The sequence below is a fragment of the Nicotiana sylvestris genome, chromosome 3 (assembly GCF_000393655.2).
Source record: "Nicotiana sylvestris chromosome 3, ASM39365v2, whole genome shotgun sequence".
NCBI classification, from domain to species: Eukaryota; Viridiplantae; Streptophyta; class Magnoliopsida; order Solanales; family Solanaceae; genus Nicotiana; species Nicotiana sylvestris.
This window is the reverse complement of record NC_091059.1, coordinates 41,719,331-42,007,688: the sequence shown is the minus strand read 5'-3', so window position 1 is coordinate 42,007,688 and position 288,358 is coordinate 41,719,331. Positions and strand designations below refer to the sequence as shown.

Genomic DNA, 288,358 nt, shown 5'->3' with positions numbered 1-288,358 from the left:
AAAAGGCGACTAGGGAATAGAGGCCCCATGCCTAAAAGGCTCAACAAAGGGATTAGAGCTTTAATATTGGCAAAAGGCGACTAGGGAATGGAGGCCCCATGTCTAAAAGGCTCAACTCAGGGATTGGAGCCTTAATATTGGCAAAAGGAGACTAGGGAATGGAGAACCCATGTCTAAAAGGCACAACTCAGTGATTGGAGCCCTAATGTTGGCAAAAGGCGACTAGGGAATGGAGGCCCTATATCTAAAAGGCTCAACTCAAAGATTGAAGCCCTAATGTTTGCAAAAGGCGACTAGGGAATGGAGGCCCTAAGTCTAAAAGGCTCAACTCAAGGATTGGAGCCATAATGTTGGTGAAAGGCAGCTCGTGAATGGAGGCCCTATGTCTAAAAAGGCTCAACTCAGGGATTGTAACCCTAATGTTGGCAAAAGACGACTAGGGAATGGAGGCCCTATCTCTAAAAAGGCTCAACTCAGGGATTGGAGCCCTAATGTTGGCAAAAGGCGACTAGGGAATGGAGTCCCCATGTCTAAAAGGCTCAACTCAGGGATTTGAGCCCTAATATTGGAAGAAAAGGCAACTAGGTAATGGAAGCTCTATGTCTAAAATGCTCAACTCAGGGATTGGAGCCCTAATATTGGCAAAAGGCAACTAGGGAATGGAGACCCTATGTCTAAAAGGGTTCAACTCAGGGATTGGAGCCATAATGTTGGCAAAAGGGGACTAGGGAATGGAGGCCCTATGTCTAATAAGGCTCAACTCAGGGATTGGAGCCCTAATGTTGGCACAAAAGGCGACGAGGGAATGGAGGCCCCATGTCTAAAAGGATCAACTCAGGGATTGGAGCCTTAATGTTGGCAAAAGGCGACTAGGGAATGGAGACCCTATGTCTAAAAGGTTCAACTCAGGGATTGGAGCCCTAATGTTGGCAGAAAAGGTGACTAGGGAATGGAGGCCCCATGTCTAAAAGGATCAACTCAGGGGTTGGAGCCCTAATATTGGTAAAAGGCGACTAAGGAATGGAGGCCCTATGTCTAAAAAGGCTCAACTCAGGGGTTGGAGCCCTAATGTTGGCAGAAAAGGCGACTAGGGAATAGAGGCCCCATGCCTAAAAGGCTCAACAAAGGGATTAGAGCTTTAATATTGGCAAAAGGCGACTAGGGAATGGAGGCCCCATGTCTAAAAGGCTCAACTCAGGGATTGGAGCCTTAATATTGGCAAAAGGAGACTAGGGAATGGATGACCCATGTCTAAAAGGCACAACTCAGTGATTGGAGCCCTAATGTTGGCAAAAGGCGACTAGGGAATGGAGGCCCTATGTATAAAAGGCTCAACTCAAAGATTAAAGCCCTAATGTTCGCAAAAGGCGACTAGGGAATGGAGGCCCTAAGTCTAAAAGGCTCAACTCAGGGATTGGAGCCCTAATGTTGGTGAAAGGCAGCTCGGGAATGGAGGCCCTATGTCTAAAAAGGCTCAACTCAGGGATTGTAGCCCTAATGTTGGCAAAAGGCGACTAGGGAATGGAGGCCCTATCTCTAAAAATGTTCAACTCAGGGATTGGAGCCCTAATGTTGGCAAAAGGCGACTAGGGAATGGAGTCCCCATGTCTAAAAGGCTCAACTCCGGGATTTGAGCCCTAATATTGGAAGAAAAGGCGACTAGGTAATGGAAGCTCTATGTCTAAAAGGCTCGACTCAGGGATTGGAGCCCTAATGTTGGCAAAAGGCAACTAGGGAATGGAGACCCTATGTCTAAAAGGGCTCAACTCAGGGATTGGAGCCATAATGTTGGCAAAAGGGGACTAGGGAATGGAGGCCCTATGTCTAATAAGGCTCAACTCAGGTATTGGAGCCCTAATATTTGCAGAAAAGGCGACGAGGGAATGGAGGCCCCATGTCTAAAAGGATCAACTCAGGGATTGGAGCCTTAATGTTGGCAAAAGGCGACTAGGGAATGGAGGCCCTATGTCTAAAAGGCTCAACTCAGGGATTGGAGCCCTAATGTTGGCAGAAAAGGTGACTAGGGAATGGAGGCCCCATGTCTAAAAGGATCAACTCAGGGGTTGGAGCCCAATATTGGTAAAAGGCGACTAAGGAATGGAGGCCCTATGTCTAAAAAGGCTCAACTCAGGGATTGGAGCCCTAATGTTGGCAGAAAAGGCGACTAGGGATTAGAGGCCCTATGCCTAAAAGGCTCAACAAAGGGATTGGAGCCTTAATATTGGCAAAAGGCGACTAGGGAATGGAGGCCCTATGTCTAAAAGGTACAACTCAGGGATTGGAGCCCTAATGTTGGCAGAAAAGGCGACTAGGGAATGGAGGCCCTGTGTCTAAAAGGCTCAACTCAGGTATTGGAGCCGTAATATTGGCAAAAGGCGACTATGGAGTGGAGGCCCTATGTCTAAAAGGCTCAACTCAAAGATTGAAGCCCTAATGTTCGCAAAAGGCGACTATGGAATGGAGGCCCTAAGTCTAAAAGGCTCAACTGAGGGATTGGAGCCTTAATGTTGGTGAAAGGCGGCTCGGGAATGGAGGCCCTATGTCTAAAAAGGCTCAACTTAGGGATTGGAGCCCTAATATTGGCAAAAGGCGACTAGGAAATGGCGGCCCTATCTCTAAAAAGGCTCAACTCAGGGATTGGAGCCCTAATGTTGGCAAAAGGCAACTAGGGAATGGAGTGCCCCTGTCTAAAAGGCTCAACTCAGGGATTTGAGCCCTAATATTGGAAGAAAAGGAGACTAGGTAATGGAAGCTCTATGTCTAAAAGGCTTAACTCAGGGATTGGAGCCCTATGTTGGCAAAAGGCAACTAGGGAATGAAGACCCTATGTCTAAAAAGGCTCAACTCAGGGATTGGAGCCATAATGTTGGCAAAAGGCGACTAGGGAATGGAGGCCCTATGTCGAAAAGGCTCAACTCAGGGATTGGAGCCTTAATGTTGGTGAAACGCAGCTCGGGAATGGAGGCCCTATGTCTAAAAAGGCTCAACACATGGATTGGAGCCCTAATGTTTGGCAAAAGGCGACTAGGGAATGGTGGCCCTATCTCTAAAAAGGCTCAACTCAGGGATTGGAGCCCTAATGTTGGCAAAAGGCGACTAGGGAATGGAGTCCCCATGTCTAAAAGGCTCAACTCAGGGATTTGAGCCCTAATATTGGAAGAAAAGGCGACTAGGTAATGGAAGCTCTATGTCTAAAAGGCTCAACTCAGGGATTGGAGCCCTAATGTTGGCAAAAGGCAACTAGGGAATGGAGACCCTATGTCTAAAAGGGCTCAACTCAGGGATTGGAGCCCTACTGTTGGAAGAAAAGGCGACGAGGGAATGGAGGCCCCATGTCTAAAAGGCTCAACTCAGGGATTGGAGCCTTAATATTGGCAAAAGGAGACTAGGGAATGGAGGACCCATGTCTAAAAGGCACAACTCAGTGATTGGAGCCCTAATGTTGGCAAAAGGCGACTAGGGAATGGAGGCCCTATGTCTAGAAGGCTCAACTCAAAGATTGAAGCCCTAATGTTCGCAAAAAGCGACTAGGGAATGGAGGCCCTAAGTCTAAAAGGCTCAACTCAGGGATTGGAGCCCTAATGTTGGTGAAAGGCAGCTTGGGAATGGAGGCCCTATGTCTAAAAAGGCTCAACTCAGGGATTGTAGCCCTAATGTTGGCAAAAGGCGACTAGGGAATGGAGGCCCTATCTCTAAAAAGGCTCAACTCAGGGATTGGAGCCCTAATGTTGGCAAAAGGCGACTAGGGAATGGAGTCCCCATGTCTAAAAGGCTCAACTCAGGGATTTGAGCCCTAATATTGGAAGAAAAGGCGACTAGGTAATGGAAGCTCTATGTCTAAAAGGCTCAACTCAGGGATTGGAGCCCTAATGTTGGCAAAAGGCAACTAGGGAATGGAGACCCTATGTCTAAAAGGGCTCAACTCAGGGATTGGAGCCATAATGTTGGCAAAAGGCGACTAGGGAATGGAGGCCCTATGTCTAATAAGGCTCAACTCAGGGATTGGAGCCCTAATGTTGGCAGAAAAGGCGACGAGGGAATAGAGGCCCCATGTCTAAAGGGATCAACTCAGGGACTGGAGCCTTAATGTTGGCAAAAGGCGACTAAGGAATGGAGGCCCTATGTCTAAAAGGCTCAACTCAGGGATTGGAGCCCTAATGTTGGCAGAAAAGGTGACTAGGGAATGGAGGCCCCATGTCTAAAAGGATCAACTCAGGGGTTGGAGCCCTAATATTGGTAAAAGGCGACTAAGGAATGGAGACCCTATGTCTAAAAAGGCTCAACTCAGGGATTGGAGCCCTAATGTTGGCAGAAAAGGCGACTAGGGAATAGAGGCCCCATGCTAAAAGGCTCAACAAAGGGATTAGAGCCTTAATATTGGCAAAAGGCGACTAGGGAATGGAGGCCCCATGTCTAAAAGGCTCAACTCAGGGATTGGAGCCTTAATATTGGCAAAAGGAGACTAGGGAATGGAGGACCCATGTCTAAAAGGCACAACTCAGTGATTGGAGCCCTAATGTTGGCAAAAGGCGACTAGGGAATGGAGGCCCTATGTCTAGAAGGCTCAACTCAAAGATTGAAGCCCTAATGTTCGCAAAAAGCGACTAGGGAATGGAGGCCCTAAGTCTAAAAGGCTCAACTCAGGGATTGGAGCCCTAATGTTGGTGAAAGGCAGCTCGGGAATGGAGGCCCTATGTCTAAAAAGGCTCAACTCAGGGATTGTAGCCCTAATGTTGGCAAAAGGCGACTAGGGAATGAAGGTCCTATCTCTAAAAAGGCTCAACTCAGGGATTGGAGCCCTAATGTTGGCAAAAGGCGACTAGGGAATGGAGTCCCCATGTCTAAAAGGCTCAACTCAGGGATTTGAGCCCTAATATTGGAAGAAAAGGCGACTAGGTAATGGAAGCTCTATGTCTAAAAGGCTCAACTCAGGGATTGGAGCCCTAATGTTGGCAAAAGGCAACTAGGGAATGGAGACCCTATGTCTAAAAGGGCTCAACTCAGGGATTGGAGCCATAATGTTGGCAAAAGGCGACTAGGGAATGGAGGCCCTATGTCTAATAAGGCTCAACTCAGGGATTGGAGCCCTAATGTTGGCAGAAAAGGCGACGAGGGAATAGAGGCCCCATGTCTAAAGGGATCAACTCAGGGACTGGAGCCTTAATGTTGGCAAAAGGCGACTAAGGAATGGAGGCCCTATGTCTAAAAGGCTCAACTCAGGGATTGGAGCCCTAATGTTGGCAGAAAAGGTGACTAGGGAATGGAGGCCCCATGTCTAAAAGGATCAACTCAGGGGTTGGAGCCCTAATATTGGTAAAAGGCGACTAAGGAATGGAGACCCTATGTCTAAAAAGGCTCAACTCAGGGATTGGAGCCCTAATGTTGGCAGAAAAGGCGACTAGGGAATAGAGGCCCCATGCTAAAAGGCTCAACAAAGGGATTATAGCCTTAATATTGGCAAAAGGCGACTAGGGAATGGAGGCCCCATGTCTAAAAGGGTCAACTCAGGGATTGGAGCCTTAATATTGGCAAAAGGAGACTAGGGAATGGAGGACCCATGTCTAAAAGGCACAACTCAGTGATTGGAGCCCTAATGTTGGCAAAAGGCGACTAGGGAATGGAGGCCCTATGTCTAAAAGGCTCAACTTAGGGATTGGAGCCCTAATGTTGGCAGAAAAGGTGACTAGGGAATGGAGGCCCCATGTCTAAAAGTATCAACTCAAAGATTGAAGCCCTAATGTTCGCAAAAGGCGACTAGGGAATGGAGGCCCTAAGTCTAAAAGGCTCAACTCAGGGATTGGAGCCCTAATGTTGGTGAAAGGCAGCTCTGGAATGGAGGCCCTATGTCTAAAAAGGCTCAACTCAAGGATTGTAGCCCTAATGTTGGCAAAAGGCGACTAGGGAATGGAGGTCCTATCTCTAAAAAGGCTCAACTCAGGGATTAGAGCCCTAATGTTGGCAAAAGGCGACTAGGGAATGGAGTCCCCATGTCTAAAAGGCTCAACTCAGGGATTTGAGCCTTAATATTGGAAGAAAAGGCGACTAGGTAATGGAATCTCTATGTCTAAAAGGCTCAACTCATGGATTGGAGCCCTAATGATGGCAAAAGGCAACTAGGGAATGGAGACCCTATGTCTAAAAGGGCTCAACTCAGGGATTGGAGCCATAATGTTGGCAAAAAGGAACTAGGGAATGGAGGCCCTATGTCTAATAAGGCTCAACTCAGGGATTAGAGCCCTAATGTTGGCAGAAAAGGCGACGAGGGAATGGAGGCCCCATGTCTAAAAGGATCAACTCAGGGATTGGAGCCTTAATGTTGGCAAAAGGCAACTAGGGAATGGAGGCCCTATGTCTAAAAGGCTCAACTCAGGGATTGGAGCCCTAATGTTGGTGAAAGGCAGCTCGGGAATGGAGGCCCTATGTCTAAAAAGGCTCAACTCAGGGATTGTAGCCCTAATGTTGGCAAAAGGCGACTAGGGAATGAAGGTCCTATCTCTAAAAAGGCTCAACTCAGGGATTGGAGCCCTAATGTTGGCAAAAGGCGACTAGGGAATGGAGTCCCCATGTCTAAAAGGCTCAACTCAGGGATTTGAGCCCTAATATTGGAAGAAAAGGCGACTAGGTAATGGAAGCTCTATGTCTAAAAGGCTCAACTCAGGGATTGGAGCCCTAATGTTGGCAAAAGGCAACTAGGGAATGGAGACCCTATGTCTAAAAGGGCTCAACTCAGGGATTGGAGCCATAATGTTGGCAAAAGGCGACTAGGGAATGGAGGCCCTATGTCTAATAAGGCTCAACTCAGGGATTGGAGCCCTAATGTTGGCAGAAAAGGCGACGAGGGAATAGAGGCCCCATGTCTAAAGGGATCAACTCAGGGACTGGAGCCTTAATATTGGCAAAAGGCGACTAAGGAATGGAGGCCCTATGTCTAAAAGGCTCAACTCAGGGATTGGAGCCCTAATGTTGGCAGAAAAGGTGACTAGGGAATGGAGGCCCCATGTCTAAAAGGATCAACTCAGGGGTTGGAGCCCTAATATTGGTAAAAGGCGACTAAGGAATGGAGGCCCTATGTCTAAAAGGCTCAACTTAGGGATTGGAGCCCTAATGTTGGCAGAAAAGGTGACTAGGGAATGGAGGCCCCATGTCTAAAAGTATCAACTCAAAGATTGAAGCCCTAATGTTCGCAAAAGGCGACTAGGGAATGGAGGCCCTAAGTCTAAAAGGCTCAACTCAGGGATTGGAGCCCTAATGTTGGTGAAAGGCAGCTCTGGAATGGAGGCCCTATGTCTAAAAAGGCTCAACTCAAGGATTGTAGCCCTAATGTTGGCAAAAGGCGACTAGGGAATGGAGGCCCTATGTCTAAAAGGCTCAACTTAGGGATTGGAGCCCTAATGTTGGCAGAAAAGGTGACTAGGTAATGGAGGCCCCATGTCTAAAAGTATCAACTCAAAGATTGAAGCCCTAATGTTCGCAAAAGGCGACTAGGGAATGGAGGCCCTAAGTCTAAAAGGCTCAACTCAGGGATTGGAGCCCTAATGTTGGTGAAAGGCAGCTCTTGAATGGAGGCCCTATGTCTAAAAAGGCTCAACTCAGGGATTGTAGCCCTAATGTTGGCAAAAGGCGACTAGGGAATGGAGGCCCTATCTCTTAAAAGGCTCAACTCAGGGATTAGAGCCCTAATGTTGGCAAAAGGCGACTATGGAATGGAGTCCCCATGTCTAAAAGGCTCAACTCAGGGATTTGAGCTTTAATATTGGAAGAAAAGGCGACTAGGTAATGGAAGCTCTATGTCTAAAAGGCTCAACTCAGGGATTGGAGCCCTAATGTTGGCAAAAGGCAACTAGGGAATGGAGACCCTATGTCTAAAAGGGCTCAACTCAGGGATTGGAGCCATAATGTTGGCAAAAAGGAACTAGGGAATGGAGGCCCTATGTCTAATAAGGCTCAACTCAGGGATTAGAGCCCTAATGTTGGCAGAAAAGGCGACGAGGGAATGGAGGCCCCATGTCTAAAAGGATCAACTCAGGGATTGGAGCCTTAATGTTGGCAAAAGGCAACTAGGGAATGGAGGCCCTATGTCTAAAAGGCTCAACTCAGGGATTGGAGCCCTAATGTTGGCAAAAGGTGACTAGGGAATGGAGGCCCTATGTCTAAAAGGCTCAACTCAAAGATTGAAGCCCTAATGTTCGCAAAAGGCGACTAGGGAATGGAGGCCCTAAGTCTAAAAGGCTCAACTCAGGGATTGGAGCCCTAATGTTGGCAGAAAAGGCGACTAGGGAATAGAGGCCCTATGCCTAAAAGGCTCAACAAAGGGATTGGAGCCTTAATATTGGCAAAAGGCGACTAGGGAATGGAGGCCCTATGTCTAAAAGGCTCAACTCAGGGATTGGAGCCCTAATGTTGGCAGAAAAGGCGACTAGGGAATGGAGGCCCTGTGTCTAAAAGGCTCAACTCAGGGATTGGAGCCGTAATATTGGCAAAAGGCGACTATGGAGTGGAGGCCGTATGTCTAAAAGGCTCAACTCAAAGATTAAAGCCCTAATGTTCGCAAAAGGCGACTAGGGAATGGAGGCCCTACGTCTAAAAGGCTCAACTCAGGGATTGGAGCCTTAATGTTGGTGAAAGGCGGCTCGGGAATGGAGGCCCTATGTCTAAAAAGGCTCAACTCAGGGATTGGAGCCCTAATGTTGGCAAAAGGCGACTAGGTAATGGCGGCCCTATCTCTAAAAAGGCTCAACTCAGGGATTGGAGCCCTAATGTTGGCTAAAGGCGACTAGGGAATGGAGTCCCCATGTCTAAAAGGCTAAACTCAGGGATTTGAGCCCTAATATTGAAAGAAAAGGCGACTAGGTAATGGAAGCTCTATGTCTAAAAGGCTCAACTCAGGGATTGGAGCCCTATGTTGGCAAAAGGCAACTAGGGAATGGAGACCCTATGTCTAAAAAGGCTCAACTCAGGGATTGGAGCCATAATGTTGGCAAAAGGCGACTAGGGAATGGAGGCCCTATGTCTAATAAGGCTCAACTCAGGGATTGTAGCCCTAGTGTTGGCTAAAGGCGACTAGAAAATGGAGGCCCTATCTCTAAAAAGGCTCAACTCGGGGATTGGAGCCCTAATTTTGGCAAAAGGCGACTAGGGAATGGAGTCCCCATGTCTAAAAGGCTCAACTCAGGGATTTGAGCCCTTATATTGGAAGAAAAGGCGACTAGGTAATGGAAGCTCTATGTCTAAAAGGCTCAACTCAGGGATTGGAGCCCTAATGTTGGGAAAAGGCAACTAGGGGATGGAGGCCCTATGCCTAAAAGGGCTCAACTCAGGGATTGGAGCCATAATGTTTGCAAAAGGGGACTACGGAATGGAGGCCCTATGTATAATAAGGCTCAACTCAGGCATTGGAGCCCTAATGTTGGCAGAAAAGGCGACGAGGGATTGGAGGCCCCATGTCTAAAAGGATCAACTCAGGGATTGGAGCCATAATGTTGGCAAAAGGCGACTAGGGAATGGAGGCCCTATGTCTAATAAGGCTCAACTCAGGGATTGTAGCCCTAATGTTGGCTAAAGGCGACTATGGAGTGGAGTCCCTATGTCTAAAACGCTCATATCAAAGATTAAAGCCCTAATGTTCGCAAAAGGCGACTAGGGAATGGAGGCCCTAAGTCTAAAAGGCTCAACTCAGGGATTGAAGCCCTAATGTTGGCGAAAGGCGGCTAGGGAATGGAGGCCCTATGTCTAAAAAGGCTCAACTCAGGGATTGGAGCTCTAATGTTGGCAAAAGGCCACTAGGGAATGGAGGACCTATGTCTAAAAAGGCTCAACTCAGGGATTGTAGCCCTAATGTTGGCAAAAGGCGACTAGGAAATGTAGTCCCCATGTCTAAAAGGCTCAACTCGGGGATTGGAGCCCTAATGTTGACAAAAGGCGACTAGGTAATGGATGCCCTATGTCTAAAAAGGCTCAACTCAGGGATTGGAGCCCTAATGTTGGCAGAAATGGCGACTAGGGAATAGAGGCCCCATGTATAAAAGGCTCAACTAAGGGATTAGAGCCTTAATGTTGGCAAAAGGCGATTAGGGAATGGAGGCCCTATGTCTAAAAGGCTCAACTCAGGGATTGTAGCCCTAATGTTGGCAGAAAAGGCGACTAGGGAATGGATGCCCCGTGTCTAAAAGGCTGAACTCAGGGATTGGAGCCCTAATATTAGTTGAAAAGGCGACTAGGGAATGGAGGCCCTTTGTCTAAAAGGCTCAACTAAGGGATTGGGGCCCTAATGTTGGCAAAAGGAGACTAGGGAATGGAGGACCCATGTCTAAAAGGCACAACTCAGTGATTGGAGCCCTAATGTTGGCAAAAGGCGACTAGGGAATGGAGGCCCTATGTCTAAAAGGCTTAACTCAAGGATTGAAGCCCTAATGTTAGCAAAAGGCGACTAGGGAATGGAGGCCCTAAGTCTAAAAGGCTCAAATCAGGGATTGGAGCCCTAATGTTGGTGAAAGGCGACTCGGGAATGGAGGGCCTATGTCTAAAAAGGCTCAACATAGGGAATGGAGCCCTAATGTTGGCAAAAGGCGACTAGGGAATCGAGTCCCTATCTCTAAAAAGGCTCAACTCAGGGATTGGAGCCCTAATGTTGGCAAAAGGCGACTAGGGAATGGAGTCCCCATGTCTAAAAGGCTCATCTCAGGGATTTGAGCCCTAATATTGGAAGAAAAGGCGACTAGGTAATGGAAGCTCTACGTCTAAAAGGCTCAACTCAGGGATTGGAGCCCTAATGTTGGCAAAAGGCAACTAGGGAATGGAGGCCCTATGCCTAAAAGGGCTCAACTCAGGGATTGGAGCCATAATGTTGGCAAAAGGGGACTACGGAATGGAGGCCCTATGTCTAATAAGGCTCAACTCAGGGATTGGAGCCCTAATGTTGGCAGAAAAGGCGACGAGGGATTGGAGGCCCCATGTCTAAAAGGATCAACTCAGGGATTGGAGCCTTAATGTTGGCAAAAGGCAACTAGGGATTGGAGCCCTAATATTGGCAAAAGGCGACTATGGAGTGGAGGCCCTATGTCTAAAATGCTCATATCAAAGATTAAAGCCCTAATGTTCGCAAAAGGCGACTAGGGAATGGAGGCCCTAAGTCTAAAAGGCTCAACTCAGGGATTGAAGCCCTAATGTTGGCGAAAGGCGGCTAGGGAATGGAGGCCCTATGTCTAAAAAGGCTCAACTCAGGGATTGGAGCCCTAATGTTGGCAAAAGGCCACTAGGGAATGGAGGACCTATGTCTAAAAAGGCTCAACTCAGGGATTGGAGCCCTAATGTTGGCAGAAAAGGCGACTAGGGAATAGAGGCCCTATGCCTAAAAGGCTCAACAAAGGGATTGGAGCCTTAATATTAGCAAAAGGCGACTAGGGAATGGAGGCCCTATGTCTAAAAAGGCTCTGGCAAAAGGCCACTAGGGAATGGAGGACCTATGTCTAAAAAGGCTCAACTCAGGGATTGTAGCCCTAATGTTGGCAAAAGGCGACTAGGAAATGTAGTCCCCATGTCTAAAAGGCTCAACTCCGGGATTGGAGCCCTAATGTTGACAAAAGGCGACTAGGTAATGGATGCCCTATGTCTAAAAAGGCTCAACTCAGGGATTGGAGCCCTAATGTTGGCAGAAAAGGCGACTAGGGAATGGAGGCCCTATGTCTAATAAGGCTCAACTTTGGGATTGTAGCCCTAATGTTGGCTAAAGGCGACTAGAAAATGGAGGCCCTATCTCTAAAAAGGCTCAACTCAGGGATTGAAGCCCTAATTTTGGCAAAAGGCGACTAGGGAATGGAGTCCCCATGTCTAAAAGGCTCAACTCAGGGATTTGAGCCCTAATATTGGAAGAAAAGGCGACTAGGTAATGGAATCTCTATGTCTAAAAGGCTCAACTCAGGGATTGGAGCCCTAATGTTGGCAAAAGGCAACTAGGGAATGGAGGCCCTATGCCTAAAAGGGCTCAACTCAGGGATTGGAGCCATAATGTTCCCAAAAGGGGACTACGGAATGGAGGCCCTATGTCTAATAAGGCTCAAGTCAAGCATTGGAGCCCTAATGTTGGCAGAAAAGGCGACGAGGGATTGGAGGCCCCATGTCTAAAAGGATCAACTCAGGGATTGGAGCCATAATGTTGGCAAAAGGCGACTAGGGAATGGAAGCTCTATGTCTAAAAGGCTCAACTCAGGGATTGGAGCCCTATGTTGGCAAAAGGCAACTAGGGAATGGTGACCCTATGTCTAAAAAGGCTCAACTCAGGGATTGGAGCCATAATGTTGGCAAAAGGCGACTAGGGAATGGAGGCCCTATGTCTAATAAGGCTCAACTCAGGGATTGTAGCCCTAATGTTGGCTAAAGGCGACTAGAAAACGGAGGCCCTATCTCTAAAAAGGCTCAACTCAGGGATTGGAGCCCTAATTTTGGCAAACGGCGACTAGGGAATGGAGTCCCCATGTCTAAAAGGCTCAAGTCAGGGATTTGAGCCCTAATATTGGAAGAAAAGGCGACTAGGTAATGGAAGCTCTACGTCTAAAAGGCTCAACTCAGGGATTGGAGCCCTAATGTTGGCAAAAGGCAACTAGGGAATGGAGTCCCTATGCCTAAAAGGGCTCAACTCAGGGATTGGAGCCATAATGTTGGCAAAAGGGGACTACGGAATGGAGGCCCTATGTCTAATAAGGCTCAACTCAAGGATTGGAGCCCTAATGTTGGCAGAAAAGGCGATGAGGGATTGGAGGCCCCATGTCTAAAAGGATCAACTCAGGGATTGGAGCCTTAATGTTGGCAAAAGGCAACTAGGGATTGGAGCCCTAATATTGGCAAAAGGCGACTATGGAGTGGAGGCCCTATGTCTAAAATGCTCATATCAAAGATTAAAGCCCTAATGTTCGCAAAAGGCGACTAGGGAATGGAGGCCCTAAGTCTAAAAGGCTTAACTCAGGGATTGAAGCCCTAATGTTGGCGAAAGGCGGCTAGGGAATGGAGGCCCTATGTCTAAAAAGGCTCAACTCAGGGATTGGAGCCCTAATGTTGGCAAAAGGCCACTAGGGAATGGAGGACCTATGTCTAAAAAGGCTCAACTCAGGGATTGGAGCCCTAATGTTGGCAGAAAAGGCGACTAGGGAATAGAGGCCCTATGCCTAAAAGGCTCAACAAAGGGATTGGAGCCTTAATATTAGCAAAAGGCGACTAGGGAATGGAGGCCCTATGTCTAAAAAGGCTCTGGCAAAAGGCCACTAGGGAATGGAGGACCTATGTCTAAAAAGGCTCAACTCAGGGATTGTAGCCCTAATTTTGGCAAAAGGCGACTAGGGAATGGAGTCCCCATGTCTAAAAGGCTCAACTCAGGGATTTGAGCCCTAATATTGGAATAAAAGGCGACTAGGTAATGGAATCTCTATGTCTAAAAGGCTCAACTCAGGGATTGGAGCCCTAATGTTGGCAAAAGGCAACTAGGGAATGGAGGCCCTATGCCTAAAAGGGCTCAACTCAGGGATTGGAGCCATAATGTTCCCAAAAGGGGACTACGGAATGGAGGCCCTATGTCTAATAAGGCTCAAGTCAGGCATTGGAGCCCTAATGTTGGCAGAAAAGGCGACGAGGGATTGGAGGCCCCATGTCTAAAAGGATCAACTCAGGGATTGGAGCCATAATGTTGGCAAAAGGCGACTAGGGAATGGAAGCTCTATGTCTAAAAGGCTCAACTCAGGGATTGGAGCCCTATGTTGGCAAAAGGCAACTAGGGAATGGTGACCCTATGTCTAAAAAGGCTCAACTCAGGGATTGGAGCCATAATGTTGGCAAAAGGCGACTAGGGAATGGAGGCCCTATGTCTAATAAGGCTCAACTCAGGGATTGTAGCCCTAATGTTGGCTAAAGGCGACTAGAAAATGGAGGCCCTATCTCTAAAAAGGCTCAACTCAGGGATTGGAGCCCTAATTTTGGCAAACGGCGACTAGGGAATGGAGTCCCCATGTCTAAAAGGCTCAAGTCAGGGATTTGAGCCCTAATATTGGAAGAAAAGGCGACTAGGTAATGGAAGCTCTACGTCTAAAAGGCTCAACTCAGGGATTGGAGCCCTAATGTTGGCAAAAGGCAACTAGGGAATGGAGGCCCTATGCCTAAAAGGGCTCAACTCAGGGATTGGAGCCATAATGTTGGCAAAAGGGGACTACGGAATGGAGGCCCTATGTCTAATAAGGCTCAACTCAGGGATTGGAGCCCTAATGTTGGCAGAAAAGGCGACGAGGGATTGGAGGCCCCATGTCTAAAAGGATCAACTCAGGGATTGGAGCCTTAATGTTGGCAAAAGGCAACTAGGGATTGGAGCCCTAATATTGGCAAAAGGCGACTATGGAGTGGAGGCCCTATGTCTAAAATGCTCATATCAAAGATTAAAGCCCTAATGTTCGCAAAAGGCGACTAGGGAATGGAGGCCCTAAGTCTAAAAGGCTCAACTCAGGGATTGAAGCCCTAATGTTGGCGAAAGGCGGCTAGGGAATGGAGGCCCTATGTCTAAAAAGGCTCAACTCAGGGATTGGAGCCCTAATGTTGGCAAAAGGCCACTAGGGAATGGAGGACCTATGTCTAAAAAGGCTCAACTCAGGGATTGGAGCCCTAATGTAGGCAGAAAAGGCGACTAGGGAATAGAGGCCCTATGCCTAAAAGGCTCAACAAAGGGATTGGAGCCTTAATATTAGCAAAAGGCGACTAGGGAATGGAGGCCCTATGTCTAAAAAGGCTCTGGCAAAAGGCCACTAGGGAATGGAGGACCTATGTCTAAAAAGGCTCAACTCAGGGATTGTAGCCCTAATGTTGGCAAAAGGCGACTAGGAAATGTAGTCCCCATGTCTAAAAGGCTCAACTCCGGGATTGTAGCCCTAATGTTGACAAAAGGCGACTAGGTAATGGATGCCCTATGTCTAAAAAGGCTCAACTCAGGGATTGGAGCCCTAATGTTGGCAGAAAAGGCGACTAGGGAATGGAGGCCCTTTGTCTAATAAGGCTCAACTTTGGGATTGTAGCCCTAATGTTGGCTAAAGGCGACTAGAAAATGGAGGCCCTATCTCTAAAAAGGCTCAACTCAGGGATTGAAGCCCTAATTTTGGCAAAAGGCGACTAGGGAATGGAGTCCCCATGTCTAAAAGGCTCAACTCAGGGATTTGAGCCCTAATATTGGAAGAAAAGGCGACTAGGTAATGGAATCTCTATGTCTAAAAGGCTCAACTCAGGGATTGGAGCCCTAATGTTGGCAAAAGGCAACTAGGGAATGGAGGCCCTATGCCTAAAAGGGCTCAACTCAGGGATTGGAGCCATAATGTTCGCAAAAGGGGACTACGGAATGGAGGACCTATGTCTAATAAGGCTCAACTCAGGCATTGGAGCCCTAATGTTGGCAGAAAAGGCGACGAGGGATTGGAGGCCCCATGTCTAAAAGGATCAACTCAGGGATTGGAGCCATAATGTTGGCAAAAGGCGACTAGGGAATGGATGCTCTATGTCTAAAAGGCTCAACTCAGGGATTGGAGCCCTATGTTGGCAAAAGGCAACTAGGGAATGGTGACCCTATGTCTAAAAAGGCTCAACTCAGGGATTGGAGCCATAATGTTGGCAAAAGGCGACTAGGGAATGGAGGCCCTATGTCTAAAAAGGCTCAACTAAGCGATTGGAGCCCTAATGTTGGCAAAATATGACTAGGGAATGGAGGCCCTATGTCTAAAAGGCTCAACTCAGGGATTGGAGCCCTAATGTTGTCAAAGGGAGACTAGGGAATGGAGGCCCTATGTCTAAAAGGCTCAACTCAGGGATTGTAGCCCTAATGTTGGCAGAAAAGGCGACTAGGGAATGGATGCCCCGTGTCTAAAAGGCTGAACTCAGGGATTGGAGCCCTAATATTAGTTGAAAAGGCGACTAGGGAATGGAGGCCCTTTGTCTAAAAGGCTCAACTAAGGGATTGGGGCCCTAATATTGGCAAAAGGAGACTAGGGAATGGAGGACCCATGTCTAAAAGGCACAACTCAGTGATTGGAGCCCTAATGTTGGCAAAAGGCGACTAGGGAATGGAGGCCCTATGTCTAAAAGGCTCAACTCAAGGATTGAAGCCCTAATGTTCGCAAAAGGCGACTAGGGAATGGAGGCCCTAAGTCTAAAAGGCTCAAATCAGGGATTGGAGCCCTAATGTTGGTGAAAGGCGACTCGGGAATGGAGGGCCTATGTCTAAAAAGGCTCAACATAGGGAATGGAGCCCTAATGTTGGCAAAAGGCGACTAGGGAATGGAGTCCCTATCTCTAAAAAGGCTCAACTCAGGGATTGGAGCCCTAATGTTGGCAAAAGGCGACTAGGGAATGGAGTTCCCATGTCTAAAAGGCTCATCTCAGGGATTTGAGCCCTAATATTGGAAGAAAAGGCGACTAGGTAATGGAAGCTCTACGTCTAAAAGGCTCAACTCAGGGATTGGAGCCCTAATGTTGGCAAAAGGCAACTAGGGAATGGAGGCCCTATGCCTAAAAGGCTTAACTCAGGGATTGAAGCCCTAATGTTGGCGAAAGGCGGCTAGGGAATGGAGGCCCTATGTCTAAAAAGGCTCAACTCAGGGATTGGAGCCCTAATGTTGGCAAAAGGCCACTAGGGAATGGAGGACCTATGTCTAAAAAGGCTCAACTCAGGGATTGGAGCCCTAATGTTGGCAGAAAAGGCGACTAGGGAATAGAGGCCCTATGCCTAAAAGGCTCAACAAAGGGATTGGAGCCTTAATATTAGCAAAAGGCGACTAGGGAATGGAGGCCCTATGTCTAAAAAGGCTCTGGCAAAAGGCCACTAGGGAATGGAGGACCTATGTCTAAAAAGGCTCAACTCAGGGATTGTAGCCCTAATTTTGGCAAAAGGCGACTAGGGAATGGAGTCCCCATGTCTAAAAGGCTCAACTCAGGGATTTGAGCCCTAATATTGGAATAAAAGGCGACTAGGTAATGGAATCTCTATGTCTAAAAGGCTCAACTCAGGGATTGGAGCCCTAATGTTGGCAAAAGGCAACTAGGGAATGGAGGCCCTATGCCTAAAAGGGCTCAACTCAGGGATTGGAGCCATAATGTTCCCAAAAGGGGACTACGGAATGGAGGCCCTATGTCTAATAAGGCTCAAGTCAGGCATTGGAGCCCTAATGTTGGCAGAAAAGGCGACGAGGGATTGGAGGCCCCATGTCTAAAAGGATCAACTCAGGGATTGGAGCCATAATGTTGGCAAAAGGCGACTAGGGAATGGAAGCTCTATGTCTAAAAGGCTCAACTCAGGGATTGGAGCCCTATGTTGGCAAAAGGCAACTAGGGAATGGTGACCCTATGTCTAAAAAGGCTCAACTCAGGGATTGGAGCCATAATGTTGGCAAAAGGCGACTAGGGAATGGAGGCCCTATGTCTAATAAGGCTCAACTCAGGGATTGTAGCCCTAATGTTGGCTAAAGGCGACTAGAAAATGGAGGCCCTATCTCTAAAAAGGCTCAACTCAGGGATTGGAGCCCTAATTTTGGCAAACGGCGACTAGGGAATGGAGTCCCCATGTCTAAAAGGCTCAAGTCAGGGATTTGAGCCCTAATATTGGAAGAAAAGGCGACTAGGTAATGGAAGCTCTACGTCTAAAAGGCTCAACTCAGGGATTGGAGCCCTAATGTTGGCAAAAGGCAACTAGGGAATGGAGGCCCTATGCCTAAAAGGGCTCAACTCAGGGATTGGAGCCATAATGTTGGCAAAAGGGGACTACGGAATGGAGGCCCTATGTCTAATAAGGCTCAACTCAGGGATTGGAGCCCTAATGTTGGCAGAAAAGGCGACGAGGGATTGGAGGCCCCATGTCTAAAAGGATCAACTCAGGGATTGGAGCCTTAATGTTGGCAAAAGGCAACTAGGGATTGGAGCCCTAATATTGGCAAAAGGCGACTATGGAGTGGAGGCCCTATGTCTAAAATGCTCATATCAAAGATTAAAGCCCTAATGTTCGCAAAAGGCGACTAGGGAATGGAGGCCCTAAGTCTAAAAGGCTCAACTCAGGGATTGAAGCCCTAATGTTGGCGAAAGGCGGCTAGGGAATGGAGGCCCTATGTCTAAAAAGGCTCAACTCAGGGATTGGAGCCCTAATGTTGGCAAAAGGCCACTAGGGAATGGAGGACCTATGTCTAAAAAGGCTCAACTCAGGGATTGGAGCCCTAATGTAGGCAGAAAAGGCGACTAGGGAATAGAGGCCCTATGCCTAAAAGGCTCAACAAAGGGATTGGAGCCTTAATATTAGCAAAAGGCGACTAGGGAATGGAGGCCCTATGTCTAAAAAGGCTCTGGCAAAAGGCCACTAGGGAATGGAGGACCTATGTCTAAAAAGGCTCAACTCAGGGATTGTAGCCCTAATGTTGGCAAAAGGCGACTAGGAAATGTAGTCCCCATGTCTAAAAGGCTCAACTCCGGGATTGTAGCCCTAATGTTGACAAAAGGCGACTAGGTAATGGATGCCCTATGTCTAAAAAGGCTCAACTCAGGGATTGGAGCCCTAATGTTGGCAGAAAAGGCGACTAGGGAATGGAGGCCCTTTGTCTAATAAGGCTCAACTTTGGGATTGTAGCCCTAATGTTGGCTAAAGGCGACTAGAAAATGGAGGCCCTATCTCTAAAAAGGCTCAACTCAGGGATTGAAGCCCTAATTTTGGCAAAAGGCGACTAGGGAATGGAGTCCCCATGTCTAAAAGGCTCAACTCAGGGATTTGAGCCCTAATATTGGAAGAAAAGGCGACTAGGTAATGGAATCTCTATGTCTAAAAGGCTCAACTCAGGGATTGGAGCCCTAATGTTGGCAAAAGGCAACTAGGGAATGGAGGCCCTATGCCTAAAAGGGCTCAACTCAGGGATTGGAGCCATAATGTTCGCAAAAGGGGACTACGGAATGGAGGACCTATGTCTAATAAGGCTCAACTCAGGCATTGGAGCCCTAATGTTGGCAGAAAAGGCGACGAGGGATTGGAGGCCCCATGTCTAAAAGGATCAACTCAGGGATTGGAGCCATAATGTTGGCAAAAGGCGACTAGGGAATGGATGCTCTATGTCTAAAAGGCTCAACTCAGGGATTGGAGCCCTATGTTGGCAAAAGGCAACTAGGGAATGGTGACCCTATGTCTAAAAAGGCTCAACTCAGGGATTGGAGCCATAATGTTGGCAAAAGGCGACTAGGGAATGGAGGCCCTATGTCTAAAAAGGCTCAACTAAGCGATTGGAGCCCTAATGTTGGCAAAATATGACTAGGGAATGGAGGCCCTATGTCTAAAAGGCTCAACTCAGGGATTGGAGCCCTAATGTTGTCAAAGGGAGACTAGGGAATGGAGGCCCTATGTCTAAAAGGCTCAACTCAGGGATTGTAGCCCTAATGTTGGCAGAAAAGGCGACTAGGGAATGGATGCCCCGTGTCTAAAAGGCTGAACTCAGGGATTGGAGCCCTAATATTAGTTGAAAAGGCGACTAGGGAATGGAGGCCCTTTGTCTAAAAGGCTCAACTAAGGGATTGGGGCCCTAATATTGGCAAAAGGAGACTAGGGAATGGAGGACCCATGTCTAAAAGGCACAACTCAGTGATTGGAGCCCTAATGTTGGCAAAAGGCGACTAGGGAATGGAGGCCCTATGTCTAAAAGGCTCAACTCAAGGATTGAAGCCCTAATGTTCGCAAAAGGCGACTAGGGAATGGAGGCCCTAAGTCTAAAAGGCTCAAATCAGGGATTGGAGCCCTAATGTTGGTGAAAGGCGACTCGGGAATGGAGGGCCTATGTCTAAAAAGGCTCAACATAGGGAATGGAGCCCTAATGTTGGCAAAAGGCGACTAGGGAATGGAGTCCCTATCTCTAAAAAGGCTCAACTCAGGGATTGGAGCCCTAATGTTGGCAAAAGGCGACTAGGGAATGGAGTTCCCATGTCTAAAAGGCTCATCTCAGGGATTTGAGCCCTAATATTGGAAGAAAAGGCGACTAGGTAATGGAAGCTCTACGTCTAAAAGGCTCAACTCAGGGATTGGAGCCCTAATGTTGGCAAAAGGCAACTAGGGAATGGAGGCCCTATGCCTAAAAGGGCTCAACTCAGGGATTGGAGCAATAATGTTGGCAAAAGGGGACTACGGAATGGAGGCCCTATGTCTAATAAGGCTCAACTCAGGGATTGGAGCCCTAATGTTGGCAGAAAAGGCGACGAGGGATTGGAGGCCCCATGTCTAAAAGGATCAACTCAGGGATTGGAGCCTTAATGTTGGCAAAAGGCAACTAGGGATTGGAGCCCTAATATTGGCAAAAGGCGACTATGGAGTGGAGGCCCTATGTCTAAAATGCTCATATCAAAGATTAAAGCCCTAATGTTCGCAAAAGGCGACTAGGGAATGGAGGCCCTAAGTCTAAAAGGCTCAACTCAGGGATTGAAGCCCTAATGTTGGCGAAAGGCGGCTAGGGAATGGAGGCCCTATGTCTAAAAAGGCTCAACTCAGGGATTGGAGCCCTAATGTTGGCAAAAGGCCACTAGGGAATGGAGGACCTATGTCTAAAAAGGCTCAACTCAGGGATTGGAGCCCTAATGTTGGCAGAAAAGGCGACTAGGGAATAGAGGCCCTATGCCTAAAAGGCTCAACAAAGGGATTGGAGCCTTAATATTAGCAAAAGGCGACTAGGGAATGGAGGCCCTATGTCTAAAAAGGCTCTGGCAAAAGGCCACTAGGGAATGGAGGACCTATGTCTAAAAAGGCTCAACTCAGGGATTGTAGCCCTAATGTTGGCAAAAGGCGACTAGGAAATGTAGTCCCCATGTCTAAAAGGCTCAACTCCGGGATTGGAGCCCTAATGTTGACAAAAGACGACTAGGTAATGGATGCCCTATGTCTAAAAAGGCTCAACTCAGGGATTGGAGCCCTAATGTTGGCAGAAAAGGCGACTAGGGAATGGAGGCCCTATGTCTAATAAGGCTCAACTTTGGGATTGTAGCCCTAATGTTGGCTAAAGGCGACTAGAAAATGGAGGCCCTATCTCTAAAAAGGCTCAACTCAGGGATTGAAGCCCTAATTTTGGCAAAAGGCGACTAGGGAATGGAGTCCCCATGTCCAAAAGGCTCAACTCAGTGATTTGAGCCCTAATATTGGAAGAAAAGGCGACTAGGTAATGGAATCTCTATGTCTAAAAGGCTCAACTCAGGGATTGGAGCCCTAATGTTGGCAAAAGGCAACTAGGGAATGGAGGCCCTATGCCTAAAAGGGCTCAACTCAGGGATTGGAGCCATAATGTTCGCAAAAGGGGACTACGGAATGGAGGCCCTATGTCTAATAAGGCTCAACTCAGGCATTGGAGCCCTAATGTTGGCAGAAAAGGCGACGAGGGATTGGAGGCCCCATGTCTAAAAGGATCAACTCAGGGATTGGAGCCATAATGTTGGCAAAAGGCGACTAGGGAATGGAAGCTCTATGTCTAAAAGGCTCAATTCAGGGATTGGAGCCCTATGTTGGCAAAAGGCAACTAGGGAATGGTGACCCTATGTCTAAAAAGGCTCAACTCAGGGATTGGAGCCATAATGTTGGCAAAAGGAGACTAGGGAATGGAGGCCCTATGTCTAATAAGGCTCAACTCAGGGATTGTAGCCCTAATGTTGGCTAAAGGCGACTAGAAAATGGAGGCCCTATCTCTAAAAAGGCTCAACTCAGGGATTGGAGCCCTAATTTTGGCAAACGGCGACTAGGGAATGGAGTCCCCATGTCTAAAAGGCTAAAGTCAGGGATTTGAGCCCTAATATTGGAAGAAAAGGCGACTAGGTAATGGAAGCTCTACGTCTAAAAGGCTCAACTCAGGGATTGGAGCCCTAATGTTGGCAAAAGGCAACTAGGGAATGGAGGCCCTATGCCTAAAAGGGCTCAACTCAGGGATTGGAGCCATAATGTTGGCAAAAAGGGACTACGGAATGGAGGCCCTATGTCTAATAAGGCTCAACTCAGGGATTGGAGCCCTAATGTTGGCAGAAAAGGCGACGAGGGATTGGAGGCCCCATGTCTAAAAGGATCAACTCAGGGATTGGAGCCTTAATGTTGGCAAAAGGCAACTAGGGATTGGAGCCCTAATATTGGCAAAAGGCGACTATGGAGTGGAGGCCCTATGTCTAAAATGCTCATATCAAAGATTAAAGCCCTAATGTTCGCAAAAGGCGACTAGGGAATGGAGGCCCTAAGTCTAAAAGGCTCAACTCAGGGATTGAAGCCCTAATGTTGGCGAAAGACGGCTAGGGAATGGAGGCCCTATGTCTAAAAAGGCTCAACTCAGGGATTGGAGCCCTAATGTTGGCAAAAGGCCACTAGGGAATGGAGGACCTATGTCTAAAAAGGCTCAACTCAGGGATTGGAGCCCTAATGTTGGCAGAAAAGGCGACTAGGGAATAGAGGCCCTATACCTAAAAGGCTCAACAAAGGGATTGGAGCCTTAATATTAGCAAAAGGCGACTAGGGAATGGAGGCCCTATGTCTAAAAAGGCTCTGGCAAAAGGCCACTAGGGAATGGAGGACCTATGTCTAAAAAGGCTCAACTCAGGGATTGTAGCCCTAATGTTGGCAAAAGGCGACTAGGAAATGTAGTCCCCATGTCTAAAAGGCTCAACTCCGGGATTGGAGCCCTAATGTTGACAAAAGGCGACTAGGTAATGGATGCCCTATGTCTAAAAAGGCTCAACTCAGGGATTGGAGCCCTAATGTTGGCAGAAAAGGCGACTAGGGAATGGAGGCCCTATGTCTAATAAGGCTCATCTTTGGGATTGTAGCCCTAATGTTGGCTAAAGGCGACTAGAAAATGGAGGCCCTATCTCTAAAAAGGCTCAACTCAGGGATTGAAGCCCTAATTTTGGCAAAAGGCGACTAGGGAATGGAGTCCCCATGTCTAAAAGGCTCAACTCAGGGATTTGAGCCCTAATATTGGAAGAAAAGGCGACTAGGTAATGGAATCTCTATGTCTAAAAGGCTCAACTCAGGGATTGGAGCCCTAATGTTGGCAAAAGGCAACTAGGGAATGGAGGCCCTATGCCTAAAAGGGCTCAACTCAGGGATTGGAGCCATAATGTTCGCAAAAGGGGACTACGGAATGGAGGCCCTATGTCTAATAAGGCTCAACTCAGGCATTGGAGCCCTAATGTTGGCAGAAAAGGCGACGAGGGATTGGAGGCCCCATGTCTAAAAGGATCAACTCAGGGATTGGAGCCATAATGTTGGCAAAAGGCGACTAGGGAATGGAAGCTCTATGTCTAAAAGGCTCAACTCAGGGATTGGAGCCCTATGTTGGCAAAAGGCAACTAGGGAATGGTGACCCTATGTCTAAAAAGGCTCAACTCAGGGATTGGAGCCATAATGTTGGCAAAAGGCGACTAGGGAATGGAGGCCCTATGTCTAATAAGGCTCAACTCAGGGATTGTAGCCCTAATGTTGGCTAAAGGCGACTAGAAAATGGAGGCCCTATCTCTAAAAAGGCTCAACTCAGGGATTGGAGCCCTAATGTTGGCAAAAGGCGACTAGGGAATGGAGTCCCCATGTCTAAAAGGCTCAACTCAGGGATTTGAGCCCTAATATTGGAAGAAAAGGCGACTAGGTAATGGAAGCTCTATGTCTAAAAGGCTCAACTCAGGGATTGGAGCCCTAATGTTGGCAAAAGGCAACTAGGGAATGGAGGCCCTATGCCTAAAAGGGCTCAACTCAGGGATTGGAGCCATAATGTTCGCAAAAGGGGACTACGGAATGGAGGCCCTATGTCTAATAAGGCTCAACTCAGGCATTGGAGCCCTAATGTTGGCAGAAAAGGCGACGAGGGATTGGAGGCCCCATGTCTAAAAGGATCAACTCAGGGATTGGAGCCATAATGTTGGCAAAAGGCAACTAGGGAATGGAGGCCCTATGTCTAAAAGGCTCAACTCAGGGATTGGAGCCCTAATATTGGCAAAAGGCGACTATGGAGTGGAGGCCCTATGTCTAAAACGCTCATATCAAAGATTAAAGCCCTAATGTTCGCAAAAGGCGACTAGGGAATGGAGGCCCTAAGTCTAAAAGGCTCAACTCAGGGATTGAAGCCCTAATGTTGGCGAAAGGCGGCTAGGGAATGGAGGCCCTATGTCTAAAAAGGCTCAACTCAGGGATTGGAGCTCTAATGTTGGCAAAAGGCCACTAGGGAATGGAGGACCTATGTCTAAAAAGGCTCAACTCAGGGATTGTAGCCCTAATGTTGGCAAAAGGCGACTAGGAAATGTAGTCCCCATGTCTAAAAGGCTCAACTCAGGGATTGGAGCCCTAATGTTGACAAAAGGAGACTAGGTAATGGATGCCCTATGTCTAAAAAGGTTCAACTCAGGGATTGGAGCCCTAATGTTGGCAGAAAAGGCGACTAGGGAATAGAGGCCCCATGTCTAAAAGGCTCAACTCAGGGATTGGAGCCTTAATGTTGGCAAAAGGCGATTAGGGAATGGAGGCCCTATGTCTAAAAGGCTCAACTCAGGGATTGTAGCCCTAATGTTGGCAGAAAAGGCGACTAGGGAATGGATGCCCCGTGTCTAAAAGGTTGAACTCAGGGATTGGAGCCCTATTATTAGTAGAAAAGGCGACTAGGGAATGGAGGCCCTTTGTCTAAAAGGCTCAACTAAGGGATTGGGGCCCTAATGTTGGCAAAAGGAGACTAGGGAATGGAGGACCCATGTCTAAAAGGCACAACTCAGTGATTGGAGCCCTAATGTTGGCAAAAGGCGACTAGGGAATGGAGGCCCTATGTCTAAAAGGCTCAACTCAAGGATTGAAGCCCTAATGTTCGCAAAAGGCGACTAGGGAATGGAGGCCCTAAGTCTAAAAGGCTCAAATCAGGGATTGGAGCCCTAATGTTGGTGAAAGGCGGCTCGGGAATGGAGGCCCTATGTCTAAAAAGGCTCAACATAGGGATTGGAGCCCTAATGTTGGCAAAAGGTGACTAGGGAATGGAGGCCCTATCTCTAAAAAGGCTCAACTTAGGGATTGGAGCCCTAATGTTGGCAAAAGGCGACTAGGGAATGGAGTCCCCATGTCTAAAAGGCTCATCTCAGGGATTTGAGCCCTAATATTGGAAGAAAAGGCGACTAGGTAATGGAAGCTCTACGTCTAAAAGGCTCAACTCAGGGATTGGAGCCCTAATGTTGGCAAAAGGCAACTAGGGAATGGAGGCCCTATGCCTAAAAGGGCTCAACTCAGGGATTGGAGCCATAATGTTGGCAAAAGGGGACTACGGAATGGAGGCCCTATGTCTAATAAGGCTCAACTCAGGGATTGGAGCCCTAATGTTGGCAGAAAAGGCGACGAGGGATTGGAGGCCCCATGTCTAAAAGGATCAACTCAGGGATTGGAGCCTTAATGTTAGCAAAAGGCGACTAGGGATTGGAGCCCTAATATTGGCAAAAGGCGACTATGGAGTGGAGGCCCTATGTCTAAAATGCTCATATCAAAGATTAAAGCCCTAATTTTCGCAAAAGGCGACTAGGGAATAGAGGCCCTAAGTCTAAAAGGCTCAACTCAGGGATTGAAGCCCTAATGTTGGCGAAAGGCGGCTAGGGAATGGAGGCCCTATGTTTTAAAAGGCTCAACTCAGGGATTGGAGCCCTAATGTTGGCAAAAGGCCACTAGAGAATGGAGGACCTATATCTAAAAAGGCTCAACTCAGGGATTATAGCCCTAATGTTGGCAAAAGGCGACTAGGAAATGTAGTCCCCATGTCTAAAAGGCTCAACTCAGGGATTGGAGCCCTAATGTTGACAAAAGGCGACTAGGTAATGGATGCCCTATGTCTAAAAAGGCTCAACTCAGGGGTTGGAGCCCTAATGTTGGAAGAAAAGGCGACTATGGAATAGAGGCCCTATGCCTAAAAGGCTCAACAAAGGGATTGGAGCCTTAATATTGGCAAAAGGTGACTAGGGAATGGAGGCCCTATGTCTAAAAAGGCTCTGGCAAAAGGCCACTAGGGAATGGAGGACCTATGTCTAAAAAGGCTCAACTCAGGGATTGTAGCCCTAATGTTGGCAAAAGGCGACTAGGAAATGTAGTCCCCATGTCTAAAAGGCTCAACTCATGGATTGAAGCCCTAATGTTGACAAAAGGCGACTAGGTAATGGATGCCCTATGTCTAAAAAGGCTCAACTCAGGGATTGGAGCCCTAATGTTGGTAGAAAAGGCGACTAGAGAATAGAGGCCCCATGTCTAAAAGGCTCAACTCAGGGATTGGAGCCTTAATGTTGGCAAAAGGCGATTAGGGAATGGAGGCCCTATGTCTAAAAGGCTCAACTCAGGGATTGTAGCCCTAATGTTGGCAGAAAAGGCGACTAGGGAATGGATGCCCCGTGTCTAAAAGGCTGAACTCAGGGATTGGAGCCCTAATATTAGTAGAAAAGGCGACTAGGGAATGGAGGCCCTTTGTCTAAAAGGCTCAACTAAGGGATTGGGGCCCTAATGTTGGCAAAAGGAGACTAGGGAATGGAGGACCCATGTCTAAAAGGCACAACTCAGTGATTGGAGCCCTAATGTTGGCAAAAGGCGACTAGGGAATAGAGGCCCTATGTCTAAAGGCTCAACTCAAGGATTGAAGCCCTAATGTTCGCAAAGGCGACTAGGGAATGGAGGCCCTAAGTCTAAAAGGCTCAAATCAGGGATTGTAGCCCTAATGTTGGTGAAAGGCGGCTAGGAAATGTAGTCCCCATGTCTAAAAGGCTCAACTCAGGGATTGGAGCCCTAATGTTGACAAAAGGCGACTAGGTAATGGATGCCCTATGTCTAAAAAGGCTCAACTCAGGGATTGGAGCCCTAATGTTGGCAGAAAAGGCGACTAGGGAATAGAGGCCCCATGTCTAAAAGGCTCAACTCAGGGATTGGAGCCTTAATGTTGGCAAAAGGCGATTAGGGAATGGAGGCCCTATGTCTAAAAGGCTCAACTCAGGGATTGTAGCCCTAATGTTGGCAGAAAAGGCGACTAGGGAATGGATGCCCCGTGTCTAAAAGGCTGAACTCAGGGATTGGAGCCCTAATATTAGTAGAAAAGGCGACTAGGGAATGGAGGCCCTTTGTCTAAAAGGCTCAACTAAGGGATTGGGGCCCTAATATTGGAAAAAGGAGACTAGGGAATGGAGGACCCATGTCTAAAAGGCACAACTCAGTGATTGGAGCCCTAATATTGGCAAAAGGCGACTAGGGAATGGAGGCCCTATGTCTAAAAGGCTCAACTCAAGGATTGAAGCCCTAATGTTCGCAAAAGGCGACTAGGGAATGGAGGCCCTAAGTCTAAAAGGCTCAAATCAGGGATTGGAGCCCTAATGTTGGTGAAAGGCGGCTCGGGAATGGAGGCCCTATGTCTAAAAAGGCTCAACATAGGGATTGGAGCCCTAATGTTGGCAAAAGGCGACTAGGGAATGGAGTCCCTATCTCTAAAAAGGCTCAACTCATGGATTGGAGCCCTAATGTTGGCAAAAGACGACTAGGGAATGGAGTCCCCATGTCTAAAAGCCTCAACTCAGGGATTTGAGCCCTAATATTGGAAGAAAAGGCGACTAGGTAATGGAATCTCTATGTCTAAAAGGCTCAACTCAGGGATTGGAGCCCTAATGTTGGCAAAAGGCAACTAGGGAATGGAGGCCCTATGCCTAAAAGGGCTCAACTCAGGGATTGGAGCCATAATGTTGGCAAAAGGGGACTACAGAATGGAGGCCCTATGTCTAATAAGGCTCAACTCAGGCATTGGAGCCCTAATGTTGGTAGAAAAGGCGACGAGGGATTGGAGGCCCCATGTCTAAAAGGATCAACTCAGGGATTGGAGCCCTAATGTTGGCAAAAGGCGACTAGGTAATGGATGCCCTATGTCTAAAAGGCTCAACTCAGGGATTGTAGCCCTAATGTTGGCAGAAAAGGCGACTAGGGAATAGAGGCCCCATGTCTAAAAGGCTCAACTCAGGGATTGGAGCCTTAATGTTGGCAAAAGGCGATTAGGGAATGGAGGCCCTATGTCTAAAAGGCTCAACTCAGGGATTGGATCCCTAATGTTGGCAGAAAAGGCGACTAGGGAATGGATGCCCCGTGTCTAAAAGGCTGAACTCAGGGATTGGAGCCCTAATATTAGTAGAAAAGGCGACTAGGGAATGGAGGCCCTTTGTCTAAAAGGCTCAACTAAGGGATTGGGGCCCTAATGTTGGCAAAAGGAGACTAGGGAATGGAGGACCCATGTCTAAAAGGCACAACTCAGTGATTGGAGCCCTAATGTTAGCAAAAGGCGACTAGGGAATGGAGGCCCTAAGTCTAAAAGGCTCAACTCAGGGATTGGAGCCCTAATGTTGGTGAAAGGCGGCTCGGGAATGGAGGCCCTATGTCTAAAAAGGCTCAACTTAGGGATTGGAGCCCTAATGTTGACAAAAGGCGACTAGGGAATGGAGGCCCTATCTCTAAAAAGGCTCAACTCAGGGATTGGAGCCCTAATGTTGGCAAAAGGCGACTATAGAATGGAGTCCCCATGTCTAAAAGGCTCAACTCAGGGATTTGAGCCCTAATATTGGAAGAAAAGGCGACTAGGTAATGGAAGTTCTATGTCTAAGAGGCTCAACTTAGAGATTGGAGCCCTAATGTTGGCAAAAGGCAACTAGGGAATGGAGACCCTATGTCTAAAAGGGCTCAACTCAGGGATTGGAGCCATAATGTTGGAAAAAGGCGACTATGGAATGGAGGCCCTATGTCTAATTTGGCTCAACTCAGAGATTGGAGCCCTAATGTTGGCAGAAAAGGCGACGAGGGAATGGAGGCCCCGTGTCTAAAAGGCTCAACTCAGGGATTGGAGCCTTAATATTGACAAAAGGCGACTAGGGAATGGAGGCCCTATGTCTAAAAAGGCTCAACACAAAGATTGGATCCCTAATATTGGCAAAAGGCGATTAGGGAAAGGAGGCCTTATGTCAAAAAGGCTCAACTCAGGGATTGGAGCCCTAATATTGGCATAAAAGACGACCAGGGAATGGAGACCCTATGTCTAAAAGGCTGAACTCACGGATTGGAGCCCTAATGTTGGCAGAAAAGGCGACTAGGAAATGGAGGCCCTGTGTCTAAAAGGCTCAACTCAGGGATTGGAGCCGTAATATTGGCAAAAGGCGAATATGGAGTGGAGGCCCTATGTCTAAAAGGCTCAACTCAAAGATTGAAGCCCTAATGTTCGCAAAAGGCGACTAGGGAATGGAGGCCCTACGTCTAAAAGGCTCAACTCAGGGATTGGAGCCTTAATATTGGTGAAAGGCGGCTCGGGAATGGAGGCCCTATGTCTAAAAAGGCTCAACTCAGGGAATGAAGCCCTAATGTTGGCAAAAGGCGACTAGAGAATGGCGGTCCTATCTCTAAAAAGGCTCAACTCAGGGATTGGAGCCCTAATGTTGGCAAAAGGCGACTAAGGACTGGAGTCCCCATGTCTAAAAGGCTCAACTCAGGGATTTGAGCCCTAATATTGGAAGAAAAGGCCACTAGGTAATGGAAGCTCTATGTCTAAAAGGCTCAACTCAGGGATTGGAGCCCTATGTTGGCAAAAGACAACTAGGGAATGGAGGCCCTAAGTCTAAAAAGGCTCAACTCAGGGATTGGAGCCCTAATGTTGGCAAAAGGCGACTAGGTAAAGGAGGCCCTATGTCTAAAAAGGCTCAACTCAGGGATTGTAGCCCTAATGTTGGCAAAAGGCGACTAGGGAATGGAGGCCCTATCTCTAAAAAGGCTCAACTCAGGGATTGGAGCCCTAATGTTGGCAAAAGGCGACTAGGGAATGGAGTCCCCATGTCTAAAAGGCTCAACTCAGGGATTTGAGCCCTAATATTGGAAGAAAAGGCGACTAGGTAATGGAAGCTCTATGTCTAAAAGGCTCAACTCAGGGATTGGAGCCCTAATGTTGGCAAAAGGCAACTAGGGAATGGAGACCCTATGTCAAAAAGGGCTCAACTCAGGGATTGGAGCCATAATGTTGGCAAAAGGGGACTAGGGAATGGAGGCCCTATGTCTAATAAGGCTCAACTCAGGGATTGGAGCCCTAATGTTGGCAAAAGGCGACTAGGGAATGGAGGCCCTATGTCTAAAAGGCTCAACTCAGGGATTGGAGCCCTAATGTTGGCAAAAGGCGACTAGGGAATGGAGGCCCTATGTCTAAAAGGCTCAACTCAGGGATTGGAGCCCTAATGTTGGCAAAAGGCGACTAGGGAATGGAGGCCCTATGTCTAAAAGGCTCAACTCAAAGATTGAAGCCCTAATGTTCGCAAAAGGCGACTAGGGAATGGAGGCCCTAAGTCTAAAAGGCTCAACTCAGGGATTGGAGCCCTAATGTTGGCAGAAAAGGCGACTAGGGAATAGAGGCCCTATGCTTAAAAGGCTCAACAAAGGGATTGGAGCCTTAATATTGGCAAAATGCCACTAGGGAATGGAGGCCCTATGTCTAAAAGGCTCAACTCAGGGATTGGAGCCCTAATGTTGGCAGAAAAGGCGACTAGGGAATTGAGGCCCTGTGTCTAATAGGCTCAACTCAGGGATTGGAGCCGTAATATTGGCAAAAGGCGACTATGGAGTGGAGGCCCTATGTCTAAAAGACTCAACTCAAAGATTGAAGCCCTAATGTTTGCAAAAGGCGACTAGGGAATGGAGGCCCTACGTCTAAAAGGCTCAACTCAGGGATTGGAGCCTTAATGTTGGTGAAATGCGGCTCGGGAATGGAGGCCCTATGTCTAAAAAGGCTCAACTCAGGGATTTGAGCCCTAATGTTGGCAAAAGGCGACTAGGGAATGGCGGCCCTATCTCTAAAAAGGCTCAACTCAGGGATTGGAGCCCTAATGTTGGCAAAAGGCGACTAGGGAATGGAGTCCCCATGTCTAAAAGGCTCAACTCAGGGATTTGAGCCCTAATATTGGAAGAAAAGGCGACTAGGTAATGGAAGCTCTATGTCTAAAAGGCTCAACTCAGGGATTGGAGCCCTATGTTGGCAAAAGGCAACTAGGGAATGGAGACCCTATGTCTAAAAAGGCTCAACTCAGGGATTGGAGCCATAATGTTGGCAAAAGGAGACTAGGGAATGGAGGCCCTATGTCTAAAACGCTCAACTCAGGGATTGTAGCCCTAATGTTGGCAGAAAAGGCGAATAGGGAATGGGTGCCCCGTGTCTAAAAGTCTGAACTCAGGGATTGGAGCCCTAATATTAGTAGAAAAGGCGACTAGGGAATGGAGGCCCTTTGTCTAAAAGGCTCAACTAAGGGATTGGGGCCCTAATGTTGGCAAAAGGAGACTAGGGAATGGAGGACCCATGTCTAAAAGGCACAACTCAGTGATTGGAGCCCTAATGTTGGCAAAAGGCGACTAGGGAATGGAGACCCTATGTCTAAAAGGCTCAACTCAAGGATTGAAGCCCTAATGTTCGCAAAAGGCGACTAGGGAATGGAGGCCCTAAGTCTAAAAGGCTCAACTCAGGGATTGGAGCCCTAATGTTGGTGAAAGGCGGCTCGGGAATGGAGGCCCTATGTTTAAAAAGGCTCAACTTAGGGACTGGAGCCCTAATATTGGCAAAAGGCGACTAAGGAATGGAGTTCCTATCTCTAAAAAGGCTCAACGTAGGGATTGGAGCCCTAATATTGGTCAAAGGCGACTAGGGAATGGAGTCCCCATGTCTAAAAGGCTCAACTCAGGGATTTGAGCCCTAATATTGGAAGAAAAGGCGAGTAGGTAATGGAAGTTCTATGTCTAAGAGGCTCAACTTAGAGATTGGAGCCCTAATGTTGGCAAAAGGCAACTAGGGAATGGAGACCCTATGTCTAAAAGGGCTCAACTCAGGGATTGGAGCCATAATGTTGGCAAAAGGCGACTATGGAATGGAGCCCCTATGTCTAATTTGGCTCAACTCAGGGATTGGATCCCTAATGTTGGCAGAAAAGGCGACGAGGGAATGGAGGCCCCATGTCTAAAAGGCTCAACTCAGGGATTGGAGCCTTAATATTGGCAAAAGGCGACTAGGGAATGGAGGCCATATGTTTAAAAAGGCTCAACACAAAGATTGTATCCCTAATATTGGCAAAAGGCGATTAGGGAATGGAGGCCCTATGTCAAAAAGGCTCAACTCAGGGATTGGAGCCCTAATATTGGCAGAAAAGACGACCAGGGAATGGAGGCCCTATGTCTAAAAGGCTCAACTCAGGGATTGGATCCCTAATGTTGGCAGAAAAGGCGACTAGGGAATGGAAGCCCTGTGTCTAAAAGGCTCAACTCAGGGATTGGAGCCCTAATATTGGCAAAAGGCGACTATGGAGTAGAGGCCCTATGTTTAAAAGGCTCAACTCAAAGATTAAAGCCCTAATGTTTGCAAAATGCGACTATGGAATGGAGGCCCTAAGTCTAAAAGGCTCAACTCATGGATTGAAGCCCTAATGTTGGCGAAAGGCGGCTAGGAAATGGAGACCCTATGTCTAAAAAGGCTCAAGTTAGGGATTGGAGCCCTAATGTTGGCAAAAGGCCACTAGGGAATGGAGGCCCTATGTCTAAAAAGGCTCAACTCAGGGATTGGAGCCCTAATGTGGGCAAAAGGCGACTAGGAAATGTAGTCCCCATGTCTAAAAGGCTCAACTCAGGGATTAGATCCCTAATGTTGACAAAAGGCGACTAGGTAATGGAGGCCCTATGTCTAAAAAGGCTCAACTCAGGGATTGGAGCCGTAATGTTGGCAAAAGGCGACTAGAAAATGTAGTCCCCAAGTCTAAAAGGCTCAACTCAGGGATTGAAGTACTAATGTTGGTGAAAGGCGGCTCGGGAATGGAGGCCCTATGTCTAAAAAGGCTCAACTCATGGATTGGAGCCCTAATGTTGGCAAAAGGCAACTAGGGAATGGAGGCCCTATCTCTAAAAGGCTCAACTCAGGGATTTGAGCCCTAATATAGGAAGAAAAGGCGACTAGGTAATGGAAGTTCTATGTCTAAGAGGCTCAACTTAGAGATTGGAGCCCTAATGTTGGCAAAAGGCAACTAGGGAATGGAGACCCTATGTCTAAAAGGGCTCAACTCAGGGATTGGAGCCATAATGTTGGAAAAAGGCGACTATGGAATGGAGGCCCTATGTCTAATTTGGCTCAACTCAGAGATTGGAGCCCTAATTTTGGCAGAAAAGGCGACGAGGGAATGGAGGCCCCGTGTCTAAAAGGCTCAACTCAGGGATTGGAGCCTTAATATTGACAAAAGGCGACTAGGGAATGGAGGCCCTATGTCTAAAAAGGCTCAACACAAAGATTGGATCCCTAATATTGGCAAAAGGCGATTAGGGAAAGGAGGCCTTATGTCAAAAAGGCTCAACTCAGGGATTGGAGCCCTAATATTGGCAGAAAAGACGACCAGGGAATGGAGACCCTATGTCTAAAAGGCTGAACTCACGGATTGGAGCCCTAATGTTGGCAGAAAAGGCGACTAGGAAATGGAGGCCCTGTGTCTAAAAGGCTCAACTCAGGGATTGGAGCCGTAATATTGGCAAAAGGCGAATATGGAGTGGAGGCCCTATGTCTAAAAGGCTCAACTCAAAGATTGAAGCCCTAATGTTCGCAAAAGGCGACTAGGGAATGGAGGCCCTACGTCTAAAAGGCTCAACTCAGGGATTGGAGCCTTAATGTTGGTGAAAGGCGGCTCGGGAATGGAGGCCCTATGTCTAAAAAGGCTCAACTCAGGGAATGAAGCCCTAATGTTGGCAAAAGGCGACTAGAGAATGGCGGTCCTATCTCTAAAAAGGCTCAACTCAGGGATTGGAGCCCTAATGTTGGCAAAAGGCGACTAAGGACTGGAGTCCCCATGTCTAAAAGGCTCAACTCAGGGATTTGAGCCCTAATATTGGAAGAAAAGGCCACTAGGTAATGGAAGCTCTATGTCTAAAAAGCTCAACTCAGGGATTGGAGCCCTATGTTGGCAAAAGACAACTAGGGAATGGAGGCCCTAAGTCTAAAAAGGCTCAACTCAGGGATTGGAGCCCTAATGTTGGCAAAAGGCGACTAGGTAAAGGAGGCCCTATGTCTAAAAAGGCTCAACTCAGGGATTGTAGCCCTAATGTTGGCAAAAGGCGACTAGGGAATGGAGGCCCTATCTCTAAAAAGGCTCAACTCAGGGATTGGAGCCCTAATGTTGGCAAAAGGCGACTAGGGAATGGAGTCCCCATGTCTAAAAGGCTCAACTCAGGGATTTGAGCCCTAATATTGGAAGAAAAGGCGACTAGGTAATGGAAGCTCTATGTCTAAAAGGCTCAACTCAGGGATTGGAGCCCTAATGTTGGCAAAAGGCAACTAGGGAATGGAGACCCTATGTCTAAAAGGGCTCAACTCAGGGATTGGAGCCATAATGTTGGCAAAAGGGGACTAGGGAATGGAGGCCCTATGTCTAATAAGGCTCAACTCAGGGATTGGAGCCCTAATGTTGGCAAAAGGCGACTAGGGAATGGAGGCCCTATGTCTAAAAGGCTCAACTCAGGGATTGGAGCCCTAATGTTGGCAAAAGGCGACTAGGGAATGGAGGCCCTATGTCTAAAAGGCTCAACTCAGGGATTGGAGCCCTAATGTTGGCAAAAGGCGACTAGGGAATGGAGGCCCTATGTCTAAAAGGCTCAACTCAAAGATTGAAGCCCTAATGTTCGCAAAAGGCGACTAGGGAATGGAGGCCCTAAGTCTAAAAGGCTCAACTCAGGGATTGGAGCCCTAATGTTGGCAGAAAAGGCGACTAGGGAATAGAGGCCCTATGCTTAAAAGGCTCAACAAAGGGATTGGAGCCTTAATATTGGCAAAATGCCACTAGGGAATGGAGGCCCTATGTCTAAAAGGCTCAACTCAGGGATTGGAGCCCTAATGTTGGCAGAAAAGGCGACTAGGGAATTGAGGCCCTGTGTCTAATAGGCTCAACTCAGGGATTGGAGCCGTAATATTGGCAAAAGGCGACTATGGAGTGGAGGCCCTATGTCTAAAAGACTCAACTCAAAGATTGAAGCCCTAATGTTTGCAAAAGGCGACTAGGGAATGGAGGCCCTACGTCTAAAAGGCTCAACTCAGGGATTGGAGCCTTAATGTTGGTGAAATGCGGCTCGGGAATGGAGGCCCTATGTCTAAAAAGGCTCAACTCAGGGATTTGAGCCCTAATGTTGGCAAAAGGCGACTAGGGAATGGCGGCCCTATCTCTAAAAAGGCTCAACTCAGGGATTGGAGCCCTAATGTTGGCAAAAGGCGACTAGGGAATGGAGTCCCCATGTCTAAAAGGCTCAACTCAGGGATTTGAGCCCTAATATTGGAAGAAAAGGCGACTAGGTAATGGAAGCTCTATGTCTAAAAGGCTCAACTCAGGGATTGGAGCCCTATGTTGGCAAAAGGCAACTAGGGAATGGAGACCCTATGTCTAAAAAGGCTCAACTCAGGGATTGGAGCCATAATGTTGGCAAAAGGAGACTAGGGAATGGAGGCCCTATGTCTAAAACGCTCAACTCAGGGATTGTAGCCCTAATGTTGGCAGAAAAGGCGAATAGGGAATGGGTGCCCCGTGTCTAAAAGTCTGAACTCAGGGATTGGAGCCCTAATATTAGTAGAAAAGGCGACTAGGGAATGGAGGCCCTTTGTCTAAAAGGCTCAACTAAGGGATTGGGGCCCTAATGTTGGCAAAAGGAGACTAGGGAATGGAGGACCCATGTCTAAAAGGCACAACTCAGTGATTGGAGCCCTAATGTTGGCAAAAGGCGACTAGGGAATGGAGACCCTATGTCTAAAAGGCTCAACTCAAGGATTGAAGCCCTAATGTTCGCAAAAGGCGACTAGGGAATGGAGGCCCTAAGTCTAAAAGGCTCAACTCAGGGATTGGAGCCCTAATGTTGGTGAAAGGCGGCTCGGGAATGGAGGCCCTATGTTTAAAAAGGCTCAACTTAGGGACTGGAGCCCTAATATTGGCAAAAGGCGACTAAGGAATGGAGTTCCTATCTCTAAAAAGGCTCAACGTAGGGATTGGAGCCCTAATATTGGTCAAAGGCGACTAGGGAATGGAGTCCCCATGTCTAAAAGGCTCAACTCAGGGATTTGAGCCCTAATATTGGAAGAAAAGGCGAGTAGGTAATGGAAGTTCTATGTCTAAGAGGCTCAACTTAGAGATTGGAGCCCTAATGTTGGCAAAAGGCAACTAGGGAATGGAGACCCTATGTCTAAAAGGGCTCAACTCAGGGATTGGAGCCATAATGTTGGCAAAAGGCGACTATGGAATGGAGCCCCTATGTCTAATTTGGCTCAACTCAGGGATTGGATCCCTAATGTTGGCAGAAAAGGCGACGAGGGAATGGAGGCCCCATGTCTAAAAGGCTCAACTCAGGGATTGGAGCCTTAATATTGGCAAAAGGCGACTAGGGAATGGAGGCCATATGTTTAAAAAGGCTCAACACAAAGATTGTATCCCTAATATTGGCAAAAGGCGATTAGGGAATGGAGGCCCTATGTCAAAAAGGCTCAACTCAGGGATTGGAGCCCTAATATTGGCAGAAAAGACGACCAGGGAATGGAGGCCCTATGTCTAAAAGGCTCAACTCAGGGATTGGATCCCTAATGTTGGCAGAAAAGGCGACTAGGGAATGGAAGCCCTGTGTCTAAAAGGCTCAACTCAGGGATTGGAGCCCTAATATTGGCAAAAGGCGACTATGGAGTAGAGGCCCTATGTTTAAAAGGCTCAACTCAAAGATTAAAGCCCTAATGTTTGCAAAATGCGACTATGGAATGGAGGCCCTAAGTCTAAAAGGCTCAACTCATGGATTGAAGCCCTAATGTTGGCGAAAGGCGGCTAGGAAATGGAGACCCTATGTCTAAAAAGGCTCAAGTTAGGGATTGGAGCCCTAATGTTGGCAAAAGGCCACTAGGGAATGGAGGCCCTATGTCTAAAAAGGCTCAACTCAGGGATTGGAGCCCTAATGTGGGCAAAAGGCGACTAGGAAATGTAGTCCCCATGTCTAAAAGGCTCAACTCAGGGATTAGATCCCTAATGTTGACAAAAGGCGACTAGGTAATGGAGGCCCTATGTCTAAAAAGGCTCAACTCAGGGATTGGAGCCGTAATGTTGGCAAAAGGCGACTAGAAAATGTAGTCCCCAAGTCTAAAAGGCTCAACTCAGGGATTGAAGTACTAATGTTGGTGAAAGGCGGCTCGGGAATGGAGGCCCTATGTCTAAAAAGGCTCAACTCATGGATTGGAGCCCTAATGTTGGCAAAAGGCAACTAGGGAATGGAGGCCCTATCTCTAAAAGGCTCAACTCAGGGATTTGAGCCCTAATATAGGAAGAAAAGGCGACTAGGTAATGGAAGTTCTATGTCTAAGAGGCTCAACTTAGAGATTGGAGCCCTAATGTTGGCAAAAGGCAACTAGGGAATGGAGACCCTATGTCTAAAAGGGCTCAACTCAGGGATTGGAGCCATAATGTTGGAAAAAGGCGACTATGGAATGGAGGCCCTATGTCTAATTTGGCTCAACTCAGAGATTGGAGCCCTAATTTTGGCAGAAAAGGCGACGAGGGAATGGAGGCCCCGTGTCTAAAAGGCTCAACTCAGGGATTGGAGCCTTAATATTGACAAAAGGCGACTAGGGAATGGAGGCCCTATGTCTAAAAAGGCTCAACACAAAGATTGGATCCCTAATATTGGCAAAAGGCGATTAGGGAAAGGAGGCCTTATGTCAAAAAGGCTCAACTCAGGGATTGGAGCCCTAATATTGGCAGAAAAGACGACCAGGGAATGGAGACCCTATGTCTAAAAGGCTGAACTCACGGATTGGAGCCCTAATGTTGGCAGAAAAGGCGACTAGGAAATGGAGGCCCTGTGTCTAAAAGGCTCAACTCAGGGATTGGAGCCGTAATATTGGCAAAAGGCGAATATGGAGTGGAGGCCCTATGTCTAAAAGGCTCAACTCAAAGATTGAAGCCCTAATGTTCGCAAAAGGCGACTAGGGAATGGAGGCCCTACGTCTAAAAGGCTCAACTCAGGGATTGGAGCCTTAATGTTGGTGAAAGGCGGCTCGGGAATGGAGGCCCTATGTCTAAAAAGGCTCAACTCAGGGAATGAAGCCCTAATGTTGGCAAAAGGCGACTAGAGAATGGCGGTCCTATCTCTAAAAAGGCTCAACTCAGGGATTGGAGCCCTAATGTTGGCAAAAGGCGACTAAGGACTGGAGTCCCCATGTCTAAAAGGCTCAACTCAGGGATTTGAGCCCTAATATTGGAAGAAAAGGCCACTAGGTAATGGAAGCTCTATGTCTAAAAAGCTCAACTCAGGGATTGGAGCCCTATGTTGGCAAAAGACAACTAGGGAATGGAGGCCCTAAGTCTAAAAAGGCTCAACTCAGGGATTGGAGCCCTAATGTTGGCAAAAGGCGACTAGGTAAAGGAGGCCCTATGTCTAAAAAGGCTCAACTCAGGGATTGTAGCCCTAATGTTGGCAAAAGGCGACTAGGGAATGGAGGCCCTATCTCTAAAAAGGCTCAACTCAGGGATTGGAGCCCTAATGTTGGCAAAAGGCGACTAGGGAATGGAGTCCCCATGTCTAAAAGGCTCAACTCAGGGATTTGAGCCCTAATATTGGAAGAAAAGGCGACTAGGTAATGGAAGCTCTATGTCTAAAAGGCTCAACTCAGGGATTGGAGCCCTAATGTTGGCAAAAGGCAACTAGGGAATGGAGACCCTATGTCTAAAAGGGCTCAACTCAGGGATTGGAGCCATAATGTTGGCAAAAGGGGACTAGGGAATGGAGGCCCTATGTCTAATAAGGCTCAACTCAGGGATTGGAGCCCTAATGTTGGCAAAAGGCGACTAGGGAATGGAGGCCCTATGTCTAAAAGGCTCAACTCAGGGATTGGAGCCCTAATGTTGGCAAAAGGCGACTAGGGAATGGAGGCCCTATGTCTAAAAGGCTCAACTCAGGGATTGGAGCCCTAATGTTGGCAAAAGGCGACTAGGGAATGGAGGCCCTATGTCTAAAAGGCTCAACTCAAAGATTGAAGCCCTAATGTTCGCAAAAGGCGACTAGGGAATGGAGGCCCTAAGTCTAAAAGGCTCAACTCAGGGATTGGAGCCCTAATGTTGGCAGAAAAGGCGACTAGGGAATAGAGGCCCTATGCTTAAAAGGCTCAACAAAGGGATTGGAGCCTTAATATTGGCAAAATGCCACTAGGGAATGGAGGCCCTATGTCTAAAAGGCTCAACTCAGGGATTGGAGCCCTAATGTTGGCAGAAAAGGCGACTAGGGAATTGAGGCCCTGTGTCTAATAGGCTCAACTCAGGGATTGGAGCCGTAATATTGGCAAAAGGCGACTATGGAGTGGAGGCCCTATGTCTAAAAGACTCAACTCAAAGATTGAAGCCCTAATGTTTGCAAAAGGCGACTAGGGAATGGAGGCCCTACGTCTAAAAGGCTCAACTCAGGGATTGGAGCCTTAATGTTGGTGAAAGGCGGCTCGGGAATGGAGGCCCTATGTCTAAAAAGGCTCAACTCAGGGATTTGAGCCCTAATGTTGGCAAAAGGCGACTAGGGAATGGCGGCCCTATCTCTAAAAAGGCTCAACTCAGGGATTGGAGCCCTAATGTTGGCAAAAGGCGACTAGGGAATGGAGTCCCCATGTCTAAAAGGCTCAACTCAGGGATTTGAGCCCTAATATTGGAAGAAAAGGCGACTAGGTAATGGAAGCTCTATGTCTAAAAGGCTCAACTCAGGGATTGGAGCCCTATGTTGGCAAAAGGCAACTAGGGAATGGAGACCCTATGTCTAAAAAGGCTCAACTCAGGGATTGGAGCCATAATGTTGGCAAAAGGCGCTAAGGGAATGGAGGCCCTATGTCTAAAAGGCTCAACTCAGGGATTGTAGCCCTAATGTTGGCAGAAAAGGCGAATAGGGAATGGGTGCCCCGTGTCTAAAAGTCTGAACTCAGGGATTGGAGCCCTAATATTAGTAGAAAAGGCGACTAGGGAATGGAGGCCCTTTGTCTAAAAGGCTCAACTAAGGTATTGGGGCCCTAATGTTGGCAAAAGGAGACTAGGGAATGGAGGACCCATGTCTAAAAGGCACAACTCAGTGATTGGAGCCCTAATGTTGGCAAAAGGCGACTAGGGAATGGAGACCCTATGTCTAAAAGGCTCAACTCAAGGATTGAATCCCTAATGTTCGCAAAAGGCGACTAGGGAATGGAGGCCCTAAGTCTAAAAGGCTCAACTCAGGGATTGGAGCCCTAATGTTGGTGAAAGGCGGCTCTGGAATGGAGGCCCTATGTCTAAAAAGGCTCAACTTAGGGACTGGAGCCCTAATATTGGCAAAAGGCGACTAAGGAATGGAGTTCCTATCTCTAAAAAGGCTCAACGCAGGGATTGGAGCCCTAATATTGGTCAAAGGCGACTAGGGAATGGAGTCCCCATGTCTAAAAGGCTCAACTCAGGGATTTGAGCCCTAATATTGGAAGAAAAGGCGAGTAGGTAATGGAAGTTCTATGTCTAAGAGGCTCAACTTAGAGATTGGAGCCCTAATGTTGGCAAAAGGCAACTAGGGAATGGAGACCCTATGTCTAAAAGGGCTCAACTCAGGGATTGGAGCCATAATGTTGGCAAAAGGCGACTATGGAATGGAGCCCCTATGTCTAATTTGGCTCAACTCAGGGATTGGATCCCTAATGTTGGCAGAAAAGGCGACGAGGGAATGGAGGCCCCATGTCTAAAAGGCTCAACTCAGGGATTGGAGCCTTAATATTGGCAAAAGGCGACTAGGGAATGGAGGCCATATGTTTAAAAAGGCTCAACACAAAGATTGTATCCCTAATATTGGCAAAAGGCGATTAGGGAATGGAGGCCCTATGTCAAAAAGGCTCAACTTAGGGATTGGAGCCCTAATATTGGCAGAAAAGACGACCAGGGAATGGAGGCCCTATGTCTAAAAGGCTCAACTCAGGGATTGGATCCCTAATGTTGGCAGAAAAGGCGACTAGGGAATGGAAGCCCTGTGTCTAAAAGGCTCAACTCAGGGATTGGAGCCCTAATATTGGCAAAAGGCGACTATGGAGTAGAGGCCCTATGTTTAAAAGGCTCAACTCAAAGATTAAAGCCCTAATGTTTGCAAAATGCGACTATGGAATGGAGGCCCTAAGTCTAAAAGGCTCAACTCATGGATTGAAGCCCTAATGTTGGCGAAAGGCGGCTAGGGAATGGAGACCCTATGTCTAAAAAGGCTCAAGTTAGGGATTGGAGCCCTAATGTTGGCAAAAGGCCACTAGGGAATGGAGGCCCTATGTCTAAAAAGGCTCAACTCAGGGATTGGAGCCCTAATGTGGGCAAAAGGCGACTAGGAAATATAGTCCCCATGTCTAAAAGGCTCAACTCAGGGATTAGATCCCTAATGTTGACAAAAGGCGACTAGGTAATGGAGGCCCTATGTCTAAAAAGGCTCAACTCAGGGATTGGAGCCGTAATGTTGGCAAAAGGCGACTAGAAAATGTAGTCCCCAAGTCTAAAAGGCTCAACTCAGGGATTGAAGTCCTAATGTTGGTGAAAGGCGGCTCGGGAATGGAGGCCCTATGTCTAAAAAGGCTCAACTCATGGATTGGAGCCCTAATGTTGGCAAAAGGCAACTAGGGAATGGAGGCCCTATCTCTAAAAGGCTCAACTCAGGGATTTGAGCCCTAATATTGGAAGAAAAGGCGACTAGGTAATGGAAGTTCTATGTCTAAGAGGCTCAACTTAGAGATTGGAGCCCTAATGTTGGCAAAAGGCAACTAGGGAATGGAGACCCTATGTCTAAAAGGGCTCAACTCAGGGATTGGAGCCATAATGTTGGAAAAAGGCGACTATGGAATGGAGGCCCTATGTCTAATTTGGCTCAACTCAGAGATTGGAGCCCTAATGTTGGCAGAAAAGGCGACGAGGGAATGGAGGCCCCGTGTCTAAAAGGCTCAACTCAGGGATTGGAGCCTTAATATTGACAAAAGGCGACTAGGGAATGGAGGCCCTATGTCTAAAAAGGCTCAACACAAAGATTGGATCCCTAATATTGGCAAAAGGCGATTAGGGAAAGGAGGCCTTATGTCAAAAAGGCTCAACTCAGGGATTGGAGCCCTAATATTGGCAGAAAAGACGACCAGGGAATGGAGACCCTATGTCTAAAAGGCTGAACTCACGGATTGGAGCCCTAATGTTGGCAGAAAAGGCGACTAGGAAATGGAGGCCCTGTGTCTAAAAGGCTCAACTCAGGGATTGGAGCCGTAATATTGGCAAAAGGCGAATATGGAGTGGAGGCCCTATGTCTAAAAGGCTCAACTCAAAGATTGAAGCCCTAATGTTCGCAAAAGGCGACTAGGGAATGGAGGCCCTACGTCTAAAAGGCTCAACTCAGGGATTGGAGCCTTAATGTTGGTGAAAGGCGGCTCGGGAATGGAGGCCCTATGTCTAAAAAGGCTCAACTCAGGGAATGAAGCCCTAATGTTGGCAAAAGGCGACTAGAGAATGGCGGTCCTATCTCTAAAAAGGCTCAACTCAGGGATTGGAGCCCTAATGTTGGCAAAAGGCGACTAAGGACTGGAGTCCCCATGTCTAAAAGGCTCAACTCAGGGATTTGAGCCCTAATATTGGAAGAAAAGGCCACTAGGTAATGGAAGCTCTATGTCTAAAAGGCTCAACTCAGGGATTGGAGCCCTATGTTGGCAAAAGACAACTAGGGAATGGAGGCCCTAAGTCTAAAAAGGCTCAACTCAGGGATTGGAGCCCTAATGTTGGCAAAAGGCAACTAGGGAATGGAGACCCTATGTCTAAAAGGGCTCAACTCAGGGATTGGAGCCATAATGTTGGAAAAAGGCAACTAGGGAATGGAGGCCCTATGTCTAATAAGGCTCAACTCAGGGATTGGAGCCCTAATGTTGGCAGAAAAGGCGACGAGGGAATGGAGGCCCCATGTCTAAAAGGCTCAACTCAAGGATTGGAGCCTTAATGTTGGCAAAAGGCGACTAGGGAATGGAGGCCCTATGTCTAAAAGGCTCAACTCAGGGATTGGAGCCCTAATGTTGGCAGAAAAGGTGACTAGGGAATGGAGGCCCCATGTCTAAAAGGATCAACTCAGGGGTTCGAGCCCTAATATTGGTAAAAGGCGACTAAGGAATGGAGGCCCTATGTCTAAAAAGGATCAACTCAGAGATTGGAGCCCTAATGTTGGCAGAAAAGGCGACTAGGGAATACAGGCCCCATGCCTAAAAGGCACAATAAAGCGATTGGAGCCTTAATGTTGGCAAAAGGCGACTAGGGAATGGAGGCCTTAAGTCTAAAAGGCTCAACTCAGGGATTGAAGCCCTAATGTTGGCGAAAGGCGGCTAGGGAATAGAGGTCCTATGTCTAAAAAGGCACAACTCAGGATTGGAGCCCTAATGTTGGCAAAAGGCCACTAGGGAATGGAGGCCCTATGTCTAAAAAGGCTCAACTCGGGGATTGGAGCCCTAATGTTGGGAAAAGGCGACTAGGAAATGTAGTCCCCATGTCTAAAAGGCTCAAGTCAGGGATTGGAGCGCTAATGTTGACAAAAGGCGACTAGGTAATGGAGGCCCTATGTCTAAAAAGGCTCAACTCAGGGATTGGAGCCCTAATGTTGGCAAAAGGCAACTAGGAAATGTAGTCCCCATGTCTAAAATGCTCAACTCAGGGATTGAAGCCCTAATGTTGCCAAAAGGCGACTAGGTAATGGAGGCCCTATGTCTAAAAGCCTCAACTAAGGGATTGGAGCCCTAATGTTGGCAAAAGGCAACTAGGGAATGGTGGCCCTATGTCTAAAAAGGCTTAACTCAGGGATTGGAGCCCTAATGTTGGCAAAAGGCAACTAGGGAATGAAGGACCTATGTCTAAAAAGGCTCAACTCAGGGATTGGAGCCCTAATGTTGGCAAAAGGCGACTAGGGTATGGAGACCCTATGTCTAATAAGGCTCAACTCAGGGGTTGGAGCCATAATGATGGCAAAAGGCGACAAGGGAATGGAGGCCTTATGTCTAAAAGGCTCAACTCAGGGATTGGAGCCCTAATATTGGCAAAGGGCGACTAGGGAATGGAAGCCCTATGTCTAAAAGACTCAACTCAGGGACTGAAGTCCTAATGTTGGCAAAAGGCGACTAGGGAATGGAGGCCCTATGTCTAAAAGGCTCAACTCAGGGATTGTAGCCCTAATGTTGGCAAAAGGTGACTAGGAAATGTAGTCCCCATGTCTAAAAGGCTCAACTCAGGGATTGGAGCCCTAATGTTGACAAAAGGCAACTAGGTAATGGATGCCCTATGTCTAAAAAGGCTCAACTCAAAGATTGGAGCCCTAATGTTGGCAGAAAAGGCGACTAGGGAATAGAGGCCCCATGTCTAAATGGCTCAACTCAGGGATTGGAGCCTTAATGTTGGCAAAAGGCGATTAGGGAATGGAGGCCCTATGTCTAAAAGGCTCAACTCAGGGATTGGAGCCCTAATGTTGGCAGAAAAGGCGACTAGGGAATGGATGCCCCGTGTCTAAAAGGCTGAACTCAGGGATTGGAGCCCTAATATTAGTAGAAAAGGCGACTAGGGAATAGAGGCCCAATGTCTAAAAGGCTCAACTCAGGGATTGGAGCCTTAATATTGGCAAAAGGCGACTAGGGATTGGAGCCCTAATATTGGCAGAAAGGGCAACTAGGGAATGGAGGCCCCGTGTCTAAAAGGCTCAACTCAGGGATTGGAGCCCTAATATTGGTAGAAAATGCGACTAGGGAATGCAGACCCTATGTCTAAAAGGCTCAACTCAGGGTTTGGAGCCCTAATGTTGGCAAGGGCGACTAGGGAATGGAGGCCCTATGTCTAATAAGGCTCAATTCAGGGATTTGAGCCCTAATGTTGGCAAAAGACGACTAGGGAATGGAGTCCCTATGTCTAAAAGGCTCAACTCAGGGATTGAAGCGCTAATGTTGGCAAAGGGCGACAAGGGAATGGAGGCCCTATGTCTATAAAGGATAAACTCAAAGATTGGAGCCCTAATGTTGGAAAAAGGCGACTAGGGAATGGAGGCCCTATGTCTAAAGGCTCAACTCAGGGATTGGAACCCTAATGTTGGCAGAAAAGGCGACTAGGGAATAGAGGCCCCATGTCTAAAAGGCTCAACGCAGGGATTGGATCCTTAATGTTGGCAAAAGGCGACTAGGGAATGGAAGCCCTATGTCTAATAAGGCTCAACTCAGGGGTTGGAGCCATAATGTTGGCAAAAGGCGACTAGGGAATGGAGGCTCTATGTCTAAAAGGCTCAACTTAGGGATTGGAGCCCTAATATTGGCAAAGGGCGACTAGGGAATGGAGGCCCTATATCTAAAAGACTCAACTCAGGGACTGAAGCCCTAATGTTGGCAAAAGGCGACTAGGGATTGGAGGCCCTATGTCTAAAAGGCTCAACTCAGGGATTGGAGCCCTAATGTTGGCAGAAAAGGCAACTAGGGAATAGAGGCCACATGTCTAAAATGGTTAACTCAGGGATTGGAGCCTTTATGTTGGCAAAAGGCGACTAGGGAATGGAGACCCTATGTCTAATAAGGCTCAACTCAGGGATTTAAGCCCTAATGTTGCCAAAAGGCCACTAGGTAATGGAGGCCCTATGTCTAAAAGCCTCAACTAAGGGATTGGAATCCTAATGTTGGCAAAAGGCAACTAGGGAATGGTGGCCCTATGTCTAAAAAGGCTTAACTCAGGGATTGGAGCTCTAATGTTGGCAAAAGGCGACTATGGAATGGAGGCCCTATGTCTAAAAGGTTTAACATAGGTATTGGAGCCCTAATGTTGGAAGAAAAGGAGACTAGGGAATAGAGGCCCAATGTCTAAAAGTCTCAACTCAGGGATTGGAGCCTTAATATTGGCAAAAGGCGACTAGGGATTGGAGCCCTAATGTTGGCAGAAAGGGCGACTAGGGAATGGAGGCCCCGTGTCTAAAAGGCTCAACTCAGGGTTAGGAGCCCTAATATTGGTAGAAAAGGCAACTAGGGAATGGAGGCCCTATGTCTAAAAGGCTCAATTCAGGGATTGGAGCCCTAATGTTGGCAAAGGGCGACTAAGGAATGGAGGCCCTATGTCTAATAAGGCTCAACCCAGGGATTGGAGCCCTAATGTTGGCAAAAGGCGACTAGGGAATGGAGGCCCTATGTTTAAAATGCTCAACGCAGGGATTGGAGCCCTAATGTTGGCAAAGGGCGACAAGGGAATGGAGGCCCTATGTCTAAAAAGGCTCAACGCAAAGATTGGAGCCCTAATGATGGCAAAAGACAACTAGGGAATGGAGTCCCTATGTCTAAAAGGCTCAACTTAGGGATTGGAGCACTAATGTTGGCACAGGGCGACAAGGGAATGGAGGCCCTATGTCTATAAAGGCTCAACTCAAAGATTGGAGCCCTAATGTTGGCAAAAGGCGACTAGGGAATGGAGGACCTATGTCTAAAAGGCTCAACTCAGGGATTGAAACCCTAATGTTGGTAGAAAATGAGACTAGGGAATAGAGGCCCCATGTCTAAAAAGGCTCAACGCAGGGATTAGAGCCTTAATGATGGCAAAAGGCGACTAGGGAATGGAGGCCCTATGTTTAAAAGGCTCAACTCAGGGATTGGAGCCCAAATGTTGGTAGATAAGGCGACTAGGGAATGGAGGCCCTATGTCTAAAAGGCTCAACTCAGGTACAGGAGCCATAATGTTGGCAATTAGGGAATGGAGGCCCTATTTCTAAAAAGGCTCAACTCAGGGATTGGAGCCTTAATGTTGGCAAAAGGCGACTAGGGAATGGAGGCCCTATGTTTAAAATGCTCAACTCAGGGATTGGAGCCCTAATGTTGGCAAAGAGCGACTAAGGAATGGAGGCCCTATGTCTAAAAAGGCTCAACACAAAGATTGGAGCCCTAATGTTGGCAAAAGGCGATTAGGGAATGGAGGCCCTATGTCTAAAAGGCTCAACTCTGGGATTGAAGCCCTAATATTGGCAGAAAAGACGACCAGGGAATAGAGGCCCCATGTGTAAAAGGCTCAACGTAGGGATTGGAGCGTTAATGTTGGCAAAAGGCGACTAGGGAATGGAGGCCCTGTGTCTAAAAGGCTCAACTCAGGGATTGGAGCCCTACTGTTGGGAAAAAAAGTTGACTAGGGAATGGAGGCCCTATGTCTAAAAGGCTCAACTCAGGGACTGGAGCCGTAATGTTGGCAACTAGGGAATGGAGGCCCTATTTCTAAAAAGGCTCAACCCAAGGATTGGAGCCCTAATGATGGAAAAAGGCGACTAGGGAATGGAGGACCTATGTCTAAAAGGCTCAACTCAGGGATTGAAACCCTAATCTTGGCAGAAAATGAGACTAGGGAATAGAGGCCCCATGTCTAAAAAGGCTCAACGCAGGGATTAGAGCCTTAATGATGGCAAAAGGCGACTAGGGAATGGAGGCCCTATGTTTAAAAGGCTCAACTCAGGGATTGGAGCCCTAATGTTGGCAGATAAGGCGACTAGGGAATGGAGGCCCTATGTCTAAAAGGCTCAACTCAGGTACAGGAGCCATAATGTTGGCAATTAGGGAATGGAGGCCCTATTTCTAAAAAGGCTCAACTCAGGGATTGGAGCCTTAATGTTGGCAAAAGGCGACTAGGGAATGGAGGCCCTATGTTTAAAATGCTCAACTTAGGGATTGGAGCCCTAATGTTGGCAAAGAGCGAATAAGGAATGGAGGCCCTATGTCTAAAAAGGCTCAACACAAAGATTGGAGCCCTAATGTTGGCAAAAGGCGATTAGGGAATGGAGGCCCTATGTCTAAAAGGCTCAACTCTGGGATTGAAGCCCTAATATTGGCAGAAAAGACGACCAGGGAATAGAGGCCCCATGTGTAAAAGGCTCAACGTAGGGATTGGAGCGTTAATGTTGGCAAAAGGCGACTAGGGAATGGAGGCCCTATGTCTAAAAGGCTCAACTCAGGGATTGGAGCCCTACTGTTGGCAAAAAAAGTTGACTAGGGAATGGAGGCCCTATGTCTAAAAGGCTCAACTCAGGGACTGGAGCCGTAATGTTGGCAACTAGGGAATGGAGGCCCTATTTCTAAAAAGGCTCAACCCAAGGATTGGAGCCCTAATGATGGAAAAGGCGACTAGGGAATGGAATCCCTATGTCTAAAAAGCTCAACTCAGGGATTGAAGCCCTAATGTTGGTAAAAGGCAACTAGGGAATGGAGGCCCTATGTCTAAAAGGCTTAACTCAGGGATTGGAGCCCTAAAGTTGGCAAAAGGCGACTAGGGAATGGTGACCCTATGTCTAAAATGGCTCAACTCAGGGATTAGAGCTCTAATGTTGGCAAAAGGCGACTAGGGAATGGAGGCTCTATGTCTAATAAAGCTCAACTCAGGGATTGGAGCCCTAATGTTGGGAAAAGGCGACTAGGGAATGGATGCCCTATGTCTAAAAAGGCTTAACTCAGGGATTGAAGCCCTAATGTTGGCAAAAGGCGACTAGGGTATGGAGGCCCTATGTCTAATAAGGCTTAACTCAGGGATTGGATCCATAATGTTGGCAAAAGACGACTAGGGAATGGAGGCCATATGTCTAAAAGGCTCAACTCAGGGATTGGAGCCCTAATATTAGCAAAGGGCGACTAGGGAATGGAGGTCCTATGTCTAAAAGGCTCAACTCAGATATTGGAGCCCTAATGTAGGAAGAAAAGGCGACTAGGGAATAGAGGCCCAATGTCTAAAAGGTTCAACTCAAGGATTGGAGCCTTAATATTGGCAAAAGGCGACTAGGGATTGGAGCCCTAATGTTGGCAGAAAGGGCAACTAGGGAATGGAGGCCCCGTGTCTAAAAGGCTCAACTAAGGGATTGGAGCCCTAATATTGGTAGAAAAGGCGACTAGGGAATGCAGACCCTATGTCTGAAAGGCTCAACTCAGGGATTGGAGCCCTAATGTTGGCAAAGGGCGACTAGGGAATGGAGGCCCTATGTCTAATAAGGCTCAATTCAGGGAATGGAGCCCTAATGTTGGCAAAAGACGACTAGGGAATGGAGTCCCTATGTCTAAAAGGCTCAACTCAGGGATTGGAGCCCTAATGTTGGCAAAGGGCGACAAGGGAATGGAGGCCCTATGTCTATAAAGGCTCAACTCAAAGATTGGAGCCCTAATGTTGGCAAAAGGCGACTAGGGAATGGAGGCCCTATGTATAAAAGGCTCAACTCAGGGATTGGAACCCTAATGTTGGCAGAAAAGGCGACTAGGGAATAGAGGCCCCATGTCTAAAAGGCTCAACGCAGGGATTAGAGCCTTAATGTTGGCAAAAGGCGACTAGGGAATGGAAGCCCTATGTCTAATAAGGCTCAACTCAGGGGTTGGAGACATAATGTTGGCAAAAGGCGACTAGGGAATGGAGGCTCTATGTCTAAAAGGCTCAACTTAGGGATTGGAGCCCTAATATTGGCAAAGGGCGACTAGGGAATGGAGGCCCTATGTCTAAAAGACTCAACTCAGGGACTGAAGTCCTAATGTTGGCAAAAGGCGACTAGGGAATGGAGACCCTATGTCTAAAAGGCTCAACTCAGGGATTGGAGCCCTAATGTTGGCAGAAAAGGCAACTAGGGAATAGAGGCCCCATGTCTAAAATGGTTAACTCAGGGATTGGAGCCCTAATGTTGGCAAAATGCGACTAGCGAATGGAGACCCTATGTCTAATAAGGCTCAACTCAGGGATTGGAGCCCTAATGTTGGCAAAAGACAACTAGGGAATGGAGGCCCTATGTCTCAAAGGCTCAACTCAGGGATTGGAGCCCTAATGTTGGCAAAGTGCGACTAGAGAATGAAGGTCATATGTCTAAAAAGGCTCAACTCAAAGATTGGAGCCCTAATGTTGGCAAAAGGCGACTATGGAATGGAGGCCCTATGTCTAAAAGGCTTAACTAAGGTATTGGAGCCCTAATGTTGGAAGAAAAGGCGACTAGGGAATAGAGGCCCAATGTCTAAAAGTCTCAACTCAGGGATTGGAGCCTTAATATTGGCAAAAGGCGACTAGGGATTGGAGCCCTAATGTTGGCAGAAAGGGCGACTAGGGAATGGAGGCCCCGTGTCTAAAAGGCTCAACTCAGGGATAGGAGCCCTAATATTGGTAGAAAAGGCGACTAGGGAATGGAGGCCCTATGTCTAAAAGGCTCAATTCAGGGATTGGAGCCCTAATGTTGACAAAGGGCGACTAAGGAATGGAGGCCCTATGTCTAATAAGGCTCAACCCAGGGATTGGAGCCCTAATGTTGGCAAAAGGCGACTAGGGAATGGAGGCCCTATGTTTAAAATGCTTAACGCAGGGATTGGAGCCCTAATGTTGGCAAAGGGCGACAACGGAATGGAGGCCCTATGTCTAAAAAGGCTCAACGTAAAGATTGGAGCCCTAATGTTGGCAAAAGACAACTTGGGAATGGAGTCCCTATGTCTAAAAGGCTCAACTTAGGGATTGGAGCCCTAATGTTGGCAAAGGGCGACAAGGGAATGGAGGCCCTATGTCTATAAAGGCTCAACTCAAAGATTGGAGCCCTAATGTTGGCAAAAGGCGACTAGGGAATGGAGGCCCTATGTCTAAAAGGCTCAACTCAGGGATTGGAACCCTAATGTTGGCAGAAAAGGAGACTAGGGAATAGAGGCCCCATGTCTAAAAGGCTCAACGCAGGGATTGGAGCCTTAATGTTGGCAAAAGGCGACTAGGGAATGGAAGCCCTATGTCTAATAAGGCTCAACTCAGGGGTTGGAGCCATAATGTTGGCAAAAGGCGACTAGGGAATGGAGGCTCTATGTCTAAAAGGCTCAACTTAGGGATTGGAGCCCTAATATTGGCAAAGGGCGACTAGGGAATGGAGGCCCTATGTCTAAAAGACTCAACTCAGGGACTGAAGTCCTAATGTTGGCAAAAGGCGACTAGGGAATGGAGACCCTATGTCTAAAAGGCTCAACTCAGGGATTGGAGCCCTAATGTTGGCAGAAAAGGCAACTAGGGAATAGAGGCCCCATGTCTAAAATGGTTAACTCAGGGATTGGAGCCCTAATGTTGGCAAAATGCGACTAGCGAATGGAGACCCTATGTCTAATAAGGCTCAACTCAGGGATTGGAGCCCTAATGTTGGCAAAAGACAACTAGGGAATGGAGGCCCTATGTCTCAAAGGCTCAACTCAGGGATTGGAGCCCTAATGTTGGCAAAAGGCGACTAGAGAATGAAGGCCATATGTCTAAAAAGGCTCAACTCAAAGATTGGAGCCCTAATGTTGGCAAAAGGCGACTATGGAATGGAGGCCCTATGTCTAAAAGGCTTAACTAAGGTATTGGAGCCCTAATGTTGGAAGAAAAGGAGACTAGGGAATAGAGGCCCAATGTCTAAAAGTCTCAACTCAGGGATTGGAGCCTTAATATTGGCAAAAGGCGACTAGGGATTGGAGCCCTAATGTTGGCAGAAAGGGCGACTAGGGAATGGAGGCCCCGTGTCTAAAAGGCTCAACTCAGGGATAGGAGCCCTAATATTGGTAGAAAAGGCGACTAGGGAATGGAGGCCCTATGTCTAAAAGGCTCAACCCAGGGATTGGAGCCCTAATGTTGGCAAAAGGCGACTAGGGAATGGAGGCCCTATGTTTAAAATGCTCAACGCAGGGATTGGAGCCCTAATGTTGGCAAAGGGCGACAACGGAATGGAGGCCCTATGTCTAAAAAGGCTCAACGTAAAGATTGGAGCCCTAATATTGGCAAAAGACAACTTGGGAATGGAGTCCCTATGTCTAAAAGGCTCAACTTAGGGATTGGAGCCCTAATGTTGGCAAAGGGCGACAAGGGAATGGAGGCCCTATGTCTATAAAGGCTCAACTCAAAGATTGGAGCCCTAATGTTGGCAAAAGGCGACTAGGGAATGGAGGCCCTATGTCTAAAAGGCTCAACTCAGGGATTGGAACCCTAATGTTGGCAGAAAATAGACTAGGGAATAGAGGCCCCATGTCTAAAAAGGCTCAACGCAGGGATTGGAGCCTTAATGTTGGCAAAAGGCGACTAGGGAATGGAGGCCCTATGTTTATAAGGCTCAACTCAGGGATTGGAGCCCTAATGTTGGCAAATAAAGCGACTAGGGAATGGAGGCCCTATGTCTAAAAGGCTCAACTCAGGTACAGGAGCCATAATGTTGGCAATTAGGGAATGGAGGCCCTATTTCTAAAAAGGCTCAACTCAGGGATTGGAGCCTTAATGTTGGCAAAAGGCGACTAGGGAATGGAGGCCATATGTTTAAAATGCTCAACTCAGGGATTGGAGCCCTAATGGTGGCAAAGAGCGACTAAGGAATGGAGGCCCTATGTCTAAAAAGGCTCAACACAAAGATTGGAGACCTAATATTGGCAAAAGGCGACTAGGGAATGGAGTCCTTATGTCTAAAAAGCTCAATTCAGGGATTGAAGCCCTAATGTTGGCAAAAGGAAACTAAGGAATGGAGGCCCTATGTCTAAAAGGCTTAACTCAGAGAATGGAGCCCTAATGTTGGCAAAAGGCGACTAGGGAATGGTGACCCTATGTCTAAAAAGGCTCAACTCAGGGATTGGAGCTCTAATGTTGGCAAAAGGCGACTAGGGAATGGAGGCTCTATGTCTAATAAATCTCAACTCAGGGATTGGAGCCCTAATGTTGGCAAAAGACGCCTAGGGAATAAAGGCCCTATGTATAAAAGGCTCAACTCAGGGATTGGAGCCCTAATGTTGGGAAAAGGCGACTAGGGAATGGATGCCCTATGTCTAAAAAGGTTGAACTCAGGGATTGGATCCATAATGTTGGAAAAAGACGACTAGGGAATGGAGGCCCTATGTCTAAAAGGCTCAACTCATGGATTGGAGCCCTAATATTGGCAAAGGGCTACTAGGAAATGGAGGCCTTGTGTCTAAAAAGGCTCAACTCAATGATTGGAGCCCTCATGTTGGCAAAAGGCGACTAGGGAATGGAGGCCCTATGTCTAAAAGGCTAATCTTAGGGATTGAATCCCTAATGTTGGCAGAAAAGGCGACTAGGGAATAGAGGCCCCATGTCTAAAAGGCTCAACTCAGGGATTGGAGCCTTATTGTTCGCAAAAGGCGACTAAGGAATGGAGGCCCCATGTCTAATAAGGCTCAACTCAGGGATTGGAGCCCTAATGTTGGCAAAAGACGACTAGGGAATGGAGGCCCTATGTCTCAAAGGCTCAACTCAGGGATTGGAGCCCTAATGTTGGCAAAGGGCGACTAGGGAATAGAGGCCCTTTGTCTAAAAAGGTTCAACTCAAAGATTGGAGCCCTAATGTTGGCAAAAGGCGACTAGGGAATGGAGGCCCTATGTCTAAAAGGCTCAACTCAGGTATTGGAGCCCTAATGTTGGAAGAAAAGACGACTAGGGAATAGAGGCCCAATGTCTAAAAGGCTCAACTTTGGTATTGGAGCCTTAATATTGGCAAAAGGCGACTAGGGATTGGAGCCCTAATGTTGGCAGAAAGGGCAACTAGGGAATGCAGGCCCCGTGTCTAAAAGGCTCAACTCAGGGATTGGAGCCCTAATATTGGTAGAAAAGGCGACAAGGGAATGGAGGCCCTATGTGTAAAAGGCTCAACTCAGGGATTGGAGCCATAATGTTGGCAAAGGGCGACTAGGGAATGGAGGCCCTATGTCTAATAAGGCTCAACTCAGGGATTGGAGCCCAAATGTTGGCAAAAGACGACTAAGGAATGGAGTCCCTATGTCTGAAAGGCTCAACTCGGGGATTGGAGCCCTAATGTTGGCAAAGGGCGACTAGGTAATGGAGGCCCTATGTGTATAAAGGCTCAACTCAAAGATTGGAGCCCTAATGTTGGCAAAAGGTGACTAGGGAATGGAGGCCCTGTGTCTAAAAGGCTCAACTCAGGGATTGGAACCCTAATGTTGGCAGAAAAGGCAACTAGGGAATAGAGGCCCCATGTCTAAAAGGCTCAACGCAGGAATTGGAGCCTTAATGTTGGCAAAAGGCGACTAGGGAATGGAGGCCCTATGTCTAAAAGGCTCAACTCAGGGATTGGAGCCCTAATGTTGGCAGAAAAGACGACTAGGGAATGGAGGCCCTATGTCTAAAAGGCTCAACTCAGGGACTTGAGCCGTAATGTTGGCAACTAGGGAATGGAGGCCCTATTTTTAAAAACGCTCAACTCAGGGATTGTAGCCCTAATGTTGGCAAAAGGCGACTAGGGAATGGAGGCCCTATGTCTAATAAGGCTCAACTCAGGGATTGGAGCTCTAATGTTGGCAAAAGGCGATTAGGGAATGGAGGCCCTATGTCTAAAAGGCTCAACTCATGGATTGGAGCCCCAATATTGGCAGAAAAGATGACAAGGGAATAGAGGCCCCATGTGTAAAAGGCTCAACGCAGGAATTGGAGCGTTAATGTTGGCAAAAGGCGACTAGGGAATGGAGACCCTATGTCTAAAAGGCGCAACTCAGGTATTGGAGCCCTAATGTTGGCATAAAAGTTCACTAGGAAATGGAGGCCCTATGTCTAAAAGGCTCAACTCAGGGATTGGAGCCGTAATGTTGGCAACTAGGGAATGGAGGCCCTATTTCTAAAAAGGCTCAACCCAGGGATTGGAGCCCTGATGATGGCAAAAGGCGACTAGGGAATGGAGGCCCTATGTCTAAAAAGCTCAACTCAAGGATTGAAGACCTAATGTTGGCAAAAGTCAACTAGGGAATGGAGGCCCTATGTCTAAAAGGCTTAACTTAGGGATTGGAGCCCTAATGTTGGCAAAAGGCGACTAGGGAATGGTGACCCTATGTCTAAAAAGGCTCAACTCAGGGATTGGAGCCCTAATGTTGGCAAAAAGGCGACTAGGGAATGAAGGCTCTATGTCTAATAAAGCTCAACTCAGGGATTGGAGCCCTAATGTTGGCAAAAGACGACTAGGGAATAAAGGCCCTATGTATAAAAAGCTCAACTCAGGGATTGGAGCCCTAATGTTGGCAAAAGGCGACTAGGGAATGGAGGCCCTATGTCTAAAAAGGCTCAACTAAAAGATTGGAGCCTTAATATTGGCAAAAGGCGACTATGGATTGGAGCCCTAATGTTGGAAGAAAGGGCAACTAGGGAATGGAGGCCCCGTGTCTAAAAGGCTCAACTCAGGGATTGGAGCCCTAATATTGGTAGAAAAGGCGACAAGGGAATGGAGGCCCTATGTGTAAAAGGCTCAACTCAGGGATTGGAGCCATAATGTTGGCAAAGGGCGACTAGGGAATGGAGGCCCTATGTCTAATAAGGCTGAACTCAGGGATTGGAGCCCAAATGTTGGCAAAAGACGACTAAGGAATGGAGTCCCTATGTCTGAAAGGCTCAACTCGGGGATTGGAGCCCTAATGTTGGCAAAGGGCGACTAGGTAATGGAGGCCCTATGTGTATAAAGGCTCAACTCAAAGATTGGAGCCCTAATGTTGGCAAAAGGTGACTAGGGAATGGAGGCCCTGTGTCTAAAAGGCTCAACTCAGGGATTGGAACCCTAATGTTGGCAGAAAAGGCAACTAGGGAATAGAGGCCCCATGTCTAAAAGGCTCAACGCAGGAATTGGAGCCTTAATGTTGGCAAAAGGCGACTAGGGAATGGAGGCCCTATGTCTAAAAGGCTCAACTCAGGGATTGGAGCCCTAATGTTGGCAGAAAAGACGACTAGGGAATGGAGGCCCTATGTCTAAAAGGCTCAACTCAGGGACTTGAGCCGTAATGTTGGCAACTAGGGAATGGAGGCCCTATTTTTAAAAATGCTCAACTCAGGGATTGTAGCCCTAATGTTGGCAAAAGGCGACTAGGGAATGGAGGCCCTATGTCTAATAAGGCTCAACTCAGGGATTGGAGCTCTAATGTTGGCAAAAGGCGATTAGGGAATGGAGGCCCTATGTCTAAAAGGCTCAACTCATGGATTGGAGCCCCAATATTGGCAGAAAAGATGACAAGGGAATAGAGGCCCCATGTGTAAAAGGCTCAACGCAGGAATTGGAGCGTTAATGTTGGCAAAAGGCGACTAGGGAATGGAGACCCTATGTCTAAAAGGCGCAACTCAGGTATTGGAGACCTAATGTTGGCATAAAAGTTCACTAGGAAATGGAGGCCCTATGTCTAAAAGGCTCAACTCAGGGATTGGAGCCGTAATGTTGGCAACTAGGGAATGGAGGCCCTATTTCTAAAAAGGCTCAACCCAGGGATTGGAGCCCTGATGATGGCAAAAGGCGACTAGGGAATGGAGGCCCTATGTCTAAAAAGCTCAACTCAAGGATTGAAGACCTAATGTTGGCAAAAGTCAACTAGGGAATGGAGGCCCTATGTCTAAAAGGCTTAACTTAGGGATTGGAGCCCTAATGTTGGCAAAAGGCGACTAGGGAATGGTGACCCTATGTCTAAAAAGGCTCAACTCAGGGATTGGAGCCCTAATGTTGGCAAAAAGGCGACTAGGGAATGAAGGCTCTATGTCTAATAAATCTCAACTCAGGGATTGGAGCCCTAATGTTGGCAAAAGACGACTAGGGAATAAAGGCCCTATGTATAAAAAGCTCAACTCAGGGATTGGAGCCCTAATGTTGGCAAAAGGCGACTAGGGAATGGAGGCCCTATGTCTAAAAAGGCTCAACTAAAAGATTGGAGCCCTAATGATGGCAAAAGGCGACTAGGGAATGGAGGCCCTATGTCTAAAAAGCTCAACTCAGGGATTGGAGCCCTAATGTTGGCAGAAAAGGCGACTAGGGAATAGAGGCCCCATGTCTAAAAGGCTCAACTAAGGGATTGGAGCCTTAATGTTAGCAAAAGGCGACTAGGGAATGGAGACCCTATGTCTAAAAGGCTCAAAATAGGGATTGGAGCCCTAATGTTGGCAGAAATAGCGATTAAGGAATGGAGGCCCCGTGTCTAAAAGGCTCAACTCAGGGATTGGAGCCCTAATATTGGTAGAAAAGCCAACTAGGGAATGGAGGCCCTATGTCTAAAAGGCTTAACTCAGGGATTAGAGCCCTAATGTTGGAAAAAAGCAACTAGGGAATGGAGGCCCTATTTTTAAAAAGGCTCAACTCAGGGATTGGAGCCCTAATGTTGGCAAAAGGCGACTAGGGAATGGAGGCCCTATGTCTAATAAGGCTCAACTCAGGGATTGGAGCTCTAATGTTGGCAAAAGGCGATTAGGGAATGGAGGCCCTATGTCTAAAAGGCTCAACTCAGGGATTGGAGCCCCAATATTGGCAGAAAAGATGACAAGGGAATAGAGGCCCCATGTGTAAAAGGCTCAACGCAGGGATTGGAGCGTTAATGTTGGCAAAAGGCGACTAGGGAATAGAGACCCTATGTCTAAAAGGCGCAACTCAGGTATTGGAGCCCTAATGTTGGCATAAAAGTTCACTAGGAAATGGAGGCCCTATGTCTAAAAGGCTCAACTCAGGGACTGGAGCCGTAATGTTGGCAGGGAATGGAGGCCCTATTTCTAAAAATGCTCAACCCATGGATTGGAGACCTAATGATGGCAAAAGGAGACTAGGGAATGGAGGCCCTATGTCTAAAAAGCTCAACTCAAGGATTGAAGACCTAATGTTGGCAAAAGTCAACTAGGGAATGGAGGCCCTATGTCTAAAAGGCTTAACTTAGGGATTGGAGCCCTAATGTTGGCAAAAGGCGACTAGGGAATGGTGACCCTATGTCTAAAAAGGCTCAACTCAGGGATTGGAGCCCTAATGTTGGCAAAAGGCGACTAGGGAATGAAGGCTCTATGTCTAATAAAGCTCAACTCAGGGATTGGAGCCCTAATGTTGGCAAAAGACGACTAGGGAATAAAGGCCCTATGTATAAAAAGCTAAACTCAGGGATTGGAGCCCTAATGTTGGCAAAAGGCGACTAGGGAATGGAGGCCCTATGTCTAAAAAGGCTCAACTAAAAGATTGGAGCCCTAATGATGGCAAAAGGCGACTAGGGAATGGAGGCCCTATGTCTAAAAAGCTCAACTCAGGGATTGGAGCCCTAATGTTGGCAGAAAAGGCGACTAGGGAATAGAGGCTCCATGTCTAAAAGGCTCAACTCAGGGATTGGAGCCTTAATGTTGGAAAAAGGCGACTAAGGAATGGAGGCCCTATGTCTAAAAGGCTCAACATAGGGATTGGAGCCCTAATATTGGCAGAAAAGGTGACTAGGGAATGGAGGCCCCGTGTCTAAAAGGCTCAACTCAGGGATTGGAGCCCTAATGTTGGAAAAAAGCAACTAGGGAATGGAGGCCCTATGTCTAAAAAGGCTCAACTCAGGGATTGGAGCCATAATGTTGGAAAAAGGCGACTAGGGAATGGAGGCCCTATGTCTAATAAGGCTCAACTCAAGGATTGGAGCCCTAATGTTGGAAAAAGGCGACTAGGGAATGGAGGTCCTATGTCTAAAAGGCTCAACTCAGGGATTGGAGCCCTAATGTTGGTAAAAGGCGACTAGGGAATGGAGGTCCTATGTCTAAAAAGGCTCAACTCAGAGATTAGAGCCCTAATGTTGGCAAAAGGCGACTAGGAAATGAAGGTCCTATGTCTAAAAAGGCCCAACTCAGGGATTGGAGCCATAATGTTGGCAAAAGGATACTAGGGAATTGAGGCCCTATGTCTAAAAGGCTCAACTTAGGGATTGGAGCCCTAATGTTGGAAGAAAAGGTGACTAGGGAATGGAGGACCTATGTCTAAAAAGGCTCAACTCAGGGATTGGATCCATAATGTTGGAAAAAGGCAGCTAGGGAATGGAGGCCCTATGTCTAATAAGGCTCAACTCAGGGATTGGAGCCCTAATGTTGGCAAAAGACGACTAGGGAATGAAGGCCCTATGTCTAAAAGGCTCAACTCAAGGATTGGAGCCCTACTGTTGGCAAAAGGCGACTAGGGAATGGAGGCCCTATGTCTAAAAGGATCAACTCAGGGATTGGAGCCCTAATGTTGGCAGAAAAGGCGAGTAAGGAATAGAGGCCCCATGAATAAAAGGCTCAACGCAGGGATTGGAGCCTAAATGTTGGCAAAAGGCGACTAGGGAATGGAGGTCCTATATCTAAAATGCTCAACTTAGGAATTGGATCCCAAATGTTGGCAGAAAAGGCGACTAGGGAATGGAGGCCCCGTGTCTAAAAGGCTCAACTCAGGGATTGGAGCCCTAATATTGGTAGAAAAGGCGACTAGGGAATGGAGGCCCTATGTCTAAAAAGGCTCAACTCAGGGATTGAAGCCATAATGTTGGCAAAAGGCGACTAGGGAATGGAGGCCCTATGTATAATAAGGCTCAACTCAGGTATTGGAGCCCTAATGTTGGCAAAAGGCGACTAGGGAATGGAGGCCCTATGTCTAAAAGGCTCAACTCAGGGATTGGAGCCCTAATGTCGGCAAAAGGCGACTAGGGAATGGAGGTCCTATGTCTAAAAAGGATCAACTCAGGGATTGGAGCCCTAATGTTGGCAAAAGGCGACTAGGGAATGGAGGTCCTATGTCTAAAAGGCTCAACTCAGGGATTGGAGCCCTAATGTTGGCAGAAAAGTTGACTAGGGAATGGAGGCCCTATGTCTAAAAGGCTCAACTCAGGGACTGGAGCCGTAACGTTGGCAACTAGGGAATGGAGGCCCTATTTCTAAAAAGGCTCAACTCAGGGATTGGAGCCCTAATGATGGCAATAGGCGACTAGGGAATGGAGGCCCTATGTCTAAAAAGCTCAACTCAGGAATTGGAGCCCTAATGTTGGCAAAAGGCAACTAGGAAATGGAGGCCCTATGTCTAAAAGGCTTAACTTAGGGATTGAAGCCTTAATGTTGGCAAAAGGCGACTAGGGAATGGAGACCCTATGTCTAGAAAGGCTCAACTAAGGGATTGGAGCCCTAATTTTGGCAAAAGGCGACTAGGGAATGAAGGCCCTATGTGTAATAAAGCTCAACTCAGGGATTGGAGCCCTTATGTTGGCAAAAGACGAATAGGGAATAAAGGCCCTATGTATAAAAGGCTCAACTCAGGGATTGGAGCCCTAATGTTGGCAAAAGACGACTAGGGAATGAAGGCCCTATGTCTAAAAGGCTCAACTCAAGGATTGGAGCCCTAATATTGGCAAAAGGCGACTAGGGAATGGAGGCCCTATGTCTAAAAGGCTCAACTCAGGGATTGGAGCCCTAATGTTAGCAGAAAAGGCGACTAGGGAATAGAGGCCCCATGTCTAAAAGGCTCAACTCAGGGATTGGAACCTTAATGTTGGCAAAAGGCGACTAAGGAATGGAGGCCCTATGTCTAAAAGTCTCAACATAGGGATTGGAGCCCTAATATTGGCAGAAAAGGTGACTAGGGAATAGAGGCCCCGTGTCTAAAAGGCTCAACTCAGGGATTGGAGCCCTAATATTGGTAGAAAAGCCTACTAGGGAATGGATGCCCTATGTCTAAAAGGCTCAACTTAGGGATTGGAGCCCTAATGTTGGAAAAAAGCAACTAGGGAATGGAGGCCCTATGTCTAAAAAGGCTGAATTCAGGGATTGGAGCCATAATGTTGGAAAAAGGCGACTAAGGAATGGAGGCCCTATGTCTAATAAGGCTCTACTCAGGGATTGGAGCCCTAATGTTGGAAAAAGGCGACTAGGGAATGGAGGTCCTATGTCTAAAAGGCTCAACTCAGGGATTGGAGCCCTAATGTTGGCAAAAGGCGACTAGGGAATGGAGGTCCTATTTCTAAAAAGGCTCAACTCAGAGATTAGAGCCCTAATGTTGGCAAAAGGCGACTAGGGAATGAAGGCCCTATGTCTAAAAAGGCCCAACTCAGGGATTGGAGCCATAATGTTGGCAAAAGGATACTAGGGAATTGAGGCCCTATGTCTAAAAGGCTCAACTCAGGGATTGGAGCCTTAATGTTGGAAGAAAAGGTGACTAGGGAATGGAGGACCTATGTCTAAAAAGGCTCAACTCAGGGATTGGAGCCATAATGTTGGAAAAAGGCGACTAGGGAATGGAGGCCCTATGTCTAATAAGGCTCAACTCAGGGATTGGAGCCCTAATGTTGGCAAAAGACGACTAGGGAATGAAGGCCCTATGTCTAAAAGGCTCAACTCAAGGATTGGAGCCCTAATATGGGCAAAAGGCGACTAGGGAATGGAGGCCCTATGTCTAAAAGGCTCAACTCAAAGATTGGAGCCCTAGTGTTGGCAAAAGGCGGCTAGGGAAGGGAGGCCCTATGTCTAATAAGGCTCAACTCAGGGATTGGACCCCTAATGTTGGCAAAAGGCGACTAGGGAATGGAGGCCCTATGTATAATAAGGCTCAACTCAGGTATTGGAGCCCTAATGTTGGCAAAAGGCGACTAGGGAATGGAGGCCCTATGTCTAAAAGGCTCAACTCAGGGATTGGAGCCATAATATTGGCAAAAGACGACTAGGGAAGGGAGGCCCTATGTCTAATAAGGCTCAACTCAGGGATTGGACCCCTAATGTTGGCAAAAGGCGACTAGGGAATGGAGGCCCTATGTCTAAAAGGCTCAACTCAGGGATTAGAGCCCTAATGTTGGAAAAAGGCAACTAGGGAATGGAGACCCTATGTCTAAAAAGGCTCAACTCAGGGATTGAAGCCATAATGTTGGCAAAAGGCGACTAGGGAATGGAGGCCCTATGTATAATAAGGCTCAACTCAGGTATTGGAGCCCTAATGTCGGCAAAAGGCGACTAGGGAATGGAGGTCCTATGTCTAAAAAGGATCAACTTAGGGATTGGAGCCCTAATGTTGGCAAAAGGCGACTAGGAAATGGAGGCTCTATGTCTAAAAAGGCTCAACTCAAGGATTGGAGCCCTAATGTTGGCAAAAGGCGACTAGGGAATGGAGGCCCTATGTCTAAAAGGCTCAACTCAGGGATTGAATCCCTAATGTTGGCAGAAAAAGCGACTAGGGAATGAAGGCCCCATGTCTAAAAGGCTCAACTCAGGGATTGGAGCCTTAATGTTGGCAAAAGGAGACTAGGGAATGGAGGCCCTATGTCTAAAAGGATCAACTCAGGGATTGGAGCCCTAATGTTGGCAGAAAAGGCGACTAGGAAATAGAAGCCCCGTGTCTAAAAGGCTCAACTCAGGGATTGGAGCCCTAATATTGGCAAAAGGCGACTAGGGAATTGAGACCCTATGTCTAAAAAGGCTCAACCCAGGGATTGAATCCCTAATGTTGGAAAAAGGCGACTATGGAATGGAGGCCCTATGTCTAAATGGCTAAACTCAGGGATTGAAGCCCTAATGTTGGCAAAAGGCAACTTGGGAATGAAGGACCTATGTCTAAAAAGGCTCAACTCAGGTATTAGAGCCCTAATATTGGCAAAAGGCGACTAGGGAATTGAAACCCTATGTCTAAAAAGGCTCAACTCAGGTATTGGAGCCCTAATGTTGGCAAAAGGTTACTAGGGAATGGAGGCCCTATGTCTAAAAATCTCAACTCAGGGATTGGAGCCCTAATGTTGGCAAAAGCAGACAAGCGAATGGATGACCTATGTCTAAAAGGCTCAACTAAGGGATTGGAGCCCTAATGTTGGCAAAAGGCGACTTGAGAATGGAGAACCTATGTCTAATAAGGCTCAACTAAGGGATTGGAGCCCTAATGTTGGCAAAAGATGACTAGGGAATAGAGGCCCTATGTCTAAAAGGCTCAACTTAGGGATTGGAGCCCTAATGTTGGCAGAAAAGGCGACTAGGGAATGGAGGCCCTGTGTCTAAAAGGCTCAACTCAGGGATTGGAGCCCTAATATTGGTAGAAAAGGCGACTAGGGAATGGAGGTCCTATGTCTAAAAGGCTCAACTCAGGGATTGGAGCCCTAATGTTGGAAAAAAGCAACTAGGGAATGGAGGCCCTATGTCTAAAAAGGCTCAACTCAGGGATTGGAGCCATAATGTTGGCAAAAGGCGACTAGGGAAGGGAGGCCCTATGTCTAATAAGGCTCAACTCAGGGATTGGACCCCTAATGTTGGCAAAAGGCGACTAGGGAATGGAGGTCCTATGTCTAAAAAGGATCAACTTAGGGATTGGAGCCCTAATGTTGGCAAAAGGCGACTAGGGAATGGAGGCTCTATGTCTAAAAAGGCTCAACTCAAGGATTGGAGCCCTAATGTTGGCAAAAGGCGACTAGGGAATGGAGGCCCTATGTCTAAAAGGCTCAACTCAGGGATTGAAGCCCTAATGTTGGCAGAAAAAGCGACTAGGGAATGAAGGCCCCATGTCTAAAAGGCTCAACTCAGGGATTGGAGCCTTAATGTTGGCAAAAGGAGACTAGGGAATGGAGGCCCTATGTCTAAAAGGATCAACTCAGGGATTGGAGCCCCAATGTTGGCAGAAAAGGCGACTAGGAAATAGAAGCCCCGTGTCTAAAAGGCTCAACTTAGGGATTGGAGCCCTAATATTGGCAAAAGGCGACTAGAGAATTGAGACCCTATGTCTAAAAAGGTTCAACTCAGGGATTGAATCCCTAATGTTGGAAAAAGGCGACTAGGGAATGGAGGCCCTATGTCTAAAAGGCTAAACTCAGGGATTGAAGCCCTAATGTTGGCAAAAGCAGACTAGCGAATGGAGGACCTATGTCTAAAAGGCTCAACTCAGTGATTGGAGCCCTAATGTTGGCAAAAGGCGACTAGGGAATGGAGGCCCTATGTCTAAAAAGGCTCAACTAAGGGATTGGAGCCCTAATGTTGGCAAAAGGCGACTTGAGAATGGAGGCCCTATGTCTAATAAGGCTCAACTCAGGGATTGGAGCCCTAATGTTGGCAAAAGATGACTAGGGAATAGAGGCCCTATGTTTAAAAGGCTCAACTTAGGGATTGGAGCCCTAATGTTGGCACAAAAGGCGACTAGGGAATGGAGGCCCCGTGTCTAAAAGGCTCAACTCAGGGATTGGAGCCCTAACATTGGTAGAAAAGGCGACTAGGGAATGGAGGCCCTATGTCTAAAAGGCTCAACTCAGGGATTGAAGCCCTAATGTTGGAAAAAAGCAACTAGGGAATGGAGTCCCTACGTCTAAAAAGGCTCAACTCATGGATTGGAGCCATAATGTTGGAAAAAGGCGACTAGGGAATGGAGGCCCTATGTCTAATAAGGCTCAACTCAGGGATTGGAGCCCTAATGTTGGCAAAAGACAACTAGAGAATGAAGGCCCTATGTCTAAAAGGCTCAACTCAAGGATAGGAGCCCTAATATTGGCAAAAGGCGACTAGGGAATGGAGGCCTTATGTCTAAAAGGCTCAACTCAAAGATTGGAGCCCTAGTGTTGGCAAAAGGCGACTAGGGAATGGAGGCCCTATGTCTAAAAGGATCAACTCAGGGATTGGAGCCCTAGTGTTGGCAAAAAGCGACTAGGGAATGGAGGCCCTATGTCTAAAAGGATCAACTCAGGGATTGGAGCCCTAATGTTGGCAGAAAAGGCGAGTAAGGAATAGAGGCCCCATGAATAAAAGGCTCAACGCAGGGATTGCAGCCTAAATATTGGCAAAAGGCGACTAGGGAATGGAGGTCCTATATCTAAAATACTCAACTTAGGAATTGGATCCCTAATGTTGGCAGAAAAGGCGACTAGGGAATGGAGGCCCCGTGTCTAAAAGGCTCAACTCAGGGATTGGAGCCCTAATATTGGTAGAAAAGGCTACTAGGGAATGGAGGCCCTATGTCTAAAAGGATCAACTCAGGGATTGGAGCCCTAATGTTGGAAAAAGGCAACTAGGGAATGGAGACCCTATGTCTAAAAAGGCTCAACTCAAGGATTGAAGCCATAATGTTGGTAAAAGGCGACTAGGGAATGGAAGCCCTATGTATAATAAGGCTCAACTCAGGGATTGAAGCCCTAATGTTGGCAGAAAAAGCGACTAGGGAATGAAGGCCCCATGTCTAAAAGGCTCAACTCAGTGATTGGAGCCTTAATGTTGGCAAAAGGAGACTAGGGAATGGAGGCCCTATGTCTAAAAGGATCAACTCAGGGATTGGAGCCCTAATGTTGGCAGAAAAGGCGACTAGGAAATAGAAGCCCCGTGTCTAAAAGGCTCAACTCAGGGATTGGAGCCCTAATATTGGCAAAAGGCGACTAGAGAATTGAGACCCTATGTCTAAAAAGGCTCAACTCAGGGATTTAATCCCTAATGTTGGAAAAAGGCGACTAGGGAATGGAGGCCCTATGTCTAAAAGGCTAAACTCAGGGATTGAAGCCCTAATGTTGGCAAAAGCAGACTAGCGAATGGAGGACCTATGTCTAAAAGGCTCAACTCAGTGATTGGAGCCCAAATGTTGGCAAAAGGCGACTAGGGAATGGAGGCCCTATGTCTAAAAAGGCTCAACTAAGGGATTGGAGACCTAATGTTGGCAAAAGGCGACTTGAGAATGGAGGCCTTATGTCTAATAAGGCTCAACTCAGGGATTGGAGCCCTAATGTTGGCAAAAGATGACGAGGGAATAGAGGCCCTATGTTTAAAAGGCTCAACTTAGGGATTGGAGCCCTAATGTTGGCACAAAAGGCGACTAGGGAATGGAGGCCCCGTGTCTAATAGGCTCAACTCAGGGATTGGAGCCCTAATATTGGTAGAAAAGGCGACTAGGGAATGGAGGCCCTATGTCTAAAAGGCTCAACTCAGGGATTGAAGCCCTAATGTTGGAAAAAAGCAACTAGGGAATGGAGTCCCTACGTCTAAAAAGGCTCAACTCATGGATTGGAGCCATAATGTTGGAAAAAGGCGACTAGGGAATGGAGGCCCTATGTCTAATAAGGCTCAACTCAGGGATTGGAGCCCTAATGTTGGCAAAAGACAACTAGGGAATGAAGGCCCTATGTCTAAAAGGCTCAACTCAAGGATAGGAGCCCTAATATTGGCAAAAGGCGACTAGGGAATGGAGGCCTTATGTCTAAAAGGCTCAACTCAAAGATTGGAGCCCTAGTGTTGGCAAAAGGCGACTAGGGAATGGAGGCCCTATGTCTAAAAGGATCAACTCAGGGATTGGAGCCCTAGTGTTGGCAAAAGGCGACTAGGGAATGGAGGCCCTATGTCTAAAAGGATCAACTCAGGGATTGGAGCCCTAATGTTGGCAGAAAAGGCGAGTAAGGAATAGAGGCCCCATGAATAAAAGGCTCAACGCAGGGATTGCAGCCTAAATGTTGGCAAAAGGCGACTAGGGAATGGAGGTCCTATATCTAAAATACTCAACTTAGGAATTGGATCCCTAATGTTGGCAGAAAAGGCGACTAGGGAATGGAGGACCCGTGTCTAAAAGGCTCAACTCAGGGATTGGAGCCCTAATATTGGTAGAAAAGGCGACTAGGGAATGGAGGCCCTATGTCTAAAAGGCTCAACTCAGGGATTGGAGCCCTAATGTTGGAAAAAGGCAACTAGGGAATGGAGACCCTATGTCTAAAAAGGCTCAACTCAGGGATTGAAGCCAAAATGTTGGCAAAAGGCGACTAGGGAAAGGAAGCCCTATGTATAATAAGGCTCAACTCAGGTATTGGAGCCCTAATGTTGGCAAAAGGCGACTAGGGAATGGAGGCCCTATGTCTAAAAGGCTCAACTCAGGGATTGGAGCCCTAATATCGGCAAAAGGCGACCAGGGAATGGAGGTCCTATGTATAAAAAGGATCAACTCTAGGATTGGAGCCCTAATGTTGGCAAAAGGCGACTAGGGAATGGAGGCTCTATGTCTAAAAAGGCTCAACTCAAGGATTGGAGCCCTAATGTTGGCAAAAGGCGAATAGGGAATGGAGGCCCTATGTCTAAAAGGGTCAACTCAAGGATTAGAGCCCTAATGTTGGCAGAAAAAGCGACTAGGGAATGAAGGCCCCTTGTCTAAAAGGCTCAACTCAGGGATTGGAGCCTTAATGTTGGCAAAAGGAGACTAGGGAATGGAGGCCCTATGTCTAAAAGGATCAACTCAGGGATTGGAGCCCTAATGTTGGCAGAAAAGGCGACTAGGAAGTAGAGGCCCCGTGTCTAAAAGGCTCAACTCAGGGATTGGAGCCCTAATATTGGCAAAAGGCGACTAGGGAATTGAGACCCTATGTCTAAAAAGGCTCAACTCAGGGATTGAATCCCTAATGTTGGAAAAAGGCGACTAGGGAATGGAGGCCCTATGTCTAAAAGGTTAAACTCAGGGATTGGAGCTGTAATGTTGGCAAAAGGCAACTTGGGAATGGAGCACCTATGTCTAAAAAGGCTCAACTCAGGTATTGGAGCCCTAATTTTGGCAAAAGGCGACTAGGGAATTGAGACTCTATGTCTAAAAAGGCTCGACTCTGGGATTGGAGCCCTAATATTGGCAGAAAAGGAGACTAGGGAATGGAGGACCTATGTCTAAAATGGCTCAACTCAGGGATTGGAGCCCTAATGTTGCCAAAAGGCGACTAGGGAATGGAGGCCCTATGTCTAAAAGGGTCAATTCAGGGACTGGAGCCGTAATGTTGGCAAAAGGCAACTAGGGAATGGAGGCCCTATGTCTAAAAAGGCTCGACTCTGGGATTAGAGCCCTAATGTTGGCAAAAGGCTACTAGGGAATGGCGGTCCTATGTCTAAAAAGCTCAACTCAGGGATTGAAGCCCTAATGTTGGCAAAAGATGACTAGGGAATAGAGGCCCTATGTCTAAAAGGCTCAACTTAGGGATTGGAGCCCTAATGTTGGCAGAAAAGGCGACTAGGGAATGGAGGCCCCGTGTCTAAAAGGCTCAACTCAGAGATTGGAGCCCTAATATTGGTAGAAAAGGCGACTAGGGAATGGAGGCCCTATGTCTAAAAGGCTCAACTCAGGGATTGGAGCTCTAATGTTGGAAAAAAGCAACTAGGGAATGGAGGCCCTATGTCTAAAAAGGCTCAACTCAGGGATTGGAGCCATAATGTTGGCAAAAGGCGACTAGGGAAGGGAGGCCCTATGTCTAATAAGGCTCAACTCAGGGATTGGACCCCTAATGTTGGCAAAAGGCGACTAGAGAATGGAGGCCCTATGTCTAAAAGGCTAAACTCAGGGACTGGAGCCACAATGTTGGCAAAAGGCAACCTGGGAATGGAGGACCTATGTCTAAAAAGGCTCAACTAAGGTATTGGAGCCCTAATGTTGGCAAAAGGTTACTAAGCAATGGAGGCCCTATGTCTAAAAAGCTCAACTCAGGGATTGGAGCCCTAATGTTGACAAAAGGCGACTAGGGAATGGATGCCCTATGTCTAAAAGGCTTAACTCAGAGATTGGAGCCCTAATATTGGCAAAAGGCAACTAGGCAATGGAGGCCCTATGTCTTAAAAGGATCAACTAAGGGATTGAAGCCCTAATGTTGGCAGGTTACTAGGGAATGGAGGCCCTATGTCTAAAAAGCTCAACTCAGGGATTGGAGCCCTAATGTTGGCAAAGGGCGACAAGGGAATGGAGGCCCTATGTCTATAAAGGATAAACTCAAAGATTGGAGCCCTAATGTTGGAAAAAGGCGACTAGGGAATGGAGGCCCTATGTCTAAAAGGCTAAACTCAGGGATTGGAGCTCTAATGTTGGAAAAAAGCAACTAGGGAATGGAGGCCCTATGTCTAAAAAGGCTCAACTCAGGGATTGGAGCCATAATGTTGGCAAAAGGCGACTAGGGAAGGGAGGCCCTATGTCTAATAAGGCTCAACTCAGGGATTGGACCCCTAATGTTGGCAAAAGGCGACTAGAGAATGGAGGCCCTATGTCTAAAAGGCTAAACTCAGGGACTGGAGCCACAATGTTGGCAAAAGGCAACCTGGGAATGGAGGACCTATGTCTAAAAAGGCTCAACTCAGGTATTGGAGCCCTAATGTTGGCAAAAGGTTACTAAGCAATGGAGGCCCTATGTCTAAAAAGCTCAACTCAGGGATTGGAGCCCTAATGTTGACAAAAGGCGACTAGGGAATGGATGCCCTATGTCTAAAAGGCTTAACTCAGAGATTGGAGCCCTAATATTGGCAAAAGGCAACTAGGCAATGGAGGCCCTATGTCTTAAAAGGATCAACTAAGGGATTGAAGCCCTAATGTTGGCAGGTTACTAGAGAATGGAGGCCCTATGTCTAAAAAGCTCAACTCAGGGATTGGAGCCCTAATGTTGGCAAAAGCAGACTAGTGAATGGATGTCGTATGTCTAAAAGGCGTAACTCAGTGATTGGAGCCCTAATGTTGGCAAAAGGTGACTAGGGAATGGAGGCCCTATGTCTAAAAAGGCTCAACTAAGGGATTGGAGCCCTAATGTTGGCAAAAGGCGACTAGGAAATTGAGACCCTATGTCTAAAAAGGCTCAACTAAGGGATTGGAGCCCTAATGTTGGCAGAAAAGGCGACTAGAGAATGGAGGCCTCATGTCTTAAAGGCTCAACTCATGGATTGGAGCCTTAATGTTGGCAAAAGGAGACTAGGGAATGAAGGCCCTATGTCTAAAAGGCTCAACTCAGGGATTGAAGCCCTAATGTTGGTAGAAAAGGCGACTAGGGAATGGAGGCCCCGTGTCTAAAAGACTCAACTCAGGGATTGTAGCCCTAATATTGGCAAAAGGTGACTAGGGAATAGAGGCCCTATGTCTAAAAAGGCTCAACTCAGGGATTGGAGCCCTAATGTTGACAAAAGGCGACTAGGGAATGGATGCCCTATGTCTAAAAGGCTTAACTCAGGGATTGGAGCCCTAATATTGGCAAAAGGCAACTAGGGAATGGAGGCCCTATGTCTTAAAAGGATCAACTAAGGGATTGAAGCCCTAATGTTGGCAAAAAGCGACTTGGGAATGGAGGCCCTATGTCTAATAAGGCTCAACTCAGGGATTAGAGCCCTAATGTTGGCAAAAGACGACTAGGAATAGAGGCCCTATGTCTAAAAGGCTCAACTCAGGGATTGGAGCCCTAATGTTGGCAAAAGGTGACTAGGGAATGGAGTCCCTATGTCTAAAAGGCTCAACTCATGGATTGGATCCCTAATGTTGGCAGAAAAGGCGACTAGGGAATGGAGGCCCCATGTCTAAAAGGCTCAACTCATGGATTTGAGCCTTAATGTTGGAAAAAGGAGACTAGGGAATGGAGGCCCTATGTCTAAGAGGCTCAACTAAGGGATTGAAGCCTTAATGTTGGCAGAAAAGGCGACTAGGGAATGGAGGCCTCATGTCTAAAAGACTCAACTCAGGGATTGGAGCCCTAATATTGGCAAAAAGCGACTAGGGAATGGAGGCCCTATGTCTAAAAAGGCTCAACTCAGGGATTGGAGCCCTAATATTGCCAAAAGGCGACTAGGGAATGGAGGCCCTATGTCTAAAAGGCTCAACTCATGGACTGGAACCTTAATGTTGACAAATGGCAACTAGGGAATGGAGGTCCTATGTCTAAAAAGGATCAACTCTGGGATTGGAGCCCTAATGTTGGCAAAAGGCGACTAGGGAATGGAGGCCCTATGTCTAAAATGATCAACTCAGGGATTGGAGCCGTAATGTTGGTAGAAAAGGCGACTAGGGAATAAATACCCCATGAATAAAAGGCTCAAAGTAGGAATTGGAGCCTAAATGTTGGCAAAAGGCGACTAGGGAATGGAGGCCCTATATCTAAAATGCTCAACTTAGGGATTGGATCCCGAATGTTGGCAAAGAAGGCGACTAGGGAATGGAGGCCCCGTGTCTAAAAGTCTCAACTCATGGATTGGAGCCCTAGAATTGGAAGAAAAGCCGACTAGGGAATGGAGGTCCTATGTCTAAAAGGCTCAACTCAGGGATTGGAGTCCTAATGTTGGAAAAAGGCAACTAGGGAATGGAGACCCTATGTCTAAAAAGGCTAAACTCATGGATTGGAGCCATAATGTTGGCAATAGGCGACTAGAAAATGGAGACCCTATGTCTAAAAAGGCTCAACTCAGGTATTGGAGCCCTAATGTTGGCAAAAGGTTACTAGGGAATGGAGACCCTATGTCTAAAAATCTCAACTCAGGGATTGGAGCCCTAATGTTGGCAAAAGCAGACTAGCGAATGGATGCCCTATGTCTAAAAGGCTTAACTCAGTGATTGGAGCCCTAATATTGGCAGAAAAGGCGACTAGGGAATGGAGGACCTATGTCTAAAAAGGCTCAACTTAGGGATTGGAGCCCTAATGTTGCCAAAAGGCAACTAGGGAATGGAGACCCTATGTCTAAAAGGCTCAACTCAGGGACTGGAGCCGTTATGTTGGCAAAAGGCAACTAGGGAATGGAGGCCCTATGTCTAAAAAGGCTCGACTCTGGGATTGGAGCCCTAATGTTGGCAAAAAGCTACTAAGGAATGGAGGTCTTATGTCTAAAAAGCTCAACTCAGGGATTGAAGCCCTAATGTTGGCAAAAGGAGACTAGGGAATGGAGGCCCTATGTCTAAAAGGCTAAACTCAGGGACTGGAGCCGTAATGTTGGCAAAAGGCAACCTGGGAATGGAGGACCTATGTCTAAAAAGGCTCAACTCAGGTATTGGAGCCCTAATGTTGGCAAAAGGCTACTAGGCAATGGAGGCCCTATGTCTAAAAAGCTCAACTCAGGGATTGGAGCCCTAATGTTGACAAAAGGCGACTAGGGAATGGATGCCCTATGTCTAAAAGGCTTAACTCAGAGATTGGAGCCCTAATATTGGCAAGAGGCAACTTGGGAATGAAGGCCCTATGTCTTAAAAGGATCAACTAAGGGATTGAAGCCCTAATGTTGGCAGGTTACTAGGGAATGGAGGCCCTATGTCTAAAAAGCTCAACTCAGGGATTGGAGCCCTAATGTTGGCAGAAAAGGCGACTAGGGAATAGTGTCCCCATGAATAAAAGGCTCAACGCAGGGATTGGAGCCCTAATATTGGCAAAAGGAGACTAGGGAATGGAGGCCCTATATCTAAAAGGCTCAACTCAAGGATTGGATCCCTAATATTGGCAGAAAAGGCGACTAGGGGATGGAGGACCTATGTCTAAAAAGGCTCAACTCAGGGATTGGAGCCCTAATATTGCCAAAAGGCGACTAGGGAATGGAGGCCCTATGTCTAAAAGGCTCAACTCAGGGACTGGAGCCGTAATGTTGGCAAAAGGCAACTAGGGAATGGAGGCCCTATGTCTAAAAAGGCTCGACTCTGGGATTGGAGCCCTAATATTGGCAGAAAAGGCGACTAGGGAATGGAGGACCTATGTCTAAAAAGGCTCAACTCAGGGATTGGAGCCCTAATGTTGCCAAAAGGCAACTAGGGAATGGAGGCCCTATGTCTTAAAGGCTCAACTCAGGGACTGGAGCCGTAATGTTGGCAAAAGGCAACTAGGGAATGGAGGCCCTATGTCTAAAAAGGCTCGACTCTGGGATTGGAGCCCTAATGTTGGCAAAAGGCTACTAAGGAATGGAGGTCCTATGTCTAAAAAGCTCAACTCAGGGATTGAAGCCCTAATGTTGGCAAAAGGCGACTAGGGAATGGAGGCCCTATGTCTAAAAGGCTAAACTCAGGGACTGAAGCCGTAATGTTGGCAAAAGGCAACCTGGGAATGGAGGACCTATGTCTAAAAAGGCTCAACTCAGGTATTGGAGCCCTAATGTTGGCAAAAGGCTACTAGGCAATGGAGTCCCTATGTCTAAAAAGCTCAACTCAGGGATTGGAGCCCTAATGTTGACAAAAGGCAACTAGGGAATGGATGCCCTATGTCTAAAAGGCTTAACTCAGAGATTGGAGCCCTAATATTGGCAAAAGGCAACTTGGGAATGAAGGCCCTATGTCTTAAAAGGATCAACTAAGGGATTGAAGCCCTAATGTTGGCAGGTTACTAGGGAATGGAGGCCCTATGTCTAAAAAGCTCAACTCAGGGATTGGAGCCCTAATGTTGGCAGAAAAGGCGACTAGGGAATACAGGCCCCATGAATAAAAGGCTCAACGCAGGGATTGGAGCCCTAATATTGGCAAAAGGAGACTAGGGAATGGAGGCCCTATGTCTAAAAGGCTCAACTCAAGGATTGGATCCCTAATATTGGCAGAAAAGGCGACTAGGGGATGGAGGACCTATGTCTAAAAAGGCTCAACTCAGGGATTGGAGCCCTAATGTTGCCAAAAGGCGACTAGGGAATAGAGGCCCTATGTCTAAAAGGATCAACTCAGGGACTGGAGCCGTAATGTTGGCAAAAGGCAACTAGGGAATGGAGGCCCTATGTCTAAAAAGGCTCGACTCTGGGATTGGAGCCCTAATATTGGCAGAAAAGGCGACTAGGGAATGGAGGACCTATGTCTAAAAAGGCTCAACTCAGGGATTGGAGCCCTAATGTTGCCAAAAGGCAACTAGGGAATGGAGGCCCTATGTCTAAAAGGCTCAACTCAGGGACTGGAGCCGTAATGTTGGCAAAAGGCAACTAGGGAATGGAGGCCCTATGTCTAAAAAGGCTCGACTCTGGGATTGGAGCCCTAATGTTGGCAAAAGGCTACTAAGGAATGGAGGTCCTATGTCTAAAAAGCTCAACTGAGGGATTGAAGCCCTAATGTTGGCAAAAGGCGACTAGGGAATGGAGGCCCTATGTCTAAAAGGCTAAACTCATGGACTGGAGCCGTAATGTTGGCAAAAGGAAACCTGGGAATGGAGGACCTATGTCTAAAAAGGCTCAACTCAGGTATTGGAGCCCTAATGTTGGCAAAGGGCTACTAGGCAATGGATGCCCTTTGTCTAAAAGGCTTAACTCAGTTATTGGAGCCCTAATGTTGGCAAAAAGCGACTAGGGAATGGAGGCCCTATGTCTAAAAAGGCTCAACTAAGGGATTGGAGCCCTAATGTTGGCAAAAGGAGACTTGGGAATGGAGGCCCTATGTCTAAAAGAATCAACTCAGGGATTGGAGCGTAATATTGGCAAAGGGCGACTAGGGAATGGAGGCCCTATGTCTAAAAAGGCTCAAGTCAAAGATTGGAGCCCTAATGTTGGCAAAAGGTGACTAGGGAATAGAGGCCCTATGTCTAAAAGGCTCAACCCAGGGATTGGAGCCCTAATATTGGTAGAAAAGGCGACTAGGGAATGGAGGCCCCGTGTCTAAAAGGCTCAACTCAGGGATTGGAGCTTTAATGTTGGCAAAAAGAGACTAGGGAATGGAGGACCTATGTCTAAAAGTCTCAACTCAAGGATTGTAACCCTAATATTAGCAGAAAAGGCGACTAGGGAATGGAGGCCCCGTGTCTAAAAGGATCAACTCAGGGATTGGAGCCCTAATATTGGTAGAAAAGGCGACTAGGGAATGGAGGTCCCATGTCTAAAAGGCTCAACTTAGGGATTGGAGCCTTAATGTTGGCAAAAGGAGACTAGGGAATGGAGGCCCTGTATCTAAAAGGCTCAACTCAAGGATTGAATCCCTAATGTTGGAAAAAGGCGACTAGGGAATGGAGGCCCTATGTCTAAAAGGCTAAACTCAGGGATTGGAGCTGTAATGTTGGCAAAAGGCAACTTGGGAATGGAGCACCTATGTCTGAAAAGGCTCAACTCAGGTATTGGAGCCCTAATTTTGGCAAAAGGCAACTAGGGAATTGAGACTCTATGTCTAAAAAGGCTCAACTCAGGTATTGGAGCCCTAATGCTGGCAAAAGGTTACTAGGGAATGGAGGCCCTATGTCTAAAAATCTCAACTCAGGGATTGGAGCCCTAATGTTGGCAAAAGCAGACTACCGAATGGATGCCCTATGTCTAAAAGGCATAACTCAGTGATTGGAGCCCTAATGTTGGCAAAAGGCGACTAGGGAATGGAGGCCCTATGTCTAAAAAGGCTCAACTAAGGGATTGGAGCCCTAATGTTGGCAAAAGGCCACTTGAGAATGGAGGCCCTATGTCTAATAAGGCTCAACTCAGGGATTGAAGCCCTAATGTTGGCAAAAGATGACTAGGGAATAGAGGCCCTATGTCTAAAAGGCTCAACTTAGGGATTGGAGCCCTAATGTTGGCAGAAAAGGCGACTAGGGAATGGAGGCCCCGTGTCTAAAAGGCTCAACTCAGAGATTGGAGCCCTAATATTGGTAGAAAAGGCGACTAGGGAATGGAGGCCCTATGTCTAAAAGGCTCAACTCAGGGATTGGAGCTCTAATGTTGGAAAAAAGCAACTAGGGAATGGAGGCCCTATGTCTAAAAAGGCTCAACTCAGGGATTGGAGCCATAATGTTGGCAAAAGGCGACTAGGGAAGGGAGGCCCTATGTCTAATAAGGCTCAACTAAGGGATTGGACCCCTAATGTTGGCAAAAGGCGACTAGGGAATAGAGGACCTATGTCTAAAGGCTAAACTCAGGGACTGGAGCCACAATGTTGGCAAAAGGCAACCTGGGAATGGAGGACCTATGTCTAAAAAGGCTCAACTCAGGTATTGGAGCCCTAATGTTGGCAAAAGGCTACTAAGCAATGGAGGCCCTATGTCTAAAAAGCTCAACTCAGGGATTGGAGCCCTAATGTTGACAAAAGGCGACTAGGGAATGGATGCCCTATGTCTAAAAGGCTTAACTCAGAGATTGGAGCCCTAATATTGGCAAAAGGCAACTAGGGAATGGAGGCCCTATGTCTTAAAAGGATCAACTAAGGGATTGAAGCCCTAATGTTGGCAGGTTACTAGGGAATGGAGGCCCTATGTCTAAAAAGCTCAACTCAGGGATTGGAGCCCTAATATTGGCAAAAGCAGACTAGCGAATGGATGTCGTATGTCTAAAAGGCTTAACTCAGTGATTGGAGCCCTAATGTTGGCAAAAGGTGACTAGGGAATGGAGGCCCTATGTCTAAAAAGGCTCAACTAAGGGATTGGAGCCCTAATGTTGGCAAAAGGCGACTAGGGAATTGAGACCCTATGTCTAAAAAGGCTCAACTCAGGGATTAGAGCCCTAATGTTGGCAGAAAAGGCGACTAGGGAATGGAGGCCTCATGTCTAAAAAGGCTCAACTCAGGTATTGGAGCCCTAATGTTGGCAAAAGGCTACTAAGCAATGGAGGCCCTATGTCTAAAAAGGCTCAACCCAAAGATTGGAGCCCTAATGTTGGCAAAAGGTGACTAGGGAATGGAGGCCCTATGTCTAAAAGGCTCAACTCATGGATTGTATCCCTAATGTTGGCAGAAAAGGCGACTAGGGAATGGAGGCCCCATGTCTAAAAGGCTCAACTCATGGATTGGAGCCTTAATGTTGGCAAAAGGAGACTAGGGAATGGAGGCCCTATGTCTAAAAGGATCAACTCAGGGATTGAAGCCCTAATGTTGGTAGAAAAGGCGACTAGGGAATGGAGGCCCCGTGTCTAAAAGACTCAACTCAGGGATTGGAGCCCTTTTATTGGCAAAAGGCGACTAGGGAATAGAGGCCCTATGTCTAAAATGGCTCAACTCAGGGATTGGAGCCCTAATTTTGACAAAAGGCGACTAGGGAATGGATGCCCTATGTCTAAAAGTCTTAACTGAGAGATTGGAGCCCTAATATTGACAAAAGGCGACTAGGGAATGGAGGCCCTATGTCTTAAAAGGATCAACTATGGGATTGAAGCCCTAATGTTGGCAAAAAGCGACTTGGGAATGGAGGCCCTATGTCTAATAAGGCTCAACTCAGGGATTGGAGCCCTAATGTTGGCAAAAGACGACTAGGAATAGAGGCCCTATGTCTAAAAGGCTCAACTCAGGGATTGGAGCCCTAATGTTGGCAAAGGGCGACTAGGGAATGGAGGCCCTATGTCTAAAAAGGCTCAACCCAAAGATTGGAGCCCTAATGTTGGCAAAAGGTTACTAGGGAATGGAGGCCCTATGTCTAAAAGGCTCAACTCATGGATTGGATCCCTAATGTTGGCAGAAAAGGCGACTAGGGAATGGAGGCCCCATGTCTAAAAGGCTCAACTCATGGATTGGAGCCTTAATGTTGGAAAAAGGAGACTAGGGAATGGAGGCCCTATGTCTAAAAGGCTCAACTCAGGGATTGAAGCCCTAATGTTGGCAGAAAAGGTGACTAGGGAATGGAGGCCCCATGTCTAAAAGACTCAACTCAGGGATTGGAGCCCTAATATTGGCAAAAAGCGACTAGGGAATGGAGGCCCTATGTCTAAAAAGGCTCAACTCAGGGATTGGAGCCCTAATGTTTCCAAAAGGTGACTAGGGAATGGAGGCCCTATGTCTAAAAGGCTCAACTCATGGACTGGAACCTTAATGTTGGCAAATGGCAACTAGGGAATGGAGGTCCTATGTCTAAAAAGGATCAACTCTGGGATTGGAGCCCTAATGTTGGCAAAAGGCGACTAGGGAATGGAGGCCCTATGTCTAAAATGATCAACTCAGGGATTGGAGCCGTAATATTGGTAGAAAAGGCGACTAGGGAATAAAGGCCCCATGAATAAAAGGCTCAAAGTAGGGATTGGAGCCTAAATATTGGCAAAAGGCGACTAGGGAATGGAGGCCCTATATCTAAAATACTCAACTTAGGGATTGGATCCCTAATGTTGGCAGAAAAGGCGACTAGGGAATGGAGGCCCCGTGTCTAAAAGTCTCAACTCATGGATTGGAGCCCTAGAATTGGTAGAAAAGCCGACTAGGGAATGGAGGCCCTATGTCTAAAAGGCTCAACTCAGGGATTGGAGTCCTAATGTTGGAAAAAGGCAACTAGGGAATGGAGACCCTATGTCTAAAAAGGCTAAACTCAGGGATTGGAGCCATAATGTTGGCAATAGGCGACTAGAAAATGGAGACCCTATGTCTAAAAAGGCTCAACTCAGGTATTGGAGCCCTAATGTTGGCAAAAGGTTACTAGGGAATGGAGGCCCTATGTTTAAAAATCTCAACTCAGGGATTGGAGCCCTAATGTTGGCAAAAGCAGACTAGCGAATGGATGCCCTATGTCTAAAAGGCTTAACTCAGTGATTGGAGCCCTAATATTGGCAGAAAAGGCGACTAGGGAATGGAGGACCTATGTCTAAAAAGGCTCAACTCAGGGATTAGAGCCCTAATGTTGCCAAAAGGCAACTAGGGAATGGAGGCCCTATGTCTAAAAGGCTCAACTCAGGGATTGGAGCCGTAATGTTGGCAAAAGGCAACTAGGGAATGGAGGCCCTATGTCTAAAAAGGCTCGACTCTGGGATTGGAGCCCTAATGTTGGCAAAAAGCTACTAAGGAATGGAGGTCCTATGTCTAAAGAGCTCAACTCAGGGATTGAAGCCCTAATGTTGGCAAAATGCGACTAGGGAATGGAGGCCCTATGTCTAAAAGGCTAAACTCAGGGACTGGAACCGTAATGTTGGCAAAAGGCAACCTGGGAATGGAGGACCTATGTCTAAAAAGGCTCAACTCAGGTATTGGAGCCCTAATGTTGGCAAAAGGCTACTAGGCAATGGAGGCCCTATGTCTAAAAAGCTCAACTCAGGGATTGGAGCCCTAATGTTGACAAAAGGCGACTAGGGAATGGATGCCCTATGTCTAAAAGGCTTAACTCAGAGATTGGAGCCCTAATATTGGCAAAAGGCAACTAGGGAATGGAGGCCCTATGTCTAAAAAGGCTCGACTCTGGGATTGGAGCCCTAATGTTGGCAAAAAGCTACTAAGGAATGGAGGTCCTATGTCTAAAGAGCTCAACTCAGGGATTGAAGCCCTAATGTTGGCAAAAGGTGACTAGGGAATGGAGGCCCTATGTCTAAAAGGCTAAACTAAGGGACTGGAGCCGTAATGTTGGCAAAAGGCAACCTGGGAATGGAGGACCTATGTCTAAAAAGGCTCAACTCAGGTATTGGAGCCCTAATGTTGGCAAAAGGCTACTAGGCAATGGAGGCCCTATGTCTAAAAAGCTCAACTCAGGGATTGGAGCCCTAATGTTGACAAAAGACGACTAGGGAATGGATGCCCTATGTCTAAAAAGCTCAACTCAGGGATTGGAGCCCTAATGTTGACAAAAGGCGACTAGGGAATGGATGCCCTATGTCTCAAAGGCTTAACTCAGAGATTGGAGCCCTAATATTGGCAAAAGGCAACTTGGGAATGAAGGCCTTATGTCTTAAAAGGATCAACTAAGGGATTGAAGCCCTAATGTTGGCAGATTACTAGGGAATGGAGGCCCTATGTCTAAAAAGCTCAACTCAGGGATTGGAGCCCTAATGTTGGCAGAAAAGGCGACTAGGGAATAGAGGCCCCATGAATAAAAAGCTCAACGCATGGATTGGAGCCCTAATATTGGCAAAAGGAGACTAGGGAATGGAGGCCCTATGTCTAAAAGGCTCAACTCAAGGATTGGATCCCTAATATTGGCAGAAAAGGCGACTAGGGGATGGAGGACCTATGTCTAAAAAGGCTCAACTCAGGGATTGGAGCCCTAATGTTGCCAAAAGGCGACTAGGGAATGGAGGCCCTATGTCTAAAAGGCTCAACTCAGGGACTGGAGCCGCAATGTTGGCAAAAGGCAACTAGGGAATGGAGGCCCTATGTCTAAAAAGGCTCGACTCTGGGATTGGAGCCCTAATATTGGCAGAAAAGGCGACTAGGGAATAGAGGACCTATGTCTAAAAAGGCTCAACTCAGGGATTGGAGCCATAATGTTGCCAAAAGGCAACTAGGGAATGGAGGCCCTATGTCTAAAAGGCTCAACTCAGGGACTGGAGCCGTAATGTTGGCAAAAGGAAACTAGGGAATGGAGGCCCTATGTCTAAAAAGGCTCGACTCTGGGATTGGAGCCCTAATGTTGGCAAAAGGCTACTAAGGAATGGAGGTCCTATGTCTAAAAAGCTCAACTCAGGGATTGAAGCCCTAATGTTGGCAAAAGGCGACTAGGGAATGGAGACCCTATGTCTAAAAGGATAAACTCAGGGACTGAAGTCGTAATGTTGGCAAAAGGAAACCTGGGAATGGAGGACCTATGTCTAAAAAGGCTCAACTCACATATTAGAGCCCTAATATTGGCAAAAGGCTACTAGGCAATGGAGGCCCTATGTCTAAAAAGCTCAACTCAGGGATTGGAGCCCTAATGTTGACAAAAGGCGACTAGGGAATGGATGCCCTATGTCTCAAAGGCTTAACTCAGAGATTGGAGCCCTAATATTGGCAAAAGGCAACTTGGGAATGAAGGCCCTATGTCTTAAAAGGATCAACTAAGGGATTGAAGCCCTAATGTTGGCAGATTACTAGGGAATGGGGGCCCTATGTCTAAAAGGCTTAACTCAGTGATTGGAGCCCTAATATTGGCAGAAAAGGCGACTAGGGAATGGAGGACCTATGTCTAAAAAGGCTCAACTCAGGGATTAGAGCCCTAATGTTGCCAAAAGGCAACTAGGGAATGGCGGCCCTATGTCTAAAAGGCTCAACTCAGGGATTGGAGCCGTAATGTTGGCAAAAGTCAACTAGGGAATGGAGGCCCTATGTCTAAAAAGGCTCGACTCTGGGATTGGAGCCCTAATGTTGGCAAAAAGCTACTAAGGAATGGAGGTCCTATGTCTAAAGAGCTCAACTCAGGGATTGAAGCCCTAATGTTGGCAAAATGCGACTAGGGAATGGAGGCCCTATGTCTAAAAGGCTAAACTCAGGGACTGGAGCCGTAATGTTGGCAAAAGGCAACCTGGGAATGGAGGACCTATGTCTAAAAAGGCTCAACTCAGGTATTGGACCCCTAATGTTGGCAAAAGGCTACTAGGCAATGGAGGCCCTATGTCTAAAAAGCTCAACTCAGGGATTGGAGCTCTAATGTTGACAAAAGGCGACTAGGGAATGGATGCCCTATGTCTAAAAGGCTTAAATCAGAGATTGGAGCCCTAATATTGGCAAAAGGCAACTAGGGAATGGAGGCCCTATGTCTAAAAAGGCTCGACTCTGGGATTGGAGCCCTAATGTTGGCAAAAAGCTACTAAGGAATGGAGGTCCTATGTCTAAAGAGCTCAACTCAGGGATTGAAGCCCTAATGTTGGCAAAAGGCGACTAGGGAATGGAGGCCCTATGTCTAAAAGGCTAAACTCAGGGACTGGAGCCGTAATGTTGGCAAAAGGCAACCTGGGAATGGAGGACCTATGTCTAAAAAGGCTCAACTCAGGTATTGGAACCCTAATGTTGGCAAAAGGCTACTAGGCAATGGAGGCCCTATGTCTAAAAAGCTCAACTCAGGGATTGGAGCCCTAATGTTGACAAAAGGCGACTAGGGAATGGATGCCCTATGTCTAAAAAGCTCAACTCAGGGATTGGAGCCCTAATGTTGACAAAAGGCGACTAGGGAATGGATGCCCTATGTCTCAAAGGCTTAACTCAGAGATTGGAGCCCTAATATTGGCAAAAGGCAACATGGGAATGAAGGCCCTATGTCTTAAAAGGATCAACTAAGGGATTGAAGCCCTAATGTTGGCAGATTACTAGGGAATGGAGGCCCTATGTCTAAAAAGCTCAACTCAGGGATTGGAGCCCTAATGTTGGCAGAAAAGGCGACTAGGGAATAGAGGCCCCATGAATAAAAAGCTCAACGCAGGGATTGGAGCCCTAATATTGGCAAAAGGAGACTAGGGAATGGAGGCCCTATGTCTAAAAGGCTCAACTCAAGGATTGGATCCCTAATATTGGCAGAAAAGGCGACTAGGGGATGGAGGACCTATGTCTAAAAAGGCTCAACTCAGGGATTGGAGCCCTAATGTTGCCAAAAGGCGACTAGGGAATGGAGGCCCTATGTCTAAAAGGCTCAACTCAAGGACTGGAGCCGCAATGTTGGCAAAAGGCAACTAGGGAATGGAGGCCCTATGTCTAAAAAGGCTCGACTCTGGGATTGGAGCCCTAATATTGGCAGAAAAGGCGACTAGGGAATAGAGGACCTATGTCTAAAAAGGCTCAACTCAGGGATTGGAGCCATAATGTTGCCAAAAGGCAACTAGGGAATGGAGGCCCTATGTCTAAAAGGCTCAACTCAGGGACTGGAGCCGTAATGTTGGCAAAAGGAAACTAGGGAATGGAGGCCCTATGTCTAAAAAGGCTCGACTCTGGGATTGGAGCCCTAATGTTGGCAAAAGGCTACTAAGGAATGGAGGTCCTATGTCTAAAAAGCTCAACTCAGGGATTGAAGCCCTAATGTTGGCAAAAGGAGACTAGGGAATGGAGACCCTATGTCTAAAAGGATAAACTCAGGGACTGAAGTCGTAATGTTGGCAAAAGGCAACCTGGGAATGGAGGACCTATGTCTAAAAAGGCTCAACTCAGGTATTGGAGCCCTAATGTTGGCAAAAGGCTACTAGGCAATGGATGCCCTATGTCTAGAAGGCTTAACTCAGAGATTGGAGCCCTAATATTGGCAAAAGTCAACTTGGGAATGAAGGCCCTATGTCTTAAAAGGATCAACTAAGGGATTGAAGCCCTAATGTTGGCAGGTTACTAGGGATTGGAGGCCCTATGTCTAAAAAGCTCAACTCAGGGATTGGAGCCCTAATGTTGGCAGAAAAGGCGACTAGGGAATAGAGGCCCCATGAATAAAAGGCTCAATGCAGGGATTGGAGCCTAATATTGGCAAAAGGAGACTAGGGAATGGAGGCCCTATGTCTAAAAGGCTCAACTCAAGGATTGGATCCCTAATATTGGCAGAAAAGGCGACTAGGGGATGGAGGACCTATGTCTAAAATGGCTCAACTCAGGGATTAGAGACCTAATGTTGCCAAAAGGCGACTAGGGAATGGAGGCCCTATGTCTAAAAGGCTCAACTCAGGGACTGGAGCCGTAATGTTGGCAAAAGGCAACTAGGGAATGGAGGCCCTATGTCTAAAAAGGCTCGACTCTGGGATTGGAGCCCTAATGTTGGCAAAAGGCGACTTGGGAATGGAGGACCTATGTCTAAAAAGGCTCAACTCAGGGATTGGAGCCCTAATGTTGCCAAAAGGCAACTAGGGAATGGAGGCCCTATGTCTAAAAGGCTCAACTCAGGGACTGGAGCCGTAATGTTGGCAAAAGGCAACTAGGGAATGGAGGCCCTATGTCTAAAAAGGCTCGACTCTGGGATTGGAGCCCTAATGTTGGCAAAAGGCTACTAAGGAATGGAGGTCCTATGTCTAAAAAGCTCAACTCAGGGATTGAAGCCCTAATGTTGGCAAAAGGCGACTAGGGAATGGAGGCCCTATGTCTAAAAGGCTAAACTCAGGGACTGAAGCCGTAATGTTGGCAAAAGGCAACCTGGGAATGGAGGACCTATGTCTAAAAAGGCTCAACTCAGGTATTAGAGCCCTAATATTGGCAAAAGGCTACTAGGCAATGGAGGCCCTATGTCTAAAAAGCTCAACTCAGGGATTGGAGCCCTAATGTTGACAAAAGGCGACTAGGGAATGGATGCCCTATGTCTCAAAGGCTTAACTCAGAGATTGGAGCCCTAATATTGGCAAAAGCAACTTGGGAATGAAGGCCCTATGTCTTAAAAGGATCAACTAAGGGATTGAAGCCCTAATGTTGGCAGATTACTAGGGAATGGGGGCCCTATGTCTAAAAGGCTTAACTCAGTGATTGGAGCCCTAATATTGGCAGAAAAGGCGACTAGGGAATGGAGGACCTATGTCTAAAAAGGCTCAACTCAGGGATTAGAGCCCTAATGTTGCCAAAAGGCAACTAGGGAATGGAGGCCCTATGTCTAAAAGGCTCAACTCAGGGATTGGAGCCGTAATGTTGGCAAAAGGCAACTAGGGAATGGAGGCCCTATGTCTAAAAAGGCTCGACTATGGGATTGGAGCCCTAATGTTGGCAAAAAGCTACTAAGGAATGGAGGTCCTATGTCTAAAGAGCTCAACTCAGGGATTGAAGCCCTAATGTTGGCAAAATGCGACTAGGGAATGGAGGCCCTATGTCTAAAAGGCTAAACTCAGGGACTGGAGCCGTAATGTTGGCAAAAGGCAACCTGGGAATGGAGGACCTATGTCTAAAAAGGCTCAACTCAGGTATTGGAGCCCTAATGTTGGCAAAAGGCTACTAGGCAATGGAGGCCCTATGTCTAAAAAGCTCAACTCAGGGATTGGAGCTCTAATGTTGACAAAAGGCGACTAGGGAATGGATGCCCTATGTCTAAAAGGCTTAAATCAGAGATTGGAGCCCTAATATTGGCAAAAGGCAACTAGGGAATGGAGGCCCTATGTCTAAAAAGGCTCGACTCTGGGATTGGAGCCCTAATGTTGGCAAAAAGCTACTAAGGAATGGAGGTCCTATGTCTAAAGAGCTCAACTCAGGGATTGAAGCCCTAATGTTGGCAAAAGGCGACTAGGGAATGGAGGCCCTATGTCTAAAAGGCTAAACTCAGGGACTGGAGCCGTAATGTTGGCAAAAGGCAACCTGGGAATGGAGGACCTATGTCTAAAAAGGCTCAACTCAGGTATTGGAGCCCTAATGTTGGCAAAAGGCTACTAGGCAATGGAGGCCCTATGTCTAAAAAGCTCAACTCAGGGATTGGAGCCTTAATGTTGACAAAAGGCGACTAGGGAATGGATGCCCTATGTCTAAAAAGCTCAACTCAGGGATTGGAGCCCTAATGTTGACAAAAGGCGACTAGGGAATGGATGCCCTATGTCTCAAAGGCTTAACTCAGAGATTGGAGCCCTAATATTGGCAAAAGGCAACTTGGGAATGAAGGCCCTATGTCTTAAAAGGATCAACTAAGGGATTGAAGCCCTAATGTTGGCAGATTACTAGGGAATGGAGGCCCTATGTCTAAAAAGCTCAACTCAGGAATTGGAGCCCTAATGTTGGCAGAAAAGGCGACTAGGGAATAGAGGCCCCATGAATAAAAAGCTCAACGCAGGGATTGGAGCCCTAATATTGGCAAAAGGAGACTAGGGAATGGAGGCCCTATGTCTAAAAGGCTCAACTCAAGGATTGGATCCCTAATATTGGCAGAAAAGGCGACTAGGGGATGGAGGACCTATGTCTAAAAAGGCTCAACTCAGGGATTGGAGCCCTAATGTTGCCAAAAGGCGACTAGGGAATGGAGGCCCTATGTCTAAAAGGCTCAACTCAAGGACTGGAGCCGCAATGTTGGCAAAAGGCAACTAGGGAATGGAGGCCCTATGTCTAAAAAGGCTCGACTCTGGGATTGGAGCCCTAATATTGGCAGAAAAGGCGACTAGGGAATAGAGGACCTATGTCTAAAAAGGCTCAACTCAGGGATTGGAGCCATAATGTTGCCAAAAGGCAACTAGGGAATGGAGGCCCTATGTCTAAAAGGCTCAACTCAGGGACTGGAGCCGTAATGTTGGCAAAAGGAAACTAGGGAATGGAGGCCCTATGTCTAAAAAGGCTCGACTCTGGGATTGGAGCCCTAATGTTGGCAAAAGGCTACTAAGGAATGGAGGTCCTATGTCTAAAAAGCTCAACTCAGGGATTGAAGCCCTAATGTTGGCAAAAGGCGACTAGGGAATGGAGACCCTATGTCTAAAAGGATAAACTCAGGGACTGAAGTCGTAATGTTGGCAAAAGGCAACCTGGGAATGGAGGACCTATGTCTAAAAAGGCTCAACTCAGGTATTGGAGCCCTAATGTTGGCAAAAGGCTACTAGGCAATGGATGCCCTATGTCTAGAAGGCTTAACTCAGAGATTGGAGCCCTAATATTGGCAAAAGTCAACTTGGGAATGAAGGCCCTATGTCTTAAAAGGATCAACTAAGGGATTGAAGCCCTAATGTTGGCAGGTTACTAGGGATTGGAGGCCCTATGTCTAAAAAGCTCAACTCAGGGATTGGAGCCCTAATGTTGGCAGAAAAGGCGACTAGGGAATAGAGGCCCCATGAATAAAAGGCTCAACGCAGGGATTGGAGCCTAATATTGGCAAAAAGAGACTAGGGAATGGAGGCCCTATGTCTAAAAGGCTCAACTCAAGGATTGGATCCCTAATATTGGCAGAAAAGGCGACTAGGGGATGGAGGACCTATGTCTAAAAAGGCTCAACTCAGGGATTAGAGACCTAATGTTGCCAAAAGGCAACTAGGGAATGGAGGCCCTATGTCTAAAAGGCTCAACTCAGGGACTGGAGCCGTAATGTTGGCAAAAGGCAACTAGGGAATGGAGGCCCTATGTCTAAAAAGGCTCGACTCTGGGATTGGAGCCCTAATGTTGGCAAAAGGCTACTAAGGAATGGAGGTCCTATGTCTAAAAAGCTCAACTCAGGGATTGAAGCCCTAATGTTGGCAAAAGGCGACTAGGGAATGGAGGCCCTATGTCTAAAAGGCTAAACTCAGGGACTGAAGCCGTAATGTTGGCAAAAGGCAACCTGGGAATGGAGGACCTATGTCTAAAAAGGCTCAACTCAGGTATTGGAGCCCTAATATTGGCAAAAGGCTACTAGGCAATGGAGGCCCTATGTCTAAAAAGCTCAACTCAGGGATTGGAGCCCTAATGTTGACAAAAGGCGACTAGGGAATGGATGCCCTATGTCTCAAAGGCTTAACTCAGAGATTGGAGCCCTAATATTGGCAAAAGGCAACTTGGGAATGAAGGCCCTATGTCTTAAAAGGATCAACTAAGGGATTGAAGCCCTAATGTTGGCAGGATACTAGGGATTGGAGGCCCTATGTCTAAAAAGCTCAACTCAGGGATTGGAGCCCTAATGTTGGCAGAAAAGGCGACTAGGGAATAGAGGCCCCATGAATAAAAGGCTGAACACAGGGATTGGAGCCCTAATATTGGCAAAAGGAGACTAGGGAATGGAGGCCCTATGTCTAAAAGGCTCAACTCAAGGATTGGATCCCTAATATTGGCAGAAAAGGCGACTAGGGGATGGAGGACCTATGTCTAAAAAGGCTCAACTCAGGGATTGGAGCCCTAATGTTGCCAAAAGGCGACTAGGGAATGGAGGCCCTATGTCTAAAAGGCTCAACTCAGGGACTGGAGCCGTAATGTTGGCAAAAGGCAACTAGGGAATGGAGGCCCTATGTCTAAAAAGGCTCGACTCTGGGATTGGAGCCCTAATATTGGCAGAAAAGGCGACTAGGGAATGGAGGACCTATGTCTAAAAAGGCTCAACTCAGGGATTGGAGCCCTAATGTTGCCAAAAGGCAACTAGGGAATGGAGGCCCTATGTCTAAAAGGCTCAACTCAGGGACTGGAGCCGTAATGTTGGCAAAAGGCAACTAGGGAATGGAGGCCCTATGTCTAAAAAGGCTCGACTCAGGGATTGGAGCCCTAATGTTGGCAAAAGGCTACTAAGGAATGGAGGTCCTATGTCTAAAAAGCTCAACTCAGGGATTGAAGCCCTAATGTTGGCAAAAGGTGACTAGGGAATGGAGGCCCTATGTCTAAAAGGCTAAACTCAGGGACTGGAGCCGTAATGTTGGCAAAAGGAAACCTGGGAATGGAAGACCTATGTCTAAAAAGGCTCAACTCAGGTATTGGAGCCCTAATGTTGGCAAAGGGCTACTAGGCAATGGATACCCTATGTCTAAAAGGCTTAACTCAGTTATTGGAGCCCTAATGTTGGCAAAAAGTGACTAGGGAATGGCGGCCCTATGTCTAAAAAGGCTCAACTAAGGGATTGGAGCCCTAATGTTGGCAAAAGGAGACTTAGGAATGGAGGCCCTATGTCTAAAAGAATCAACTCAGGGATTGGAGCATAATATTGGCAAAGGGCGACTAGGGAATGGAGGCCCTATGTCTAAAAAGGCTCAACTCAAAGATTGGAGCCCTAATGTTGGCAAAAGGTGACTAGGGAATAGAGGCCCTATGTCTAAAAGGCTCAACCCAGGGATTGGAGCCCTAATATTGGTAGAAAAGGCGACTAGGGAATGGAGGGCCCATGTCTAAAAGGCTCAACTCAGGGATTGGAGCCTAAATGTTGGCAAAAGGAGACTACGGAATGGAGGCCCTATGTCTAAAAGGCTCAACTCAAGGATTGTAGCCCTAATATTGGCAGAAAAGGCGACTAGGGAATGGAGGACTTATGTCTAAAAAGGCTCAACTCAGGGATTGGAGCCCTAATGTTGCCAAAAGGCAACTAGGGAATGGAGGCCCTATGTCTAAAAGGCTCAACTCAGGGACTGGAGCCGTAATGTTGGCAAAAGGCAACTAGGGAATGGAGGCCCTATGTCTAAAAAGGCTCGACTCTGGGATTGGAGCCCTAATGTTGGCAAAAGGCTACTAGGGAATGGAGGTCGTATGTCTAAAAAGCTCAACTCAGGGATTGAAGCCAGGTGACTAGGGAATGGAGGCCCTATGTCTAAAAAGGATCAACTCTGGGATTAGAGCCCAAATGTTGACAAAAGGCGACTAGGGAATAGAGGCCCTATGTCTAAAATGATCAACTCAGGGATTGGAGCCCTAATGTTGGCAGAAAAGGCGACTAGGGAATAGAGGCCCCATGAATAAAAGGCTCAACGCAGGGATTGGAGCCCTAATATTGGCAAAAAGAGACTAGGGAATGGAGGCCCTATGTCTAAAAGGCTCAACTCAAGGATTGGAGCCCTAATATTGGCAGAAAAGGCGACTCAGGGATTGGAGCCCTAAAGTTGCCAAAAGGCGACTAGCGATTGGATGCCCTATGTCTAAAAAGGCTCGATTCTGGGATTGGAGCCCTAATATTGGTAGAAAAGGCGACTAGGGAATGGAGGACCTATGTCTAAAAAGGCTCAACTCAGGGATTGGAGCCCTAATGTTGCCAAAAGGAGACTAGGGAATGGAGGCCCTATGTCTAAAAGGCTCAACTCATGGACTGGAACCTTAATGTTGGCAAATGGCAACTAGGGAATGGAGGTCCTATGTCTAAAAAGGATCAACTCTGGGATTGGAGCCTTAATGTTGGCAAAAGGAGACTAAGGAATGGAGGCCCTATGTCTAAAATGATCAACTCAGGGATTGGAGCCGTAATGTTGGCAGAAAAGGCGACTAGGGAATAAAGGCCCCATGAATAAAAGGCTCAAAGCAGGGATTGGAGCCGAAATGTTGGCAAAAGGCGACTAGGTAATGGAGGCCCTATATCTAAAATGCTCAACTTAGGGATTGGATCCCTAATGTTGGCAGAAAAGGCGACTAGGGAATGGAGGCCCCGTGTCTAAAAGGCTCAACTCAGGGATTGGAGCCCTAGAATTGGTAGAAAAGCCGACTAGAGAATGGAGGCCCTATGTGTCTAAAAGGCTCAACTCAGGGATTGGAGTCCTAATGTTGGAAAAAGGCAACTAGGGAATGGAGACCCTATGTCTAAAAAGCTCAACTCAGGGATTGAAGCCCTAATGTTGGCAAAAGGCGACTAGGGAATGGAGGCCCCATGTCTAAAAGGCTAAATTCAGGGACTGGAGCCGTAATGTTGGCAAAAGGCAACCTGGGAATGGAGGACCTATGTCTCAAAAGGCTCAAATCAGGTATTGGAGCCCTAATGTTAGCAAAAGGCTACTAGGCAATAGATGCCCAATGTCTAAAAGGCTTAACTCAGTTATTGGAGCCCTAATGTTGGCAAAAAGCGACTAGGGAATGGAGGCCCTATGTCTAAAAAGGCTCAACTCAGGTATTGGAGCCCTAATGTTGGCAAAAGGCTACTAGGCAATGGATGCCCTATGTCTAAAAGGCTTAACTCAATTATTGGAGCCCTAATGTTGGCAAAAAGCGACTAGGGAATGGAGGCCCTATGTCTAAAAAGGCTCAACTAAGGGATTGGAGCCCTAATGTTGGCAAAAGGAGACTTGGGAATGGAGGCCCTATGTCTAAAAGGCTCAACCCAGGGATTGGATCCCTAATATTGGTAGAAAAGGCGACTAGGGAATGGAAGCCCCATGTGTAAAAGGCTCAACTCAGGGATTGGAGCCTTAATGTTGGCAAAAGGAGACTAGGGAATGGAGGCCCTATGCATAAAAGGCTCACCTCAAGGATTGTAGCCCTAATATTGGCAGAAAAGGCGACTAGGGAATGGAGGACCTATGTCTAAAAAGGCTCAACTCAGGGATTGGAGCCCTAATTTTGCCAAAAGGCAACTAGGGAATGGAGGCCCTATGTCTAAAAGGCTCAACTCAGGGACTGGAGCCGTAATGTTGGCAAAAGGCAACTAGGGAATGGAGGCCCTATGTCTAAAAAGGCTCGACTCTGGGATTGGAGCCCTAATGTTGGCAAAAGGCTACTAGGGAATGGAGGTCGTATGTCTAAAAAGCTCAACTTAGGGATTGAAGCCCTAATGTTGGCAAAAGGTGACTAGGGAATGGAGGCCCTATGTCTAAAAAGGATCAACTCTGGGATTAGAGCCCTAATGTTGGCAAAAGGCGACTAGGGAATGGAGGCCCTATGTCTAAAATGATCAACTCAGAGATTGGAGCCCTAATGTTGGCAGAATAAAAGGCTCAACGCAGGGATTGGAGCCCTAATATTGGCAAAAAGATACTAGGGAATGGAGGCCTTATGTCTAAAAGGCTCAACTCAAGGATTGGAGCCCTAATATTGGCAGAAAAGGCGACTAGGGAATAGAGGACCTATGTCTAAAAAGGGTCAACTCAGGGATTGGAGCCCTAATGTTGCCAAAAGGCGACTAGCGAATGGATTCCCTATGTCTAAAAGGCTTAACTCAGGGACTGGAGTCGTAATGTTGGCAAAAGGCAACTAGGGAATGGAGTCCCTATGTCTAAAAAGGCTCGACTCTCGGATTGGAGCCCTAATATTGGCAGAAAAGGCGACTAGGGAATGGAGGACCTATGTCTAAAAAGGCTCAACTCAGGGATTGGAGCCCTAATGTTGCCAAAAGGCGACTAGGGAATGGAGGCCCTATGTCTAAAAGGGTCAATTCAGGGACTGGAGCCGTAATGTTGGCAAAAGGCAACTAGGGAATGGAGGCCCTATGTCTAAAAAGGCTCGACTCTGGGATTGGAGCCCTAATGTTGGCAAAAGGCTACTAGGGAATGGCGGTCCTATGTCTAAAAAGCTCAACTCAGGGATTGAAGCCCTAATGTTGGCAAAAGGTGACTAGGGAATGGAGGCCCTATGTCTAAAAAGGCTCAACTTAGGGATTAGAGCCCTAATGTTGCCAAAAGGCGACTAGGGAATGGAGGCCTTATGTCTAAAAGGGTCAATTCAGGGACTGGAGCCGTAATGTTGGCAAAAGGCAACTAGGGAATGGAGGCCCTATGTCTAAAAAGGCTCGACTCTGGGATTGGAGCCCTAATGTTGGCAAAAGGCTACTAGGGAATGGCGGTCCTATGTCTAAAAAGCTCAACTCAGGGATTGAAGCCCTAATGTTGGCAAAAGGTGACTAGGGAATGGAGGCCCTATGTCTAAAAAGGCTCAACTTAGGGATTAGAGCCCTAATGTTGCCAAAAGGCGACTAGGGAATGGAGGCCTTATGTCTAAAAGGGTCAATTCAGGGACTGGAGCCGTAATGTTGGCAAAAGGCAACTAGGGAATGGAGGCCCTATGTCTAAAAAGGCTCGACTCTGGGATTGGAGCCCTAATGTTGGCAAAAGGCTACTAGGGAATGGCGGTCCTATGTCTAAAAAGACTCAACTCAGGGATTGGAGCCCTAATGTTGCCAAAAGGCAACTAGGGAATGGAGGCCCTATGTCTAAAAGGCTCAACTCAGGGACTGGAGCCGTAATGTTGGCAAAAGGCAACTAGGGAATGGAGGCCCTATGTCTAAAAAGGCTCGACTCTGGGATTGGAGCCCTAATGTTGGCAAAAGGCTACTAGGGAATGGAGGTCGTATGTCTAAAAAGCTCAACTTAGGGATTGAAGCCCTAATGTTGGCAAAAGGTGACTAGGGAATGGAGGCCCTATGTCTAAAAAGGATCAACTCTGGGATTAGAGCCCTAATGTTGGCAAAAGGCGACTAGGGAATGGAGGCCCTATGTCTAAAATGATCAACTCAGAGATTGGAGCCCTAATGTTGGCAGAATAAAAGGCTCAATGCAGGGATTGGAGCCCTAATATTGGCAAAAAGATACTAGGGAATGGAGGCCTTATGTCTAAAAGGGTCAATTCAGGGACTGGAGCCGTAATGTTGGCAAAAGGCAACTAGGGAATGGAGACCCTATGTCTAAAAAGGCTCGACTCTGGGATTGGAGCCCTAATGTTGGCAAAAGGCTACAAGGGAATGGCGGTCCTATGTCTAAAAAGGCTCAACTCAGGGATTGGAGCCCTAATGTTGCCAAAAGGCAACTAGGGAATGGAGGCCCTATGTCTAAAAGGCTCGACTCAGGGACTGGACCCGTAATGTTGGCAAAAGGCAACTAGGGAATGGAGGCCCTATGTCTAAAAAGGCTCGACTCTGGGATTGGAGCCCTAATGTTGGCAAAAGGCTACTAGGGAATGGAGGTCGTATGTCTAAAAAGCTCAACTTAGGGATTGAAGCCCTAATGTTGGCAAAAGGCGACTAGGGAATGGAGGCCCTATGTCTAAAATGATCAACTCAGAGATTGGAGCCCTAATGTTGGCAGAATAAAAGGCTTAACTCAGGGACTGGAGTCGTAATGTTGGCAAAAGGCAACTAGGGAATGGAGTCCCTATGTCTAAAAAGGCTCGACTCTGGGATTGGAGCCCTAATATTGGCAGAAAAGGCGACTAGGGAATGGAGGACCTATGTCTAAAAAGGCTCAACTCAGGGATTGGAGCCCTAATGTTGCCAAAAGGCGACTAGGGAATGGAGGCCCTATGTCTAAAAGGGTCAATTCAGGGACTGGAGCCGTAATGTTGGCAAAAGGCAACTAGGGAATGGAGGCCCTATGTCTAAAAAGGCTCGACTCTGGGATTGGAGCCCTAATGTTGGCAAAAGGCTACTAGGGAATGGCGGTCCTATGTCTAAAAAGCTCAACTCAGGGATTGAAGCCCTAATGTTGGCAAAAGGTGACTAGGGAATGGAGGCCCTATGTCTAAAAAGGCTCAACTTAGGGATTAGAGCCCTAATGTTGCCAAAAGGCGACTAGGGAATGGAGGCCTTATGTCTAAAAGGGTCAATTCAGGGACTGGAGCCGTAATGTTGGCAAAAGGCAACTAGGGAATGGAGGCCCTATGTCTAAAAAGGCTCGACTCTGGGATTGGAGCCCTAATGTTGGCAAAAGGCTACTAGGGAATGGCGGTCCTATGTCTAAAAAGCTCAACTCAGGGATTGAAGCCCTAATGTTGGCAAAAGGTGACTAGGGAATGGAGGCCCTATGTCTAAAAAGGCTCAACTTAGGGATTAGAGCCCTAATGTTGCCAAAAGGCGACTAGGGAATGGAGGCCTTATGTCTAAAAGGGTCAATTCAGGGACTGGAGCCGTAATGTTGGCAAAAGGCAACTAGGGAATGGAGGCCCTATGTCTAAAAAGGCTCGACTCTGGGATTGGAGCCCTAATGTTGGCAAAAGGCTACTAGGGAATGGCGGTCCTATGTCTAAAAAGACTCAACTCAGGGATTGGAGCCCTAATGTTGCCAAAAGGCAACTAGGGAATGGAGGCCCTATGTCTAAAAGGCTCAACTCAGGGACTGGAGCCGTAATGTTGGCAAAAGGCAACTAGGGAATGGAGGCCCTATGTCTAAAAAGGCTCGACTCTGGGATTGGAGCCCTAATGTTGGCAAAAGGCTACTAGGGAATGGAGGTCGTATGTCTAAAAAGCTCAACTTAGGGATTGAAGCCCTAATGTTGGCAAAAGGTGACTAGGGAATGGAGGCCCTATGTCTAAAAAGGATCAACTCTGGGATTAGAGCCCTAATGTTGGCAAAAGGCGACTAGGGAATGGAGGCCCTATGTCTAAAATGATCAACTCAGAGATTGGAGCCCTAATGTTGGCAGAATAAAAGGCTCAATGCAGGGATTGGAGCCCTAATATTGGCAAAAAGATACTAGGGAATGGAGGCCTTATGTCTAAAAGGGTCAATTCAGGGACTGGAGCCGTAATGTTGGCAAAAGGCAACTAGGGAATGGAGACCCTATGTCTAAAAAGGCTCGACTCTGGGATTGGAGCCCTAATGTTGGCAAAAGGCTACAAGGGAATGGCGGTCCTATGTCTAAAAAGGCTCAACTCAGGGATTGGAGCCCTAATGTTGCCAAAAGGCAACTAGGGAATGGAGGCCCTATGTCTAAAAGGCTCGACTCAGGGACTGGACCCGTAATGTTGGCAAAAGGCAACTAGGGAATGGAGGCCCTATGTCTAAAAAGGCTCGACTCTGGGATTGGAGCCCTAATGTTGGCAAAAGGCTACTAGGGAATGGAGGTCGTATGTCTAAAAAGCTCAACTTAGGGATTGAAGCCCTAATGTTGGCAAAAGGCGACTAGGGAATGGAGGCCCTATGTCTAAAATGATCAACTCAGAGATTGGAGCCCTAATGTTGGCAGAATAAAAGGCTTAACTCAGGGACTGGAGTCGTAATGTTGGCAAAAGGCAACTAGGGAATGGAGTCCCTATGTCTAAAAAGGCTCGACTCTGGGATTGGAGCCCTAATATTGGCAGAAAAGGCGACTAGGGAATGGAGGACCTATGTCTAAAAAGGCTCAACTCAGGGATTGGAGCCCTAATGTTGCCAAAAGGCGACTAGGGAATGGAGGCCCTATGTCTAAAAGGGTCAATTCAGGGACTGGAGCCGTAATGTTGGCAAAAGGCAACTAGGGAATGGAGGCCCTATGTCTAAAAAGGCTCGACTCTGGGATTGGAGCCCTAATGTTGGCAAAAGGCTACTAGGGAATGGCGGTCCTATGTCTAAAAAGCTCAACTCAGGGATTGAAGCCCTAATGTTGGCAAAAGGTGACTAGGGAATGGAGGCCCTATGTCTAAAAAGGCTCAACTTAGGGATTAGAGCCCTAATGTTGCCAAAAGGCGACTAGGGAATGGAGGCCTTATGTCTAAAAGGGTCAATTCAGGGACTGGAGCCGTAATGTTGGCAAAAGGCAACTAGGGAATGGAGGCCCTATGTCTAAAAAGGCTCGACTCTGGGATTGGAGCCCTAATGTTGGCAAAAGGCTACTAGGGAATGGCGGTCCTATGTCTAAAAAGCTCAACTCAGGGATTGAAGCCCTAATGTTGCCAAAAGGCAACTAGGGAATGGAGGCCCTATGTCTAAAAGGCTCAACTCAGGGACTGGAGCCCTAGAATTGGTAGAAAAGCCGACTAGGGAATGGAGGCCCTATGTCTAAAAAGGCTCGACTCTGGGATTGGAGCCCTAATGTTGGCAAAAGGCTACTAGGGAATGGAGGTCGTATGTCTAAAAAGCTCAACTTAGGGATTGAAGCCCTAATGTTGGCAAAAGGTGACTAGGGAATGGAGGCCCTATGTCTAAAAAGGATCAACTCTGGGATTAGAGCCCTAATGTTGGCAAAAGGCGACTAGGGAATGGAGGCCCTATGTCTAAAATGATCAACTCAGAGATTGGAGCCCTAATGTTGGCAGAATAAAAGGCTCAATGCAGGGATTGGAGCCCTAATATTGGCAAAAAGATACTAGGGAATGGAGGCCTTATGTCTAAAAGGGTCAATTCAGGGACTGGAGCCGTAATGTTGGCAAAAGGCAACTAGGGAATGGAGACCCTATGTCTAAAAAGGCTCGACTCTGGGATTGGAGCCCTAATGTTGGCAAAAGGCTACAAGGGAATGGCGTTCCTATGTCTAAAAAGGCTCAACTCAGGGATTGGAGCCCTAATGTTGCCAAAAGGCAACTAGGGAATGGAGGCCCTATGTCTAAAAGGCTCAACTCAGGGACTGGAGCCGTAATGTTGGCAAAAGGCAACTAGGGAATGGAGGCCCTATGTCTAAAAAGGCTCGACTCTGGGATTGGAGCCCTAATGTTGGCAAAAGGCTACTAGGGAATGGAGGTCGTATGTCTAAAAAGCTCAACTTAGGGATTGAAGCCCTAATGTTGGCAAAAGGCGACTAGGGAATGGAGGCCCTATGTCTAAAATGATCAACTCAGAGATTGGAGCCCTAATGTTGGCAGAATAAAAGGCTCAACGCAGGGATTGGAGCCCTAATATTGGCAAAAATATACTAGGGAATGGAGGTCTTATGTCTAAAAGGCTCAACTCAAGGATTGGAGCCCTAATATTGGCAGAAAAGGCGACTAGGGAATAGAGGACCTATGTCTAAAAAGGGTCAACTCAGGGATTGGAGCCCAAATGTTGCCAAAAGGCGACTAGCGAATGGATTCCCTATGTCTAAAAGGCTTAACTCAGGGACTGGAGCCGTAATGTTGGCAAAAGGCAACTAGGGAATGGAGTCCCTATGTCTAAAAAGGCTCGACTCTGGGATTGGAGCCCTAATATTGGCAGAAAAGGCGACTAGGGAATGGAGGACCTATGTCTAAAAAGGCTCAACTCAGGGATTGGAGCCCTAATGTTGCCAAAAGGCGACTAGGGAATGGAGGCCCTATGTCTAAAAGGGTCAATTCAGGGACTGGAGCCGTAATGTTGGCAAAAGGCAACTAGGGAATGGAGGCCCTATGTCTAAAAAGGCTCGACTATGGGATTGGAGCCTTAATGTTGGCAAAAGGCTATTAGGGAATGGCGGTCCTATGTCTAAAAAGCTCAACTCAGGGATTGAAGCCCTAATGTTGGCAAAAGGTGACTAGGGAATAGAGGCCCTATGTCTAAAAAGGCTCAACTTAGGGATTAGAGCCCTAATGTTGCCAAAAGGCGACTAGGGAATGGAGGCCTTATGTCTAAAAGGGTCAATTCAGGGACTGGAGCCGTAATGTTGGCAAAAGGCAACTAGGGAATGGAGGCCCTATGTCTAAAAAGGCTCGACTCTGGGATTGGAGCCCTAATGTTGGCAAAAGGCTACTAGGGAATGGCGGTCCTATGTCTAAAAAGGCTCAACTCAGGGATTGGAGCCCTAATGTTGCCAAAAGGCAACTAGGGAATGGAGGCCCTATGTCTAAAAGGCTCAACTCAGGGACTGGAGCCGTAATGTTGGCAAAAGGCAACTAGGGAATGGAGGCCCTATGTCTAAAAAGGCTCGACTCTGGGATTGGAGCCCTAATGTTGGCAAAAGGCTACTAGGGAATGGAGGTCGTATGTCTAAAAAGCTCAACTTAGGGATTGAAGCCCTAATGTTGGCAAAAGGTGACTAGGGAATGGAGGTCGTATGTCTAAAAAGCTCAACTTAGGGATTGAAGCCCTAATGTTGGCAAAAGGCGACTAGGGAATGGAGGCCCTATGTCTAAAATGATCAACTCAGAGATTGGAGCCCTAATGTTGGCAGAATAAAAGGCTCAACGCAGGGATTGGAGCCCTAATATTGGCAAAAATATACTAGGGAATGGAGGTCTTATGTCTAAAAGGCTCAACTCAAGGATTGGAGCCCTAATATTGGCAGAAAAGGCGACTAGGGAATAGAGGACCTATGTCTAAAAAGGGTCAACTCAGGGATTGGAGCCCAAATGTTGCCAAAAGGCGACTAGCGAATGGATTCCCTATGTCTAAAAGGCTTAACTCAGGGACTGGAGCCGTAATGTTGGCAAAAGGCAACTAGGGAATGGAGTCCCTATGTCTAAAAAGGCTCGACTCTGGGATTGGAGCCCTAATATTGGCAGAAAAGGCGACTAGGGAATGGAGGACCTATGTCTAAAAAGGCTCAACTCAGGGATTGGAGCCCTAATGTTGCCAAAAGGCGACTAGGGAATGGAGGCCCTATGTCTAAAAGGGTCAATTCAGGGACTGGAGCCGTAATGTTGGCAAAAGGCAACTAGGGAATGGAGGCCCTATGTCTAAAAAGGCTCGACTATGGGATTGGAGCCTTAATGTTGGCAAAAGGCTATTAGGGAATGGCGGTCCTATGTCTAAAAAGCTCAACTCAGGGATTGAAGCCCTAATATTGGCAAAAGGTGACTAGGGAATAGAGGCCCTATGTCTAAAAAGGCTCAACTTAGGGATTAGAGCCCTAATGTTGCCAAAAGGCGACTAGGGAATGGAGGCCTTATGTCTAAAAGGGTCAATTCAGGGACTGGAGCCGTAATGTTGGCAAAAGGCAACTAGGGAATGGAGGCCCTATGTCTAAAAAGGCTCGACTCTGGGATTGGAGCCCTAATGTTGGCAAAAGGCTACTAGGGAATGGCGGTCCTATGTCTAAAAAGGCTCAACTCAGGGATTGGAGCCCTAATGTTGCCAAAAGGCAACTAGGGAATGGAGGCCCTATGTCTAAAAGGCTCAACTCAGGGACTGGAGCCGTAATGTTGGCAAAAGGCAACTAGGGAATGGAGGCCCTATGTCTAAAAAGGCTCGACTCTGGGATTGGAGCCCTAATGTTGGCAAAAGGCTACTAGGGAATGGAGGTCGTATGTCTAAAAAGCTCAACTTAGGGATTGAAGCCCTAATGTTGGCAAAAGGTGACTAGGGAATGGAGGTCGTATGTCTAAAAAGCTCAACTTAGGGATTGAAGCCCTAATGTTGGCAAAAGGCGACTAGGGAATGGAGGCCCTATGTCTAAAATGATCAACTCAGAGATTGGAGCCCTAATGTTGGCAGAATAAAAGGCTCAACGCAGGGATTGGAGCCCTAATATTGGCAAAAATATACTAGGGAATGGAGGTCTTATGTCTAAAAGGCTCAACTCAAGGATTGGAGCCCTAATATTGGCAGAAAAGGCGACTAGGGAATAGAGGACCTATGTCTAAAAAGGTTCAACTCAGGGATTGGAGCCCAAATGTTGCCAAAAGGCGACTAGCGAATGGATTCCCTATGTCTAAAAGGCTTAACTCAGGGACTGGAGCCGTAATGTTGGCAAAAGGCAACTAGGGAATGGAGTCCCTATGTCTAAAAAGGCTCGACTCTGGGATTGGAGCCCTAATATTGGCAGAAAAGGCGACTAGGGAATGGAGGACCTATGTCTAAAAAGGCTCAACTCAGGGATTGGAGCCCTAATGTTGCCAAAAGGCGACTAGGGAATGGAGGCCCTATGTCTAAAAGGGTCAATTCAGGGACTGGAGCCGTAATGTTGGCAAAAGGCAACTAGGGAATGGAGGCCCTATGTCTAAAAAGGCTCGACTATGGGATTGGAGCCTTAATGTTGGCAAAAGGCTATTAGGGAATGGCGGTCCTATGTCTAAAAAGCTCAACTCAGGGATTGAAGCCCTAATGTTGGCAAAAGGTGACTAGGGAATAGAGGCCCTATGTCTAAAAAGGCTCAACTTAGGGATTAGAGCCCTAATGTTGCCAAAAGGCGACTAGGGAATGGAGGCCTTATGTCTAAAAGGGTCAATTCAGGGACTGGAGCCGTAATGTTGGCAAAAGGCAACTAGGGAATGGAGACCCTATGTCTAAAAAGGCTCGACTCTGGGATTGGAGCCCTAATGTTGGCAAAAGGCTACAAGGGAATGGCGGTCCTATGTCTAAAAAGGCTCAACTCAGGGATTGGAGCCGTAATGTTGGCAAAAGGCAACTAGGGAATGGAGGCCCTATGTCTAAAAGGCTCGACTCAGGGATTGGAGCCCTAATGTTGGCAAAAGGCAACTAGGGAATGGAGGTCGTATGTCTAAAAAGGCTCGACTCTGGGATTGGAGCCCTAATGTTGGCAAAAGGCTACTAGGGAATGGAGGTCGTATGTCTAAAAAGCTCAACTTAAGGATTGAAGCCCTAATGTTGGCAAAAGGCGACTAGGGAATGGAGGCCCTATGTCTAAAATGATCAACTCAGAGATTGGAGCCCTAATGTTGGCAGAATAAAAGGCTCAACGCAGGGATTGGAGCCCTAATATTGGCAAAAATATACTAGGGAATGGAGGTCTTATGTCTAAAAGGCTCAACTCAAGGATTGGAGCCCTAATATTGGCAGAAAAGGCGACTAGGGAATAGAGGACCTATGTCTAAAAAGGGTCAACTCAGGGATTGGAGCCCAAATGTTGCCAAAAGGCGACTAGCGAATGGATTCCCTATGTCTAAAAGGCTTAACTCAGGGACTGGAGCCGTAATGTTGGCAAAAGGCAACTAGGGAATGGAGTCCCTATGTCTAAAAAGGCTCGACTCTGGGATTGGAGCCCTAATATTGGCAGAAAAGGCGACTAGGGAATGGAGGACCTATGTCTAAAAAGGCTCAACTCAGGGATTGGAGCCCTAATGTTGCCAAAAGGCGACTAGGGAATGGAGGCCCTATGTCTAAAAGGGTCAATTCAGGGACTGGAGCCGTAATGTTGGCAAAAGGCAACTAGGGAATGGAGGCCCTATGTCTAAAAAGGCTCGACTATGGGATTGGAGCCTTAATGTTGGCAAAAGGCTATTAGGGAATGGCGGTCCTATGTCTAAAAAGCTCAACTCAGGGATTGAAGCCCTAATGTTGGCAAAAGGTGACTAGGGAATAGAGGCCCTATGTCTAAAAAGGCTCAACTTAGGGATTAGAGCCCTAATGTTGCCAAAAGGCGACTAGGGAATGGAGGCCTTATGTCTAAAAGGGTCAATTCAGGGACTGGAGCCGTAATGTTGGCAAAAGGCAACTAGGGAATGGAGGCCCTATGTCTAAAAAGGCTCGACTCTGGGATTGGAGCCCTAATGTTGGCAAAAGGCTACTAGGGAATGGCGGTCCTATGTCTAAAAAGGCTCAACTCAGGGATTGGAGCCCTAATGTTGCCAAAAGGCAACTAGGGAATGGAGGCCCTATGTCTAAAAGGCTCAACTCAGGGACTGGAGCCGTAATGTTGGCAAAAGGCAACTAGGGAATGGAGGCCCTATGTCTAAAAAGGCTCGACTCTGGGATTGGAGCCCTAATGTTGGCAAAAGGCTACTAGGGAATGGAGGTCGTATGTCTAAAAAGCTCAACTTAGGGATTGAAGCCCTAATGTTGGCAAAAGGTGACTAGGGAATGGAGGTCGTATGTCTAAAAAGCTCAACTTAGGGATTGAAGCCCTAATGTTGGCAAAAGGCGACTAGGGAATGGAGGCCCTATGTCTAAAATGATCAACTCAGAGATTGGAGCCCTAATGTTGGCAGAATAAAAGGCTCAACGCAGGGATTGGAGCCCTAATATTGGCAAAAATATACTAGGGAATGGAGGTCTTATGTCTAAAAGGCTCAACTCAAGGATTGGAGCCCTAATATTGGCAGAAAAGGCGACTAGGGAATAGAGGACCTATGTCTAAAAAGGGTCAACTCAGGGATTGGAGCCCAAATGTTGCCAAAAGGCGACTAGCGAATGGATTCCCTATGTCTAAAAGGCTTAACTCAGGGACTGGAGCCGTAATGTTGGCAAAAGGCAACTAGGGAATGGAGTCCCTATGTCTAAAAAGGCTCGACTCTGGGATTGGAGCCCTAATATTGGCAGAAAAGGCGACTAGGGAATGGAGGACCTATGTCTAAAAAGGCTCAACTCAGGGATTGGAGCCCTAATGTTGCCAAAAGGCGACTAGGGAATGGAGGCCCTATGTCTAAAAGGGTCAATTCAGGGACTGGAGCCGTAATGTTGGCAAAAGGCAACTAGGGAATGGAGGCCCTATGTCTAAAAAGGCTCGACTATGGGATTGGAGCCTTAATGTTGGCAAAAGGCTATTAGGGAATGGCGGTCCTATGTCTAAAAAGCTCAACTCAGGGATTGAAGCCCTAATGTTGGCAAAAGGTGACTAGGGAATAGAGGCCCTATGTCTAAAAAGGCTCAACTTAGGGATTAGAGCCCTAATGTTGCCAAAAGGCGACTAGGGAATGGAGGCCTTATGTCTAAAAGGGTCAATTCAGGGACTGGAGCCGTAATGTTGGCAAAAGGCAACTAGGGAATGGAGGCCCTATGTCTAAAAAGGCTCGACTCTGGGATTGGAGCCCTAATGTTGGCAAAAGGCTACTAGGGAATGGCGGTCCTATGTCTAAAAAGGCTCAACTCAGGGATTGGAGCCCTAATGTTGCCAAAAGGCAACTAGGGAATGGAGGCCCTATGTCTAAAAGGCTCAACTCAGGGACTGGAGCCGTAATGTTGGCAAAAGGCAACTAGGGAAATGGAGGCCCTATGTCTAAAAAGGCTCGACTCTGGGATTGGAGCCCTAATGTTGGCAAAAGGCTACTAGGGAATGGAGGTCGTATGTCTAAAAAGCTCAACTTAGGGATTGAAGCCCTAATGTTGGCAAAAGGTGACTAGGGAATGGAGGCCCTATGTCTAAAAAGGATCAAATCTGGGATTAGAGCCCTAATGTTGGCAAAAGGCGACTAGGGAATGGAGGCCCTATGTCTAAAATGTTCAACTCAGAGATTGGAGCCCTAATGTTGGCAGAATAAAAGGCTCAATGCAGGGATTGGAGCCCTAATATTGGCAAAAAGATACTAGGGAATGGAGGCCCTATGTCTAAAAGGCTCAACTCAAGGATTAGAGCCCTAATATTGGCAGAAAAGGCGACTAGGGAATAGAGGACCTATGTCTAAAAAGGCTCAACTCAGGGATTGGAGCCCTAATGTTGCCAAAAGGCGACTAGCGAATGGATGCCCTATGTCTAAAAGGCTCAACTCAGGGACTGGAGCCGTAATGTTGGCAAAAGGCAACTAGGGAATGGAGGCCCTATGTCTAAAAAGGCTCGACTCTGGGATTGGAGCCCTAATGTTGGCAAAAGGCTACTAGGGAATGGAGGTCGTATGTCTAAAAAGCTCAACTTAGGGATTGAAGCCCTAATGTTGGCAAAAGGTGACTAGGGAATGGAGGCCCTATGTCTAAAAAGGATCAACTCAGAGATTGGAGCCCTAATGTTGGCAGAATAAAAGGCTCAACGCAGGGATTGGAGCCCTAATATTGGCAAAAAGATACTAGGGAATGGAGGCCTTATGTCTAAAAGGCTCAACTCAAGGATTGGAGCCCTAATATTGGCAGAAAAGGCGACTAGGGAATAGAGGACCTATGTCTAAAAAGGGTCAACTCAGGGATTGGAGCCCTAATGTTGCCAAAAGGCGACTAGCGAATGGATTCCCTATGTCTAAAAGGCTTAACTCAGGGACTGGAGCCGTAATGTTGGCAAAAGGCAACTAGGGAATGGAGTCCCTATGTCTAAAAAGGCTCGACTCTGGGATTGGAGCCCTAATATTGGCAGAAAAGGCGACTAGGGAATGGAGGACCTATGTCTAAAAAGGCTCAACTCAGGGATTGGAGCCCTAATGTTGCCAAAAGGCGACTAGGGAATGGAGGCCCTATGTCTAAAAGGGTCAATTCAGGGACTGGAGCCGTAATGTTGGCAAAAGGCAACTAGGGAATGGAGGCCCTATGTCTAAAAAGGCTCGACTCTGGGATTGGAGCCCTAATGTTGGCAAAAGGCTACTAGGGAATGGCGGTCCTATGTCTAAAAAGCTCAACTCAGGGATTGCAGCCCTAATGTTGGCAAAAGGTGACTAGGGAATGGAGGCCCTATGTCTAAAAAGGCTCAACTTAGGGATTAGAGCCCTAATGTTGCCAAAAGGCGAGTAGGGAATGGAGGCCTTATGTCTAAAAGGGTCAATTCAGGGACTGGAGCCGTAATGTTGGAAAAAGGCAACTAGGGAATGGAGGCCCTATGTCTAAAAAGGCTCGACTCTGGGATTGGAGCCCTAATGTTGGCAAAAGGCTACTAGGGAATGGCGGTCCTATGTCTAAAAAGGCTCAACTCAGGGATTGGAGCCCTAATGTTGCCAAAAGGCAACTAGGGAATGGAGGCCCTATGTCTAAAAGGCTCAACTCAGGGACTGGAGCCGTAATGTTGGCAAAAGGCAACTAGGGAATGGAGGCCCTATGTCTAAAAAGGCTCGACTCTGGGATTGGAGCCCTAATGTTGGCAAAAGGCTACTAGGGAATGGAGGTCGTATGTCTAAAAAGCTCAACTTAGGGATTGAAGCCCTAATGTTGGCAAAAGGTGACTAGGGAATGGAGGCCCTATGTCTAAAAAGGATCAACTCTGGGATTGGAGCCCTAATGTTGGCAAAAGGCGACTAGGGAATGGAGGCCCTATGTCTAAAATGATCAACTCAGAGATTGGAGCCCTAATGTTGGCAGAATAAAAGGCTCAATGCAGGGATTGGAGCCCTAATATTGGCAAAAAGATACTAGGGAATGGAGGCCCTATGTCTAAAAGGCTCAACTCAAGGATTAGAGCCCTAATATTGGCAGAAAAGGCGACTAGGGAATAGAGGACCTATGTCTAAAAAGGCTCAACTCAGGGATTGGAGCCCTAATGTTGCCAAAAGGCGACTAGCGAATGGATGCCCTATGTCTAAAAGGCTTAACTCAGGGACTGGAGCCGTAATGTTGGCAAAAGGCAACTAGAGAATGGAGTCCCTATGTCTAAAAAGTCTCGACTCTGGGATTGGAGCCCTAATATTGGCAGAAAAGGCGACTAGGGAATGGAGGACCTATGTCTAAAAAGGCTCAACTCAGGGATTGGAGCCCTAATGTTGCCAAAAGGCGACTAGGGAATGGAGGCCCTATGTCTAAAAGGGTCAATTCAGGGACTGGAGCCGTAATGTTGGCAAAAGGCAACTAGGGAATGGAGGCCCTATGTCTAAAAAGGCTCGACTCTGGGATTGGAGCCCTAATGTTGGCAAAAGGCTACTAGGGAATGGAGGTCGTATGTCTAAAAAGCTCAACTTAGGGATTGAAGCCCTAATGTTGGCAAAAGGTGACTAGGGAATGGAGGCCCTATGTCTAAAAAGGCTCAACTTAGGGATTAAAGCCCTAATGTTGGCAAAAGGCGACTAGGGAATGGAGGCCCTATGTCTAATAAGGCTCAACTCAGGGATTGGAGCCCTAATGTTGACAAAAGACGACTAGGGAATGGAGGCCTTATGTCTAAAAGGCTCAACTCAGGGATTAGAGCCCTAATGTTGGAAGAAAAGGCGACTAGGGAATGGCGGTCCTATGTCTAAAAAGCTCAACTCAGGGATTGAAGCCCTAATGTTGGCAAAAGGTGACTAGGGAATGGAGGCCCTATGTCTAAAAAGGCTCAACTTAGGGATTAGAGCCCTAATGTTGCCAAAAGGCGACTAGGGAATGGAGGCCTTATGTCTAAAAGGGTCAATTCAGGGACTGGAGCCGTAATGTTGGCAAAAGGCAACTAGGGAATGGAGGCCCTATGTCTAAAAAGGCTCGACTCTGGGATTGGAGCCCTAATGTTGGCAAAAGGCTACTAGGGAATGGCGGTCCTATGTCTAAAAAGGCTCAACTCAGGGATTGGAGCCCTAATGTTGCCAAAAGGCAACTAGGGAATGGAGGCCCTATGTCTAAAAGGCTCAACTCAGGGACTGGAGCCGTAATGTTGGCAAAAGGCAACTAGGGAATGGAGGCCCTATGTCTAAAAAGGCTCGACTCTGGGATTGGAGCCCTAATGTTGGCAAAAGGCTACTAGGGAATGGAGGTCGTATGTCTAAAAAGCTCAACTTAGGGATTGAAGCCCTAATGTTGGCAAAAGGTGACTAGGGAATGGAGGCCCTATGTCTAAAAAGGATCAACTCTGGGATTAGAGCCCTAATGTTGGCAAAAGGCGACTAGGGAATGGAGGCCCTATGTCTAAAATGATCAACTCAGAGATTGGAGCCCTAATGTTGGCAGAATAAAAAGCTCAATGCAGGGATTGGAGCCCTAATATTGGCAAAAAGATACTAGGGAATGGAGGCCCTATGTCTAAAAGGCTCAACTCAAGGATTAGAGCCCTAATATTGGCAGAAAAGGCGACTAGGGAATAGAGGACCTATGTCTAAAAAGGCTCAACTCAGGGATTGGAGCCCTAATGTTGCCAAAAGGCGACTAACGAATGGATGCCCTATGTCTAAAAGGCTTAACTCAGGGACTGGAGCCGTAATGTTGGCAAAAGGCAACTAGAGAATGGAGTCCCTATGTCTAAAAAGTCTCGACTCTGGGATTGGAGCCCTAATATTGGCAGAAAAGGCGACTAGGGAATGGAGGACCTATGTCTAAAAAGGCTCAACTCAGGGATTGGAGCCCTAATGTTGCCAAAAGGCGACTAGGGAATGGAGGCCCTATGTCTAAAAGGGTCAATTCAGGGACTGGAGCCGTAATGTTGGCAAAAGGCAACTAGGGAATGGAGGCCCTATGTCTAAAAAGGCTCGACTCTGGGATTGGAGCCCTAATGTTGGCAAAAGGCTACTAGGGAATGGAGGTCGTATGTCTAAAAAGCTCAACTTAGGGATTGAAGCCCTAATGTTGGCAAAAGGTGACTAGGGAATGGAGGCCCTATGTCTAAAAAGGCTCAACTTAGGGATTAAAGCCCTAATGTTGGCAAAAGGCGACTAGGGAATGGAGGCCCTATGTCTAATAAGGCTCAACTCAGGGATTGGAGCCCTAATGTTGACAAAAGACGACTAGGGAATGGAGGCCTTATGTCTAAAAGGCTCAACTCAGGGATTAGAGCCCTAATGTTGGAAGAAAAGGCGACTAGGGAATGGCGGTCCTATGTCTAAAAAGCTCAACTCAGGATTTGAAGCCCTAATGTTGGCAAAAGGTGACTAGGGAATGGAGGCCCTATGTCTAAAAAGGCTCAACTTAGGGATTAGAGCCCTAATGTTGCCAAAAGGCGACTAGGGAATGGAGGCCTTATGTCTAAAAGGGTCAATTCAGGGACTGGAGCCGTAATGTTGGCAAAAGGCAACTAGGGAATGGAGGCCCTATGTCTAAAAAGGCTCGACTCTGGGATTGGAGCCCTAATGTTGGCAAAAGGCTACTAGGGAATGGCGGTCCTATGTCTAAAAAGGCTCAACTCAGGGATTGGAGCCCTAATGTTGCCAAAAGGCAACTAGGGAATGGAGGCCCTATGTCTAAAAGGCTCAACTCAGGGACTGGAGCCGTAATGTTGGCAAAAGGCAACTAGGGAATGGAGGCCCTATGTCTAAAAAGGCTCGACTCTGGGATTGGAGCCCTAATGTTGGCAAAAGGCTACTAGGGAATGGAGGTCGTATGTCTAAAAAGCTCAACTTAGGGATTGAAGCCCTAATGTTGGCAAAAGGTGACTAGGGAATGGAGGCCCTATGTCTAAAAAGGATCAACTCTGGGATTAGAGCCCTAATGTTGGCAAAAGGCGACTAGGGAATGGAGGCCCTATGTCTAAAATGATCAACTCAGAGATTGGAGCCCTAATGTTGGCAGAATAAAAAGCTCAATGCAGGGATTGTAGCCCTAATATTGGCAAAAAGATACTAGGGAATGGAGGCCCTATGTCTAAAAGGCTCAACTCAAGGATTAGAGCCCTAATATTGGCAGAAAAGGCGACTAGGGAATGGAGGACCTATGTCTAAAAAGGCTCAACTCAGGGATTGGAGCCCTAATGTTGCCAAAAGGCGACTAGGGAATGGAGGCCCTATGTCTAAAAGGGTCAATTCAGGGACTGGAGCCGTAATGTTGGCAAAAGGCAACTAGGGAATGGAGGCCCTATGTCTAAAAAGGCTCGACTCTGGGATTGGAGCCCTAATATTGGCAAAAGTCTACTAGGGAATGGCGGTCCTATGTCTAAAAAGCTCAACTCAGGGATTGAAGCCCTAATGTTGGCAAAAGGTGACTAGGGAATGGAGGCCCTATGTCTAAAAAGGCTCAACTTAGGGATTAAAGCCCTAATGTTGGCAAAAGGCGACTAGGGAATGGAGGCCCTATGTCTAATAAGGCTCAACTCAGGGATTGGAGCCCTAATGTTGACAAAAGACGACTAGGGAATGGAGGCCTTATGTCTAAAAGGCTCAACTCAGGGATTAGAGCCCTAATATTGGCAGCAAAAGGCTACTAGGGAATGGCGGTCCTATGTCTAAAAAGCTCAACTCAGGGATTGAAGCCCTAATGTTGGCAAAAGGTGACTAGGGAATGGAGGCCCTATGTCTAAAAAGGCTCAACTTAGGGATTAGAGCCCTAATGTTGCCAAAAGGCGACTAGGGAATGGAGGCCTTATGTCTAAAAGGGTCAATTCAGGGACTGGAGCCGTAATGTTGGCAAAAGGGCAACTAGGGAATGGAGGCCCTATGTCTAAAAAGGCTCGACTCTGGGATTGGAGCCCTAATGTTGGCAAAAGGCTACTAGGGAATGGCGGTCCTATGTCTAAAAAGGCTCAACTCAGGGATTGGAGCCCTAATGTTGCCAAAAGGCAACTAGGGAATGGAGGCCCTATGTCTAAAAGGCTCAACTCAGGGACTGGAGCCGTAATGTTGGCAAAAGGCAACTAGGGAATGGAGGCCCTATGTCTAAAAAGGCTCGACTCTGGGATTGGAGCCCTAATGTTGGCAAAAGGCTACTAGGGAATGGAGGTCGTATGTCTAAAAAGCTCAACTTAGGGATTGAAGCCCTAATGTTGGCAAAAGGTGACTAGGGAATGGAGGCCCTATGTCTAAAAAGGATCAACTCTGGGATTAGAGCCCTAATGTTGGCAAAAGGCGACTAGGGAATGGAGGCCCTATGTCTAAAATGATCAACTCAGAGATTGGAGCCCTAATGTTGGCAGAATAAAAGGCTCAACGCAGGGATTGGAGCCCTAATATTGGCAAAAAGATACTAGGGAATGGAGGCCCTATGTCTAAAAGGCTCAACTCAAGGATTAGAGCCCTAATATTGGCAGAAAAGGCGACTAGGGAATAGAGGACCTATGTCTAAAAAGGCTCAACTCAGGGATTGGAGCCCTAATGTTGCCAAAAGGCGACTAGCGAATGGATGCCCTATGTCTAAAAGGCTTAACTCAGGGACTGGAGCCGTAATGTTGGCAAAAGGCAACTAGGGAATGGAGTCCCTATGTCTAAAAAGGCTCGACTCTGGGATTGGAGCCCTAATATTGGCAGAAAAGGCGACTAGGGAATGCAGGACCTTTGTCTAAAAAGGCTCAACTCAGGGATTGGAGCCCTAATGTTGCCAAAAGGCGACTAGGGAATGGAGGCCCTATGTCTAAAAGGGTCAATTCAGGGACTGGAGCCGTAATGTTGGCAAAAGGCAACTAGGGAATGGAGGCCCTATGTCTAAAAAGGCTCGACTATGGGATTGGAGCCCTAATGTTGGCAAAAGGCTACTAGGGAATGGAGGTCCTATGTCTAAAAAGCTCAACTCAGGGATTGAAGCCCTAATGTTGGCAAAAGGTGACTAGGGAATGGAGGCCCTATGTCTAAAAAGGCTCAACTTAGGGATTAGAGCCCTAATGTTGGCAAAAGGCGACTAGGGAATGGAGGCCCTATGTCTAATAAGGCTCAACTCAGGGATTGGAGCCCTAATGTTGACAAAAGACGACTAGGGAATGGAGGCCTTATGTCTAAAAGGCTCAACTCAGGGATTAGAGCCCTAATGTTGGCAAAGGGCGACTAGTGAATGGAGGCCCTATGTCTAAAAATGCTCAACTCAAAGATTGGAGCCCTAATTTTGGCAAAAGGCAATTAGGGAATGGAGGCACTATGTCTAAAAGGCTCAACTCAGGGATTGGAGCCCTAATGGTTGCAAAAGGAGACTAGGGAATGGAGGCCCTATGTCTAAAAAGGCTCAACTCAGGGATTGGAGCCCTAATGTTGGCAAAAGGTGACTAGGGAATGGAGGCCCTATGTCTAAAAGGCTCAACTCATGGATTGGATCCCTAATGTTGGCAGAAAAGGCGACTAGGGAATGGAGGTCCCACGTCTAAAAGGCTCAACTCATGGATTGGAGCCTTAATGATGGCAAAAGAAGACTAGGGAATGGAGGCCCTATGTCTAAAAGGCTCAACTCAGGGATAGCCCTAATGTTGCCAAAAGGTGACTAGGGAATGGAGGCCCTATGTCTAAATGGCTCAACTCATGGACTGGAACCTTAATGTTGGCAAATGGAAACTAGGGAATGGAGGTCCTATGTCTAAAAAGGATCAACTCTGGGATTGGAGCCCTAATTTTGGAAAAAGGCGACTAGGAAATGGAGGCCCTATGTCTAAAATGATCAACTCAGGGATTGGAGCCGTAATGTTGGCAGAAAACGCGACTAGGGAATAAAGGCCCCATGAATAAAAGGCTCAACTCAGGGATTAGAGCCCTAGAATTGGTAGAAAAGCCGACTAGGGAATGGAGGCCCTATGTCTAAAAGGCTCAACTCAGGGATTAGAGTCCTAATTTTGGAAAAAGGCAACTAGGGAATGGAGACCCTATGTCTAAAAAGGCTAAACTCAGCGATTGGAGCCATAATGTTGGCAATAGGCGACTAGGGAATGGAGACCCTATGTCTAATAAGGCTCAACTCAGGGATTGGAGCCATAATGTTGGCAAAAGGCGACTAGGGAATGGAGGCCCTATGTCTAAAAGGCTCAACTTAGGGATTGGAGCCCTAATGTTGGCAGAAAAGGCGACTAGGAAATGGAGGCCCCGTGTCTAAAAGGATCAACTCAGGTATTGGAGCCCTAATATTGGCAAAAGGCGACTAGGGAATTGAGTCCCTATGTCTAAAAAGGCTCAACTCAGGGATTGGAGCCCTAATGTTGGCAAAAGGCGACTAGGGAATGGAGGCCCTATGTCTAAAAAGGCTCGACTCTGGGATTGGAGCCCTAATGTTGGCAGAAAAGGCGACTAGGGAATAGAGGCCCCATGAATAAAAGGCTCAACGCAGGGATTGGAGCCCTAATATTGGCAAAAGGATACTAGGGAATGGAGGCCCTATGTCTAAAAGGCTCAACTCAAGGATTGGATCCCTAATATTGGCAGAAAAGTCGACTAGGGAATGGAGGACCTATGTCTAAAAAGACTCAACTCAGGGATTGGAGCCTTAATGTTGCCAAAAGGCGACTAGGGAATGGAGGCCCTATGTCTAAAAGGCTCAACTCATGGACTGGAGCCGTAATGTTGGCAAAAGGCAACTAGGGAATGGAGGCCCTATGTCTAAAAAGGCTCGACTCTGGGATTGGTGCCCTAATATTGGCAGAAAAGGCGACTAGGGAATGGAGGACCTATATCTAAAAAGGCTCAACTCAGGGATTGGAGCCCTAATGTTGCCAAAAGGCAACTAGGGAATGGAGGCCCTATGTCTAAAAGGCTCAACTCAGGGATTGAAGCCCTAATGTTGGCAAAAGGTGACTAGGGAATGGAGGCCCTATGTCTAAAAAGGCTCAACTTAGGGATTAAAGCCCTAATGTTGGCAAAAGGCGACTAGGGAATGGAGGCCCTATGTCTAATAAGGCTCAACTCAGGGATTGGAGCCCTAATGTTGACAAAAGACGACTAGGGAATGGAGGCCTTATGTCTAAAAGGCTCAACTCAAGGATTGTAGCCCTAATATTGGCAGAAAAGGCGACTAGGGAATGGAGGACCTATGTCTAAAAAGGCTCAACTCAAGGATTGTAGCCCTAATATTGGCAGAAAAGGCGACTAGGGAATGGAGGACCTATGTCTAAAAAGGCTCAACTCAGGGATTGGAGCCCTAATGTTGCCAAAACGCAACTAGGGAATGGAGGCCCTATGTCTAAAAGGCTCAACTCAGGGACTGGAGCCGTAATGTTGGCAAAAGGCAACTAGGGAATGGAGGCCCTATGTCTAAAAAGGCTCGACTCTGGGATTGGAGCCCTAATGTTGGCAAAAGGCTACTAGAGAATGGAGGTCGTATGTCTAAAAAGCTCAACTCAGGGATTGAAGCCCTAACGTTGGCAAAAGGTGACTAGGGAATGGAGGACCTATGTCTAAAAAGGATCAACTCTGGGATTGGAGCCCTAATGTTGGCAAAAGGCGACTAGGGAATGGTGGCCCTATGTCTAAAATGATCAACTCAGGGATTGGAGCCTTAATGTTGGCAGAAAAGGTGACTAGGTAATAGAGGCCCCATGAATAAAAGGCTCAACGCAGGGATTGGATCCCTAATGTTGGCAGAAAAGGCGACTAGGGAATGGAGGCCCCGTGTCTAAAAGGCTCAACTCAGGGATTGGAGCCCTAGAATTGGTAGAAACGCCGACTAGGAAATGGAGGCCCCGTGTCTAAAAGGCTCAACTCAGGTATTGGAGCCCTAATATTGGCAAAAGGCGACTAGGGAATTGAGGCCCTATGTCTAAAAAGGCTCAACTCAGGGATTGGAGCCCTAATGTTTCCAAAAGGCAACTAGGGAATGGATGCCCTATGTCTAAAAAGGCTCGACTCTGGGATTGGAGCCCTAATGTTGGCAAAAGGCGACTAGGGAATGGAGGACTTATGTCTAAAAAGGCTCAACTCAGGTATTGGAGCCCTAATGTTGGCAAAAGGCTACTAGGGAATGGAGTCCCTATGTCTAAGAAGCTCAACTCATGGATTGGAGCCCAATGTTGGCAAAAGGCGACTAGGGAATGGAGGCCCTATGTCTAAAATGATCAACTCAGGGATTGGAGCCCTAATGTTGGCAGAAAAGGCGACTAGGGAATAGAGGCCCCTTGAATAAAAGGCTCAACTCAGGGATTGGAGCCTTAATGTTGGCAAAAGGAGACTAGGGAATGGAGGCCCTGTGTCTAAAAGGCTCAACTCAAGGATTGTAGCCCTAATATTGGCAGAAAAGGCGACTAGGGAATGGAGGACCTATGTCTAAAAAGGCTCAACTCAGGGATTGGAGCCCTAATGTTGCCAAAAGGCAACTAGGGAATGGAGGCCCTATATCTAAAAGGCTCAACTCAGGGACTGGAGCCGTAATGTTGGCAAAAGGCAACTAGGGAATGGAGACCCTATGTCTAAAAAGGCTCGACTCTGGGATTGGAGCCCTAATGTTGGCAAAAGGCTACTAGAGAATGGAGGTCGTATGTCTAAAAAGCTCAACTCAGGGATTGAAGCCCTAATGTTGGCAAAAGGTGACTAGGGAATGGAGGCCCTATGTCTAAAAAGGATCAACTCTGGGATTGGAGCCCTAATGTTGGCAAAAGACGACTAGGGAATGGTGGCCCTATGTCTAAAATGATCAACTCAGGGATTGGAGCTCTAATGTTGGCAGAAAAGGTGACTAGGTAATAGAGGCCCCATGAATAAAAGGCTCAACGCAGGGATTGGATCCCTAATGTTGGCAGAAAAGGCGACTAGGGAATGGAGGCCCCGTGTCTAAAAGGCTCAACTCAGGTATTGGAGCCCTAATATTGGAAAAAGGCGACTAGGGAATTGAGGCCCTATGTCTAAAAAGGCTCAACTCGGGGATTGGAGCCCTAATGTTGCCAAAAGGCAACTAGGGAATGGATGCCCTATGTCTAAAAAGGCTCAACTCTGGGATTGGAGCCATAATGTTGGCAAAAGGCGACTAGGGAATGGAGGACTTATGTCTAAAAAGGCTCAACTCAGGTATTGGATCCCTAATATTGGCAAAAGGCTACTAGGGAATGGAGTCCCTATGTCTAAGAAGCTCAACTCATGGATTGGAGCCCAATGTTGGCAAAAGGCGACTAGGGAATGGAGGCCCTATGTCTAAAATGATCAACTCAGGGATTGGAGCCCTAATTTTGGCAGAAAAGGCGACTAAGGAATAGAGGCCCCTTGAATAAAAGGCTCAACGCAGGGATTGGAGCCCTAATATTGGCAAAAGGAGACTAGGGAATGGAGGCCCTATTTCTAAAAGGCTCAACTCAAGGATTGGATCCCTAATATTGGCAGAAAAGGCGACTAGGGAATGGAGGACCTATGTCTAAAAACACTCAACTCAGGGATTGGAGCCCTAATGTTGCCAAAAGGCAACTAGGGAATGGAGGCCCTATGTCTAAAAGGCTCAACTCAGGGACTGGAGCCGTAATGTTGGCAAAAGGAAACTAGGGAATGGAGGCCCTATGTCTAAAAAGGCTCGACTCTGGGATAGGAGCCCTAATGTTGGCAGAAGGCTACTAGGGAATGGAGGTCCTATGTCTAAAAAGCTCAACTCAGGGATTGAAGCCATAATGTTGGCAAAAGGCGACTAGGGAATGGAGGCCCTTTGTCTAAAAGGCTAAACTTAGGGACTGGAGCCGTAATGTTTGCAAAAGGCAACCTGGGAATGGAGGACCTATGTTTAAAAAGGCTTAACTCAGGTATTGGAGCCCTAATGTTGGCAAAAGGCTACTAGGCAATGGATGCCCTATGTCTAAAAGGCTTAACTCAGTTATTGGAGCCCTAATGTTGCCAAAAAGCGACTAGGGAATGGAGGCCCTATGTCTAAAAAGGCTCAACTAAGGGATTGGAGCCCTAATGTTGGCAAAAGGAGACTTGGGAATGGAGGCCCTATGTCTAAAAGAATCAACTCAGGGATTGGAGCGTAATATTGGCAAAGGGCGACTAGGGAATGGAGGCCCTATATCTAAAAAGGCTCAACTAAAAGATTGGAGCCCTATTGTTGGCAAAAGGTGACTAGGGAATAGAGGCCCTATGTCTAAAAGGCTCAACCCAGGGATTGGAGCCCTAATATTGGTAGAAAAGGCGACTAGGAAATGGAGGCCCCATGTCTAAAAGGCTCAACTCAGGGATTTGAGCCTTAATGTTGGCAAAAGGAGACTAGGGAATGGTGGCCCTATGTCTAAAAGGCTCAACTCAAGGATTGTAGCCCTAATATTGGCAGAAAAGGCGACTAGGGAATGGAGGACCTATGTCTAAAAAGGCTCAACTCAGGGATTGGAGCCCTAATGTTGCCAAAAGGCAACTAGGGAATGGAGTCCCTATGTCTAAAAGGCTCAACTCAGGGACTGGAGCCGTAATGTTGGCAAAAGGCAACTAGGGAATGGAGGCCCTATGTCTAAAAGGCTCGACTCTGGGATTGGAGCCCTAATGTTGGCAAAAGGCTACTAGGGAATGGAGGTCGTATGTCAAAAAAGCTCAACTCAGGGATTGAAGCCCTAATGTTGGAGAAAGGTGACTAGGGAATGGAGGCCCTATGTCTAAAAAGGATCAACACTGGGATTGGAGCCCTAATGTTGGCAAAAGACAACTAGGGAATGGTGGCCCTATGTCTAAAATGATCAACTCAGGGATTGGAGCCCTAATGTTGGCAGAAAAGGCGACTAGGGAATAGAGGCCACATGAATAAAAGACTCAACGCACGGATTGGATCCCTAATGTTGGCAGAAAAGGCGACTAGAGAATGGAGGCCCCGTGTCTAAAAGGCTCAACTCAGGGATTGTAGCCCTAGAATTGGTAGAAAAGCAGACTAGGGAATGGAGGCCCTATGTCTAAAAGGCTCAACTCAGGGATTGGAGTCCTAATGTTGGAAAAAGGCAACTAGGGAATGGAGACCCTATGTCTAAAAAGGCTAAACTCAGGGATTGGAGCCATAATGTTGGCAATAGGCGACTAGGGAATGGAGGCCCTTTGTCTAAAAAGGCTCGACTTTGGGATTGGAGCCCTAATGTTGGCAAAAGGCTACTAGGGAATGGAGGTCCTATGTCTAAAAAGCTCAACTCAGGGATTGGAGCCATAATGTTGGCAAAAGGCGACTAGGGAATGGAGGCCCTATGTCTAAAAGGCTCAACTTAGGGATTGGAGCACTAATGTTGGCAGAAAAGGCGACTAGGAAATGGAGGCGCCATGTCTAAAAGGCTCAACTCAGGTATTGGAGCCCTAATATTGGCAAAAGGCGACTAGGTAATTGAGGCCCTATGTCTAAAAAGGCTCAACTCGGGGATTGGAGCCCTAATGTTGCCAAAAGGCAACTAGGGAATGGAGGCCCTATGTCTAAACAGACTCGACTCTGGGATTGGAGCCCTAATGTTGGCAAAAGGCTACTAGGGAATGGAGTCCCTATGTCTAAGAAGCTCAACTCATGGATTGGAGCCCAATGTTGGCAAAAGGCGACTAGGGAATGGAGGCCCTATGTCTAAAATGATCAACTCAGAGATTAGAGCCCTAATGTTGGCAGAAAAGGCGATTAGGGAATAGAGGCCCCATGAATAAAAGGCTCAACGCAGGGATTGGAGCCCTAATATTGGCAAAAGGAGACTAGGGAATGGAGGCCCTATGTCTAAAAGGCTCAACTCAAGGATTGGATCCCTAATATTAGCAGAAAAGGTGACTAGGGAATGGAGGCCCTATGTCTAAAAGGCTCAACTCAGGGATTGGAGTCCTAATGTTGGAAAAAGGCAACTAGGGAATGGAGACCCTATGTCTAAAAAGGCTAAACTCAGGGATTGGAGCCATAATGTTGGCATTAGGCGACTAGGGAATGGAGATCCTATGTCTAATAAGGCTCAACTCAGGGATTGGAGCCATAATATTGGCAAAAGGCGACTAGGGAATGGAGGCCCTATGTCTAAAAGGCTCAACTTAGGGATTGGAGCCCTAATGTTGGCAGAAAAGGCACACTAGGAAATGGAGGCCCCATGTCTAAAAGGTTCAACTCAGGTATTGGAGCCCTAATATTGGCAAAAGGCGACTAGGGAATTGAGGCCCTATGTCTAAAAAGGCTCAACTCAGGGATTGGAGCCCTAATGTTGCCAAAAGGCAACTAGGGAATGGAGGCCCTATGTCTAAAAAGACTCGACTCTGGGATTGGAGCCCTAATGTTGGCAAAAGGCGACTAGGGAATGGAGGACTTATGTCTAAAAAGGCTCAACTCAGGTATTGGAGCCCTAATGTTGGCAAAAGGCTACTAGGGAATGGAGTCCCTATGTCTAAGAAGCTCAACTCATGGATTGGAGCCCAATGTTGGCAAAAGGCGACTAGGGAATGGAGGCCCTATGTCTAAAATGATCAACTCAGGGATTGGAGCCCTAATGTTGGCAGAAAAGGCGACTAGGGAATAGAGGCCCCATGAATAAAAGGCTCAACGCAGGGATTGGAGCCCTAATATTGGCAAAAGGAGACTAGGGAATGGAGACCCTATATCTAAAAAGGCTAAACTCAGGGATTGGAGCCATAATGTTGGCATTAGGCGACTAGGGAATGGAGATCCTATGTCTAATAAGGCTCAACTCAGGGATTGGAGCCATAATGTTGGCAAAAGGCGACTAGGGAATGGAGGCCCTATGTCTAAAAGGCTCAACTTAGGAATTGGAGCCCTAATGTTGGCAGAAAAGGCACACTAGGAAATGGAGGCCCCATGTCTAAAAGGCTCAACTCAGGTATTGGAGCCCTAATATTGGCAAAAGGCGACTAGGGAATTGAGGCCCTATGTCTAAAAAGGCTCAACTCAGGGATTGGAGCCCTAATGTTGCCAAAAGGCAACTAGGGAATGGAGGCCCTATGTCTAAAAAGACCCGACTCTGGGATTGGAGCCCTAATGTTGGCAAAAGGCGACTACGGAATGGAGGACTTATGTCTAAAAAGGCTCAACTCAGCTATTGGAGCCCTAATGTTGGCAAAAGGCTACTAGGGAATGGAGTCCCTATGTTTAAGAAGCTCAACTCATGGATTGGAGCCCAATGTTGGCAAAAGGAGACTAGGGAATGGAGGCCCTATGTCTAAAATGATCAACTCAGGGATTGGAGCCCTAATGTTGGCAGAAAAGGCGACTAGGGAATAGAGGCCCCATGAATAAAAGGCTCAACGCAGGGATTGGAGCCCTAATATTGGCAAAAGGAGACTAGGGAATGGAGGCCCTATGTCTAAAAGGCACAACTAAAGGATTGGATCCCTAATATTGGCAAAAAAGGCGACTAGGGAATGGAGGACCTATGTCTAAAAAGAATCAACTCATGGATTGGAGCCCTAATGTTGCCAAAAGGCGACTAGGGAATGGAGGCCCTATGTCTAAAAGGCTCAACTCAGGGACTGGAGCCGTAATGTTGGCAAAAGGCAACTAGGGAATGGAGGCCCTATGTCTAAAAAGGCTCGACTCTGGGATTGGAGCCCTAATATTGGCAGAAAAGGCGACTAGGGAATGGAGGACCTATGTCTAAAAAGGCTCAACTCAGAGATTGGAGCCCTAAAGTTGCCAAAAGGCAACTAGGGAATGGAGATCCTATGTCTAAAAGGCTCAACTCAGGGACTGGAGCCGTAATGTTGGCAAAAGGCAACTAGGGAATGGAGGCCCTATGTCTAAAAAGGCTCGACTATGGGATTGGAGCCCTAATGTTGGCAAAAGGCTACTAGGGAATGGAGGTCCTATGTCTAAAAAGCTCAACTCAGGGATTGAAGCCCTAATGTTGGCAAAAGGCGACTAGGGAATGGAGGCCCTATGTCTAAAAGGCTAAACTTAGGGACTGGAGCCGTAATGTTGGCAAAAGGCAACCTGAGAATGGAGGACCTATGTCTAAAAAGGCTCAACTCAGGTATTGGAGCCCTAATGTTGGCAAAAGGCTACTAGGCAATGGATGCCCTTTGTCTAAAAAGCTTAACTCAGTTATTGGAGCCCTAATGTTGGCAAAAAGCGACTAGGGAATGGAGGCCCTATGTCTAAAAAGGCTCAACTAAGGGATTGGAGCCCTAATGTTGGCAAAAAGAGACTTGGGAATGGAGGCCCTATGTCTAAAAGAATCAACTCAGGGATTGGAGCGTAATATTAGCAAAGGGCGACTAGGGAATGGAGACCCTATGTCTAAAAAGGCTCAACTCAAAGATTGGAGCCCTAATGTTGGCAAGAGATGACTAGGGAATAGAGGCCCTATGTCTAAAAGGCTCAACCCAGGGATTGGAGCCCTAATATTGGTAGAAAAGGCGACTAGGGAATGGAGGCCCCATGTCTAAAAGGCTCAACTCAGGGATTGGAGATTTAATGTTGGCAAAAGGAGACTAGGGAATGGAGGCCCTATGTCTAAAAGGCTCAACTCAAGGATTGTAACCCTAATATTAGCAGAAAAGGCGACTAGGGAATGGAGGACCTATGTCTAAAAAGGCTCAACTCAGAGAGTCCTAATGTTGCCAAAAGGCAACTAGGGAATGGAGGCCCTATGTCTAAAAGGCTCAACTCAGGGACTGGAGCCGTAATGTTGGCAAAAGGCAACTAGGGAATGGAGGCCCTATATCTAAAAAGGCTCGACTCTGGTATTGGATCCTTAATGTTGGTAAAAGGATACTAGGGAATGGAGGTCGTATGTCTAAAAAGCTCAACTCAGGGATTGAAGCCCTAATGTTGGCAAAAGGTGACTAGGGAATGGAGGCCCTATGTATAAAAAGGATCAAAACTGGGATTGGAGCCCTAATGTTGGCAAAAGGTGACTAGGGAATGGAGGCCCTATGTCTAAAATGATCAACTCAAGGATTGGAGCCCTAATGTTGGCAGAAAAGGCGACTATGGAATAGAGGCCCCATGAATAAAAGGCTCAACGCAGGGATTGGAGCCCTAATATTGGCAAAAAGAGACTAGGGAATGGAGGCCCTATGTCTAAAAGGCTCAACTCAATGATTGGAGCCCTAATATTGGCAGAAAAGGCGACTAGGGAATGGAGGACCTATGTCCAAAAAGGCTCAACTCAGGGATTGAAGCCCTAATGTTGCGAAAAGGCGACTAGGGAATGGAGGCCCTATGTCTAAAAGGCTCAACTCAGGGACTAGAGCCGTAGTGTTGGCAAAAGGCAACTAGGGAATGGAGGACCTATGTCTAAAAAGGGTCGACTCTGGGATTGGAGCCCTAATATTGGCAGAAAAGGCGACTAGGGAATGGAGGACCTATGTCTAAAAAGGCTCAACTCAGGGATTGGAGCCCTAATGTTGCCAAAAGGCGACTAGGGAATGGAGGCCCTATGTCTAAAAGGCTCAATTCAGGGACTGGAGCCGTAATGTTGGCAAAAGGCAACTAGGGAATGGAGGCCCTTTGTCTAAAAAGGCTCGACTTTGGGATTGGAGCCCTAATGTTGGCAAAAGGCTACTAGGGAATGGAGGTCCTATGTCTAAAAAGCTCAACTCAGGGATTGAAGCCCTAATGTTGGCAAAAGGTGACTAGGGAATGGAGGCCCTATGTCTAAAAAGGCTTAACTCAGGGATTAGAGCCCTAATGTTGGCAAAAGGCGACTAGGGAATGGAGGCCCTATATCTAATAAGGCTCAACTCAGGGATTGGAGCCCTAATGTTGACAAAAGACGACTAGGGAATGGAGGCCCTATGTCTAAAAGGCTCAACTCAAGGACTGGAGCCGTAATGTTGGCAAAAGGCAACTAGGGAATGGAGGACCTATGTCTAAAAAGGGTCGACTCTGGGATTGGAGCCCTAATATTGGCAGAAAAGGAGACTAGGGAATGGAGGTCGTATGTCTAAAAAGCTCAACTCAGGGATTGAAGCCCTAATGTTGGCAAAAGGTGACTAGGGAATGGAGGCCCTATGTATAAAAAGGATCAACACTGGGATTGGAGCCCTAATGTTGGCAAAAGGCGACTAGGGAATGGATGCCCTATGTCTAAAATGATCAACTCAAGGATTGGAGCCCTAATGTTGGCAGAAAAGGCGACTAGGGAATAGAGGCCCCATGAATAAAAGGCTCAACGCAGGGATTGGAGCCCTAATATTGGCAAAAAGAGACTAGGGAATGGAGGCCCTATGTCTAAAAGGCTCAACTCAAGGATTGGAGCCCTAATATTGGCAGAAAAGGCGACTAGGGAATGGAGGACCTATGTCTAAAAAGGCTCAACTCAGGGATTGGAGCCCTAATGTTGCGAAAAGGCGACTAGGGAATGGAGGCCCTATGTCTAAAAGGCTCAACTCAGGGACTGGAGCCGTAGTGTTGGCAAAAGGCAACTAGGGAATGGAGGACCTATGTCTAAAAAGGGTCGACTCTGGGATTGGAGCCCTAATATTGGCAGAAAAGGAGACTAGGGAATGGAGGACCTATGTCTAAAAAGGCTCAACTCAGGGATTGGAGACCTAATGTTGCCAAAAGGCGACTAGGGAATGGAGGCCCTATGTCTAAAAGGCTTAATTCAGGGACTGGAGCCGTAATGTTGGCAAAAGGCAACTAGGGAATGGAGGCCCTATGTCTAAAAAGGCTCGACTTTGGGATTGGACCCCTAATGTTGGCAAAAGGCTACTAGGGAATGGAGGTCCTATGTCTAAAAAGCTCAACTCAGGGATTGAAGCCCTAATGTTGGCAAAAGGTGACTAGGGAATGGAGGCCCTATGTCTAAAAAGGATCAACACTGGGATTGGAGCCCTAATGTTGGCAAAAGGCGACTAGGGAATGGAGGCCCTATGTCTAAAAGGCTTAATTCAGGGACTGGAGCCGTAATGTTGGCAAAAGGCAACTAGGGAATGGAGGCCCTATGTCTAAAAAGGCTCGACTTTGGGATTGGAGCCCTAATGTTGGCAAAAGGCTACTAGGGAATGGAGGTCCTATGTCTAAAAAGCTAAACTCAGGGATTGAAGCCCTAATGTTGGCAAAAGGTGACTAGGGAATGGAGGCCCTATGTCTAAAAAGGATCAACACTGGGATTGGAGCCCTAATGTTGGCAAAAGGCGACTAGGGAATGGAGGCCCTATGTCTAAAATGATCAACTCAAGGATTGGAGCCCTAATGTTGGCAGAAAAGGCGACTAGGGCATAGAGTCCCCATGAATAAAAGGCTCAACGCAGGGATTGGAGCCCTAATATTGGCAAAAAGAGACTAGGGAATGGAGGCCCTATGTCTAAAAGGCTCAACTCAAGGATTGGAGCCCTAATATTGGCAGAAAAGGCGACTAGGAAATGGAGGACCTATGTCTAAAAAGGCTCAACTCAGGGATTGAAGCCCTAATGTTGCGAAAAGGCGACTAGGGAATGGAGGACCTATGTCTAAAAGGCTCAACTCAGGGACTAGAGCCGTAGTGTTGGCAAAAGGCAACTAGGGAATGGAGGACCTATGTCTAAAAAGGGTCGACTCTGGGATTGGAGCCCTAATATTGGCAGAAAAGGCGACTAGGGAATGGAGGACCTATGTCTAAAAAGGCTCAACTCAGGGATTGGAGCCCTAATGTTGCCAAAAGGCGACTAGGGAATGGAGGCCCTATGTCTAAAAGGCTCAATTCAGGGACTGGAGCCGTAATGTTGGCAAAAGGCAACTAGGGAATGGAGGCCCTTTGTCTAAAAAGGCTCGACTTTGGGATTGGAGCCCTAATGTTGGCAAAAGGCTACTAGGGAATGGAGGTCCTATGTCTAAAAAGCTCAACTCAGGGATTGAAGCCCTAATGTTGGCAAAAGGTGACTAGGGAATGGAGGCCCTATGTCTAAAAAGGCTTAACTCAGGGATTAGAGCCCTAATGTTGGCAAAAGGCGACTAGGGAATGGAGGCCCTATATCTAATAAGGCTCAACTCAGGGATTGGAGCCCTAATGTTGACAAAAGACGACTAGGGAATGGAGGCCCTATGTCTAAAAGGCTCAACTCAAGGACTGGAGCCGTAATGTTGGCAAAAGGCAACTAGGGAATGGAGGACCTATGTCTAAAAAGGGTCGACTCTGGGATTGGAGCCCTAATATTGGCAGAAAAGGAGACTAGGGAATGGAGGTCGTATGTCTAAAAAGCTCAACTCAGGGATTGAAGCCCTAATGTTGGCAAAAGGTGACTAGGGAATGGAGGCCCTATGTCTAAAAAGGATCAACACTGGGATTGGAGCCCTAATGTTGGCAAAAGGTGACTAGGGAATGGATGCCCTATGTCTAAAATGATCAACTCAAGGATTGGAGCCCTAATGTTGGCAGAAAAGGCGACTAGGGAATAGAGGCCCCATGAATAAAAGGCTCAACGCAGGGATTGGAGCCCTAATATTGGCAAAAAGAGACTAGGGAATGGAGGCCCTATGTCTAAAAGGCTCAACTCAAGGATTGGAGCCCTAATATTGGCAGAAAAGGCGACTAGGGAATGGAGGACCTATGTCTAAAAAGGCTCAACTCAGGGATTGGAGCCCTAATGTTGCGAAAAGGCGACTAGGGAATGGAGGCCCTATGTCTAAAAGGCTCAACTCAGGGACTGGAGCCGTAGTGTTGGCAAAAGGCAACTAGGGAATGGAGGACCTATGTCTAAAAAGGGTCGACTCTGGGATTGGAGCCCTAATATTGGCAGAAAAGGAGACTAGGGAATGGAGGTCGTATGTCTAAAAAGCTCAACTCAGGGATTGAAGCCCTAATGTTGGCAAAAGGTGACTAGGGAATGGAGGCCCTATGTATAAAAAGGATCTACACTGGGATTGGAGCCCTAATGTTGGCAAAAGGCGACTAGGGAATGGATGCCCTATGTCTAAAATGATCAACTCAAGGATTGGAGCCCTAATGTTGGCAGAAAAGGCGACTAGGGAATAGAGGCCCCATGAATAAAAGGCTCAACGCAGGGATTGGAGCCCTAATATTGGCAAAAAGAGACTAGGGAATGGAGGCCCTATGTCTAAAAGGCTCAACTCAAGGATTGGAGCCCTAATATTGGCAGAAAAGGCGACTAGGGAATGGAGGACCTATGTCTAAAAAGGCTCAACTCAGGGATTGGAGCCCTAATGTTGCGAAAAGGCGACTAGGGAATGGAGGCCCTATGTCTAAAAGGCTCAACTCAGGGACTGGAGCCGTAGTGTTGGCAAAAGGCAACTAGGGAATGGAGGACCTATGTCTAAAAAGGGTCGACTCTGGGATTGGAGCCCTAATATTGGCAGAAAAGGAGACTAGGGAATGGAGGACCTATGTCTAAAAAGGCTCAACTCAGGGATTGGAGACCTAATGTTGCCAAAAGGCGACTAGGGAATGGAGGCCCTATGTCTAAAAGGCTTAATTCAGGGACTGGAGCCGTAATGTTGGCAAAAGGCAACTAGGGAATGGAGGCCCTATGTCTAAAAAGGCTCGACTTTGGGATTGGACCCCTAATGTTGGCAAAAGGCTACTAGGGAATGGAGGTCCTATGTCTAAAAAGCTCAACTCAGGGATTGAAGCCCTAATGTTGGCAAAAGGTGACTAGGGAATGGAGGCCCTATGTCTAAAAAGGATCAACACTGGGATTGGAGCCCTAATGTTGGCAAAAGGCGACTAGGGAATGGAGGCCCTATGTCTAAAAGGCTTAATTCAGGGACTGGAGCCGTAATGTTGGCAAAAGGCAACTAGGGAATGGAGGCCCTATGTCTAAAAAGGCTCGACTTTGGGATTGGAGCCCTAATGTTGGCAAAAGGCTACTAGGGAATGGAGGTCCTATGTCTAAAAAGCTAAACTCAGGGATTGAAGCCCTAATGTTGGCAAAAGGTGACTAGGGAATGGAGGCCCTATGTCTAAAAAGGATCAACACTGGGATTGGAGCCCTAATGTTGGCAAAAGGCGACTAGGGAATGGAGGCCCTATGTCTAAAATGATCAACTCAAGGATTGGAGCCCTAATGTTGGCAGAAAAGGCGACTAGGGCATAGAGTCCCCATGAATAAAAGGCTCAACGCAGGGATTGGAGCCCTAATATTGGCAAAAAGAGACTAGGGAATGGAGGCCCTATGTCTAAAAGGCTCAACTCAAGGATTGGAGCCCTAATATTGGCAGAAAAGGCGACTAGGAAATGGAGGACCTATGTCTAAAAAGGCTCAACTCAGGGATTGAAGCCCTAATGTTGCGAAAAGGCGACTAGGGAATGGAGGACCTATGTCTAAAAGGCTCAACTCAGGGACTAGAGCCGTAGTGTTGGCAAAAGGCAACTAGGGAATGGAGGACCTATGTCTAAAAAGGGTCGACTCTGGGATTGGAGCCCTAATATTGGCAGAAAAGGCGACTAGGGAATGGAGGACCTATGTCTAAAAAGGCTCAACTCAGGGATTGGAGCCCTAATGTTGCCAAAAGGCGACTAGGGAATGGAGGCCCTATGTCTAAAAGGCTCAATTCAGGGACTGGAGCCGTAATGTTGGCAAAAGGCAACTAGGGAATGGAGGCCCTTTGTCTAAAAAGGCTCGACTTTGGGATTGGAGCCCTAATGTTGGCAAAAGGCTACTAGGGAATGGAGGTCCTATGTCTAAAAAGCTCAACTCAGGGATTGAAGCCCTAATGTTGGCAAAAGGTGACTAGGGAATGGAGGCCCTATGTCTAAAAAGGCTTAACTCAGGGATTAGAGCCCTAATGTTGGCAAAAGGCGACTAGGGAATGGAGGCCCTATATCTAATAAGGCTCAACTCAGGGATTGGAGCCCTAATGTTGACAAAAGACGACTAGGGAATGGAGGCCCTATGTCTAAAAGGCTCAACTCAAGGACTGGAGCCGTAATGTTGGCAAAAGGCAACTAGGGAATGGAGGACCTATGTCTAAAAAGGGTCGACTCTGGGATTGGAGCCCTAATATTGGCAGAAAAGGAGACTAGGGAATGGAGGTCGTATGTCTAAAAAGCTCAACTCAGGGATTGAAGCCCTAATGTTGGCAAAAGGTGACTAGGGAATGGAGGCCCTATGTCTAAAAAGGATCAACACTGGGATTGGAGCCCTAATGTTGGCAAAAGGTGACTAGGGAATGGATGCCCTATGTCTAAAATGATCAACTCAAGGATTGGAGCCCTAATGTTGGCAGAAAAGGCGACTAGGGAATAGAGGCCCCATGAATAAAAGGCTCAACGCAGGGATTGGAGCCCTAATATTGGCAAAAAGAGACTAGGGAATGGAGGCCCTATGTCTAAAAGGCTCAACTCAAGGATTGGAGCCCTAATATTGGCAGAAAAGGCGACTAGGGAATGGAGGACCTATGTCTAAAAAGGCTCAACTCAGGGATTGGAGCCCTAATGTTGCGAAAAGGCGACTAGGGAATGGAGGCCCTATGTCTAAAAGGCTCAACTCAGGGACTGGAGCCGTAGTGTTGGCAAAAGGCAACTAGGGAATGGAGGACCTATGTCTAAAAAGGGTCGACTCTGGGATTGGAGCCCTAATATTGGCAGAAAAGGAGACTAGGGAATGGAGGACCTATGTCTAAAAAGGCTCAACTCAGGGATTGGAGACCTAATGTTGCCAAAAGGCGACTAGGGAATGGAGGCCCTATGTCTAAAAGGCTTAATTCAGGGACTGGAGCCGTAATGTTGGCAAAAGGCAACTAGGGAATGGAGGCCCTATGTCTAAAAAGGCTCGACTTTGGGATTGGAGCCCTAATGTTGGCAAAAGGCTACTAGGGAATGGAGGTCCTATGTCTAAAAAGCTCAACTCAGGGATTGAAGCCCTAATGTTGGCAAAAGGTGACTAGGGAATGGAGGCCCTATGTCTAAAAAGGCTTAACTCAGGGATTAGAGCCCTAATGTTGGCAAAAGGCAACTAGGGAATGGAGGCCCTATATCTAATAAGGCTCAACTCAGGGATTGGAACCCTAATGTTGACAAAAGACGACTAGGGAATGGAGGCCCTATGTCTAAAAGGCTCAACTCAGGGATTGGAGCCCTAATGTTGGCAAAGGGCGACTAGGGAATGGAGGCCCAATGTCTAAAAATGCTCAACTCAAAGATTGGAGCCCTAATTTTGGCAAAAGTCGATTAGGGAATGGATGCACTATGTCAAAAAGGCTCAACTCAGGGATTGGAGCCCTAATGGTTGCAAAAGGAGACTAGGGAATGGGGGCCCTATGTCTAAAAAGGCTCAACTCAGGGATTGGAGCCCTAATGTTGGCAAAAGGTGACTAGGGAATGGAGGCCCTATGTCTAAAAGGCTTAACTTAGGGATTGGAGCCCTAATGTTGGCAAAAGGAGACTAGGGTATGGATGCCCTGTGTCTAAAAAAGCTCAACTAAGGGATTGGAGCCCTAATATTGGCAAAAGGCGGCTAGGGAATGGAGGGCCTATATGTAATAAGGCTCAACTCAGGGATTGGAGCCCTAATGTTGGCAAAAGGCGACTAGGGAATAGAGGCCCCATGAATAAAAGGCTCAACGCAGGGATTGGAGCCCTAATATTGGCAAAAGGAGACTAGGGAATGGAGGCCGTATGTCTAAAAGGCTCAGCTCAAGGATTGGATCCCTAATATTGGCAGAAAAGGCGACTAGGGAATGGAGGACCTATGTCTAAAAAGGCTCAACTCAGGGATTGGAGCCCTAATGTTGCCAAAAGGCGACTAGGGAATGGAGGCCCTATGTCTAAAAGGCTCAACTCAAGGACTGGAGCCGTAATGTTGGCAAAAGGCAACTAGGGAATGGAGGCCCTATGTCTAAAAAGGCTCGACTCTGGGATTGGAGCCCTAATATTGGCAGAAAAGGCGACTAGGGAATGGAGGACCTATGTCTAAAAAGGCTCAACTCAGGGTTTGGAGCCCTAATGTTGCCAAAAGGCAACTAGGGAATGGAGGCCCTATGTCTAAAAGGCTCAACTCAGGGACTGGAGCCGTAATGTTGGCAAAAGGCAACTAGGGAATGGAGGCCCTATGTCTAAAAAGGCTCGACTCTGGGATTGGAGCCCTAATGTTGGCAAAAGGCTACTAGGGAATGGAGGTCGTATGTCTAAAAAGCTCAACTCAGGGATTGAAGCCCTAATGTTGGCAAAAGGTGACTAGGGAATGCAGGCCCTATGTCTAAAAAGGATCAACTCTGGGATTGGAGCCCTAATGTTGGCAAAAGGCGACTAGGGAATGGAGGCCCTATGTCTAAAATGATCAACTCAAGGATTGGAGCCCTAATGTTGGCAGAAAAGGCGACTAGGGAATAGAGGCCCCATGAATAAAAGGCTCAACGCAGGGATTGGAGCCCTAATATTGGCAAAAAGAGACTAGGGAATGGAGGCCCTATGTCTAAAAGTCTCAACTCAAGGATTGGAGCCCCAATATTGGCAGAAAAGGCGACTAGGGAATGGAGGACCTATGTCTAAAAAGGCTCAACTCAGGGATTGGAGCCCTAATGTTGCCAAAAGGCGACTAGGGAATGGAGGCCCTATGTCTAAAAGGCTCAACTCAAGGACTGGAGCCGTAATGTTGGCAAAAGGCAACTAGGGAATGGAGGCCCTATGTCTAAAAAGGCTCGACTCTGGGATTGGAGCCCTAATATTGGCAGAAAAGGCGACTAGGGAATGGAGGACCTATGTCTAAAAAGGCTCAACTCAGGGTTTGGAGCCCTAATGTTGCCAAAAGGCAACTAGGGAATGGAGGCCCTATGTCTAAAAGGCTCAACTCAGGGACTGGAGCCGTAATGTTGGCAAAAGGCAACTAGGGAATGGAGGCCCTATGTCTAAAAAGGCTCGACTCTGGGATTGGAGCCCTAATGTTGGCAAAAGGCTACTAGGGAATGGAGGTCGTATGTCTAAAAAGCTCAACTCAGGGATTGAAGCCCTAATGTTGGCAAAAGGTGACTAGGGAATGCAGGCCCTATGTCTAAAAAGGATCAACTCTGGGATTGGAGCCCTAATGTTGGCAAAAGGCGACTAGGGAATGGAGGCCCTATGTCTAAAATGATCAACTCAAGGATTGGAGCCCTAATGTTGGCAGAAAAGGCGACTAGGGAATAGAGGCCCCATGAATAAAAGGCTCAACGCAGGGATTGGAGCCCTAATATTGGCAAAAAGAGACTAGGGAATGGAGGCCCTATGTCTAAAAGTCTCAACTCAAGGATTGGAGCCCCAATATTGGCAGAAAAGGCGACTAGGGAATGGAGGACCTATGTCTAAAAAGGCTCAACTCAGGGATTGGAGCCCTAATGTTGCGAAAAGGCGACTAGGGAATGGAGGCCCTATGTCTAAAAGGCTCAACTCAGGGAATAGAGCCGTAATGCTGGCAAAAGGCAACTAGGGAATGATGGAACTATGTCTAAAAAGGGTCGACTCTGGGATTGGAGCCCTTATATTGGCAGAAAAGGCGACTAGGGAATGGAGGACCTATGTCTAAAAAGGCTCAACTCAAGGATTGGAGCCCTAATGTTGCCAAAAGGCGACTAGGGAATGGAGGCCCTATGTCTAAAAGGCTCAATTCAGGGACTGGAGCCGTAATGTTGGTAAAAGGCAACTAAGGAATGGAGGCCCTATGTCTAAAAAGGCTCGACTTTAGGATTGGAGCCCTAATGTTGGCAAAAGGCTACTAGGGAATGGAGGTCCTATGTCTAAAAAGCTCAACTCAGGGATTGAAGCCCTAATGTTGGCAAAAGTTGACTAGGGAATGGAGGCCCTATGTCTAAAAAGGCTCAACTCAGGGATTAGAGCCCTAATGTTGGCAAAAGGCGACTAGGGAATGGAGGCCCTATGTCTAATAAGGCTCAACTCAGGGATTGGAGCCCTAATATTGGTAGAAAAGGCGACTAGGGAATGGAGGCCCCATGTCTAAAAGGCTCAACTCACGGATTGGAGCCCTAATATTGGCAAAAAGAGACTAGGGAATGGAGGCCCTATGTCTAAAAGGCTCAACTCAAGGATTGGAGCCCTAATATTGGCAGAAAAGGCGACTAGGGAATGGAGGACCTATGTCTAAAAAGGCTCAACTCAGGGATTGGAGCCCTAATATTGGTAGAAAAGGCGACTAGGGAATGGAGGCCCCATGTCTAAAAGGCTCAACTTAGGGATTGGAGCCTTAATGTTGGCAAAAAGAAACTAGGGAATGGAGGCCCTATGTCTAAAAGGCTCAACTCAAGGATTGGAACCCTAATATTGGCAGAAAAGGCGACTAGGGAATGGAGGCCCTATATCTAATGAGGCTCAACTCAGGGATTGGAGCCCTAATGTTGACAAAAGACGACTAGGGAATGGAGGCCCTATGTCTAAAAGGCTCAACTCAGGGATTGGAGCCCTAATGTTGGCAAAGGGCGACTAGGGAATGGATGCCCAATGTCTAAAAATGCTCAACTCAAAGATTGGAGCCCTAATTTTGGCAAAAGGAGATTAGGGAATGGAGGACCTATGTCTAAAAAGGCTCAACTCAGGGTTTGGAGCCCTAATGTTGCCAAAAGGCGACTAGGGAATGGAGGCCCTATGTCTAAATGGCTCAACTCAAGGACTGGAGCCGTAATGTTGGCAAAAGGCAACTAGGGAATGGAGGCCCTATGTCTAAAAAGGCTCGACTCTGGGATTGGAGCCCTAATATTGGCAGAAAAGGCGACTAGGGAATGGAGGACCTATGTCTAAAAAGGCTAAACTCAGGGTTTGGAGCCCTAATGTTGCCAAAAGACAACTAGGGAATGGAGGCCCTATGTCTAAAAGGCTCAACTCAGGGACTGGAGCCGTAATGTTGGCAAAAGGCAACTAGGGAATGGAGGCCCTATGTCTAAAAAGGCTCGACTCTGGGATTGGAGCCCTAATGTTGGCAAAAGGCTACTAGGGAATGGAGGTCGTATGTCTAAAAAGCTCAACTCAGGGATTGAAGCCCTAATGTTGGCAAAAGGTGACTAGGGAATGCAGGCCCTATGTCTAAAAAAGATCAACTCTGGGATTGGAGCCCTAATGTTGGAAAAAGGCGACTAGGGAATGGAGGCCCTATGTCTAAAATGATCAACTCAAGGATTGGAGCCCTAATGTTGGCAGAAAAGGCGACTAGGGAATAGAGGCCCCATGAATAAAAGGCTCAACGCAGGGATTGGAGCCCTAATATTGGCAAAAAGAGACTAGGGAATGGAGGCCCTATGTTTAAAAGGCTCAACTCAAGGATTGGAGCCCCAATATTGGCAGAAAAGGCGACTAAGGAATGGAGGACCTATGTCTAAAAAGGCTCAACTCAGGGATTGGAGCCCTAATGTTGCGAAAAGGCGACTAGGGAATGGAGGCCCTATGTCTAAAAGGCTCAACTCAGGGAATGGAGCCGTAATGTTGGCAAAAGGCAACTAGGGAATGGAGGACCTATGTCTAAAAAGGGTCGACTCTGGGATTGGAGCCCTAATATTGGCAGAAAAGGCGACTAGGGAATGGAGGACCTATGTCTAAAAAGGCCCAACTCAGGGATTGGAGCCCTAATGTTGCCAAAAGGCGACTAGGGAATGGAGGCCCTATGTCTAAAAGGCTCAATTCAGGGACTGGAGCCGTAATGTTGGTAAAAGGCAACTAAGGAATGGAGGCCCTATGTCTAAAAAGGCTCGACTTTAGGATTGGAGCTCTAATGTTGGCAAAAGGATACTAGGGAATTGAGGTCCTATGTCTAAAAAGCTCAACTCAGGGATTGAAGCCCTAATGTTGGCAAAAGTTGACTAGGGAATGGAGGCCCTATGTCTAAAAAGGCTCAACTCAGGGATTAGAGCCCTAATGTTGGCAAAAGGCGACTAGGGAATGGAGGCCCTATGTCTAATAAGGCTCAACTCAGGGATTGGAGCCCTAATATTGGTAGAAAAGGCGACTAGGGAATGGAGGCCCCATGTCTAAAAGGCTCAACTCACGGATTGGAGCCTTAATGTTGGCAAAAAGAAACTAGGGAATGGAGGCCCTGTGTCTAAAAGGCTCAACTCAAGGATTGGAGCCCTAATATTGGCAGAAAAGGCGACTAGGGAATAGAGGCCCCATGAATAAAAGGCTCAACGCAGGGATTGGAGCCCTAATATTGGCAAAAAGAGACTAGGGAATGGAGGCCCTATGTCTAAAAGGCTCAACTCAAGGATTGGAGCCCTAATATTGGCAGAAAAGGCGACTAGGGAATGGAGGACCTATGTCTAAAAAGGCTCAACTCAGGGATTGGAGCCCTAATGTTGCGAAAAGGCGACTAGGGAATGGAGGCCCTATGTCTAAAAGGCTCAACTCAGGGACTGGAGCCGTAGTGTTGGCAAAAGGCAACTAGGGAATGGAGGACCTATGTCTAAAAAGGGTCGACTCTGGGATTGGAGCCCTAATATTGGCAGAAAAGGAGACTAGGGAATGGAGGACCTATGTCTAAAAAGGCTCAACTCAGGGATTGGAGACCTAATGTTGCCAAAAGGCGACTAGGGAATGGAGGCCCTATGTCTAAAAGGCTTAATTCAGGGACTGAAGCCGTAATGTTGGCAAAAGGCAACTAGGGAATGGAGGCCCTATGTCTAAAAAGGCTCGACTTTGGGATTGGAGCCCTAATGTTGGCAAAAGGCTACTAGGGAATGGAGGTCCTATGTCTAAAAAGCTCAACTCAGGGATTGAAGCCCTAATGTTGGCAAAAGGTGACTAGGGAATGGAGGCCCTATGTCTAAAAAGGCTTAACTCAGGGATTAGAGCCCTAATGTTGGCAAAAGGCAACTAGGGAATGGAGGCCCTATATCTAATAAGGCTCAACTCAGGGATTGGAGCCCTAATGTTGACAAAAGATGACTAGGGAATGGAGGTCCTATGTCTAAAAGGCTCAACTCAGGGATTGGAGCCCTAATGTTGGCAAAGGGTGACTAGGGAATGGAGGCCCAATGTCTAAAAATGCTCAACTCAAAGATTGGAGCCCAAATATTGGCAGAAAAGGCGACTAGGGAATGGAGGACCTATGTCTAAAAAGGCTCAACTCAGGGTTTGGAGCCCTAATGTTGCCAAAAGGCGACTAGGGAATGGAGGCCCTATGTCTAAAAGGCTCAACTCAAGGACTGGAGCCGTAATGTTGGCAAAAGGCAACTAGGGAATGGAGGCCCTATGTCTAAAAAGGCTCGACTCTGGGATTGGAGCCCTAATATTGGCAGAAAAGGCGACTAAGGAATGGAGGACCTATGTCTAAAAAGGCTCAACTCAGGGTTTGGAGCCCTAATGTTGCCAAAAGACAACTAGGGAATGGAGGCCCTATGTCTAAAAGGCTCAACTCAGGGACTGGAGCCGTAATGTTGGCAAAAGGCAACTAGGGAATGGAGGCCCTATGTCTAAAAAGGCTCGACTCTGGGATTGGAGCCCTAATGTTGGCAAAAGGCTACTAGGGAATGGAGGTCGTATGTCTAAAAAGCTCAACTCAGGGATTGAAGCCCTAATGTTGGCAAAAGGTGACTAGGGAATGCAGGCCCTATGTCTAAAAAGGATCAACTCTGGGATTGGAGCCCTAATGTTGGCAAAAGGCGACTAGGGAATGGAGGCCCTATGTCTAAAATGATCAACTCAAGGATTGGAGCCCTAATGTTGGCAGAAAAGGCGACTAGGGAATAGAGGCCCCATGAATAAAAGGCTCAACGCAGGGATTGGAGCCCTAATATTGGCAAAAAGAGACTAGGGAATGGAGGCCCTATGTCTAAAAGGCTCAACTCAGGGATTGGAGCCCTAATGTTGGCAAAGGGCGACTAGGGAATGGAGGCCCAATGTCTAAAAATGCTCAACTCAAAGATTGGAGCCCTAATTTTGGCAAAAGGAGATTAGGGAATGGAGGACCTATGTCTAAAAAGGCTCAACTCAGGGTTTGGAGCCCTAATGTTGCCAAAAGGCGACTAGGGAATGGAGGCCCTATGTCTAAAAGGCTCAACTCAAGGACTGGAGCCGTAATGTTGGCAAAAGGCAACTAGGGAATGGAGGCCCTATGTCTAAAAAGGCTCGACTCTGGGATTGGAGCCCTAATATTGGCAGAAAAGGCGACTAGGGAATGGAGGACCTATGTCTAAAAAGGCTAAACTCAGGGTTTGGAGCCCTAATGTTGCCAAAAGACAACTAGGGAATGGAGGCCCTATGTCTAAAAGGCTCAACTCAGGGACTGGAGCCGTAATGTTGGCAAAAGGCAACTAGGGAATGGAGGCCCTATGTCTAAAAAGGCTCGACTCTGGGATTGGAGCCCTAATGTTGGCAAAAGGCTACTAGGGAATGGAGGTCGTATGTCTAAAAAGCTCAACTCAGGGATTGAAGCCCTAATGTTGGCAAAAGGTGACTAGGGAATGGAGGCCCTATGTCTAAAATGATCAACTCAAGGATTGGAGCCCTAATGTTGGCAGAAAAGGCGACTAGGGAATAGAGGCCCCATGAATAAAAGGCTCAACGCAGGGATTGGAGCCCTAATATTGGCAAAAAGAGACTAGGGAATGGAGGCCCTATGTTTAAAAGGCTCAACTCAAGGATTGGAGCCCCAATATTGGCAGAAAAGGCGACTAAGGAATGGAGGACCTATGTCTAAAAAGGCTCAACTCAGGGATTGGAGCCCTAATGTTGCGAAAAGGCGACTAGGGAATGGAGGCCCTATGTCTAAAAGGCTCAACTCAGGGAATGGAGCCGTAATGTTGGCAAAAGGCAACTAGGGAATGGAGGACCTATGTCTAAAAAGGGTCGACTCTGGGATTGGAGCCCTAATATTGGCAGAAAAGGCGACTAGGGAATGGAGGACCTATGTCTAAAAAGGCTCAACTCAGGGATTGGAGCCCTAATGTTGCCAAAAGGCGACTAGGGAATGGAGGCCCTATGTCTAAAAGGCTCAATTCAGGGACTGGAGCCGTAATGTTGGTAAAAGGCAACTAAGGAATGGAGGCCCTATGTCTAAAAAGGCTCGACTTTAGGATTGGAGCTCTAATGTTGGCAAAAGGATACTAGGGAATTGAGGTCCTATGTCTAAAAAGCTCAACTCAGGGATTGAAGCCCTAATGTTGGCAAAAGTTGACTAGGGAATGGAGGCCCTATGTTTAAAAAGGCTCAACTCAGGGATTAGAGCCCTAATGTTGGCAAAAGGCGACTAGGGAATGGAGGCCCTATGTCTAATAAGGCTCAACTCAGGGATTGGAGCCCTAATATTGGTAGAAAAGGCGACTAGGGAATGGAGGCCCCATGTCTAAAAGGCTCAACTCACGGATTGGAGCCTTAATGTTGGCAAAAAGAAACTAGGGAATGGAGGCCCTATGTCTAAAAGGCTCAACTCAAGGATTGGAGCCCTAATATTGGCAGAAAAGGCGACTAGGGAATAGAGGCCCCATGAATAAAAGGCTCAACGCAGGGATTGGAGCCCTAATATTGGCAAAAAGAGACTAGGGAATGGAGGCCCTATGTCTAAAAGGCTCAACTCAAGGATTGGAGCCCTAATATTGGCAGAAAAGGCGACTAGGGAATGGAGGACCTATGTCTAAAAAGGCTCAACTCAGGGATTGGAGCCCTAATGTTGCGAAAAGGCGACTAGGGAATGGAGGCCCTATGTCTAAAAGGCTCAACTCAGGGACTGGAGCCGTAGTGTTGGCAAAAGGCAACTAGGGAATGGAGGACCTATGTCTAAAAAGGGTCGACTCTGGGATTGGAGCCCTAATATTGGCAGAAAAGGAGACTAGGGAATGGAGGACCTATGTCTAAAAAGGCTCAACTCAGGGATTGGAGACCTAATGTTGCCAAAAGGCGACTAGGGAATGGAGGCCCTATGTCTAAAAGGCTTAATTCAGGGACTGGAGCCGTAATGTTGGCAAAAGGCAACTAGGGAATGGAGGCCCTATGTCTAAAAAGGCTCGACTTTGGGATTGGAGCCCTAATGTTGGCAAAAGGCTACTAGGGAATGGAGGTCCTATGTCTAAAAAGCTCAACTCAGGGATTGAAGCCCTAATGTTGGCAAAAGGTGACTAGGGAATGGAGGCCCTATGTCTAAAAAGGCTTAACTCAGGGATTAGAGCCCTAATGTTGGCAAAAGGCAACTAGGGAATGGAGGCCGCATTTCTAAAAGGCTCAACTTAGGGATTGGAGCCCTAATGTTGGCAAAGGGTGACTAGGGAATGGAGGCCCAATGTCTAAAAATGCTCAACTCAAAGATTGGAGCCCAAATATTGGCAGAAAAGGCGACTAGGGAATGGAGGACCTATGTCTAAAAAGGCTCAACTCAGGGTTTGGAGCCCTAATGTTGCCAAAAGGCGACTAGGGAATGGAGGCCCTATGTCTAAAAGGCTCAACTCAAGGACTGGAGCCGTAATGTTGGCAAAAGGCAACTAGGGAATGGAGGCCCTATGTCTAAAAAGGCTCGACTCTGGGATTGGAGCCCTAATATTGGCAGAAAAGGCGACTAAGGAATGGAGGACCTATGTCTAAAAAGGCTCAACTCAGGGTTTGGAGCCCTAATGTTGCCAAAAGACAACTAGGGAATGGAGGCCCTATGTCTAAAAGGCTCAACTCAGGGACTGGAGCCGTAATGTTGGCAAAAGGCAACTAGGGAATGGAGGCCCTATGTCTAAAAAGGCTCGACTCTGGGATTGGAGCCCTAATGTTGGCAAAAGGCTACTAGGGAATGGAGGTCGTATGTCTAAAAAGCTCAACTCAGGGATTGAAGCCCTAATGTTGGCAAAAGGTGACTAGGGAATGCAGGCCCTATGTCTAAAAAGGATCAACTCTGGGATTGGAGCCCTAATGTTGGCAAAAGGCGACTAGGGAATGGAGGCCCTATGTCTAAAATGATCAACTCAAGGATTGGAGCCCTAATGTTGGCAGAAAAGGCGACTAGGGAATAGAGGCCCCATGAATAAAAGGCTCAACGCAGGGATTGGAGCCCTAATATTGGCAAAAAGAGACTAGGGAATGGAGGCCCTATGTCTAAAAGGCTCAACTCAAGGATTGGAGACCCAATATTGGCAGAAAAGGCGACTAGGGAATGGAGGACCTATGTCTAAAAAGGCTCAACTCAGGGATTGGAGCCCTAATGTTGCGAAAAGGCGACTAGGGAATGGAGGCCCTATGTCTAAAAGGCTCAACTCAAGGACTGGAGCCGTAATGTTGGCAAAAGGCAACTAGGGAATGGAGGCCCTATGTCTAAAAAGGCTCGACTCTGGGATTGGAGCCCTAATGTTGGCAAAAGGCTACTAGGGAATGGAGGTCGTATGTCTAAAAAGCTCAACTCAGGGATTGAAGCCCTAATGTTGGCAAAAGGTGACTAGGGAATGCAGGCCCTATGTCTAAAAAGGATCAACTCTGGGATTGGAGCCCTAATGTTGGCAAAAGGCGACTAGGGAATGGAGGCCCTATGTCTAAAATGATCAACTCAAGGATTGGAGCCCTAATGTTGGCAGAAAAGGCGACTAGGGAATAGAGGCCCCATGAATAAAAGGCTCAACGCAGGGATTGGAGCCCTAATATTGGCAAAAAGAGACTAGGGAATGGAGGCCCTATGTCTAAAAGGCTCAACTCAAGGATTGAAGACCCAATATTGGCAGAAAAGGCGACTAGGGAATGGAGGACCTATGTCTAAAAAGGCTCAACTCAGGGATTGGAGCCCTAATGTTGCGAAAAGGCGACTAGGGAATGGAGGCCCTATGTCTAAAAGGCTCAACTCAGGGAATGGAGCCGTAATGTTGGCAAAAGGCAACTAGGGAATGGAGGACCTATGTCTAAAAAGGGTCGACTCTGGGATTGGAGCCCTAATATTGGCAGAAAAGGCGACTAGGGAATGGAGGACCTATGTCTAAAAAGCCTCAACTCAGGGATTGGAGACCTAATGTTGCCAAAAGGCGACTAGGGAATGGAGGCCCTATGTCTAAAAGGCTCAATTCAGGGACTGGAGCCGTAATGTTGGTAAAAGGCAACTAAGGAATGGAGGCCCTATGTCTAAAAAGGCTCGACTTTAGGATTGGAGCCCTAATGTTGGCAAAAGGCTACTAGGGAATGGAGGTCCTATGTCTAAAAAGCTCAACTCAGGGATTGAAGCCCTAATGTTGGCAAAAGTTGACTAGGGAATGGAGGCCCTATGTCTAAAAAGGCTCAACTCAGGGATTAGAGCCCTAATGTTGGCAAAAGGCGACTTGGGAATGGAGGCCCTATGTCTAATAAGGCTCAACTCAGGGATTGGAGCCCTAATATTGGTAGAAAAGGCAACTAGGGAATGGAGGCCCCATGTCTAAAAGGCTCAACTCACGGATTGGAGCCTTAATGTTGGCAAAAAGAAACTAGGGAATGGAGGCCCTATGTCTAAAAGGCTCAACTCAAGGATTGGAGCCCTAATATTGGCAGAAAAGGCGACTAGGGAATGGAGGACCTATGTCTAAAAAGGCTCAACTCAGGGATTGGAGCCCTAATATTGGTAGAAAAGGCGACTAGGGAATGGAGGCCCCATGTCTAAAAGGCTCAACTTAGGGATTGGAGCCTTAATGTTGGCAAAAAGAAACTAGGGAATGGAGGCCCTATGTCTAAAAGGCTCAACTCAAGGATTGGAACCCTAATATTGGCAGAAAAGGCGACTAGGGAATGGAGGCCCTATATCTAATAAGGCTCAACTCAGGGATTGGAGCCCTAATGTTGACAAAAGACGACTAGGGAATGGAGGCCCTATGTCTAAAAGGCTCAACTCAGGGATTGGAGCCCTAATGTTGGCAAAGGGCGACTAGGGAATGGAGGCCCAATGTCTAAAAATGCTCAACTCAAAGATTGGAGCCCTAATTTTGGCAAAAGGCGATTAGGGAATGGATGCACTATGTCAAAAAGGCTCAACTCAGGGATTGGAGCCCTAATGGTTGCAAAAGGAGACTAGAGAATGGAGGCCCTATGTCTAAAAAGGCTCAACTCAGGGATTGGAGCCGTAATGTTGGCAAAAGGCGACTAGGGAATGGAGGACCTATGTCTAAAAGGCTTAACTTAGGGATTGGAGCCCTAATGTTGGCAAAAGGAGACTAGGGTATGGATGCCCTATGTCTAAAAAAGCTCAACTAAGGGATTGGAGCCCTAATATTGGCAAAAGGCGGCTAGGGAATGGAGGGCCTATGTGTAATAAGGCTCAACTCAGGGATTGGAGCCCTAATGTTGGCAAAAGGCGACTAGGAAATGGAGGCCCTATGTCTAAACGGCTCAACTCAGGGATTGGAGCCCTAATGTTGGCAGAAAAGGCGACTAGGGAATAGAGGCCCCATGAATAAAAGGCTCAACGCATGGATTGGAGCCCTAATATTGGCAAAAGGAGACTAGGGAATGGAGGCCCTATGTCTAAAAGGCTCAACTCAAGGATTGGATCCCTAATATTGGCAGAAAAGGCGACTAGGGAATGGAGGACCTATGTCTAAAAAGGCTCAACTCAGGGATTGGAGCCATAATGTTGCCAAAAGGCGACTAGGGAATGGAGGCCCTATGTCTAAAAGGCTCAACTCAAGGACTGGAGCCTTAATGTTGGCAAAAGGCAACTAGGGAATGGAGGCCCTATGTCTAAAAAGGCTCGACTCTGGGATTGGAGCCCTAATATTGGCAGAAATGGCGACTAGGGAATGGAGGACCTATGTCTAAAAAGGCTCAGCTCAGGGTTTGGAGCCCTAATGTTGCCAAAAGACAACTAGGGAATGGAGGCCCTATGTCTAAAAGACTCAACTCAGGGATTGGAGCCGTAATGTTGGCAAAAGGCAACTAGGGAATGGAGGCCCTATGTCTAAAAAGGCTCGACTCTGGGATTGGAGCCCTAATGTTGGCAAAAGGCTACTAGGGAATGGAGGTCGTATGTCTAAAAAGCTCAACTCAGGGATTGAAGCCCTAATGTTGGCAAAAGGTGACTAGGGAATGGAGGCCATATGTCTAAAAAGGATCAACTCTGGGATTGGAGCCCTAATGATGGCAAAAGGCGACTAGGGAATGGAGGCCCTATGTCTAAAATGATCAACTCAAGGATTGGAGCCCTAATGTTGGCAGAAAAGGCGACTAGGGAATAGAGGCCCCATGAATAAAAGGCTCAACGCAGGGATTGGAGCCCTAATATTGGCAAAAAGAGACTAGGGAATGGAGGCCCTATGTCTAAAAGGCTCAACTCAAGGACTGGAGCCGTAATATTGGCAGAAAAGGCGACTAGGGAATGGAGGACCTATGTCTAAAAAGGCTCAACTCAGGGATTGGAGCCCTAATGTTGCCAAAAGGCGACTAGGGAATGGAGACCCCATGTCTAAAAGGCTCAACTCAGGGACTGGAGCCGTAGTGTTGGCAAAAGGCAACTAGGGAATGGAGGACCTATGTCTAAAAAGGGTCGACTCTGGGATTGGAGCCCTAATATTGGCAGAAAAGGCGACTAGGGAATGGAGGACCTATGTCTAAAAAGGCTCAACTCAGGGATTGGAGCCTTAATGTTGGCAAAAAGAAACTAGGGAATGGAGGCCCTATGTCTAAAAGGCTCAATTCAGGGACTGGAGCCCTAATATTGGTAAAAGGCAACTAGGGAATGGAGGCCCTATGTCTAAAAAGGCTCGACTTTAGGATTGGAGCCCTAATTTTGGCAAAAGGCTACTAGGGAATGGAGGTCCTATGTCTAAAAAGCTCAACTCAGGGATTGAAGCCCTAATGTTGGCAAAAGTTGACTAGGGAATGGAGGCCCTATGTCTAAAAAGGCTCAACTCAGGGATTAGAGCCCTAATGTTGGCAAAAGGCGACTAGGGAATGGAAGCCCTATGTCTAATAAGGCTCAACTCAGGGATTGAAGCCCTAATATTGGTAGAAAAGGCAACTAGGGAATGGAGGCCCCATGTCTAAAAGGCTCAACTCAGGGATTGGAGCCCTAATGTTGGCAAAAAGAGACTAGGGAATGGAGGCCCTATGTCTAAAAGGCTCAACTCAAGGATTGGAGCCCTAATATTGGCAGAAAAGGCGACTAGGGAATGGAGGACCTATGTCTAAAAAGGCTCAACTCAGGGATTGGAGCCCTAATGTTGCGAAAAGGCAACTAGGGAATGGAGGCCCTATGTCTAAAAGGCTCAACTCAGGGACTGGAGCCGTAATGTTGGCAAAAGGCAACTAGGGAATGGAGGCCCTATGTCTAAAAAGGCTCGACTCTGGGATTGGAGCCCTAATATTGGCAGAAAAGGCGACTAGGGAATGGAGGACCTATGTCTAAAAAGGCTCAACTCAGGGATTGGAGCCCTAATGTCGCCAAAAGACAACTAGGGAATGGAGGCCCTATGTCTAAAAGGCTCAATTCAGGGACTGGAGCCATAATGTTAGCAAAAGGCAACTAGGGAATGGAGGCCCTATGTCTAAAAAGGCTCGACTCTAGGATTGGAGCCCTAATGTTGGCAAAAGGCTACTAGGGAATGGAGGTCCTATGTCTAAAAAGCTCAACTCAGGGATTGAAGCCCTAATGTTGGCAAAAGGTGACTAGGGAATGGAGGCCCTATGTCTAAAAAGGCTCAACTCAGGGATTAGAGCCCAAATGTTGGCAAAAGGCGACTAGGGAATGGAGGCCCTATGTCTAATAAGGCTCAACTCAGGGATTGGAGCCCTAATGTTGACAAAAGACGACTAGGCAATGGAGGCCCTATGTCTAAAAGGCTCAACTCAGGGATTGGAGCCCTAATGTTGGCAAAGGGCGACTAGGGAATGGAGGCCCAATGTCTAAAAATGCTCTACTCAAAGATTGGAGCCCTAATTTTGGCAAAAAGGCGATTAGGGAATGGAGCACTATGTCTAAAAGCCTCAACTCAGGGATTGGAGCCCTAATGGTTGCAAAAGGAGAATAGGGAATGGAGGCCCTATGTCTAAAAAGGCTCAACTCAGGGATTGGAGCCCTAATGTTGGCAAAAGGCGACTAGGGAATGGAGGCCCTATGTCTAAAAGGCTTAACGTAGGGATTGGAGCCCTAATGTTGGCAAAATGAGACTAGGGTATGGATGCCCTATGTCTAAAAAAGCTCAACTAAGGGATTGGAGCCCTAATATTGGCAAAAGGCGGCTAGGGAATGGAGGGCCTATGTGTAATAAGGCTCAACTCAGGGATTGGAGCTCTAATGTTGGCAAAAGGCGACTAGGAAATGGAGGTCCTATGTCTAAAAGGCTCAACTCAGGGATTGGAGCCCTAATGTTGGCAAAAGGCGACAAGAGAATGGAGGCCCCATTTCTAAAAGGCTCAACTCAGGGATTGGAGCCCTAATATTGGCAATAGGCGACTAGGGAATAGAGGCCCCTTGTCTAAAAGGCTCAACTCAGGGATTGGAGCCCTAATGTTGGCAAAAGGCGACTAGGGAATGGAGGCCCCATGTCTTAAAGGCTCAACTCAGAGATTGGAGCCTTAATGTTGGCAAAAGGCGACTAGGGAATGGAGGCCCTATGTCTAAAAGGCTGAACTCAGGGATTAGAGCCCTAATGTTGGCAGAAAAGGCAACTAGGGAATGGATGCCCCGTGTTTAAAAGGCTCAACACAGGGATTGGAGCCCTAATATTGGCAAAAGGCAACGAGGGAAGGGAGGCCCAATGTCTAAAAATGCTCAACTCAAGGATTGGAGCCGTAATGTTGGCAAAAGGCGACTAGGGAATGGAGGCCCTATGTCTAAAAGGATCAACTCAGGGACTGGAGCCCTAATGTTGGAAAAAGTCGACTAGGGATTGGAGCCCTAATGTTGGCAAAAGGAGACTAGGGAATGGTGGCCCTATGTCTAAAAAGCTCAACTCAGGGATTGGAGCCCTAATGTTGGCAAAAGGCGACTAGGGAATAGAGACCCTATGTCTAAATGGCTCAACTCAGGGATTGGAGCCCTAATGTTGGCAAAAGGCGACTAGGGAATGGAGGCCCTATGTCTAAAAGGCTCAACTCAGGGATTGGGGCCATAATATTGGCAAAAGGCTACAAGGGAATGGAGGCCTTGTGTCTAAAAGTATCAACTCAGGAATTGGAGCCCTAATGTTGTCAAAAGGCAATTAGGGAATTAAGGCCCTATGAATAAAAAGGCTCAACTCAGGGATTGGAGCCATAAATTTGGCAAAATACGACTAGGGAATGGAGGCCCTATGTCTAATAAGGCTCAACTCAGGGATTGGAGCCCTAATGTTGGCACAAAAGGCGACTAGGGAATGGAGGCCCAATGTCTAAAAAGCTCAACTCAGGGATTGGAGACCTAATGTTGGCAAAAAGTGACTAAGGAATGGAGGCTCTATGTCTAAAAAGGCTGAACTTAGGGATTGGAGCCCTAATGTTGGCAAAATATGACTAGGGAATGGAGGCCCTAAGTCTAAAAAGATCAACTCAGGGACTGGAGCCCTAATGTTGGAAAAAGTCGACTAGGGAATAGAGACCCTATGTCTAAATGGCTCAACTCAGGGATTGGAGCCCTAATGTTGGCAAAAGGCGACTAGGGAATGGAGGCCCTATTTCTAAAAGGCTGAACTTAGGGATTGGGCCATAATATTGGCAAAAGGCTACTAGGGAATGGAGGCCCTGTGTCTAAAAGGCTCAACTCAGGAATTGGAGACCTAATGTTGGCAAAAGGCAATTAGGGAATGAAGGCCCTATGAATAAAAAGGCTCAACTCAGGGATTGGAGCCATAAAGTTGGCAAAAGGCGACTAGGGAATGGAGGCCCTATGTCTAATAAGGTTCAACTCAGGGATTGGAGCCCTAATGTTGGCACAAAAGGCGACTAGGGAATGGAGGCCCTATGTCTAAAAGGCTCAACTCAGGGATTGGAGACCTAATGTTGGCAAAAGGTGACTAGGGAATGGAGGCTCTATGTCTAAAAAGGCTGAACTTAGTGATTGGAGACCTAATGTTGGCAAAAGGCGACTAGGGAATGGAGGCCCCATGTCTAAAAGGCTCAACTCAGGTATTTGAGCCATAATATTGGTAGAAAATGCGACTAGGGAATGGAGGCCCTATGTCTAAAAGGCTCAACTCAAAAATTGGAGCCCTAATATTGGCAAAAGACGACTAGGGAATGGAGGCCCTAAGTCTAAACGGGTCAACTCAGGGATTGAAGCCCTAATGTTGGCGAAAAGCGGCTAGGGAATGGAGGCCCTATGTCTAAAAAGGCTCAACTCAGGGATTGGTGCACTAATATTGGCAAAAGGCGACTAGTGAATGGATGCCCTGTCTAAAAAGGCTCAACTCAGGGATTGGAGACCTAATGTTGGCAAAAGGCGACTAGGAAATGGAGGCCACATGTCTAAAAGGCTCAACTCAGGTATTTGATCCATAATATTGGTAGAAATTGCGACTAGGGAATGGAGGCCCTATGTCTAAAAGGCTCAACTCAGGGATTGGAGCCCTAATGTTGGGAAAAGGTAACTAGGGAATGGAGGTCCTATGTCTAAAAAGGCTCAACTCAAGGATTGGAGCCATAATGTTGGCAAAAGGCGACTAGGGAATTGAGGCCCTATATCTAATGAGGCTCAACCCAGGGATTGGTGCACTAATATTGGCAAAAGGCGACTAGTGAATGGATGCCCTATGTCTAAAAAGGCTCAACTCAGGGATTGGAGACCTAATGTTGGCAAAAGGCGACTAGGGAATGGAGGCCCCATGTCTAAAAGGCTCAACTCAGGTATTTGAGCAATAATATTGGTAGAAAATGCGACTAGGGAATGGAGGCCCTATGTCTAAAAGGCTCAACTCAGGGATTGGAGCCCTAATGATGGCAAAAGGCAACTAGGGATTGGAGGCCCTATGTCTAAAAAGGCTCAACTCAGGGATTGGAGCCATAATGTTGGCAAAAGGCGACTAGGGAATTGAGGCCCTATATCTAATGAGGCTCAACCCAGGGATTGAAGCACTAATGTTGGCAAAAGGCGACTAGGAAATGGAGGCCCTATGTCTAAAAGGCTCAACTCTGGGATTGGAGCCCTAATGTTGGCAAAATGCGACTAGGGAATGGAGGTCCTATGTCTAAAAAGGCTCAACTCAGGGATTGAAGCCCTAATGTTGGCAAAAGGCGACTAGGGAATGGAGGGCCTATGTCTAAAAGGCTCAACTCATGGATTGGAGCCCTAATGTTGGCAAAAGGTGACTAGGGAATGGAGGCCCTATGTCAAAAAAGCTCAACTCAGGGATTGGAGCCCTAATGTTGGCAAAAGGCGACTAGGAAATGAAGGCCCTATGTCTAAAAGGCTCAACTCAGGGATTGGGGCCCTAATGTTGGCAAAAGGTGACTAGGGAATGGAGGCCCAATGTATAAAAGGCTCAACTCAGGGATTGGAGCCCTAATGTTGGTAAAAGGCGACTAGGGAATGGAGGCCGCATTTCTAAAAGGCTCAACTTAGGGATTGGAGCCCTAATGTTGGCAGTAGGCGACTAGGGAATGGAGGCCCTATGTGTAAAAGACTCATCTCAGGGATTGGAGCCCTAATGTTGGCAAAAAAGGCGACTAGGAATGGAGGCCCTATGTCTAAAAGGCTCAACTCAGGGATTGGAGCCCTAATGTTGGCAAAAGGTGACTAGGGAATGAAGGCCCTATGTCTAAAAAGCTCAACTCATGGATTGGAGCCCTAATGTTGGCAAAAGGCGACTAGGAAATGGAGGCCCTATGTCTAAAAGTCTCAACTAAGGGATTGGGGCCCTAGTGTTGGCAAAAGGCAACTAGGAAATGGAGGCCCTATGTCTAAAAGGCTCAACTCAGGGATTGGAGCCCTAATGTTGGCAAAAGACGACTAGGGAATGGAGGCCCTATGTCTAAAAAGGCTCAACTAAGGGATTGGGGCCCTAATGTTGGCAAAAGGCGACTAGGGAATGGAGGCCCTATGTCTAAAAGGCTCAACTCAGGGATTGGAGCCCTAATGTTGGCAAAAGGCGACTAGGAAATGTAGGCCCTATGTCTAAAAGGCTCAACTCAGGGATTGGGGCCCTAATGTTGGCAAAAGGCGACTAGGGAATGGAGGCCCTATGTCTAAAAGGCTCAACTCAGGGATTGGATCCCTAATGTTGGTAAAAGGCGACTAGGGAATGGAGGCCGCATTTATAAAAGGCTCAACTTAGGGATTGGAGCCCTAATGTTGGCAGTAGGCGACTAGGGAATGGAGGCCCTATGTGTAAAAGGCTCATCTTAGGGATTGGAGCCCTATTGTTGGCATAAAAGGCGACAAGGAATGGAGGCCCTATGTCTAAAAGGCTCAACTCAGGGATTGGAGACCTAATGTTGGTAAAAGGCGACTAGAGAATGGAGGCCGCATTTCTAAAAGTCTCAACTCAGGGACTGGAGCCGTAATTTTGGCAGTAGGCGACTAGGGAATGGAAGCCCTATGTGTAAAAGGCGACTAGGGAATGGAGGCCGTATGTCTAAAAGGTTCAACTCAGGGAATGGAGCCTTATTGTTGGCAAAATGAGACTAGGGAATGGAGGTCCTATGTCTAAAAAGGCTCAACTCAGGGATTTGAGCCATAATGATGGCAAAAGGCGACAAGGGAATTGAGGCCCTATATCTAATGAGGCTCAACCCAGGGATTGGAGTACTAATGTTGGCAAAAGGTGACTAGGGAATGGAGGCCCTATGTCTAAAAGGCTCAACTCAGGGATTGGAGCCCTAATGTTGGCAAAAGGTGACTAGGGAATGGAGGCCCTATGTCTAAAAGGCTCAACTCAGGGATTGGAGCCCTAATGTTGGGAAAAGGTGACTAGGGAATGTAGGCCCTATGTCTAAAAAGCTCAACTCAGGGATTGGAGCCCTAATGTTGACAAAAGGCTACTAGGAAATGGAGGACCTATATCTAAAAGGCTCAACTCAGGGATTGGAGCCCTAATGTTGGTAAAAGGCGACTAGGGAATGGAGGCCGCATTTCAAAAAGGCTCAACCCAGGGATTGGATCACTAATATTGGCAAAAGGCGACTAGGGAATGGAGGCCCTATGTCTAAAAAGCTCAACTCAGGGATTGGAGCCCTAATGTTGACAAAAGGCTACTAGGAAATGGAGGCCCTATATCTAAAAGGCTCAACTCAGGGATTGGAGCCCTAATGTTGGTAAAAGGCGACTAGGGAATGGAGGCCGCATTTCTAAAAGGCTCAACTTAGGGATTGGAGCCCTAATGTTGGCAGTAGGCGACTAGGGAATGGAGGCCCTATGTGTAAAAGGCTCATCTCAGGGATTGGAGCCCTAATGTTGGCAAAAGGCGACTAGGAAATGTAGGCCCTATGTCTAAAAGGCTCAACTCAGGGATTAGAGCCCTAATGTTGGCAAAAGGCGACTAGGGAATGGAGGCCGCATTTCTAAAAGGCTCAACTTAGGGATTGGAGCCCTAATGTTGGCAGTAGGCGACTAGGGAATGGAGGCCCTATGTCTAAAAGGCTCAACTCAGGGATTGGAGCCCTAATGTTGGCAAAAGGCGACTAGGAAATGTAGGCCCTATGTCTAAAAGGCTCAACTCAGGGATTAGAGCCCTAATGTTGGCAAAAGGCGACTAGGGAATGGAGGCCGCATTTCTAAAAGGCTCAACTTAGGGATTGGAGCCCTAATGTTGGCAGTAGGCGACTAGGGAATAGAGGCCCTATGTGTAAAAGGCTCATCTCAGGGATTGGAGCCCTAATGTTGGCAAAAAAGGTGACTAGGAATGGAGGCCCTATGTCTTAAAGGCTCAACTCAGGGATTGGAGCCCTAATGTTTGCATAAGGTGAATAGGGAATGGAGGCCCTATGTCTAAAAAGCTCAACTCAGGGATTGGAGCCCCAATGTAGGCAAAAGGCGACTAGGAAATGGAGGCCCTATGTCTAAAAGTCTCAACTAAGGGATTGGGGCCCTTGTGTTGGCAAAAGGCAACTAGGAAATGGAGGCCCTATGTATAAAAGGCTCAACCCAGGGATTGGAGCACTAATATTGGCAAAAGGCGACTAGGGAATGGAGGCCCTATGTCTAAAAAGCTCAACTCAGGGATTGGAGCCCTAATGTTCATAAAAGGCTACTAGGAAATGGAGGCCGTATATCTAAAAGGCTCAACTCAGGGATTGGAGCCCTAATATTGGTAAAAGGCGACTAGGGAATGGAGGCCGCATTTCTAAAAGGCTCAACTTAGGGATTGGAGCCCTAATGTTGGCAGTAGGCGACTAGGGAATGGAGGCCCTATGTGTAAAAGGCTCATCTCAGGGATTGGAGCCCTAATGTTGGCAAAAAAGGCGACTAGGAATGGAGGCCCTATATCTAAAAGGCTCAACTCAGGGATTGGGGCCCTAATGTTGGCAAAAGGCGACTAGGGAATTGAGACCCTATGTCTAAATGGCTCAACTCAGGGTTTGGAGCCCTAATGTTGGCAAAAGGCGACTAGGGAATGGAGGCCCTATGTCTAAAAGGCTCAACTCTGGGATTAGGGCCATAATATTGGCAAAAGGCTACTAGGGAATGGAGGCCCTGTGTCTAAAAGTGTCAACTCAGGGATTGGAGCCCTATTGTTGGCAAAAGGCGACTAGGGAATGGAGGCCCTATGTTTAATAAGGCTCAACTCAGGGATTGGAGCCCTAATGTTGGCACAAAAGGCGACTAGGGAATGGAGGCCATATATCTAAAAGGCTCAACTCAGGGATTGGAGCCCTAATTTTGGCAAAAGGCGACTAGGGAATGGAGGCCCTATGTCTAAAAGGCTCTACTCAGGGACTGGAGTCCTAATGTTGGCAAAAGACGACTAGGGAATGGAGGCCCTATGTCTAAAAAGACTCAATTCAGGGATTGGAGCCGTAATGTTGGCAAAAGGTGACTAGGGAATGGAGGCCCTATGTCTAAAAAGCTCAACTCAGGGATTGGAGCCCTAATGTTGGCAAAAGGTGACTAGTAAATGGAGGCCCTATGTCTAAAAGGCTCAACTAAGGGAATGGGGTCCTAATGTTGGCAAAAGGCGACTAGGGAATGGAGGCCCTATGTCTAAAAGGCTCAACTCAGGGATTGGAGCTCTAATGTTGGTAAAAGGCGACTAGGGAATGGAGGCCGCATTTCTAAAAGGCTCAACTTAGGGATTGGAGCCCTAATGTTGGCATAAAAGGCGACTAGGAATGGAGGCCCTATGTCTAAAAGGCTCAACTAAGGGATTGGGGCCCTAGTGTTGGCAAAAGGCAACTAGGAAATGGAGGCCCTATGTCTAAAAGGCTCAACTCAGGGATTGGAGCCCTAATGTTGGCAATAGACGACTAGGGAATGGAGGCCCTATGTCTAAAAAGGCTCAACTCAGGGATTGGGGCCCTAATGTTGGCAAAAGGCGACTAGGGAATGGAGGCCCTATGTCTAAAAGGCTCAACTCAGGGATTGGAGCCCTAATGTTGGCAAAAAAGGCGACTAGGAATGGAGGCCCTATGTCTAAAAGGCTCAACTAAGGGATTGGGGCCCTAGTGTTGGCAAAAGGCAACTAGGAAATGGAGTCCCTATGTCTAAAAGGCTCAACTCAGGGATTGGAGCCCTAATGTTGGCAATAGACGACTAGGGAATGGAGGACCTATGTCTAAAAAGGCTCAACTCAGGGATTGGGGCCCTAATGTTGGCAAAAGGCGACTAGGGAATTGAGACCCTATGTCTAAATGGCTCAACTCAGGGATTGGAGCCCTAATGTTGGCAAAAGGCGACTAGGGAATGGAGGCCCTATGTCTAAAAGGCTCAACTCTGGGATTAGGGCCATAATATTGGCAAAAGGCTACTAGGGAATGGAGGCCCTGTGTCTAAAAGGGTCAACTCAGGGATTGGAGCCCTATTGTTGGCAAAAGGCGACTAGGGAATGGAGGCCCTATGTTTAATAAGGCTCAACTCAGGGATTGGAGCCCTAATGTTGGCACAAAAGGCGACTAGGGAATGGAGGCCCTATATCTAAAAGGCTCAACTCAGGGATTGGAGCCCTAATGTTGGCAAAAGGCGACTAGGGAATGGAGGCCCTATGTCTAAAAGGCTCTACTCAGGGACTGGAGTCCTAATGTTGGCAAAAGACGACTAGGGAATGGAGGCCCTATGTCTAAAAAGACTCAACTCAGGGATTGGAGCCCTAATGTAGGCAAAAGGCGACTAGGAAATGGAGGCCCTATGTCTAAAAGTCTCAACTAAGGGATTGGGGCCCTAGTGTTGGCAAAAGGCAACTAGGAAATGGAGGCCCTATGTATAAAAGGCTCAACCCAGGGATTGGAGCACTAATATTGGCAAAAGGCGACTAGGGAATGGAGGCCCTATGTCTAAAAAGCTCAACTCAGGGATTGGAGCCCTAATGTTGACAAAAGGCTACTAGGAAATGGAGGCCCTATATCTAAAAGGCTCAACTCAGGGATTGGAGCCCTAATGTTGGTAAAAGGCGACTAGGGAATGGAGGCCGCATTTCTAAAAGGCTCAACTTAGGGATTGGAGCCCTAATGTTGGCAGTAGGCGACTAGGGAATGGAGGCCCTATGTGTAAAAGGCTCATCTCAGGGATTGGAGCCCTAATGTTGGCAAAAAAGACGACTAGGAATGGAGGCCCTATATCTAAAAGGCTCAACTCAGGGATTGGGGCCCTAATGTTGGCAAAAGGCGACTAGGGAATTGAGACCCTATGTCTAAATGGCTCAACTCTGGGATTGGAGCCCTAATGTTGGCAAAAGGCGACTAGGGAATGGAGGCCCTATGTCTAAAAGGCTCAACTCTGGGATTAGGGCCATAATATTGGCAAAAGGCTACTAGGGAATGGAGGCCCTGTGTCTAAAAGGGTCAACTCAGGGATTGGAGCCCTATTGTTGGCAAAAGGCGACTAGGGAATGGAGGCCCTATGTTTAATAACGCTCAACTCAGGGATTGGAGCCCTAATGTTGGCACAAAAGGCGACTAGGGAATGGAGGCCCTATATCTAAAAGGCTCAACTCAGGGATTGGAGCCCTAATGTTGGCAAAAGGCGACTAGGGAATGGAGGCCCTATGTCTAAAAGGCTCTACTCAGGGACTGGAGTCCTAATGTTGGCAAAAGACGACTAGGGAATGGAGGCCCTATGTCTAAAAAGACTCAACTCAGGGATTGGAGCCGTAATGTTGGCAAAAGGTGACTAGGGAATGGAGGCCCTATGTCTAAAAAGCTCAACTCAGGGATTGGGGCCCTAATGTTGGCAAAAGGCGACTAGTAAATGGAGGCCCTATGTCTAAAAGGCTCAACTCAGGGATTGGGGCCCTAATGTTGGCAAAAGCAGACTAGGGAATGGAGGCCCTATGTCTAAAAGGCTCAACTCAGGGATTGGAGCTCTAATGTTGGTAAAAGGCGACTAGGGAATGGAGGCCGCATTTCTAAAAGGCTCAACTTAGGGATTGGAGCCCTAATGTTGGCATAAAAGGCGACTAGGAATGGAGGCCCTATGTCTAAAAGGCTCAACTAAGGGATTGGGGCCCTAGTGTTGGCAAAAGGCAACTAGGAAATGGAGTCCCTATGTCTAAAAGGCTCAACTCAGGGATTGGAGCCCTAATGTTGGCAATAGACGACTAGGGAATGGAGGCCCTATGTCTAAAAAGGCTCAACTCAGGGATTGGGGCCCTAATGTTGGCAAAAGGCGACTAGGGAATGGAGGCCCTATGTCTAAAAGGCTCAACTCAGGGATTTGAGCCCTAATGTTGGCAAAAGGCGACTAGGAAATGTAGGCCCTATGTCTAAAAGGCTCAACTCAGGGATTGGAGCCCTAATGTTGGCAAAAGGCGACTAGGGAATGGAGGCCGCATTTCTAAAAGGCTCAACTTAGGGATTGGAGCCCTAATGTTGGCAGTAGGCGACTAGGGAATGGAGGCCCTATGTGTAAAAGGCTCATCTCAGGGATTGGAGCCCTAATGTTGGCAAAAAAGGCGACTAGGGAATGGAGACCCTATATCTAAAAGGCTCAACTCAGGGATTGGAGCCCTAATGTTGGCAAAAGGCGACTAGGCAATGGAGGCCCTATGTCTAAAAGGCTCTACTCAGGGACTGGAGTCCTAATGTTGGCAAAAGACGACTAGGGAATGGAGGCCCTATGTCTAAAAAGACTCAACTCAGGGATTGGAGCCGTAATGTTGGCAAAAGGTGACTAGGGAATGGAGGCCTTATGTCTAAAAAGCTCAACTCAGGGATTGGAGCCCTAATGTTGGCAAAAGGCGACTAGTAAATGGAGGCCCTATGTCTAAAAGGCTCAACTCAGGGATTGGGGCCCTAATGTTGGCAAAAGGCGACTAGGGAATGGAGGCCCTATGTCTAAAAGGCTCAACTCAGGGATTGGAGCTCTAATGTTGGTAAAAGGCGACTAGGGAATGGAGGCCGCATTTCTAAAAGGCTCAACTTAGGGATTGGAGCCCTAATGTTGGCATAAAAGGCGACTAGGAATGGAGGCCCTATGTCTAAAAGGCTCAACTAAGGGATTGGGGCCCTAGTGTTGGCAAAAGGCAACTAGGAAATGGAGGCCCTATGTCTAAAAGGCTCAACTCAGGGATTGGAGCCCTAATGTTGGCAATAGACGACTAGGGAATGGAGGCCCTATGTCTAAAAAGGCTCAACTCAGGGATTGGGGCCCTAATGTTGGCAAAAGGCGACTAGGGAATGGAGGCCCTATGTCTAAAAGGCTCAACTCAGGGATTGGAGCCCTAATGTTGGCAAAAGGCGACTAGGAAATGTAGGCCCTATGTCTAAAAGGCTCAACTCAGGGATTGGAGCCCTAATGTTGGCAAAAGGCGACTAGGGAATGGAGGCCGCATTTCTAAAAGGCTCAACTTAGGGATTGGAGCCCTAATGTTGGCAGTTGGCGACTAGGGAATGGAGGCCCTATGTGTAAAAGGCTCATCTTAGGGATTGGAGCCTTAATGTTGGCAAAAAAGGCGACTAGGAATGGAGGCCCTATGTCTAAAACGCTCAACTCAGGGATTAGAGCCCTAATGTTGGCATAAGGTGACTAGGGAATGGAGGCCCTATGTCTAAAAAGCTCAACTCAGGGATTGGAGCCCTAATGTAGGCAAAAGGCGACTAGGAAATGGAGGCCCTATGTCTAGAAGTCTCAACTAAGGGATTGGGGCCCTAGTGTTGGCAAAAGGCAACTAGGAAATGGAGGCCCTATGTATAAAAGGCTCAACCCAGGGATTGGAGCACTAATATTGGCAAAAGGCGACTAGGGAATGGAGGCCCTATGTCTAAAAAGCTCAACTCAGAGATTGGAGCCCTAATGTTGACAAAAGGCTACTAGGAAATGGAGGCCCTATATCTAAAAGGCTCAACTCAGGGATTGGAGCCCTAATGTTGGTAAAAGGCGACTAGGGAATGGAGGCCGCATTTCTAAAAGGCTCAACTTAGGGATTGGAGCCCTAATGTTGGCAGTAGGCGACTAAGGAATGGAGGCCCTATGTGTAAAAGGCTCATCTCAGGGATTGGAGCCCTAATGTTGGCAAAAAAGGCGACTAGGAATGGAGGCCCTATATCTAAAAGGCTCAACTCAGGGATTGGGACCCTAATGTTGGCAAAAGGCGACTAGGGAATTGAGACCCTATGTCTAAATGGCTCAACTCAGGGATTGGAGCCCTAATGTTGGCAAAAGGCGACTAGGGAATGGAGGCCCTATGTCTAAAAGGCTCAACTCTGGGATTAGGGCCATAATATTGGCAAAAGGCTACTAGGGAATGGAGGCCCTGTGTCTAAAAGGGTCAACTCAGGGATTGGAGCCCTATTGTTGGCAAAAGGCTACTAGGGAATGGAGGCCCTATGTTTAATAAGGCTAAACTCAGGGATTGGAGCCCTAATGTTGGCACAAAAGGCGACTAGGGAATGGAGGCCCTATATCTAAAAGGCTCAACTCAGGGATTGGAGCCCTAATGTTGGCAAAAGGCGACTAGGGAATGGAGGCCCTATGTCTAAAAGGCTCTACGCAGAGACTGGAGTCCTAATGTTGGCAAAAGACGACTAGGGAATGGAGGCCCTATGTCTAAAAAGACTCAACTCAGGGATTGGAGCCGTAATGTTGGCAAAAGGTGACTAGGGAATGGAGGCCCTATGTCTAAAAAGCTCAACTTAGGGATTGGAGCCCTAATGTTGGCAAAAGGCGACTAGTAAATGGAGGCCCTATGTCTAAAAGGCTCAACTCAGGGATTGGGGCCCTAATGTTGGCAAAAGGCGACTAGGGAATGGAGGCCCTATGTCTAAAAGGCTCAACTCAGGGATTGGAGCTCTAATGTTGGTAAAAGGCGACTAGGGAATGGAGGCCGCATTTCTAAAAGGCTCAACTTAGGGATTGGAGCCCTAATGTTGGCATAAAAGGCGACTAGGAATGGAGGCCCTATGTCTAAAAGGCTCAACTAAGGGATTGGGGCCCTAGTGTTGGCAAAAGGCAACTAGGAAATGGAGGCCCTATGTCTAAAAGGCTCAACTCAGGGATTGGAGCCCTAATGTTGGCAATAGACGACTAGGGAATGGAGGCCCTATGTCTAAAAAGGCTCAACTCAGGGATTGGGGCCCTAATGTTGGCAAAAGGCGACTAGGGAATGGAGGCCCTATGTCTAAAAGGCTCAACTCAGGGATTGGAGCCCTAATGTTGGCAAAAGGCGACTAGGAAATGTAGGCCCTATGTCTAAAAGGCTCAACTCAGGGATTGGAGCCCTAATGTTGGCAAAAGGCGACTAGGGAATGGAGGCCGCATTTCTAAAAGGCTCAACTTAGGGATTGGAGCCCTAATGTTGGCAGTAGGCGACTAGGGAATGGAGGCCCTATGTGTAAAAGGCTCATCTCAGGGATTGGAGCCCTAATGTTGGCAAAAAATGCGACTAGGAATGGAGGCCCTATGTCTAAAAGGCTCAATTCAGGGATTGGAGCCCTAATGTTGGCATAAGGTGACTAGGGAATGGAGGCCCTATGTCTAAAAAGCTCAACTCAGGGATTGGAGCCCTAATGTAGGCAAAAGGCGACTAGGAAATGGAGGCCCTATGTCTAAAAGTCTCAACTAAGGGATTGGGGCCCTAGTGTTGGCAAAAGGCAACTAGGAAATGGAGGCCCTATGTATAAAAGGCTCAACCCAGGGATTGGAGCACTAATATTGGCAAAAGGCGACTAGGGAATGGAGGCCCTATGTCTAAAAAGCTCAACTCAGGGATTGGAGCCCTAATGTTGACAAAAGGCTACTAGGAAATGGAGGCCCTATATCTAAAAGGCTCAACTCAGGGATTGGAGCCCTAATGTTGGTAAAAGGCGACTAGGGAATGGAGGCCGCATTTCTAAAAGGCTCAACTTAGGGATTGGAGCCCTAATGTTGGCAGTAGGCGACTAGGGAATGGAGGCCCTATGTGTAAAAGGCTCATCTCAGGGATTGGAGCCCTAATGTTGGCAAAAAAGGCGACTAGGAATGGAGGCCCTATATCTAAAAGGCTCAACTCAGGGATTGGGGCCCTAATGTTGGCAAAAGGCGACTAGGGAATTGAGACCCTATGTCTAAATGGCTCAACTCAGGGATTGGTGCCCTAATGTTGACAAAAGGCGACTAGGGAATGGAGGCCCTATGTCTAAAAGGCTCAACTCTGGGATTAGGGCCATAATATTGGCAAAAGGCTACAAGGGAATGGAGGCCCTGTGTCTAAAAGGGTCAACTCAGGGATTGGAGCCCTATTGTTGGCAAAAGGCGACTAGGGAATGGAGGCCCTATGTTTAATAAGGCTCAACTCAGGGATTGGAGCCCTAATGTTGGCACAAAAGGCGACTAGGGAATGGAGGCCCTATATCTAAAAGGCTCAACTCAGGGATTGGAGCCCTAATGTTGGCAAAAGGCGACTAGGGAATGGAGGTCCTATGTCTAAAAGGCTCTACTCAGGGACTGGAGTCCTAATTTGGCAAATGACGACTAGGGAATGGAGGCCCTATGTCTAAAAAGACTCAACTCAGGGATTGGAGCCGTAATGTTGGCAAAAGGTGACTAGGGAATGGAGGCCCTATGTCTAAAAAGCTCAACTCAGGGATTGGAGCCCTAATGTTGGAAAAAGGCGACTAGTAAATGGAGGCCCTATGTCTAAAAGGCTCAACTCAGGGATTGGGGCCCTAATGTTGGCAAAAGGCGACTAGGGAATGGAGGCCCTATGTCTAAAAGGCTCAACTCAGGGATTGGAGCTCTAATGTTGGTAAAAGGCGACTAGGGAATGGAGGCCGCATTTCTAAAAGGCTCAACTTAGGGATTGGAGCCCTAATGTTGGCATAAAAGGCGACTAGGAATGGAGGCCCTATGTCTAAAAGGCTCAACTCAAGGATTGGAGCCCTAATGTTGGCAAAAGGCGACTAGGAAATAGAGGCCCCATGTCTAAAAAGCTCAACCCAGGGATTGGGGCCCTATTGTTGGCAAAAGGCGACTAGGGAATGGAGGCCATATGTCTAAAAGGCTCAACTCAGGGATTGGAGCCCTAATGTTGGTAAAAGGCGACTAGGGAATGGTGAACGCATTTCTAAAAGGCTCAACTTAGGGATTGGAGCCCCAATGTTGGCAAAAGGCGACTAGGAAATGGAGGCCCTATGTCTAAAAGGCTCAACTCAGGGATTGGGGCCCTAATGTTGTCTAAAAGGCGACTAGGGAATGGAGGCCGTATGTCTAAAAGGCTCAACTCAGGGATTGGAGCCCTAATGTTGGTAAAAGGCGACTAGGGAATGGAGTCCGCATTTCTAAAAGGCTCAACTTAGGGATTGGAGCCCTAATGTTGGCAAAAGGCGACTAGGAAATGGAGGCCCTATGTCTAAAAGGCTCAACTCAGGGATTGGGGCCCTAATGTTGGCAAAAGGCGACTAGGGAATAGAGACCCTATGTCTAAATGGTTCAACTCAGGGATTGGAGCACTAATATTGTCTAAAAGGCTCAACTCGGGGATTGGAGCTCTAATGTTGGCAAAAGGTGACTAGGGAATAGAGGCCCTATGTCTAAAAAGCTCAACTCAGGGATTGGAGCCCTAATGTTGGCAAAAGGCGACTAGGAAATAGAGGCCCCATGTCTAAAAGGCTCAACTCAGGGATTGGGGCCCTAATGTTGGCAAAAGGCGACTAGGGAATGGAGGGCGTATGTCTAAAAGGCTCAACTCAGGGATTGGAGCCCTAATGTTGGTAAAAGGGGACTAGGGAATGGAGACCACATTTCTAAAAGGCTCAACTTAGGGATTGGAGCCCTAATGTTGGCAAAAGGCGACTAGGAAATGGATGCCCTATATCTAAAAGGCTCAAATCAGGGATTGGGGCCCTAATGTTGGCAAAAGGCGACTAGGGAATTGAGACCCTATGTCTAAATGGCTCAACTCAGGGATTGGAGCCCTAATGTTGGCAAAAGGCGACTAGGGAATGGAGGCCCCATGTCTAAAAGGCTCAACTCTGGGATTAGGGCCATAATATTGGCAAAAGGCTACTAGGGAATGGAGGCCCTGTGTCTAAAAGGGTCAACTCAGGGATTGGAGCCCAATTGTTGGCAAAAGGCGACTAGGGAATGGAGGCCCTATGTTTAATAAGGCTCAACTCAGGGATTGGAGCCCTAATGTTGGCACAAAAGGCGACTAGGGAATGGAGGCCCTACATCTAAAAGGCTCAACTCAGGGATTGGAGACCTAATGTTGGCAAAAGGTGACTAGGTAATGGAGGCTTTATGTCCAAAAAAGCTGAACTTAGGGATTGGAGCCCTAATGTTGACAAAAGACGATTAGGGAATGGAGGCCCTATATCTGAAAGGCTCAACTCAGGGATTGGAGCCCTAATGTTGGCAATAGACGACTAGGGAATGGAGGCCCTATGTCTAAAAAGGCTCAACTCAGGGATTGGAGCACTAATATTGGCAAAATGCGACTAGGGAATGGAGGCCCTATGTCTAAAAAGCTCAACTCAGGGATTGGAGCCCTAATGTTGACAAAAGGCTACTAGGAAATGGAGGCCCTATATCTAAAAGGCTCAACTCAGGGATTGGAGCCCTAATGTTGGTAAAAGGCGACTAGGGAATGGAGGCCGCATTTCTAAAAGGCTCAACTTAGGGATTGGAGCCCTAATGTTGGCAGTAGGCGACTAGGGAATGGAGGCCCTATGTGTAAAAGGCTCATCTCAGGGATTGGAGCCCTAATGTTGGCAAAAAAGGCGACTAGGAATGGAGGCCCTATATCTAAAAGGCTCAACTCAGGGATTGGGACCCTAATGTTGGCAAAAGGCGACTAGGGAATTGAGACCCTATGTCTAAATGGCTCAACTCAGGGATTGGAGCCCTAATGTTGGCAAAAGGCGACTAGGGAATGGAGGCCCTATGTCTAAAAGGCTCAACTCTGGGATTAGGGCCATAATATTGGCAAAAGGCTACTAGGGAATGGAGGCCCTGTGTCTAAAAGGGTCAACTCAGGGATTGGAGCCCTATTGTTGGCAAAAGGCGACTAGGGAATGGAGGCCCTATGTTTAATAAGGCTAAACTCAGGGATTGGAGCCCTAATGTTGGCACAAAAGGCGACTAGGGAATGGAGGCCCTATATCTAAAAGGCTCAACTCAGGGATTGGAGCCCTAATGTTGGCAAAAGGCGACTAGGGAATGGAGGCCCTATGTCTAAAAGGCTCTACGCAGAGACTGGAGTCCTAATGTTGGCAAAAGACGACTAGGGAATGGAGGCCCTATGTCTAAAAAGACTCAACTCAGGGATTGGAGCCGTAATGTTGGCAAAAGGTGACTAGGGAATGGAGGCCCTATGTCTAAAAAGCTCAACTTAGGGATTGGAGCCCTAATGTTGGCAAAAGGCGACTAGTAAATGGAGGCCCTATGTCTAAAAGGCTCAACTCAGGGATTGGGGCCCTAATGTTGGCAAAAGGCGACTAGGGAATGGAGGCCCTATGTCTAAAAGGCTCAACTCAGGGATTGGAGCTCTAATGTTGGTAAAAGGCGACTAGGGAATGGAGGCCGCATTTCTAAAAGGCTCAACTTAGGGATTGGAGCCCTAATGTTGGCATAAAAGGCGACTAGGAATGGAGGCCCTATGTCTAAAAGGCTCAACTAAGGGATTGGGGCCCTAGTGTTGGCAAAAGGCAACTAGGAAATGGAGGCCCTATGTCTAAAAGGCTCAACTCAGGGATTGGAGCCCTAATGTTGGCAATAGACGACTAGGGAATGGAGGCCCTATGTCTAAAAAGGCTCAACTCAGGGATTGGGGCCCTAATGTTGGCAAAAGGCGACTAGGGAATGGAGGCCCTATGTCTAAAAGGCTCAACTCAGGGATTGGAGCCCTAATGTTGGCAAAAGGCGACTAGGAAATGTAGGCCCTATGTCTAAAAGGCTCAACTCAGGGATTGGAGCCCTAATGTTGGCAAAAGGCGACTAGGGAATGGAGGCCGCATTTCTAAAAGGCTCAACTTAGGGATTGGAGCCCTAATGTTGGCAGTAGGCGACTAGGGAATGGAGGCCCTATGTGTAAAAGGCTCATCTCAGGGATTGGAGCCCTAATGTTGGCAAAAAATGCGACTAGGAATGGAGGCCCTATGTCTAAAAGGCTCAATTCAGGGATTGGAGCCCTAATGTTGGCATAAGGTGACTAGGGAATGGAGGCCCTATGTCTAAAAAGCTCAACTCAGGGATTGGAGCCCTAATGTAGGCAAAAGGCGACTAGGAAATGGAGGCCCTATGTCTAAAAGTCTCAACTAAGGGATTGGGGCCCTAGTGTTGGCAAAAGGCAACTAGGAAATGGAGGCCCTATGTATAAAAGGCTCAACCCAGGGATTGGAGCACTAATATTGGCAAAAGGCGACTAGGGAATGGAGGCCCTATGTCTAAAAGCTCAACTCAGGGATTGGAGCCCTAATGTTGACAAAAGGCTACTAGGAAATGGAGGCCCTATATCTAAAAGGCTCAACTCAGGGATTGGAGCCCTAATGTTGGTAAAAGGCGACTAGGGAATGGAGGCCGCATTTCTAAAAGGCTCAACTTAGGGATTGGAGCCCTAATGTTGGCAGTAGGCGACTAGGGAATGGAGGCCCTATGTGTAAAAGGCTCATCTCAGGGATTGGAGCCCTAATGTTGGCAAAAAAGGCGACTAGGAATGGAGGCCCTATATCTAAAAGGCTCAACTCAGGGATTGGGGCCCTAATGTTGGCAAAAGGCGACTAGGGAATTGAGACCCTATGTCTAAATGGCTCAACTCAGGGATTGGTGCCCTAATGTTGACAAAAGGCGACTAGGGAATGGAGGCCCTATGTCTAAAAGGCTCAACTCTGGGATTAGGGCCATAATATTGGCAAAAGGCTACAAGGGAATGGAGGCCCTGTGTCTAAAAGGGTCAACTCAGGGATTGGAGCCCTATTGTTGGCAAAAGGCGACTAGGGAATGGAGGCCCTATGTTTAATAAGGCTCAACTCAGGGATTGGAGCCCTAATGTTGGCACAAAAGGCGACTAGGGAATGGAGGCCCTATATCTAAAAGGCTCAACTCAGGGATTGGAGCCCTAATGTTGGCAAAAGGCGACTAGGGAATGGAGGTCCTATGTCTAAAAGGCTCTACTCAGGGACTGGAGTCCTAATTTGGCAAATGACGACTAGGGAATGGAGGCCCTATGTCTAAAAAGACTCAACTCAGGGATTGGAGCCGTAATGTTGGCAAAAGGTGACTAGGGAATGGAGGCCCTATGTCTAAAAAGCTCAACTCAGGGATTGGAGCCCTAATGTTGGAAAAAGGCGACTAGTAAATGGAGGCCCTATGTCTAAAAGGCTCAACTCAGGGATTGGGGCCCTAATGTTGGCAAAAGGCGACTAGGGAATGGAGGCCCTATGTCTAAAAGGCTCAACTCAGGGATTGGAGCTCTAATGTTTGTAAAAGGCGACTAGGGAATTGAGGCCGCATTTCTAAAAGGCTCAACTTAGGGATTGGAGCCCTAATGTTGGCATAAAAGGCGACTAGGAATGGAGGCCCTATGTCTAAAAGGCTCAACTCAAGGATTGGAGCCCTAATGTTGGCAAAAGGCGACTAGGAAATAGAGGCCCCATGTCTAAAAAGCTCAACCCAGGGATTGGGGCCCTATTGTTGGCAAAAGGCGACTAGGGAATGGAGGCCATATGTCTAAAAGGCTCAACTCAGGGATTGGAGCCCTAATGTTGGTAAAAGGCGACTAGGGAATGGTGAACGCATTTCTAAAAGGCTCAACTTAGGGATTGGAGCCCCAATGTTGGCAAAAGGCGACTAGGAAATGGAGGCCCTATGTCTAAAAGGCTCAACTCAGGGATTGGGGCCCTAATGTTGTCTAAAAGGCGACTAGGGAATGGAGGCCGTATGTCTAAAAGGCTCAACTCAGGGATTGGAGCCCTAATGTTGGTAAAAGGCGACTAGGGAATGGAGTCCGCATTTCTAAAAGGCTCAACTTAGGGATTGGAGCCCTAATGTTGGCAAAAGGCGACTAGGAAATGGAGGCCCTATGTCTAAAAGGCTCAACTCAGGGATTGGGGCCCTAATGTTGGCAAAAGGCGACTAGGGAATAGAGACCCTATGTCTAAATGGTTCAACTCAGGGATTGGAGCACTAATATTGTCTAAAAGGCTCAACTCGGGGATTGGAGCTCTAATGTTGGCAAAAGGTGACTAGGGAATAGAGGCCCTATGTCTAAAAAGCTCAACTCAGGGATTGGAGCCCTAATGTTGGCAAAAGGCGACTAGGAAATAGAGGCCCCATGTCTAAAAGGCTCAACTCAGGGATTGGGGCCCTAATGTTGGCAAAAGGCGACTAGGGAATGGAGGGCGTATGTCTAAAAGGCTCAACTCAGGGATTGGAGCCCTAATGTTGGTAAAAGGGGACTAGGGAATGGAGACCACATTTCTAAAAGGCTCAACTTAGGGATTGGAGCCCTAATGTTGGCAAAAGGCGACTAGGAAATGGATGCCCTATATCTAAAAGGCTCAAATCAGGGATTGGGGCCCTAATGTTGGCAAAAGGCGACTAGGGAATTGAGACCCTATGTCTAAATGGCTCAACTCAGGGATTGGAGCCCTAATGTTGGCAAAAGGCGACTAGGGAATGGAGGCCCCATGTCTAAAAGGCTCAACTCTGGGATTAGGGCCATAATATTGGCAAAAGGCTACTAGGGAATGGAGGCCCTGTGTCTAAAAGGGTCAACTCAGGGATTGGAGCCCAATTGTTGGCAAAAGGCGACTAGGGAATGGAGGCCCTATGTTTAATAAGGCTCAACTCAGGGATTGGAGCCCTAATGTTGGCACAAAAGGCGACTAGGGAATGGAGGCCCTACATCTAAAAGGCTCAACTCAGGGATTGGAGACCTAATGTTGGCAAAAGGTGACTAGGTAATGGAGGCTTTATGTCCAAAAAAGCTGAACTTAGGGATTGGAGCCCTAATGTTGACAAAAGACGATTAGGGAATGGAGGCCCTATATCTGAAAGGCTCAACTCAGGGATTGGAACCCTAATGTTGGCAAAAGGAGACTATGGAATGGAGGCCTCATGTCTAACAGGCTCAACTCAGGGATTGGAGCCCTAATGTTGGCAAAAGGCGACTAGGGAATGGAGGCCCTATGTCTAAAAGGCTCAACTCAAAAATTGGAGCCCTAATATTGGCAAAAGACGACTAGGGAATGGAGGCCCTAAGTCTAAACGGCTAAACTCAAGGATTGAAGCCCTAATGTTGGCGAAAGGCGTCTAGGGAATGGAGGCCCTATGTCTAAAAAGGCTCAACTTAGGGATTAGTGCACTAATATTGGCAAAAGGCGACTAGAGAATGGATGCCCCATGTCTAAAAAGGCTTAACTCAGGGATTGGAGACCTAATGGTGGCAAAAGGCGACTAGGGAATGGAGGCCCCATGTCTAAAAGGCTCAACTCAGGTATTTGAGCCATAATATTGGTAGAAAATGTGACTAGGGAATGGAGGCCCTATGTCTAAAAGGCTAAACTCAGGGATTGGAGCCCTAATGTTGGCAAAAGGAAACTAGGGAATGGAGGCCCTATGTCTAAAAAGGCTCAACTCAAGGATTGGAGCCATAATGTTGGCAAAAGGTGACTAGGGAATTGAGGCCCTATATCTAATGAGGCTCAACCCAGGGATTGGAACAGTAATGTTGGCAAAAGCCGACTAGGGAATGGATGCCCTATGTCTAACAGGTTCAACTCAGGGATTGGAGCCCTAATGTTGGCAAAAGGCGACTAGGGAATGGAGGCCCTATGTCTAAAAGGCTCAACACAAAAATTGGAGCCCTAATGTTGGCAAAAGACGACTAGGGAATGGAGGCCCTAAGTCTAAACGGCTCAACTCAGGGATTGAAGCCCTAATGTTGGCGAAAGGCGGCTAGGGAATGGAGGCCCTATGTCTAAAAAAGCTCAACTCAGGGATTGGTGCACTAATATTGGCAAAAGGCGACTAGGGGCTGGATGCCCTATGTCTAAAAAGGCTCAACTCAGGGATTGGAGACCTAATGGTGGGAAAAGCCGACTAGGGAATGGAGGCCCCATGTCTAAAAGGCTCAACTTAGGTATTTGAGCTATAATATTGGTAGAAAATGCGACTAGGGAATGGAGGCCCTATGTCTAAAAGGCTCAACTCTGGGATTGGAGCCCTAATGTTGGCAAAAGGCAACTAGGGAATGGAGGCCATATGTCTAAAAAGGTTCAACTCAGGGATTTGAGCCATAATGTTGGCAAAAGGGGACTAGGGAATTGAGGCCCTATATCTAAAGAAGCTCAACATAGGGATTGGAGCACTAATGTTGGCAAAAGGCGACTAGGGAATGGAGGCCCTATGTCAAAAGGCTCAACTCAGGGATTGGAGCCCTAATGTTTGCAAAATGCGACTAGGGAATGGAGGTCCTATGTCTAAAAAGGCTCAACTCAGGGATTGGAGCCCTAATGTTGGCAAAATGCGACTAGGAAATGGAGGCCCTATGTCTAAAAGGCTCAACTCAGGGATTGGAGCCCTAATGTTGGCAAAAGGTGAATAGGGAATGGTGGCCCTATATCTAAAAAGCCCAACTCAGGGATTGGAGCCCTAATGTTGGCAAAAGGCGACTAGGAAATGGAGGCCCTATGTCTAAAAGGCTCAACTTAGGGATTGGTGCCCTAATGTTGGCAAAAGGCGACTAGGGAATGTAGGCCCTATGTCTAAAAGGCTCAACTCAGGGATTGAAGCCCTAATGTTGGTAAAAGGCGACTAGGGAATGGAGGCCGCATTTCTAAAAGGCTCAACATAGGGATTGGAGCCCTAATGTTGGCAGTAGGCGACTAGGGAATGGAGGCCCTATGTGTAAAAGGCTCATATCAGGGATTGGAGCCCGAATGTTGGCATAAAAGGCGACTAGGAATGGAGGCCCTATGTCTAAAAGGCTCAACTCAGGGATTGGAGCCCTAATGTTGGAAAAAGGCGACTAGGGAATGGAGGCCCTATGTCTAAAAGGCTCAACTCAGGGACTGGAGCCGTAATGTTGGGAAAAGGCAACTAGGGAATAGAGGCCCTATGTCTAAAAACCTCAACTCAGAGATTGGAGCCCTAATGTTGGCAAAACGCGACTAGGAAATGGAGGCCCTATGTCTAAAAGGCTCAACTCAGGGATTGGAGCCCTAATGTTGGCAAAAGGCGACTAGGGAATGGAGGCCCTATGTCTAAAAGACTCAACTCAGGGATTGGGGCCATAATATTGGCAAAAGGCAACTAGAGAATGGAGGCCCTATGTCTAAAAATGCTCAACTCAGAGATTCGAGACCTAATGTTGGCAAAAAGGTGACTAAGGATAGGAGGCTCTATGTCTGAAAGGCTCAACTCAGGGATTAGAGCCCTAATGTTGGCAAAAGGTGACTAGGTAATGGAGTCCCTTTGTCTAAAAGGCTCAACTCAGGGATTGGGGCCCTAATATTGGCAAAAGGAGACTAGGGAATGGAGGCCCCATGTCTAACAGGCTCAACTCAGGGATTGGAGCCCTAATGTTGGCAAAAGACGACTAGGGAATGTAGGCCCTATGTCTAAAAGGCTCAACTCAGGGATTGAAGCCCTAATGTTGGTAAAAGGCGACTAGGGAATGGAGGCCGCATTTCTAAAAGGCTCAACTTAGGGATTGGAGCCCTAATGTTGGCAGTAGGCGACTAGGGAATGGAGGCCCTATGTGTAAAATGCACATATCAGGGATTGGAGCCCTAATGTTGGCATAAAAGGCGACTAGGAATGGACGCCCTATGTCTAAAAGGCTCAACTCAGGGATTGGAGCCCTAATGTTGGAAAAAGGCGACTAGGGAATGGAGGCCCTATGTCTAAAAGGCTCAACTCAGGGACTGGAGCCGTAATGTTGGGAAAAGGCAACTAGGGAATAGAGGCCCTATGTCTAAAAACCTCAACTCAGAGATTGGAGCCCTAATGTTGGCAAAACGCGACTAGGAAATGGAGGCCCTATGTTTAAAAGGCTCAACTCAGGGATTGGAGCCCTAATGTTGGCAAAAGGCGACTAGGGAATGGAGGCCCTATGTCTAAAAGGCTCAACTCAGGGATTGGGGCCATAATATTTGCAAAAGGCAACTAGGGAATGGAGGCCCTATGTCTAAAAATGCTCAACTCAGGGATTGGAGACCTAATGTTGGCAAAAAGGTGACTAGGGATAGGAGGCTCTATGTCTGAAAGGCTCAACGCAGGGATTGGAGCCCTAATGTTGACAAAAGGTGACTAGGGAATGGAGTCCCTTTGTCTAAACGGCTCAACTCAGGGATTGGGGCCCTAATGTTGGCAAAAGGAGACTAGGGAATGGAGGCCTCATGTCTAAAAGGCTCAACTCAGGTATTTGAGCCATAATATTGGTAGAAAATGTGACTACGGAATGGAGGCGCTATGTCTAAAAGGCTAAACTCAGGGATTGGAGCCCTAATGTTGGCAAAAGGAAACTAGGGAATGGAGGCCCTATGTCTAAAAAGGCTCAACTCAGGGATTGGAGCCATAATGTTGGCAAAAGGCGACTAGGGAATTGAGGCCCTATATCTAATGAGGCTCAACCCAGGGATTGGAGCACTAATGTTGGAAAAAGCCGACTAGGGAATGGATGCCCTATGTCTAACAGGCTCAACTCAGGGATTGGAGCCCTAATGTTGGCAAAAGGCGACTAGGGAATGGAGGCCCTATGTCTAAAAGGCTCAACTCAAAAATTGGAGCCCTAATGTTGGCAAAAGACGACTAGGGAATGGAGGCCCTAAGTCTAAACGGCTCAACTCAGGGATTGAAGCCCTAATGTAGGCGAAAGGCGGCTAGGGAATGGAGGCCCTATGTCTAAAAAGGCTCAACTCAGGGATTGGTGCACTAATATTGGCAAAAGGCGACTAGGGAATGGATGCCCTATGTCTAAAAAGGCTCAACTCATGGATTGGAGACCTAATGGTGGCAAAAGGCGACTAGGGAATGGAGGCCCCATGTCTAAAAGGCTCAACTCAGGTATTTGAGCTATAATATTGGTAGAAAATGCGACTAGGGAATGGAGGCCCTATGTCTAAAAGGCTCAACTCTGGGATTGGAGTCCTAATGTTGGCAAAAGGCAACTAGGGAATGGAGGCCCTATGTCTAAAAAGGCTCAACTCAGGGATTGGAGCCCTAATGTTGGCAAAAGGTGACTAGGGAATGGTGGCCCTATGTCTAAAAAGCCCAACTCAGGGATTGGAGCCCTAATGTTGGCAAAAGGCGACTAGGAAATGGAGGCCCTATGTCTAAAAGGCTCAACTTAGGGATTGGAGCCCTAATGTTTGCAAAATGCGACTAGGGAATGGAGGTCCTATGTCTAAAAAGGCTCAACTCAGGGATTGGAGCCCTAATTTTGGCAAAAGGCGACTAGGAAATGGAGGCCCTATGTCTAAAAGGCTCAACTCAGGGATTGGAGCCCTAATGTTGGCAAAAGGTGACTAGGGAATGGTGGCCCTATGTCTAAAAAGCCCAACTCAGGGATTGGAGCCCTAATATTGGCAAAAGGCGACTAGGAAATGGAGGCCCTATGTCTAAAAGGCTCAACTTAGGGATTGGTGCCATAATGTTGGCAAAAGGCGACTAGGGAATGGAGGCCCTATGTCTATAAGGCTCAACTCAAAAATTGGAGCCCTAATGTTGGCAAAAGACGACTAGGGAATGGAGGCCCTAAGTCTAAACGGCTCAACTCAGGGATTGAAGCCCTAATGTAGGCGAAAGGCGGCTAGGGAATGGAGGCCCTATGTCTAAAAAGACTCAACTCAGGGATTGGTGCACTAATATTGGCAAAAGGCGACTAGGGAATGGATGCCCTATGTCTAAAAAGGCTCAACTCAGGGATTGGAGACCTAATGGTGGCAAAAGGCGACTAGGGAATGGAGGCCCCATGTCTAAAAGGCTCAACTCAGGTATTTGAGCTATAATATTGGTAGAAAATGCGACTAGGAAATGGAGGCCCTATGTCTAAAAGGCTCAACTCTGGGATTGGAGCCCTAATGTTGGCAAAAGGCAACTAGGGAATGGAGGCCCTATGTCTAAAAAGGTTCAACTCAGGGATTGGAGCCCTAATGTTGGCAAAAGGTGACTAGGTAATGGTGGCCCTATGTCTAAAAAGCCCAACTCAGGGATTGGAGCCCTAATGTTGGCAAAAGGCGACTAGGAAATGGAGGCCCTATGTCTAAAAGGCTCAACTTAGGGATTGGAGCCCTAATGTTTGCAAAATGCGACTAGGGAATGGAGGTCCTATGTCTAAAAAGGCTCAACTCAGGGATTGGAGCCCTAATTTTGGCAAAAGGCGACTAGGAAATGGAGGCCCTATGTCTAAAAGGCTCAACTCAGGGATTGGAGCCCTAATGTTGGCAAAAGGTGACTAGGGAATGGTGGCCCTATGTCTAAAAAGCCCAACTCAGGGATTGGAGCCCTAATGTTGGCAAAAGGCGACTAGGAAATGGAGGCCCTATGTCTAAAAGGCTCAACTTAGGGATTGGTGCCATAATGTTGGCAAAAGGCGACTAGGGAATGTAGGCCCTATGTCTAAAAGGCTCAACTCAGGGATTGAAGCCCTAATGTTGGTAAAAGGCGACTAGGGAATAGAGGCCGCATTTCTAAAAGGCTCAACTTAGGGATTGGAGCCCTAATGTTGGCAGTAGGCGACTAGGGAATGGAGGCCCTATGTGTAAAAGGCTCATATCAGGGATTGAAGCCCTAATGTTGGCATAAAAGGCGATTAGGAATGGAGGCCCTATGTCTAAAAGGCTCAACTCAGGGATTGGAGCCCTAATGTTGGAAAAAGGCGACTAGGGAATGGAGGCCCTATGTCTAAAAGGCTCAACTCAGGGACTAGAGCCGTAATGTTGGGAAAAGGCAACTAGGAAATAGAGGCCCTATGTCTAAAAACCTCAACTCAGAGATTAGAGCCCTAATGTGGGCAAAACGCGACTTGGAAATGGAGGCCCTATGTCTAAAAGGCTCAACTCAGGGATTGGAGCCCTAATGTTGGCACAAGGCGACTAGGGAATGGAGGCCCTATGTCTTAAAGGCTCAACTCAGGGATTGGGGCCATATATTGGCAAAAGGCAACTAGGGAATGGAGGCCCTATGTCTAAAAATGCTCAACTCAGGGATTGGAGTCCTAATGTTGGCAAAAAGGTGACTAGGGATAGGAGGCTCTATGTCTGAAAGGCTCAACTCAAGGATTGGAGCCCTAATATTGGCAAAAGGTGACTAGGGAATGGAGTCCCTTTGTCTAAAAGGCTCAACTCAGGGATTGGGGCCCTAATGTTGGCAAAAGGAGACTAGGGAATGGAGGCCCCATGTCTAACAGGCTCAACTCAGGGATTGGAGCCCTAATGTTGGCAAAAGGCGACTAGGGAATGGAGGCCCTATGTCTAAAAGGCTCAACTCAAAAATTGGAGGCCTAATGTTGGCAAAAGACGACTAGGGAATGGAGGCCCTATGTCTAAAAAGGATCAACTTAGGGATTGGTGCACTAATATTGGCAAAAAGCGACTAGGGAATGGATGCCCTATGTCTAAAAAGGCTCAACTCAGGGATTGGAGACCTAATAGTGGCAAAAGGCAACTAGTGAATGGAGGCCCCATGTGTAAAAGGCTCATCTCAGGGATTGGAGCCCTAATGTTGGCATAAAAGGCGACTAGGAATGGAGGCCCTATGTCTAAAAGGCGCAACTCAGGGATTGGAGCCCTAATGTTGGCAGTAGGCGACTAGGGAATGGAGGCCCTATGTGTAAAAGGCTCATCTCAGGGATTGGAGCCCTAATGTTGGCATAAAAGGCGACTAGGAATGGAGGCCCTATGTCTAAAAGGCGCAACACAGGTATTGGAGCCCTAATGTTGGAAAAAGGCGACTAGGGAATGGAGGCCCTATGTCTAGAAGGCTCAACTCAGGGACTGGAGCCGTAATGTTGGGAAAAGGAAACTAGGGAATGGTGGACCTATGTCTAAAAACCTCAACTCAGGGATTGGAGCCCTAATGTTGGCAAAAGGCGACTAAGAAATGGAGGCCTTATGTCTAAAAGGCTCAACTCAGGGATTGGAGCCCTAATGTTGGCAAAAGGCGACTAGGGAATGGAGGCCCTATGTCTAAAAGGCTCAACTCAGGGATTGGGGCCATAATATTGGCAAAAGGCAACTAGGGAATGGAGGCCCTATGTCTAAAAAGGCTCAACTCAGGGATTGGAGCCGTAATGTTGGCAAAAGGCAACTAGGGAATGGAGGTCCTATGTCTAAAAAGCTCAACTCAGAGATTAGAGCCCTAATGTTGGCAAAAGGCGACTAGGGAATGGAGACCCTATGTCTAAATGGCTCAACTCAGGGATTGGAGCCCTAATATTGGTAAAAGGCGACAAGGGAATGGAGGCCGCATTTATAAAAGGCTCAACTTAGGGATTGGAGCCCTAATGTTGGTAGTAAGCGACTAGGGAATGGAGGCCCTATGTGTAAAAGGCTCATATCAGGGATTGGAGCCCTAATGTTGGCATAAAGGGCGACTAGGAATGGAGGCCCTAAGTCTAAACGGCTCAATTCAGGGATTGAAGCCCTAATGTTGGCGAAAGGCGGCTAGGGAATGGAGGCCCTATGTCTAAAAAGTCTCAACTCAAAGATTGGTGCACTAATATTGGCAAAAGGCGACTAGAGAATGGATGCCCTGTGTTTAAAAAGGCTCAACTCAGGAATTGGAGACCTAATGGTGGAAAAAGGCGACTAGGGAATGGAGGCCCTATGTCTAGAAGGCTCAACTCAGGGACTGGAGCCTTAATATTGTTAGAAAATGTGACTAGGGAATGGAGGCCCTATGTCTAAAAGGCTCAACTCAGGGATTGGGGCCCTAATGTTGGCAAAAGGAGACTAGGGAATGGAGGCCCCATGTCTAACAGGCTCAACTCAGGGATTGGAGCCCTAATGTTGGCAAAAGGCGACTAGGGAATGGAGGCCCTATGTCTAAAAGGCTCAACTCAAAAATTGGAGGCCTAATGTTGGCAAAAGACGACTAGGGAATGGAGGCCCTATGTCTAAAAAGGATCAACTCAGGGATTGGTGCACTAATATTGGCAAAAAGCGACTAGGGAATGGATGCCCTATGTCTAAAAAGGCTCAACTCAGGGATTGGAGACCTAATAGTGGCAAAAGGCAACTAGTGAATGGAGGCCCCATGTGTAAAAGGCTCATCTCAGGGATTGGAGCCCTAATGTTGGCATAAAAGGCGACTAGGAATGGAGGCCCTATGTCTAAAAGGCGCAACTCAGGGATTGGAGCCCTAATGTTGGAAAAAGGCGACTAGGGAATGGAGGCCCTATGTCTAGAAGGCTCAACTCAGGGACTGGAGCCGTAATGTTGGGAAAAGGCAACTAGGGAATGGAGGACCTATGTCTAAAAACCTCAACTCAGGGATTGGAGCCCTAATGTTGGCAAAAGGCGACTAGGAAATGGAGGCCTTATGTCTAAAAGGCTCAACTCAGGGAATGGAGCCCTAATGTTGGCAAAAGGCGACTAGGGAATGGAGGCCCTATGTCTAAAAGGCTCAACTCAGGGATTGGGGCCATAATATTGGCAAAAGGCAACTAGGGAATGGAGGCCCTATGTCTAAAAAGGCTCAACTCAGGGATTGGAGCCGTAATGTTGGCAAAAGGCAACTAGGGAATGGAGGTCCTATGTCTAAAAAGCTCAACTCAGAGATTAGAGCCCTAATGTTGGCAAAAGGCGACTAGGGAATGGAGACCCTATGTCTAAATGGCTCAACTCAGGGATTGGAGTCCTAATATTGGTAAAAGGCGACAAGGGAATGGAGGCCGCATTTATAAAAGGCTCAACTTAGGGATTGGAGCCCTAATGTTGGTAGTAGGCGACTAGGGAATGGAGGCCCTATGTGTAAAAGGCTCATATCAGGGATTGGAGCCCTAATGTTGGCATAAAGGGCGACTAGGAATGGAGGCCCTAAGTCTAAACGGCTCAATTCAGGGATTGAAGCCCTAATGTTGGCGAAAGGCGGCTAGGGAATGGAGGCCCTATGTCTAAAAAGTCTCAACTCAAAGATTGGTGCACTAATATTGGCAAAAGGCGACTAGAGAATGGATGCCCTATGTTTAAAAAGGCTCAACTCAGGAATTGGAGACCTAATGGTGCCAAAAGGCGACTAGGGAATGGAGGCCCCATGTCTAAAAGGCTCAACTCAGGTATTTGAGCCTTAATATTGTTAGAAAATGTGACTAGGGAATGGAGGCCCTATGTCTAAAAGGCTCAACTCAGGGATTAGAGCCCTAATGTTGGCAAAAGGAAACTAGGGAATGGAGGCCCTATGTCTAAAAAGGCTCAACTCAGGGATTGGAGCCATAATGTTGGCAAAAGGCGACTAGGGAATTGAGGCCCTATATCTAATGAGGGTCAACCCAGGGATTGGAGCACTAATGTTGTCAAAAGCCGACTAGGGAATGGAGGCCCTATGTCTAACAGGCTCAACTTAGGGATTGGAGCCCTAATGTTGGCAAAAGGCGACTAGGGAATGGAGGCCCTATGTCTAAAAGGCTCAACTCAAAAATTGGAGCCCTAATGTTGGCAAAAGAGGACTAGGGAATGGAGGCCCTAAGTCTAAACGGCTCAACTCAGGGATTGAAGCCCTAATGTTGGCGAAAGGCGGCTACGGAATGGAGTCCCTATGTCTAAAAAGGCTCAACTCAGGGATTGGTGCACTAATATTGGCAAAAGGCGACTAGGGAATGGATGCCCTATGTCTAAAAAGGCTCAACTCAGGGATTGGAGACCTAATAGTGGCAAAAGGCAACTAGGGAATGGAGGCCCCATGTCTAAAAGGCTCAACTCAGGTATTTGAGCCATAATAATTGTAGAAAATGCGACTAGGGAATGGAGGCCCTATGTCTAAAAGTCTCTACTCAGGGATTGGAGCCCTAATGTTGGCAAAAGGCAACTAGGGAATGGAGGCCCTATGTCTAAAAAGGTTCAACTCAGGGATTTGAGCCATAATGTTGGCAAAACGCGACTAGGAAAAGGAGGCCCTATGTATAAAAGGATCAACTCAGGGATTGGAGCCCTAATGTTGGCAAAAGGCGACTAGGGAATGGAGGCCCTATGTCTAAAAGGCTCAGCTCAGGGATTGGGGCCATAATATTGGAAAAAGGCAACTAGGGAATGGAGGCCCTATGTCTAAAAATGCTCAACTAAGGGATTGGAGACCTAATGTTGGCAAAAGGTGACTAGGGATAGGAGGCTCTATGTCTGAAAGGCTCAACTCAGGGATTGGAGCCCTAATGTTGGCAAAAGGTGACTAGGGAATGGAGGCCCTTTGTCTAAAAGGCTCAAATCAGGGATTGGGGCCCTAATGATGGCAAAAGGAGACTAGGGAATGGAGGCCCCATGTTTAACAGGCTCAACTCAGGGATTGGAGCCCTAATGTTGGCAAAAGGCGACTAGGGAATGGAGGCCCTATGTCTAAAAGGCTCAACTCAAAAATTGGAGGCCTAATGTTGGCAAAAGATGACTAGGGAATGGAGGCCCTAAGTCTAAACGGCTCAACTCAGGGATTGAAGCCCTAATATTGGCGAAAGGCGGCTAGGGAATGGAGGCCCTATGTCTAAAAAGGATCAACTCAGGGATTGGTGCACTAATATTGGCAAAAAGCGACTAGGGAATGGATGCCCTATGTCTAAAAAGGCTCAACTCAGGGATTGGAGCCCTAATGTTGGCAGTAGGCGACTAGGGAATGGAGGCCCTATGTGTAAAAGGCTCATCTCAGGGATAGGAGCCCTAATGTTGGAATAAAAGGCGACTAGGAATGGAGGCCCTATGTCTAAAAGGCGCAACTCAGGGATTGGAGCCCTAATGTTGGAAAAAGGCGACTAGGGAATGGAGGCCCTATGTCTAGAAGGCTCAACTCAGGGACTGGAGCCGTAATGTTGGGAAAAGGAAACTAGGGAATGGAGGCCCTATGTCTAAAAACCTCAACTCAGGGATTGGAGCCCTAATGTTGGCAAAAGGCGACTAGGAAATGGAGGCCCTATGTCTAAAAGGCTCAACTCAGGGATTGGAGCCCTAATGTTGGCAAAAGGAGACTAGGGAATGGAGGCCCTATGTCTAAAAGGCTCAACTCAGGGATTGGGGCCATAATATTGGCAAAAGGCAACTAGGGAATGGAGGCCCTATGTCTAAAAAGGCTCAACTCAGGGATTGGAGCCGTAATGTTGGCAAAAGGAAACTAGGGAATGGAGGTCCTATGTCTAAAAAGCTCAACTCAGAGATTAGAGCCCTAATGTTGGCAAAAGGAGACTAGGGAATGGAGACCCTATGTCTAAATGGCTCAACTCAGGGATTGGAGCCCTAATATTGTTAAAAGGCGACAAGGGAATGGAGGCCGCATTTATAAAAGGCTCAACTTAGGGATTGGAGCCCTAATGTTGGCAGTAGGCAATTAGGGAATGGAGGCCCTATGTGTAAAAGGCTCATCTCAGGGATTGGTTCCCTAATGTTGGCATAAAAGGCGACTAGGAATGGAGGCCCTAAGTCTAAACGGCTCAATTCAGGGATTGAAGCCCTAATGTTGGCGAAAGGTGGCTAGGGAATGGAGGCCCTATGTCTAAAAAGTCTCAACTCAGGGATTGGTGCACTAATATTGGCAAAAGGCGACTAGAGAATGGATGCCCTATGTCTAAAAAGGCTCAACTCAGGGATTGGAGACCTAATGGTGCCAAAAGGCGACTAGGGAATGGAGGCCGCATGTCTAAAAGGCTCAACTCAGGTATTTGAGCCATAATATTGGTAGAAAACGTGACTAGGGAATGGAGGCCCTATGTCTAAAAGGCTCAACTCAGGGATTGGAGCCCTAATGTTGGCAAAAGGAAACTAGGGAATGGAGGCCCTATGTCTAAAAAGGCTCAACTCAGGGATTTGAGCCATAATGTTGGCAAAAGGGGACTAGGAAATTGAGGTCCTATATCTAATGAGGCTCAACCCAGGGATTGGAGCACTAATGTTGGCAAAAGCCGACTAGGGAATGGAGGCCCTAGTCGTCTTTTGCCAACATTAGGGCTCCAATTGTTGAGTTGAGCCTTTTAGACATAGGACCTCCATTCTCTAGGGAGGCCCTAAGTCTAAACGGCTCAACTCAGGGATTGAAGCCCTAATGGTGGCGAAAGGCGGCTAGGGAATGGAGGCCTTATGTCTAAAAATTCTCAACTTAGGGATTGGTGCACTAATATTGGCAAAAGGCGACTAGAGAATGGAGGCCCTGTGTCTAAAAAGGCTCAACTCAGGGATTGGAGACCTAATGGTGGCAAAAGGCGACTAGGGAATGGAGGCCCCATGTCTAAAAGGCTCAACTCAGGTATTTGAGCCATAATATTGGTAGAAAATGCGACTAGGGAATGGAGGCCCTATGTCTAGAAGTCTCAACTCAGGGATTGGAGCCCTTGTTGGCAAAAGGCAACTAGGGAATGGAGGCCCTATGTCTAAAAAGGTTCAACTCAGGCATTTGAGCCATAATGTTGGCAAAACGCGACTTGGAAATGGAGGCCCTATGTCTAAAAGGCTCAACTCAGGGATTGGAGCCCTAATGTTGGCAAAAGGCGACTAGGGATTGGAGGCCCTATGTCTAAAAGGCTCAACTCAGGGATTGGGGCCATAATATTGGCAAAAGGCAACTAGGGAATGGAGGCCCTATGTCTAAAAATGCTCAACTCAGGGATTGGAGACCTAATGTTGGCAAAAGGTGACTAGGGATAGGAGGCTCTATGTCTGAAAGGCTCAACTCAGGGATTGGAGCCCTAATGTTGGCAAAAGGTGACTAGGGAATGGAGGCCCTTTGTCTAAAAGGCTCAACTTAGGGATTGGGGCCCTAATGTTGGCAAAAGGAGACTAGGGAATGGAGGCCCCATGTCTAATAGGCTCAACTCAGGGATTGGAGCCCTAATGTTGGCAAAAGGCGACTAGGGAATGGAGGCCCTAAGTCTAAACGGCTCAACTCAGGGATTGAAGCCCTAATGTTAGTGAAAGGCGGCTAGGGAATGGAGGCTCTATGTCTAAAAAGGATCAACTCAGGGATTGGTGCACTAACATTGGCAAAAACCGAATAGGGAATGGATGCCCTATGTCTAAAAAGGCTCAACTCAGGGATTGGAGCCCTAATATTGGCAGTAGGCGACTAGGGAATGGAGGCCCTATGTGTAAAAGGCTCATCTCAGGGATTGGAGCCCTAATGTTGGCATAAAAGGTGACTAGGAATGGAGGCCCTATGTCTAAAAGGCGCAACTCAGGGATTGGAGCCCTAATATTGGAAAAAGACGACTAGGGAATGGAGGCCCTATGTCTAGAAGGCTCAACTCAGGGACTGGAGCCGTAATGTTGGGAAAAGGAAACTAGGTAATGGAGGCCCTATGTCTAAAAACCTCAACTCAGGGATTGGAGCCCTAATCTTGGCAAAAGGCGACTAGGAAATGGAGGCCCTATGTCTAAAAGGCTCAACTCAGGGATTGGAGCCCAAATGTTGGCAAAAGGAGACTATGGAATGGAGGCCCTATGTCTAAAAGGCTCAACTCAGGGATTGGGGCCATAATATTGGCAAAAGGCGACTTGGGAATGGATGCCCTATGTCTAAAAAGGCTCAACTCAGGGATTTGAGACCTAATGGTGGCAAAAGGCGACTAGGGAATGGAGGCCCCATGTCTAAAAGGCTCAACTCAGGTATTTGAGCCATAATATTGGTAGAAAATGCGACTAGGGAATGGAGGCCCTATGTCTAGAAGTCTCAACTCAGGGATTGGAGCCCTTGTTGGCAAAAGGCAACTAGGGAATGGATGCGCTATGTCTAAAAAGGTTCAACTCAGGCATTTGAGCCATAATGTTGGCAAAACGCGACTAGGAAATGGAGGCCCTATGTCTAAAAGGCTCAACTCAGGGATTGGAGCCCTAATGTTGGCAAAAGGCGACTAGGGAATGGAGGCCCTATGTCTAAAAGGCTCAACTCAGGGATTGGGGCCATAATATTGGCAAAAGGCAACTAGGGAATGGAGGCCCTATGTCTAAAAATGCTCAACTCAGGGATTGGAGACCTAATGTTGGCAAAAGGCGACTAGGGAATGGCGGCCCTATGTGTAAAAGGCTCATCTCAGGGATTGGAGCCCTAATGTTGGCATAAAAGGCGACTAGGAATGGAGGCCCTATGTCTAAAAGGCGCAACTCAGGGATTGGAGCCCTAATGTTGGAAAAAGACGACTAGGGAATGGAGGCCCTATGTCTAGAAGGCTCAACTCAGGGACTGGAGCCGTAATGTTGGGAAAAGGAAACTAGGGAATGGAGGCCCTATGTCTAAAAACCTCAACTCAGGGATTGAAGCCCTAATCTTGGCAAAAGGCGACTAGGAAATGGAGGACCTATGTCTAAAAGGCTCAACTCAGGGATTGGAGCCCAAATGTTGGCAAAAGGAGACTATGGAATGGAGGCCCTATGTCTAAAAGGCTCAACTCAGGGATTGGGGCCATAATATTGGCAAAAGGCAACTAGGGAATGGAGGCCCTATGTCTATAAAGGCTCAACTCAGGGATTGCAGCCGTAATGTTGGCAAAAGGTAACTAGGGAATGGAGGTCCTATGTCTAAAAAGCTCAACTCAGAGAAAAGAGCCCTAATGTTGGCAAAAGGCGACTAGAGAATGGAGGCCCTATGTCTAAATGGCTCAACTCAGGGATTGGAGCCCTAATATTGGTAAAAGGCGACAAGGGAATGGAGGCCGCATTTATAAAAGGCTCAACTTAGGGATTGGAGCCCTAATATTGGCAGTAGGCGACTAGGGAATGGAGGCCCTATGTGTAAAAGGCTCATCTAAGGGATTGGAGCCCTAATGTTGGCATAAAAGTCGACTAGGAATGGACGCCCTAAGTCTAAACGGCTCAATTCAGGGATTGAAGCCCTAATGTTGGCGAAAGGCGACTAGAGAATGGATGCCCTATGTCTAAAAAGGCTCAACTCAGGGATTGGAGACCTAATGGTGCCAAAAGGCGACTAGGGAATGGAGGCCCCATGTCTAAAAGGCTCAACTCAGGTATTTGAGCCATAATATTGGTAGAAAATGTGACTAGGGAATGGAGGCCCTATGTCTAAAAGGCTCAACTCAGGGATTGGAGCCCTAATGTTGGCAAAAGGAATCTAGGGAATGGAGGCCCTATGTCTAATGAGGCTCAACCCAGGGACTGGAGCACTAATGTTGGCAAACGGCGACTAGGGAATGGAGGCCCTATGTCTAAAAGGCGCAACTCAGAGATTGGAGCCCTAATGTTGGAAAAAGGCGACTAGGGAATGGAGGCCCTATGTCTAGAAGGCTCAACTCAGGGACTGGAGCCGTAATGTTGGGAAAAGGCAACTAGGGAATGGAGGCCCTATGTCTAAAAACCTCAACTCAGGGATTGGAGCCCTAATGTTGGCAAAAGGCGACTAGGAAATGGAGGCCCTATGTCTAAAAGGCTCAACTCAGGGATTGGAGCCCAAATGTTGGCAAAAGGCGACTAGGGAATGGAGGTCCTATGTCTAAAAGGCTCAACTCAGGGATTGGGGCCATAATATTGGCAAAAGGCAACTAGGGAATGGAGGCCCTATGTCTATAAAGGCTCAACTCAGGGATTGGAGCCGTAATGTTGGCAAAAGGCAACTAGGGAATGGAGGTCCTATGTCTAAAAAGCTCAACTCAGAGATTAGAGCCCTAATGTTGGCAAAAGGCGACTAGAGAATGGAGGCCCTATGTCTAAATGGCTCAACTCAGGGATTGGAGCCCTAATATTGGTAAAAGGCGACAAGGGAATGGAGGCCGCATTTATAAAAGGCTCAACTTAGGGATTGGAGCCCTAATATTGGCAGTAGGCGACTAGGGAATGGAGGCCCTATGTGTAAAAGGCTCATCTAAGGGATTGGAGCCCTAATGTTGGCATAAAAGTCGACTAGGAATGGACGCCCTAAGTCTAAACGGCTCAATTCAGGGATTGAAGCCCTAATGTTGGCGAAAGGCGACTAGAGAATGGATGCCCTATGTCTAAAAAGGCTCAACTCAGGGATTGGAGACCTAATGGTGGCAAAAGGCGACTAGGGAATGGAGGCCCCATGTCTAAAAGGCTCAACTCAGGTATTTGAGCCATAATATTGGTAGAAAATGCGACTAGGGAATGGAGGCCCTATGTCTAAAAGTCTCAACTCAGGGATTGGAGCCCTAATGTTGGCAAAAGGCAACTAGGGAATAAAGGCCCTATGTCTAAAAAGGTTCAACTCAGGGATTTGAGCCATAATGTTGGCAAAAGGCGACTAGGGAATTGAGGCCCTATATCTAAAGAAGCTCAACCCAGGGATTGGAGCACTAATGTTGGCAAAAGGCGACTAGGGAATGGAGGCCCTATGTCAAAAGGCTCAAATCAGCGATTGGAGCCCTAATGTTTGCAAAATGCGACTAGGGAATGGAGGTCCTATGTCTGAAAAGGCTCAACTCAGGGATTGGAGCCCTAATGTTGGCAAAAGGCGACTAGTAAATGGAGGCCCTATGTCTAAAAGGCTCAACTCAGGGATTGGAGCCCTAATGTTGGCAAAAGGTGACTAGGGAATGGAGGCCCTATGTCTAAAAAGCCCAACTCAGGGATTGGAGCCCTAATGTTGGTAAAAGGCGACTAGGAAATGGAGGCCCTATGTCTAAAAGGCTCAAATTAGGGATTGGTGCCATAATGTTGGCAAAAGGCGACTAGGGAATGTAGGCCCTATGTCTAAAAGGCTCAACTCAGGGATTGAAGCCCTAATGTTGGTAAAAGGCGACTAGGGAATGGAGGCCGCATTTCTAAAAGGCTCAACTTAGGGATTGAAGCCCTAATGTTGGTAGTAGGCCACTAGGTAATGGAGGCCCTATGTCTAAAAGGCTCAACTCAGGGATTGGAGCCCTACTGTTGGCAAAAGGCAACTAGGGAATGGAGGCTCTATGTCTAAAAAGGCTCAACTCAGGGATTGGAGCCATAATGTTGGCAAAAGGCGACTAGGGAATTGAGGCCCTATATCTAATGAGGCTCAACCCAGGGATTGGAGCACTAATGTTGGCAAAAGGCGACTAGGGAATGGAGGCCCTATGTCTAAAAGGCTCAACTCAGGGATTGGAGCCCTAATGTTGGCAAAATGCGACTAGGGAATGGAGGTTCTATGTATAAAAGTCTCAACTCAGGGACTGGAGCCGTAATGTTGGGAAAAGGCAACTAGGGAATGGAGGCCCTATGTCTAAAAACCTCAACTCAGGGATTGGAGCCCTAATGTTGGCAAAAGGCGACTAGGAAATGGAGGCCCTATGTCTAAAAGGCTCAACTCAGGGATTGGAGCCCTAATGTTGGCAAAAGGCGACTAGGGAATGGAGGCCCTATGTCTAAAAGGCTCAACTCAGGGATTGGGGCCATAATATTGGCAAAAGGCAACTAGGGAATGGAGGCCCTATGTCTAAATATGCTCAACTCAAGGATTGGAGACCTAATGTTGGCAAAAGGTGACTAGGGATAGGAGGCTCTATGTCTGTAAGGCTCAACTCAGGGATTGGAGCCCTAATGTTGGCAAAAGGTGACTAGGGAATGGAGGCCCTTTGTCTAAAAGGCTCAACTCAGGGATTGGGGCCCTAATGTTGGCAAAAGGAGACTAGGGAATGGAGGCCCCATGTCCAACAGGCTCAACTCAGGGATTGGAGCCCTAATGTTGGCAAAAGGCGACTAGGGATGGAGGCCCTATGTCTAAAAGGCTCAAATCAAAAATTGGAGGCCTAATGTTGGAAAAAGACGACTAGAGAATGGAGGCCATAAGTCTAAACGGCTCAACTCAAGGATTGAAGCCCTAATGTTGGCGAAAGGCGGCAAGGGAATGGAGGCCCTATGTCTAAAAAGGCTCAACTTAGGGATTGGTGCACTAATATGGGCAAAAAGCGACTAGGGAATGGATGCCCTATGTCTAAAAAGGCTCAACTCAGGGATTGGATCCCTAATGTTGGCAGTAGGCGACTAGGGAATGGAGGCCCTATGTGTAAAAGGCTCATCTCAGGGATTGGAGCCCTAATGTTGGCATAAAAGGCGACTAGGAATGGAGGCCCTATGTCTAAAAGGCGCAACTCAGGGATTGGAGCCCTAATGTTGGAAAAAGGCGACTAGGGAATGGAGGCCCTATGTCTAAAAGGCTCAACTCAGGGATTGAAGCCCTAATGTTGGTAAAAGGCGACTAGGGAATGGAGGCCGCATTTCTAAAAGGCTCAACTTAGGGATTGAAGCCCTAATGTTGGTAGTAGGCCACTAGGGAATGGAGGCCCTATGTCTAAAAGGCTCAACTCAGGGATTGGAGCCCTAATGTTGGCAAAAGGCAACTAGGGAATGGAGGCCCTATGTCTAAAAAGGCTCAACTCAGGGATTGGAGCCATAATGTTGGCAAAAGGCGACTAGGGAATTGAGGCCCTATATCTAATGAGGCTCAACCCAGGGATTGGAGCACTAATGTTGGCAAAAGGCGACTAGGGAATGGATGCCCTATGTCTAAAAGGCTCAACTCAGGGATTGGAGCCATAATGTCGGAAAAAGGCGACTAGGGAATGGAGGCCCTATGTCTAAAAGGCTCAACTCAGGGACTGGAGCCGTAATGTTGGGAAAAGGCAACTAGAGAATGGAGGCCCTATGTCTAAAAATATCAACTCAGGGATTGGAGCCCTAATGTTGGCAAAAGGCGACTAGGAAATGGAGGCCCTATGTCTAAAAGGCTCAACTCAGGGATTGGAGCCCTAATGTTGGCAAAAGGCGACTAGGGAATGGAGGCCCTATGTCTAAAAGGCTCAAATCAGGTATTGGGGCCATAATATTGGCAAAAGGCAACTAGAGAATGGAGGCCCTATGTCTAAAAGGCTCAACTCAAGGATTGGAGCCCTAATGTTGGAAAAAGGCGACTAGGGAGTGGAGGCCCTATGTCTAAAAGGCTCAACTCAGGGACTGGAGCCGTAATATTGGGAAAAGGCAACTAGGGAATGGAGGCCCTATGTCTAAAAACCTCAACTCAGGGATTGGAGCCCTAATGTTGGCAAAAGGCGACTAGGAAATGGAGGCCCTATGTCTAAAAGACTCAACTCAGGGATTGGAGCCCTAATGTTGGCAAAAGGCGACTAGGGAATTGAGGCCCTATATCTAAAAGGCTCAACTCAGGGATTGGAGCGCTAATGTTGGCAAAATGAGACTAGGGAATGGAGGTCCTATGTATAAAAAGTCTCAACTCAGGGATTGGAGTCCTAATGTTGGCAAAAGGCGACTAGGGAATGGAGGCCCTAAGTCTAAACGGCTCAACTCAAAAATTGGAGGCCTAATGTTGGCAAAAGACGACTAGGGAATGGAGGCCCTAAGTCTAAACGGCTCAACTTAGGGATTGAAGCCCTAATGTTGCCGAAAGGCGGCTAGGGAATGGAGGCCCTATGTCTAAAAAGGCTCAACTTAGGGATTGGTGCACTAATATTGGCAAAAGGCGACTAGGGAATGGATGCCCTATGTCTAAAAAGGCTCAACTTAGGGATCGGAGCCCTAATGTTAGCAGTAGGAGACTAGGGAATGGAGGCCCTATGTGTAAAAGGCTCATCTCAGGGATTGGAGCCCTAATGTTGGCATAAAAGGCGACTACGAATGGAGGCCCTATGTCTAAAAGGCTCAACTCAGGGATTGGAGCCATAATGTCGGAAAAAGGCGACTAGGGAATGGAGGCCCTATGTCTAAAAGGCTCAACTCAGGGACTGGAGCCGTAATGTTGGGAAAAGGCAACTAGAGAATGGAGGCCCTATGTCTAAAAACCTCAACTCAGGGATTGGAGCCCTAATGTTGGCAAAAGGCGACTAGGAAATGGAGGCCCTATGTCTAAAAGGCTCAACTCTGGGATTAGAGCCCTAACGTTGGCAAAAGGCGACTAGGGAATGGAGGCCCTATGTCTAAAAGGATCAACTCAGGGATTGGGGCCATAAAATTGGCAAAAGGCAACTAGGGAATGGAGGCCCTATATCTAAAAAGGCTCAACTCAGGGATTAGAGCCGTAATGTTGGCAAAAGGCAACTAGGGAATGGAGGCCCTATGTCTAAAAAGCTCAACTCAGGGATTGGAGCCCTAATGTTGGCAAAAGGCGACTAGGGAATGGAGACCCTATGTCTAAATGGCTCAACTCAGGGATTGGAGCCCTAATGTTAGCAAAAGGCGACTAGGGAATGGAGGCCGCATTTCTAAAAGGCTCAACTTAGGGATTGGAGCCCTAATGTTGGCAGTAGGCGACCAGGGAATGGAGGCCCTATGTGTAAAAGGCTCATCTTAGGGATTGGAGCCCTAATGTTGGCACAAAAAGGAGACTAGGAATGGAGGCCCTATGTCTAAAAGGCTCAACTCAGGGATTGGAGCCCTAATATTGGAGTAGGCGACTAGGGAATGGAGGCCCTATGTCTAAAAGGCTCAACTCAGGGACTGGAGCCGTAATGTTAGCAAAAGGCAACTAGGGAATGGAGGCCCTATGTCTAAAAAGCTCAACTCAGGGATTGGAGCCCTAATGTTGGCAACAGGCGACTAGGAAATGGAGGCCCTATGTATAAAAGGCTCAACTCAGGGATTGGAGCCCTAATGTTGGCAAAAGGTGACTAGGGAATGGAGGCCCTATGTCTAAAAGGCTCAACTCAGGGATTGGAGCCCTAATGTTGGCAAAAGGCAACTAGGGAATGGAGGCCCTATGTCTAAAAAGCTCAACTCAGGGATTGGAGCCCTAATGTTGGCAAAAGGTTACTAGGGAATGGAGACCCTATGTCTAAATGGCTCAACTAAGGGATTGGAGCCCTAATGTTGGCAAAAGACGACTAGGGAATGGAGGCCCTATGTCTAAAAGGCTCAACTCAGGGATTGGAGCCCTAATGTTGGCAAAAGGTGACTAGGGAATGGAGGCACTTTGTCTAAAAGGTTCAACTCAGGGATTGGGGCCCTAATGTTGGCAAAAAGAGACTTGGGAATGGAGGCCCCATGTCTAACAGGCTCAACTCAGGGATTGGAGCCCTAATGTTGGCAAAAGGCGACTAGGAAATGGGGGCCCTATGTCTAAAAGGCTCAACTCAGGGATTGGAGACCTAATGTTGGCAATAGGTGACTAGGGAATCGAGGCCCTATGTCTAAAAGGCTCAACTCAGGGATTGGAGCCCTAATGTTGGCAAAATGAGACTAGGGAATGGAGGTCCTATGTATAAAAAGTCTCAACTCAGGGATTGGAGTCCTAATGTTGGCAAAAGGCGACTAGGGAATGGAGGCCCTAAGTCTAAACGGCTCAACTCAGGGATTGAAGCCCCAATGTTGGCGAAAGGCGGCTAGGGAATGGAGGCCCTATGTCTAAAAAGGCTCAACTCAGGAATTGGTGCACTAATATTGGCAAAAGGCGACTAGGGAATGGATGCCCTATGTCTAAAAAGGCTCAACTCAGGGATTGGAGACCTAATGTTGGCAAAAGGCGACTAGGGAATGGAGGCCCCATGTCTAAAAGGCTCAACTCAGGTATTTGAGCCATAATATTGGTAGAAAATGCGACTAGGGAATGGAGGCCCTATGTCTAAAAGGCTCAACTCAGGGATTGGAGCCCTAATGTTGGCAAAAGGCAACTAGGGAATGGAGGCCCTATGTCTAAAAAGGCTCAACTCAGGGATTGGAGCCATAATGTTGGCAAAAGGCGACTAGGGAATTGAGGCCCTATATCTAATGAGGCTCAACCCAGGGATTGGATCACTAATGTTGGTAAAAGGCGACTAGGGAATGGAGGCCCTATGTCTAAAAGGCTCAACTCAGGGATTGGAGCCCTAATGTTGGCAAAAGGCGACTAGGGAATGGAGGCCCTATGTCTAAAAGGCTCAACTCAGGGATTGGAGCCCTAATGTTGGCAAAAGGCGACTAGGGAATGGAGGCCCTATGTCTAAAAGGCTCAACTCAGGGATTGGAGCCCTAATGTTGGCAAAAGGTGACTATGGAATGGAGGCCCTATGTCTAAAAAGCTCAAATCAGGGATTGGAGCCCTAATGTTGGCAAAAGGCGACTAGGAAATGGAGGCCCTATGTCTAAAAGGCTCAACTCAGGGATTGGGGCCCTAATGTTGGCAAAAGGCGACTAGGGAATGGAGGCCCTATGTCTAAAAGGCTCAACTCAGGGATTGGAGCCCTAATGTTGGTAAAAGGCGACTAGGGAATGGAGGCCGCATTTCTAAAAGGCTCAACTTAGGGATTGGAGCCCTAATGTTGGCAGTAGGCGACCAGGGAATGGAGGCCCTATGTGTAAAAGGCTCATCTTAGGGATTGGAGCCCTAATGTTGGCACAAAAAGGCGACTAGGAATGGAGGCCCTATGTCTAAAAGGCTCAATTCAGGGATTGGAGCCCTAATGTTGGAAAAAGGCGACTAGGGAATGGAGGCCCTATGTCTAAAAGGCTCAACTCAGGGACTGGAGCCGTAATGTTAGCAAAAGACAACTAGGGAATGGAGGCCCTATGTCTAAAAAGCTCAACTCAGGGATTGGAGCCCTAATGTTGGCAAAAGGCAACTAGGAAATGGAGGCCCTATGTCTAAAAGGCTCAACTCAGGGATTGGAGACCTAATGTTGGCAAAAGGTGACTAGGGAATGGAGGATCTATGTCTAAAAGGCTCAACTCAGGGATTGGGGCCATAATGTTGGCAAAAGGAGACTAGGGAATGGAGGCCCCATGTCTAACAGGCTCAACTCAGGGATTGGAGCCCTAATGTTGGCAAAAGGTGACTAGGGAATGAAGGCCCTATGTCTAAAAGGCTCAACTCAAAAATTGGAGGCCTAATGTTGGCAAAAGACGACTATGGAATGGAGGCCCTAAGTCTAAACGGCTCAACTCAGGGATTGAAGCCCTAATGTTGGCGAAAGGCGGCTAGGGAATGGAGGCCCTATGTCTAAAAACGCTCAACTCAGGGATTGGTGCACTAATATTGGCAAAAGGTGACTAGGGAATGGATGTCCTATGTCTAAAAAGGCTCAACTCAGGGATTGGAGACCTAATGTTGGCAAAAGGTTACTAGGGAATGGAGGCCCCATGTCTAAAAGGCTCAACTCAGGTATTTGAGCCATAATATTGGTAGAAAATGCGACTAGGGAATGGAGGCCCTATGTCTAAAAGGCTCAACTCAGGGATTGGAGCCCTAATGTTGGCAAAAGGCAACTAGGGAATGGAGGCCCTATGTCTAAAAAGGCTCAACTCAGGGATTGGAGCCATAATGTTGGCAAAAGGCGACTAGGGAATTGAGGCCCTATATCTAATGAGGCTCAACCCAGGGATTGGATCACTAATGTTGGTAAAAGGCGACTAGGGAATGGAGGCCCTATGTCTAAAAGGCTCAACTCAGGGATTGGAGCCCTAATGTTGGCAAAAGGCGACTAGGGAATGGAGGCCCTATGTCTAAAAGGCTCAACTCAGGGATTGGAGTCCTAATGTTGGCAAAAGGCGACTATGGAATGGAGGCCCCATGTCTAAAAGGCTCAACTCAGGGATTGGAGCCCTAATGTTGGCAAAAGGTGACTAGGGAATGGAGGCCCTATGTCTAAAAAGCTCAACTCAGAGATTGGAGCCCTAATGTTGGCAAAAGGCGACTAGGAAATGGAGGCCCTATGTCTAAAAGGCTCAACTCAGGGACTGGAACCGTAATGTTAGCAAAAGAAAACTAGGGAATGGAGGCCCTATGTCTAAAAAGCTCAACTCAGGGATTGGAGCCCTAATGTTGGCAAAAGGCGACTAGGGAATGGAGGCCCTATGTCTAAAAGGCTCAACTCAGGGATTGGAGCCCTAATGTTGGCAAAAGGCGACTAGGGAATGGAGGCCCTATGTCTAAAAGGCTCAACTCAGGGATTTTAGCCATAATATTGGTAGAAAATGCGACTAGGGAATGGAGGCCCTATGTATAAAAGGCTTAACTCAGGGATTGGAGCCCTAATGTTGGCAAAAGGCAACTAGGGAATGGAGGCCCTATGTCTAAAAAGGCTCAACTCAGGGATTGGAGCCATAATGTTGGCAAAAGGCGACTAGGGAATTGAGGCCCTATATCTAATGAGGCTCAACCCAGGGATTGGATCACTAATGTTGGTAAAAGGCGACTAGGGAATGGAGGCCCTATGTCTAAAAGGCTCAACTCAGGGATTGGAGCCCTAATGTTGGCAAAAGGCGACTAGGGAATGGAGGCCCTATGTCTAAAAGGCTCAACTCAGGGATTGGAGCCCTAATGTTGGCAAAAGGCGACTAGGGAATGGAGGCCCTATGTCTAAAAGGCTCAACTCAGGGATTGGAGCCCTAATGTTGGCAAAAGGTGACTAGGGAATGGAGGCCCTATGTCTAAAAAGCTCAACTCAGAGATTGGAGACCTAATGTTGGCAAAAGGCGACTAGGAAATGGAGGCCCTATGTCTAAAAGTCTCAACTCAGGGACTGGAGCCGTAATGTTAGCAAAAGACAACTAGGGAATGGAGGCCCTATGTCTAAAAAGCTCAACTCAGGGATTGGAGCCCTAATGTTGGCAAAAGGCGACTAGGGAATGGAGGCCCTATGTCTAAAAGGCTCAACTCAGGGATTGGAGCCCTAATGTTGGCAAAAGGCGACTAGGGAATGGAGGCCCTATATCTAATGAGGCTCAACCCAGGGATTGGATCACTAATGTTGGTAAAAGGCGACTAGGGAATGGAGGCCCTATGTCTAAAAGGCTCAACTCAGGGATTGGAGCCCTAATGTTGGCAAAAGGCGACTAGGGAATGGAGGCCCTATGTCTAAAAGGCTCAACTCAGGGATTGGAGCCCTAATGTTGGCAAAAGGCGACTAGGGAATGGAGGCCCCATGTCTAGAAGGCTCAACTCAGGGATTGGAGCCCTAATGTTGGCAAAAGGTGACTAGGGAATGGAGGCCCTATGTCTAAAAAGCTCAAATCAGAGATTGGAGCCCTAATGTTGGCAAAAGGCAACTAGGAAATGGAGGCCCTATGTCTAAAAGGCTCAACTCAGGGATTGGAGCCCTAATGTTGGCAAAAGGCGACTAGGGAATGGAGGCCCTATGTCTAAAAGGCTCAACTCAGGGATTGGAGCCCTAATGTTGGCAAAAGGCGACTAGGGAATGGAGGCCCTATGTCTAAAAGGCTCAACTCAGGGATTGGAGCCCTAATGTTGGCAAAAGGCGACTAGGGAATGGAGGCCCTATGTCTAAAAGGCTCAACTCAGGGATTGGAGCCCTAATGTTGGCAAAAGGCGACTAGGGAATGGAGGCCCTATGTCTAAAAGGCTCAACTCAGGGATTGGAGCCCTAATGTTGGCAAAAGGCGACTAGGGAATGGAGGCCCTATGTCTAAAAGGCTCAACTCAGGGATTGGAGCCCTAATGTTGGCAAAAGGCGACTAGGGAATGGAGGCCCTATGTCTAAAAGGCTCAACTCACGGACTGGAGCCGTAATGTTAGCAAAAGACAACTAGGGAATGGAGGCCCTATGTCTAAAAAGCTCAACTCAGGGATTGGAGCCCTAATGTTGGCATAAAAAGGCGACTAGGAATGGAGGCCCTATGTCTAAAAGGCTCAATTCAGGGATTGGAGCCCTAATGTTGGAAAAAGGCGACTAGGGAATGGAGGCCCTATGTCTAAAAGGCTCAACTCAGGGACTGGAGCCGTAATGTTAGCAAAAGACAACTAGGGAATGGAGGCCCTATGTCTAAAAGGCTCAACTCAGGGATTGGAGCCCTAATGTTGGCAAAAGGCAACTAGGGAATGGAGGCCCTATGTCTAAAAACCTCAACTCAGGGATTGGAGCCCTAATGTTGGCAAAAGGCGACTAGGAAATGGAGGCCCTATGTCTAAAAGGCTCAACTCAGGGATTGGAGGCCTAATGTTGGCAAAAGGCGACTAGGGAATGGAGGCCCTATGTCTAAAAGGCTCAACTCACGGATTGGGGCCATAATATTGGCAAAAGGCAACTAGGGAATGGAGGCTCTATGTCTAAAAAGGCTCAACTTAGGGATTGGAGCCATAATGTTGGCAAAAGGCGACTAGGGAATTGAGGCCCTATATCTAATGAGGCTCAACCCAGGGATTGGAGCACTAATGTTGGCAAAAGGCGACTAGGGAATGGAGGCCCTATGTCTAAAAGGCTCAACTCAGGGATTGGAGCCCTAATGTTTGCAAAATGCGACTAGGGAATGGAGGTTCTATGTATAAAAAGGCTCAACTCAGGGATTGGAACCCTAATGTTGGCAAAAGGCGACTAGGGAATGGAGGCCCTATGTCTAAAAGGCTCAACTCAAGGATTGGAGACCTAATGTTGGCAAAAGGTGACTAGGGAATGGAGGCCCTATGTCTAAAAAGCTCAACTCCGGGATTGGAGCCCTAATGTTGGCAAAAGGCGACTAGGAAATGGTGGACCTATGTCTAAAAGGCTCAACTCAGGGATTGGAGCCCTAATGTTGGAAAAAGGCGACTAGGGAATGGAGGCCCTATGTCTAAAAGGCTAAACTCAGGGACTGGAGCCGTAATGTTAGCAAAAGGAAACTAGGGAATGGAGGCCCTATGTCTAAAAAGCTCAACTCAGGGATTGGAGCCCTAATGTTGGCAAAAGGCGACTAGGAAATGGAGGCCCTATGTCTAAAAGGCTCAACTCAGGGATTGGAGCCCTAATGTTGGCAAAAGGCAACTAGGGAATGGAGGCCCTATGTCTAATAGGCTCAACTCAGGGACTGGAGCCCTAATGTTGGCAAAAGGCAACTAGGGAGTAGAGGCCCTATGTATAAAAAGGCTCAACTCAGGGATTGGAGTCATAATGTTGGCAAAAGGTGACTATGGAATTGAGGCCCTATATGTAATGAGGCTCAACCCAGGGATTGGAGCACTAATGTTGGCAAAAGGCGACTAGGGAATGGAGGTCCTATGTCTAAAAGGCTAAACTCAGGGATTGGAGCCCTAATGTTGGCAAAATGCGACTAGGGAATGGAGGTCCTATGTCTAAAAAGGCTCAACTCAGGGATTGGAGCCCTAATGTTGGCAAAAGGCGACTAGGGAATGGAGGCCCTATGTCTAAAAGGCTCAACTCAGGGATTGGAGCCCTAATGTTGGCAAAAGGTGACTAGGGAATGGAGGCCCTATGTCTAAAAAGCTCAAATCAGGGATTGGAGCCCTAATGTTGGCAAAAGGCGACTAGGAAATGGAGGCCCTATGTCTAAAAGGCTCAACTCAGGGATTGGGGCCCTAATGTTGGCAAAAGGCGACTAGGGAATGGAGGCCCTATGTCTAAAAGGCTCAACTCAGGGATTGGAGACCTAATATTGGTAAAAGGCGACTAGGGAATGGAGACTGCATTTCTAAAAGGCTCAACTTAGGGATTGGAGCCCTAATATTGGCAGTAGGCGACTAGGGAATGGAGGCCCTATGTGTAAAAGGCTCATCTAAAGGATTGGAGCCCTAATGTTGGCATAAAAGGCGACTAGGAATGGAGGCCCTATGTCTAAAAGGCTTAACTCAAGGATTGGAGTCCTAATGTTGGTAAAAGGCGACTAGGGAATGGAGACCGCATTTCTAAAAGGCACAACTTAGGGATTGGAGCCCTAATGTTGGCAGTAGGCGACTATGGAATGGAGGCCCTATGTCTAAAAGGCTCAACTCAGGGACTGGAGCCGTAATGTTAGCAAAAGGCAACTAGGGAATGGAGGCCCTATGTCTAAAAAGCTCAACTCAGGGATTGGAGCCCTAATGTTTGCAAAAGGCGACTAGGAAATGGAGGCCCTATGTCTAAAAGGCTCAACTCAGGGATTGAAGCCCTAATGTTGGCAAAAGGCGACTAGGGAATGGAGGCCCTATGTCTAAAAGGCTCAACTCAGGGATTGGAGCACTAATGTTGGCAAAAGGCAACTAGGGAATGGAGGCCCTATGTCTAAAAAGGCTCAACTCAGGGATTGGAGCCATAATGTTGGCAAAAGGCGACTAGGGAATTGAGGCCCTATATCTAATGAGGCTCAACCCAGGGATTGGATCACTAATGTTGGTAAAAGGCGACTAGGGAATGGAGGCCCTATGTCTAAAAGGCTCAACTCAGGGATTGGAGCCCTAATGTTGGCAAAAGGCGACTAGGGAATGGAGGCCCTATGTCTAAAAGGCTCAACTCAGGGATTGGAGCCCTAATGTTGGCAAAAGGCGACTAGGGAATGGAGGCCCTATGTCTAAAAGGCTCAACTCAGGGATTGGAGCCCTAATGTTGGCAAAAGGCGACTAGGGAATGGAGGCCCTATGTCTAAAAGGCTCAACTCAGGGATTGGAGCCCTAATGTTGGCAAAAGGCGACTAGGGAATGGAGGCCCTATGTCTAAAAGGCTCAACTCAGGGATTGGAGCCCTAATGTTGGCAAAAGGCGACTAGGGAATGGAGGCCCTATGTCTAAAAGGCTCAACTCAGGGATTGGAGCCCTAATGTTGGCAAAAGGCGACTAGGGAATGGAGGCCCTATGTCTAAAAGGCTCAACTCAGGGATTGGAGCCCTAATGTTGGCAAAAGGCGACTAGGGAATGGAGGCCCTATGTCTAAAAGGCTCAACTCAGGGATTGGAGCCCTAATGTTGGCAAAAGGCGACTAGGGAATGGAGGCCCTATGTCTAAAAGGCTCAACTCAGGGATTGGAGCCCTAATGTTGGCAAAAGGCGACTAGGGAATGGAGGCCCTATGTCTAAAAGGCTCAACTCAGGGATTGGAGCCCTAATGTTGGCAAAAGGCGACTAGGGAATGGAGGCCCTATGTCTAAAAGGCTCAACTCAGGGATTGGAGCCCTAATGTTGGCAAAAGGCGACTAGGGAATGGAGGCCCTATGTCTAAAAGGCTCAACTCAGGGATTGGAGCCCTAATGTTGGCAAAAGGCGACTAGGGAATGGAGGCCCTATGTCTAAAAGGCTCAACTCAGGGATTGGAGCCCTAATGTTGGCAAAAGGCGACTAGGGAATGGAGGCCCTATGTCTAAAAACCTCAACTCAGGGATTGGAGCCCTAATGTTGGCAAAAGGCGACTAGGAAATGGAGGCCCTATGTCTAAAAGGCTCAACTCAGGGATTGGAGCCCTAATGTTGGCAAAAGGCGACTAGGGAATGGAGGCCCTATGTTTAAAAGGCTCAACTCATGGATTGGGGCCATAATATTGGCAAAAGGCAACTAGGGAATGGAGGCCTTATGTCTAAAAAGGCTCAACTCAGGGATTGGAGCCGTAATGTTGGCAAAAGGCAACTAGGGAATGGAGGCCCTATGTCTAAAAAGCTCAACTCAGGGATTGGAGCCCTAATATTGGCAAAAGGCTACTAGGGAATGGAGACTCTATGTCTAAATGGCTCAACTCAGGGATTGAAGCCCTAATGTTGGCAAAAGGCGACTAGGGAATGGAGGCCCTATGTCTAAAAGGCTCAACTAAGGGATTGGAGACCTAATGTTGGCAAAAGATGACTAGGGAATGGAGGCTCTATGTATGAATGTCTCAACTCAGGGAATGGAGCCCTAATGTTGGCAAAAGGTGACTAGGGAATGGAGGCCCTTTGTTTAAAAGGCTCAACTCAGGGATTGGGGCGCTAATGTTGGCAAAAGGAGACTAGGGAATGTTGGCCCCATGTCTAACACGCTCAACTCAGGGATTGGAGCCCTAATGTTGGCATAAGGCAACTAGGGAATGGAGGCCCTATGTTTAAAAGGCTCAACTCAAAAATTGGAGGCCTAATGTTGGCAAAAGACGACTAGGGAATGGAGGCCCAAAGTCTAAACGGCTCAACTCAGGGATTGAAGCCCTAATGTTGGCGAAAGGCGGCTAAGGAATGGAGGCCCTATGTCTAAAAAGGCTCAACTCAGGGATTGGAGACCTAATGTTGGCAAAAGGCGACTAGGGAATGGAGGCCCCATGTCTAAAAGGCTCAACTCAGGTATTTGAGCCATAATATTGGTAGAAAATGCGACTAGGGAATGGAGGCCCTATGTCTAAAAAGGCTCAACTTAGGGATTGGAGCCATAATGTTGGCAAAGGCGACTAGGGAATTGAGGCCCTATATCTAATGAGGCTCAACCCAGGGATTGGAGCACTAATGTTGGCAAAGGGCGACTAGGGAATGGAGGCCCTATGTCTAAAAGGCTCAACTCAGGGATTGGAGCCCTAATGTTGGCAAAATGCGACTAGGGAATGGAGGTTCTATGTATAAAAAGGCTCAACTAAGGGATTGGAGCCCTAATGTTGGCAAAAGGCGACTAGGGAATGGAGGCCCTATGTCTAAAAAGCTCAAATCAGGGATTGGAGCCCTAATGTTGGCAAAAGGCGACTAGGAAATGGAGGCCCTATGTCTAAAAGGCTCAACTCAGGGATTGGGGCCCTAATGTTGGCAAAAGGTGACTAGGGAATGGAGGCCCTATGTCTAAAAGGCTCAACTCAGGGATTGGAGACCTAATGTTGGTAAAAGGCGACTAGGGAATGGAGACCGCATTTCTAAAAGGCTCAACTTAGGGATTGGAGCCCTAATGTTGGCAGTAGGCGACTAGGGAATGGAGGCCCTATGTCTAAAAGGCTCAACTCAGGGACTGGAGCCGTAATGTTAGCAAAAGGCAACTAGGGAATGGAGTCCCTATGTCTAAAAAGCTCAACTCAGGGATTGGAGCCCTAATGTTGGCAAAAGGCGACTAGTGAATGGAGGCCCTATGTCTAAAAGGCTCAACTCAGGGATTGGAGCCCTAATGTTGGCAAAAGGCAACTAGGGAATGGAGGCCCTATGTCTAAAAAGGCTCAACTCAGGGATTGGAGCCATAATGTTGGCAAAAGGCGACTAGGGAATTGAGGCCCTATATCTAATGAGGCTCAACCCAGGGATTGGATCACTAATGTTTGTAAAAGGCGACTAGGGAATGGAGGCCCTATGTCTAAAAGGCTCAACTAAGGGATTGGAGCCCTAATGTTGGCAAAAGGCGACTAGGGAATGGAGGCCCTATGTCTAAGAGGCTCAACTCAGGGATTGGAGCCCTAATGTTGGCAAAAGGCAACTAGGGAATGGAGGCCCTATGTCTAAAAAGGCTCAACTCAGGGATTGGAGCCATAATGTTGGCAAAAGGCGACTAGGGAATTGAGGCCCTATATCTAATGAGGCTCAACCCAGGGATTGGAGCACTAATGTTGGCAAAAGGCGACTAGGGAATGGAGGCCCTATGTCTAAAAGGCTCAACTCAGGGATTGGAGCCCTAATGTTGGCAAAATGCGACTAGGGAATGGAGGTTCTATGTATAAAAAGGCTCAACTAAGGGATTGGAGCCCTAATGTTGGCAAAAGGCGACTAGGGAATGGAGGCCCTATGTCTAAAAAGCTCAAATCAGGGATTGGAGCCCTAATGTTGGCAAAAGGCGACTAGGAAATGGAGGCCCTATGTCTAAAAGGCTCAACTCAGGGATTGGGGCCCTAATGTTGGCAAAAGGCGACTAGGGAATGGAGGCCCTATGTCTAAAAGGCTCAACTCAGGGATTGGAGACCTAATGTTGGTAAAAGGTGACTAGGGAATGGAGACCGCATTTCTAAAAGGCTCAACTTAGGGATTGGAGCCCTAATGTTGGTAGTAGGCGACTAGGGAATGGAGGCCCTATGTCTAAAAGGCTCAACTCAGGGACTGGAGCCGTAATGTTAGCAAAAGGCAACTAGGGAATGGAGTCCCTATGTCTAAAAAGCTCAACTCAGGGATTGGAGCCCTAATGTTGGCAAAAGGCGACTAGTGAATGGAGGCCCTATGTCTAAAAGGATCAACTCAGGGATTGGAGCCCTAATGTTGGCAAAATGCAACTAGGGAATGGAGGCCCTATGTCTAAAAAGGCTCAACTCAGGGATTGGATCCATAATGTTGGCAAAAGGCGACTAGGGAATTGAGGCCCTATATCTAATGAGGCTCAACCCAGGGATTGGATCACTAATGTTGGTAAAAGGCGACTAGGGAATGGAGGCCCTATGTCTAAAAGGCTCAACTCAGGGATTGGAGCCCTAATGTTGGCAAAAGGCGACTAGGGAATGGAGGCCCTATGTCTAAAAGGCTCAACTCAGGGATTGGAGCCCTAATGTTGGCAAAAGGCAACTAGGGAATGGAGGCCCTATGTCTAAAAGGCTCAACTCAGGGATTGGAGCCCTAATGTTGGCAAAAGGCAACTAGGGAATGGAGGCCCTATGTCTAAAAAGGCTCAACTCAGGGATTGGATCCATAATGTTGGCAAAAGGCGACTAGGGAATTGAGGCCCTATATCTAATGAGGCTCAACCCAGGGATTGGATCACTAATGTTGGTAAAAGGCGACTAGGGAATGGAGGCCCTATGTCTAAAAGGCTCAACTCAGGGATTGGAGCCCTAATGTTGGCAAAAGGCGACTAGGGAATGGAGGCCCTATGTCTAAAAGGCTCAACTCAGGGATTGGAGCCCTAATGTTGGCAAAAGGCAACTAGGGAATGGAGGCCCTATGTCTAAAAGGCTCAACTCAGGGATTGGAGCCCTAATGTTGGCAAAAGGCGACTAGGGAATGGAGGCCCTATGTCTAAAAGGCTCAACTCAGGGATTGGAGCCCTAATGTTGGCAAAAGGCAACTAGGGAATGGAGGCCCTATGTCTAAAAATGCTCAACTTAGGGATTGGAGCCATAATGTTGGCAAAAGGCGACTAGGGAATTGAGGCCCTATATCTAATGAGGCTCAACCCAGGGATTGGAGCACTAATGTTGGCAAAAGGCGACTAGGGAATGGAGGCCCTATGTCTAAAAGGCTCAACTCAGGGATTGGAGCCCTAATGTTGGCAAAATGCGACTAGGGAATGGAGGTTCTATGTATAAAAAGGCTCAACTAAGGGATTGGAGCCCTAATGTTGGCAAAAGGCGACTAGGGAATGGAGGCCCTATGTCTAAAAAGCTCAAATCAGGGATTGGAGCCCTAATGTTGGCAAAAGGCGACTAGGAAATGGAGGCCCTATGTCTAAAAGGCTCAACTCAGGGATTGGGGCCCTAATGTTGGCAAAAGGCGACTAGGGAATGGAGGCCCTATGTCTAAAAGGCTCAACTCAGGGATTGGAGACCTAATGTTGGTAAAAGGCGACTAGGGAATGGAGACCGCATTTCTAAAAGGCTCAACTTAGGGATTGGAGCCCTAATGTTGGTAGTAGGCGACTAGGGAATGGAGGCCCTATGTCTAAAAGGCTCAATTCAGGGACTGGAGCCGTAATGTTAGCAAAAGGCAACTAGGGAATGGAGTCCCTATGTCTAAAAAGCTCAACTCAGGGATTGGAGCCCTAATGTTGGCAAAAGGCGACTAGTGAATGGAGGCCCTATGTCTAAAAGGATCAACTCAGGGATTGGAGCCCTAATGTTGGCAAAAGGCAACTAGGGAATGGAGGCCCTATGTCTAAAAAGGCTCAACTCAGGGATTGGATCCATAATGTTGGCAAAAGGCGACTAGGGAATTGAGGCCCTATATCTAATGAGGCTCAACCCAGGGATTGGATCACTAATGTTGGTAAAAGGCGACTAGGGAATGGAGGCCCTATGTCTAAAAGGCTCAACTCAGGGATTGGAGCCCTAATGTTGGCAAAAGGCGACTAGGGAATGGAGGCCCTATGTCTAAAAGGCTCAACTCAGGGATTGGAGCCCTAATGTTGGCAAAAGGCAACTAGGGAATGGAGGCCCTATGTCTAAAAGGCTCAACTCAGGGATTGGAGCCCTAATGTTGGCAAAAGGCGACTAGGGAATGGAGGCCCTATGTCTAAAAGGCTCAACTCAGGGATTGGAGCCCTAATGTTGGCAAAAGGCAACTAGGGAATGGAGGCCCTATGTCTAAAAAGGCTCAACTCAGGGATTGGAGCCATAATGTTGGCAAAAGGCGACTAGGGAATTGAGGCCCTATATCTAATGAGGCTCAACCCAGGGATTGGAGCACTAATGTTGGCAAAAGGCGACTAGGGAATGGAGGCCCTATGTCTAAAAGGCTCAACTCAGGGATTGGAGCCCTAATGTTGGCAAAATGCGACTAGGGAATGGAGGTTCTATGTATAAAAAGGCTCAACTAAGGGATTGGAGCCCTAATGTTGGCAAAAGGCGACTAGGGAATTGAGGCCCTATGTCTAAAAAGCTCAAATCAGGGATTGGAGCCCTAATGTTGGCAAAAGGCGACTAGGAAATGGAGGCCCTATGTCTAAAAGGCTCAACTCAAGGATTGGGGCCCTAATGTTGGCAAAAGGCGACTAGGGAATGGAGGCCCTATGTCTAAAAAGCTCAAATTAGGGATTGGAGCCCTAATGTTTGCAAAAGGCGACTAGGAAATGGAGGCCCTATGTCTAAAAGGCTCAACTCAGGGATTGGGGCCCTAATGTTGGCAAAAGGCGACTAGGGAATGGAGGCCCTATGTCTAAAAGGCTCAACTCAGGGATTGGAGACCTAATGTTGGTAAAAGGCGACTAGGGAATGGAGACCGCATTTCTAAAAGGCTCAACTTAGGGATTGGAGCCCTAATGTTGGTAGTAGGCGACTAGGGAATGGAGGCCCTATGTCTAAAAGGCTCAACTCAGGGACTGGAGCCGTAATGTTAGCAAAAGGCAACTAGGGAATGGAGTCCCTATGTCTAAAAAGCTCAACTCAGGGATTGGAGCCCTAATGTTGGCAAAAGGCGACTAGTGAATGGAGGCCCTATGTCTAAAAGGATCAACTCAGGGATTGGAGCCCTAATGTTGGCAAAAGGCAACTAGGGAATGGAGGCCCTATGTCTAAAAAGGCTCAACTCAGGGATTGGATCCATAATGTTGGCAAAAGGCGACTAGGGAATTGAGGCCCTATATCTAATGAGGCTCAACCCAGGGATTGGATCACTAATGTTGGTAAAAGGCGACTAGGGAATGGAGGCCCTATGTCTAAAAGGCTCAACTCAGGGATTGGAGCCCTAATGTTGGCAAAAGGCGACTAGGGAATGGAGGCCCTATGTCTAAAAGGCTCAACTCAGGGATTGGAGCCCTAATGTTGGCAAAAGGCAACTAGGGAATGGAGGCCCTATGTCTAAAAAGGCTCAACTCAGGGATTGGAGCCATAATGTTGGCAAAAGGCGACTAGGGAATTGAGGCCCTATATCTAATGAGGCTCAACCCAGGGATTGGATCACTAATGTTGGCAAAAGGCGACTAGGGAATGGAGGCCACATGTCTAAAAGGCTCAACTCAGGTATTGGAGCCCTAATGTTGGCAAAAGGTGACTAGGGAATGGTGGCCCTATTTCTAAAAAGCTCAACTCAGAGATTGGAGCCCTAATGTTGGCAAAAGGCGACTAGGAAATGGAGGCCCTATGTCTAAAAGGCTCAACTCAGGGATTGGGGCCCTAATGTTGGCAAAAGGCAACTAGGGAATGGAGGCCCAATGTCTAAAAGGCTCAACTCAGGGATTGGAGCCCTAATGTTGGTAAAAGACGACTAGGGAATGGAGGCCGCATTTCTAAAAGGCTCAACTTAGGGATTGGAGCCCTAATATTGGTAGTAGGCGACCAGGGAATGGAGGCCCTATGTGTAAAAGGCTCATCTTAGGGACTGGAGCCCTAATGTTGGCATAAAAAGGCGACTAGGAATGGAGGCCCTATATCTAAAAGGCTCAATTCAGGGATTGGAGCCCTAATGTTGGAAAAAGGCGACTAGGGAATGAAAGTCCTATGTCTAAAAGGCTCAACTCAGGGACTGGAGCCGTAATGTTAGCAAAAGACAACTAGGGAATGGAGGTCCTATGTCTAAAAAGCTCAACTCAGGGATTGGAGCCCTAATGTTGGCAACAGGCGACTAGGAAATGGAGGCCCTATGTATAAAAGGCTCAACTCAGGGATTGGAGCCCTAATGTTGGAAAAAGGCGACTAGGGAATGGAGGCCCTATGTCTAGAAGGCTCAACTCAGGGACTGGAGCCCTAATGTTGGCAAAAGGCAACTAGGGAATGGAGGCCCTATGTCTAAAAATCTCAACTCAGGGATTGGAGCCCTAATGTTGGCAAAAGGCGACTAGGAAATGGAGGCCCTATGTCTAAAAGGCTCAACTCAGGGATTGGAGCCCTAATGTTGGCAAAAGGCGACTAGAGAATGGAGGCCCTATGTCTAAAAGGCTCAACTCACGGATTGGGACCATAATATTGGCAAAAGGCAACTAGGGAATGGAGGCCTTATGTCTAAAAAGGCTCAACTCAGGGATTGGAGCCGTAATGTTGGCAAAAGGTAACTAGGGAATGGAGGCCCTATGTCTAAAAAGCTCAACTTAGGGATTGGAGCCCTAATGTTGGCAAAAGGCTACTAGGGAATGGAGACTCTATGTCTAAATGGCTCAACTCAGGGATTGGAGCCCTAATGTTGGCAAAAGGCGACTAGGGAATGGAGGCCCTATGTCTAAAAGGCTCAACTAAGGGATTGGAGACCTAATATTGGCAAAAGGTGACTAGGGAATGGAGGCTCTATGTCTGAATGTCTCAACTCAGGGAATGGAGCCCTAATGTTGGCAAAAGATGACTAGGGAATGGGGGCCCTTTGTCTAAAAGGCTCAACTCAGGGATTGGGGCCCTAATGTTTGCAAAAGGAGACTAGGGAATGGTGGCCCCATGTCTAACACGCTCGACTCAGGGATTGGAGCCCTAATGTTGGCAAAAGGCGACTAGGGAATGGAGGCCCTATGTCTAAAAGGCTCAACTCAAAAATTGGAGGCCTAATGTTGGCAAAAGACTACTAGGGAATGGAGGCCCAAATTCTAAACGGCTCAACTCAGGGATTGAAGCCCTAATGTTGGCGAAAGGCGGCTAGGGAATGGAGGCCCTATGTCTAAAAAGGCTCAACTCAGGGATTGGAGACCTAATGTTGGCAAAAGGCGACTAGGGAATGGAGGCCCCATGTGTAAAAGGCTCAACTCAGGTATTTGAGCCATAATATTGGAAGAAAATGCGACTAGGGAATGGAGGCCCTATGTCTAAATGGCTCAACTCAGGGATTGGATCCATAATGTTGGCAAAAGGCGACTAGGGAATTGAGGCCCTATATCTAATGAGGCTCAACCCAGGGATTGGATCACTAATGTTGGTAAAAGGCGACTAGGGAATGGAGGCCCTATGTCTAAAAGGCTCAACTCAGGGATTGGAGCCCTAATGTTGGCAAAAGGCGACTAGGGAATGGAGGCCCTATGTCTAAAAGGCTCAACTCAGGGATTGGAGCCCTAATGTTGGCAAAAGGCAACTAGGGAATGGAGGCCCTATGTCTAAAAAGGCTCAACTCAGGGATTGGAGCCCTAATGTTGGCAAAAGGCGACTAGGGAATGGAGGCCCTATGTCTAAAAGGCTCAACTCAGGGATTGGAGACCTAATGTTGGCAAAAGGTGACTAGGGAATCGAGGCCCTATGTCTAAAAAGCTCAACTCCGGGATTGGAGCCCTAATGTTGGCAAAAGGCGACTAGGAAATGGAGGACCTATGTCTAAAAGGCTCAAATCAGGGATTGGGGCCCTAATGTTGGCAAAAGGCGACTAGGGAATGGAGGCCCTATGTCTAAAAGGCTCAACTCAGGGATTGGAGCCATAATGTTGGTAAAAGGCAACTAGGGAATGGAGGCCGCATTTCTAAAAGGCTCAACTTAGAGATTGGAGCCCTAATGTTGGCAGTAGGCGACTAGGGAATGGAGGTCCTATGTGTAAAACGCTCATCTCAGAGATTGGAGCCCGAATGTTGGCATAAAAGGCGACTAGGAATGGAGGCCCTATGTCTAAAAGGCTCAACTCAGGGATTGGAGCCCTAATGTTGGAAAAAGGCGACTAGGGAATGGAGGCCCTATGTCTAAAAGGCTCAACTCAGGGACTGGAGCCGTAATGTTAGCAAAAGACAACTAGGGAATGGAGGCCCTATGTCTAAAAAGCTCAACTCAGGGATTGGAGCCCTAATGTTGGCAAAAGGCGACTAAGAAATGGAGGCCCTATGTCTAAAAGGCTCAACTCAGGGATTGGAGCCCTAATGTTGGCAAAAGGTGACTAGGGAATGGAGGCCCAATGTCTAAAAGGATCAACTCAGGGACTGGAGCCCTAATGTTGGCAAAAGGCAACTAGGGAATAGAGGACCTATGTCTAAAAAGGCTCAACTCAGGAATTGGAGCCATAATGTTGGCAAAAGGCGACTATGGAATTGAGGCCCTATATGTAATGAGGCTCAACCCAGGGATTGGAGCACTAATGTTGGCAAAAGGGGACTAGGGAATGGAGGCCCTATGTCTAAAAGGCTCAACTCAGGGATTGGAGCCCTAATGTTGGCAAAATGCGACTAGGGAATGGAGGTCCTATGTCTAAAAAGGCTCAACTCAAGGATTGGAGCACTAATGTTGGCAAAAGGCGAATAGGGAATGGAGGCCCTATGTCTAAAAGGCTCAACTCAGGGATTGGAGTTCTAATGTTGGCAAAAGGTGACTAGGGAATGGAGGCCCTATGTCTAAAAAGCTCAAATCAGGGATTGGAGCCCTAATGTTGGCAAAAGGCGACTAGGAAATGGAGGCCCTATGTCTAAAAGGCTCAACTCAGGGATTGGGGCCCTAATGTTGGCCAAAGGCGACTAGGGAATGGAGGCCCTTTGTCTAAAAGGCTCAACTCAGGGATTGGAGACCTAATGTTGGCAAAAGGTGACTAGGGAATCGAGGCCCTATGTCTAAAAAGCTCAACTTAGGGATTGGAGCCCTAATGTTGGCAAAAGGCGACTAGGAAATGGAGGACCTATGTCTAAAAGGCTCAAATCAGGGATTGGGGCCCTAATGTTGGCAAAAGGCGACTAGGGAATGGAGGCCCTATGTCTAAAAGGCTCAAATCAGGGATTGGAGCCATAATGTTGGAAGAAAATGCGACTAGGGAATGGAGGCCCTATGTCTAAAAGGCTCAACTCAGGGATTGGAGCCCTACTGTTGGCAAAAGGCAACTAGGGAATGGAGGCTCTATGTCTAAAAAGGCTCAACTTAGGGATTGGAGCCATAATGTTTGCAAAAGGCGACTAAGGAATGGAGGCCCCATGTCTAAAAGGCTCAACTCAGGTATTTGAGCCATAATATTGGAAGAAAATGCGACTAGGGAATGGAGGCCCTATGTCTAAAAGGCTCAACTCAGGGATTGGAGCCCTACTGTTGGCAAAAGGCAACTAGGGAATGGAGGCTCTATGTCTAAAAAGGCTCAACTTAGGGATTGGAGCCATAATGTTGGCAAAAGGCGACTAGGGAATTGAGGCCCTATATCTAATGAGGCTCAACCCAGGGATTGGAGCACTAATGTTGGCAAAAGGCGACTAGGGAATGGAGGCCCTATGTCTAAAAGGCTCAACTCAGGGATTGGAGCCCTAATGTTGGCAAAATGCGACTAGGGAATGGAGGCCCTATGTCTAAAAGGCTCAACTCAGGGATTGGAGCCCTAATGTTGGCAAAAGGCAACTAGGGAATGGAGGCCCTATGTCTAAAAAGGCTCAACTCAGGGATTGGAGCCCTAATGTTGGCAAAAGGCGACTAGGGAATGGAGGCCCTATGTCTAAAAGGCTCAACTCAGGGATTGGAGACCTAATGTTGGCAAAAGGTGACTAGGGAATCGAGGCCCTATGTCTAAAAAGCTCAACTCCGGGATTGGAGCCCTAATGTTGGCAAAAGGCGACTAGGAAATGGAGGACCTATGTCTAAAAGGCTCAAATCAGGGATTGGGGCCCTAATGTTGGCAAAAGGCGACTAGGGAATGGAGGCCCTATGTCTAAAAAGGCTCAACTCAGGGATTGGAGCCATAATGTTGGCAAAAGGCGACTAGGGAATGGAGGCCCTATGTCTAAAAGGCTCAACTCAGGGATTGGAGACCTAATGTTGGCAAAAGGTGACTAGGGAATCGAGGCCCTATGTCTAAAAAGCTCAACTCCGGGATTGGAGCCGTAATGTTAGCAAAAGACAACTAGGGAATGGAGGCCCTATGTCTAAAAAGCTCAACTCAGGGATTGGAGCCCTAATGTTGGCAAAAGGCGACTAAGAAATGGAGGCCCTATGTCTAAAAGGCTCAACTCAGGGATTGGAGCCCTAATGTTGGCAAAAGGTGACTAGGGAATGGAGGCCCAATGTCTAAAAGGATCAACTCAGGGACTGGAGCCCTAATGTTGGCAAAAGGCAACTAGGGAATAGAGGACCTATGTCTAAAAAGGCTCAACTCAGGAATTGGAGCCATAATGTTGGCAAAAGGCGACTATGGAATTGAGGCCCTATATGTAATGAGGCTCAACCCAGGGATTGGAGCACTAATGTTGGCAAAAGGGGACTAGGGAATGGAGGCCCTATGTCTAAAAGGCTCAACTCAGGGATTGGAGCCCTAATGTTGGCAAAATGCGACTAGGGAATGGAGGTCCTATGTCTAAAAAGGCTCAACTCAAGGATTGGAGCACTAATGTTGGCAAAAGGCGAATAGGGAATGGAGGCCCTATGTCTAAAAGGCTCAACTCAGGGATTGGAGTTCTAATGTTGGCAAAAGGTGACTAGGGAATGGAGGCCCTATGTCTAAAAAGCTCAAATCAGGGATTGGAGCCCTAATGTTGGCAAAAGGCGACTAGGAAATGGAGGCCCTATGTCTAAAAGGCTCAACTCAGGGATTGGGGCCCTAATGTTGGCCAAAGGCGACTAGGGAATGGAGGCCCTTTGTCTAAAAGGCTCAACTCAGGGATTGGAGACCTAATGTTGGCAAAAGGTGACTAGGGAATCGAGGCCCTATGTCTAAAAAGCTCAACTTAGGGATTGGAGCCCTAATGTTGGCAAAAGGCGACTAGGAAATGGAGGACCTATGTCTAAAAGGCTCAAATCAGGGATTGGGGCCCTAATGTTGGCAAAAGGCGACTAGGGAATGGAGGCCCTATGTCTAAAAGGCTCAAATCAGGGATTGGAGCCATAATGTTGGAAGAAAATGCGACTAGGGAATGGAGGCCCTATGTCTAAAAGGCTCAACTCAGGGATTGGAGCCCTACTGTTGGCAAAAGGCAACTAGGGAATGGAGGCTCTATGTCTAAAAAGGCTCAACTTAGGGATTGGAGCCATAATGTTTGCAAAAGGCGACTAAGGAATGGAGGCCCCATGTCTAAAAGGCTCAACTCAGGTATTTGAGCCATAATATTGGAAGAAAATGCGACTAGGGAATGGAGGCCCTATGTCTAAAAGGCTCAACTCAGGGATTGGAGCCCTACTGTTGGCAAAAGGCAACTAGGGAATGGAGGCTCTATGTCTAAAAAGGCTCAACTTAGGGATTGGAGCCATAATGTTGGCAAAAGGCGACTAGGGAATTGAGGCCCTATATCTAATGAGGCTCAACCCAGGGATTGGAGCACTAATGTTGGCAAAAGGCGACTAGGGAATGGAGGCCCTATGTCTAAAAGGCTCAACTCAGGGATTGGAGCCCTAATGTTGGCAAAATGCGACTAGGGAATGGAGGTTCTATGTATAAAAAGGCTCAACTCAGGGATTGGAGCCCTAATGTTGGCAAAAAGCGACTAGGGAATGGAGGCCCTATGTCTAAAAGGCTCAACTCAGGGATTGGAGACCTAATGTTGGCAAAAGGTGACTAGGGAATCGAGGCCCTATGTCTAAAAAGCTCAACTCCGGTATTGGAGCCCTAATGTTGGCAAAAGGTGACTAGGAAATGGAGGACCTATGTCTAAAAGGCTCAAATCAGGGATTGGGGCCCTAATGTTGGAAAAAGGCGACTAGGGAATGGAGGCCCTATGTCTAAAAGGCTCAACTCAGGGATTGGAGCCATAATGTTGGTAAAAGGCAACTAGGGAATGGAGGCCGCATTTCTAAAAGGCTCAACTTAGAGATTGGAGCCCTAATGTTGGCAGTAGGCGACTAGGGAATGGAGGTCCTATGTGTAAAAGGCTCATCTCAGAGATTGGAGCCCTAATGTTGGCATAAAAGGCGACTAGGAATGGAGGCCCTATGTCTAAAAGGCTCAACTCAGGGATTGGAGCCCTAATGTTGGAAAAAGGCGACTAGGGAATGGAGGCCCTATGTCTAAAAGGCTCAACTCAGGGACTGGAGCCGTAATGTTAGCAAAAGGCAACTAGGGAATGGAGGCCCTATGTCTAAAAAGCTCAACTCAGGGATTGGAGCCCTAATGTTGGCAAAAGGCGACTAAGAAATGGAGGCCCTATGTCTAAAAGGCTCAACTCAGGGATTGGAGCCCTAATGTTGGCAAAAGGCGACTAGGGAATGGAGGCCCAATGTCTAAAAGGCTCAACTCAGGGACTGGAGCCCTAATGTTGGCAAAAGGCAACTAGGGAATAGAGGCCCTATGTCTAAAAAGGCTCAACTCAGGGATTGGAGCCATAATGTTGGCAAAAGGCGACTATGGAATTTAGGCCCTATATGTAATGAGGCTCAACCCAGGGATTGGAGCACTAATGTTGGCAAAAGGCGACTAGGGAATGGAGGCCCTATGTCTAAAAGGCTCAACTCAGGGATTGGAGCCCTAATGTTGGCAAAATGCGACTAGGGAATGGAGGTCCTATGTCTAAAAAGGCTCAACTCAAGGATTGGAGCACTAATGTTGGCAAAAGGCGAATAGGGAATGGAGGCCCTATGTCTAAAAGGCTCAACTCAGGGATTGGAGCCCTAATGTTGGCAAAAGGTGACTAGGGAATGGAGGCCCTATGTCTAAAAAGCTCAAATCAGGGATTGGAGCCCTAATGTTGGCAAAAGGCGACTAGGAAATGGAGGCCCTATGTCTAAAAGGCTCAACTCAGGGATTGGGGCCCTAATGTTGGCAAAAGGCGACTAGGGAATGGAGGCCCTATGTCTAAAAGGCTCAACTCAGGGATTGGAGACCTATTGTTGGCAAAAGGTGACTAGGGAATCGAGGCCCTATGTCTAAAAAGCTCAACTTAGGGATTGGAGCCCTAATGTTGGCAAAAGGCGACTAGGAAATGGAGGACCTATGTCTAAAAGGCTCAAATCAGGGATTGGGGCCCTAATGTTGGCAAAAGGCGACTAGGGAATGGAGGCCCTATGTCTAAAAGGCTCAACTCAGGGATTGGAGCCATAATGTTGGTAAAAGGCAACTAGGGAATGGAGGCCGCATTTCTAAAAGGCTCAACTTAGAGATTGGAGCCCTAATGTTGGCAGTAGGCGACTAGGGAATGGAGGCCCTATGTCTAAAAGGCTCAACTCAGGGACTGGAGCCGTAATGTTAGCAAAAGGCAACTAGGGAATGGAGGCCCTATGTCTAAAAAGCTCAACTTAGGGATTGGAGCCCTAATGTTGGCAAAAGGCGACTAGGAAATGGAGGCCCTATGTCTAAAAGGCTCAACACAGGGATTGGAGCCCTAATGTTGGCAAAAGGCGACTAGGGAATGGAGGCCCTATGTCTAAAAGGCTCAACTCAGGGACTGGAGCCCTAATGTTGGCAAAAGGCAACTAGGGAATGGAGGCCCTATGTCTAAAAAGGCTCAACTCAGGGATTGGAGCCATAATGTTGGCAAAAGGCGACTATGGAATTGAGGCCCTATATGTAATGAGGCTCAACCCAGGGATTGGAGCACTAATGTTGGCAAAAGGCGACTAGGGAATGGAGGCCCTATGTCTAAAAGGCTCAACTCAGGGATTGGAGCCCTAATGTTGGCAAAATGCGACTAGGGAATGGAGGTCCTATGTCTAAAAAGGCTCAACTCAGGGATTGGAGCCCTAATATTGGCAAAAGGCGACTAGGAAATGGAGGCCCTATGTCTAAAAGGCTCAACTCAGGGATTGGAGCCCTAATGTTGGCAAAAGGTGACTAGGGAATGGAGGCCCTATGTCTAAAAAGCTCAAATCAGGGATTGGAGCCCTAATGTTGGCAAAAGACGACTAGGAAATGGAGGCCCTATGTCTAAAAGGTTCAACTCAGGGATTGGGGCCCTAATGTTGGCAAAAGGCGACTAGGAAATGGAGGCCCTATGTCTAAAATTCTCAACTCAGGGAATGGAGACCGCATTTCTAAAAGGCTTAACTTAGGGAATGGAGCCCTAATGTTGGCAGTAGGCGACTAGGGAATGGAGGCCCTATGTGTAAAAGGCTCATCTCAAGGATTGGAGCCCTAATGTTGGCATAAAAGGCGACTAGGAATGGAGGCCCTATGTCTAAAAGGCTTAACTCAGGGATTAGAGCCCTAATGTTGGCAAAAGGCGACTAGGGAATGGAGGCCCTATGTCTAAAAGGCTCAACTCAGGGACTGGAGCCGTAATGTTGGCAAAAGGCGACTAGGGAATGGAGGCCCTATGTCTAAAAGGCTCAACTCAGGGATTTGAGCCCTAATGTTGGAAAAAAATACAACTAGGGTATGGAGGTCCTATGTCTAAAAACGCTCAACTCAGGGATTGGAGCCCTAATGTTGGAAAAAGGGGACTAGGGAATGGAGGCCCTATGTCTAAAAGGATCAACTCAGGGATTGGAGCCCTAATGTTGGCAAAAGGTGACTAGGGAATGGAGGCCCTATGTCTAAAAAGCTGAAATCAGGGATTGGAGCCCTAATGTTGGCAAAAGGCGACTAGGGAATGGAGGCCCTATGTCTAAAAGGCTCAACTTAGGGATTGGAGCCCTAATGTTGGCAAAATACGACTAGGGAATGGAGGTCCTATGTCTAAAAAGGCTCAACTCAGGGATTGGAGCCCTAATGTTGGCAAAACGCGACTAGGAAATGGAGGCCCTATGTCTAAAAGGCTCAACTCAGGGATTGGAGCCCTAATGTTGGCAAAAGGTGACTAGGGAATGGAGGCCCTATGTCTAAAAAGCTCAACTCAGGGATTGGAGCCCTAATGTTGGCAAAAGGCGACTAGGAAATGGAGGCCCTATGTCTAATAGGCTCAACTCAGGGATTAGAGCCCTAATATTGGCAAAAGGTGACTAGGGAATGGATGCCCTATGTCTAAAAAGCTCAAATCAGGTATTGGAGCCCTAATGTTGGCAAAAGACGACTAGGAAATGGAGGCCCTATGTCTAAAAGGTTCAACTCAGGGATTGGGGCCCTAATGTTGGCAAAAGGCGACTAGGAAATGGAGGCCCTATGTCTAATAGGCTCAACTCAGGGATTGGAGACCTAATGTTGGTAAAAGGCGACTAGGGAATGGAGACCGCATTTCTAAAAGTTTAACTTAGGGATTAGAGCCCTAATGTTGGCAGTAGGCGACTAGGGAATGGAGGCCCTATGTGTAAAAGGCTCATCTCAAGGATTGGAGCCCTAATGTTGGCATAAAAGGCGACTAGGAATGGAGGCCATATGTCTAAAAGGCTTAACTCAGGGATTAAAGCCCTAATGTTGGCAAAAGGCGACTAGGGAATGGAGGCCCTATGTCTAAAAGGCTCAACTCAGGGACTGGAGCCGTAATGTTGGCAAAAGGCGACTAGGGAATGGAGGCCCTATGTCTAAAAGGCTCAACTCAGGGATTGGAGCCCTAATGTTGGAAAAAAATCCAACTAGGGAATGGAGGTCCTATGTCTAAAAAGGCTCAACTCAGGGATTGGAGCCCTAATGTTGGCAAAAGGTGACTAGGGAATGGAGGCCCTATGTCTAAAAGGATCAACTCAGGGATTGGAGCGCTAATGTTGGCAAAAGGTGACTAGGGAATGGAGGCCCTATGTCTAAAAAGCTCAAATCAGGGATTGGAGCCCTAATGTTGGCAAAAGGCGACTAGGAAATGGTGGCCCTATGTCTAAAAGGCTCAACTCAGGGATTGGGGCCCTAAAGTTGGCAAAAGGCGACTAGGGAATGGAGGCCCTATGTCTAAAAGGCTCAACTCAGAGATTGGAGACCTAATGTTGGTAAAAGGCGACTAGGGAATGGAGACCGCATTTCTAAAAGGCTCAACTTAGGGATTAGAGCCCTAATGTTGGCAGTAGGCGACTAGGGAATGGAGGCCCTATGTGTAAAAGGCTCATCTCAAGGATTGGAGCTCTAATGTTGGCATAAAAGGCGACTAGGAATGGAGGCCCTATGTCTAAAAGGCTTAACTCAGGGATTGGAGCCCTAATGTTGGTAAAAGGCGACTAGGGAATGGAGACCGCATTTCTAAAAGGCACAACTTAAGGATTGGAGCCCTAATGTTGGCAGTAGGCGACTAGGGAATGGAGGCCCTATGTCTAAAAGGCTCAACTCAGGGACTGGAGCCGTAATGTTAGCAAAAGGCAACTAGGGAATGGAGGCCCTATGTCTAAAAAGCTCAACTCAGGGATTGGAGCCCTAATGTTGGCAAAAGGCGACTACGAAATGGAGGCCCTATGTCTAAAAGGTTCAACACAGGGATTGGATCCCTAATGTTGGCAAAAGGCGACTAGGGAATGGAGGCCCTATGTCTAAAAGGCTCAACTCAGGGACTGGAGCCCTAATGTTGGCAAAAGGCAACTAGGGAATGGAGGCCCTATGTCTAAAAGGCTCAACTTAGGGATTGGAGCCCTAATGTTGGCAAAAGGCGACTATGGAATTGAGGCCCTATATGTAATGAGGCTCAACCCAGGGATTGGAGCACTAATGTTGGCAAAAGGCGACTAGGGAATGGAGGCCCTATGTCTAAAAGGCTCAACTTAGGGATTGGAGCCCTAATGTTGGCAAAATACGACTAGGGAATGGAGGTCCTATGTCTAAAAAGGCTCAACTCAGGGATTGGAGCCCTAATGTTGGCAAAAGGCGACTAGGAAATGGAGGCCCTATGTCTAAAAGGCTCAACTCAGGGATTGGAGCCCTAATGTTGGCAAAAGGTGACTAGGGAATGGAGGCCCTATGTCTAAAAATCTCAAATCAGGGATTGGAGCCCTAATGTTTGCAAAAGACGACTAGGAAATGGAGGCCCTATGTCTAAAAGGCTCAACTCAGGGATTGGGGCCCTAATGCTGGCAAAAGGCGACTAGGAAATGGAGGCCCTATGTCTAAAAGGCTCAACTCAGGGATTGGAGCCCTAATGTTGGCAAAGGGTGACTAGGGAATGGAGGCCCTATGTCTAAAAAGCTCAAATCAGGGATTGGAGCCCTAATGTTGGCAAAAGACGACTAGGAAATGGAGGCCCTATGTCTAAAAGGTTCAACTCAGGGATTGGAGCCCTAATGTTGGCAAAAGGCGACTAAAGAATGGAGGCCCTATGTCTAAAAGGCTCAACTCACGGATTGGGGCCATAATATTGGCAAAAGGCAACTAGGGAATGGAGGCCTTATGTCTAAAAAGGCTCAACTCAGGGATTGGAGCCCTAATGTTGGCAAAAGGCGACTATGGAATTGAGGCCCTATATGTAATGAGGCTCAACCCAGGGATTGGAGCACTAATGTTGGCAAAAGGCGACTAGGGAATGGAGTCCCTATATCTAAAAGGCTCAACTCACGGATTGGGGCCATAATATTGGCAAAAGGCAACTAGGGAATGGAGGCCTTATGTCTAAAAAGGCTCAACTCAGGGATTGGAGCCCTAATGTTGGCAAAAGGAGACTAGAGAATGGAGGCCCTATGTCTAAAAAGCACAACTCTGGGATTGGAGCCCTAATATTGGCAAAAGGCGACTAGGGAATGGAGGCCCGATGTCTAAAAAGGCTTAACTCAGGGATTGGATCCCTAATGTTGGCAAAAGGCGACTAGGAAATGGAGGCCCTATGTCTAAAAAGGCTCAACTCAGGGATTGGAGCCATAATGTTGGCAAAAGGCGACTATGGAATTGAGGCCCTATATGTAATGAGGCTCAACCCAGGGATTGGAGCACTAATGTTGGCAAAAGGCGACTAGGGATTGGAGGCCCTATGTCTAAAAGGCTCAACTTAGGGATTGGAGCCCTAATGTTGGCAAAATACGACTAGGGAATGGAGGTCCTATGTCTAAAAAGGCTCAACTCATGGATTGGAGCCCTAATGTTGGCAAAAGGCGACTAGGAAATGGAGGCCCTATGTCTAAAAGGCTCAACTCAGGGATTGGGGCCCTAATGCTGGCAAAAGGCGACTAGGAAATGGAGGCCCTATGTCTAAAAGGCTCAACTCAGGGATTGGAGCCCTAATGTTGGCAAAAGGTGACTAGGGAATGGAGGCCCTATGTCTAAAAAGCTCAAATCAGGGATTGGAGCCCTAATGTTGGCAAAAGACGACTGGGAAATGGAGGCCCTATGTCTAAAAGGTTCAACTCAGGGATTGGAGCCCTAATGTTGGCAAAAGGCGACTAGAGAATGGAGGCCCTATGTCTAAAAGGCTCAACTTACGGATTGGGGCCATAATATTGGCAAAAGGCAACTAGGGAATGGAGGCCTTATGTCTAAAAAGGCTCAACTCAGGGATTGGAGCCCTAATGTTGGCAAAAGGCGACTATGGAATTGAGGCCCTATATGTAATGAGGCTCAACCCAGGGATTGGAGCACTAATGTTGGCAAAAGGCGACTAGGGAATGGAGGCCCTATGTCTAAAAGGCTCAACTCAGGGATTAGGGCCATAATATTGGCAAAAGGCAACTAGGGAATGGAGGCCTTATGTCTAAAAAGGCTCAACTCAGGGATTGGAGCCCTAATGTTGGCAAAAGGCGACTATGGAATTGAGGCCCTATATGTAATGAGGCTCAACCCAGGGATTGGAGCACTAATGTTGGTAAAAGGCGACTAGGGAATGGAGGCCCTATGTCTAAAAGGCTCAACTCACGGATTAGGGCCATAATATTGGCAAAAGGCAACTAGGGAATGGAGGCCTTATGTCTAAAAAGGCTCAACTCAGGGATTGGAGCCCTAATTTTGGCAAAAGGAGACTAGAGAATGGAGGCCCTATGTCTAAAAAGCACAACTCTGGGATTGGAGCCCTAATATTGGCAAAAGGCGACTAGGGAATGGAGGCCCGATGTCTAAAAAGGCTTAACTCAGGGATTGGATCCCTAATGTTGGCAAAAGGCGACTAGGAAATGGAGGCCCTATGTCTAAAAAGGCTCAACTCAGGGATTGGAGCCATAATGTTGGCAAAAGGCGACTATGGAATTGAGGCCCTATATGTAATGAGGCTCAACCCAGGGATTGGAGCACTAATGTTGGCAAAAGGCGACTAGGGAATGGAGGCCCTATGTCAAAAAGGCTCAACTTAGGGATTGGAGCCCTAATGTTGGCAAAATACGACTAGGGAATGGAGGTCCTATGTCTAAAAAGGCTCAACTCAGGGATTGGAGCCCTAATGTTGGCAAAAGGCGACTAGGAAATGGAGGCCCTATGTCTAAAAGGCTCAACTCAGGGATTGGGGCCCTAATGTTGGCAAAAGGCGACTAGGGAATGGAGGCCCTATGTCTAAAAAGCTCAAATCAGGGATTGGAGCCCTAATGTTGGCAAAAGACGACTAGGAAATGGAGGCCCTATGTCTAAAAGGCTCAACTCAGGGATTGGGGCCCTAATGCTGGCAAAAGGCGACTAGGAAATGGAGGCCCTATGTCTAAAAGGCTCAACTCAGGGATTGGAGCCCTAATGTTGGCAAAAGGTGACTAGGGAATGGAGGCCCTATGTCTAAAAAGCTCAAATCAGGGATTGGAGCCCTAATGTTGGCAAAAGACGACTGGGAAATGGAGGCCCTATGTCTAAAAGGTTCAACTCAGGGATTGGAGCCCTAATGTTGGCAAAAGGCGACTAGAGAATGGAGGCCCTATGTCTAAAAGGCTCAACTTACGGATTGGGGCCATAATATTGGCAAAAGGCAACTAGGGAATGGAGGCCTTATGTCTAAAAAGGCTCAACTCAGGGATTGGAGCCCTAATGTTGGCAAAAGGCGACTATGGAATTGAGGCCCTATATGTAATGAGGCTCAACCCAGGGATTGGAGCACTAATGTTGGCAAAAGGCGACTAGGGAATGGAGGCCCTATGTCTAAAAGGCTCAACTCAGGGATTAGGGCCATAATATTGGCAAAAGGCAACTAGGGAATGGAGGCCTTATGTCTAAAAAGGCTCAACTCAGGGATTGGAGCCCTAATGTTGGCAAAAGGCGACTATGGAATTGAGGCCCTATATGTAATGAGGCTCAACCCAGGGATTGGAGCACTAATGTTGGTAAAAGGCGACTAGGGAATGGAGGCCCTATGTCTAAAAGGCTCAACTCACGGATTAGGGCCATAATATTGGCAAAAGGCAACTAGGGAATGGAGGCCTTATGTCTAAAAAGGCTCAACTCAGGGATTGGAGCCCTAATTTTGGCAAAAGGAGACTAGAGAATGGAGGCCCTATGTCTAAAAAGCACAACTCTGGGATTGGAGCCCTAATATTGGCAAAAGGCGACTAGGGAATGGAGGCCCGATGTCTAAAAAGGCTTAACTCAGGGATTGGATCCCTAATGTTGGCAAAAGGCGACTAGGAAATGGAGGCCCTATGTCTAAAAAGGCTCAACTCAGGGATTGGAGCCATAATGTTGGCAAAAGGCGACTATGGAATTGAGGCCCTATATGTAATGAGGCTCAACCCAGGGATTGGAGCACTAATGTTGGCAAAAGGCGACTAGGGAATGGAGGCCCTATGTCAAAAAGGCTCAACTTAGGGATTGGAGCCCTAATGTTGGCAAAATACGACTAGGGAATGGAGGTCCTATGTCTAAAAAGGCTCAACTCAGGGATTGGAGCCCTAATGTTGGCAAAAGGCGACTAGGAAATGGAGGCCCTATGTCTAAAAGGCTCAACTCAGGGATTGGGGCCCTAATGTTGGCAAAAGGCGACTAGGGAATGGAGGCCCTATGTCTAAAAAGCTCAAATCAGGGATTGGAGCCCTAATGTTGGCAAAAGGCGACTAGGGAATGGAGGCCCTATGTCAAAAAGGCTCAACTTAGGGATTGGAGCCCTAATGTTGGCAAAATACGACTAGGGAATGGAGGTCCTATGTCTAAAAAGGCTCAACTCAGGGATTGGAGCCCTAATGTTGGCAAAAGGCGACTAGGAAATGGAGGCCCTATGTCTAAAAGGCTCAACTCAGGGATTGGATCCATAATGTTGGCAAAAGGTGACTAGGGAATGGAGCCCCTATGTCTAAAAAGCTCAAATCAGGGATTGGAGCCCTAATGTTGGCAAAAGACGACTAGGAAATGGAGGCCCTATGTCTAAAAGGCTCAACACAGGGATTGGAGCCCTAATGTTGGCAAAAGGCGACTAGGGAATGGAGGCCCTATGTCTAAAAGGCTCAACTCAGGGACTGGAGCCCTAATGTTGGCAAAAGGCAACTAGGGAATGGAGGCCCTATGTCTAAAAAGTCTCAACTCAGGGATTGGAGCCATAATGTTGGCAAAAAGCGACTATGGAATTGAGGCCCTATATGTAATGAGGCTCAACCCAGGGATTGGAGCACTAATGTTGGCAAAAGGCGACTAGGGAATGGAGGCCCTATGTCTAAAAGGCTCAACTTAGGGATTGGAGCCCTAATGTTGGCAAAATACGACTAGGAAATGGAGGCCCTATGTCTAAAAGGCTCAACTCAGGGATTGGAGCCCTAATGTTGGCAAAAGAGGACTAGGGAATGGAGGCCCTATGTCTAAAAAGCTCAAATCAGGGATTGGAGCCCTAATGTTGGCAAAAGGCGACTAGGGAATGGAGGCCCGATGTCTAAAAAGGCTTAACTCAGGGATTGGATCCCTAATGTTGGCAAAAGGCGACTAGGAAATGGAGGCCCTATGTCTAAAAGGCTCAACTCAGGGATTGGAGCCCTAATGTTGGCAAAAGGCGACTAGAGAATGGAGGCCTTATGTCTAAAAAGCACAACTCTGGGATTGGAGCCCTAATGTTGGCAAAAGGCGACTAGGGAATGGAGGCCCGATATCTAAAAAGGCTTAACTCAGGGATTGGATCCCTAATGTTGGCAAAAGGCGACTAGGAAATGGAGGCCCTATGTCTAAAAGGCTCAACTCACGGATTGGGGCCATAATATTGGCAAAAGGCAACTAGGGAATGGAGGCCTTATGTCTAAAAAGGCTCAACTCAGGGATTAGAGCCCTAATGTTGGCAAAAGGAGACTAGAGAATGGAGGCCCTATGTCTAAAAAGCACAACTCTGGGATTGGAGCCCTAATGTTGGCAAAAGGCGACTAGGGAATGGAGGCCCGATGTCTAAAAAGGCTTAACTCAGGGATTGGATCCCTAATGTTGGCAAAAGGCGACTAGGAAATGGAGGCCCTATGTCTAAAAGGCTCAACTCAGGGATTGGAGCCCTAATGTTGGCAAAAGGCGACTAGAGAATGGAGGCCTTATGTCTAAAAAGCACAACTCTGGGATTGGAGCCCTAATGTTGGCAAAAGGCGACTAGGGAATGGAGGCCCGATATCTAAAAAGGCTTAACTCAGGGATTGGATCCCTAATGTTGGCAAAAGGCGACTAGGAAATGGAGGCCCTATGTCTAAAAGGCTCAACTCACGGATTGGGGCCATAATATTGGCAAAAGGCAACTAGGGAATGGAGGCCTTATGTCTAAAAAGGCTCAACTCAGGGATTGGAGCCCTAATGTTGGCAAAAGGAGACTAGAGAATGGAGGCCCTATGTCTAAAAAGCACAACTCTGGGATTGGAGCCCTAATGTTGGCAAAAGGCGACTAGGGAATGGAGGCCCGATGTCTAAAAAGGCTTAACTCAGGGATTGGATCCCTAATATTGGCAAACGGCGACTAGGGAATGGAGGCCCCATTTCTAACAGGCTCAACTCAGTGATTGGAGACCTAATGATGGTAAAAGGCGACTAGGGAATGGATACCGCATTTCTAAAAGGCTTAACTTAGGGATTGGAGCCCTAATGTTGGCAGTAGGCGACTATGGAATGGAGGCCCTGTGTGTAAAAGGCTCATCTCAAGGATTGGAGCCCTAATGTTGGCATAAAAGGCGACTAGGAATGGAGGCCCTATGTCTAAAAGGCTTAACTCAGGGATTAGAGCCCTAATGTTGGCTAAAGGCGACTAGGAAATGGAGGCCCTATGTCTAAAAGACTCAACTCAGGGACTGGAGCCGTAATGTTGGCAAAAGGCAACTAGGGAATGGAGGCCCTATGTCTAAAAAGGCTTAACTCAGGGATTGGAGCCCTAATGTTGGCAAAAGGAGACTAGAGAATGGAGGCCCTATGTCTAAAAAGCATAACTCTGGGATTGGAGCCCTAATGTTGGCAAAAGGCGACTAGGGAATGGAGGCCCGATGTCTAAAAAGGCTTAACTCAGGGATTGGATCCCTAATATTGGCAAACGGCGACTAGGGAATGGAGGCCCCATTTCTAAAAGGCTCAACTCAGAGATTGGGGCCCTAATGTTGGCAAAAGGCGACTAGGGAATGGAGTTCCTATGTCTAAAAGGCTCAACTCATGGATTGGATCCCTAATGTTCGCAAAAGTCGATTAGGGAATGGAGTCCCTATGTCTAAAAGGCTCAACTCAGGGATTGGAGCCTTAATGTTGGCAGAAAAGGCGACTAGGGAATGGAGGCCCTATGTCAACAAGGCTCAACTCAAGGATTGGATCCCTAATGTTCGCAAAAGGCGATTAGGGAATGGAGGCCCTATGTCTAAAAGGCTCAACTCAGGGATTGGAGCCCTAATATTGGCAGAAAAGGTGACTAGGGAATGGAGGCCCTATGTCTACAAGGCTCAACTCAGGGATTGGAGCCCTAATATTGTCAGAAAAGGCGACTAGGGAATGGAGGCCCTATGTCTTAATGGCTTAAATCAGGGATTGGAGCCCTAATGTTGGCAGAAAAGTAACAGATTGAGGTTGGGAATCTAAGTTATCATTTTGTTTTGATATTCTTCTTTTTCTTCTTCTTTTTTTTTCATTATCCTTTTTTCATTTCATTTTATTTCAATAAAATGCAGGAATGAATTTTGGAGGAAAACTTCCCTTTTGGGCTGACTGTTACTGCAAAGCTGTCTCTAGCTTTTGCGCAACTTTTCTTTCGGCTGCACCGTCTTTTGCACGGCTACCTTGGACTGCACCAGTTTCAATCTTTTCAAACAAATAACAATTGTTAGTTTTGAAATGATGGTTGGTTTTGTGGCCTTGATGGTTTTAATCACTCGATCTCGGCCCAACTTTTGGCGAGAACCTCTATTGCTTGCTAGTTTTCTGAAGATTGATCTCTCTTTCAAACCGAGGGACTCAACTTTCAAGATTTTATGACGACTCGCCCGCGTGGGTCTTTGACCCTTTCCTTTACTCCGCCTTTAGGACCTTTTCCTTTGACTTCCTTTCCTTTTTTTTTCAATAACTTTGATTTTAAGGCATCAGTCATCATGGCCAGTAGGGATCGACTTGATGCACCCGCTGAGGCTGGGTACTTTTCTTTAGCTTTTGTTAGGCAGAGCCCTGTAAAGCCAATCTTGCCACCTTTTCTTTGTATTAGTTTCGGAAAAAGAGTTAGATCGAAAGGGATTCAAGGAAAAAGTAAACAAAAGGCAAGAAAAATGAATTTAAAGAGAAGTGTCCCTTTCGGGAGGGAAGGAAGGACTTATCTGGGTGCATGCTGACTTCAAATAGACATGACATGCTTCTTGTACTGGATGCCCGACCCGCACAAACTTTTCCAAGTTCCCATAAACTCATTGTGACCCGTGTTTCGAAACCAGGGAATCCTGCCAGGACTCTTTCATTGGTGGGAGGTGTCTTCTTTTCGACCGACGGCGCCCTTTGCGGGTTTTTGCCAATCGACCTCTCTCATTTCACTTCTCACTATCGCCCGATAATGCTTTTACAAGTTTTCACTAAGCGACCTCTCTCTTTTCCAATTTCTCTGCTCACCGTCACCTTATAGTGCCCGTAGGTTTTCACTGATAAGACTCTCTCATTTTATTTCTCTTAGTTTGATTGTATCAGATCCAAATAACGGTGTTGTCTAATCCTGACGCCTTTGCCAATTGATCAGAAGGACTTGGACAAGGTTTGGGTAAAAAGAATCCGGATGGAATTACATCTTCGGAACCGTTCTGGTGGGCTTATTGCCAAACCATTATGTTATCTGCCCCAGTTTCACTTTTGGGGGAATTTGAGTTTTTATTTTGGTGTGACTGAACCCCAGAGACAGGCTGCCTACGTATCCTTTCGGAATCAAGTCGAATGTAGTTCAGGGAAACATTTTGTTTTGTTGTTTTTGCTTCTTTTTTTAACACTTTACTATTCCCAAGAGGGTAATCAAAGAAGAGTAATCGGCTCAAATGAGTTTGCAAAGGGTGGATAGTATTTGGGTAGCAAGAATGAAAGCCTTCGTCATCCTAATCGGACAAGGTTGTCACTGCAGAAAAGCTAAACACAATACCTTTTGACTGCATCTGCACTTACAGCCGCTCTGGGATCATTCCCTTCAATATCGTCCAGATACAATGCCCTTTTTGGTAATATCATTCTAACGATGTATGGGCCCTTCTAATTAGGAGCAAATTTTCCTTTCGCTTTCTGGTGATGGGGAAGTATACGCCTTAAAACGAGTTGCCCTACTTTGAAATTTCTAGGCCTCACTTTCTTGTTGTAGGCACGGGCAATTCTTTGTTGGTACAACTGCCCGTGGAAGACTGTGGCCATTAGCTTTTCATCGATCAAGGTTAACTGTTCCATTCGGGTTTTAACCCACTCACTGTCTTCAATTTCAGCTTCAACAATGATCTAGAGAGAGGGTATTTCGACCTCTGTGGGTATTACGGCTTCACTGCCTTAAACCAAAAGATACGAGGTGGCTTCAATTGACGTGCGCACAATAATGCAATATCCCAACAATGCAAACGGTAACTTTTCATGCCACTGCGTGGAATTTTAAATCATCTTTCTCAAAATCTTTTTGATGTTTTTGTTTGTTGCTTCGACAGCTCCATTGGCTTTGGGCCGATAAGGAGTAGAGTTTCGGTGCGTTATCTTGAATTGTTCACATATCTCTCCCATTAAATGACAATTCAAGTTTGCAGCATTGTCTTTGATAATAGTTGCAGGAATGCCAAAACGACAGATTAGATTGGAGTGCACGAAATCTACCATAACTTTCTTGGTGACGGATTTGAGAGTGATGGCTTCAACTCATTTCATGAAGTAGTCAATGGCAACTAGTATGAATCTGTGCCCATTTGAGGCTTTCGGCTCGATCGGCCCAATGACATCCATACCCCAAGCAACAAATGGCCAAGGTGCTGACATGGGATGCAGTTTAGTGGGAGGTGCATGAATCAAATGACCGTGCATCTGACACTGATGACACTTCCGGACAAAGCTGAAATAGTCCTTGTCCATGGTTATCCAGTAATAGCCCGCTCGAAGGATTTTCTTTGCTAAAACATATCTGTTCATGTGGTGTCCGCATATTCCCGCGTGTACCTCATGCATGATCCTTCATGCCTCTTCTGCGTCAACACATCTTAACAAGTTGAGGTCCAGAGTTCTCTTATACAAGACATCGCCACTCAAAAAGAAACCACTTGCGTGCCGCCTAATGGTTCTCTTCTGGTCTCCACTGGCTTGCTCGGGGTATTCTTGCGTTTTCAAAAACCTTTTGATGTCATGATACCATGGTTGGGTATTTGGTGTTGTTTCAACCGTATTACAATAACCATGCCTTTCCCGGATCTGGATTTCCAAAGGGTCAATGTGGGCATTGCCCGGGTATGGTAGCATTGAGGCTAAAGTGGCAAGCGCATCAACTAGTTCATTGTGGCAACGAGGAATGTACCTGAACTCTATTGACTTGAGTTGCTTACCAAGTTCTTCCACATGTTGCCTATAAGGAATAAGTTTGACGTCCTGGGTTTCACATTCTCCTTGAGCTTGTCGGATAATCAAATCTGAGTCTCCCATGATTAACAGTTCATCGACATCATGGTCGATTGCCATGTTCATACCCATAATGCAAGCTTCGTACTCGGCAGTGTTGTTTGTGCAGAAAAACCGAAGCCTAGCTGTGGCCGGGTAATGATGATAGGTGGGCGAGATCAAAATTGCCCCAATTCCTACACCTTTTGCGTTTACCTCTCCATCGAAGAACATTTTCCAAGCGTCGATGTCTTCGGATATTGCCCCAACTAGGTTTACCTCTTCATCCGGGAAGTAAGTATTCAAACGTTGGTATTCATCATGGACCGGATTTTCAGCCAAGTGATATGCTAACGCATGGGCTTTCATTGTCGTGCTTTGAACATATACTATGTCGACTTCCGTAAGCAGGATCTGCCACTTTGCTAGCCTCCTGTCACACCTCTTTTTTCCGCTATCGCGAGGGTACAGGAGAGTTTTTCCAATTAAAGGACAGTCGAAACGAGATTTATTTATTTATTTCAGAGTCGCCACTTGGGAGTTTTAGGGTGTATCAAGTCACCAATTTTAATCCCGAATCGAGGAAAAGTATGACTCTGTATTACAGTCCGCGAACCAGAAATCCGGATAAGGAATTCTGTTAACCCGGGAGAAGGTGTTAGGCATTCCCGAGTTCCGTGGTTCTAGCACGGTCGCTCAACTGTTATATTCGGCTTGATTATCTGATATAATACGTATTATAAACTTATGTGCAAATTTTATCCCTTAGCCGCTTTTATTATTATTTTTTTTTATTTATTGTTATTATTTTACGAAGAATTGCAACATTGTGAAAACGTATTTCAAATCACGTCGCAATCAATGCACCCGTGGTTATCGACACATTTCGACTCCGTTGAGATTTAGATTTGGGTTACATAAATGCACACCCGTATTTAAGAAAATAACATTATTAAATACGCGCCTAGAGCGACTAGCGTATCATTATTTTGGGTAGGGCCGTGAAATTTGCTAAAACGGCTCCTCCCTAATTCTAAGCAATTAAATGTACATTTATTGAGGGCCCCGCAATCTATACATTTTATTAAGCGAGGCTCATCTCATTTATTTTAAATGGACAAATCTTAAAACGACTACATTTTGCTATTTAAAATTAGTCTCTAAAATGAATAAAGAAAATCCTAATTAATTACGTTTTTATTTATTTATTATTATTAAGAAAACATGACATGTTAATTGCTTGATTAATACAAATATTGATGAAAAAGGAATTTTATTCTTAATTTCGAGATTATAAATAAAATAAAAGTTCAACAACTAATATCCAAAAGAATCAAATACAACTCAACATTGTTATATAAAAAAAACTATTGATATTAATTATTCACAACTATTTGACACTAGATTTAGCTATAATTACTAAAGCTTATTAGAAAGTTTATTAGACTTAAATGTTCTTCTAATCTTGCTTGAACTCAAATCATGTCTTAATGCCTAAATTACGAAATTTAATTTAAATTCATGCCTTAGCTAAATTTAGCTACTTATTCATGATTAACCTACTGTTGATAATCTTGAAACCTTCCTAACTAGTGAGTTAACCTGTTTTGCCAAACTGATTCATTAAAGACTAACTTATGTTATTATTATTTTTTTCTTATTCCAATTATTATTTAGTAATACATGAAATAGCTTAAATACAATCAACAAAAGGAACAAAGAAAAACGAAATTAAAACTTCAAATTTTCATTCTTCATATGTATTCATGCTTCATATTTAGGATTATAATAACCTGCGTGTCAGTTGTGTACCTGATATTGGAAGCAAAAAAAATGAAGATGAGAATCAGCAGCAGTAATAACAGTATAGCACAGCAGCAACAACCCAGGAAAAAAGTTTGCAAACCAATAGAGCAGTAATCCCAAAAACAAAAGTTTCAAGCTTTGATGAAACAACAATTAATTTTGATTTCAAACAATGAAAGAAAGCAGAATATTTTTTTTTTAGTTTTTTTTTATTTGAAAGTTTAAATATTTTTCAGAATTTTCTCTCTCTTAAATGTTCAGCCCTTTTCTCTCTCTTGTTTTTCAGATTCGTTTCTCTCTCTCGTTCTTATTCTCTATCTGTGTTTTCTCTTCTTATATCTTGTTTCAAGACTTCCTATATATAACTCATCCCATAAATCTTTCAATCAATTAAAATCAATACTTTTTCTCTACCAAACCCATTATCTTCCCACTCATCCCCATTACATTAAATAAACATATCACACCACCCCATTATATTTTGTCCCCCATGCCTAACATAAATAAATACAAGATTCCCCCCACTAAATTTTGTCTTGTCCCCCTTTATATAAAACAACTATATCACAACCCACCCCATTACATTTTGTCCCCCATGCTTCATATAAACAATTACAAAATGTACAATTCCTAAACTACCCCTCCGACCTTACTGAAATTACCAAACTACCCCTGAACGTACTGCAAATTACCAAACTACCCCATCAGCTATAACAAATCAATTAATCACACTCAACCAAAATATAGCCAATATGACCAATTTCTACACAAATTTAAACAACAAATCACATGAACATGATTTCTTCAACATTTCAACAACAAATCACATGAACACAAATTGAACAACAAAGAACAACTAAAATTTGATTGAACAATATTTTTAGCAACAAACAACCTATTTTCAGATTCAACAATAATAACAACAAACAAGTATATTTAGATTTCTAAATTCAATAATATTGAACTTAAAATCAACTCTAACAACATTACAACCAACAATTCCTATATTAAACTTAAACAAGATTATGAGACAAATTCAAGAAATAATCATAAATGATAAACAAGAAATCAAACTATACAAATTTCGGATTCAAGATCAACCAAACAAAGTATGAACATGAATGAATCCATTTTTAAAACAACAAACATGACGGATTAAATGACTCAAACAACATTAATAATTTCTGGAAAATATATAACAACATGAAACAAATTGAAGAAATAATCAATTAAATTTCAATTTGAATCTAACAAACATCAAACTAACAAAATCTTACCTAAACAATAAAACAAACATGAAATAAACATGAAAACAAATTAATTAATTTACCATTTGAATCTGAAAATTAAAATCAACAAAACACATGAACAAACTAGAAAATTATTTCAAACGATAGACATGAACAAAGCAAGGATCGAACATTTATCGACTTTTACTTCGAAAAATATAAAAACGAAATAGACTCAAAACAAAACTAACCGGTTCAAAACAACGACGAAGCACGAAGAAGATGAAGGAGTATGAAGCAGAAAGCTGAAGCATTCGCGGCTGGCCAAACGCAGCATCGATGCTTGCTCGTCCATGGCGGCAACGTGAGCAGCCATCAGCAACGACCAGCAGCACGACGAAGAGAAAGGATGCAGCAGACGAGGAAGACGAAGCAAAAACAGTGAACGTGCGCGGAGCTGGACGCGGCAGCATCAACCCAGCTGAAACCAGCTCGAGCTGGACGGGGCAGTAATGACGAAGAAGCAGCGGTGACAGGTGTGTTTGGACGTAAGGTTGCTGAAGCAGCTGCGCGAGCAGCAGCAGTTCGGAGGGCTCCATCTTGATGAAAAAGATGAAGTAGGCAGCGATGGTTGAGGCTTGCGATATGAGGTCGATGCTGGACAGGAGTGGTCGTCGACGAAGCAGCGACGGGGTTGGAGAAGGTTGCTGGTTCGGTCGCGTTCGGAGGTCGTTTGGTTGAAAAGAAACAGCAGCGACATGGACGTCGAGGACGGGAGTGGTCGTCGACGAAGAAGGGGTTAGCCATGGAGGTGAAGGGTTTAGGGAAGCCATGGCTGATGCTTTGGAGTTTTGGAAGAGAAGAAGCAACAGTGGGGGGGGGGGGCGGATGGCTTTTTTTAGTTTTTTAGGGTTTTTGTCTTGTTTTTTTTCTTTTTTCTTTGTTTTGTGTTAGGACAAAAAATGAAGAAGGGGTGTTGGGTTAATGGAGCGGGTCGACCCAGTTCGAAATGGACTGGGTCGTTTGGGAAGATTGGGCCATTTTTTGGGCCTGTGGCTTGAAATTGAAGAAGTGGCCCAATTCCGATTTTTTGTATTTTTGTTTTCTTTTTTCTTCTTTTATTTTTTCTAAAACTAAATTATAAAAATACTTAAACTATTATTAAGAACTAAATTAAGTTATAAAAGTGCAAATTAACTCCCAATAACAATTAACGTAGAATTAAGTAATAATTAAGCATAAAATTGTATATTTGGACATTAAATGTTAAAAATGCAAACGATGCCTATTTTTTGTGATTTTTATAATTTTTGTAAAACAAATTTAATTACTAACAATTGTAGAATCAAATCCTACATGCAAAAATGCGACATTTTTTGTATTTTTATTATTTTAACAAATAAACATGCACAGACAAATACAAATAATTATTCAAAATATCACAAAATTGCACACCAAAGAAAAATCATTTTATTTGAATTTTTTTGGAGTAATTCTCATATAGGGCAAAAATCACGTGCTTACAGCTGCCCCTCTTTACCCGAAGACACGAAGGGTTTTCGTGCAAAGATAAAGCGAGCGATTTTTGCCCATCCGAGTACTCCGTGTGAAGCATTTTTTAAAAAGATTTGACCGAACCTTTGCTTCAAAGGTTTCCTACATATCCTGGGCTAAACAGGAATCAGGTCAATGTAGTTCGGGAAGCTTTGGTAGCTGGGACTACCGTTGGACTGTAATGTTACTGTTGTTGCATGCTATTACCACTGCTTACCGATCTCCTTGTTACACCGTGCTTAAAAGAAAACAAGAAGCTAGGCTAGACTGCAATTTATTCTTGTTGCCTTGGTTTCTTGTCTGCTTGCATTTTTCCGGTGTTTCTCTTCTTTTTGACACATGCACTTGAGTTTGTGCTGGGACCTTTTGTTGCAACCTTCTGCTTCCCGGTGCCGGGGAATTTTATTGTTTCCTGCTGGGGATTCCTATTGTAACCCTCTGTTTTATTGTCCTCTGACTCGATCTTGAAATGTATGCCTCTATTCTATGGGCGGGCTCCCAACTTCAATATTTGAAAATTAAAGACTTGAAATGTATGCCTCTGTTATATGGGCGGGCTCCCAACTTCAATGCTTGAAATGTAAAGACTGAAATGTATGCCTCTGTTATCTGGGCGGGCTCCCAACTTCAATGCTTGAAATGTAAAGACTGAATGTATGCCTCTGTTCTATGGGCGGGCTCCCAACTTCAACAACTGAAATGTAAAGACTGAAATGTATGCCTCTGTTCTATGGGCGGGCTCCCAACTTCAACAACTGAAATGTAAAGACTGAAATGTATGCCTCTGTTATCTGGGCGGGCTCCCAACATCAACAACAACTTTAAAAATAAACGTCATTCCTCTCTTCAAGCGGGCTCCTGACTTCAACAACAACTTTGAAAATAAATCGCCATTCCTCTCTTCAGGCGGGCTCCTGACTTCAATAACAACTTTGAAAATAATCGCCATTCCTCTCTTCAGGCGGGCACCTGACTTCAACTAATAAATCGCCATTCTATTCTTCAGGGGGCTCCTGACTTCAACCAATACATCGCCATTCCTTTCTTTAGGTTGGCGAGATTTCAACAACTTTTAAAAACACCTTTCCTATCTTCAGGCGGGCTCCTGACTTTAACAACAACTTTGAAAATAATCGCCATTCCTCTCTTCAGGCGGGCTCCTGACTTCAACAACAACTTCTAAAATAAAATGCCTTTCCTCTCTTCAGGCGGGCTCCTGACTTCAACAACAACTTTGAAAATAAATCGCCATTCCTCTCTTCAGGCGGGCTCCTGACTTCAACAACAACTTTGAAAATAATCGCTATTCCTCTCTTCAGGCGGGCACCTGACTTCAACCAATAAATCGCCATTTTATTCTTCAGGGGGGATCCTGACTTCAACCAATACATCGCCATTCCTTTCTTTAGGTTGGTGAGATTTCAACAACTTTTAAAAACGCCTTTCCTCTCTTCAGGCGGGCTCCTGACTTCAACAACAACTTTGAAAATAATCGTCATTCTATTCTTCAGGGGGGCTCCTGACTTCCATCAATAAATCGCTATTCTATTCTTCAGGGGGGCTCCTGATTTCAACAACCTTTTTTTTCAAATTCAAACTTCTTCTTCTTTTTTTTTCAAATTATCCTAGGAGAAAATTCATCAGACTAGATTTTGATCCTAGGAGAAGATTCATCCGACTAAGATTTTATTATATTATTATCTTGGGAGAAAAATTCCATCAGACCAAGATTTTGACTCTAGGAGATAAATCGTCAGACTAGGTCCATTTTGTTGTGATCTTAGGAGAAAGATTCATCGGACTAAGATTTTATTATATTATCTTGGGAGAAAAATTCCATCAGACCAAGATTTTGACTCTAGGAGATAAATCGTCAGACTAGGTCCATTTTGTTGTGATCTTAGGAGAAAGATTCATCGGACTAAGATTTGACATCTTAGGAGAAAGATTCATCGGACTAAGATGTTATTATATTATCTTGGGAGAAAAATTTCATCAGACCAAGATTTTGACTCTAGGAGATAAATCGTCAGACTAGGTCCATTTTGTTGTGATCTTAGGAGAAAGATTCATCGGACTAAGATTTTATTATATTATCTTGGGAGAAAAATTTCATCAGACCAAGATTTTGACTCTAGGAGATAAATCGTCAGACTAGGTCCATTTTGTTGTGATCTTAGGAGAAAGATTCATCGGACTAAGATTTTATTATATTATATTGGGAGAAAAATTCCATCAGACCAAGATTTTGACTCTAGGAGATAAATCGTCAGACTAGGTCCATTTTGTTGTGATCTTAGGAGAAAGATTCATCGGACTAAGATTTGACATCTTAGGAGAAAGATTCATCGGACTAAGATGTTATTATATTATCTTGGGAGAAAAATTTCATCAGACCAAGATTTTGACTCTAGGAGATAAATCGTCAGACTAGGTCCATTTTGTTGTGATCTTAGGAGAAAGATTCATCGGACTAAGATTTTATTATATTATCTTGGGAGAAAAATTTCATCAGACCAAGATTTTGACTCTAGGAGATAAATCGTCAGACTAGGTCCATTTTGTTGTGATCTTAGGAGAAAGATTCATCGGACTAAGATTTTATTATATTATCTTGGGAGAAAAATTTCATCAGACCAAGATTTTGACTCTAGGAGATAAATCGTCAGACTAGGTCCATTTTGTTGTGATCTTAGGAGAAAGATTCATCGGACTAAGATTTGATATCTTAGGAGAAAAATTCATCGGACTAAGATTTAATACCCTATCTTGGGAGAAAATTTCATCGGACCAAGATTGTATCGGGAGGGAAATTCATCAGACTAAGACTTTTTATCCTAGGAGAAAAATGTAAAGATCAATGATTTGAGAAACTTACCTTTGCAATTTCTTCTTTTCTTTTCTTTTTCCTTTGCGCTGCTTTGTTCTTGCTTGCTGGGGATAATACCATTGTGGGAGTCTCCTTTCTTCCCCTCCTTCAAATCTCCCGACTATTTTTTTTCTTTTTTTTTTTCTTTTTTTTTTTATTTTTTTTTTGTTAGTTTTTATTTTAAATTGTTTCAACACTGTTGGGGATAAAAGTGTTATTTTCTTGGGATAACGTTGTTGAGGATAACACTGCTGGGGAATTTTATCCATTCAAATTGATGCTTCATTCTTTTGGAAGCTGTTGGGGATGATAATGGCTTTTGCTTTTTCTAAACACCAATTTCATCTCCTTGGTTCTGTCTGCTGGGGATCAACTTCCTCCATTGGAAGCTTATTATGTTGGGGGCAACCCTGGTTCAAAGACCACTTCCTTGGTGCTATCTTTATTCTTCCCCAAATGGTACCTGATTTCCAGAAAATTTTCTAATTGAAAAGAAAATTTTCTGCCCCAGTTTGACAATCTTTATCATGCATTTCCGTTATAAATGCTATTTCTTTTACCTGTTTCAAATCAAACAAAATTTGTTAGTTTAAAACGCGGTGGTTGGTTGTGATACTCCTACTGGGGATGGCTTTCCCTTTCTCCTTCCTTGCTCTGCGTCCCACAACTTGTTGGGGGTGATATTATTTGCTGGGGATAATCCTTTTCTGCTGGGGATATCCTTCTTCTTTCGTGGCATGTCTCGGAAACTTGCATTTTCCCGACCTTTTAGTCTCGCATGAATTTCCCAAATCATGCTCATTGCTCTCTTTGTTTGTCCACGGGCCTTGGCCTTGAGGTTTAATAACCTTTAATTTTGGCAAGGATATTCCTCTTGACACTCGTTGATCCTTTTGTCAATTCCCTTTTGCTGGGGATATCTTTTTTGACACTGGCCTCGCACTTGTTCCTTGCTGACTATACCATTTGTATGTACTGGTCAGATCTTATCTTGGAAAACTGATGGCCTATTTTGAAGTCATTTCCCACTGGTTTTGACCAAACAGACTCTACTGGGGAATTTTCTTATGAAAGGAAAAAAGGAACAGAATAAAAGACAACGGAAAAAGATGACTCTTTAACAAAAGAAATTATAAATAAAAACCTATCAAACGCCGACACCGACTCTAATGGTCGTGACATGCACATGTGGCCTATCCCTTGCCGTTAATCGTCTTTCAAGACCTTCAATTGCCAATTCCCCATCTGATTCTCAACCTTATTCGACTTGTAGTGCCCGAAGGGTTTTCACTATCAAGCCTTTCTCATTTTGGGTTTTTCTCTCAGCTTTCATCGCCTTATGGTGTCCGTGAAGATTTTCACCGATAAGACTCTTTCATTTGTATCACTTTCCAGCTGGGGATTTGGAGTGTTGCCGGTATGACTCTCTCTGCTGGAGATTAGAGTCCTTTCTGTTGTGGAACAGAATGTTATGTTCGCCGGTAAGACTCTCATTTGTCTGACTTGGCATCTTTTGCAGACTGGTCAGAAGGTCTTTCTTTGGACCATAATGTGGGTTTTTGGACAGGCTAGAAAGAAAGGGCATTAAAGGCTCAAAAACAAAATAAATTTGGGGTTTTAAAATTACAACCTTCGAAACCAATTTTTCTTACCACAAGCGCAACCCTTGCCCCAGTTTCTTGCTTGGGGATTATTTATTTATTTTTTATTATTTTTATTACACCATGACCGAGCCGTGAGGCGCCTACGTATCCTCTTTGAGGAATCAGGTCGAACGTAGTTCCCAATTCCTCTGTTTTCATTTGTTTTTTTTTTGTTATCATTTTTCTTTTTCTTTTTTTGTTTTTTGTTGATTTTTTTTTTACCTTCCAGGCTCGTATTTCCTAGTCGTTGCTATTGATTCCGAACGACGGGTATGAAAGAAAATAAATAAGGCTCAAAAGGTGTAACGAAGGATAAAGTGTTTAGGTAGCAGAACAAAATGCCTTCATCATTCCAGTCTTCAAAACATGCCAAGTGCAAACAACACATTTGAACATAGATTTATAGTTTCTTCCGATGGTGCTGGACTTGACAATTATGTTAACATTTGCTTTTCATTTGTCATTTCTAAAGCACCGTTGGGCGACACTCTCACTCTTATTATCATGAACGATCCTCGTGCCAATTTGGCGAATCTTGCTTTTAAACGGTTTTCTTTGTGCTTTACTTGCCCCAGTTCCACATGACTCGGGCTTCAACTAATCTCAAACCGTTCTTATTTCCTTTAAATGCTTTGATCACCTTCCTAGGGTTTTATGATTAGCTTTAAAGACTAGGCCCAAACTGTGTGCGCATGTCATGTCACGAGAATCGGCGTTGAATAAAAATGATAAAAAGACCCAACAAAAGATGACGGGAAATAATAAAAGACCGGTTTTCGTATTAGACTACCGGCGAAATGGTTTGAATAATAAAACAAACAAAACAACCAAAATAAAATCCTAACACAACCTTGACAAAACTTAAACAAACTGATATGACAAACTGGAAAGATAAGAAGGTTTGACACAAGACAATATTCGGATTACAACCCTAAGAATTATCCGGACAACCGAAATGACAACAAAATGAACCACCACAAGCTTCTCTCTTGCTGACCAAGGAACATAGCGTCCTCCCACTTTATCAAAATTGGCATCTTAGCCACTGAGCTTCGCATCAATATTGTCGAGACCATTGCCAACTTCTATATCATCAACCTTAGTCAACAAGTCCCAATAAGATTCGAGTGCTTCTGTTATCAAGCCTGATTCACGCAAAGTGTGCTTCTGGGTCTTGCATTTCCGGCTTACCACAAACCAACCACCATACCTTTCTTTGTGATTCAAAGAGAAACAGGTTAGAATGGACTCCGTCGGTCCCAATTATTAATAACATCTTTTTTTCATTTTTTTTTTCATTTTTCGATTTTTTCGATTTTTGTTTTCATTTTTTTTTCATTTTTTTCCTTTTTTCAATTTTTTTTCATCATTTTTCATTTTGTTTTCACTTTTTTTTTTTTGTGGTCAAATCTTATGGAGATTTCCTACGTATAATGACCCCGCATGAATCAGACCTTGCGTAGTTCGGACCAATAAAAGATAAACAAGACTAAACATTTTTTCTTTCAATTTTCATATCAAAACCAAACTGGGTTTCAAAGGTTTGAAGATGACCTACAAACTGGAAAATCAAACATCCCACATATCTTAATCAAAATATTTACAAACTCCAAAAACAAATGGCCAGCTTCCTTTCTCCGTTTGACGAATGCAACTGAACGGTTATTTTTGCAAACGTGGTCCCTTCAAAATTCCACATGAATTTTGAGGCAGGGGAGGATTATTTTATGACACTTTACAAACTTGTCCGTTCTTTTACGAAAATAGCCTTTCGACAACTAGAAGATACTCTAAGGCTATTTCGGCAAGAACGGTTTAAGACGCGGCCGAAGGTGGCTCGGCTTATTTTTGACAAAAATCCAAACGGTATTCACCTGACCGCTGACTCTTTGTTTTTTTTTTCAAACAATAATAAAAACCTGGTGTTGCAAACACGGCCCTTCAGCGCCTCGGGGACAAATATTTTTAAGGCTGTGTGAGTCAGCTGGACCAAAATCCTACACATGACCCAAAATGTGGCTGTTTATGCAAAGTCAGCCTTCCGGCGTCCCTTTCGGGAACATTCGGCTATGTCTTGATAAAACAGCGTCACCCGACTTCTTTATGACAAAATTAAAATTTGACATAATATATTTTTTGGCTATTATTTTTTAGCAAAAGGGGAGGTTGGATACCGCCCGACTTATTTATGACAAAATTAAAATTTTGACACGTTTTTTTATTTATTTATTGGTTTTTGGCTATTTTAGCAAAAAGGGGGTTGGACCCGATGAGGGTTGCCTACGTATCTCACATCCGGTGAGAATCAAACCCGCGTAGTTCGGGCCAATTAACCGAACTATTTTAAAACAGGATTTTTTTTCTTTTTCAGCAACAAATAACAAAACCACTTTCAAAGCACGACTCTTTTCATTTTCATTTTGGCATTTTCAGAAACGAATAAAAAAACTATTTTAATCAAAGCACGACTCTTTTCATTTTCATTTTGGCATTTTCAGAAACGAATAAAAAAAACTATTTTAAAAGTAAGACTCTTTTTCATTGTCATTTTCAGGGGAAGACAAACTATTTTCCTTTTTTATTTTTTTATATATTTTTTTTAAAAAAAAATAAGACAAAACAAAGACTTTTTTTTTATTTTCCTTCTATTTTTCCTTTGCTTTTAGTAAAACAAACTAATAAAATATTTTTTTTTAAAACTTTCGGCAGAGTTTTGACAGTATTTGGGCATTGGTTTTTTTTTCAAAAATAAACAATCAATTCCCTAACCGCTATTTCTTTTTTTCCAATTTCAAAATATTATTCCTGATATTCAAAAGTCAGTCAACACACAAATCCGGATCAAATAAATGCGCAAGTAGCAACATGTAAGATGCATCAGGATGGTCATTTTCATTTTTTGGTACACCTGTCCTAGACAGACACAACCCCTGTGTTGAGCCTCCAAAGTCAAATGCACGTGATGCAAACAAACGTTCCTACTAGGGATCCGGCATGAAGCTGAGTTATTCTAAGTGAAAAACCTGAGGCATATTGTTCTAGCCCTGGCTTACCCAAGTGGACAGCTTGAGCCGAAGTGGGGGCAACGTACCGGGAGCACGAAAGTCTACCCGGCCTAGTTACTTGTCCCAACTTCGTTTTATTTGGTATGACTTCTAACAGAAAGGTGGGCCACGCGCACGTGTACACCATAAATTCAGAAGACTCAGAAAGAAGAAGGGTTTCGTAGCAGTTTTATATACACAATTCAAATAATATTAAAGCGGTAAAAGCATCATTTAGCACATTAAGCATATATAATGTAAAAATCAGATAATAAATAAAGTCAACTATAACAGTTATAGTAAGCTCGAATTCTTGAACCCTGAACCAGAGATTCTGGGTTTTGGTCCCCAGTAGAGTCGCCAGAGCTGTTGCACCTCCTTTTTCCGCCCCCGCGAGGGTACAGGGGAGTTTTTTCCAATTAAAGGACAATCGAAACGGGATTTATTTATTTATTTCAGAGTCGCCACTTGGGAGATTTAGGGTGTCCCAAGTCACCAATTTTAATCCCGAATCGAGGAAAAGAATGACTCTGTATTACAGTCCGCGAACCAGAAATCCGGATAAGGAATTCTGTTAACCCGGGAGAAGGTGTTAGGCATTCCCGAGTTCCGTGGTTCTAGCACGGTCGCTCAACTGTTATATTCGGCTTGATTATCTGATATAATACGTATTATAAACTTATGTGCAAATTTTATCCTTTAGCCGCTTTTATTATTTTTTATTTATTGTTATTATTTTACGAAGAATTGCAACATTGTGAAAACGTATTTCAAACCACGTCGCAATCAATGCACCCGTGGTTATCGACATATTTCGACTCCGTTGAGATTTAGATTTGGGTTACATAAATGCACACCCGTATTTAAGAAAATAACATTATTAAATACGCGCCTAGAGCTACTAGCGTATCATTATTTTGGGTAGGGCCGTGAAATTTGCTAAAACGGCTCCTCCCTAATTCTAAGCAATTAAATGTACATTTATTGAGGGCCCCGCAATCTATACATTTTATTAAGCGATGCTGATCTCATTTATTTTAAATGGACAAATCTTAAAACGACTACATTTTGCTATTTAAAATTAGTCTCTAAAATGAATAAAGAAAATCCTAATTAATTACGTTTTTTTATTTATTATTATTAAGAAAACATGACATGCTAATTGCTTGATTAATACAAATATTGATGAAAAAGGAATTTTATTCTTAATTTCGAAATTATAAATAAAATAAAAGTTCAACAACTAATATCCAAAAGAATCAAATACAACTCAACATTGTTATATAAAAAAAAACTATTGATATTAATTATTCACAACCATTTGACACTAGATTTAGCTATACTAAAGCTTATTAGAAAGTTTATTAGACTTAAACGTTCTTCTAATCTTGCTTGAACTCAAATCATGTCTTAATGCCTAATTTACGAAATTTAATTTAAATTCATGCCTTAGCTAAATTTAGCTACTTATTCATGATTAACCTACTGTTGATAATCTTGAAACCTTCCTAACTAGTGAGTTAACCTGTTTTGCCAAACTGATTCATTAAAGACTAACTTATGTTATTATTATTTTTTTTTCTTATTCCAATTATTATTTAGTAATACATGAAATAGCTTAAATACAATCAACAAAAGGAACAAAGAAAAACGAAATTAAAACTTCAAATTTTCATTCTTCATATGTATTCATGCTTCATATTTCGGATTACAACAACCAGCGTGTCAGTTGTGTACCTGATATTGGAAGCAAAAAAATGAAGATGAGAATCAGCAGCAGTAATAACAGCATAGCACAACAGCAACAACCCAGCAACAGTAACAACCCAGGAAAAAAGTTTGCAAACCAATAGAGTAGTAATCCCAAAAACAAAAGCTTCAAGGTTTGATGAAACAACAATTAATTCTGATTTCAAACAATGAAAGAAAGCAGAATATTTTTTTTTAGTTTTTTTTATTGAAAGTTTAAATATTTTTCGGAATTTTCTCTCTCTTAAATGTTCAGCCCTTTTCTCTCTCTTGTTTTTCAGATTCGTTTCTCTCTCTCGTTCTTATTCTCTATTTGTGTTTTCTCTTCTTATATCTTGTTTCAAGACTTCCTATATATAACCCATCCCATAAATCTTTCAATCAATTAAAATCAATATTTTTTCTCTACCAAACCCATTATCTTCCCACTCATCCCCATTACATTAAATAAACATATCACACCACCCCATTATATTTTGTCCCCCATGCCTAACATAAATAAATACAAGATTCCTCCCCACTAAATTTTGTCTTGTCCCCCTTTATATTAAACAACTATATCACAACCCACCCCATTACATTTTGTCCCCCATGCTTCATATAAACAATTACAAAATGTACAATTCCTAAACTACCCCTCCGACCTTACTGAAATTACCAAACTACCCCTGAACGTACTGCAAATTACCAAACTACCCCATCAGCTATAACAAATCAATTAATCACACTCAACCAAAATATAGCCAATATGACCAATTTCTACACAAATTTAAACAACAAATCACATGAACATGATTTCTTCAATATTTCAACAACAAATCACATGAACATGATTGAACAACAAAGAACAACTAAAATTTGATTGAACAATATTTTTAGCAACAAACAACCTATTTTCAGATTCAACAATAATAACAACAAACAAGTATATTTAGATTTCTAAATTCAATAATATTGAACTTAAAATCAACTCTAACAACATTACAACCAACAATTCCTATATTAAACTTAAACAAGATTATGAGACAAATTCAAGAAATAATCATAAATGATAAACAAGAAATCAAACTATACAAATTTCGGATTCAAGATCAACCAAACAAAGTATGAACATGAATGAATCCATTTTTAAAACAACAAACATGACGGATTAAATGACTCAAACAACATTAATAATTTCTGGAAAATATATAACAACATGAAACAAATTGAAGAAATAATCAATTAAATTTCAATTTGAATCTAACAAACATCAAACTAACAAAATCTTACCTAAACAATAAAACAAACATGAAATAAACATGAAAACAAATTAATTAATTTACCATTTGAATCTGAAAATTAAAATCAACAAAACACATGAACAAACTAGAAAATTATTTCAAACGATAGACATGAACAAAGCAAGGATCGAACATTTATCGACTTTTACTTCGAAAAATATAAAAACGAAATAGACTCAAAACCAAACTAACTGGTTCAAAACAACGACGAAGCACAAAGAAGATGAAGGAGTATGAAGCAGAAAGCTGAAGCATTCGCGGCTGGCCAAACGCAGCATCGATGCTTACTCGTCCATGGCGGCAACGTTAGCAGCCATCAGCAACGACCAGCAGCACGACGAAGAGAAAGGATGCAGCAGACGAGGAAGACGAAGCAAAAACAGTGAACGTGCGGGGAGCTGGACGCGGCAGCATCAACCCAGCTGAAACCAACTCGAGCTGGACGGGGCAGTAATGACGAAGAAGCAGCGGCGACATGCGTGTTTGGACGTAAGGTTGCTGAAGCAGCTGCGCGAGCAGCAGCAGTTCGGAGGGCTCCATCTTGATGAAGAAGATGAAGTAGGCAGCGATGGTTGAGGCTTGCGACATGAGGTCGATGCTGGACGGGAGTGGTCGTCGACGAAGCAGCGACGGGGTTGGAGAAGGTTGCTGGTTCGGTCGCGTTCGGAGGTCGTTTGGTTGAAACAGAAGCAGCAGCGACATGGACGTCGAGGACGGGAGTGGTCGTCGACGAAGAAGGGGTTAGCCATGGAGGTGAAGGGTTGAGGGCAGCCATGGCTGATGCTTTGGAGTTTTGGAGGAGAAGAAGCAACAGTGGGGGGGGGGGCAGATGACTTTTTTTAGTTTTTTAGGGTTTTTGTCTTGTTTTTTTCTTTTTTCTTTGTTTTGTGTTAGGACAAAAAATGAAGAAGGGGTGTTGGTTTAATGGAGCGGGTCAACCCAGTTTGAAATGGACTGGGTCGTTTGGGAAGATTGGGCCATTTTTTGGGCCTGTGGCTTGAAATTGAAGAAGAGGCCCAATTCCGATTTTTTGTATTTTTGTTTTCTTTTTTCTTCTTTTATTTTTTCTAAAACTAAATTATAAAAATACTTAAACTATTATTAAGAACTAAATTAAGTTATAAAAGCGCAAATTAACTCCCAATAACAATTAACGTAGAATTAAGTAATAATTAAGCTTAAAATTGTATATTTGGACATTAAATGCTAAAAATGCAAACGATGCCTATTTTTTGTGATTTTTATAATTTTTGTAAAACAAATTGAATTACTAACAATTGTAGAATCAAATCCTACATGCAAAAATGTGACATTTTTTGTATTTTTATTATTTTGACAAATAAACATGCACAGACAAATACAAATAATTATTCAAAATATCACAAAATTGCACACCAAAGAAAAATCATTTTATTTGAATTTTTTGGGAGTAATTCTCATATAGGGCAAAAATCACGTGCTTACATATCCCAGTGGGCATTGGCTTCTGGAATATGTATTTCAAAGGATCCAACCTGTTATGAGGTAAGTGGTGTAGTCTTGCAAATAATGCCTCAACTTTTGAGCGACCCAAGTCAAAGCGTAGTAGGTCCTTTCCGACAGAGTGTACTTGGCTTCATAACTGGTGAATTTCTTGCTTAGATAGTAAATAGCTTGCTCTCTCTTTTCGGTCACATCGTGTTGCCCGAGGACACAGCCGAAAGAATTTTCCAAGACTGTCAGGTACAAGAACAAAGGCCTCCCTGGCTCAGGCGGGACCAATACAGGCGGATTCGACAGATATTCCTTAATTTTATCAAAAGCTTCTTGACATTCATCTGTCCACTTGACTGTCACGTCTTTCTTCAGCAATTTGAATATGGGTTCACATGTGGACGTCAACTAGGCAATGAACCGGCTGATGTAGTTCAATCTACCCAACAAACTCATAACATCCTTCTTGGTTTTCGGAGGAGGAAAATCTCAAATAGACTTTATCTTTGTTGGGTCCAACTCGATGCCCCTCTGACTGACAATGAATCCCAAGAGTTTGCTGGATGGCACCCCAAATGCACATTTGGCCGGGTTCAGCTTCAAATCATATTTGCGTAGCCGCTCAAAAAACTTTCTCAAGTCCCAATCGTGGTCGTCCTGGGTTTTGGATTTGATGATTACATCGTCCACATACACCTCTATCTCTTGGTGCATTGTATCGTGCAAAATAGTTGTCATGCATATAGGTTGCCCCGGTGTTCTTGAGACCAAATGGCATGACTCTGTAACAGTATGTACCCTAAGGTGTGGTAAAAGTTGTCTTATCTACATCTTCTTCATCCATCAATACTTGGTGATATCCTGCGTAACAATCCACGAAGGACTCTATCTCATGCTTGGCGCACTTATCAACAAGGATGTGGATGTTCGGCAAAGGGAAGTTATCTTTGGGACATGCCTTGTTTAAATCTCTGTAATCCACACATACCCGGGTCTTCCCGTCTTTCTTTGGCACTGAGACTACATTAGCTAACCATGTGGTGTATCGGACAACTCGGATCACCCCCGCTTTCAATTGCTTCGTGACATCTTCTTTGATCTTGTCACTGATATCAGTTTTAATCTTTTTTTGCTTTTGCTGGACTGGGGGACAGTCTGGGTAAGTAGGCAACTTATGAACCACCAAATCAACACTCAATCCTGGCATGTCATCATATGACCTATCAAACACATCCTTGAACTCAAACAAGAGTTGTATTAAGGCATCTCGAGTTTTTCGTCTGCGTGGATGCTTATCTTGGTTTCCCAGAACTACCCAAATTAACCGGTTCAGTATCATTTAAGTTCGGCTTAGGTTTATTCTCAAATTGTTCCAATTTTTGATTTATTTCCCAAAAAGCCTCTTCTTCATCGTACTCCGGTTCATGCTTCATTATTTCATAGTTAAACAGTGTGTTCGGATCTGGGCATGAAGTACGAAAGCATGTCATGTTATTTAAATCCGCATTGTTAGAACTTAAAGAAGAAACAAAAGGGAAAAATAACAAAAATCAGAAAGAATAAAGAAAGATGAATGATGAAATATTGATTTCACTTCTTGGAATTTGAAGATAAAAGGGTTTACATTGGAAAATTATAAGACAAGAAACTAAAGAAAACATCCGAGTTACACCCAGAAATAACTCGTGATGCAAAAAAGGTGGCAGGACAGGTCTACCAGGACTCTCGCCTGATTGGGAATGGCGTAGCCTTCCAATTTTGTAGCTTGGCGTCAAGTCCCATATATAGCACCTCAGCGGTGCTTGAGCCATCCCCTGGCTGGACCATGTGGGTTTCATATAGTATCTTCCTCATTTCCCCACAGATCTCTTCAATCTCTTCGGCCGTGAAGGCCTCATATTCTTCTTCCTCATGGTATTTTGGCTTGACAAATGTTCTATACATATGCGGAACCGGCAGAGACAAGACCCAACCATCAGTCTTTCTATCATTTGCCCATTTTACATCACCTGGAGTGGGTCAGAAGCCTATCCCAAAGAACTTTTCACTGGCGGTCAGGGTGATAGGTTCAGTTATCCTTTGCAAGGATTTCCCGATCCCCTTCCCTGGTTTGAAGCCATGTCTGATCATTTCTTTGGCCACCATGATTTATTCATTAGAAAGAAAGGGTTGGGGGCAAAGGTTTCCCTATTCGTACTGGTCTGCGACCACAATTTCAAAGGCCTGATAAACTATGTGCTCACTCCCCTCTCTTGCTTCAAGACATGTGACTGATGGGTCTCGATAAATTGATTTCTCCTCTTTACCACGGACCACAATCTCTTGATCTTCATGCTCAAATTTTACCATCTTATGAAGGGTAGAAGGTATAGCCCCCACTGCATGAATCCATGGCCTCCCCAAAAGAAAATTATTGGATGTGTCCATATCCAGAACTTGGAAGGTTACTTCAAAATCTACTGGGCCAATGGTCAGAATCAGATCGATCTCTCCAATTGTGTCCCTTTTTATACCATCAAAAGCCCGTACACAGACATTGTTGGGTCGAATTCTTTCGGTCCCGATTTCCATGCGCTATAGAGTTGAGAGCGGGCAAATGTCTACCCTAGAGCCTCCGTCCAACATAACCCTTTTCACGTAGTACCCTTCGCATTTGACTGTCAAGTGCAGGGCTTTGTTATGTGCAGCCCCTTCTGGGGGCAAGTCATTTTTGCTGAAGGAAATCTGGTTAATTGCACAAAACCTTTCTGCCATCCCCTCTAATTGTTCTACAGAAGTCTCAACAGGCACATATGCTTCTTTAAGGGTCTTGATCAATACCTTCTAATGATCGGTGGAGTTCATCAGCAAAGCCAATAAAGAGACTTGCTCAGGAAATTTTCAAAGTTGGTCGATCACCTCATAATCCGCTATTTTCATCTTTTGAAAGAAGGTCTCCGCTTTTTCGTCTCTCACGGGCTTCTTAGATGGGAAGCACTTTCTAGTGGCATTGTTCACCTCTTCTAAATTGACATACTTTTCAGCCGGGTTATTTTCTTGAACTTCTCCTGAGATTTCTTTGCCTTTGTAAGTTACCAATTATTTGTTGTAGTTCCAGGGCACAGCGATAGGATCCTTCATGGGCTTTTGCGGTGCACGGCCAATAACCACAGGCTCACTCAGCCTTGGTGGATTAATTGGCCCCCGCATCACATTAGCTCCCTTGGGCACATACATTTGGGCTGCCTTGTTCAGCTCGAATCTTCTAGGAGGACTCAAAGTCATCTTCTTTTCTTTGCGGCCCCAAGGGACATAGAGAACAACATATTTGGGAGGCGTTACCGCAGTCCCCACTTCGACTTTCTTCTCTGATTTTGAAGGGGTGGTTTTGTTCTTTTTCTCCCCTTTGTCTTGCTTCGGGGCAGCTTTTGGTTTCTTTTCTACGTCAGCAATGGCAATGATAACCTTCAACGCTGGGTCAAATTCCTTATCATCACAAATCATTTCGATTACCGGCCCGTTGTTGTGGGCTGGCAGTGGGTTATTAGTCACATTGGGGACATTCTTATCTCTTAGCACTATTTTCCTTTTTTCTATCAAATTCTCCACTGCTCTCTTCAGCATCCAGCAATCATCAGTGTGGTGCCCTTCTGCCCCTGAGTGATAGGCGCATCAGGCACCAACTTTGTAAGAGGGTGATGTTGGGTTTTCCCTAGTTTGAGGAACCGGCTGTAGCAGACCCATTTGGACATGCTTTGGAAACAGACTAGAGTAGGATTCGCCGATTGGTGTAAAATTTGGCCTTCTAGGTGGTTCACGAGGGGGAAAATTGTTTTGTGGAGGACGGGGGTTGTAGTGGTTTTGGTAAGGAGGCTGGCTTCTAGGAAATGGAGCTTAGTTACAGTTGGCTTATTGTTGTGGCCGGAGATAAGGTTGAGCATTCATGACCGTGTACTGATGAGGATCATAGGCCATGTCTTGGTGGGGGTAATAGTATTGTGGGGTCCTTTCTGGGAGAAGGGATCTGGGAGTACGGTGTTTTCTTTCACTCGACGCTGCCATGGATGTTTCTTCCTTTTTCTTGCCTTTCTCTATTCCTCTGGACCCACCCTCAATGGCTTGGGAAATAGCTCTGATAGCGGATTAGCTTAGAATTCGACCCGTTTTCAACCATTTCGCCAATCTTGATGTCTTTACCGAACGGTTTACCCATAGCAGACATCATATTTTGGAAGTATTCGGCTGAGTTTGGAGGAAAACTATGACCATTTTGACCTCATCCATTGGAGTTTTTACCCTAGACACCTGGTCACGCCATTTAACTGCGTACTCCCGGAAGCTTTCCGAGGATTTCTTTTTCAAGTTTGTTAACGAGTTCCCATCTGGAACAATATCAATGTTGTACTAGAACCGCCTGACGAAGTCTCTAGCAAGATCATCCCAGATGTGCCAGCGGTATATATCCTGGTCCATATACCACTCAGAGGCGATGCCAACTAGACTTTATTGGAAATAGGCCATGAGTAGTTCTTTCTTTCCACGGGCCCCTCGCAATTTATTGCAATATTTCTTGAGATGAGCAATAGGATCACCGTGCCCATCCTACTTCTCAAATTTTAGGGTTTTGAATCCCAATGGTAATTGCACATGAGGGAACATGCATAAATCTGTATAGGACACACATTTCTGCCCACTCAAGACTTGTATGTTCTTGAGGCTCTACTCGATACGCCTCATCTTTTTCACAATCTCTTCTTGCTCGGGAGTTTTGGTAGTCTTTTCTTGCCCTACAGTGAACTCAAATTGAGGTGGCTGAGGATAAGTATAAGTGGGAAACTGAGGAGGTTCCATCTGAAAGGTGGGTGTTTGGAAGGTGAAAGCTGAGGGGTCGAAATTGGGCCAAGGCAGTGTAGGCTGTGTCGTGGCCAAGCATGGGGGTGAGGCGAATATATTTGAAGCTGCACCAGACATGATAACCTGTGGGCGAACCTCAGAAGGCGTTCCTATGAAAAGAGCAGAGATAGTTGGATGTCCTCGTGGGGTATTTGGGTGACTAATTGGAACATTGGAAGTACCACCGGATCTAGGAAAACGTTTAAGAAATCCCAGGATTGCGCTTGTTGGCTCTCTTCCATTTGCCCAAGCATCCCACATTTCCATAACCCGAAGACGCATGATTTTGTTTTCTTCGGCAGCTGCCGATTCTGAGGTCGGGATGCCCGAGATTGGGCTATCATCCATGATGGGAATTGTTGGCAGAGTCATTTCTGAATACATTCCGATGCTCCCCTTCGATCAAGTAAAGTACGGGTGCGAAGCCAGGTTACCACGAAAACCAACCACCGTTCTATAAACACCCTGGACTGGAGTAATATCAGTAAAAGGTTAGTTTGACACAAATAACAGATAGGTAATCACACTTTGGGTGTGATGCACCTATACAGTTAAATGTGTTTCTACATGTTTTGCAATGGTTGCATGCTTCATCCCGACTTTTCTTCTTTCCATTTCCACTCTCTTTTGCTCTTCTTCTTCTTCTTCTTCTTTTTTTGGTTATTCTCAAATCCTATGTAGATTGCCTACGTATCATGACCCCGCGTGAATTAGACCAAGCATAGTTCTGGGGGCGATAAAATGTAAAACTAAATAACAAAATATTTTGGGATTTTCAATTTTTCTCATAAAAGGGAAATACTCTGGATTACAACGATTCAAAACTAAAAGGAAAACAATAGACTCTAACAACAAGATGACAATACAGACTCAAGAATGACTAACGGAATAAAAAATAAACTAACAGACTCCAACAAAAAAGAAGGATACAGACTCAAGTAAAAACCAAGAATACATTAATACTCCTGGTGCCCGCGGGACATCATTCGGTCTCTCTGCGGGCCTAAATGCGAGATCCCCTTGCAGTCACTCCAAATCACTCATAACTTGGCGGACAAAAGTCATCACTACAGCGAAAAAGGTGGTACGAGTCATGTCCTCGCACGCTTGGCATTTCATGGTAATGTAATCAGAGATGGTTCTGATCCTTTCTCTAATTCTGCCTTTTTCCTGAAGCAACCGCCCTATCTGCTGATTACGAGCTTCTAACACTTGAGAGTCATGAAGGTGTTGATCTTGCAACTGTTGCATTCCTTCCTCCATTAGAGCCATCAAATCATAACAGTGTTGCCTATCAGCTTTGAAATCTTTAGCCTGCTTCGCTGCGTCATTCTCGAGAGTGGTTACCTTTCTTCTTAGGCTAGTGATGGTCCCTTAATAGTTCCTCTTCAATTGTTGCACCACCCGTGCCCGCTCTTTTGCCTTCTTTGTCTATTGGGCCCGGATTTTTGCTAGACTGGCTTCAGACTTTTTCAGGTCTTCTTGACACTCAAGGACTTTCTTTTTTAGACCGCTTATAAGTCTTTCATCAGCCCAGCTTCTTTCCGGGTTTCTAGCAGCTATTTTCATCTTCCGGATCTGAGCTTTGATGGCCTCATTTTCATGAGTTAGTTTTTTCTTTTGTCCCTCGTCTGCGGCGTATTGAACACCATTTTCAAACTGAAGCTCCATGACTCGCCTTTCCAACTGGCTTATTCTGGCCCTGTACTCGTTTTTTTGGTCAACTAGTCCCATTGCACTTATGCCCCATCAGGTGAACTGTTAGACATGGGGTCTCTTTGCGGGCCTTTCAGGAATCTGGAATCTTTTGCCAAACTAGACAATGTACTTATGGTCCAGTTCACCTCTAGCTAGATTTCGCACCATGGTCTTAAGTTCAAGAAATCTACATTCATTCCACACTTGGCGAATTTTCCCTTCTGGAAATGCAGCTTTTGGACCCAATTCAATGACATGTTTACTCAAATCTTCATCATTGGGGACAGTTTGAAATCTTCCTAATTGGCGCAAAACCCTGTGTGGAGCATAAGGCTGGATGCTTCGGATGCCCATCAAGAGGAGATAACACACTTCAGCTGACATGTATTTTGCTTCGATGGTAGGAAGCCATCAGAATGCCCGCTCAATTGTATCGTCAGTCAAGGATCTCAAATGTGCAAGCCAAGCTTCAGTACCCTCGGGGAATTTAATACCTGCCACTCGGCTTTCAAATTCTTCAATGCAGCTCAAACCGGTCAAACCGTAATTCATATACCCAACCTGGTGGCAGAGATGTTCTTGCATCCATAATTGTAGTAACAGATTGCAACCTTGGAATAACTTTCCTCCTTCCCGATAGATAGTCAAGGCTCAGTAGATCTTAGATAAGATTAGAGGAACCACAGTGCTGTTGGCTTTGTTGATTGCAACATCGATCATTCCCACGAGACCTAACTCTATATTACCATCTTTTCGCGGACAAAGTACAAAACCCAAGAAGGCTACCATAAAAGCTAAACCCTGGCTTGCCTCCCATTTGTCTTTATTTCCAGCATGGGTTAGACCAGTGTTCGGCTCTTCAAAATCCCGGGGGTTACCATATCGATGATACAAGAACTGGAGCGTGCAATATCCTTTAGATAAATTTCCGTCTCGAATATCCCGACTAATACTCAGCAAATCCATAAATCTGTGGGGGGATACCGGTCTTGGTGCCAATGGATATCGACTTCTAAAGTTTCCATTAAGGCCCACATAACCTGCAACTTCCTCCAATGTAGGTGTGAGCTCAAAGTCAGAGAAGCGGAACACATTGCGAGTCGGGTCCCAAAAAGGTATTAAAGCTTCAATTATGTCCAACCTTGGCTTGATGTTCAATAGTCCGACGAGGCCTCCTAGAACTCTTACCACTCTTTCTATACTGCCTTTTCCTAGATCATTCCACCACATGTGGAACTGTAAGGGGATCTCTTTAAGGACTTTGAAGGGTTCAATTTCATTTGTGCCCATCCTGCACATTTATTAAGGTGTTTTAGTCACTCATTTTGACCCAAAATCGATACAATTTTTTTTTCAAAATTTTACTTTGAAAATAAAACCCGGTTTTGCAGATATGGGCTTTCAACACTTCGGGGAAGAAGATTTTAAGGTTGTGCCTGCTAACCATACAAAAATGACCAAAAGGGGCTATTCTTGCAAAAACAGCCTTCCGGTACCTTCTTTGAGGACATTCGGCTTATTTTAAGCAAGAATGGAATCACCCTGCTTATTGTGACAAAAATAAAATTTTGTTGTTTTGGGCTATTTTTGCAAAAAAGGAAGTCGGACCCGATGGGGGTTGCCTACGTATCTCACATCCGGTGAGAATCAAACTGGCATAGTTCGGGTAGATTGGACGAAAATAAACTAATTATTTTTCAAACAGAAATTTTTTGTCAAAATTTTGGCAGAGTTTCAGCATATTTTTGGACACTGATTTTCAAAACAAGTGATTATCTCTCCGAGCCCTCACATTGATTTTCTTTTTCCCAACTTTTCTCCTATTATTCATAAGCCGGTCAACATGCAAATCCGAAGCAAATAAATGCACAAGTAGCAAGTAGGATGCATCAGGATGGTCTTTTCATTTGGGGTACACCTGTCCTAGATAGACCCAACCCCTGTGTTGAGTCTCCTAAGTCAAATGCACGTGATGCAAACAAACGTTCCTACTAGGGATCCGGCATGAGGTTTTTTTATACTAGGTTTAAAACCTGGGTTTATTGTTCTAGACCTGGCTTAGCCGAGCGGACAACTCGAGCCGAGGGGGGCAGCGTACCGGGAATACAAAAGCTTCACCGGCTTTGCAACTTGTCCGAACCTCATTCTAAAATTGGATAAGACTCTAAACAGAAGAGAAGTCACACGAAGTGCACCCTTCTCCATGATTTAGAAGACTTAGAGAGAGGAAGGGTTTCGTAGCAGTTTATATACAGTTCACACAAAATCAAAGCAGTAAAAAGCGGCATTTAGCACATTAGGCTCAAACATGTAAAAAAAATCAGATAACAGATAAAGCCAATCATAACAGCTATTCTAAGCTCGAATTCTTGAACCCTGAACCAGAGATTATGGGTTCAAGTCCACAATAGAGTCGCCAGAGCAGTCACACCTCCTTTTTACACTACCCGAAGGTAGTATAACAGAGTTTTTCCACTTTAAGTGACATTATTCGAAATGGGATTATTTATTTATTTTTTCAGAGTCGCCACTTGGGGATGGTTTATTTTCTGGTGTCCCAAGTCACCGGTTTATTTTAAAATCCTGAATCGAGGAAAATTCAACTTTCCTTTTGAATTCTGCGAACTAGAAATTCTGAATAAGGAATTCTGTTAACTCGAGGGAAGGTGTGAGGCATCCCCGGGTTCCGTGGTTCTAGCACGGTTGCTTAAACTATTATCATTGGTCTAATATCTAATTTATTACATGTTTTAGCCTATGGTACATTTTTAACTTAGTAACCGCTTTTAATTAATTTTAAATAAGATTGAACGTCGTTTAAAACATGTCTTTGGATCGCGCCACATGAAATGCACCCGCAATCCGAAGCACATTTTATTAAACATTTTAAGATTTGGATTTGGGTCACATGAAATGCACACCCGAATTTAGGAAGGTAATATTATTAAAATACGCGCCTAAAGCAACTACGCGTTTTAATTTTGTGAAGGCAATGGAAATTTACTAAATGGCATGCCTCAAGTTCTAAGTATTTTAAAAGAAATAATTAAATGAGGGCCACACATTGGAGATTTTATTTGGCGCGGCGCACCTCAATTCCATTTTAAAAGGATATTCAAACTAGAATTCGGAGGGCCATAGACTATTTGTTTTATCTAATATGGCTCACCTCGTTTCTGATTAATGGACTTAGTTAATTAACACTAAATAAGTTAGAGGTTCTCTTTAAAAATTAACTAAAGGCTTACATTGGGAAAGAGTCAATTATTTTAATCAAAGGGGGGCTAGGCCCAGCACAAATGAACAAGCAGCCCAACAAGAGAGGAACGACCTAGATCCCATTTGAAAGGGACAGTCACGCATGGGCCTAAGATCAAACCCACACTCAAACAAGGACGGTTTCAAAAATTGAAGAGGTCCTTAGTTCGAATCCACCACTCAACTTAGAAGGCCAGCCGTTTACATTTTTTATTTTTTAAACTATAAACCAAAGGAAAACAGAGATCATGACAAAGTTTTCAAGGTTTTGGGCCCAAATTAGGCCCAGTCCCGACAGAAAAGAGAACAGCGATGGATCTTGTTCCGGGATCGAATCCCTGAAGACCAAAATACAATTTCAAACCCATCAGAATTCGAGGCATCACAATACCAGCATTCATTCTCATAATTAGAAATGACTTTAACTATTCGAAGCATAAGTGCCTAAAATTTCAAAATATCTCATGAAAGCTTTTGAAAAATACATTTTTTGAAATCTAATGAAATAACACAAATACCAAAAATTACTTGCACAGGAAAGACTGCTGAATTCAAAACTTATTCAAACTTTGTACTACATATAGCTAAACATGCTTGATTCTACTACATACTTAGCCATATAACAGCTATCCAAATCAACGAAACCAATTTCAACTATAACAACCTTGTAATAAACAACATACTCCCATGGTTTAAGTTTATAAACACCTCAGGGATCCAGAACCAATTGGCCCTTCCAGCAATAACAGAATTTGAAGGACTGAATGCATGAAAACCAGTAACTCTAATAATAACTCTATTACAATTCCAATGTGAGACTCAGAAGAAAAACATAACTTCATTTTAAACATGTTGAGCTAAAGGAATTAGCATAACCATTGGAGAAGTAGACTAAGTAAGAGGAAAATTTAACACCCAGCAAAAGAGAATAGGATCTTCATATATCTCCATCACAAACACTTCACAAGCTTATTTTTACATGCCTAAAGTCAAATTGTGTACCTTGAAAAATGAAATAAGAAAGGAGGAGAAATTCAGCAATAAACAGTAGTAGGAACAATGTTCAGCAGCCAAATCAACCCAGAAATAACCAAGGAAAACCAATTTTAAACCAGATTTGAACCAGCAATAGTGTCAAATAAAGGCCAGTAATCAGAAACACAACCAAAACCTGAACCAAATACTTGAATATCAACCAAAATTCAACTTATTTTAACCCCTAGTTATTCAGGAATTGTTTCAGAAGTGAGAACCTTTAAAGATCACCAAATTTCTCAATGAAACAGTGTTTTACTAACTATTTTCAGCTGTTTTGCTTTTTTGGATTTTTTTTTCTCTTCTAAAATCTCTAAAAAAATCTCTTGAGCTTCAAGTAGCAATGCCTTCATAGGCAAGCGATTAGGGCAGCAGAAATAGTTAAAATTTTGCACTTTTACCCCTTTTGAGTTTTTATTTTTTGCTTAGATACTCTTAGTGTCAAATACATATTTTCACATAAGTTCCCACCCCAACTTCTAGGAAGCTTCCTCAATCAGTTAAAAGAGATTCTTTCAACCAAATTTCCTAATCTACCCTTTAGGACCCCTGTTTTTACCTTAAGAATCTAGACAGAACATGGGTCAAATTAACCCAATTATTCAATTCAAAAACCTAGGCCTGCTAGACTTGATTGAATCTTTTTCCTGGGTTTCTGACTTCAAAGCCCGTATAGATTCATTGTGCTAGGCAGAATTGCCCAATAGAAAAAATTGAATTTCTTTTCTTTAAAAACCAAAAAATGAAGTAACACATAGAAATTAAAACGAAATGCATAAACAAACTCGACTTTAACACACACAAATAGAAATAATTAAAAATGGAGACAAAACGGAAGAGACGAAATAAGAGGAGATGGAGACTAGAACTTAAACGAACAAAATAAGGAACAGAAGAAAAATGAAAGAAGGGAAAATAACTAAAAAATACCTAAACCATGTGGACAAAGTCTTGAAAATGTTTAAAGGAAACTTTGATTTTGAACGAAATGGGCCTTAACCGTGTGTTCTCAAACGAAAATACATGAATAACACCAATTTCGGCCTTAACCCTTCGTTAAACTCAACTGATTTGGGTTTGGGATTTTAGGGTTCAAACCTTTGATTTATAATTTGAAGAGTTTTGGGTTATTTGAGGGAAAAGGGTTATGTATTTGGTGTGAGGGCGTCATGGGAGTTGCAGGGTGTTAATTTGGGGTTGAACAGAGGTGGCGCTGCCACCCTCAGGCGGTGGGATTTCTAGGCGGCTGGCTAGGGTTTGGAGTTTGGTTGGAGTCTCTTATTACAACCCATATCCACATGTGTTAGTTCATGCCATATATTTGTTAACATAAATCCAAGAAGGAATTATCTTTGAGATGATAAGACGTCAATCCTATTGGTCTTAAGTGATACAAGAGTGTATAAGGGTGATTAACAAGTATTAGAAGTTAAATGAATCAAGGATGTTGTAACTCGTATTTTCAGGTAAATCTAGTGGTGCTTAATACACTCAATAGGTAATTTATTAAGGTATTTTAATCATATAATATCCTTATCATAAGTCTTGAAGCCAAACGAGTTATGAAACAAAAGTCGACAAACGTTGTCGCAACTTAGGTTCATAATTTTACTTAAACATTAGGTCAAATATTTCTAATCTTTTCTCCTAATTTACAAGGAATTACGGGGTGATCTACCAACAAAATTAAATATCTATTAGTCTAGTTTCCAACGCATTAAACCATTTATCGATACAATCTCGGAGTGGAGAGATATTCGCATTTTCGCGAGACTGCGCTAAGCACCTCTCTAAGGGGCCCACTAAGGTGGTTTAAGATATTTGGACCTATATAGGATGCCTCCAACCCATTTTAAGTCATTTATTCTCGCTATTTTCAGACCTTAGAACCCTAGTAACATCCTCTCAAGGTTCTCTCAAGATTCAAGACACACCCAAAAAAAGGTAAACACACAAATCAAGTGTCGGGAATTCCGTGGCGCTAGTAAGTCTCTTGTTCTTCTTGTTGTTGCTCATTTTTTTGTCGTTCCAGCTCGTGTGGGTGGCTTTTTAAAGGGTTTATGTTCTGTTCATACTCCCTCAGGTTCTTAATATTAATCCTAGGTTATTTCAAGCCTTCTAAAGTGATTCTAGTGCCGAAAAACACTAATTGATCGCTAGTTTCGCTTTTTTGTTGTTGTGGCAGCATTGGAGGGATATTTCATGGAAATTTAAGGTCAAATTGGAGTTGTTCTTTCTGTATAAAGGTAAGGAACCTCTTACTCTATATGTATTTAAGATTATCCAAGTTGCGGCTAAGCCATTGAAGCTAGAACTTGTGAAATATATATCGAAAGGCTTGGTAGTAATGTTATTGTTTTGTGGACTGTTTTGCGTTGCTGTTGGGCTGCGTATTTTACTACTGTTTTGTGGAGTTTTGGAGGAGGAAGGGTGTGGAGAAACACCATATATATGTAGGGTTGTAGGATGATAGTTATTCGTAACATTTTCGGGTCGTTTGACACGACTACGGTGGTCGTCGTATGTATGGAGTGATTAGGCTGTGCGTGGACTATTTTGGGAGGCTCAATATGTTTATTATTGATGTTGTTTGGGCTGTTTGGTGATTGTTTTGAATGGTGTGAAGTCATATATATAGGGGAGGTGCTGTCCGTTTCATCGTAAAATAGGTTGTGGTCGATACATAATAGTTATGACGCTTAAATGATAACGATAGTATCATTTCTCTTATTGTAGACTAAGGAGTTTTGACAATTGCATAGCTTGAGATTGGGGCAGTATATACAAGGTATGTGAGGCTATCCCTTTCCTTCTTTTGCACGACTCCGATTGTACATAATGTAATGAACGAGCTTCCAAGATACTCTACTCTTAGAAGCTAGCAGTACTTACATTGTTTTCCCTCTTATGGAACGATTGATGTTAATGTTGCTTCTCTTATTCTTATGTTATCAATGTTGTTGGTACTTCCTGATTCTTATAAGGTTCATAGTGAAGAGTTAGTCCTAATAACGTGTACAGAGGATACCGACCTTACGTCACTCCGAAAGGTTTAGAATGTGATTCCATGAGTCGAGCATGCATTATATATATGTATCTATTTTACTCTACCGAGCCACCCTATAGTTGGCAGGGTACGGCACCTATTGTGCAACCACGGATCAGTTGGGTTTTACCGAGCTCCACGTGGCCGGGTACGATTCTACCGAGCCTTATGATGGCCAGGTACGTTTTTTACCGAGCCTATTAAGGTCGGGTACGATATGATGATGATAATGCCCACAGAGGCAAATGTTTTAAAGGTTTATGTATTTATACATATGTATCATGCATTTCATGTCAGTACCCCTCAAAGATACTAAGATGTTACAGGTTGTATATTCTCTATCCTTGCTTACATTACTGATCGTATTTATGGTTCCCTGCCTTAAATACTCAGTACTTTATTCGTACTGACGTCCTTTTATTTATGAACGTTGCATGTCATGCTGCAGGTCCTGATAGACAGGCAGGTGCAGCTCCCCCACCATAGTAGGCTGTCCAATTCAGCGGTGATTGGCGAGATCCCTTCTCCGGACTTGCCTTGGTCTTGGTATGCATTTTTGTTATAGACATTATGGGTATGTCGGGGCCCTATTCCTGCTATGTTGCAACACTTATGTTCATTTATAGGCTCATAGACAAGTGTCAACTCATGTATAGTTTGGTATGCCTTATCGGCTGGTTTTTGTTATATAGTCTTTCATGGTAGCGTGGTAGCTCATACATTATATGTCATTTCTTGATTGTCTGGTCATCCCCTGCTATGTATGTTCATACCGTCATATTTTATTGCTGGTTGTCCATGATCCAGGTCTACCATTTATATTGATCTCGTCAGCCCTAAAAGAAAATAATAAAGGTTAGATGAAATATACGTTGGTGCTCGGCAAGTATGGTCAGGTGCTAGTCATGGCCCTCCAGTTTGGGTCGTGACATCTCTGAAAGGAGGGGGTGAGACGAGAGAGACAAATTTGAGAGGGGTGTAACGTTTGAACATATTTATGTTTAATGGGTTCCCAGTTCTGGACGGTTGGATTAGTGAGATCCAACGGTTGTGATTAGTAGAGGGCAAAACGGGGTCGTTTGGATTGGAAGGGGTTTGGACCAGGTACCAAATGGGTAAGGGACGTGGGTTTGGGCTAAATCTAATTGGGTTTGGACGGGTCTAAGGGGGAAATTCGGTTTGGGCTTGGGAAATTTGAAGGAGCTTGGTCCAGTCCTTGTCGATTTCAGTTCTTGGCTCTTCTCCGGTCATCCTTGACCTTTCTCCGGCCAGCCATGGACGCTCGAGTCAGATCCTTGACTCTCCTGGTTAGATCGTTAACTCTCAGGGCCTTTCTCACCTTTTTTGTGGTTTTTAAACCCTAATCTCTAAGATCTTTCGATTTATTTTAGATCTACTTTAGATTTGTCCTTGCTTTGAACTTTTAAGCATTTTCTCGAAGTTTCTTTATTTTGCTTTCAAAACTACTCTTTATCTTTTCCGATTAGGGTTTTTCTCTTAAGTTATTTCAAAATATCTTCTCTGACTTTAACATGGTTCCAATTTTGCTATGTGTTGCTCATGTTGTTCTTTTATCTGATTTAGCATGTTGAAAACCCTACTTTCTTTTGGCTGTTTGTTAGATGAGTTCTTGTTTGGTTAAGTTTTTGTTTGATTTATTTGTTTATCATCTTTTAAGCTCGACAATTGTTGAAGGATCTATGTATTTGGGTCTGAAACTGCTCGTTTGAATACGTGACTCGATTTAAAGTTCTTTGTTTCACAACCCCTTTGTTTCTTTATATGATTCATCTGATTCTGGGTTTTGGTTATCTTTAAAACTCGACTATGCTTGAAACCCCAACTTTTCAAAAGGTTTTTCTCATCTGCTACTGTGAGACCTTCGCATGTTGATGATACTTTATTTTCTCCACTATCGATTCAATGTGACTTGACCAACTTGACTATTATGCTTCGAATGTCTGCTTTACTACTGAACCTTATGCCTATTTCTGTATGCTGTTTCTTATGCCAATAGGTTTGGCCTCGCATGTCTGGTTTGTTCACTCTATTTAAATGATGAGGTTCCCTATTTTATTGACCTTTAATCTTGTGACTGAATTCAAAATTTTTCTTTTGTGAACTCTAATTGCACTTTCCTGTTAAAGTTAATTGATTCTTTTCCTTATTTTGCCTTACTGAATCTTTTTCCAAAATAAGTATATTTCTGCATTTAGACTTGATTACTTACTTAGTGGTTTTACTGCTCCTTTTATGGCAATAATCATTCTGGTTACAAACTGATTTTCTTTCCTTATTTTAAACCTGTCACTACCGTTAAATAAGGATTCCCTAATTAAAGGGGAATCACTTGGTTAATCGATTCTAACTGTTGATAATTTCCATATTTGTATTGAAACTTTACTTATTACCTTATTTCTCACATGTTTTCAAAACTATAAATACCCTGCATCCCTCTTCTTTCAAACACATGAACACTTTTAGTTCTAAACTCACACTTACACTAAAAACACTCTCTCTTGGTTTACTACTTGTAATGTGGCCTGTTTAGCTGGCTGAAAGCCAAAGCTATATTTTGAAGTCCTACTACCTTTCTTTACTGCATTTTTGCTTCTTCGACTGGTATGTTCTAGTTAAGTTTTCAGCATCAACGACAACATGGTTACTTAATATTCTTGCCATCTTGTCTGCCTATTGCTTGTATCTAATTCAGTACCTTATTTAGCATGCTGTAATTTCTTTTCTCATGTTCTGAATCAATGTATTATGAATCCTAAATCCCTACCCCAATGTGTTTGATACTTATGGTTTGTTTTGGGCATGAAAGCATTGAATATTGCTGAACATGACTCAAACTTGGTCCTCCTAGGATCATAACCTCCATGTTACCCTTATATGTTGTGTGTTCTGGTTGATTTTACAAGCATGACAACACTCCCTATTGATGTGCATGACCAGAATTAACTTATTCCCTCCTTGCAATGGATTCCCAAACCCCTGCCCCCTTTGATGTAAAATTATCAACTTGTTTGAAGTGTTAATGACTATTAACAACACCTCTTTCCCTCTTCTTTACTTCCTTAGTTCATAAAGCTCTATTTCTACACTTGCACTCTCCTCTTAGTCTTAAGTTCTGCCCCCCTTATGTGAGCCTTACCTTGAGACCCATGAGTTCTCTCTATACTTGGACACATGAGGGCTGGCGTTTCCACACTGCACTTGTCCCTATTCTGGTTATGAAACTTGGGTGTGAGCACTACCTGGGGTCCCATTGAGGCCCTTAGGGAACATTGACACACTCAAGTCCGAGAAAGGCTTTTGATCAGGGTCTTTGAGTTGGTTTATCTCATAACTCAGATAGGAAGTCAAGAATCAGGCTTCCTTTGGTTGTAATTATTTTCTTTGCATTTTCCTAATGTATTTTGTATTTAGTATTTACTATTCCTGATTTGTAATAATTTTTAATAAACATTTTGGGATGGCTAGTGAAAAGGGTTGGGTATTTTATGCATGTCGAGGGTAGAAACCATGCCTATAGGACTATTTTAAATTTCTGCATATTCAAACTTCATTTAGAAAACATGTCTATAGGACTTCTTGTTCAACTTCACATCTAGATAACCTGCCTATAGAGATTATCTGAAATTCTGCACATTTGTCACCGTTTAGATACCATGTTTTATGGCATAAGTGGTTATAATCCAGTAACACGTTAAAATCAGTAACATATAGAAATCATGCCTATAAGAGTTCATAAGTAAAATCATTTCCGTTTCTACTCACATGCAATGTTATGTATCATGTCTATAAGGATCTAAAATCAATAACGCATAGAAATAATGCCTATAGGGATTCTTAAATAATTCTGATTTGCTTCATCCACATTTGATGTTAAATATCATGTTCATAGGGATTAAAATCCGTAATAGTAGATACTATCACTTGCTGAATCTTTAATCAGTCTAATTTAATTTTATAAATTCTGCATCTCTTTTAATAATCTAATTCCCTTACTTAACAAGGTTTAGCAAGCATGCATATAGGATCTCAAACACTTCGTTTTGAGTTATTACTGTCTCATCACCTTCTGAACATAGTAGATATCATGTCTATAGGACCCCATCTAAACACTTAGGCAAGCCTTGGAGTAATAACTGTAAACTACATCTACTTCTGCTAATCGCTACAACCAGCAGGCAGGCCTAATTCAGACTTCTTATCTGAGTTATGTAATAAACTAATCTGCCTCAATAATTAACTCCCCTCGTCTTTATGTGCTTTAATCAGATCCAAAAAAGTATTTGCAAGTCATGTTAGTTATGAGCTTTTGTTTGAGGAGGTATACTTGAGCCTTATGTGTTATGTGCTTCCCCTTTAACGTGCAGTCTTCTATATGTTTTGTATGCCGCCTTAGATTTTACCTTTGAAACAACAAGTCAGCCTAATATCCCTCCCTTTTAGGATTAGTAGTCTTAAGTGTCTCCGGTACTGATAGGAATGGGATGGGTAATAGCATGCAATAAGTAACCGAGACCAATCCGCGCTTTAATTCCTTAACGGGGTAGGAAGGGTTTATATGGATATGATGACCACGCAATAATGTCACGTGTAGCCCCTCATTGAGGAGTGATTACCGGACATTATGTGGGGTGATCCATATTAAATATAAACCTAGGACCTCTTTCCTTTATTTGCAAACTCTTTCTTTTTTAAAATGCTTCTTTCAAATGTTCTTTCTTTTAGGTGTTTAAATCTCCTAATATTTGAGCCCATACCTCTCTATTCGCTAAATTCACAATAACTGTCTGGCTGGGAACTATACTAGTGGATCTTGAGGGGTGCTTAACACCTTCTCCTTGGGATAATTTTAAGCTCTTACCCAATCTCTGGTTATTGAAACAAACTCAGCGTTGAATCTTTATTGGTGTCCTAATGCACCTTAATCATTAGGTGTAACTCTTCAAATTCAAACCCAGTTCCCAAAAGGAACGAGTTGTCCCTCCAAAGGTCATAAACCCGATTTCGCGAGAAAAAAGAGGTGCGACAGCGCGGTGACTCTGCTGGGGACTTTAGGCTTTTACCATTTTAAACTGTTATTGTAAATTTATACCTCTTTATGCGGCAATTACTTGTTTAATTTCTTTAAGCATTCAATTCCCTTTTTCAATTGCAGAACTGATGTGTCTTCTTTGTTTCATTCCTTTACTACTGCTTTAAATTATGAAACTACTGTATTTAATGCTTTCTTAACATGCAAATACGTGCCAGCATGCTTTTAATTATTGCATAATCATGCTCAACATCATATTCCACTCGTGCCTAAAAAAGTACCATAGCAATGCTTATAATGAGTGATTGCACTTTTCCTATATTATTACCCCCTAAATCCAGAAAAGGCGTATTTGCGGTAAAACCAGTCGATCAACGGTGTACTCGACGGTTTTGTGCCTTTTCCCCTTGAATTGTCCGCTCAAGGATACTAGTCTAAAACCCCATAGAAACCTTACTCTATTTAAATTGTGCATGCATTATGGTCAAACCTAGCCGAGTCAGTTATGTTGTCCGTATAATGACTCTTTAAGATAGCCTTGTCCAAAGTCCATTGGGTTTCCCTAAACCCAAATGGACATCCCCACGTTATGTGCATTTATTTGGAGAACTAAATGCTTCGTCCTAATTGTTGATATTAAATATTTTAGTCCGGTGGGGGTATGGTCTTAACCCTTTTGTTTTGTAGAAATGAAGAACGAGGTTCCCAGCTTTGGTTTGGTTAGCACACCCTCACTCTTGCTTGACTAGAGGAAGAGTCTTTCATCGAATGACCAAATCAATGAGTGGAAGGAGAGGGCCGCCAAAGCTAGCGAAAAGTTGGAATATCTGGAATACAGTCTATTGGAGTTGGAAGGAAAAGTGAGGAAGAGAGTCACCGACTGCCAAAATGCTGAAGGAAACGAAGGCGAACATCTAGCCAGAGCCTACCTATTGCTGGGACTTCAAGAGCTAGGAAAGTTGATCGACGAAGCTAAGGATGCCGAATCTGGGGAAGGTCTTTCTGGGACCAAATAGATAGGAGTTTGTCTTTTCGCTTTATAAAATGTAACAAGGCCAATGGCCGTTAGTGACATTTATTTCCTGTTTGTTTAGTGTCGATTTGGGATTCGTCTTATTTTTTATCAATAAAATGAGGCATTTAGCATTCTAAGTCCTCCAAATCAATTTGTCGCTAGGCCTACCTCGGGCTCAAAGAGGTCCCCAAATTAGGACACGATTTACATTCTTGCACTATGTGTTTAAATATTGCAATGCTTTTTTTAATCCTCACAAACTTGGTTACATTTTGTTTTTACTCCTTCCCCATTACCAAAGGTTAGTTCGTGCACTCTGGCAATATAATCTTATTCCACGAGATCCAGAGGCCCTCCACCCACTCCTCCTCTTAGTCCTGTCAAAAAAAAGAACAAATGGAAGATGGAAGATTTGAACGACGCTAGAAAAGAGAACTCAACTGAATGGGTAGAGGTCACTCATAGTCATGGTACTCGGGTTTCCAAAGAAAATGCATCCCAACTCGAACAAAAGCTGCTGAAATTTCAAGAAGAACTTGATCAGGTTCGGAATCTGGAAAATCTGTCATTTTCTCCCACCACTCCATATATCAATTTCCTAAATGCTCAGAACACCACACCTCCACAAAATATCCCAAAGCAACAAAACCATCCCATTCCTCACCACCATTGCAATACCTGCCATACCTCAAACAACACTACGCTGCTCATCCCAGAACCCCAAAACTCCACAAATGACCACTTCCACACCCACCATAGCACCCCCATCTATGTGGAAACTATGACACATTCCACCCAACCCATCTCAAACACACCCGAGTTTCATGATAAAGACTCGCTCATCAGGAACCTGAACTTAAGAAATTGACTAGCCGAATTCAAGGAATTGAAGGAAGCAAGGGAATTGAGGGGATGAACTATGAGGATCTTTGCATACAGCCCGATGTCGAACTGCCCGAGGGGTACAAACATCCAAAGTTTGAAATGTTCGATAGTACAGGGATCCAAGGGTCCATTTGAGAACTTATTGTGACAAGCTGGTAGGAGTAGGGAAAGACGAGAAAATCTGCATGAAGCTGTTCATGAGGAGTTTGAAGGGAGATGCTTTGTTTTGGTACATTAGCCAAGATCCGAAGAAGTGGTCGAACTGGGTAGGCATGGCGTCCGACTTCATGGACAGGTTCAGGTTCGACACAGAGAATGCGGCAGATGTGTTTTACATTCAGAACCTAAAGAAAAAGCCCATAGAAACATTTCGCGAGTATGCTACCCGCTAGAGGTCCGAAGCTGCTAAGGTTAGACCTGCCTTAGAGGAGGAACGGATGAACAGATTCTTTGTTCGGCCTCAAGGAATACACAGAATTTCTAATGGAATATGAGGATATATTCGCCTGGTCGTACGATGACATAACTGGTCTAAGTACATCTATTGTGGCTCACAAACTGCCAACCGATCCAATATGTCCGCCGGTAAAGCAGAAACTCAGAAAGTTCAAGCCTGATATGAGTTTGAAAATTAAGGAAAGAAGTCACCAAGCATGTCAAAGCTAAGGTTCTCAGGGATGTATAATACCCGACATGGTTATCCAATAGCGTGCCAGTACCAAAGAAGGACGGAAAGGTTAGAGTCTGTGTTGACTACTGGGATCTCAACATGGCCAGTCCGAAAGACGACTTCCCTTTACCAAATTTACACATCCTAATCGACAATTGAACCAAGCAAGAATTACAGTCATTCGTAGGTTGCTTCGCTAGTTATCATCAAATCTGGATGGATGAAGAAGATGCTGAGAAAATGAATTTCATTATGCCATGGGGAATGTACTGTTATAAGATGATGTCGTTCGGCCTAAAGAATGCAGGGTCCACATACATGAGGGCCATGAACACCATTTTCCACTATATGATACATAAGGAAATTGAGGTATATGTAGATGATGTCATCATCAAGTCCAAGAGAGCCACCGATCACATGGAAGATTTGAGGAAGTTTTTCAATAGATTGCGAAGGTACAACCTGAAACTGAATCCTGCAAAATGTGCATTCGGGGTTCCTGCCGGATAACTACTTGAGTTTATTGTGAGATGCTGAGGAATAGAGCTGGATCCATCAAAAGTCAAAGCTATTCAAGAATTGCCACCGCCAAAGAACAAGAAGGATGTAATGAGTTTCTTAGGGAGACTTAATTACATCAACCGATTCATAGCACAATCCATAGTTATCTGTGAGCCAATCTTTAAGATGTTAAACAAGGACGCCGCTACCAAATGGACTGATGACTGCCAAAAAGCTTTCGACATAATCAAGGAATAACTGTCGACACCACCAGTCTTGGTCCCACCCGAGCCAGGTAGACCTCTATTACTTTACCTCGCAGTATTGGATGGAGCGTTCGGTTGCATTCTAGGGTAGCATGATGAAACAGGTAGGAAAGAGCAGGCCATTTATTCCCTCAATAAGAAGTTCACCCAGTATGAGGCCCAGTGCACTTGTTGTGCGTTGACCTGGGTAGCTCAGTAGCTGAGGCATTACTTTTGTGCCTATACAACATATCTCATATCAAAGATGGATCCTTTGAAGTATATCTTTCAGAAGCCCATGACCACTGGCAAGTTAGCCGAGTGGCAAATCCTGTTGAGTGAATTTGATATTGTCTACGTGACTCAGAAGGCAATCAAGGGACAGGCACTAGCAGACCACCTTGCCGAGAATCCCGTGGATGGATAATACGAACCCCTGAAAACATATTTTCCTGATAAAGAGGTATCGTTCATAGGAGAGGACATTGCAGAATCCTATGGTGGTTGGAGATTGTTTTTCAATGGAGCAGCAAAATTCAAAGGAGTTGGCATAGGAGTAGCCCTGGTATTAGAAACCGGTCAGCATTATCTGGTGTCTGCCAAACTCAGGTTCCCGTGCACCAACAATATGGCCGAGTATGAAGCTTGCATCCTAGGGATCAAAATGGTCATTGGCATGAACATTCAAGAATTTCTAGTGATTGGAGATTCAAACCTACTCATACATCAGGTGCGTGAAGAATGGGCAACCAAGAACTCCAAGATACTCCCGTATCTGCATCACGTGTAAGAATTAAGAAAGAGGTTCATGAAGACGGAATTCCAACTTGTTCCTAGAGTCCAGAATGAGTTCACCGATGCATTGGCCGCCCTGTCGTCCATGATACAACATATAGGCAAAAATTTCATTGATCCCATTCCAGTAAAGATATTTGATCAGCCAGCTTATTTTGCCCATGTTGAAGAAGAAGTAGAAGGAAAGCCTTGGTTTCATGATATCATGAAATATTTGGCAAAAGGAGCGTACCCAGAGCTTGCAAATCCTACTCAGAAACGCATGCTTCGGAGATTGTCCAACAACTTCTTTCATAGCGGTGGAATCCTGTATAGGAGGACTCCTGATTTGGGATTACTAAGGTGTGTTGACACAAAGTAAGCATCCAAACTACTAGAGAAAATTTACGCTGGGACTTGCGGTCCACATATGAACGGTTTTGTCTTAGATAAGAAAATACTCCGGGCTGGTTACTTTTGGATGACTATGGAAATAGACTGCATCCAGTATGTCCAGAAATGCCACTACTGCTAGATACATGCAGACATGATAAAGGTGTCTCCAAATGAGCTTGATGCAACAAGCTCACCATGGTCGTTCGCCTCCTGGGGAATGGATGTTATTGGGACAATCGAGCCTGCCGCCTCCAATGGGCACATGTTTATCCTAGTAGATATCGACTATTTCACCAAATGGGCCGAAGCAGCATCTTATAGAGAAGTGACTAAGAAAGTCGTGGCAGACTTTGTCCGCGATCGTATCGTTTGTCGATTCGAGATTCCAGAATCAATCATTACTGATAATGGCTCCAACCTGAACAGTGACTTGATGAAAGCCATGTGCGAAACTTTCAAGATCAGACACAAGAATTCCATATCCTATCGGCCTCAAATGAATGGAGCTGTAGAGGCCGCCAACAAGAATATCAAAAAGATATTGAGAAAAATGATAGAGAAGCATAAATAGTGGCACGCGAAGTTATCATTTTCTTTATTGGGCTATCGCGCCACAGTCCGCACATCAACGAGGGCAACCCCCTATACGATGGTTTATGGTATAGAGGCTATCATTCCCGCTGAGGTAGAAATTCCTTCCCTAAGGATCATACAGGAACCTAAGCTCGACGATGCAGAATGAGTGAAAAGTCATTATAAGCAACTACCCCTTATAGATGGAAAGAGAATGAATGCAGTTTATCATGGTCAGCTTTATCAAAATAGAATGTCCAGATCCTTGAACAAAAGAGTCAAGCCAAGACAGTTCACACCGGGACAATTGGTGTTAAAGAAAATTTTCTCGCATCAAGATGAAGCCAAAGGGAAGTTCTCTCCCAACTGGCAGGGTCCCTACATGGTTTACCGGGTTCTGACAGGAGGAGCCCTCATACTTGTAGAAATGGATGGAGAAGTCTAGCCAAAACCAATTAATTCAGATGCAGTCAAGCGTTACTACGTGTAATTTTCATGCTTTCATTATATGATGTATTTGAACTATGGCTGACCTGATTCCCGTTTAAGAGAGGATACGTAGGCAGCCCTACGGGTTTGGTCACAATTCAATAAAATTTTCATTCCCCTCGCAATTCGAAACTGGGGCAGAATTTTGAGGAGGACCCTCAAAATTCCAAAGTAATTTTATCCGGTCATCGCAAACAATAGTCAAAAACCTCAACCCGTTAAAGTGGGGCATAATTTTGAGGAGGACCCTCAAAATTCCATAGCAAGAGAGGTTGCAATGTCTTGAACACAGTGGTCGATTCATCTAAAAATTATTCGTAATTACATACTTATGTCATATTTTACGAAATCATGCATGTTTATTACTGAAATTGCTTTGTTTAGCAATGCTACCCCAATGATACATACAGTATCACCAGATCAAAGCCGAACAAGTCAAGCAGAGCCAGCAGGGATACAAACTAACCTCCCCCCTTAAAAAACTCACCATTTTTCTTTGGATGCAGGCACTTGGATTACAAAAGCATCACACATACTATACATTCACGAGACAAACATTGTTCAGGAATACAACTCTCAGAACTGTTGCACTTATCAACATTTGCTACCCACACACACTAGTGACATTCCGTGTGTCACAATGTCCCCAGTAGTAACAATACCGCAATCTGCTATCAACTAAGAAAACTGTATTACCATTTACCCTTTTTTCTTGCATAAGGCTACCATTCTGCCTTCCGAGACTAAACGTTGTCTCTATCTAGATTTTTTGTATTGTATAAGGCTACCATTCTGCATTCCAAACCTAAACGATGTCTCTACCTGCATTTCTGCATTGCATAAGGCTACCATTCTGCCTTCCGAGGTTAAGCTTACCTCACCCTACATTTGCATGGCTGAAAGATCGTCACCTTATCTACACTTGCATGGCTGAAAGATCGCCACCTTATCTACACTTGCATGGCTGGAAGATCGCCACCTTATCTACGTTTGCATGGCTGAAAGATCACCTTATCTACACTTGCTTGGCTGAAAGATCGCCACCCCTACATTTGCATGGAAAAAAGATCGCCTCCCCTACATTTGTATGGCTCGAAGATCGCCACCTTATCTACATTCGCATGGCTGAACGATCGCCACCTTATCTACATTTGCATGGCTGGAAGATCGCCACCTACTGCATTGCATGGGTGAAAGATCGCTGCATTTCATGGGCTGAAAGATCGCCACCTACTACAATCTCATGGGCTAAAAGATCGCCAAATTATCCAAAGGCGTCATCATTCGGAGGCACCATTTTCATAGCCGAGAACACCATATCATGGCCTGAGGACCCCCCTCCCCTTTAATCTTTTGCATATCATTATTCAAAGGCATCATGGTTCGGAGGCATCATCCTCATAGCCTGAGAGTATCATTTTATGGCCTACGAATCCTTTATTACATGCTTCATGGCCTAGGACATCATAGTCTATAGGACGTCATCCTAATTGTCCAAAGACAACATTCATGGTCCGACGGGAACTTGCATCATGTTTAAATTCATGCACAGTATACGCTTGTATTGTTTCTAATTGCAGGTACACCGGCAAGCAACGGCCATCCCAATAGGAGCAAACCCACTATAGTTACCGTAGCCATATCAAACCTTAACCATTCTCGCAAGCCTCCCACTCACCCTATCTTGGGTATTGCATCCGTTCTTGAAGAGTCTCCATCGGCATACTTCGCTGACGGATCCTGAACTACATATGGCCTGATTCCTATAAAACTAGGGATATGTAGGTAGCTCATAATCTAGGGCGCAGCCTAAACCTCTTCGAACCGTTCCGCTCAGTCAAAATTGGCCATCATATCTATACCCGACAACTCTTTCATCCTTCCCGGGTAAAGAGGGGCAGCTGTTGATACCCAATTTTTTCCTATATATTTTTCAATATGTAAAATACTTTTATAATAATATATGTATGCATATATAAGTATGTCCAGATGGTTTATTATTTTTCCTTAATTTTTAAAGATTTTTTAAACCAATTTATTCCCCTATTTTATTCATAAAAAACCCAGTAATAATTCCCAAAATTATCATTTTTGGTGATTCATTTTTTGGATTCTCATATTTATACTAAAATATAGCTAAGAAATTTTTTGCATATTTTTACAAATTCATTTAGTATTTTTAAAGCTAAATTGTATATAATTACAATATTTGCCCCTTTTAAGATTTACTTGCGTTTATATTTATGAAAATTAAGTCCAGTATTTTAAATTGATAATTATGTATTAAAATCATTTTAGTACTTTTAATTTATTTTCAGGAATTAATTTACTATTTTTTATAAAATAAATGGGGAAAATGGCTATTTAAAATCTAGCCAGATTTCATTTCAATTGTAGCCTAATTCTACCACAATTTAAACCCAATTACCCCGGCCCAATTCCTACTCATACCCGGCCCCCAACCTAATTAAACCGACCCATACCCGGATCCCCACCTAACCTTTTAAATCTCAACCGTTGATCATTTAGATCAACGGCCACCGGCTGCCCTTACCTTAACTATTCCCAAACGACCCCCAAAACCCTATCATTTGATACAATTCGCCGCCCTTGAACTCCTCTTTTCTCTAAAATTCTCTCTGAAACTGTCATGAACCCTAGCCGCCGCCCTCTCACCCCACCTTGATATCTACCTAATCCATGGCCCTCCATGGTCATTTGAGACCTGTACCAGCCTTCCATGGCTCTTATGTGTTCGTTGCTAGGGTTTCAAGGCAAGACCTTAAAGGAGCTTGGTCCAGTCCTTGTCTGATTTTAGTTCTTGGCTCTTCTCCGGTCATCCTTGAAATTTCTCCGGCCAGCCATGGCCGCTCGAGTCAGATCCTTGACTCTCCTTGTTAGATCGTTAACTCTTATGGCCTTTCTCACCTTTTCTGGTTTTTTAAAACCCTAATCTCTAAGATCTTTTGATTTATTTCAGATCTACTTTAGATTTGTGCTTGCTTTGAACTTTTAAGCATTTTCTCGAAGTTTCTTTAACTTTGCTTTCAAAATGACTCGTTATATTTTCCGATTAGGGTTTTTCTCTTAAGTTATTTAAAAATATCTTCTCTGACTTTAACATGCTTCCGATTTTGCTAGGTGTTGCTCATGTTGTTCTTTTATCTGATTTAGCATGTTGAAAACCCTACTTTCTTTCGACTGCTTGTTAGATGAGTGCTTGTTTGGTTAAGTTTTTGTTTGATTTATTTGTTTATCATATTTTAAGCTCGATTATTGTTGAAGGATCTATGTCTTTGGGTCTAAAACTGCTCGTTTGAATACCTGACTCGATTTAAACTTCTTTGTTTTAGAACCCCTTTTTTCTTTATGTGATTCCTATGATTCTGGGTTTTTGTTATCTTTAAAACTCGACTACGCTTGAAACCCTAGCTTTTCAAAAGGTTTTTCTCGTTTGCTACTGTGAGACCTTCGCATGTTTCTAATACTTTGTTTTCTCCACAGTCGATTCAATGTGACTTGACCTAATTAACTACTATGCTTCGAATGTCTGCTTTACTACTGAACCTTATGCCTATTTTTGTATGCTGTTTCTTTTGCCAATGGGTTTGGCCTCGCATGTGGTTTGTTCACACTATTTATATGATGAGTTCCCTATTTGATTGACCTTCAATCTTGTGGCTGAATTCAATACTTTTCTTTTGTGAACTCTAATTGCACTCGCCTGTTAAAGTTAATTGATTCCTTTCCTTATTTTGCCTTACTGAATCTTTTTCCAGAATAAGTATATTTCTGCATTTAGACTTGATTACTTAGTCATTGGTTTTACTGCTCCTTTTATGGAAACAATCAGTCTGCTTACAAACTTATTTTCTTTCCTTATTTTAAACCAGTCACTACCGTTAACTATTGATTGTTTCCATATTTGTATTGAAACTTTACTTATTACCTTATTTCTCACATATTTTCAAAACTATAAATACCCTGCATCCCTCTTCTTCCAAACATAGGAACACTTTTTGTTCTAAACTCACACTTACACTAAAAACACTCTCTCTTGCTTTACTACTTGTATTGTGGCTTGTTTAGCTGGCTGAAAGCCAAAGCTATATTTCGAAGTCCTGCTACCTTTCTTTACTGCATTTTTTGCTTCTTCGACTAGTATGTTCTAGTTAAGTTTTCAGCATCAACATGGTTACTTAATATTCTTGCCTTCTTGTCTGCCTATTGCTTGTATCTAATTTAGTACCTTATTTAGCTTGCTGTAATTTCTTTTCTCCTGTTCTGAATCAATATATTATGAATACTAAATCCCTACCCCAATGTGTTTGATACTTATGGTTTGTTTGGGGCATGACATCATTGAATATTGCTGAACATGAGTCAAACTTGGTCCTCCTAGGATCATAACCTCCATGTTACCCTTATATGTTGTGTGCTCTAGTTGATTTGAAAAGCATGACAACACTCCCTATTATTGTGCATGCCCAGAATTAACTTATGCCTACATATATAGGCTCCCTGCAATGGATTCCCAAACCCCTGCCACCTTTGATGTAAAATTATCAACTTGTTTGAAGTGTTAATGGCTGTTTCCCAGCACCTCTTTCCCTCTTCTTTACTTCCTTAGATCTTAAAACTCTGTTTCTGCACTTGCACTCTCCTCGTAGACTTAAGTTTTGCCCCCTCATGTGAGCCTTGCCTTGGGACCCATGAGCTCCCTCTGAACTTGGACACATGAGGGCTGGCATTTCCACATTGCACTTGTCCCTATTCTGGTTATGAAAATTGGGTGTGAGCACTGCCCGGGGTCCCATTGAGGCCCTAAGGGAACTCTGACACACTCAAGTCTGAGAAAGGCTTTGGATCAGGGTCTTTGAGTTGGTTTATCTCACAACTCAGATAGGAAGTCAAGAATCAGGATCCTCTAGTTGTAATTCTTTTCTTTGCATTTTCCTGATGTATTTAGTATTTAGTATCCCTGATTTGTAATAAGTTGTAATAAACATTTGGGGCTAGCTAGTGAAAAGGGTTGGGTATTTTATGCATGTCGAGAGTAGAAACCATGCCTATAGGACTCTTTTAAATTTCTACATATTCAAACTGCATTTAGAAACCATGTCTATAGGACTTCTTGTTCAACTTCATATCTAGATAACCTGCCTATAGGGATTATCTGAAATTCTGCACATTTGTCACTGTTTAGATACCATGTTTTAGGGCCCAAGTGATTATAATCCAGTAATGCGTTAAAATCAGTAACATATAGAAATCATGCCTATAGGGGTTCATAAGTAAAATCATGTCCGTTTCTACTTACATGCATTATTAGGTATCATGTCTATAAGGATCTAAAATCAGTAACGCATAGAAATCATGCCTATAGGGATTCTTAAATAATTCTGATTCGCTTCATTCACATTCGATGTTAGATATCATGTTCATAGGGATTAAAATTCGTAATAGTAGATACTATCACCTGTAGAATCTATAATCAGTCTAATTTACTTTTATACATTCTATATCTCTTTTAATAATATAATTCCCTTACTTAACAAGGTTTAGCAAACATGCCTATAGGATGTCAAACACTTCATTCTGAGTTATTACTCTCTCATCCCCTTCTGAACTCAATAGATATCATGTCTATAGGACCCCGTCTAAACACTTACGCAAGCCTTGGAGTAATAACTGTAAACTGCATGTGCTTCCTGCTAATCGCTACAACCAGTAGGCAGGCCTGATTTGGACTTCTTATCTGAGTTATGTAATAAACCTAATCTGCCTCAATAATTAACTTCCCTCTTCTTTATGTGCTTTACTTAGACCCAAAAATTTTTTGCAAGTCATGCTAGTTATGTGCTTTTGTTTGAGGAGGTATACTTGAGCCTTATGTGTTATGTGCTTCCCCTTTAACGTGCAGTCTTCTATATGTTTTGTATGCCGCCTTAGATTTTTACCTTTGAAACCTCAAGTAAGCCTAATATCCCTCCCTTTTAGGATTAGTAGTCTAAGTGTCTCCGGTACTGATAGGAATGGGACGGGTAATAGCATGCAATAAGTAACCGAGACCAATCCGCGCTTTAATACCTTAACGGGGTGGGAAGGCTAGATATGGATATGATGACCACGCGACAATGTCACGTGCAGCACCTCATTGAGGAGTGATTACCGGACATTGTGTGGGGTTATCCATATTAAATATAAACCTAGGACCTCTTTCTTTTTTAGAATGCTTTTTTCAAATGTTCTTTCTTTTAGGTTTTTAAATCTCCTAATATTTGAGCCCATACCTGTCTGTTTGCTAAATTTACAATAACTGTCTGGCCGGGAACCACACAAGTGGATCTTGAGGGGTGCCTAACACCTTCTCCTTGGGATAATTTCAAGCCCTTACCCAATCTCTGGTTATTCAAACAAACTTAGAGTTGAATCTATATTGGTGTTCTAATGCACCTTAATCATTAGATGGCGACTCTTCAACTACAAACACAGTTCCCAAAAGGAACGAGATGTCCCTCCAAATGTCATACACCTGATTTCGTGAGAAAAAAGGGGAGCGATAGTGTGCATCCGGTATTTCATGTTTCTATGATCCGGAAGTATATAGGCGATCCGTCTCATGTTTTGTATTTCAGCACGGTTCAGTTGGATGATGATTTGACATATGATGTGGAGCCAATAGCTATTTTGGCTCATCAGGTTCGAAAGTTGATGTCAAAGGATATAGCTTCAGTAAAATTGAAATAGAGAGGTCGGCCCGTGGAGGAGGATACCTGGGAGACCGAGCGGGAGATGCGGAGCAGATACCCTCACCTGTTTGAGGCTTCAGGTATGTTTCTTGATTCGTTCGCGAACGAATGTTTGTTTAAGTTGGGGAGGATGAGACGACCCAGCCAGTCGTCTCATGAGTTACCGCTCTGTTCCCCCCATTTATGCTTCTTTATGCTTTGTTTATCCGTTTTATGTGGTATCGGGTTGGTCGGATCGAATCCGGAATGATTTTGGTAAGGTTTGAGAGACTTAGTCTCTTTTAAGGAAGTTTAAGTTGGAAAAGTCAACCGAATATTGACTTATATGTTAGAGGGCTTGGATGTGAGTTCCGGTGGTTCGGTTAGCTTTGGAAGGTGCTTTGGGACTTAGGAGGGTGATTGGAACGAGTTTTGGAGGTTCGGAGTAGATTTAGGCTTGAATTGACGAAGTTGATATATTGGTGATTTCTAGTTAGTATGCGAGATTTTGATATATGGGTCGGAATGGATTTCGGAGAGTTTCACAAGTTCCATTGGGTCATTTGGGATGTATGTGCAAAATTTCAGGCCATTCGGACGTGGTTTGGTTGGATTTTTGATCAAAAGCAAAATTTGAAAGATTTTCGAAAGTTTGGCTTGAATCCAATGTGTTATTGTCGATTTGATGTTGTTTGAGGTGTTTTCAAGATTGGTACAAGTTTGAATAAGGTATTAGGATATTTTTGTGCTTTTGGTTGAGGTCCTAGTGGCATCGGGTGAGTTTTGGATGGTCAATCGGACCATTTAATGAAGTTTGGAGTTGTAGATTTGCAGGTTCAACTATTGCAGAGATTTCCTCTTCGCGATCGCGTAGGGGTTCTCGCGATCGCGTAGAAGCTTTTGACGAGCATTATAGTTTGGTCTTCGCGATTGCAAAGGAGGATTTGGGATCGCATAATATCGAGAAGTTGTTGATCGCGAACGCGGGGAGTTGGTCGCGTTCGCATAGAGTTGAGTGGACCAGGGGTCTTGGATGGAAGTTGTTCATTGCTAACGCGTTAGCCAGTTCGCGATCACATAATGTTGGGAGCTTGATCATCGCGTTCGCATAGGCTTGTACGCGTTCGCATAGGCTTGTACGCGTTCGCATAGGGTAAATTTTGAGAGTTGAGGATTTGTTCTTCGCGATCGCAAAGGATGTCCCGCGATCGCGATGAAGGAAATTAGGACTGGGCAGAAGGTTTAAAAGGTCGTCTTGTCTGCAAATGTGAGGTTTATTTCCCCCATTGTTGGTCGTTTTTGGAGCTTTTTGAAGGGGATTGAAGAGGTATTCAAGGGGAATCACTTGGAGGTAACATTCTTGGACTTAAAACTCGATCCTAATGTGAATTCCACCTAGTAAATTCATGTAAATTAAGCCAAAAATTGAAGAACCAAGGCTTGGAAATTTAGACCTTTGATTGAGGATTTGAAGGACCATTTGAGGTTGGATTTAGAACTTTTGATATGTATGAACTCGTGGAGAGATAAGGAATCTATTAATTTAAAAATTATCGAATTCCGAGATGTGGGCCCGGGGGTCGAGTTTTGGTAATTTCGGGATTTATGTTGTAAATTTATTATTTTTACTTGGGTTTCATTCCCTGAGCATATTTTGACATCCTCATTATGATTATGGATAGATTCGACGTGAGTGGAGGACGATTCGAGGGGAAAAGGTATTGCGAGCTAGATATTTGACCGATTCGAGGTGAGTATTAATTGTAAATGATGTTCTGAGGGTATGAAACCCTGGACATGCACATCGTAGTGCTATATTGAGGTGAGGCACACGCTTGATGACGAGCGTGGGGTCGTGCACTATTAGGGATTGTGACTTAGTTCGTCCCTGATGACTATTTTACCGCGTATTTGACTGAAATCTATTTGTTATCACCGTGATTTGGACTGAATGCCAGATCTGGGCCTTGTGCCAACTATATGAACCCTTTGGGGATTTTTACTGATATTGCCTCACTGTTTTGACTTTATACTTGAACTCAGTCATGTTATATTTCACTATTTTTCATACTCAGCCATGTTTACTCTATTTTAAGACTTACATGATCTTGTAAATGATATTTTGGGTTGAGAAACATGTTTTACTACTGCCCGAGTGGCTTGTGAGGATTTTTGGCTAAGTAAGGCCGAGAGCCTATGTTGTGAGGAAACATTTGATATAGATTATGAGGTTGAGGGCCTGAGATATGTACGCCATGAGGTGGATTGATTGATATTAGGCCGAGGGCCTAGTGATGATGCCACGAGGTGGCTTGATATTACGCTTGGGCCGTAAGGGGCCCCTCTAGGAGTCTGTACACGCCAAGTGAGCGCAGATACCCATTGTGATGTGAGATTAAGCCCGAGGGGCTGGTATTGTTCTATGTGATTTCCCGAGGGGCTGGTATTGTTCTGAGATGTTGCCCAAGGGGCGGAATTGTGGACACTGTGCCCGAGGGGTGAACCTTTATGTGTTTATTTTCTTAATTAACTATCCATTAACTGCTTATTTGTTGAAAAGGGCTTTTCATGAAATTACATTTGATATAAAGGAGTTTTGCCTATCTTTCACTAATTCATCGATTTTTAAATGGTATTACTGCCTCATTATAGAATGCTTTGTGCTTAACGTGTTTTCTTGCTTTCAGTCTTTATTTACATTTGTTACTCATTGAGTCGGAGTACTCACTTTACTCCCTGGACACCGTGTGTAGATTCAGGCGTTGCAGATCCTGTCAGTGCGAGTTCAGAGCTCCCGGCAGATATCGGAGTCCACGAGGTAGCTGCTTGACGTCTGTAGTCTCGTATTTCTCCCTCTTTATCATTTCTATCTCTTATCAGACATTTGTAATAGTTTGTAGACTTTTCAGACTTGTATTAGGTTTTATAGATGCTCATGACTAAGGTATCGAGTTGTGTTGGGGTTATTTTTCGCAAATTATGTTTTTAACTGCTTAAACCTTTGTTTAATTGATTATGCTTATTACTGTTTCTTAATGTTTAACTACTTAAAGAATTGAACTAGATAGCCTTGTCTTCACGAGAGGCACAATCACGACCGGGTCTGGGTTAGGGTCATGACAGGAGTGGAGACCCTATATCCAAAATAACTTCAACTAGGGAGTGGAGACCCTATGTTGTAAAAGCGACTAGGGAGTGAAAACCCTATGTTGGAAAAGCAGACTAGGGAGTGGAGACCCTATGCCTAAAATAACTTCAACTAGGGAGTGGAGACCCTATGTTCGAAAAGCAGACTAGGGAGTGGAGACCCTATGCCTAAAATAAATTTAACTAGGGAGTGGAGACCCTATGTTGGAAAAGAAGACTAGAGAGTGGAGACCCTATGCCTAAAATAAATTCAACTAGGGAGTGAAGATCCTATATTGGAAAAGCGACTAGGGAGTGGAGACCCTATGTCTAAAATAAATTCAACTAGGGAGTGGAGATCCTATGTTGGAAAAGTAGACTAGGGAGTGGAGACCCTCTATCTAAAATAACTTGAACTAGGAAGTGGAGCCCCAAATAAATTCAACTAGGGAGTGGAGACCCTATGTTGGAAAAACGTAACTAGAGATTGGGGACCCTAGGTTACCATGTTTTGAATTTTATTCTTTCTTTTTTATCTTTTTTTTACTTCATTTTTCATTTTTATTTAGGAGAATGAATGAAGAGTTTAAAAGAACTTCCCTTTTTGGGTCAACCTTTGTTGCAGAACCATTTTGGTTTCTGCGTGCCTTGCTTTTATTGCACCTGCTCCTTGCAGGGTTATTTTGGATTGTACATGTTTTTCAAATCAAAGAACAATTTGTATGTTTGAAATGGCGGTTGGTTTTGTGGCCGTGATTGTTTTGATCACTTGATCTCGGCCCAACTCTTTCGATGAAAATCTCTGTTGCTCGTTGGCTTTCTGGAGATCGATCTCTTTTCTAAACCCAGGGATCTTGACTTTCCCAAAATTTCACATGATGGTTCACCCGTGTGGGGCTCTGGCCCTTTCATCTTACTCTATCTTTATGGGCACTTAACTTTGGATTTCTTTCCTTTTCATTAATTTTGAATCTGGAGCATCGACCATCATGGCCAGTCGAGATCGACTTGATGCACCTGCTGATGCTGGTTGTTTTTCCTTGAATAAGGCTTTTGTTAAGTAGAACCCTGTAAAGCCAATCTTGCCATCTTTTATTTGTATTAGTTTTGAGGAGGAATTAGACCAAAAGGGACTCAAATAAAAGTAAACAAAGGACATAATAATGAATTTAACGAGACGCATCCCTTTCAGGGAAAGAAAGAAAGAGGGACTTAGCTGGAGTGCATGCAGGCTTCAATAGACATGACATGCTTATTAGACTGGATACCCAATCTGCACAACCATCCTATCTCTCATAAACATGACATAACTCGTGTCTTAAACCCGAGAAACCTTGCCAGGACTTTATCAGTGCCGATGGTTGAAGGGAATTCCTTTTTTTCGATTAATGTCACTCTTTGCGGGTTTTCTCCAATTGACCTCTCTCATTTCTCTTCTTACCGTCACCTTACAGTGCTCTTTGTGAGTTTTCACTAACCAGACTCTCTCATTTTTCAGTTTCTCTGCTCATCATCGCCTTACGGTGCCCGTGTGGATTTTCACCAACAAAACTCTCTCATTTTATTTATCTCATTTCGATTGCATCAATTCCAAGTAGCTGCGTTATCTGATCTTTGAACAGTCTCACCGATGATCAGAAGGACTTGAACAAGATTTGGGGTAAAAAGAAGTTGGATCGAATTACAACTTTGGAACCATTCAGATGGTATCATCACCGAACGTAGTCCAAGGAAACTTTGTTTTTGATTTTCTTTTGTTTTGTTCTTTCTTTCTTCATTTTTTTTTCACACACGCTTTTGGGTTCCAAAGAGGGTAATCAAAGAAAGATAAACGGCTCAAAGGGTTAGCAAAGGGTTAAAGTGTTTGGGGTAGCGAGAATGAAAGACTTCATCAACCAATCGGAGAATCTTTGTATTGCAGAATGATTAAACGTAATACCTTTTGACTGCGTCTGCATTGACAGTCGTTTCAGGGTCATTTCCTTCAATATCTCCCAAGTACAAAGCCCCTCCTGGAAACAATTTTCTTATAATGTATGGACCTTTCCAGTTTGGAGCGAACTTTCCTTTTTTTTCCTTGTGATGTGGGAGAATACATCTCAAAACGAGTTTCCCCACCTCAAAACTCCTAGGCCACACTTTCTTGTTGTAGGCACGGGCCATTCTTTGTTGATACAACTGCCCGTGGAAAACTGCAGCCATCCGTTTTTCATCAATCAGGGTTAGCTGTTCTAGACGGGTCTTGACCCACTCACTATTCTCAATCTCGGCTTCAACAATGATTCGGAGAGAAGGAATTTCAACTTCTGCGGGTATTACGGCTTCAGCTCCATAAACCAATAGATAGGGTATTGCTCCAACTGATGTGCACACAATTGTGCGATATCCCAACAATGCAAACGATAACTTTTCATGCCATTGTCTAGAAGTTTGAATCATTTTTCTAAAAATCTTCTTGATGTTCTTGTTTGCTTCTTCAATAGCACCATTAACTTTGGGCCGATAAGGGGTAGAATTCCGATGCGTGATCTTAAATTGCTCACATATATCCCTCATCAAATGACTATCAAATTTGCAGCATTGTCCGTAATGATAGTTTTAGGAATACCAAAACGACAAATGATGTTGGCGTGCACAAAGTCTACAATTGCTTTCTTAGTGACGGCTTTGAGAGTGACTGCTTCAACCTATTTTGTGAAGTAGTCAATGGCAACCAATATGAATCTGTGCCCATTTGAAGCTTTTGGCTCGATTGGCCCAATGACATCCATACCCCAAGCAACGAACGACCACGACGCTGACATAGGATGTAGTTCTGAAGGTGGTGCATGAATCAGATCACTGTGTGCCTGACACCGATAACACCTTCGGACAAAACTGAAGCAATTTGTTTCCATAGTCATCCAATAATATCCTGCTCGAAGTATATTCTTTGCAAGGACGTATCCATTCATATGGGGACCACACACTCCTACATGCACTTCATTCATAATTCTTCCAGCCTCTTGGGCATCCACACATCATAAAAGGTTGAGATCTGGAGTCCTTTTGTACAAGACCTCCCCGTTCAAGAAAAAACTGCTGGCAAGCCTTCTAATGGTTCTCTTTTGGTCTCCATTGGCTCGCTCAGGATATTCCTTTGTTTTCAAAAATCTCTTGATATCATGATACCATGGCTGAACATTTGGTTCCACCTTAATCGTATTGCAATAACCATGCCTTTCTCGGATTTGGATTTCCAACGGGTCAATGTGGACATTGCCTGGATATGGCAATATCGAAGCCAAAATAGCGAGTGCATCGGCCAACTCATTGTGAAACCGAGGAATGTACTTGAAACGACTGACTTGAACTGCTTGCTAAGATCTTCCACATGTTGCCTGTATGGAATAATCTTGATATCCTACGTTTCCCATTCACCTGAGCTTGTCAGATAATTTAGTCCAAATCTCCCATGATTAACAATTCTTCCACATGTTGGTCGATTTCCATGTTCATACCCATAATGCAGGCTTTATACTCGGCAGTATTGTTGGTGCAGAAAAACCGAAACCAGGTTGTGGCCGGATAGTGCTGACCAGTAGGTGAGATCAAGATTGCCCCAATCCTAACACCTTTTGTATTCACAACTCCATCAAAGAACATTTTCCAAGCACTGGTGTCTTCCGAAATTACCTCAACTGAATTTACTTTCTTGTCCAGAAAGTAAGTACTCAAAGGCGATATTCATCATCAACAGGATTTTCAGCTAGGTGATCTGCAAAAGCTTAGGCTTTCATTGCTGTGCAGGTGACATAGATTATGTCAAACTCAGTGAGCAGGATTTTCCATTTCGCTAAGCTCCCCGTGGGCATCGGCTTTTGGAATATGTACTTCAAAGGATCCATCCTGGTAATGAGATAAGTGGTGTAGGCCAACAAGTAATGCCTAAGTTTTGAGCGATCCAAGTTAGAGCGCAGCAAGTCTTTTCCAACAAAGTGTATTTGGCTTCATAACTGGTGAACTTCTTGCTCATATAGTATATTGCATGTTCTCTCTTTCCGGTCACATCATATTGCCCGAGAACGCATCCAAAGGAATTCTCCAACACCATTAAATACAAAAACAAAGGCCTTCTAGGTTCGGGTGGGAACAATACTGGTGGATTCGACAAATATTTTTTGATTTTGTCAAAAGCTGCCTGGAACTCATCTGTCCATCTAATCGCCGCTCTTTCTTCAACAGCTTAAATATGGGTTCACATGTGGAAGTCAACTGAGCAATGAACCTTCTAATGTAATTCAACCTTCCCAACAGACTCATAACCTCTTTCTTGGTTCTCGGAGGAGGCAAATCCTGAATAGATTTTATCTTTGTTGGATCTAGCTCGATGCCGCTCCAACTGACTATAAATCACAAGAGTTTCCCAGACACAACTCTAAATGCACATTTAGCTGGATTTAACTTCAAGTCATACTTATGTAGACGCTCAAAGAACTTTCTCAAATTCTGAACATGGTCGTCTTGCGTTCTGGATTTAATGATCATATCGTCCACATATACCTCGATTTCTTGGTCCATCATGTCATGAAATATGGAAGTCATAGCTCTCATGTAAGTTGCCCCGGCGTTCTTCATACCAAAAGGCATGACCCTATAACAATAGGTGCCCCAGGGTGTGGTGTAAGCTGTCTTTTCCGCATCATCTTCAGCCATCAATACTTGATGATATCCAGCATAACAATCCACGAAAGACTGTATCTCATGTTTGGCACAGTTGTCAACAAGGATGAGGATGTTTGGCAAAGGGAAGTTGTCTTTGGGACATGCTTTGTTCAGATCCCGATAATCAACACACACTAGCCAACAGTTTTCCCATCTTTCTTTGGCATTGGAACCACATTAGCCAACCATGTGGTGTATCGGACCACTCGGATCACCCCGCCTTTAACTATTTGGTGACCTCTTCTTTAATTTTGTCACTGATGTCAGTTTTGAATTTTCTCTGCTTTTGTTGGACCGGAGGATAAACGGGGTAAGTTGGCAATTTGTGTACCACTAAATTAACACTCAGTCCTGGCATATCATCATAGGACCAATCAAACACATCATTAAATTCGAACAAAAGTTGGATTAATGCATCCCTAGTTCTTTCATCCGTGTGAATGCTTATCATGGTTTCTTGGACCTCTTCTGAACTACCCAAATTAACTAGCTCGGTATCATTTAAGTTTGGCTTAGGTTTATTCTCGAATTGTTTCAGTTCTTGGTTTATTTCCCTAAAAGGCTCATTTTCATCATATTCTGGTTCTTAATTCATTATTTCACAGTTAGACAGCGTGCTATGATCTAGGCATGAAGTACCCAAGTATTCCATGTTCTTTAAGTCCGCATTATTATAACTAAAAGAAAGAAATAAGAAAAGTAACAAAAATCAAAAAGAATAAAGAAAGAGATTCATAGACGATGAAATATTGATTTCATTTCTTTGTATTTGAAGATAGAAGGGTTTACATTGGAATTTTAAAGAAAATAAACTAAAAGAAACATTCCAGTTACACCCTGGAATAACTCAGAATGCAGAAAAGGTGGCAAGACTGGACTACCGGGATTCCCGTCTAACTAGGAACAAAGTAGCCTTCCAATTTTGCAGCTTGGCATTGGGCCCCATAAATTGCACCGCAGTAGTGCTCGAGCCTTCACCCGGCTAGACTATATGAGCTTCGAATAACATTTGCCTCATGGCTCCACATATGTCCTCAATTTCCTCGGCTGTGAAGGCCTCGTCTTTTTCTTCTTCTTCTTCTTCCGCGTACTTTGGCTTGACGAATGTTTTGGAGAGATGCAGGACCGGCTAAGGTAGAACTCAACCGTCATTCTTACGTTCTTTAGCCCATTTCACGTCGGCTTCTGTAGCTTGAAAACCGACACCAAAGAAGTTCTTACTGGTGGCCAAAGTGATAGGTTCTGTGATACCTTTCAAAGATACCCCGAGCACCTTCCCGGACTTATACACGTGCTTGATCATTTTAGTAGCAACCATGATTGACACATTTGACAGAAAGGGTTGAGGACACGAGCTTCCTTCCTCACATTGATCTGCGACCACAACCTCAAAAGCTTGATAGACTATGTGCTCGCTACCTTCCCTAGCTTCGAGACATGGGACTGACGGGTGCCGGTAAATTGATTGCTCGTATTCTCCATGAACCACAATTTCCTGATCTTCGTGTTCAAACTTCACCATTTGGTGGAGCGTAGAAGGTACGGCCCCTGCAGCATGAATCCAAGGCCTTCCTAAGAGAATATTATAGGAGGTATCCATGTCCAAGACCTGCAACGTCACTTCAAAGTCCACAGGACCGGTAGTAAAGATCAAATAAATCTCCCCTATTGTGTCTATCTTGATGCCATCGAAAGCACGCACAGAGACATTATTAGGCATGATTCTCTCAGTCCCAATTTACATTCTTTGTAAAGTTGAGAGAGGGCATTTGTCGACCCCGGATCCGCTATACACCATGACTCTTAACATATAGTACCATTCACACCTAACTGCCAGATGAAGAGCTTTGTTGTGGGCAGCCCCTTCTGGGGGCAAGTCATTTCTGCTAAATGAAATCCGGTTAACATCAAAGAATCGCTCTGCCATCCTTTCCAGTTGCTCAACAGTAGTTTCAGTACGAACATATGCTTCATTTAGGGTCTTTATCAACACTTTCTAGTGCTCAGTCGAGCTTATCAGTAGACACAAGAGCAAAACCTAAGAGGGAGACTTTCGGAGTTGGTCAATTACCTCGTAGTCCGCAATTTTCATTTTTCGGTAGAACTCCTCTACTTCTTCGGCACTAACTGGCTTTTTGAGCGGAAAGCGCTTCTGCTTGGCGTTGTTCACTTCTTCCAAATTGAGATACTTCCCAGATGGGTTGGTTTCATTTACTTCCGATATGATTTCTTTTCCCTTGTATGTCACAATTGCTCTGTTGTAGTTCCAGGGGATTGCAGTGGGGTCTTTCATAGGCCTTTGTGGTGCGTGGCTAATGATCATGGGCTCCTTCAGCCTGGATGGAATTACTGGTTCCCGCGCCACATAAGTCCCTTTAGGTACATACATCTTGGGTCCCTTGTTCAGCTCGAACCTTTTAGGAGGACTCAACGCCAATAGTTCTTTCCTATGAGCCTGGGGAACATAATGAATGGCGTCTTTAGGGGGTGCTGCCCCTGTTTTGGTTTCCAATGTCTTTTCTGCACTTTGAGGGGTAGAGTTACTCTTATTCTCCCCCTTGTCTTTCTTTGAAACCGCCCTTGACTTCTTTTCAACATCGGCAATATCAATGATGCCCTTCAGAGCTGGGTCAAACTCTTTATCTTCACAAATCATCCCAATAGCTAGCCCGTTGTTGTGAGCCGGCAATGGGTTATAAGTCACATTGAGGATCTCGCCATCTTTTAGCACTACCCTTTTTGCTCTATTAAGTTTTCGATTAACCTTTTGAGAGTCCAACAGTCTTCAGTGTCATGCCCTTCCACTCCTGAATGGTAAGCACATCGAGTACCGTGTCGGTATGAGGGAAAATCTGGGTTTTGCCTGGTTTGTGGTACGGGTTGCAACAAACCCATTTGGACCAGTTTAGGGAAAAGGGTAGAGTATGATTCACCAATAGGCATGAAGTTTTTTCTTCTAGTTGGCTCCCGAGCATGGTTATTGTATGGAAAATTATTTTGTGGGGGACGGGGATTATATGGAGCTTGGTGAAGAGGGTTATTTCTACGAAGTGGAGCTCAGTTTTGGTTAAACTGTTATTGTGGCCAAGCGTATGGCTGGGCTTTCATCACCGCATAAGGCTGAGGAGCCATGGCATAAGCCACATCCTAGTGAGGATAATAATGTTGTAGGGGGTTTGGCGGGAAGTAACCTCGGGGTTGACGGGGGTTCATCGGACTTGAAGCCGCCATCGCCACTTCTTCTTTCTTCTTTCTATTTTCTACACCTATTAACCCGTTCTGGATTGTTGGGACGTAGCTCTTATAGCAAACTGGCTCAATATGTGGCCTATCTTCAAACCATTTTCGACCATCTCCCCAATTTTGATAGCCTCGGCAAACGACTTTCCCATTGCAGACATCATATTCTGAAAGTAGTCCACCTCTTGGACTTGTAGAAAAACACTAACCATCTCAGTCTCATCAATCGGGGGCTTCACCCTGGCCGCTTGTTCGCGCCACTTAAAAGCATATTCTCTGAAACATTCCGAAGACTTCTTTTTGAGATTAGACAGGGAATTTCTGTCTGGAGCTATGTCTATGTTGTACTGGAATTGCCTGACGAAATCTAGAGCAAAATCAACCCATATTTGCCAGCGAGACATGTCCTGATCCATGTACCACTCAGATGCAATGTCAACTAGACTCTCTCTGAAATAATCTATTAGGAGCTCTTCTTTTCCGCCTGCCCCTCTTAATTGATTGCAATACCTCTTGAGGTGGGCTATGGGGTCCCCGTGCCCGTCATACTTTTAGAACTTGGGGGTCTTGAAACCGATGGGAAAATGCACATGCGGAACATACATAAATCAGCGTAGGATACGCTCTTTTGGCCACTTAAACCTTGTATATTCTTAAGGCTTTGTTCCATGCTTCTAATTTTCCGAGTGATTTCCTCTTGCTCAGGATTCTTGATAGCTTTCTCCTATCCCGCGGTAAACTCATACCGGGGTTGTTGAGGGTAAGAATTGGTGGTGAACTGGGCAGTGTCTGGTGGAAAAGATGGCACTTGGAAGGTAAAGGATGATGGATCAAAGCTTGGCCTGGGCAAAGTTGATTTTGCCGTAGCCGAAGTTGGTGGTGCAGTAAATATGTTAGAGGCCACTCGCAAAATAACCTAGGGGCGAACCTTAAAAGGTGTTCCAACGAAGTGAGTTGAGATGGTATGGTATCCAAGTGGGGTGTTCGGGTAACTTATCGGGATGTTGGAAGTTCCACTTGTTCTGGGGAGTAGCTCAGGTAAACCAGGTATTGCACTAGGAGACTCTCTACTGTTGGACCAAGCATCCCACATTTCCAACATGCGGAGGCATAGTGCCCTATTTTTTTCAGCAGCCACCAACTCTGATGTTGGGATAGCCTATAACGTGCTATCATCTGGGATGAAAATTGTTGCCAGATGACTATCCGACGACATTTTGACACTTCCCTTGGATCTTGTAAAGTAAGGGTGTTAAGCCAGGTTACCACAAACCAACCACCTTAAAACAGAACCTGAATACTTAATAGTAGACACAACAAACTTGTTAGTTCAAGGCAATTAACACATAGGGAATCGCACATTGGGGGAGTGATGCACCTATGCAGTTAAATGTGTTTCTACATATTTTGCGATTGCATGTCTCATCCCAACCTTTGTTTATCTCCTTGATCTTTCTATTGCTCTCTTTTCCATTGTCTCACAGTTTTCTTTCTTGCTTTCGTTCTCTTTTTCTTGTTTTCTCTCTTTTGTTTTTCTTTTTGGTTTTCTCTTTTCATAATTTTCTCTTTTATTAGAAGCATGACTGGATCCGATGGGGATTGCCTACGTATCATAATGTTGTATGAATCAGATCATCCCTTAGTTCAAGGAATAAATGCGAAATAAATAACACTTTTTGGGTTTTTCAAATTTTCATTAAAGCAAAACTTCTAATTTTTCTCTATTACAAAGACTCGATCCTACATACTTGAGAATAGAAAAACTAAACAGACTCAAAGCATACTGAATGAAAATACAGACTCGAAAACAATCAGGAGTACATAAGTGCCTCCAATCCTGCCCTAGGGACACCAGTTGGTCTTGCTGCGGGCCTATGCACCATATCATCCTAGAGGTGGTAGAGATCATCCATTATCTGGCGAACAAAGATCATTACTATGACATGAACCTGGTCATGTCCTTGCATTCGTTGCACTTTATTACAATGTAGTCGGCGATTCTTCTAACCCTTTCCCTGATGATACCCTTTTCTTGCAACAACCACCCAATCTGCTGAGATCTAGCCTCCAAAACCTGGGTGGCCGTATGATTATGTTCTTGCAAATGTTGTAGGTCTCCCTCTAGTTGTGTCATCAAAGCGTAGCAATGTACTCTCTCGGCTTTGAAGCTCTTGGCTTGTTTAGCCATCTCATTCTCGGGGGTAGTTAGCTTTTTCTTCAGGTTTGTGACTTCTCCATCATATTTCCTTTTTAATTGCTGAACAAACTTTGCCCGTCCCTTTACGTTCTTCGCCAACTATGCCCGGGCTCTTGCCAAACTGCCTTCGGATTTTTCTAAGTCATTCCCGTACTCACATAGTTTCTTCCTAAAACCATTAATGAGCCTTTCATCCGTTCGGTTTCTTTCTGGATTCTCAGCAGCTAGCTTCATCCTTTGGATCTGGGTGCAGAGGACCTCATTTTCTTGGGCTAACTTTTTATTCTTGCCCTCATCCGCAACGGCTTGCATATCACTATCAAACTTAAGGTCTCTGATTTGTCCCTCCATCCTGCTTATGGTGGCTCGGTATTCATTTTCTTTTGTGAACCACTCCCACTGTTCTTGTGATGCTTCAACAAATTCTTGGAGGTGGGGTCTTTTGGCTGGCCTTCCAAACTCAACTTTCCATTTGTACCAAGCCAGGTAATCGGGTGATACTTCACCTTTGGATAGATCACATGCTCAGGTATCTGCCATCAAATATTGGCACTCACTCCAATTCTGGTGAACCACTGCTTCATGAAATTGGCCATCAAAACGGATCTCGACGACATGAAGGCTAAGGTCTTCGTCCTTGGGAACTATTTGACATCTTCCTAGTTGTCTCAAAAGCCGGTACCGGGCATAAGGCTGGACACTTCTGAGACCCAACAGGAGGATGTGAGGACCGGTGGCAGGCATGTATATGTTTTCATCAACAGGAAGCCAACCCAACGCCCATTCTATCTGATTTGCAGTGACGGAGCGGAGGCAAGATATCCATTCTGCGACCCCTTCTGGCATTTTGAACCCTTCAATCCTTATATAAAACTCCTCTATGCATCTTTTCCCTATCGACCCATAGGTCATGTACCGAGGACGATGACATAGATGCTAAATCATCCACATTTGTAGCAACAAGTTGCACCCCTCGAAAACGTCTACTCCGGCTTTGCAGGTTGTGAGAGCTCGGAATATTTCAGACATTATCATGGGTGCGAGGGTGCTTTTAGTATTGGTAAGCAAAGTGTTGACGACCCCAACTATCCGTACATCGATATTCCCATCATTCTTGGGAAACACTAGAAGACCCAAAAATACCACCATGAATGCGAAGCATCTATGCTCTTCCCATTTTAGTCGATTCCCTTTGCTACAAATTTTGCTTTCCGGATTTTCAAATCCCCATATCTTCCCGTACCACTGGTATATGAACTGGGGAGTGGAAAACCCAGCCGCCAAATCTGCATATTGGACCACCTTGCTTATATTTTGTAAATCTAGAAACTTGTGAGGGATGACAGCCCTTGGGGCGACAAGGTATTTATGTCATAGGGCTTTGGTACTCCTAACATAACCGACTATCTCTTCCAAAGTGGGTGTGAGCTCGAAGTCCGATAAATGCAACACGTTATGAGCTCGATCCCAAAATGTCACCAGTGCTTTTATTATGTCTCCTCTAGGCTTGATCTTTAATAACCCGATGAGACCCCAAAATGATGGTTGACCACGTCTCGTCCTGATCTACCCTAATCTTCCAACCACATTTGTGGTTCCAAAGAAATCTTGATCACGACCTTCATTGGCAAGCTTTGACTCGTGCTCATTTTGCACATTTAGATTAAGGTGATAGGTTTAAAATAAAGTGAATTTTATAAAAGAGGTCAATTTCACAAAAAAATTAAAAAACACGGCTACTTTTGCAAATACGACCCTTCAGCACTTTGAAAAGAAAGATTTTAGGGCTGTGCTTGCTAGGTAGCCAAAATTGACAAAGAAACCTTTGGTGGTCATTCTTGCAAAAACAGCCTTCTGGCGCCCTGTCGGAGCGTTTGGCTTATTTAGACAAAAACGGCATTACCCAATTGATTTTGACAACAAATGAAGACATTTTCAAATTTTTGGGTTATTTTTTGCAAAAAACGGGGCTGGACCCGATGAGGGTTGCCTACGTATCCCACATCTGGTGAGAATCAAACCCGCATAGTTCGGTCAGTTTTTACATAATAAAAAAGACAAGAAATGTTTTGAAACCATTTTCCATTCCTTTTTCCTCTCTCTTTTTTTTCCAAAATTTTGGCAGAGTTTCGGTATATTTTGGACACCAAATTTTTCAAAGGTGGGTAATTATCTCTCTCATACCTCAATTTTATTTTTCCCAATTTCCTCTCTATTCTAGCAACCAGTCAACGTGCAAACGAAGCAATTAATTGTACAAGTAGTACGTAAAAATTGCATCAGGATGGTGTTTGATTCTGGGGTCCACCTATCCTAGACCGACCCAACCTCTGTGTTGAGTCCCCAAAGTCAAATGCACATGATGAAAACAAACGTTCCTACTAGGGATCCAGCATGAGGCTGAGTTATTCTAGGTTTAGAACCTAGGTATATTGTTCTAGACTTAGTGTACCCGAGCGGACAACTCGAGCCGGGGGGGGGGGCTACTTACCGGAAACCAAAAGGTCATCTGGATTTGTAACTTGTCCGAGCATCTTTGTAATTCAAGGTATGACACTAACAGTAAGAGGAGTCACGCCAGCTGCACATCCCCCAACATGAGAAGAGAAAGATATCGTAAAAGTTTATATACAGTTCAAATAACATCAAAGCAGTAAAAAGCGACATTTAGCACATTATGCCCAAACATGCAATAAAAATTAGATAATAAATAAAAGCCAATTATAATAGTTATTCTAAGCTCGAATTCTTGAACCCTGAACCAAAGTTCTGGGTTTATTCCCCAGTGGAGTTGCCAGAGCTGTCACACCTCCTTTTTTCTACCACCCGAGGGTGGATATAAGGGAGTTTTTCCAATTAAAGTGACATTATTCGAAATGGAATTATTTTATTAACTCTTTCAGAGTCGCCACTTGTAATAGTTTAATTGATGTCCCAAGTCACCGGTTTATTTTTTAAATCCCAAATCAAGGATGTTTCGACTTTATTTTAAAAGCATACGAACTAGAAATTCTAAGTAAGGAATTTTTGTTAACCCGGGAGAAGGTGTTAGGCATTCCCAGATTCCGTGGTTCTAGCACGATCACTTTAACTTTTATTAATTGGCCTATTATATGATTGACTATACATTTTAAACACTATTGTGTATTTTTTTAACTTTATAATCGCTTTTAATTATTTTATGGTATTAATCTGGAACAAGTTACGATTGTCGTATACTTATTTGTTTGATACACATTGCGAATCATGTCACGGGAATCGTACCCACGATCTACAACATGTTTAATTTATTAAAGTTATTAGAAGTTGTGGCTTGTTCACATAAATGTACCCCAAGATTTGGGAATTAGGTATCACAGCTACATCATGGGAACCGTACTCGTAGCTATGATGATTTTATTATGAACGCGCCTAAAGCAAGCTACGGATGTTCAAAGGTATTTTCTATACTAAGTTAATATTATTGTGAGTGCCATAGGTTATGGATTTTATTTATGTATGGATCACCTCAAATTATTTTTAAAAGAAAGAGATTTGTATTTTTTTAAGGTCAAATTAAAGATGCTCCTACTTTAATCTAATTTAGAATTAAGTATCACAACCACATCACGTGAGTCGTAACCGTAGTTGTAATAATTTAATCGCGTGCCTAAAGAAAACTAACAATGTTCATGAATTAAATTAATTCTTAGTTATAATACTAATAAGAGGGCCATGGGTGATTTAATGAAAGATGGCAAGCCTCAAACCATTTTAAAGAATTACACTTAATTAGGCCTAAGGGTATTCTCATTTACAACTAATTTGGACTTAAGCCATTGATTATAGGTAAAGAACTGTAAAACAGGCCTAAGTTAGTTTAGCCAAGAACTGGGCCAATGGCAGGCCCAGTATATTGTTAAACGTTGTTAAAGAAAAAGGAGTGGGAGTTATCACCCAAGTTATCAATAGCAAAATAACCTTTCCATTCTTCAGATTTTAAAACCAATCTACATGCTCAATTCAGACTTTATAGTAAAGATTTTGCTACTACAACTTAAAACAAAAGGACCATGTTACTCACAAATAAGCAAACAACAATGTTACTGACAGAAAAAAGAGAAGAAGACAGCACGATATTTGAATGGTCCGTTTCGAACAACTACTAATTATCAACAAAAACCTCATCCATTGTCCTAAAAACTCAAGCCATTACATAACTTAACAAAATAAATGAATAGAATACAAGAACTAATACCGATTTAAAGCTTTAACAAGGCTGGAAATCCCAAGAACATTCTAAAAATAAATAAACCAGCTCCATTTATGCTAAAAAATTTAATAAATCAGCATTTTTATTCAATGCAACTCAGTCAAAACATTCAAGAAGGTTCAAAAGAATACCTAGCCAAAGGAAAATAGCCTAAAGAACAAAATAAGTTTTAGTTTCTAGTTCCGATCTCTAAAACTCTCAACAAAGACCCCAGAAAATAGAAGGAAACTAAAATTTTCTAAAGAATCTTTTTTTTGAAAACTGGTTTTCAGCCGTTTGTGCTTTTTTATCCTCTTTTTTTTCTGTGCCCTAATTATTGGCAAGAGGGTCCTTTTATAGAAGGAATTTTAGGGCAACCAAATCAGATTTATAATTTTAAAAGTGCCCCTTTAACTTCTAATTTTATTAACTTACCCCCCTGCCCCAGGATTTTCCCCCTCTTTTATCTTTAAAATGATTCCTTGTCAGCTCTTTTGGAAGCTTCCCATGAACTTCCCTCAAATTCTATCCAACTCTAAACCCAGCATCCATGTATTCACCCTTTTACCCTTTTAATGAAATTGGACTTCTAGGCCATTTAACCAACAAGCCTGACATCCTAATTGAGATTTGGCACTAACGGCCCTAATTCTGAATCCTAATAGCAAATAGACTCAAACCCAAAGAAAATTTAAACAAAACAGACTTGGTTTTAAAAACTGGAAAACATATTTTCGAAAATGTACCCTAAATAACGTTAACAACTGTGACTAATCTAATTAGTGAGTTATTATTACTGATTAATTAATCAAGACCAGAAAACAGATTTCCTCTCCTTTTTTAGAAATAATTTTGTCATTGCATGAGGGGTTATGAATATAGGAGGAGAGGCATACGGATAAGATCACCAAAAGCTTTGACAACTTGGAGAAAGGCAGTAATGAATCCATTTGAACTTCGACGGACAAGAAACTCGGCCAATAGTGGGAATTATAACATGAATATTAGCCAAACTTTCGTCCATGGCCAATGCTTCATGCAACAATCCTCACCATGTGCCAAGAAAGAGACGAGGCAGAGGTTTCAAGCTAATCTGGATAACCGGTGATCATTCGCTCGGAATCCGGCCAATTTGTGAATATAGTACATTAAACGACCCTTCGCATTGAAAAATAGGGAATTCAAGCAGTCTTTATCATGAATTGAGGACCAGATCAAAAAATAGAACGAAAAAGTAAAAATTTCAAATTTTTATTTCTTAGATCTCAAATTCGGAGAAAACGATAATCTTTTGGAGAAACTAATGGAGGGATATGGATGAGGGAATGATGGAGGTTGGATGGTCAAAATTTGGAGGTGGACGGAGAGACGGTGGAGGTGGGCGGCGATTTCAGAGAGTAACTGAAACGGCGTAGTTTTGCCATACAACTACATCGTTTTGGGGAGAAAGGGTCTAACCGGGTAGGTCTTTTGGGCATGGGTTCTGGACCGATTTGGGGGCAAGGTTTTGGGTATGGGGTAGCCCAATTTCAATTAAAAGGTCCCTTCTTTCAATCAACTCTTTTATTCCTTTTTCTTTTTCCCTTTTTATTCTTTTTTTTAAATAAAAATCCTAAATTAATCTATATTGCAAGATTAAACTAGATACCTAATTACAATAATTATAAAAGTTACTTAATCCTACATTAAAAGAGAAAATCAATAATCTAAAAATTAAAAAGGCAAAAATGTAAAATGGGCCATTTTTGTGATTTTCATTTTTAAATAAAACAAATAATTTACTGACTAATCCTAAAAATGTAAAAATAAAGCCTAAATACAATGCATGTTTTTTTTTGGTATTTTCATGATTTTAATAAAATTCAAACTTGCCCAAAAATGCAAACAATTAATAAAACCCCTACAAAATCCTACCAAAATGGAAAATAATTGAAAAAGAAATCTATTTTCTTGGATTTTATATGAGTAATTCATATAGGGCAAAAATCACATGCTCACAAATACATTTCAAATTAAGCGTGTACTTGTGGATCCAGGTAGCTCGACCAACATTATTAGGTCAAGGGTGGTGGAGCATCTCGGACTGCTTTACCAAATCACACCCACCTCTCGAGTCCTCGATAGATTCAATATGACGAGCGAAACAACGAAAGGGGAAATCACTTTCCCGATCAACGTGGTCGGCACGACCCAAAATGCCAAATTCCATGTCATCGAAGGAGATATGAGGTACAACGCCTTGCTTGGAAGGCCATGGATACATTGCATGAGAGTGGTACCATCAACCCTTCACCAAATGATGAAGTTTCCGATGAAGGACGGAATAAAAATCGTGTATGGAGAACAAAATGCAGCAAAGGTGATGTTCGCGGTGGACGATGTGGCACCAGCATCAACGCCTTCAACATCGAAGGAGCCAAAGGACAAGCAAATAGTGAAGTAGCAATCATGATACACATCCTCGGCTACACCCGAATGAAACAAACAAAGGACCGTATCGCGCCCCCTAAGCAAACGCTTGGAGCATATCGAGGCTCAAAGCGCCATCACCACTAAGGTATAACCATCTCCCTTTTTATTTCCATCTTACACTAACCTTTGTGCAGATGTCAGACCAGAACAGTCGAAGCGCTGCCCAGCTCGAAGACCTTAAGGTTTCAAAGCATACATTGCACTCTTTTCCTTCGATCGGGTTTTACCAACAAAGTTTTTAACGAGGCAACATCTATATGCTACCTAAGGAAGATCACCTTCTCTTCAGTCAACCTCGAACACTAGGGGGCATCCCTCCGGAAGATCAACTTCTCGAAAATGTCAAGATGAGCCGAAAAGGGTCTTAGTAGGAAAATGATGTATCGGGCCAAACGGTCAAATGAATCGTGTCCGCATAGCATAATTGAGCCCTTGATGGCAAAAATATGTATACTTGCGCCAAGTAATCAAAGAATATTTCCTCCTACATCAAAACGCTTTATGCTTCAAAGAAGTCTGATATTGTTTTACCAGAAATAGCTCTAGAGTCAAAAATTTCCCAAACACTCGGGGATTGAGGTCAAAAAACTAGAAGCCATACGACCTCCGGGTCGGAAACCTCAAACTCATAAGACCTCAAGGACGCAACACCAAGTTTACAAATAATGGATCCAGAGCAAAAAAACTTTCGACCTCTCGAGGGACTGTCGTCGACTGTCAGCCCATCGAGCAATCAGAAACTCAAGGCCATAAGACCCCAAGCGGGAAACCTCGAGTCCGAAAGACCTCTATGAGGCAACACTAAAACTGTAAGACCTCAAGCAAGGCATGAAACATACTTGTACCAAGTAACTTATCTATAAGACCTCAAGCAAGGCATAAACCATACTTGTACCAAGTAACCTATCTATAAGACCTCAAGCAAGGAATGTAAAAATTTGTAAGTCCTTAAAAAAGGCATAATCCCGATCTTAAAGTTATGGTTAAATATCTAAACTTTTAAGACCCCTAAAAAGGCATACCCTCAATATAGATGCCGAAATTACTTCACTCAGGGATGCCCGACCATCGCTATAAAATCACAGGCCTTCAATTACATCGAAAAAACTTCGAAAAGAACCTGTTAACCAGGCTACACTTGGCATAAGCAAAAGAGCTTTGATCATATCAGCTCCAAACAATAGGCTTCGAAACAATTCGGCCATCGAGTGAAACCTCATGAGGCGCTCATTCATCGCTACATAAAGACTCACAATCGAGGTTCTTAGCGAGCCGTCGAATAGCCGAGCGAACATAAAACTTCAAAAAGTTTTTATCGAGGGAAATAAAGCCCGCATATGAGGTCGTACTGACCCAATACGTAAGAGCCACTATCGTCAGCCTATATTAAGATGTTGTACCGACCCAATGCGTAAGAGCCTAAGGGCCAGCTTAAAAACTTAAGGACAATGAGCTCGAGTGGAAATTCGACTCGGAGACTAAGCACGAAATTGTTAACTAAAAATGCCTAAAGGCAAATGTGTAAGAGCCACTGCCGCCAGCCCACACTAAGAGGTCGTACCGACCCGATGCGTAAGAGCTACTATCGCCAGCCTATATTGAGAGGTCGTACCGACCCAACACATAAGAGCCTACGAGCCTCCCCAACAAACCTCAAGGCCAGGTTACAAACCCAACGATTTTTTTTTTCTCAAAGGCCAATTCATCTAGCTAATCATTGATAAAAACTTCAAAACTCAAGACAAAGAAAGACATACAATCGAAAATAGAGATCCGTTAAAGGAGAAAACCGAAAGCTTTCGTTACATATACACATGTATAAAACCATGGAAGGCTACTTTTACAAAATTCTATAAGAACACTATACAAAGAATCAAATAGAAAAAAGCCTAGTCTATTTTCCCCTCGGGGACTGCGGCCCCATCGGCCTCTTCTCCACTATCTTCGGTATCGGACAAGAGGAATTTTGAGTTGTATTTTCGAGAGATCGACCCCCCTGGCATTAATCTCTTCAGGGGTTTCCCTCCGGGATTTGCACCGGGCATACTCATTGCTTCTACTCTCTTGATCGGAAGCATCTCTCAACTTTTCTCGAACATCAGTAGTGTCTTTTAAATAAACGACCACTTTTTTGTCGGCCTTAGCCCGAATCTCTTCAGCTTCAGCCCGGGCATCCACGACCTTGGAATTCATCTCCAAAAGGTCGGACTCGATCCTTTCAATCCTCCTTGTCTGAACTGAGCTGTTTTCACGGGCATTTCAGAGCTGCACCTCGAGTGCAAAAACCTTGGCTAGAGCATTCATCTAGGCCGCATCATAGGCATCTATTTGAGCCCTTAGCTCGCTACACTCATGCTTGGCCTGGCCGACCTCGCCCCAAAGGAGTTCCAAATACCCTGTCTTGCTCTGCAACTGAGGTATCAAAACATTAATCCTTGAGGTTAGAAGAAGAAGCATGCATTCCCTTGGAGCAAAGGTTACCTGCTTCGCAAGGTGGCTTTCGCAGTTCAGTCTCCGATTCGCTTCATACCACAGGTATACCAACTCAACTCCCCTCTTATCGCAAAGAAGCTTGAGGGATTTCTCCCTATCCAAGGCTTTCCTCAACCTGGCTTTATGGCAGAGCAG

General features: G+C 45.5%; 1 protein-coding gene across 1 annotated transcript; it reads right to left on the bottom strand.

The window, feature by feature from the left end:
- Positions 1-217,455: 217,455 nt before the first annotated feature.
- LOC138887284 (uncharacterized) lies at positions 217,456-218,241 on the bottom strand. Its single transcript, XM_070169012.1, has one exon. The coding sequence runs from the start codon at positions 218,239-218,241 to the stop codon at positions 217,456-217,458; it is 786 nt and encodes a 261-aa protein (XP_070025113.1).
- Positions 218,242-288,358: the final 70,117 nt, after the last annotated feature.

Excerpts from the sequence above, each read along its gene's own strand:
- LOC138887284 (XM_070169012.1), bottom strand. The coding sequence starts at position 218,241 with ATGAAAGCCCATGCGTTAGCATATCACTTGGCTGAAAATCCGGTCCAT.